The sequence below is a fragment of the Cetorhinus maximus genome, chromosome 12 (genome assembly GCF_964194155.1).
Source record: "Cetorhinus maximus chromosome 12, sCetMax3.hap1.1, whole genome shotgun sequence".
In the NCBI taxonomy this organism is placed as follows: domain Eukaryota; kingdom Metazoa; phylum Chordata; class Chondrichthyes; order Lamniformes; family Cetorhinidae; genus Cetorhinus; species Cetorhinus maximus.
In genome coordinates this window covers 42,227,462-42,515,819 of record NC_135890.1, presented here as the reverse complement: position 1 = coordinate 42,515,819, position 288,358 = coordinate 42,227,462, and the positions used below count along the sequence as shown (strand labels likewise).

The 288,358-nt window shown below is 45.0% G+C and overlaps 1 protein-coding gene, 2 long non-coding RNA genes and 1 pseudogene across 4 annotated transcripts; 3 read left to right on the top strand and 1 right to left on the bottom strand.

Annotated features, from left to right (window-relative positions):
- The first annotated feature begins 26,869 nt into the window (after positions 1-26,869).
- On the top strand, positions 26,870-27,083 carry LOC144688044 (ATP synthase F(0) complex subunit e, mitochondrial pseudogene; annotated as a pseudogene).
- Positions 27,084-82,512: 55,429 nt separating this feature from the next.
- On the top strand, positions 82,513-86,455 carry LOC144687399 (uncharacterized). The gene is made up of 3 exons (XR_013578132.1): positions 82,513-82,596; positions 86,131-86,193; positions 86,327-86,455. It is a non-coding gene; the product is annotated as an uncharacterized LOC144687399 (long non-coding RNA).
- Positions 86,456-106,972: 20,517 nt separating this feature from the next.
- On the top strand, positions 106,973-225,108 carry lamb4 (laminin, beta 4). The gene is made up of 33 exons (XM_078553462.1): positions 106,973-107,185; positions 110,957-111,092; positions 111,451-111,524; positions 119,879-120,067; positions 121,035-121,098; positions 127,542-127,756; positions 129,246-129,366; positions 134,060-134,248; positions 135,584-135,763; positions 148,029-148,141; positions 149,746-149,825; positions 150,476-150,626; positions 154,014-154,142; positions 156,286-156,465; positions 157,290-157,411; positions 160,870-160,990; positions 162,514-162,691; positions 167,154-167,297; positions 170,017-170,248; positions 170,992-171,149; positions 178,327-178,551; positions 180,411-180,628; positions 180,898-180,994; positions 185,246-185,615; positions 194,501-194,655; positions 205,826-206,034; positions 213,046-213,249; positions 213,376-213,520; positions 215,177-215,384; positions 218,947-219,085; positions 220,313-220,489; positions 222,469-222,619; positions 224,671-225,108. Exons 1-33 carry the CDS (start codon positions 106,976-106,978, stop codon positions 224,802-224,804), a joined length of 5,418 nt encoding a protein of 1,805 aa, XP_078409588.1. The 5' UTR covers positions 106,973-106,975; the 3' UTR covers positions 224,805-225,108.
- On the bottom strand, positions 178,391-272,691 carry LOC144687395 (uncharacterized). 2 transcript variants are annotated; one of them, XR_013578128.1, is made up of 4 exons: positions 272,519-272,691; positions 223,753-223,835; positions 223,445-223,650; positions 178,391-178,527 (listed from the first exon to the last, which is right to left on the bottom strand). It is a non-coding gene; the product is annotated as an uncharacterized LOC144687395 (long non-coding RNA). The 2 variants fall into 2 exon arrangements; XR_013578127.1 differs by having other exon boundaries at positions 178,398-178,530.
- Positions 272,692-288,358: the final 15,667 nt, after the last annotated feature.

Genomic DNA, 288,358 nt, shown 5'->3' with positions numbered 1-288,358 from the left:
TACAACATCAGTTAGTGTCCTGGGGCACAGTGGAGAGGGCACTTCATATTCGCTGAAGGAGCTGGCAGAGACAGAGAGTGCCCATGGCGCCAGCAGTCGGAGGACTGCAGGGGACCAGGCACATGCTTAGTCGGTGCGTGATGATGTGCCTCTGGAGCCGTCCGCGACACAGCAGCTGCAGGAAATGCGACCGGGTGTGCGGGAGCATCTGGGGGTGATACATGAGGCTATGCTTGGCTTGGTGTCCGTGGTGGAGGAGTCCACGCTGAGCATCACTGATGCAATGAGCCTCATGGCTGAGCATCATGCTTCCTCCATGGAGAGAGCGGCAACTCTCATGGAGAGGCTCCAGGTGAACAATCAGGTCCTCCTGGAGTTGCGCTCGGACCTGTAAGCCCTCACAGTGGCATTGGCCACAGCTGCTCAGTGCCAGTGTGGGAGATGGTCTGGGCATCAAGCTTCCCAGCTCGTTGCCCATCCATCCACCCAGGGTGAGCAGGGAGGTCCGAGGCAACCTCACGTCGGCGCAGCAGCTGCCTGTTATCTCTGCGGGCTCCTCTCAGGGTGCTCCGGATGAGGGCACCAGCTGCTCTGCCCCTCTCCCAGTGACCGTTTCATCCAGTGAGGCTTCAACGACTGGGGAGATGCCAGCTGTGGACCTGACAGATCCCTCCCAGGTGGGCCCAGCACAGGCTGCGTAGGCCAAAAGACGACCGCCAATGTCATCGAGGCCAACAGGACAGCAGAGTCAGCAGGCTGTCTCAGATGCCACTCAGAGCGATGGGGCAGCACCAAGATGTAGCACCAGTAAACGAAAGCATAAGGCACATTAGGCACACCGTGGGTTTCTCACTGGTGCTTTTGTTTTGGCCCGAGATTAGGTCCTTATAATTTCTTTTTGCTTGCTTGCAGTATTGTTTTACAATTGAGAGAACATGTGATTGTGGCTGAGGGTGGCTCGTTTGCTCTGCATGTGTATGTTTAAGAAATCTGTCATGAGTGCTTGTTTGGACGTTCAAATTTATGTACAAGGCCTTTAGTTCCTGCTGATGACCTGGCAGATTTTGCACATCGGTGTTGAATATGGATGTGCCAGGCAAGGCTGGACCTGCTGACCCATTTGTGTGGAGCTAGCTGAAGGTCCATTGGATTAAAGCCTCCCAGGTGTCCCTGCCTCCTTGGTGTAGTTCCGGGTCAGCGTTTACCCCCTCAGCATTACCCTGTGCTTCCTCATCCTCAGAATCAGTGCTGGATTCATCGTGAGCAGCCGCAGACGCTGCATTGACGTCTTCTTCATCCACTGCTTCCCCCTCCTTTCCAGCGCAAGATTGTGGAGAGCGCATACAACCACTATCACCGAGACACGATCTGGGGGGTACTGGAGTTGCCCCCTGGGTGGTCCAGGCATCGGAAGCGCATCTTGAGAAGACCGATGGCTCTCTCCACCACAGCCCTTGTGGAGGTGTGGCTCCTATTGTACCGCTGCTCAGTTTCTGTTCTTGGATGGCGGAGAGGCATCATGAGCCACCTTCTGAGGGGATAGCCCTTGTCACCCAGCAGCTATCCATCCAGCCGGGCTAGAGCACTGAAGAGCCCTGGCACCTGGGAGTGTCTGAGGATGTAAGTGTTGTGGGAGCTGCCTGGGTACCTTGCACAGACTTGCAGAATCTGCATCCTGTGATCACACACTATCTGCACGTTCATGGAGTGGAAGCCCTTCCTGTTAACAAAGGCACCGGGCTCACCTGCTGGTGCCTTGATGGCCACATGTGTACAGTCTATTGCACCCTGGACACGGGGGAAGCCAGTAATGGCTGCGAAGCCTCTGGCTCGCTGTGTCTGGCTTGCCAGGTCCCAGTGAAAGTGGATGAAGGTCAATGCCCGTCTGAACAGAGGGTCTGTAACCTGCTTGATACAAGTGTGGACAGCTGATTGGGAGACACCGCAAAGATCACCCACCGAGCCCTCGAAAGGGCCAGAGGCATAGAAGTTGAGGGCAACTGTGACCTTCAGAGCCACTGACATGGGGTGTCCACCCGCACAGTTAGGGGAGATCTTACGGCCAATCATCTGACAGATATAGTTGACTGTCTTCTTGACAGTCGGAACCTCCTTCGGCACTGCACCTCAGATATATTGAGGTAGCTGCTTCGCCGCCTGTATACCCTGGCAGCAGGATAGTGGCATCTTCTGCTGCCCCTTCCTCCTTGGACAACCTCTTGGCCCCGCGCCCCTTGTGCCTGCGCCTGGCCTCCCAAAGGTGGCTCCCTGGAGGCTGAATGTGCACTCCTGGCCTCCTCCTTCAAGCCCTCCCTTCCTCCTCAGAGGAGCTGCCTCCAGTGGACATGTCAGATCCAATCCCCAGGCGAAGGGGAGGCTTCCTGAAAGCTACAGGCCCACAAAATATTCCTGATTGCAGAGTGTTGAGCTGAAGATTAAAAGCACACAGGAAGCTGCTGGGGTACATTGTGAACTATTACAGATCACACAGGCAAGTTTAAAATATTTTCTCCAATAAATACTCCACAAAGCAGATTGACGACCCCACTGAGCCCTCTTATCCCGACCGTGGATGAGGTTCATAGAAAAGTCTCTTACCCGCCTGCCCGTTGCTCCCATGCGCCGACCCGAAGATCGCACGGGCACCTAAAAATCGCCATCGATTGAAGACTAAAGGGCCTTAACTGGCCCATTAATTAATGGTGGGCGTGCGTCGGACTTCATTGTGTGCCTGCCCAGCGAAATATCGCGATAGCGTGCAGTTACATCGGGACGCTCGCCTGACATCACCGCGCGTCATTTTACGTGTCTGCCCCTCACACGTCAAACTGAAAATTCTGCCCATGAACAAGTAACAGGCAGCCCTGGTGGGGCTGGGATGGGGGAAGGGGGCAGTGGTGGGGAAAACAGGATTGAAACTGGGATAAAGAGGGGGATAAAAAGGGGATAAAATAACAATGAATAAAAATGAAAATAAATAAAAGTAAAAATAAGGGAATAAAAAATAAAAAATAAAAATGAATTTTGAAAAAAGGGATGAAAAAGGGGTAAAGGTGGAGGAGAGAGTTCATGGTCTGAAGTTGTTGAATTCAATATTCAGTCCGGAAGGCTGTAAAGTGCCTAGTCGGAAGATGAGGTGCTGTTCCTCCAGTTTGCGTTAAGCTTCACTGGAACATTGCAGCAGGCCAAGGATGGACATGTGAGCATGGGAGCAGAGTGGTGTGTTGAAAAGGCAAGCGGTAGGAAGGTCTGGGTCATGCTTGCGGACAGTTCGAAGGTGCTGCTCAAAGTGATCACCCAGTCTGCGTATGGTCTCTCCAATGTAGAGGAGACCGCATTGGGAGCAACGAATGCAGTAGACATAGCAACAAGACTGGTATTCTCCACTAACAAAATGCTGCCACCAAGCCAAAAAGATGTTCTGACTACCACACAAATGAGTAATATGGTATGTGAATTTCAGTGCCAATGTAATGCCAGATATGTAGGTTGTATGTCCTAATGACTGGTGGATAGCATCAAACAGCACATCTCTTCGGCTGTTCGCAACAGGCAAAATACTAACTGTACTCAAACAACCCATGCTTCCATTCTCTGCAACCAACCAGCGTCCACTTGCCAACAAATCAGCACCCTCTTCTCATGCAGTATAAATTATTATTCCTGTTGAAATTTGGTATTCTTGAGAATATGTCCTAATGAGTGCAAAACAAAAAGCATCGACAACATGTCACTTTTTTCAGCAACACTCAAGTTCTGTGCTACCAAGTGACAATCTTTATAATCTTCCCTTTTGTTAATCCATTTACAGTAGGTCTGATCTGACACTTTTTCTGTTTGGACTGTAAGATCCCGAATGCTGCATAAATTTATTATTAATAATCTTGGCAAACATCAGCAAATGGATTTGTCCTTTTTAACTAAATTTTGCTAAGGATTATTAACCCATTTTTAGAGCAATAGGAATCCTCATAGTGGGACATAAAGCATATGATATAGCAGTCATGATCAACAAACAAGGTAAGGGACAGTAACAGACTGAAAGGAAAAAGGTTACACAAATGTAAGAAAAAGTGGAAATCAGGCAGACTGGATGAGCTATAAGAAACCACAAAGGGATACAAAGAAAATAATGAGAGGTGTAAAGAGGGAAAATGAACAAAAGCTGACAGGAGATATTAAAGCTTTGTAAAAGTTTTTATTAAAACGTGAAGTCAAAGGGAAAAGTGGGCCCATTAAAGACAGATGCAGGTGTGACTTTAATGGAAAATAAAGAAATGGCAGACTTGCTAATGAATACTTTGAAACTTTTTTCACAGTGCAGGAAGAAGATAAAGTAAAGTCCTTCTGTGCCCTCAAAATCTCGCAAAGGGTGAAATCGCGAATGGTGAACTTGTGCATGAGCGGAGATGGCACGTGCGCAGTGCATGCTTTCCACATGGGAAAGGTGGGAGGTTAATATTCTAAATCTCAGATAAGCAAATTTTTGGGGCCATGAACCACAACTGGGTGTACAAACACATTGGCGCGAGTAAACGAATTTACGACGAATGACAGGAGTTGCCTGTACCAGCGGACAAAGGAAATTAAAGATAAGTCGTGGGAGAAACTCATTGGATTTAATATGTTACAAAATAGAAGTGGAGAAAATACTGGGGCTTACAATCAACAAATGTCCAAGGATTGATGGCTTCCACTCAAGGCTTTTAAAATAAACAGCTCAAGGAAATACAAGTGATTTAGTTGCAATTTTCCAAAGCCTCTACAAATTCAGGAATTGTGCCTTTAGATTGGAAAATCATGAATGTCACTCCATTGTTTGACACAAGTGGAAGGGAGAAACCAAAACAAAAAAAAAGTGCTGCCTATCAGTTTATGTCAGATGTGGCTAGTTACTGGAATCTGTTATTATGGACAGTGTGACTGAATATTACTGAACAAGCTTGAGCTGATCCTAATAAATTAAAGTGGATTTGTGAAGGGCAATGTCTGACTAAACTAGGTCTGACTAAAGTAGGTATGTTTCCTTATTGGAGAACAGCTAGAAACTGTAGAGGATCAAACAATTTCAGTATATAGGAGAGAGTAATAGAAACAGAAAATGCTGGAAAAACTCAGCAGGTCTAACAGAGGTAACGTTTCGAGTCCGTATGACTCTGAAGAAGAGTGATATGGACTTGAAACGTTAACTCTTGACAGAATTGTCCCAGATTTGCACTAAGTGCAGTAGCGGGCGTGAAAAACAATGTTTTACCCCCCGGCCCAAATGGCAGATTTTCGCACCGAACCATCCCAATCCCGCCACATAAATTATGCAGTCACAGGAGATACGCCGTCTCGCTAGCAGGCCATCTCTAATTTGCCCGCCACACCTTCCCTCGCTGCTTCCTCACTCCAGGTGCCATATTTAAACTGTAGCCACGTGCACACTTCTCAATGCTTGCAGCCCAGGACTGCTCCGGTGAAGACATAGCCCCAAAAGTCAAGAAGAGTGCAACCCCCTGTTTCAATGATGCATTCCTGGGATGCGTTTTGGACGCCGTGGAGGCCCGCCGCGATGTCCTCTACCCCCACTCTGACCACAGGAGGGCCATCAGTCTCACCACTCCGGCTTGGAAGGCGGTGGCAGAGTTGGTCAGTGCCAACACTGCACACAAGAGGTCAGCCATCTAGTGCAGGAAAACGATAAATTATCTCATCCATGCTGCCAAGGTAAGTCAACCATCTCATCACTCTAAACTCATACACTCACAAGCCCGTCACACGTTCACTGGCATCTCACTCACTGCCAGCTCAAGGCACCTCACCACTCACTCTCACACACACCCTCACATGTCCATCTGGCCTTATCTCCTCCAAAGATCATCTCCTCATCCTGTCCATGGCTCCACTCAGTACACACTGTCATGAAGAGATATTAACGTCTATAATGTTATTGGAAATTATTTTTAAATTGGAATTGTAGTAGGGTCTGTGTCTATATGTATATTCATGTGTGTGGCTTGATTGCATTAAAGTCAGCTAGTCTAAACATAGAAACATAGAAAATAGGAGCAGGAGTAGGCCATTCAGCCCTTCGAACCTGTTCCGCCATTCATCATGATCATGGCTGATCATCCAACTGTGCTAGGTGCTTTGATGTATATTAGTTTGAGATGTTAATTAAATAAATGTAAGGAAGTTAAAAGGTAAAGTGCAATTTGCATTTCTTGAATAAACCATTCAAAAGAATGGGTAAAATCTTGCACCTAGCTGGGAGATGCCAAGCAATGTGTTTTTTTTTCTATATTAAAAACTAGTGGGATAAAAATGTTATTGTTAGAAGATGTGACATTAAAAGCTTAGGATACAATGGAAAATTTACATTCAAAGGGGAAGCTAGATATAAACAGAAAGGAGTTTGTGTGTGTAAGTCAGAGGCTTTTAAGATATAACCAACCTGTAAGCCTACAACTGCGTCTGCAAATGAAACAAATTGAAAGGAACCTCATTTTGAATTTGTACAGTCAAATGTGCTTTGCCTGGTGCCTGTTTAAAGTCTATGGGTTATTGTTGCCTCGATGAAGATTTACCTGGGAGCGATTAATTTGGGAATTTGTTTAAAAGTTATTATGGTAGTAATTTGTAGACATGTGTATATGTTTAATTGTTGTTAAATTAATAAATGTTTAATTTAGTTTTATATTAAAAAAACTCTTGAGGTTTGGTGGTTTTATTCCTGAATTCAGAGCTGCATCTCAACCATACCAATTGAAAATTTAGGTTATGACAGTTGGCAAAGTTTCCCTCTGGGATTTAAATAACTCATTGTGTCATAACAACATGCACACCTGGTATCCTTCTCATTTGGCCTGGCATGCGCCTTGCTCACAATCTCTCCATCCATCTTTATGCAGGACAAGATCGCACACAGGAGAAGCTCTAGACCAGGGGGTGGAGTGCCGCGCTTCAAGGTCCTCATTCCATTTGAGAGTCGCATATTGGAGCTGGCCAGAGAGGATGTGGAATGTTCCCATGGTGTTGGCAGAAAGCATCCACGTGAAGATCCTGCATCCTATCATCCCTCCGTCAACGCTACTCTGAGTCCATTGTTCTGTATGTAATGCGGCTGCAAAGCACTAATAATCTTCTCTCCTAGGCACATCTGCCATGTCGCCCTCAGGTGACCTTGACCCCAATTCCAGCGACAAGAGCATCTCGGATGAGGACCCTTGGGCAGCGCCATACACGACCTGTCACTGCACTCAACCACACCCTCCATCAGAGCAGTGACACACACCTTGGAGGGATCTAGGTGTGGAGTAGCCTTGGGATCACAATCTGGTGAGCACAGCACATAATCTGTCCCGCAGCAGGCGGAGGCAGGGACCTCTGAAGTTGCTGGTGCTGAGGACTGCTGGAGGCAAGAAATCTGCTGAGTCTGAGTCAGATGATAAGCCTCCGGACTTGGTCCTCAATCGGTTGTTGGAGCTGCAAAGACAATCACGGGAACTTCAGGAAGGGATGTCTGGTGCACTTCACAGATTGCAAGGGACAAAGGAGGAGTCCATCCGCCTTCAGTCTGAGGAGGTAGCGCCAGCATGCTGATGTACTGAGGTCAACACTGGCAGGATGGCAGCCGCCATGGAGACCTTGGCACAAAACATCAGTCCTACACTGACACAATAGTTGGCCTCCAACAGTGTCAGCGCAACAGCGGTGCGGGGCAGGTCAATCACACTCCAGCTTCTCCTTCTCTTCAAGGAGTCAACTAGGGGCCGTTGAGCACCCAGAGTGAGGAGGACGAGCAGCTCGACACGCCAGGGCCACCTACCCAGGTGACTCCAGGAATGTCCAGCTGATCCAAATCCCGTCTTCCTGTAACCCCATCATTTCCAGCTCCACAGGCTGAGGAGGGAGTAGCTGGCCCACAGCAGTATACCCAAAGCCCACTAAGGTCATCACAGAGGGGGCATGGCAATCAGCAGGCTGTCTCCACCTCCACTGTGGATATCGGGGGAGCACCAAGACGTAGCGGCAGGGTTAGGAAGGTTAAGAAGATGTAGTTGCACTGCATGGGCACAGGTGTTAATCACTTGTACATAATGTTCACTATGGTAAATAAACTCCCAAGAATGTCTCCTTGTTATGATGAGCAGTATCCGTGTCATTCAGATGTGAAGCCTTGGTTCCTGCACAAGAAAAAGGCAGGTGTCTCAGTCCAGGCTTCTTCCCTGTGCTGGGTGTAACCTTCAGAGCAAAGTGATGCTCTGGCTTCACACTCACTGGATGTATCAGTGATGCCTGCACCTCAGTGGTGCTTGTCATTGCTGCCAGAATGTCGTGGGCAGGCATCACAGAGTTCCATCATTCTCTCTGTGTGCTCCTCAGGTGCACTTAAAGTTTCACGGCCATGTTATGATCCTGATCACAGAGAGCAAGCGAGCTGCCATCAGCCACACAGGAGTCAGATGTTTACAGAGGCAATGTGAAGATCTATAGGGTGTCCTCACTGCATGTCATCATCATCCTCCTGGAATCTTGAGACTGTTAGGGCCTCCACTGCATCTCCATGACATGAGCCTGAGCACTGAGGGTACGAGCGCTGCCATCAGCCATACAGGAGTCAAACGTTCACAGATACAAAGTGAGGATGTCCGGACTGTCCTCACTGCATCTCATCGTCATCCTCCATCAATCTTGCAGTTATTAGGGCCTCACGAGCGCATCTGCATCACTTGGCCACTGCGATGACCTTATTGCCAGCATTCTCTCCTTCAAGGACCTCATCACCATCTTCCCCTTCAACATCCTCCTCATCGGAGGAGACATGCATCTCCTCCTTAGCCAGGTCTTCCTCTCATTGCAGCGCGAGATTGTGTGGCATGCAGCAAGTTACGATGATGCGTAATACCCTCTGGGGGCTGTATTGCTGTGCTTGTAGCCCTTGTTCCCAAGGAGCCAAGCCTGCAGCCTCTGTGGATACTGGAAGATGTCAGGGATCTGAGATCTGCTGACAATGTAGGACTTGTGGACGCTCCCTGAGAATCGTGCGCAGACCTGTAGGATGCATTTGTGTTGGTCGCAGACCAGCTGAACATTCAGTAAGTGGAAGCCCTTTCGGTTGACGTAGGTGACTGCTTGTTGCCATGGAGTTCTACATGGAACATGAGTGCAGTCGATGGAATCCTGCACCTGTGGAAAACCAGAGATCGCTGCAATCCCAGCGCTCTTATTTCCTGAAACAAAAACAGAAACCATTGGAAAAACTCAGCAGGTCTAGCAGCATCTGTGGAGAGAGAAACAGAGTTAATGTTTCGAGTCCATATGACCCTTCATTAGAGCTAAAGAGAAGTAGAAATGTGATGAAATTTATGCTGTTTATGGGGGGTGGAGCAGGTGAAGCTGGATAGACGGCCAGTGATAGGTCAGGGCAAAGGAGAGAATGACAAAGATGTCATGAACTAAAGAACAAAGGGAGTGTTAATGGTCGTGGTAAGAGCTAAAAAAAAAAACTGATTGTGGCGTAAAGGTAAGAAAGCAGAATGTGATAATAGCAGAACAAGAGTATCACTGTGTGAAAGAACAACATGGAACAAGTAACAGATGGCCCTTTTGAAGGAAACTTGTTTCCTGGCTTGCCTGATCCTGGTCAAAATGCACAAAGCTCTGTACCTTCGTGAAGATGGCATCTGTGACCTCCTGGATGTTCTTGTGGGTGGAGGCTTGCGAGATCCTGCACAGGTCACCTGTGAAGCCCTGGAAGGATCCACGGTCACTTTCACGGCCACTGACAGTGGATGCCCTCCATGCCTCTGTAGCACCAAATCCTGCAGATGGTGGCACATGTGACTGATCAGTTCCCTAGACATGTGCAGTCTTCAGCGACACTGGTTCTCGGTCATCTGCAAGAATGACAGGTGCCATCTACAGTCCCTGGGCGTAGCAAGACACCCACGAGCAACCCCTCACTGTGGATCTTCAGCTGCTGTGCAGGAGGCCCTGCTGCACCTTCATCTTGAGGGTGGTGCTCCTCCATTTGCTGGGCCAGGCACTTCCTTCACACTCTTCTCCTTCTTCTCTATTCCTTGCAAGCCATGAGGCATACCGCTCGATCACCAGGCTCCACGTTCCTGATGTTCTCCTACGCAGGATCAAAGAGCGAGATGCATGGATTAGCATATGTGTCCTAAGGACCTTTCTTGGTTAAGTCCTCAGCTGCAGCTGCATCACAAAAGCCCTTCGCACATGCCGGAGAGTGCTGGTCACCACTTGGATGGCCAGTGTATAGTGCGCTCATTGGCTGCCCGAAACCCCACCCATCTCCGCTCCACTCCACTTGGCCGATTGGCAGCAGCTGCGGCCACTCAGCTGCATGTTGTGCTCTCAGCTCAGGCGCAGGCTTTATCCTAACTCACACTGCAAGGCTGCACTGTTAGCTTGGACCATGACGGATACTGGTCCAAACCTTAATTAAGACATTGCAAGGGGCTGTGAGCATCTCCAACAGTGACTGCTCCATGGCCACCTTTCACAACAGGATTCTGCAACTTGCCCAGTCACCCAATTGTTCTGCAGCCCCTTAAAACGTACATTAATTTGCAGTCTGCGCCCGAGAGGTGAACGGTTCTGGAGCATTTGGTGACACTTTCATGCTTTTGCGTTGCTTGAGTGGGCAGAAAAGTCTTAAAATTAAAGCTCAGCTATCCAGGGGTGAAACCAGGAATTACTTTTTCACACATAGGGTGGTGGAGCTGTGGAACTCTCTCCTCCGAAAGGCTGTTGACGCTGAGTCATTTGATAGTTTTAAGACTGAGATTGACAGGTTTTTTTTCATCAAGTAAGGATCTCAAAACATATGGATCAAAGGCAGGTAAAAGGAGTTTAGGTACAAATCAGGCATGATCTAATTGAACAGTGGAACAGGCTCAAGGGGCTGAATAGTCTCAGCTTACTCCTATGTTTTGATGAGGTAAATAGAGAAAAGCTATTTGCACTAGTTGGTGAATCGTCAACAAAAGGACATGAATTGAAGATCATCACCAAATTGATGGAGATGCATGAAAGAATTGTTTTATACAGAGGGTAACTATGATAAAGAAAGCCATATCAGAAATTGTATTGTGAATTCATAATAGCCTGCATTTTACATCAACAGTGAATGAACAGTAGTACCTGTTCATTAAACTTTCACTTGCCCACAGACTTTCTATGGGCATACACAGCAATTTGCAGAATCAGAGAGCTACAACAGTGGAACACCCTCTGCAGGGAATCTGGGACCAGTGTGAAAGGCAAGTAACAATGTGCCTCTTTAACCAATCAGATTTAAAAATCCTTACTGAGATACATAGGCCTGAATTTTACCCTTGGTGGGCGTGCGTGATCGGCGGGTCCAGGAGCGGCCAGGAAACAGACCACTGACCGCAATCAGGCCCCGGCCAGGATTTCACGTTGGCTGGCCAATTAACGGTCAGCCAGCGTGAAACGCGTGCTGAAAAACTCAGTTGCCAAGGTGAAGACGGGAAGAGGGCGGGCGATGACGTCACCGCGGACGCGGGTGAGCACTTCGAGAGAGCTCCCTGAAGGCAGACAGCTGCTTCAGTGAGCTGCAGACTCGCAAGTAATGAAATAAAGGTGTAAAAAGCTAAAAAAAAATGTCCATGCATCACAATCAAGCACCTGAAAGAATACCTCATAACAATGCTATCCCCAGGTATTTATTTTTATTTTATTTCCTAACGAAGGTTTCATCCCGCCCTTGGATGAGATTTGATGAAAAATGCAAAGGCCACCCGGCCGATTTGTCCATCCGCCAACCATGAGGTTGGACGGGCCACGAAAAAACGCAGACAACTGCGCCATTAATAGAGTCAAAACCACAAAGTATAATTTAAAATGTTTAATTAAATGGCAAATAATGTACAAAAAGTTAAATAAAGAGGGGGAATGAAAGATGGGATTAAGAGAAAACAAGATAAAAAATATAATGAAAGAGTAAAAACATATAATCTTTTAAAAACCTTCAATAATAATTAAAATCTAATGGAATGAACTCCTCACTTTTAAATGTAAATCTTCAATGGCAGAGGGAGTTGTTTGACTGTAATCATGACTTATCACACCAGTAAAATTCACTTCCACTTGAAAGGACAAGGTCCAACATCATCTGGTGAATTTAAAGGGTATCTAGTTGGTAAGTACAATTACATGTTGTTCCATGTATGTGAATGCTGAGATACCAGCAAAACGCAGGAGCAGTACAACTTATACAGCAACTCCCGCATTTAACTGCACAGTAACAGTGAGCGCTGATAGTCTCACTGTTAATTCAAATGCAAAATCTAGGCCAATCTAGCTTTAAAAAGAAGAGTGGATAAATATTAACTGGTTGTTCATCCTGTTGTATGTTGGATACTTCTAGTGAAGAATACACGCCAGGTTTGCCTGTGTAAAAAACAGAGCATTTCACAAGTAATTTGTTGCGTTCAGCATTTTGAAATGTGTTGCGACTGTAAGGCGCTACATAAGTGCAAATCCTTATTTCACCTTACTCCTAATATAGGTCCCAAAGTTTCTTCAAAGTCAACTCTTCAGAACAGAAGCGCATTTTCCATACTGACTACTTTGCAAATGTCATTGAACCATGTTGGAGGGAGGGGCTGACTGGTCTTTCCAGCTCCGTAAGATTCCTTTTCATTCCAAAGTTTTTAAACATTGTGAAGAACAATCTGTGAAAGGCTTGGCATAAATATAGATTTCTGTTTCAAAAGGCATTGTAAAGAGAAATACCTTGGCACTCCTATATGTTGCAATGTATTCCAATGAAGTCTCAATTCAGATGAAGACACACATCTCTTTCAAATGCTTACAAATCCAATGTGCACGCCAACCATTTCTATTTTATTTTCTGATTTCCGCAGTTTAATTTTCCTCTCATCTCACATCTCAAGTGCATCCCAACACAAATTCAAATCTGATTTTACATCCTATTTCAAAATCAGGCTATAGCATTGGCAAGAACTTGCAGTGAACTGTCAGCTTTTAGTGTCATTACCCCTCCGAAACTGACCACAAACTCAGGCTTTAGCACACGGGCAGATTAACACGGGAATCCTTAAGTTGAGGTCTGTCATTCAGTGCTGTGCTGTGGACACCAGAATCCCACCTAAACGCTAGTCCCAAGCCAGCAATAAGCAAAATTAACTGATCTGGCGAGAATTTTCCATTTTCTGTTCTAATATCACTGTTAGAAACCCCATCAAAAATTTAGGGCTGAATCTTCCAGTCAACGTGCAGGGGCAGGCCCGACACGCCGACGCGTAAAATGACGCACGATGACGTCGGGCGTGCACGCCCGCCTAACTGTCAACAGCCTATTAAGGCCATTAAAAAAGTAGTTTAACTTGTTAACAATGCTGCCCGTCCAACCTTAAGGTTGGCGGACTGGCGAAGAGCCCAAGCGGCCTTTGAGTTTTTCAGGAAACCTCATCCACGGGCGGGCTAAAGTTTACGGAAGGTTTTATAAAATAAATAAATTTTACTTACTTCACAAACATGTCCCAGCTGATTTGAAACTGTCACATGAGGGGACATGGTTAAATAAATTTTCACCTTATTTATTAAAAAGTTTTCACAACCATTCAATCTCCCCCAGGCAGCTCCATGCCTCCGGGAGATCGCTGCACGCGTACGCGCAAGAGCGCAGGTCCCGACTCTCTCTCCTCCCCCCCCACCCGCACAGTAGCACTGAGCACTACTGGACACGCTTTACACTGGGCGGGCCTTAATTGGCCTGCCCGATCGGCTCTGCACCTGCCCCCGCCCACTCCCGCCCAGCTCACCCACCATAGGAAAAATTCTCCCCTGTCTTGTTCAATCAGGTGTAATTGGGTTTTTTAAAGCGATCTGAATAATAAATGCTGCTGAACAACTAATCTAGCCCTAAAAACATAACTTTCTCTTTGTTAAGGAATGTCGTTAAATGTCTCCATTATGATTAATTCTAAATTTTTTAGCTAGATTTTTTTAGATAATTATATTTCTTTTTAAAGTGTGTTTATGATATTTCAACTTCTACCTTCACCTCATGTGTATGGCCGAATCTTTATTTCATTTTCTATAAATTTTTTAAAATTTGATTTGATTTTAGTGATTTTCATTTCCTGGTTGGATGTCTGTGAGAATTCTCTAATATGATTGGCTGCTTGGACAGCTTGATGACATCACTGCAGCTCAACACTCGGGATCCCCATTAAACTACAATTCAATCAAATGCACATTGAGAGAGGTAAAGTTCTCATCACAGAAATCACCAGATCTTTCAGCACAGCTTTCTTTGAGATCAGAGGCGAGTGCTGTTGCTTTGCCACTTGCTGCAACTTTCAGGTGATTATATTTGCTTGAGTGGATGAAAAGTTTATAAACGAATTGTTCAATAAGGTTTCAAGAGACTAAATAATGAAAGATTATTTCCATCAGCTAATGAAATTAAGGGGCATAAATGTATAATTTAAAGTGAAAAATTAGAAGGATTGTTTTTGACATGTAAATATTACTTTGATACAGAGTACATTACCGCAAATGGCTATAAAAGCCCTCAGCCAACCTTACCCTTCTTTCATTGCATATCTTCCATGCCTATACCTTGGCATACACAACTTACAATAGACTTACAATAGACCATACATACATTTGCCAAGGGCTGTGCACATCACAACCTAGCTTTCATTTTCACTCCACAGCAGGAACAGCTGTAGCATCCTCTGCTCCATAACAATACCAGCTACCCCCAGCTCCATAACGTGTCCCCCACACTGCCACAGGCAGCCAACACCCACTGCTTTGTTAGGAACACTCTGGGGGTCGGGCAATGGAGGGAGAGAGAGATTGGGGAATGGTGAACCAAGAATGAGGATGGGAAGCTGGGGAATGGGAGTCAGAGGATGGGGGGAGAAACTAAGGAATGGGGGGTCAGATGATGGCGGTGAGGGAGATTATGGAATCAGGACATCACTGCAGGAGTTCCTCAGGGTAATGTCCTAGGTCCTCATCCTCAGCTGCTTCATCAATGACTTTCCCTCCGCCATAAGGTCAGATGCGAGGACGTTTGCTGATGATTGCACAATGCTCAGCACCATGCGCAACTCCTCAGACACTAAAGAAGTCCATACCCAAATGCAGCAAGACCTGGACAACATTCGGGTTTGGGCAGATAAGTGGCAAATAACATTCATGCCACACAAATGCCAGGCAATTACCATCTCCAACAAGAGAGAATCCAACCATCTCCCCTTGATGTTCAATGGCATTACCATCGCTGAATGCCCCACTGTCAACATCCTAAGGGTTACCACTGACCAGAAACTGAACTGAACCAGCCATATAAATACTATATCTACAAGAGCAAATTAGAGGCTGGGAATTCTGCGGCACGTAACTCACCTCTTGTCTCTCCAAAGTCTGTCCACCATCTATAAGGCACAAGACAAGAGTGAAATGGAATACTCTCCACTTGCCTGGATGAGTGCAGTTCCAACAATAATCAAGAAGCTCAACACCATCCAGGGCAAAGCAACCCACTTGATTGGCACCCCATCCACCACCTTAAATGTTCATGCCCTCCATTACTGACGCACAGTAGCAACAGTGTGCACCATCTACAAGATGCACTGCAGCAACTCACCAAGGCTCCTTTGACAGCAGCTTCCAAACCCATGAACTCTACCACCTAGAAGCACAAGGCCAGCAGATGCATGGGAACACCACCACCTGGAAGTTCCCCTCCAAGCCACACACCATCCTAACGTGGAACTATGTTGCCATTCTTAACTGTCGCTGTCTCAAAATCCTGGAATCCCCTTCCTAACAGCACTGTGGATGTACCTGCACCACATTGACTGCAGCAGTTCAAGAAGGCAGCTCACCACCACCTTCTCAAGGGCAATTTGGGAAGGGTAATAAATGCTGGCGTAGCCAGCAATGCACACATCCCATGAAAGAATAAGAAAATGTATACACTCACATTGCTGCAAAAGTGTAATCTGACCTCGATCAAAAGCCAAATATTTTTGGGAACACCTACCTTTGTCAGAATTTTCTTTCAGCCTGCTGTTTACGTCACAATTGAATCACTTTCTCTCCATTTGCATCCTAGAATGCTGGGTAAAAGGAGAGTCTGTGTGCACAAAGTTCCTAATGGTCCCAGGATGATAAGTATTTAAAAAGCCAACAGAGTAAATGAATGTAGTAAAGAAACAGGCCTATTTAAAGTGGAACATTTTTAAAAATATATTGTGAGACATAACTGGCCCACATACCCTGTGACAAAGATGCGATAGCAAGTTTCCACCCCCTTTCTGAGGCAGGTAACCTACTTGTCCTGCATGAGCAACCATTCAAGATTTGCAAGTGGGCCAGAGTCATGGTGATATCCATGGGTCAGGCATTTGTTCTAGCACATTTCTGTCACATGGTTGTTATACTTTAAATTATATGTTAGTTTGATCACTCAAGGAGTTAGAGGGAAAGATGTCTTCTCCAAACATATTGGCCCAAACCTTCTGATCTCTGGATTGTCAAAGATATTCATTGGGACCCCGTGGAAGTCCTGACATGTGGACCTTTGTTGGAATTGCCAGGGAAGTTTAAACCTTCGATGGGCAATACTCCTGCTCCTCAGGGCCCTCCACGAATGTCTTCAACTCTGAGCTAGAATGGGAGACTTGGGACCAATCTAAACCACTTACCTGAATAGTTACCCAGGAAATGTTAGACAGATTAAACCTGCTCTAATACCTGGGTGACTCCAAAACCAAACACCCCCACCAACCCCCAAACCCGACCACCCGACTAAAGAGCAGTTTTCAAAGTTCAAGGGCTGGTCAGAGGTCTTCTAGCTAAAAGGAGCAGGCAACTGCAATTGAAGGAAGTAAGGAAGAGGGTGCTTCAAAATGGAGGTGCCCTCTCTCCAACTGTTTTAGCTTAAATTTTAAAAATGGCTTTTTCAGCCAGGCCACTACTGTTGGAGGAGTTGGGGGAAAACCCCTCTACAGGGCAGCCTGCAGCTGCTGCCAGACAGGCATGAAAGGCCTCTAGGCCTGCCTGGAGTGCTAGCCCCCTGGTCTGCCTCCAGGAGGCCACCTCCAAGCAGGTAAACTATACCCATCACCTGCAGGACCTCAAGGCCAACTGGGAAATCCCAGTCCACCTCCTTAAACTATGATCTTAATCAGCTACCTACCACTTGCAGGTAGGTAGCCCTGCCGCCATCCCAACCCTTCTCCACAAAAATGGCCAGGGACAGGATGGAGCTAGGGAACTGGCACACAAGCTGGAGGTGTCCAAGCACTTCCGATCCCAGCCCCAGCGGGCTCTAAAAATCAAGCCCCATGCTTCACTCCCATGGCTAGAATAGAAATTTTCTGAAGCCTCCCTGGAGGCTTTAATTAAGAAAGTTGGTGGAAGGAAGGAGAAACTCTTCCCATTATTCACATGGGTGTCTCCAAAGCAAGGATGAAGCAGGTCATGGGCAGAGCTAGCTGAAGGGGTCAATGTATCCAGCATCACTCACAGGACCTGCCTTAAGTGTAGCAAAGGTTCCGTGACCTCATAAGAGCAAGTACACATTTTAATTTCTTAACCACTCAACATGGTTTTGACCCACACCCCATCTCACCACTCTCAACAATTCTCTCCCTTCAATGACAGGAGGCACACCACAGGCAGAATCTTGTATTGGCAACAGGAGCTTTGGCCACTGGCTGGAGAGCCACCCCCCCCTGGAGTATGTGCCAATCAGGCAGTTGGCAGGTCAGCGGGGGGCCTTTCCCGAGATCAGGACACCAAGGGCAGAAGTGTGGCATCTGATTTTTTTCCCTTTCATGTGATGTGGGCATCGCTGGCTTGGCCAGCATTTATTGCCCATCCCTAATTTCCCTTGAGAAGGTGACAGTGAGCTGCCTTCTTGAACCGCTGCAGCCCATGTGGTGTAGGTAGACCCACAGTGCTCTTTGGGAGTTCCAGGATTTTGACCCAGCGACAGTGAAGGAACAGTGATCTATTTCCAAGTCAGGATGGTGTGTGGCTTGGAGGGGAACTTGCAGGTGGTGGTGTTCCCATGCATCTACTGCCCTTATCCTTCTAGGTGGTTGAGGTTGCAAGTTTGGAAGGTGGTGTCAAAGGAGTTGCTGGCCAATCGGAGGTTGGCAGCAGTTTTGAACAGCAGCGCCACCAGAGAGGCAGCAGCTGCTGCAAGCACGTCAACCACCTGAGACCCAGGACCCAGGCCAGAGGTGAGTGATGGCGGGAAGGTGTTCATGGGGTGGGGTCACAGCAGAAAGGGACCACAAAGGAGTCGGCAGCAAGGAGAGATCTCAGCGAGACCCCCTTCCCGATGCTGGGTCGCTCAGTGCCAGATGAAGCACTGGATGCCATTGAATGAGGGACCCCCCCCCACCTTGGAATTCCCAAGCAAACATGCCAGGATTTACTTGTCGTGGTCCCTGCATAATGAGCCCTCCGCCCACTGCTGGGTTAATACCAATGATGGTGGAATGACATCTTTAACTGGACGTTAGTTGCCCACTTAAGCCCCATTGAGTGTGGGGCAGGATGGCCATCCACGGGCCTTCCCGTCCCGGACTTAATCGTAGTTCCAGGGTCAGGGATATCACTGAGGAGCTTCAGAGCACTCAGAGAGGGGAGGGTAAACAGCCAGCAGTTGTAGTGCACATCAGTACCAATGACATAGGTAGAAAGAGGGATGTGGTCCTGCAGGCAGAGTTTAGGGAACTGGGAGGGAAACGAGCAAGCAGCACTTCAAAGGAGGTGGAGGCAGTAAGGTGGCTGGGTCCCCACTCGCAACCCTCTGGCCTGATTAAATGGCTTGCTGCCGCCAAACTCACCATGGGGTAGGGCACAAGATTCCAGCCCGCATCTCTTTTTCCCTCCACAGATTCCAGCAACCTCGAACCTCAAACCCTTCAAAGTCCTGTTATGAGGCCTGGTAGATATCAGAATCTCCCTCCTCAGATACCCTCTTCTGAGAACTCCCTCCCCAAAGCCCATTAGGTCCAAGGATCCTTCTTTCCAGTTTCAGGTCCGTCCTAATGTTCCAAGAACCTGTCTCACTAGTGTTCCTGGAATCCTGTGACCTCCACTTCAAACCCTATCCCAGTGCTCTGAGTCCCAAGTCAATGTCCCTAGTACTACAATTGTGCAATATCTTGTAATATCTCATCACTACAATATGGGACACCTACTAGTTTTTCATTAAATATACTACCTGTCAATTTTGTTTGGAAGACCTTGAAAACAATGTGTCCAGTGTGTACGTGGGTCTCTGCTCTTTATCTCACCTGGTAGCAATACAGGAGTTCATTTATTGTCGGCCAGGCAGCTTATGTCAGGATACTTTGTCCAGTGCATAGGGTATGGGGCCACTTATAGAGCAGACTTTAAAATAAGCGAAAGTATTAGGAGTTAGCTAAAATTAGACTATTTTGCAATACACATCTGATTGCTGTTCCTTAGTTCTACATGAATGCTTTTTTGGAATACAAATATCTATAATGGAAACAATTATTTTCTACCAAACAAAAGATATGGTAGAAATATACATCCTCATTGTTTGAGTGTGTCATCCAATCCCATTTACAAAGCAAAATACTTCTGGACACACCTATTATGTCAGAGTTTTCCTTCAGTTTGGTTATGTTTCGATTGTCTTTCATTGAATCGAATTAAAATCAGGCATGTACCACTCCACAACCCTCCACCCCACCACTGCCACCAATTTGTGCCCTTGTAATGCTGTGCAAAAGAGATGACTATGTGCCCCTAATGTGCACTGCTGCTAAGAGTCTCTGGGTGGAGGTTATTCAATAAGCCAAGAGAACCGAATGTAGTCAATAGTTTATACAACATCTAGTGTCAATGCAAGATGTATGAATTACTTGAGTTTTCACACCAGTGGTTTAATCTGAAGAAACCATTGGTCCCAATGTTATAAAACAGAGTTGATCAGTAAAAATTAAACCCAATGGTTTCAATTATTTTGTGCCTTATATTTTTACCAGCAGGAATTCAGTGCGTGGCCCAGTTGATAACATGCATTGTAATGGCCCTGAAGTGTGATTCACATTGTAAGCAGGGCAGACTCTGAGTCACAAGAGTCAGACTATATCCCAGAGTCACTTCATATCCAAGTGGGTTCAGACTATAACCCGTGGAGCTTTCTAGTTGCAGTCACAGCCTTTGGGATATTGGCAACAAGGTGGATTGACTTCTTTCCTTCCTTGAGTGTCTATTTCATTCATTCCTTAGGGGGTAGGGTTATGCTGCTTCAGATCAGTCTCTGCAGAATCTAGAATCCCGATAAAAAATACAAAGGAATGAGCCATGAAAGCCTGCTGTCCTTCAGCAATGGAACTGTAATGCTCTTTGTTTTTAAGAGATTAGGGCTATGGTTCAGCTCTTCAGGATGCAATGTTGGATCAGATTCCGAAATGTTGAACTTGGCAAGAAAAAGAAAATAAGAGGGAGAAATTTCACCAATGAAATCCTTTATCTCAAGTTCAAACTCAGTATCAATGCTGAGGAAGTTTAAAGTTTGCTCTAACAAAGTTTGAACTTCAAAGTGAAATTTGAGCTTATTTACTCAATTTGTGAAAATCGCAGTTTAGCAGTTGACATTTGGTATGAGCTAAAATGCACCTTTGGAGAACCTTTAAGGAGGAAACACCACATCATTTTGACTATAAGTAGTGGAGTGTACTTACATGATTTTATATTTGCACAGAGGCAAAAGGAATACAGCTATTCACAGCAATGCCACACTAGACTCACACAATAGGGCAGATTGCCCTCGAATGTCATACAACGTCTTAAATGTTATAACCGACTTTTCTGACTGAACCATTCACAATCTATTCAAAAGAAGATCTAGAGGAACACAGTAAATATTATAAAATCATAGAATCATAGAAAGTTTACGGCACAGAAAGCGGCCACTTGGCCCATCGTGCCTACGCCAGCTGAAAACGAGCCACCTAGCCTACTCCCACTTTCCAGCATTTGGTCTGCAGCCCTGCAGGGTACTGCACTTAAGGTGCATTTTCAGTCACCTTTTAAATGAGTTGAGTGTTTCCGCCTCTGCCACCCTTTCACACAGTGAGTTCCAGACCCCTACCACCCTCTGTGTGAAAAAATATTTCCTCATCTTCCCTCTAATCTTTCTAGCAATCACTTTAAATCTATTCCCCCTAGTCACTGGCCCCTCTGCTAAGGAAAATATCCCCTCCTATCTAATCTATCCAGACCCCTCACAATTTTGTACATCTCAATCAAGTCTCCCCTCAGCCTCCTCTGTTCCAAGGAAAACAATCCCGGCCTATCCAAGCTTTCCTCATAGCTGCAATTTTCCAGTCCTGGCATCACCCTCATAAATGTACCCTCACTAGTGTAATTACATCCTTTCTGTAATGAGGTGACCAGAACTGCACACAGTACTCAAGTTGTGGCCTAACTAATGATTTATACAGTTCCAGCATAACCTCCCTGCTTGTATGTTCTATACTTCAGCTAATAAAGGAAAGGATAGTTCTCACCCATCTCACCATATACCTTAAAGCATAACTGGGCTGACTGTCCTCAGTCTTTTCAGCGCATTCCAATGAATAATCAGGTCAAGTAACGTTCTGAGGCAGGGAGATCAGGAAGAAGCCATTTCCTGGGATTTTATGTGACAAAATTTGCTTCTGATGTATTCTGTCTTTTTAGTTCTTCCAACAATCTACCAACCAGTCCTGACTTCACTCATTTACATATATTATAATGAGGGCCAGTGGCTGCTTTTTGCATTCACAGTGCACTCAGAATAATTTGTGAGGCACAGTTGCTGATGAGACAGATAGAAATGAAAAGTTTTTGAGGCAGAAGAGTTTGTAGCTTCATTAGCAATTTGCGCCTTTATTAGGTCATCTGTCTATATAGACCTGTCACTGTTTCTTACAGAGGCAGATCACTGGCAAATTCTCACTTCTCACCCACCCACAACTCCTACCCGTACTGAGAGGTCTCATGTTGCCTCTCATATCTGGATTCCAGTCATCACCATCCCACTGCATTCTGGCTCCAAATCCCCAATGATCAGTGGGATCTCCTGGAGGATTGAAATTGTAGCACCCTCTTTGGTGCCATGCCATGTTTGGCTGCATTTGCTAGCACCTCCTACAGCAGATATTCTTGTTAAGTATCAGGAAATGTTTTATGTTTTTGGTTATCAAGTTTGCTTTGTCCAGCAAACGCTAGCTGCCCCCCTGATATTAGCACATTAGTTGGTGCTTGAAACAATATAGGCAGAGAGACCAATTAACTGAACAAAAATTGGTAGTTTATTGGAACTAAGAACAGAGCACTAACACCATGTGTGCTTCTTCAATCACCCCCAGCTCAAGACTTACAGTTACCCAAGAAGCCCAGGCTATGTAGCGATTGGTCAATACAGTCACATGGTCAACAACCACATTCTTTTAAAGATACATAGCACTCCACTTTACCACACCCCTCCTCCTTTACTTGAAAGTGCAATTGACAAGCATCACAACATCCCAATTATTTACATGAATAACTATTTACAAGTCAAGTCTCTGAGGAGGCTTCCTCGGACGTGTTGAGCATCATAGCTCAATGGTCTCTGCGGTTTTTCCAAGACCCCCTTCTCAGGGGTCAACTGCCCACCAGGCTCGTTGGTGGAAGCAGGTAAGTTTGTGTCTTCAACCCTCTCGGGTCTAACAGGCCCCACCGGTACTTCCAAGCCATGTGACATTTCTTCCACGGGCAGTGTAGACTCAAACGCAAATGATGATGGCATTCCTTCTTGTGGGACTGTCTCTCTTCTCCAAAGATGACCCACATGTCATCTAATTATTCAGCCATTTACTGACGCATTATAGGAGAGAGGCCCTGTCATGACACTCACTTCGCTTAATAGCCAATTGGGCCCCTCTCCAAAGTTCTTCGCAAAAACTGTGTCTCCCACTGTGAAATTTTTTTCATGATTATGGCCATCATGTCTAGCCTGCTGGGCCTCTTGGCTTCTCCCCACCCTCCCCCCTCAATTCGTCCTGATAAGAGTTAGACGGGTGCGGAGAAGTCTCTTCATTAGCAATTCAGCGGGGGCAACACCAGTGGTCATGTGTGGCATCGTCTGGTATGCGAACAGGAACCGTGACAATCTGGTGCTGATGGAATCCCCGTTCAGCTTTTTCATCCTGGATTTAAAAGTTTGGACTGCCCGCTCAGTCAAACCATTAGAGGCGGGGTGGTAAGGCGAGGTTTTGATTTGAGTTATTCAGTTGAGAGTTGTAAACCTGTGGAACTCCCCGCTGGGAAATGCAGTCCTGTTGTCTGACACAAGCACCTCTGGTAAACCGTGCACCGCAAAACGCAAACTGTCTATGGTGGCAGCAGATCTGGGTGACTGGACTTCATAGACATCCATCCACTCGGAGTGGGCATCTATTAGTAAAAGGAACATCGTGCCCAAGAAGGGCTCCATGTAGTCAACATGGAGACGCGCCCATGGTCATCCTGGCCATTCCCAGGGATGCAATGGAGCTAAGGTGGGGGTTGCTTTTGTGCCTGCTCGCATTGAAGACAACTTTTGACGATGGTTTCGATGTACACATTCATATCTGGCCACGACAAGTAGCTGCGCATGAGCATCTTCATCCTACTAATGTCAGGGTGAACGCTGTGTAATTTGGCCAGTAATGGCCTTCGCCCTCTCGGGGGCACAATAACCCTTGCTCCCCAGAGCAATGTGCCATCCTGGCAGGTAAGCTCATACCTGTGATTGAAATAGGATTTCGTGTCATCAGACTTTGGCTCGTCTGACCATCCATTCAAGACCTGCTCCTAGACGTGAGATAAAATTAGATCTCAGCTTGTCCACTCACGGATTTGTTTGGCCAGGATAGGGGAGGAATCCAAAAAAATTTAGCACCAAGACAAGTTCCTGGGGAATTTGAACCTTTACGTTGTTATCTCTCAGGAGGAGGCGGCTCAGCGCATCAGCATGTGCAATCTGGCTTCCCGATCGGTGAATAAAAGTGTGTTCATAAACAGCCAACATCAGTGCCCACCTCTGGATGTGAACAGATGCGATGGGGGTATCACCTTATCCTCTCCAAATAATCCCAGCAGGGGCTTGTGGTCAGATATAATACGAAAATGGCGACCGTGGAGGTATTGATGGAATTTCCAAACACCAAATACAACAGCCAAGCCCTCCTTCTCAATTTGAGAATATCGTCGCTCTGCAGCACTGAGCATGCGAGATGTATAACCAATGGGTTGTTCAGAGACATCTGCCATCTGATGTGAAAGTACAGTCCCTACTCCACAAGGGGATGCATCACAAGTTAAAATCGATTCTTTCTTTGGGTCCAAGTGGACCAGTAGAGCCAATGATCTTAACAATTGCTTCACCTTCAGAAACGTATCCTGGTGCGGAGCTTGTCAAATCCATTTATTGTTTCTCTTAAGCAATGCATATAACGGAGCCAGGACGGTTGATAGATTTGGGAGAAATTGCCCATAGTAGTTTATCATGCCTAAGAAGGTCTTTAGTTCTGTAGTGTTTCTCGGTGCAGGTCCCTCGCAAATAGCCTTGACCTTTTCTTCTACAGGATGCAGGCCCTGCGCGTCGACCTTATGGCCCAAGTAAACTACCTCTTTGGCTTGGAAAAGACATTTTTCTCACTTCAAGCGTGCCCCCGCTTGTGAGAAGCATTTGAGTACCTCCTCCAAATTAGCTAAGTGTTCTTTGTCAGTTTGTCCAGTGACTAAGACATCATCCAGATAAACAACGACTTGGGGCAGTCCCTGAAGCAGATTTTCCATGGTACGCTGGAAAATAGCACATGCCGATGAGACCCCAAAGGGTAGTCAAGTATATTGATATTATCCTCAACGTGTATTGATGTTCACAAATTCCCTAGAGCCTTCTTCCAACTCTACCTGTTGTTAGGCAGGCCTCATGTCGAATTTTGAATATGTGATGCTTCCTGCCAATTTCGAATATCATTCGTCAATCTTCGGTATCGGGTGTCTATCAAGTTTGGCCACTCTGTTTGCAATTAACTTATAGTCACCGCATAAGTGAACACTTTGGTCTGGCTTCAGTACAGGTACTATTGGTGCCGCCCACTCGGAAAATTCCGCCAGTTGTAAGATACCCAACTTTTGCAACCTGTTTAATCTCGGTCTCGACCTTGTCCCGTAGAGCATAAGGGACTGGCCTGATTCTGATAAATCTGGGGTTGCGTTAGGGTCTACAAGGATTTTGGCTTATAGCCCACGAATCCTTCATAGCTCATCACTGAAAATGGAAGCGTACTTCCATTCCTCTAAGTTTCTCGTTCTGATTTGAAAAATCTTGGCCCATTGCAATTTAATCTTTTTGAGCTGGTTGCGACCAGTTAAACTGGGGTCTGCCCCAGCTAGTACTATAAGGGGTAAATTTGCAGACTGATCCCCATACTGCACAAGGACTTGATATATCCCTTTCACTCTTATTTCTTCGCCCGCATATGTTTTTAATTTAGTGTCCGATTGTTCCAACTTAAAGGAAGGGCTCCTTTATTCAAGTGCCTGACATATGTTCTCCTATGACAGACGTTGATGCCCCAGTATCGATCTCCATCTTGATGGGTTGGTCAATGACTCTAATGACTACCTGGATTGGCTCAGTTCTCCCCACTTTCAGATTGCATAATGAATAGCTGTCAGATTCTGCTTCCTCTGGTTCTTCAACGAGACAGATTTCATGATTTCAACCTTTGTGTTCAAAATGCTGTCTCAGTCTATCTTGACAGTGCTGCATTATGTGACTATTGCAGTGGCAGAAAAAGTATTTGATATTTCCAAACTATCAATCGCCTGCAGGCTGCTTGGATGCATTTCTCTCATTAATGTAATGGGTTTTCACTGTAGTACTGTTGTTCTTCAATGGTCTGTACATAGTGGGTGTTCCTTGCCTTTCTGCAGAGTCCGATGTTTTTGGGCCTTTTGTTACCAGCCCTTCCCACCCGACATGATGGACGACGCCATTTTGTGTATCTTTATTGCCTCCGAGTCTCTAACAGCACTCTCCATGGCTGTTGCCAATTGTAATGCCTTACTGAAGTCTAGATTAGTTTCAGATAGCAATCGCTTTTGAATAAAATCGGCCCCGATTCCGCATATCAATCGGTCTCAACATGTCATTAATTGAAGTTCCGAACCCACAATATTCCATTAATTCCTTTAAGGCAGCTACATAGACAGCGATTGTTTCTCCTGGAAGCCTATTCCTCGAAGAATTTAAAACGCTGCATAGTGACTGAGGTCTTTGGCTTCAGGTGGTTTTTTACAATGTTTACTAATTTATCGAAAGTCTTTGTATCGGAGGTGCTAGGTGACATGAGGCTGTGGATCAGCCCATAGGTTTGTTCCTGCATGCTCCTGCTATGTCATTAGCGGTAAAGAAGAACACTAGGCGTTTAGCGTAATGAGACCAGTCGTCGGAAATGGGATTGAGTGGTTCAAGATGTCCAAACCGTGGCATACTCGATATCTAAGGAGGCTGCGCTTTCAAATAGCTTTCAAGGTAGTGGCGAAGTAACATGGCTGGCTTACCACGGCTTTCTTGATTGCTGTCAATTGATCCCATTTATCCTTGTCACTAGTTTTATGTTTTTGGTTATCAGGTTCACATTGTCTGGCAATTGCTAGCTGCGCCCTTGATGGTAACGCATTGTTTGGTGCTTGAAACAATATAGGCAGAGAGACCGATTAACTGATCAAACACTGGTGGTTTATTGGAACTAAGAATAGAGCACTCGCCATGGTTCCTCCGGCATAGGTGTCGCCTTTCATCAAGATGACTAGTTATTCAACATTGCTGGTTGGTATCATCTACGGGAATAAGCAATATGATTATTGAAAGTCCATTGCTGGAGAGGAGAGGAGAATTGAGGATGAAGAAAAAAAAACGAAAGGAGCTTGAGTGCATTGCGAAACAATTGGCGGAAGCTAATGAAGACACTATTTTGAAATGATTACCATTAAAAATAAACGAAGAGTCAGCATGCTGCCCTCGGTTTGCGAGCATGGACTTGTCAGATGTATCTATTCCGCACACATTTTTGGTGTGCTTTTCCAATGAGCGAGAAAACATTTTATTTGAACAATAAAAAAAAAACACCATGTGTACTTCTTCAATCTCTTGGCTTCTTCTCCAGCTCTAGGCTTACAGTTACCCAAGAAGCCCACATTGTGTAACAGTTGGTCAATACAGTCACAAGGTAAACTAACTACATTCTCTTAAAGGTACATAGCACTCCACTTTACCACAAAAAGAGACATAAAATAAATTTAGCTGAGAGTCATGTGCGGGCCAGCACTGCTCCTTCCTTGTTCGCCATCCCTCCTTGCCCGTGACCACCACCCGATGATCACCACTTGCATCACCACCAAGACTGCTGGTGCGCAGTTCAGCCAAAATTGCCCTTTTAAAGGCTTCAGTTTATGACCATCTACTCAGAAGATAACGTCCACTTTACATAGGATTTATGCCAATCCCTACTCCAATTGAGACACGTACGAACATACAAACATACAAATTAGGAGCAAGAGCAGGTCATTCAGCCCCTCAAGCCTGCTCCGCCTTTCAATAAGATCAGGGCTGATCTGACTGTAGCCTCAACTCCACTTTCCTGTCTACCCCCAATACCCTATGACTCCCTTGTCAATCAAAAACTTATCTAAATCAGCCTTAAAAATATTCATGACCCTGTCTTCATAGCTCTCTGGGGAAGACACTGCCACAGACTTACGGCCCTCTGAAAGAAAAAAATTCTCCTCGGGTGGAATTTTCCCAGAATTGCACTAAGTGCAGCAGCGGGCGGGTAAAATGGAGTCATACCCACCGACGAAAATGGCGGGTTTTCCCGCCGTATCATCCTGAACACGCCTCATTATTTATTCATTCCCGCGAAACATGCCGTTTCCATTGCGAGTGGGCTCTCATTCACCCGCCCGCCATCACGCTGCTGTTGCATCATGCCGGCCCCCATCTTTAATAGGCAGCCGCCAGCAAAGCATTCATCGCCACCAGCTTACCACCGCTGCCTGGGAGACATGGCCAGCAAAGGAAAAAGACTGCAGCCCCCGCTTCAACGACGGGTCCCTTGAGCGACTGCTGGATGCCGTGGAGGCCTGCCAGGAGGTGCTCTGGCCGCAGGATGGGCAGCAAAGTAACCAACCCGGCTTGGGAGGCAATGACAGCAGTGGTCAGCGCAAATATCCTGCTGAGGAGGACAGCCACTCAGTGCTGCAAAAGGACGAATGATGTCCCCCGTTCCACCAGGGTAAGTCACTCTTTTCATCACTCCCAACTCATACACTCACAAACCCATCATACATCCACAGGGCCCTCACCCACTGCCAGTGCAAGAGACATCACCATTCACTCTTTCACACAGCGTCATTGTCCTCACCCCGTCCATGGGAGCACTCACCACCCATACAGGCCAGGCATACTTATCATCTGGCCCGACAGACGTCCTGATACACTCTCCCCATCTCTATCCATGCAGGACAAACTGGCTCACAACAGGAGGGGAAGGTCACAGACAGGTGGAGGGATGCCGGTGATGAAAGTTCTGTCAGAATTTGAAAACAGAGCCATCCAGCTGCCGGCAATGACCGGACTGGTCCTGTGCTGACGGTGAGGTCAGTGATGCTCCACCAAGTGAGGGTCCAGCAGTGCAACATCCATCAAACAACCATGCCATGAGTGATGTGTCCTCTTTCACCAGCCACTGCCATGCAGCAATTATCTCTCCTTGCTTTCACAGGCACATCTGCCAAACATCCGATGGAGTCCATGATCCAGAGCCTCCAATCAAGCCCCAAAGAAACCTCTGAAGAGGATTCTGAATGCACCCTCCCTGAAATCCCGTCACAACATTCACCACACCCTCCATCAGTGCAGAGACACACACTTCAGTGGAACCTAGCTTTAGAGTGGCCTCGGGATCACAATCTTGTAAGCACATCGCACTTTCTGATCCACAGCAGGCAGAGGCAGGGACTTCCCAGGTCCCCAGCACTCAGAGAACTGCTGAAGGCCTCTGGACTCAGTCATGTCACAGTTGCTGGAGATACAAAGGCAAGCTAGGAATGGATCTGGAATGGATATCCACTGCATTTCTCAGATTGCAAGGCACGATGGAGGAGTCCGTCTGTCTTCAGGCTGAGGCAGTAGTGCCAGCATTGCAATGCACCAAGGTCAACGTTGGCAGGATGGAGTCCTTGGTCCAGGACTTCACTCCTGCACTGCTGCGCAGGCTTAACTCCATCGCTGATGCCATTGTTGGCCTCCAACAGTGTGTACATGAATGGGGTACTGGCGATCTCCCTCCAGCTACCCCTTCCACTCACGGAGTCAGCCAGGGGCCCTCGGGCACCCATAGGGAGAAGGATCAGCAGGTGCACACTCCGGGGCCATCCACCCAGGTGACTCTGGGAGTGACCGGCCCATCCGACTATCCCTCCTCCTGTGACCTCCGCAGATCTAGCTTCACAGGCTGAGGAAGGTGCCACTGTCACACGGCAGGACCCAAAAGCAGGCCAGGGCCCACCATGTCTCGCCCTCCAGAGGACACCCACCAAAGTCATCACAGACAGGGCGTCACAGTCAGCAAGCTGCCTCCACCTCTGCTGTGGATGTCCAGGGAGCACCAAGACGTAGCGGCAGGGTTAGGAAAGTTAGGTAAAAGTAGTTGCACAGTCTGGGCACTGGTGGTGCCCACTTGTACAAACTGTGCACTATTGTCAATAAACCCCCAAGAATGTCTCCCTGCCTGTGGCTCCTTGTTCTGATGAGCAGTGTTCTTGTCACTCGGATGTGAAACCTTTCTGCACAAGATAGAAGGCAGGTGCCTCAGTCCAGGGCCTCTTCCCTGTGCTTTGTGCAGCCTTCAGATCACAGTTATGGTCCAGCCTCACACCCCCTGGAAACATTACTGATGCCCGCACCTCGGCAGTGCTGGTCATTGCGCCAGAATGTAGTGGGCAGGCACCACAGAGTTCTGTCATTCTCTCTGTGCGCTCTCAGCATCTTTAAGGTGGGGCTGGCCCCCAACACACCAGCATCAGCGGCCAGTGATGCTGTGCACCAGCTCCTGAAGGGTTGAGGTGCTGAAGGCGGACACAGCATCAGGTGCGTCTAAAGTTTCATGGCTGTGTCTCTGAGATGGCCCTGATTACAGAGCGCAAGTGAGCTGCCCTTGGTCAGACAAGAGTCAGACATTCTCAGAGGCTATGTGAAGATCTATGGAGTGTCCTCACTGCATGTCATCATCATCCTCCTGCAATCGAGCGACTATTAGGGCCTCCACTGCATTTACATGGCAGGAGCATTCTCACAGAGGGTATTCACGCTGCCATCAGCCAGACTGGAGTCAAACGTTCACAACTGCGATGTGAGGAGCTATGGAGACACCTCACTGCATGTTGTCATCATCCTCCAAAGATTTGGCAGCTATGAGGGCCTCCCTAGTGCACCTGTCTTATCTAGCCAGTGCGAGAGCTTCATCCCCGTCATCATCACCACCGAAAACCCCCTCAGCCTCATCCCTGTCGGCATCCTCCTCATCGGACGAGATGTGTGGCTCCTCCATTTATCTCCTCAGCCAGCTCCTCTCCCCATTGCAGTGCCAGGTTGTAAAGGGTGCAGCAGGCAGCGATGATGCATGACACCCTCTGCGGACTGTATTGCAGGGCTCCACCAGACCGGTCCAGGCACCAGAACCACATCTTCAGCATCCCCATGGCCTGCTTCACCAAGTTGCGAGCTGCAGCATGAGCCTCATTATAGCTTCGCTCTCCTGCGGTATGAGACTGCTGCATGGGTGTCATCAGCCATAGCCTCTGCAGGTAGCCCTTGTCCCCAAGGAGCCATCCCTGCAGCTTCTATGGAACCTGGAAGACTGCAGGGACCTGTGAGTAGCTTGGGATGTAGTCACTGTGCACGCTCCCTGGAAACCGTGCGCACACCTGCAGGATTCATTCCTGGTGGTCACAATCCAGCTGCATGTTCAGTGAGTGGAAGCCCTTGTAGTTGATGTAGTCCATCAAGTGTAGCGAAGGAGACCTGAGTGCCACATGAGTACCATCAATCGCACCCTGCACCTGTGGGAATCCCTAGATCAGGGCAAATCCAATGGCCCTTGTATCCTGACTGTCCCAGTCCCGGGCAAAATGCACAAATTTGTGTGCCATGGAGAAGATGGCATCTGTGACCTCATGGATGCATTTGTGGGTGACGGATTGTGAAATCCCACAGAGGTCACCTGTGGAGCCCTGAAAGGAGCCACTGGCATAGAAATTAAGTGCCGTGGTCACTTTCACAGCCACTGGCAGTGGATGCCCTCCATGTCCCCATGGTGCCAAGTCCTACAGTAAGTGGCAGATGTGAGCCACCAGGTCCCTAGACATGTGCAGTCGTTGGTGACGCTGGTTGTCAGTCATCTGCAGGAATGTCGGGTGGCATCTATAGACCCTGGGTGTCGCTAGGCGCCGACCAGCCACGGCTCGCTGTCGCTCCTGGGCAGCATATGCTGGAGCCACTACTGCCCCTTCTTCATGAGGTTGCTGCTCCTGCCTTTGCACAGCCAGGAGCCTCAGTCGCTCTCTCCTCAGTCTTCTATGGTCTCTGTAGGCCATCAGGCATACAGCTAGGTCACCAGGATCCATGATCCTGATGTGGTCCTCCTGCAGCATGAAAGAGAGAGAGAGACATGGTTATCATGGGTATACTTAGCACCTTTCCTGGCCCTGTGTGACCACTCCTTAATGCTTAGTGCTGGTCACCCCTCGGATGGCCAGAGATGAGTGCGCTGCATGGCTGCCCTGTCAGCCTGTGACATGGGGGACACTGTTCCAAACCAGGATGCTGAGATTGCAAGGGGTTGTGAGGACCTCCAGCAGTGACTGCTACATGGCCAGTGTTGGCGAGGAGGTTGTACAACACGTGCAGCCCAACTGCTTCGCTCCAGTAAAGTGAGGACAGACTCGAAGTCTGTGCCGGGGTGAAGGGGGGGCTGACGGTAACATATGGAGAGCTTGGTGACCCTTTGGTGCCTTCACGTTGCTTGCATGAGCGGACAAGCTAGGAGCCCAACTCCAATCATATCACTGCAGCTGCGTCTGATCTGTCTTAGTTGCAGAGCATATACAGGTGTCCCTAATGTGTGGCCACATCCCTCACTTACCCTGCCCGCCCCACCTTGATTGCCTGTGCTTGAGATGCAGCGCCAAGGCAGCACTTGAATACCCCCCGCCACAACGACAATGGTCACCTCCGAGGCTGGCCGGCATTTGCCCCCGGACACCCCCTCCCCTCAGCAGTCGGATCCAGGGCCAGGCATCAGAGTTCCCTGCCAACCCCCCCCCGCACCCCCCCCCCCCCCCCCCCTGGCGCCCCTCACTCACCTTCATTCCCCCAAAGTGAAGGCCGCCAAGTGTACATCACCTGATGCTGTTGTGAAACATGTCGACGTGCTTTCCCGCCAACATGCATTAATGATATGGCGGGATTCCAAGAGTCTAGCGGGATGGCCTTTTAATTATATGCCATGTATTACAATTAGCTCCTCACCAACCGATGGCGGGAAATACGGCCCGCCATGAGCGGGCTGAGCGGACAATCACAACCTGCCTTCACGCTGTCATGAAGCAGGTCGCGCCATATTTTCCGTGCACGCCACCAATCACACCCACCGCCAGCAGGCTCGGAAAATTCCGCCCCTCACCTCTGTCTAAAATGGCAGACACCTTTATTTTTAAACCATGTCCCCTAATTGTAGTCTCTCCTACACGGGGGAGCATCCTTTCAGCTCCCACCCTATCAAGTCCCCTCAGGATCTCATATGTTTCAATAAGATCGCCTGTCATTTTTCTAAACTTTAATGGATACAGGCCCAACCTGTCCAATCTTTCCTCACACGAATGAGTTTGCAAACCCCCATGTGACTAACTTTCCAGACCATTGGCACGTGCAAATCTTTTTCCATTGGCATAAAGATGATACAATCACCATAAAACACCAAAAGATGGTTTAAAAAGTTGACCCAGGGATCAAACATACAAAAATTCCAAAACGTAGCTTATTTCAAATTGGATTCATTGTAAGATCTGGGTGAGGCATGTGTGAAATGACAGGCAATAAATTAAAAACTACCCAAAGCCGAAAACAGCAAGTCTTGCAAAACAATTGAAGAAGAGAAAAGGTTTTTCTTTAAATCCCAATCATAACATGGAAAACTAATTTGTGTACATAACCTCATGGGTGCAGCACCCAGTGATGCATTGGCAAACCTATTGGAGGAATACTTATTTAATGTGTGTACCACGGCAGAGTGATATGCCTGGGATTGCAAAGGATCATTGTATGAGAAGAAAGAGAGTTTCCTGTGGCTCAGCAGGGAGTCATGAATGATCTCTACTATCTTGACACAGTCTACCATCAACTGGTGCTACCATTGACAATAAAGTTCACCACAACTCTTAACTTCTGTGCGCCAAATTCTTTCTAATCACCTACAGGTAACATCTCTGGGGTCAGCCAGTTTGGTGAGCTGATAGATATCCTTGCACCACACACATCAGCTCAAAAGGACAAGCAGCCATACATTTCCTTGTCTGGTAGCACAGGGTATCAAAGACATTGTAGCTACATACAATCATAGTGTATCGCTCAACTTCAGGTTACTTTGCAGACATTAGAAGGTTATAAATAAAAATGTGCGCGTTCTCCTACAAGATCTTGCTCATATATTGCAATCATAAGTGTCATGCCTATGCAACTTCAGCAGAATAAAGATACATGCGGGCACATGGGCACACCAAGACATTTGTGGTCATAATGATAGCAATTGCTATGCATTATGCCCTTTTCTTTAGGTAAAAGGACTAGTTTCATCAGGGTCCTGGAGCCCGTTAAAAGAATACTTGGAGAAATTAGTATAGGGCACTAGCTCGGCCTCAGCTGGAGTATTGCATCCAGTTCTGGGTGCCGTACTCTAGAAAAGATGTGACGGCATTCAAGAGACTAATTTTCAGACAGCAGGTTGTAATTGGAGTAACTTTGGAGAAGAATGGCTGAAACCAATTATAAAATATCAGGCTATGATTTTCCACTGCTCTTCTGTGAAGCTGAAACTTATGACCAATGGAAGAATGAAGTGGATATGTAGACATGGGTTACATCCTTACCAAAGGAAAAGCAAGGTATGGCCTTGGCACTTTCACTTCCCTATAGATGCAGGATCAGGTGCAAAATATTTTTGGAGCTGGAGACTCATCATGTGGACACTGAGGAAGGTTTGGATAATCTCTTAAAATTTATGGACAAAATTTATAAGGAAGATGATCTGTTAAATGCAAATGAGGCATGGTCAGATTTTGATAAATTTAGAAGGATGGATGGTTATTCCATAGAAGAATATCTTATGGAATTTAACAGGTTCTATACAAGATTGCAGAAATTCTATCTGAAGATCAAAGTTGCTTGGTAATTGGATCTGCTCATATCAGGTCCTCCTTTTACAGGTATGCATGATTGAACTGACTCAAATACACAATGGAGTAATAGGTTTGATTATTGTCAGTAGAACAACTCATTTGGAAAATTTTAAACTGCTTGGTTTGAGAATAGAAGACTGATACATTCTGAAACTATTGCTAAAGAGTCAGGATGGAATTTGTGATTGAAGACAGCACAGGATAGAAATATGTGAGACAACCCTGTAATCACCGTAGCTACGGTGCACAATAGCTGGATTAAAATTTTGGCCTGAATTTTCGCACAGACGGAGAGGCTCTCTGTCTGCGCGAAAATGCTGGCAGAGGCCCGAATCCAAAAGCCTCACCCCCGAACCTAACCTGTGCCATTTTCGAAGAGGGTTAAAATGGAAGGTTATAAGTTGCATACCTGTAGTTGCCAGAGGCAGCAGTGTTTGTTTTCAAATTGTTGGATTGTGCTGAAGTATCAAATATGGACATGCTGCTGGCCTTGACTGGAGTTTGATTCTCAAAAAGAGAAACACTTCTGGAACAGATGACTGAAGCTTTAAAAAAATTTGGGGGAAACATTCATTTGCAGCCACTTTGATGGCACCAATGGGACATTTGGCAGTAAACAAAAGATGGAGGATTCAATATTGGCAGCATTTCGAGACCCTATTTAGATGTGTGGCGCAAGCATCAATAAGGAAGAAGAACTACAAGCAAAAGAAATGAGGATAGAGATCCTTTTGGTAGCTCTAACAGATGACAGGAATTGGGCAACTACGGCAAGAGAATGAACCCCAGAATAAGCAAGGAATGGTAAACAGGTATTTCAGATGTGACTCGAAACATCGTAATGCGATAAATTGTCCGAAATGGAATAACAGGGTTTTTGAAATGACATGTGACAAGAAAGGCTCAGAAGGGGAAGATGACAATATTGATCAATCAGAAGGAATTTTACTGGTCACCAGAAGCTTTAGTCTGGTAATGGGTGTTCTAGTTGAAGACTCATTGTGCTGTATTAGACACTAGTACCCCACTAGTCACATCTTGCCAACGTGAAAATGACTCATTTATTCCTACTTTCTGTTTTCTGCTGCTAACCAATCCTTAATCCATGCCAGTATATTACTTCCTATCCCATGTGCTTTAGTTTTGCTAACCAACCTCTTGTGCGGGACTTTACAAAAGCCTTCTGAAAATCCAACTACACCAAGTCCACCGACTCTCTTTTATCAATTCTGTTAGTAATATCTTCAAAAAACTCCAACAGGTTCATCAAATATGACTTCCCTTTTGTAAATCCATGTTGTCTATGCCCAATCAGATCATTATTATCTAAGTATCCATTTATCACATCCTTTACAACAGATTCCAGCATTTTCCCTACTACTGATGTAAGGCTTACAGGTCTGCAGTTCCCTGTTTTCTTTTTCCCTCCCTTCCTAAATAGTGGGGTGACATTTGCCACATTCCAATCTGCAGGGACCATTCCAGAATCTATAGAATTTTGGAATATGATCACCAATGCATCCACTATCTCTTTCAGCACTCTGGGATGTAGAATATCAGGTACTGGGGACTTACTAACTTCAGTCCCATTAATTTCTCAATACAACCTTCTTATTAATACTAATTTCCTTCAATTCCTCATTCTCCCTAGTGTCTTTGAACACTAATTCTGGGAGATTTCTTGTATCTTCCTCAGTGAGGACAGAGCAGTGAAGAAGTCATGTGGCTTCGCTACCATTTCTCCACTCCCCATTATAAATTCTCCTGCCTCTGCCTGTAATGGACCCATGCTTGTCTTAGCTAAATGTTTCCATTTGCATACCTATAGAAGCTTTTACAGTCCATTTCTTATGTTTTTGGTGTGGTAATGGTATGGTTTGGTATGGTTTTTGGTATATGGTAAATATATTAATTGATCTCCCATGGTGTTGCACATATTAAACTGGAGAATATTTTCTTCTCCAATGGCAGTCCTCTAGTGTAATGGGACTTCCAGCCATCCTGGTGACATCATCACAACCCTGTCCCAATTTCTTGGGTTGACCTTCATCATCTGGACATGGTGGGCCCTCACTGGAATTCCTGCCATCAAGAGAGGGCTCACCAGTGCTGAGGAAACTCTCTGGTAGTGTTGCAGCAAGAATGTCACAGAAATAGGGAGAGAGAAGAAAAAGAGATAGAGAAACAAGTAGAAGAGGAGACCCAGTGAGAGAAAATTAACATGAGGACAAAATAGCTAGGTAGGACTGACCACATTCTCTTATTCTCTGACATGTTTAACGACATAAGGTGGATCTGAAGGTAAGTCTTGACAGTGCGGCAAGGGAGCATGAAAAGAAAATCCATGACTGCCATAATCCATAAGTGAATTAATGTTGTTGCACGAAAGCAATCAAATCTCTCAACAGTAAAACAGTGTTTAAAACACAGAGTTGCTTGGTAATTGGATCTGCTCATATCAGGACCTCTCCTTTTACAGGTATGCACGATTGAAGTGACTCAAGTACACAATGGAGTAACAGGTTTGATTATTGTCAGTAGAACAATTCATTTGGAAAATTTTAAACTTCTTGGTATGAGAATAGAAGACTGATACATTCTGAAACTATTGCTAAAGAGTCAGGATGGAATTTGTGATTGAAGACAGCACAGGATAGAAATATGTGAGACAACCCTGAAATCACCATAGCTACGGTGCACAATAGCTGGTGGATTAAAATTTTGGCCTGAATTTTTGCACAGACGGAGAGGCTCTCTGTCTGCACGAAAATGCTGGCAGAGGCCCGAATCCAAGAGCCCCGCCCCTGAACCTAACCTGTGCCATTTTCGAAGAGATTTAAAATGGAAGGTTATAAATTACATATCTGTAGTTGCCAGTGATTTTGGTAAGGTAGGTGCCTGAAACCCAAGGTGTGCAGATTGGACCCGGTAGGAGCAGTCTGAACATTGCAGATTCATTTGGAAAGCCAGGGTACCCTTTTAGAAAGGTAAGGTACCTCTTTGGATATGGTCCCAGGACACCTTTCAGAGAAGTAAGGCACCCATTGGGGTAAAAGCAAAATAATGCGGATGCTGAAAATCTGAAACAAAAACAGACAGTGCTGGAAAAACTCAGCAAGCCTAACAGCATCTGTGGAGGTAAGACAGAGTTAACATTTCGAGTCCGTATGACTCTTCCTCAGAGCTCTGAAGAAGAGTCATACGGACTCGAAACGTTAACTCTGTCTTTCTCGCCACAGATGCTGTTAGACCTGCTGAGTTTTTCCAGCATTTTCTGTTTTTGACCCATTGGGATTGTTAAAAGTAGACATGCGTGGGCATAAAAAGTGCTTTGGAACTCATTGGCACAGTGAAAGTTGTTAATAGAATCCAAGCCGGTTGGTGAAGTCAAAACTAAGACACTGAGCTTTTCTTTATTAAGAGAGTTTATTGGCTTTGTTCAGTCTCATATCACTCCTATCCCCCAGTGTCCTATCTGTCTCCTATTTATATGTGATCGAAGTGCTTAATTAAACAATACCCTTCACCTCTGTATCTCAACAATGTAATTAACATACTATTAACAGTTCCCCTTCCTTACTTTAAGCAATAAGCTTCATAACACACTCAAACAATTTCAAAACAAATCAAAGAAAAAAATGATTATCCACATTTCGTATAACCCATCATAATGCAAAAGTTGCCTCTTTTAATACTTCCAATAATTTCTTAAAGCAAGCATTTCTTTTTGTAAAACAGTCTGATAATTGGTGACTTGCTTCAATCAATCTTACCTTGGAGACTTCTTTTCTCTCTAATATTTATTTTATGCTAGAAAGGTCAATCCTTAACCTTTTCTCAGTCGCACTCTTTGTTGAATGTATATTATCCCACAGGGAATGGTTATCTGCATAACATTCAATGGACAAACTTTCTCAGAATGCCCCTTGTCCAAGATCTCCCTCAAAAATTCCATATTTATCACTTCTGCTATGGCCATTGTTTCTGCATCTAAGACATTTTTAACTACCCTTTTTACCTTAGAACCATAGAACCATAGAAAAGTTACAGCACAGAAGGAGGCCATTCGGCCCATCTTGTCCATGCCAGCCCGAGGACACCAAGGTGCCCTTTCTAATCCCACCTTCCTGCACCCGGCCCAAAGCCCTGCAGCTTACAGCACTTTAGGTGCAGATCCAGGTACTTTTTAAAAGAGTTTTAAGTTTCTGCCTCTACCACCAACTTCTTTGCTTCCCAGGCCAATGGACAACATATGTTATTCTTTCCCACCAAAAATATGATAAATCCTGTTGTACTAGAATATCCATCCGGAAGAGTGGTATTTGAAGCATCACTAAAAATGACCAATTTTATATCTTCTGGATCACCCAAGGTTGGAAACTTGAGTGTGCATTTCCCTGAATTTAATTTCATTAATGTTTTATTTGCTCTCAAGGCTTCCTGAACTGTAGCATGTTTCATCATAGTACTCAGTTTCAATACGTCAAAACTAGCATGAGATCTAGTCTGAGTGCACAACCATTTTAACTGTCCCATCAAACTTCTGAATTGGTCTATTTCTTCCTTGGATGCATGATCCTCTTTTTGTGAAGACCTGGCCCAACTTATTGGAGTGCGATTGATATTTTCTAAATAAGTCTGTTAATTCAAGATCAGTCCTGACTTATTCTGTTTAATGTCTAACCTTATATATTTAAAGGCCCCTGAAGCCTGGCTTCCAACCTTAAATTCCTTCTTTTCATATTCTGCAGAACCCCCCACAGAAAATCATCAATACATGGCTTTGCTTGAGGCCACTTCTACCCCTTCTCCAAGCAAACCCTAGCCTTACAGCCATTGAAAAGCCACATGCACCTTACGGCTGGTTGGGAGGTAGAGATCTGCATGTGAGCCACCCTAAAAGTGATGTGGTGCTGCCTGTGAAGGCTGGTGCTGATGACCGCGAGTGCTGCTCGAACCAACGTAGGCAAAGGCCTCGAAGTCCCGAGAGAAGTGTAATTCGCCAGGCGCACATCACTTATGTACAGTTGTGAAATGGATGATCCAGCGTGGTTGGATGATTCCGGCGAGTAGGGCTCATAATGAGATGCTAAAGTATTGAAGTTAGGCTCATACCCATTTGCCTTTCAGTGGCCAGAATTTTTCCGTCGGTGAGTTGGGGGCGGGGCCCGCTCGCCAACGCGAAAATGACACGAGATGATGTCGGGAGGAACCCCCGACGTCATCCCGCCCCATTTAAATATTCAGGAAGGCAGGCGGACAGTGCAATCAGTTGTCCGTCCGCCACCCTGTCAATGGCCAATTGAGGCTATTGACAGGATAATTAACCAATTAAAAGCCCTGCCCGTCAACCTTAAGGCTGGCGGGAAGGCCAGGAACCCCAGCGGGCTTCTGAAGAAACATGAAACCTCATCCACCGGCGGGATGAGGTTTCATGTCTGTTTTAAAAATCTTTAATAAACTTTATGTCATATTTATTAACATGTCCCATCTCGTGTGACATTGTCACATGAGGGGGACATGTTAATAATTTTTTTATTTTTCTATTTTTGAGGTTTTTTAAACTGTCACCAATCTCCCTGAGACAGCACTTAGTCTCAGGGAGCAGTGTGCTCTTTTGTGCACATGCGTGTAAGAGTGCACTTTGACAGTTGGGGAATCCCTTCCCCCACCGCACAGGAAGTGCATAGAGCTTCCCGTCGGGCAGCCCGCTAGGCGGGCCTTAATTGGCCCACCCACTCAAAATGGCACGGGGCCCGTTTCAGCGGTGGAGTTCGGCTGCCCGCCCACCACCGAGCCGGTGGGGCCCACCCACCCACCAAGGACTAAATTCTGCCCAGTGTGTCCTAAGCTTGTGCCATATTCCAGAGAACAATGGAAAGTTTACTGCAGGGACTGCGCTATGTTGTAGTTTATTTAGATGACATTCTGGTGACAGGACTCACTGAAAAGGAACATTTGGCAAACCTAGAAGAAGTTTTAAAATGTTTCTTGCAGGTTGGAGCTTAGAAAAAGAAAAGTGCACGTTTCAAGCAAAAGAGGTAATTTATTTAGGTCAGAGGGTAGATTCACAGGGCCTCCACCCGGGAGAGGAAAAAGTGAGCGCCCCAGAGTGGCATCAGCACCAAAGAACACCTCCGAGCTCAAATCATTCTTGGGGATGATCATTTATTACGGGCACTTCTTACCTAATTTGTCGAAAGAACTGGCACCCCTGTATTACCTACTCAAGAAAAACCAACGTTGGTCTTGGCAAACACCACAGAAAGAAGGTTTCACAAAGGTGAAACAACTGTTGCACTCATCTACCCTATTAGTACATTTTGAACAGAGAAAAGAGTTGGTGTTGACATGTGATGCATCTCCCTATGGAGTGGGAGCAGTGCTCTCCCATTGAATGGACGATGGCTCAGACGGGCCTATAGGATATGTAGCAGGAACATTCAACACAGCGGAAAAGAGATACTCACAGATAGAAAAAGAAAGCCTGTCAATCATCTTTGGTATCAAGAAATTTCACCTGTATGTACACGGCTGTCATTTTACTATCATTCCAGACCACAAGCCTTTGCTAGGATTGTTCGGCGAGGACAAGGCTATACCACCCATAGCCTCAGCAAGAATACAAAGATGGGCGTTGATCCTGGCAGCATACGAGTATACTTTCATCCATCGGTCTGGAAATCAAATTGCAAACGCTGATGCACTTAGTCATTTGCCCTTGCAAGAAAATGATGAGGACGTTCCAGTCCCTCAAGAACTTGTTTTATTATTGAACTTCTTAGATTCATCTTCGGCATGTGCTAGACAGGTCAGAGATTGGACAAGTCAAGGCCCCGTCTTATCCAAAGTACATGAACAAGTTCTTTATGTTTGGCCACAAAGACAGGAATCTGACGAAATGAAACTGTATTTTCAGAAGATATGAAATAACCAGCCAGGATGGTATCTTATTGTGGGCAGCATGAGTGATTGTTCCTCCAAAAGGATGAAAGCCATTGTTAACTGAACTACATAGTGCACATCCAGGAATTTCCCGAATAAAGACCATAGCACGCAGCTATCTATGGTGGCCTGGGATAGATCGAGAAATAGTGAGGAGTTGTATGCAGTGTCAGCAAGTGCAAAAGTTACCTTCAACAGCTCCATTACACCCATGGGAGTGGCCAGGAAGGCCATGGGTGCGACTACACATTGACTATGTGGGATCTTTTATTGGAACAATGATTTTGCTTATTGTTGATGCACAGTCAAAATGGATGGACATACATGAGGTGAAGTAACTAACTTTTTCTGCTACAATTGACAAGCTACATCAAAGTTTCACCATTAACGGACTACCAGAAGTGGCCGTATCAGATAATGGCAATGCATTTACAAGTGCTGAGTTTCAACGGTTTATCAGCCTCAATGGTATCACTCATGTAAAAACTTTACCATACCACCCTTCCTCAAATGGACTGGCGAGAGAGTGGTTCAAACATTCAAGGCTGGCATGAAGAAACTAACTGGAGATTCCATAGAGACCAAGTTAGCACATTTTCTTTTCCATTATAGGACCAGCTCCTCACACAACAACAGGTGTCACACCTGCGGAATTGTTGATGAAACGCCGTCTCAGGAGGTTATTGAGCTTAATAACGCCAAATTTAGGGGGGAAGGTGGAAAGGAGTCAGGGAAGTCAGAAAACGGAACATGACTGGCATAGTCATGACAGGAAGTTTACTGTAGGAGAGACGGTATATGTGAAGAATTTTAGAGAAGGACCTAAGTGGTTATCAGGTGAAATAAGTGCAGTGACTGGACCTCTATCTTACCACGTGAAAGTGGAAGACCGAGTTATACGGAGACATGTGGCTCATATCAGGAGGAGAGAAACAAAAGTACCAAGAACTGATACCACAAGTATTCACGACTGAGTCAACGTCTCCTGTTGAAAGAACCCAACCGAGTACAGATGTGTCTGAAGAGTCGACCATACCTATAAGAGTTGAGGAAACAGGTTTGCAGGTGCCCACCGAAGAACCTGATGTTCAGACAACTTCAGAAAAGCAGGTTCCTGACAAAGCACCTGAAGCTGTAGAGCTGAGATGTTTTACACACATAAGGAAACCCCCAGAAAGACTGAATTTGTAAATTACTTAATTTGATATTTTGAGAAAAATTGTAATTATAACTGTAAAATATATTTCTGAGTAAAGGGGGAGGGATGCGGTAATCTGATGTCTAATATATCTTTAAGGAGAATGTTATAATGGAAGATCACATAATCTTAGTGTCCAAGAGCAGATTTGCGCGGGCTACCTCAGTAGTCAGTAGTCTATAGTCTGTAATGTATAGACAGGGGGCAGAATTTCCCATGCCCGCTGCTGGCGGGCATGATAGATGGCATGAGCAGACAATATGGCGCGATCGGTTTCACGACGGTGGGAAGGCAGGTCGCGATTGTCCACTCAACCTGCCGATAGCGGGCCACATTTCCCACCATCGGTCATCTGGAATCTCATTGTAATACATCAGCATATCATTATCAGGCCATCCCGCCAGGCTCTTGTACCCCCACTGGATCGTCCATCCACATCGGTGGGAAAGCATGCTGACGTGTTTCACAACAACACATAAATGACATGCACTTGGCGGCCGGCACTTTGGGGGAACAGGAGGTGAGTGCACAGCAGCGTTCTGCAGAGCTCGCCAGGGTCACCTTGCTTTGCAGGCTTCAGGAGCGCCGGGGTCAGGGTTAAGTACCGCCCTGCCTCAGAGGAGACTTTTGAGGGTGAGGGGGAGTGGTGGGGGGCAAGTGCAGTCTTGCTGTTGAGGCGACTTCTGAGGGGGGGGCGGGCAAGTGCAGCATTGCTGTTGAGGTGACTGGTGGCAAGGGGAGTGATGGTTAAGGGCAGCCCTGCCTCTGAGGTGACTAGTGAAGGGGGATGGAGAAGGGCAGCCCTGCCATTGAATATAGCGAACAAGCATTCAGGGTGGGGGGATAGGGTGGGCAAGGGAAGTGGCCACGCATTCGGGAAACCTGTAGAAAGTGACCATTCCTCTGCAACTGGGACAGTTCAGGTGCAGCCACATTGATATGATTGGGGTCAGGCTCCTAGCTTATCTGCCCACTCAAGCAACGCAGAGGACTCAAAGTGCCATCAAGTTCTGCAGAGGACCCCACCCGCCCTTAGCACAAACTGCAAATTCACAAGCACTTTAGTGGACTGTAGAACAGTTGGACTGCACACGTTGTACAGTCTCCTCACTAAAGCTGGCCATGTAGCAGTCACTGCTGGAGGCGCTCACAGCCCCTTGCAATCTCAGCATTGGACCAGTCTCCCCCATGGTTCAAGCTAACAGTGCAGCTTTGCAGCGCACTAATCCTTGGCCATCCAAGTGGAGGACAGCACTCTCCAGGAAGCATTAAGGAGCCGTCACACTTAACCAGGACAGGTTCTTAGTACACCCATGCTAACCACGTGTCTCTCTTTCATCCTGCAGGAGGACTACATCAGGATCATGGAGCCTGGTGAAGTAGCTGTATGCTTGATGGCCTACAGAGTGTGAAGACGACGAAGGAGAGAGCAACTGAGGATCCTGGCTGTGCAGAGGCAGGAGCAGCAACCTCAGGGAGGAGTGGCTTCGTAGGCTGATGGCCGAGAACCAGTGTCACCGAAAACTGCGCCTGTCTAGGGAACTGGTCACTCACATATGCCACCTGCTGCAGGATTTGACTACCGGGACATGGAGGGAATCCACTACCAGTGGATGTGAAAATGACTGTGGTGCTCAATTTCTATGCCAGTGGCTCCTTTCAGGGCTCCACAGGTGGCCTCTGTGGGATCTCTCAAGCCTCCACTCACAAATACATCCATGAGGTCACAGATGCCATCTTCATGAGGGCACATGACTTTGTGCATTTCATCCGGGACCGGGACAGCCAGGATGCAAGAGTGATTGGATTCGCCCAGATCTCGGGATTCCCACAGATGCAGGGTGTGATTGGCTGCACCCATGTGGCGCTCAGGTCTCCGTCGCTACATACAATGGAATACATCAACCACAAGGGCTTCCATTCTCTGAAAGTGCAGCTGGTAAGCGACCACCAGAAACACATCCTGCAGGTGTGCGCACAGTTTCCAGGGAGTGTGCACAACGCCTACATCCTCAGTCAGTCACAGATCCCTGCAGTCTTCCAGGGTCCACAGAAGCTGCAGGGATGGCTCCTCGGGGCCAAGGGCTACCTGCAGAGGCCGTGGTTAATGACACCCATGCAGCGGCCTCAGACTGCAACAGAGCAATGGTATAATGAGGCTCATGCTGCAGCTCGCACCTTGGAGGAGCACACCATCAGGATGCTGAAGATGAGGTTTCGGTGCCTGGACCGTTCTGGTGGGGCCCTGCAATACAGTCCACAGACGGTGTCACGCATAGTCGTCTTCTGCTGCACCCTTTACAATCTGGCTCTCCAATGGGAAGATGAGCTGGCTCAGGAGGAGATGGAGGAGGTGCACGTTTCCTCTGATGAGGAGGACGCTGACAGGGATGAGACTGAGGAGGTCCTCAAAGGCGACAATGGCTGGGATGAGGCCCTCGCACTGTCTAGACGAGGCAGTCACACTCAGAAGGCCCTCATAGCTGTTAGATTTGTGGAGGATGATGATGACATGCAGTGAGGTGACCCCATAGTTCCTCACATCGCATATGTGAACATTTGACTCCAGTTTGGCTTATGGCAGTGCGAATACCCTCTGTGAGAATGCTCCTGTCATGGCGACGCGGTGGAGGTCGCTCGATTGCAGGATGATGATGACTACATGCATTGAGGACACTCCATAAATCTTCACACAGCCCCTGAGAATGTCTGACTCCTGTCTGGCCAAGGCAGCTTGCTTGCATTCCGTGATCAGGGTTATATCATAGAGACGCAGCCATGAAACTTTAGAAGCATCTGATGCTTTGTCCTGCGAAAGAGGACACATTACTCACGGCATGGTTGTCTGATGAACATTGCACTGCTTGATCCTCACTTGGTAGAGCAGCACCAACCTCATCGTCAGCACAGAAACGGTCCAGATCCTTGCCAGCCAGCTGGATCTGTTTTCAAAGTCTGTGAGGACATTGATTTCGGGCATTCCGCTACTGCTCTGCAACCTCTCTCTCTTGTTGTGTGCCAGCTTGTCCTGCATGGATAGAGTTAGTGAAAGTGTAAGTAGGACACCTGCCAGGCCAGGTGACAAGTATGCCTAGCCTGTGTGGGTGTTGAGTGGTCCCATGGGTGGGATGAGGACAATGACGGTGTGTATGAGAGAGTGAATGGCGATGTCCCTTGAACCGGCAGTGAGTGCTGGCCCTGTGGATGTTTGATGGGTTTGTGAGTGTGTGAGATGAGTGATGAGATGAGTGACTTACCCTGGCGGAATGGAGGAGATCATTCATCCTCTTGCGGCACTGGGTGGCTGTCCTCTTTTGCAGGGCGTTGGCACTGACCACTGCAGCCACCGCCTCCCAAGCCGGATTAGTGCTGTTGCTGCCCATCCTGCGGCCAGAGCAGGGGTAGAGGACATCCCGGCGGGACTCCACAGCATACAATAGTTGCTCGAGAGATGTGCTGCTGAACCTGGGGGCTGCAGCCTTCTTCAGTTTCAGGGCCATGTCTTCTGTGCAGCAGTGGTGAGCTGGAAGCACTGAGATGTGTGCTTGTGGCTGGACTTTAAACATGGCGCCTGGCGTGATGCAGCAGTAAATGAGAGCCCACCCACCATGGAAACGGTGTGTTTCCCAGGAGCGCATAAATAAGGAGGCAGGTTCGGGATGATACAGCATGAAAACTCGCCCTCGCAGCTGGTGGGTAAAACATCGTTTTACCAGCCCACTACCACACTTAGTGCAAATTTGGGAAAATTCCACCCAGGGTTTGAGTTGTAAGCATACATGTATAGCTGCTGAGTTCCTTTGTAAATAAATAGAATGTGTTCTACCTAAGTATTGTCTGCTGATCTACTCTGTCTAAGGTACCATCTCGGCCATCCTGAAACAAGCGTGCAACCTGGGTCCATAAGTCCAACCAAACTAATGACTAGGATCTAACATGTATGTGAAGTGCATGGTGCGTCTGCACATTCTATTATCGGTTCAGATTCTGTAAATGTGTAATCAGTGCCAATTAGTCTTGAGGACTTTAACAGTTTGATTACCATGTTGTAAAATTACTGTTTTTCTATCACTGCCTATAACCTTACCCAGGCCTTTCCACCCTTTCTGCACTCCTTTTTGTAATATGCCATGTCCCCTAGATTAAACTGCATTTCTGATGGCCTTAGGCAGTGCTGTAAGGCTCATTGAATTTGCTCTGAAATCTCAGCCTTGATAAATGCCCTTCTCCCTTCATGCAGGACATTCAAGTGCTCAGAAAAAATTGAACTAATTGTAGTTCCTTCCAAGACCAGGGGATGATTTTTTTTAAATCGTTCATGGATGTGGGCATCGCTGACTGGGCCAGCATTTATTACCAATCCCTAATTGTCCTTGAGAAGGCGGTGGTGAGCTGCCTTCTTGAACCTCTGCAGTCCATGTGGTGTATGTACACCCACAGTGCTGTTAGGGAGGGAGTTCCAGGATTTTGACCCAGCGACAGTGAAGGAATGGCAATATATTTCCAAGTCAGTATGGTGAATGGCTTTTTGGGAACTTCCAGGTGGTGGTGTTTCCATGCATCTACTGACCTTGTTCGTCTAGGTGGCAGAGGTCGCAGCTTTGGAAGGTACTGTCAAAGGAGCCTTAGTGAGTTCCTGCAGTTCATCTTGTACATGGTACACACTGCTGCTGCTGTGCGTCAGTGGTGGAGGGAGTGAATGTTTAAGGTGGTGGATGGGGTGCCAATCAAGTGGGCTGGATGGTGTTGAGTTTCCTGAGTGTTTTTAGAGCTGCACCCACCCAGGCAATTGGAGAATTTTCCATCACACTCTTCACTTGTGCCTCGTAGATGATGGACAGGCTTTGGGGATTCAGGAGGTGAGTTATTCTCTACAGAATTCCCAGCCTTTGTAGCCAAAGTATTTATATGGTTGATCCAGTTCAGTTTCTGGTCAATGGTAACCCCCAGGATGTTGATAGTGGGGGATTCAGCAATGGTGATGCCACTGAATGTCAAGGGAAAATGGTTAGATTCTCTCTTGTTGGAGATGGTCATTGCCTGGCACTTGTGCAGCGTAAATGTTACTTGCCGCTTATCAGTCCAAGCTTGAATATTGTCCAGGTCTTGCTGCATATGGATGCAAACTGCTTCAGTACCTGAGGAGTCACAAATGACTCAGGGAGTCACATCGTGCAATCATCAGTGAACATTCCCACTCTTGACCTTATGATGGAAGGTAACCCATTGATGAAGCAGCTGAAGAGTTCAGCTCTTTTGTCTATGTTTGAACCAAGGCTGGAATGAGGTCAAGAGCTGAGTAGCCCTGGCAGAACCCAAACTGAGTGTCAGTGAGCAGGTTATTGCTAAGCAAGTGCCACTTGATAGCACTGTTGATGACCCCTTCCATCACATTACTGATGATGGAGAGTAGACTGATGGACTGCTGATTGGCTGGGTTGGATTTGTCTTGCTTTTTGTGTACAGGACATACCTGGGCAATTTTCCACATTACCAGGTAGATGCCAGTGTTGTAGCTGGAACAGCTTGGCTAGGAGCACAGCAAGTTCTGGAGCACAGGTCTTCAGTAATATTGCCAGAATATTGTCAGGGCCCATTGCCTTTGCTGTATCCAATGCTTTCAGCCATCTCTTGATATCACGTGGAGTGAAGTGAATTGGCTTAAGGTGGCATCTATGATGCTGGGGACCTTTGGATGAGGCCAAGATGTATCATCCACTCAGCACTTTTGGATGAAGATTGCTGCAAATGCTTCAACTTTATCTTTTGCACTAACGTGCTGGGCTCCCCCATCATTGAGGATGGGAATATTTGTGAAGCCTTTTCCATTGAGTTGTTTAATTGTCCACCACCATTCACAACTGGATGTGGCAGGACTGCAAAGCTTAGACCTGATCCGTTGGTTGTGGAATCGCTTAGCTCTGTCTATCACTTGCTGCTTAGTGGGTAATAAGAGATGAGCACTACAGGTACTTGTGAATTATGTCAACTGTGATGTGCATTTTTATCTTTTCCGTGTTAGTAAAGCAATTCAATGGGCACTACAGACAAAATAAATCAAACATGTTTGATAAATCTGAAGATGTGCTTTTAAGTTTCTCAAAATTATGACACAGAAACAGAAAATAGGAGCAGGAGTAGGTCATTCAGCCCTTCGAGCCTGCTCCGCCATTCAATGTGATCATGGCTGATCCTCTATCTCAATGCCATACTCCCGCGCTCTCTCCATACCCCTTGACTCCTTTAGAGTCCAGAAATCTAACTATTTCCTTCTTAAATATATTCAGTGACTTGGCCTCTGCAGCCTTCTGTGGTAGAGAATTCCATAGGTTCACCACCCTGAGTGAAGAGGTTTCTCCTCATCTCATTCCTAAACGGTCTACCCTGTATCATGAGACTGTGACCCCTTGTTCTAGACTCCACCCCCAGCCAGAGGAAATATCGTCCCTGCATCCAGTCTGTTCATCCCCGTCAGAATTTTATACATTTCAATGAGATCCCCTCTCATTCTTCTAAACTCCAGTGAATACAGGCCTAGTTGGCCCAATTTCTCCTCATACGACAATCCTGCCATCCCAGGAATCAGCCTGTTAAACCTTTGCTGCACTCCCTCTGTGGCAAGTATATTCTTTCTTAGGTAAGGAGACCAAAACTGCACACAATGCTCCAGGTGTGGTCTCACGAAGGCCCTGTGCAGCTGCAGTAAGACATTCTTGCTCCTGTTCTCAAGTCCTCTTGCAGTGAAGGCCAACATACAATTTGCCTTCTTAACTGCTTGCTGCACCTGCATGCATGCTTTCAGTGACTGGTGTACAAGGACATCCATATCCCTTTGCACATCAACATTTCCCAATCTATCCCCATTTAAATAATTCTCTGCCTTTCTGTTTTTCCTACCGATGTGGCTAACTTCACACTTATCCACATTATACTGCATCTGCCATGTATTTGCCCACTCACTCAACTTGTCTAAATCGCCTTGAAGCCTCCTAACACCCTCCTCATCACTCACATTCCCACTAAGTTTCATGCCGTCAGCAAACTTGGAAATATTACATTTGGTTCCCTCATCTAAATCATTGATATATATTGTGAATAGTTGGGGCCCAAGCACTGATCAATGAACAGTAAATCTATTCCATGTCTTTATTGAAGAGAATGAATTTTAACAATAGGCCTTTGTTTTAAATGTTAATCTTAGGTTAATAGTAAAGCAGCAACTTGCCAAGCTTCCTTTGACAACACCTTCCAAACTTACGACCTCTATCACTGGGAAGGACAAGGGTAGCAGGTGCATGGTTACACCACCGCCTGCAAGTTCCCCTCCAGGTTACACACTATCCTGGCTTGAAATATATCATCGCTCCTTCACAGCTGTGGGCCAGGTCCTGAAACTCCCTCCCTAAAAGCACTTTGAGTGTACCTTTACCACATAGACTATAACAGTTTAAGAAGCAAGCTCACAATTGTTTTCTCGAGGGCAATTAGGGATGGGCAATAAATGCTTGCATTGTCAGCAATGCCACAGCCCATGAATGAATAAAAATAGTCTTCTCTTATCAAACATCTTGTTAGTCATCCTCCTGAGCTCCACCCAACACAAATTCCAATCCATCTGGAACTCCACCACCCCATTCTTTGCCATAACAAATATAATTCATTACTCATCCCTCCCCTCATCTCCATCAGCCAGTGCGCTCTTTCTTGCTGGCTACTGTTCTTCTTATATCAGGGGGAGTGATACCCGCCAGGATATATAGGCTGTTGGTGTTTGTTGGTTTTAAACAACCTGTGATAAGTCAGCAGCTTGCATTCAGAACGGCATACATCTTCTTAGCATGAGTAGATCTTTCCCATGCAAGGAAGGCGTATTCGGCAGTGGAATAGCAAAGAGCAAGTGCACTGGTTCGCAATGTTTTCGAGCTTGCTCCCCATTTTGTGTTAGTGAGCTTATTCAGGGTGTTGTTTCGTGTGCTCACTTTTGCCTTTGTCTTTTCGATGTGGTTCTTGAAGGTAAGGCATCTGTCAAGGGTGACTCCTAAGTAGATAGGGTGCTCGCAATGAGTCAGTGTTGCTCCACATCAGGTTACTTTAAGCTGGCGTTTGGCTTCACAGTTTCTGAGGTGGAATGCACAAACATGCGTCTTTGATGGGTTTGTGTGAAGGTGGTTTTCTTCATAGTAGGATGTTAGTCCCTCCAAGGCCTCAGAAAGCATTTTCTCCATGGTGTTAAAATCAGTGCTTTGGGCAGTGACACATAAGTCATCAGCATATATAAAATGGCGTATGACACCGTCTATAGTTTGGTCATTCGTGTAGATGTTGTACAGCAGCGGTGCAAGCACGCTTCCCTGAGGAAGACCATTCTTCTGAATACACCACCTGCTGCGCTTCCCACCTAGTTCAACATAGAACCGGCGATTCTGAAGCATGCTTTCTAATAGCTCTGTTAAGCGAATATCTTTTGTCACCTCTAGGATCTTGCAGAGGAGACGTCTATGGTTCACTGTATCATATGCTGCTGACAGGTCTACAAAAACAGCACCTGTTACCATCCCTTGCTCAAAACCATCTTCGGTATGTTGTGTGAGGTTGAGCAGTTGGCTTGTTTTTGATTTGCCGGGGCGGAAACCTGCTTGCTCTGGAATGATCTTCTCATCTACAGTTGGTGCTATCCTATTGAGTATCAGGCATTCTAACAGCTTATTGGTGTGGCAAAGCAGTGAAATTGGCCGAAAACTCTTAGGATCTGAGGGATCATTCCGGGCTTTAATAGTGCTATTACATGTGCCTTCTGCCAAATATTAGGTAGCTTGTGTGTTGCCAGGCAGTGGTTGAACAATTGTAGGAGCCATTTCTTTGCTTGCTGTCCAAAATGCTTTATCTGCTCCGTTGTTATGTTGTCAAGACCAATTGCTTTCCTGTGTTTTAGACTAGATATACCAGTTTCCAGCTCTTCCATGGTGAATTCCACAGATTCATGACCCTTTGAGAAAAGTAACTCCTCCTCATCTCTGATTTAAATCTACCACCCCTTAGCCTAAAGCTATGTCCTCTCATTCTGGAATGCCCCAGAAGGGAAACATCTGCTCCACATCTACTTTGTCTATCCGCTTTAGCATCTTATATACCTCAATGAGATCTCCTCTCTTCCTTCTAAACTCTAGTGAGTATAGGCCTAAACTGCTCAATCTCTCCTCATAAGACAAGCCCCACATCTCTGGAATCAATCTAGTGAACCTCCTCTGAACTGCCTCCAATGCAATTAAATCCTTCCTCAAGTAAGGGGGCCAAAACGGTGCACAGTACTCCAAGCGCGTTCTCACCAATGCCTTGTACAATTGCAACAACATTTCCCTACTTTTATACTCTATTCCTTTAGCAATAAATACCAAAATTCCATTTGCCTTCCTTATTACCTGCTGTAGCTGCACACTAGCTTTCAGCGATTCATGCACAAGGACACCCAGATCTCTTTGCACTGAAGCATTCTGAAATTTCTCTCCATTTAAGTAATAAGTCGCCTTTTTATTCTTCCAACCAAAATGGATAACCTCACACTTATCCACATTTAACTCCATCTGCCAAATTTTGGCCCATTCACCTAACCTGTCCATATCCATTTGTAAATTTCTTATTTCTTCATTGCAACTCACTTTCCCACCTTGACCCAACGCTCCTTCAGCAAGGCTATCAAAGATCAGCTTCAACCGCATGCCAGGGCTGTCGCCTCCATCCCAGATGTCTGAAAGGACCCTTTCATTTGAACACGGAGAACACTCAGTGCCTGTGCAATAAAGTTCAGAGCCACTTACATCCAGCATTACATATTGGCATACCCAGCACCAATAAAATAAAAAGATGAAGCATACTCAGGCCATGACGACAAAAACAAAATTTATCTCATTTTGACAATTCTAAACTATTTACATAAACTTCTCTGGTCTTCATTCCCAGACCAGTACAGATAAAATAAACATAAATGAACATAAAATTACTCACAACCTGTCCCTCCTGTGCTCATGGTGCCTTTAACTTAGGTTTGCGAGTGCTACGTCTTGGTGCACCCCCCCCCACCCCCCCCACCCCTACCCCTCCTTCACTGGCACAAACATTGGAGACAGGCTGCTGAATTTGGTGTCTTGTTGGCCGTGATGACCTTGGCAGTCGTCCTCTGGTGAGTGGAACTTGTGTTGGCCCTGCCTGGGAGGGAGTGGCCAGTGCCATGGCTGGCATGTCCCTAGTCATCGCAGCCTCATCAGATGCCACAGTCACTCAGAGGGGCGGAGGAGCTGCTCCCGTCATCCAGATCGCCCTGAGAGGAGCCCGCAGAGACAACAGGCAACTCGTGCGACAACATGAGGTCGCCCTAGACCTCCTTGATCACCATTGATGGACAAGCACCTAGCTGGGATACTGGTTGCCTCATCCATCTCCCACACTGGCACTAACCACCTGAGGTCAGTGCCTGTGTGAGGGCTTGCAGGTCCAAGCACAACCCCAGGAACCCCTCATTCTGTTCCAGGAGCTGCCTCTCCATGAGAGTCGCCACTCTCTCAATGGAGGAGGCAGTGTACTCAGCCATGAGAGTCAATGCAGTGCCCACTGAGGTGCTGGTATCTGCGCTGGTGCCTGCTTCAAAGTCCGTGTGTGACGCAGATGCAATAGAAGATCAGTGATCCTCCATTAGGAGTGGCCCTTCAGTGTGTGCAGAGCAAACACCTGCTGGCGAACCTAAAAGGGAGAACAAGGACATGTCATTAGTTAAAATCATCACACTGTCACTGTGCATGCCAGGCACCTGGTGAGACCATGGAGATCTGCATCAATGTGCCATCGTCTTTCAATGATCAATGGGGACTCCAAGTTCGAGGCTCACATCAATGAAGAGACTACACTAGAATGGTTGCACAATTGAAACTCTCACCTCTGTGCACTGCACTCTTAGCTTCATCTGGCACCCCGGCCTCTCCACGCCCGATTGCACTTGGAGCATGCCGGCTATTGAGCTCCAGGGCATCTTATTCGAACCTGGTGAGCAGCAGGACGTTGGACTGCCCTCCGCCTATACAGGACCTCCCTGCCTGGTTATGCTTGTCTTCTCCTGAAAGGACAAAGGAGCATTGATTAGTCTACTCTCTACCTGCAGCACCATTGCAGCCTGGTCAACCCCAGCTGAGGAACACCCCGCACCTAATCTGAGTCGCGGCCCTCGAGCCACAAGGCACTCAGTCCAAGCAGCCAGGGCTCACCCCCTTGGCCAGCTCCAGCGTCATTGACAGTTGACACTCAGACTCTAGCACACCTGAGGTTCAAGGAGGGGACAGCCACATCTTGACACTTCTGCACACTGACCCATGCCAACATGATACTCACCCTTCCTGAGCAGGTCATTGAAGCGCTTCCGGCACTTCACCCGTGTGCGCTGCACCACATCATGGCTATTCACCATTGCTGCCACGTCCTCCCATGCCCTCTTGGTGAGGTGCGGTGGCCTCCTCGTCCCATCTCTGGGGACAACGGTGTCCCTCCTGGCAGCCACCTCCTCCAGGAGGACAGTAAGGCACTCGTTGGAAAAGTGGGGGGGGCCAAGTGCCTACCTGACCTGCCCTCCCGCCTGTCATGTCCAGACGTACTCGAGTCCATTGGGAAGGCTAAACACACATTCTTCCGTGCCATCCTTCCAGGGGCTGCCTGGGCCATTTTTAAACCAGCAACCAGGTCGTCGTTGGACCTGGCAGCCAACAGGCCCCCACCCCCACCCGCCCCTTCCTGGCCAGTGAAATCGCGGTCGGGGGCCAAATGCGAACAGCGGTCCGTTTCCCGGCTGCTCCCGGGCCTGCCCACCACGCCCGACCGACAACCTCAAAATCCTGCCCTACGCGTTTATAATGTGTATCTATGTAAATATAAGCTTATAAAACGGTGTAAAGATCTGGTCCAGTTCTATCCTTCACCGCCTGGTTTTCTGGAGTAGAACAGTGAGGAGGTCCTCACTGAAATGATGATATCTCTTCCCCCAGGATCTAGACACAAAGTTGTCCCGTTGGCTTCAAAAGCTGAGGCAATTCAGACTGTCTCAGGAAATAAGAATCGTGGCAGCTTCCTGTAAACCTTGCACACACCTGCCTGATCCACTTACTGTGGTCGTAAATGGCCTGAACATTCAGGGAGTGGAACCCCTTCCTGTTCACAAAGGTACCTGGCTGCTCTGAGAGAGCCTTAATGGCCATATGAGTACAGTCAGTGACCCCTGCACCGGGGGAAATCCAGCCATGGCCCTGAAGCCAACTGCCCTCTCAGCTTAATTGGTCTGATCGGTTGTGAACTTGATATATTGGCCAGCTCAATGTTACATAGCATCTGTGACGTCTTTTAGGCACTGATGAGCCACTGACTGAGAGATCCCACATAGGTTACCAGACCATCCCTGGAACGAACCACAGGTCAAAAGGGAATGCCAATTTAAGGCTAAAGGCATTGGGTGTCCACCACTTCCTTTTGGCATCTGTTGTAGGGTGTTGGATACTGTTCAGTAGGCCTTAATGAAGTCCTCATAGTCTTAAGTAGGTTAACTGTATTTAATAACTACAAGAACTATGTATATATACACAATAAAGGGTTCAAGCTAGGAGCTGTATCTATGCTTGTTTGTGCACACGGCTCTGTCCAATATTAAACTGACTCCTGGTACGGGTCATATGTTCTCTTACATCACTGTGTGGGCAGTGTGGGCAGTACTGTACTCAGTCCTACGTAAACCCTATATATGCCAGATCCTTATACGACAGCATCAATTCCTGCTCCAGCATACTACACAGCTCCGCCACCACTTCCCTAGATAGACGCAGTCTTTGTAGACATTGGTGCTTGGGCATCCCTATGAAGCTGTGTCCCTGATGGTACATGCTTTGAGCTGGATAACACCTTTTGCGACCATGAGGCTTCCCTCTTCCCCAAGAGCCATCCTCGTCCATTTCCAATGGCTCTCTCAACCTATTGACATTATCCTGGCCATTGCACAGGTGCTCCCATGTGGCTGCATCCGCATCTCTGTGCCATTCTCCTCCTCACTGGAGGAGTCAAAGTCTAAAAGCATTAACACTGTAGCCAAATGAAGCTTCCACTATGCTGAGCCTCTCAAGAACCTTGTCCTGCCTCCAGTGGCTGCTGTGGACCTGGGAAACACCAATCCACTAACAGCACTTCACTTTCGCCTCACCCTCTGTGTCACTTCTTGAAGACACAGCCTGCAGGCAGCTTCATAATATGGCTGCCAGTTCCCTCCACAACTCAGCTGCAGCTCAGATCTTGCTTTGTTTGAGTAAGTGAGAATCTGAGCCTCTGTGCATATCCTTTGCGCCACTGATCAAATTAAAAAAGGTGGAAAAAAAGGTGACAATTGTCTGTTTAATGACTTTAATTACCTGCTCATCCACTGACCTGTCCCATCGCCCGCATCTGGTAAAATTGGTCGGTGGGAAGACGTCAGGAAGCCGGTCTGATGTGAGCTCACACCATTTTACCAGACCTCCCCACCCCCATTCCCACCTCAACAGGATCAGTAAAACTCTGCCCAATGCGTACACTGCTTGGACCACTCTAAAGGACCCTACAGTACTTGGCAAAGTAGGTGTCATCACAAGCTCATCATCATGAAACAGGTATACAGCCATCAGCTGAGGGTCAGGAGCATGAGGAAGAGGAGGAGGGGAGTAGGCGCTGCCCTTTACTGGGTGGGCTGTCCATGATTGCACATCCGAGTGTAAAAACAGTCACCACAAACCCAAATCCCCATTCACCAATATCGCCACACCTTCCCTTCCCTCTGTCGCTAAACATCACTGCACACACTTGGCAATAAAGTAAAAAATAAAAACCACCAAAAAACATTTCAAACCAAACCTATTCATGAAATCATGCAAAATTGTATTCAAAGGTCAACTAACCCCACTTCTGCAGTTATTGCCTGTTCGCTGTGTGTCAGTGTTAGCCAGGCTCCAGCGTGGCTATTGACTTTCACTGGGGGAGACTGCTCTGGGCATGGGCAAGGGCCTTGAGCAGCTCTGGGCCTAGAAGGCCTGGATGTGGACCGCACTGTCTCGGCAAGGGCAGCAGCGATCTGGACTGGCTGGCTGAGAGGTAACATCAAAGGAACTAGCAGAGTGGCAGGGGTGGGGGGAGATGGATGTTCTTTCTGAGCAGGTCCCTGCTGCATGAGGTCACTGTCACTCCCCCGAGGTGGTGCCTCAGCACTCTGGGTAATCCCCTGTACTGCTGGGCTGCTGTCAGACGCTGCAAGCTGCTTCACACACTCTAATCCACAGCCATGATGGCAGCAGCCTGAGCTTGCATGGCAGCAAGCTGAGCTTCCCTTGTTGCATTCCAATGATGTTGGGTGGTTGCAGTTTTTGCTGCAATGGAAACAGCGACATCAGCCGCCAGACACTGCATCATGGTTGGATCCCCGCATGTGCAAACGGAGTCAGCCACTGGAAAGTCAGCACTGGGAAAGATGGGCTCTAAGCTCTCCACAAAGCACGGTACAAAGATAGTGGTGGTTTCTACTCTGCACCATAACATTGAATGCAGATTTTCTGGCAGGCCTGCCAATGTACCAAGCATTGTATTGTACACAAGTCTAACAATTCATCAGTATTTTCATATAGGCCACCCCTTCAAAGTGTTCTTCTGAGTCCTTTGCTGCAGAACTCATGTGCAACCTTGCCCTCTGATGCCTTGGCACCTGCACTTTCCATGACCCTTGCCCTGGCTGCAGGCCACTTGTGTCCAGTGTGTTACTGCATGCAGATCGCACCTCTATCCTATCATCTATACTCCACACGGTGTCAGTGTCCGAGCTGGTGACTGCGAGTGTGAAATCAAGTTAGTGGTGTATCTTCATTATCATTGTCCACTTGCTGTTTCTCCACTGTCCGATGAGGTTGCACTTCTTGGGTATCTGAAAGGTGAAAAGCACAAGGGTAGGGTTGTGGTGAGGGCAGGTGGAAATGTAATAGGTGCATGTTTACACTATCTGCAGCTTGTCCATCAGAAAGCGGTGTGGGATGAGTGGAAAGGTGGAATGTGAGAAGGAGAATTAGGTATGAGGATACCGCCCATCTTTAATGGTTTCATCCACACCACCAGTCATAGCTTCAGCAATGGACATCCAAATAATGGCTGATACTGTCTCCTCCATGGGAGTCAGGACATGCAGACATGACTCGCCCTCTTAGGTTAGCACCTGTTGCCGCCAGATGGCGCCACCATGTCCTACAAGAGAGAGGAAAGTGTGCCAATGATAGTCGTGCAATCTGTTGGGGTGAATTGACTGTCATGATTGATTAGCTGACATTATGTGCAAGGCGTTAGATGTGGTGTAACACTTGGAGCAGTGTTAAGGCTGAGGGTGTGGCAGTTCAAATGAATGTTAGTTATGAGACATGACTGAAAAAGATTGTTTGTACGTGAGGGAAGGGGGTGTAGTGAATTAAGCAGTGTTCAAGGCTCTTGGGATAGTCGATAGGATCTGACATTTGAAGAGGCATTCACTGACCTTGATCACTTGTGTCAGGTGATTCAGCTTCTTGTGGTATTGCAATTAGGTCCTTGGAGCTTGATTCCTGGCAGTCACCTCCACAGATATCTCCTCCCACTGCTTTCTGAGCATATGGCTGAAGAGCCTCTTACCTCCCCTGCAGATACAAGACATCTCTCCTCCTTCCCCTTCCTCCATCAAGGCCTGCAATGTAGCGTCCGAAAACCATGGAAGCAATGTTCCCTCTCCAACGTTGTGCAAGATCAAAGTCACTTCCTGCACAACTTCAAGATTGATGGATTTTTGAATATTAAAAGAATCAAGGGATATGGGGATTGGGCAGGAAAGTGGGGTTGAGATGCATTATGACCGATGCAGTTGGTAAAATCCCAGAGGGAAACTTTAAACAGCTGTCATAACCAACAATTTTAAGTGTTATGTTTGAGATGCGACTCTAAACTCAGGAATCAGACCATTAGTTCTTGAGGTTTTACATTAAACTAAATGAAACATTTTATTAATTTACACAGGTTTAAACATACATACACATGGCTACAAATTACTACTATCATAACTTTTAACAAATTCCCAAACTAATCTCCATTTAGGCAACAGCAACACATAGGTCAGAATTTCTCACTTGCCCCCACACGCTGATGCGTGAAATGACACGCAGTGACATCAGGCGAGCATCCCGATGTCACCACGCGACATCGTGATATTTCGGTGGACGGGTGCACGATGATCTCCGATGCGCACCCGCCATTAATTAATGGGCCACTTAAGGCCCTTGAGGCAGCAATTGACGCCAATTTTTCAGGAGCTGTGCGATCTTCAGGTTGTCACATGGGCGCAACGGGCAGGCGGGTAGGCCACATTTTTATAAATCTTATCCATGGGCGGGACAAGAGGAGTGATTGGGGTCACGAGTGTTATTTGTCAGACATTTAATGCTTAAAGTTACTGCTACTTGCCTGTGTGAGCAGGAATACTTCAAATCTCTTCACAGCTGCTTGGACAGGAGTAACAGGCTTCAGGTCAGGACTCTGGAGTAAACATCATTTCTGGGGCCTTGCTGGTTTCAGGAAGCCTTCCCTTAGCCTGGGAATGGGAATTGTGCTCTCCAGTGGAGGCACCTCTTCTGAGGAGGAAGGGAAGGCCAGAAGGAGGAGGAGGTCAGGAGTCCACATTCAGCCTCCAGTGGAGCCACCTTTGGGAGGACAGGCTCAGGCACAAGGGGGGCAGGGCCAACAGGAAGTCCAAGGCGGTAGGTGCTACAGAAGATGCCACTATTCTGCTGCCAGGGTTTACAGGTGGCGAAGCAGCTACCTCACGATGTCTGAGGTGCAGTGCCGAAGGAGGCTCCATCTCTCAAGGGAGACAATGACTTCCGTTTGTCAGATGATAGGCCCTGAGATCTGCGGCAACTGTGTGGGTGGGCACCCCATGCCAGTGGCGTTGAAGGTCAACTTCTATGCTTCCAGCTCTTTCCAGGGGTCAGTGGGTGATCTTTGCGGAGTCTCCCAGTCAGCTGTCCACACTTGTGTCAAGCAGGTGACAGACGCTCTGTTTAGGCGTGGATTGACTTTCATCCACTACCACTTGGATGAGGCCAGACAGATAGAGCGAGCCAGAGGCTTTGCAGTGATTGCTGGCTTCCCCCGCATCCAGGGTGCCATCGACTGCACACATGTGGCCATCAAGGCGCCCGCAGGTGAGCCCAGTGCCTTCGTCAACAGGAAGGGTTTCCACTCCATGGACGTGCAGATAGTGTGTGATCACCAGATGCTGATTCTACAAGTCTGTGCAAGGTACCCAGGCAGCTTCCATGACACTTACATCCTCAGACACTCCCAAGTGCTGGGGTTCTTCAGTGCTCCAGCCTGGCTGGATGGATGGCTGCTGGGTGACAAGGGCTATCCCCTCAAATGGTGACTCATGACACCTCTCCACCATTCAAGAACAGAGGCTGAGCATTGGTACAATAGGAGCCAGGGCACCACAAGGGCTGTGGTAGAGAGAACCATTGGCCTTCTCAAAATGCACTTCTGATGCCTGGACCACTCAGGGGACACACTCCTGTACCCACCAGATTGTGTGTTGCTGATAGTGGTTGCATGCTGCGCTCTCCACAATCTGGCACTGGAAAGGGGCGACGCAGTGGAGGAAGAAGATGTAGATGCAGTTGCTCTGGCTGCACACGATGAGTCCAGAAGTGAGCACACACAGGAAAACGCTGAGTGGGTAGACGCTGACCCAGCAAACTCCAGGGAGGCAGGGACACCCGGGAGGCTATAATCCAATGAACCTTCAGCTAGCCCACCACAGATGGACCCCCAACACACGCCAGGACTGCAGGCTCCATACTCGATACCTGAAAGCAACATCTGCCTGGTTAGGAACATGAACTATGTGCCTTGTCAATAAAGCTCAATGACAAACAAGTCACTCATAGCATCATGGGTTCCCATCCACCTGCAGAAATAAGGAATCACCCTGAGCCATGCTCACATATCAAAATTTAGTGAACTAACAAAATGAAGCAGAAAATAAAATTAATGCAAAGGTGTTGCACATCACACCAACTTGTCATCAATTAATATAGATGCAACATAAAACCACGAGTGAGAAACCTGTGGTGTGCCTAAGGTGCCTTAAGTTTACGTTTCTGGGTGCTACGTCTAGGTGCTCCCCCCTTGCCGGCATTGGCATCTGAGACAGCCGGCTCACTGTGCTGTCCTGTTGGTCTGGATGACCTTAGTGTGCGTCCTCTGGCCCATGGAGCCTGTGCTAGCCCAGCCTAGGAGGGAGCGGCTAGTTCCATGGCTGGCTCCTCCCCAGTCGCCACAGCTTCATCGGATCCCACGGTCACTGGCAGAGGCAGTGCCCTGAGAGGGGCCCGCAGAGACGACAGGCAGCTCATGCACTGACGTGAGGTCGCTTTGGACCTCCGTGCTCACCATTGATGGATGGGCACCTAGCTGGGATACTTGGTGCCCAATCCATCTCTCACACTGGCACTGACCAGCTGAGGTCAATGCCGCTGTGAGGGCTTGCAGGTCCAAGCGCAACCCCAAGAATCCCTGATTGTTCTCCTGGAGGAGCCTCTCCACAAGTGTCACCACTCTCTCCATGGAGGAAGCATGGCGCTCAGCCATGAGGCTCATTGCATCAATGATGCTCCGCATGGACTCCTCCAGCACGGGCACTATGCCACTCATAGCCTCATGTGTCTCCACCAGATCCTCCCACATACCCTGCTGGACTTCCAGCGTCTGGTGCCTCACGAACGACTCCAGAGGCACATCATCAGCCACCGATCGAGCATGTGCCTAGTCCCCAGCAGTGCTCCGACTGCTAGTGCCATGGGCACTCTCTGTCTCTGCCTGCACCTCAAGCGAGTGTGAAGTGTCCTCACCACTATGCCCTGGTACACTAGCTGACGATCTAATTCCCACCGAGGTGCTAGTATCTGCGCTGGTGCCTGCCTGGCAGAGATGGTGTGACGCTGGTGATTCCATTTGTTCAGGGCCCTCAGGTGTGAGAGGTGGCCCCTCTGTCTCCCCCTCCCAGCTCTGCTCCGGTGATGCTGAAAGGAAGAACAAGGATATTTGATTAGTTCAAGTGGAGACAATGTCAATGTACATGCCTGTCCCCCGGATCAATATGTGCTCATACTTCCATAATCAATGGTCAACCCCCATACTGGAAGCTTCAATCACTGAACATTCAGCAATGACATGGCTGCTGGGATACACATGGTGACCTCAGTGCATGGCGAACTTACCTCCCCGTGGCACCTCAGCCTCACCACCACCAGTGGACCTGGACACATGGTGCCTCTCCAGATCCATCGCCTCCTGGTCGTATCTGGTGATTACAGCCAACTGGGCCTGGCTTCTGCCAGTCTGCATCCGCTAAGTGGCATTGTACGCAGTCTTCTCCTGAAAAGGAGAGCGGAGCATTGATTCGTCCACCCTGTACCTGGATTCCCATCACATCCCTGCCACCCCAACCTGAGTGGGACATTGCAGGGCTCTAGTGATTTGTCACCCTGCAGCTGTCGTGCACTCGCACCAAGAAGCCAGGGCTGACCACCGCATCCCCCCCACCCCACCCCCCCCCCCCCCTCCCCCCCCCCGCCCGCCCACATGCTGCCTCCATCAGATTTGCCACCACACAGTCTAACCTTGCAAAGCAAGGACGCGCAAGCACATGGAATGCCAAGGGCAGCAGATGGATTGGTGCCCCACCACCTGTTCCCCTCCCAGCATGTCAGCAGCCTGACTTTGACATGTTTTGCAGTTCCAGCACTGCGCCTAGGTGTAGATCCTTGAAGTTGCCCCCAAAACAGTACTCTGGGTGTTAGTCTAACATATGCTGCTGGTGCAGAACCCATCTCAGCATTAACCTCTCAGGGTGAACTAGGCATGGGCAATATCTGCTGGCCCACCCAGCGAGGGAAACATGCTGTGAATGTTTCAATGCTGTCACTGCACTCAGAGTTGGTGGTGGGGAGGGGGGGGAATGGGCGGCGCTGGGGGAAAGCCTACCTGCTGTGTTAAGTGACCTCTGCCAACATGGTACTCACCCTTCCCGAGTGCAAGGGGTCATTGAAACGCTTGCGACACTGGATCCGCATGCGTCACACCACATCATGGGAGCTGACTATGTCTGCCACCTCCTCCCAGGTACATTTGGTCAGATGGGGGGGCCTCTTCTTCCCGTCCCTAGGAACAAGGACCTTCCAACGTGCTGCCACCTCCTCCAGGAGGGCAGCTAGGCAATCATCAGAAAACCGAGGGTCACACTGCCCCGCTGCCCTACCCTCCTGCCTGGCCTACTCTCCAGCAGCGCTCTGGGGAGCGCTTCTATTGGCCATGATGAACAGCCTTCACAAGGCTGCCTGCTCCCTATTTGAACAGGCTGCTGGGTCGCCATTGGACCCGGTGGTCATTGCACTCCCACCGCCCGCCCACTCCTGCTAGCCTCAGGAGCTGCGCTTCACACTGGGTGGGCCTTAATTGGCTCGCCCATGTAAAATGGTGGCACGGAGCCGATCACGGGTGGCTATTGGCTCTGCGCCCGTTCCCAAATGGCCCGCTCGACGGAGAGAAAATTCTCCCCATATACATAACCAAACACCAGGCAAAGCACTTTCACCTTATGAATTCAAAATGAGGTCCTTTTCACTGTGGAGCCAATTGGAGGCTGGCAGCTGCCTTTTGATCTTACATTGTCTCAGCCTGCACATCCGAAAACTACTGAAGGTATACCTACCAGCCACATTGAATGTTAATTCTCATTGTATCAACAACCTCTTTGAACTTCACCTTTTAACAATGAAACCCCTTTCATTGTACCAATTTTATTAGTAATATAAACATATTGCTTGGTAGCTGCTAGAAAGGTATCAATTTTCACCCCACTTCTTGAATGCTCTTTTCAAAAAATGCACACTATCTCTCTTACATATCAAAACTAGTACGTATCAAAGCACCCAGACTAGCTGGCTTTAATCCAATTAAGACATACCCACAGACTAAACCTATTTTAAAAGAAAAATATTTTCAAAAATATTATATATAATAGCTTCATGACACCCCCCTCCTCATCGAAAAATGAACCTTCATAATTCTAAAAGACTGTTTCATTTTAATAACCCACCTCACACTATCTCCTATATTCATTACACTACTACATTACCAGATGCATGCATTAACATAAATACATATATGCAAGTCCTTGGTATCAACAGAAATCATGCCAGTTCAGTGTCCAGGTTTTTTTCAAAAGTCCCAATTTCCTTTAAACTTCAAACTCTTGATAATGCATCTGTGAACAGATTTTCTCTTCTAGCAATATGTATAATACGTAGATTAAATGGTTGTAATAATAGACTCCAACTGAAAAGCCTTGCACCTTTATCACAAAATTTGTCCAAAAACTTCAAAGGATTTTGGTCTGTATAAACAATTGTTTCTGATGAATTGTTAGCAACATAAATTTCAAAATGCTGCAATGCTAACACCAAACTCAAAGTCTCTTGTTCAATCATTGAATATCTTCTCTGTTGTACATTCAGCTTCTGTTAAAAATACCCTATCAGTTTTTCAATTCCAGTGTCATCTTCTTAATAGTACAGCCCAATGCCTATATCGCTTGCGTCAATGGCCAATTTTAATTGCTTGGCATAATTGGGTACTGCCAAAACTGGTGTTGTAGTTAATACAGTTTTCAAACTATCGAATGCCTTCTGACACTCCAGTGTCCATTGAAACTTCTTGTTCTTTTTTAATAGTTCAGTCAGTGGAGCAACCTCTTGGCTAAAAGTTGATACAAATTTCCGGTAAAGCTCACTCATGCCCAGAAATCTCAAAACTTTTCATTTTGTTGTAGACACTGGGAAATCCACGATGGCCTTGACATTCGCATCTCTCAGAGCCACCTAACCATGTCCAATGGTATGGCCTAGATATGTAACTTGTACTTTTGCAAATTCGCTTTTAGCCAAGTTCATCACCAAATTATCTTCTTGTAGTCGAGCAAATAACTCTTCCAGATGCTGTAAATACTCCTCCCACATCTGACTGAAAACAATTAGATCATCCATATAAACCATACAATTGCTCAGACCTGCAATTACTTTGTTTGTCAGTCTTTGGAATGTCGCAGGTGCATTCTTCATACCGAATGGCATGACTTTAAACTGATATAGTCCATCTGGCGTTACAAAAGCTGATATCTCCTTTGCTCTCTCCGACAATGGTACCTGCCAATATCCTTTTAGCAAGTCAATCTTTCTGATAAATTTCGATTGTCCCACTTTCTCAATGCAATCCTCCAGCCATGGTATGGGATATGGATCCATTTTTGTTAATGCATTCACTTTTCGATAGTCCACACAGTCTCTGTGTTCCATTCGGTTTCGGTACCAGTAAAACAGACAAACTACAGTTACTGCAACTAGACTCAATGATATCATTTTGAAGCATGAAATCAATTTCTTTTTGTACTTGTGATAACTTTATTGGATTTAATCTGTAAGGTTGTTGCCTTATTGAAGATGATATTTCTGTGCATACATCATGCAAAGGTAAATGTGTCTTTCCCAACTTATTTCCACAAATAGGTTTGTGTGACTGCAATAGCTTTTCCAAATCACTTTGACACTTGCTTGGAAGGTAACTCAACATTTCATTTAAATTTTCAAGCACCCCCTCATTATCCAATTTGATTAGAGAAAAATTAATTTCAGAGTCCTGCACTTCTACCTCTTTCTCATCATCCACTTTCACTAACACCTCTTTTTGTTTCTCTTCCCTGTTAAAGTACTTTTTAAGCATATTTACATGACACACCCTCTGCTTCTTTTTTCTATCTGGAGTATTTATTAAATAATTTACTTCACTCAATTTCTTTTCAATCCTGTAAGGCCCACTAAATCTTGCATTTAAGGAATCCCCTAGTACTGGTAATAAAACTAATACTTTCTCTCCAGAAACAAAACTGTGAATTCTAGTTTGCTTATCTGCTTTCACTTTCATCACTTGCTGTAAGAACTTTAAATGTTCCCTAGCCAACTCACATGCTCTGTTCAATCTTTCCCTGAAATTTGATATGTAACCCAGGAGAGTAGTTTCCGAATTTTGACCCGTTAATTTCTCATGAATCAATTTCAATGGTCCCCTTATCTCATGACCATAAACTAGTTCAAAAGGGCTAATACCAGTTCATGCATTAGGAGCGTCTCTAATAGCAAATAACAAAAATGGAATCCCCATACCCCAATCCTGTGCATAATCCTGACAGTATGCTCTTATTATAGTTTTTAAAGTTTGATGCCATCTTTCCAAAGCTGCTTGTGACTCCAGATGATAAGCTGTTGGCTTAAACTGTTTTATCCCCAAACTGTTCATTACTTCCTTAAACAGTTGTGACATGAAATTTGACCCCTGATCTGATTATATTTCTTTAGGTAAACCATATCTTGTAAAAAAATGTAATAACTCCTGCATGATCTTCTTAGTTATAATATTTCTTAAAGGTATCACTTCAGGAAACCTGGTAGACATACCCATTATTGTTAATAAATACTGATTTCCACCTTTAGTTTTAGGGAGGGGTCCTACACAATCAATCATGACCCTGGTAAAAGGCTCTTCAAATGCTGGTATTGGGATTAAAGGCACAAGCTTAATCACTGCTTGTGCTTTTCCTGTTACTTGACATATATGACAGGTTCTATAGAATTTGACTACACCGCTATGCAATCTTGGCCAAAACAAATACCTCCGTATCTTTTCCTGTGTTTTCATAATTCCTAAACGTCCCCTCATTGGAATTTCATGAGCAATCCTCAGAATCTCATTTCTATAACCTAATGGGATAACAACCTCATGCACCTCCCTCCAGCTTTCATTTGCTGATATGTAATCTGACCACTACTTTCTCATTAATATATTCCCTCGAAGATAATAACATACTGGAATACATTTTGCTTTGGTTTCTGAATAAACTTTCTGAGATAACTGTTTTAATTGCAAATCATTTTTCTGTAATTCCACTAACCTCTTTAAGTTAAACACTTCAACTGAAGTGTCCTGCATTCCTTCCTCCTGAACAATGCTATCAAATACAGTGCCAGCTAATTGGATTTTGACACCTTCTTCTTGCCTTTGAACTGCCTGCTTATCTTGTTTATTTTGTTCTTCCCAATGGGCTTTTGATCTTGTTATAACACAATCAGGAAACGATCCAAGATGTTCCTTCTGTAACACCTCTGTTGAAAACACTTCTACAGGCTGCTCAAGTACCATAGGAATCAGTCACATTTGCGGTCCAGCTATATCATTACCCAGAATAAATTGAACCCCTGCAATGGGCAATTTTTCCACCACTCCAACTATAACTTCACCAGTCTTCCATTTGCTCTTTAAATTTACCTTCCACAACAGAATAGATTTAACATGTCCATGAACCCTACTTATTGCCTTCTCCTGGAGCACTCCCTCTGAACAACAAATATTGCTATCCCACAACATTAAGGAATGACTAGCCCTTGTGTCTCTTAAGATTTTAACATATTTACCCACTCCACCCTGTACATATCGAAAGACTTTCCCTTCACATACAAAGTATTCAAACATTCCTGCAACCTGCTCCTCAGAATTCTCTTTCTCTTTCCTCCTTCTCTATCTTCACAATTTCTAATTCCCCTTTAAAAGCCATTTCTCTGCCCTTTGCTTCTAGTTCAAGCATTTTCATTTGAAACTGAAGTCTCACTGCTTCCAGCTGTGACTCACTATTGTCAGATTTCACATCCAACTGTAGGTGCTGTACTATACTTTTGATTATATCAGATTTCCTAGCTCCTGCAGGTAAACCCAATTGTAACTTATCGACCAACCCTGTTAACTTATTTTTGGTTATTTTCTCCAGCAAAATTAGAGTTATCTCTCCTACTCCCAGACAAGTCTTCACAATTGCTAAAGCCATCTTGCAGTCTCACCACTTCTAAAATACCTCACCAACTCCTCAATTCAAAGTGCCTCTCATACTCGTAAGCTTAAGATTCACCAATTCCTAACCAATCAAGGAATTAGAAATATAATTTATCCCAGACAAGCCCCCAGTTATTATGACCGATGCAGTTGGTAAAGTGGGGTTATTTTAAAATCTCAGAGGGAAACTTAAAACAACTGTCATAACCAATAATTTTAAGCATCATGTTTGAGATGCGACTCTCAACTCAGGAATCAGACCATTAGCACTCAAGGTCTTACAATAAACTAAATGAAACATTTTATTAATTTACACAGGTTAAAATATATGTGCACATGGCTACAAATTACTACTATCATACTTTTTAACAAATTCCCAAACTAATCTCCATTAAGGCAACAGCAACCCGTAGACTTAACCAGACATCAGGCAAAGCACTTTCACCTTACGAATTCAAAATGAGATTCTTTTCACTGTGGAGCCAGTTGAAGGCTTGCAGCTGCCTTTTGATCTTACATTGCTTCTGCCTGCACACCCGAAAACTACTGAAGTTATACCTACCAGCCCCATTGAATGTTAATTCTCATTGTATCAACAACCTCTCTGAACTTCACCTTTTGACAATGAAACCCCTTTCATAGTACCAATTTTATTAGTAATATAAATATATTGCTTGGTAGCTGCTAGAGAGGCATCAATTTTCACCCCACTGCTTGAATGCTCTATTCAAAAAATGCAAATGCACGCTATCTCTCTTACATATCAAAACTAGTACATATCAAAGCACCCAGACTAGCTGGCTTTAATCCAATTAAGATACATCCACAGACAAAACCTCTATTTTAAAAGAAAAATATTTTCAAAAATATTATATACATTAATAGCTTCATGACAGGTGGAAGATCAGCCATAGTTGTACTGAATGGTGAAGCATACTCAATAGGCCGAATGGCCTACTCCTGCTCCTATTCTTAAGTTCTTACATTCTTATGCTGCTAGCACCTTAACAGCTACAATGCGTCTCGTCATTAAGCACAGGGTGGCTTTAAGTAATGCTAGCCAATCACAATGTTGGGCTCCTGCTGGTGTGTCCCACCAAATAACAGCACTGTTAATCCTGGCTGGACCCTGAACTCATTGAAATGAATAGGCAGGATAAAGTTGGCGTGCTGTCTGCACTGAAATCATCGGGCATGGGTTAGTATTTGTCACTTTTCTAGTCTTTTCTCAGAACTAAACCTTCACATTCTTGACACTTTCTTTGTAAATCTCAACTGCTTAATCTCCATGACTTTGGCTTTCCTAAAGTAATCCGCCTAGAAATGTGAAAGGTGTATTAGTCATGAGTCTGGCTTGCCTAGTGGTAATGTGAGAGGCCAGGGAGATCCATAATGTTGACAAACATATTATATAAGAACGCTGCTGGTTGAGGTGAAAGTTTGTGAGTGGAGCCAAGAATAACAGACATTTGCCTTGACAACGTTCTTCAAAAATAACACTTAAATCACAATTTTAACCAAAAATACAACACTTTAAGTAGTTACTTTGATTTGTCAAACCTTCCCTTTTTCGCACATTCTCAAGTCTCTCACCTAATTTTCTCATTTTAAAACTTAATTTTTATTATCTTTTTATATTATTATAGGATGTGAGCATTGCTGGCAAAGCCGGAATCTGTTGCCCATCCCTTCTTGTCCTTGATAGCAATCACATTGCTGTAGATCTGGATTCGCATGTAGGCCAGGCCAGGAAAAGGCAGGAGATTTCCTTCCCTAAAGGACATTAGTGAACCAGAAATTTACTCTACTTTGAGTCCTTTCATCCTCCAAAACAACCCAAAGTTTTCCGTTGTCTCTTTTTTTATTCATTCATGGGACATGGCTAGTACAGCATTCATTGCCCATCCCTAATTGCCCTTGAGAAGATGGTAGTGAGCCGTCTTCATGAACCGCTGCAGTCCATGGGTAGAATTTAACGTTCCCCACTGGCAGGTTTGTAGGTGAGAGGTAAGCGGAAAATTTGTCAGATGGCATTCCTGATAGATTCCTGCCAGCCCTGACCTCTCAGCAATTTTACCCTGGGACGGACGAGGCTTAGGTCAGCCCACCTGCCCTTGTCCCAGTTGAGGCCCTTAAGTGGTCAATAATTGGCCACTTAAGGGCCATTTCCTGCCCAGCCTCAATTTTCAGGCTGGCAGGAGGAGGTCAGCAGCAGGGAGGGAGCTCGGAAAGTAATCCTGTTCAGGCCACAGGTGGGAAGGGGGGAGGGGGGTGGCACCACCATCAACAGCCTCTGTTTAACATCAGGCACCCGCCTCAAAATGTCTGACCACTGTGGGGACCCCCTCCCAACCCCAGCCTCTCCACCAACAACCCAACACCCCTCATCCCAAATATTTACCTAGTCCTAGACTCCCGGGACTTAGGCTCTGGGGTCTGCTTGCAGTTCCAGTCTTGTCCACTGCAGATTCTGGCACTGCAGGGTTCAGAGAGCTGCTGGCCAATCAGATTAGCTGACAGCTCTCTAAACCAGGACTTCCTCTCGGCTGAGGGGCGGAAGTCCCACCCAAAGCCAATTAACACTTGTTGGGGCGTTAAATGGCTGCAGACCAGACAGTATCGACAGGGATGTGTTCTCCGGTGACTCTTCAGATGGCGGAAAGGGAAAACCCAACATTCAAAAAATCCTGGCCCATGTGTTGTAGGAACATGAAAGGAGTTCCAGGATTTTGACAGCAACAGTGAAGGATCTGGCCATCTATTCTGGAAAAAAATTGATCTACAATGTTTATTTTTTCAATGACAGTAAATGGGAATAATTACATTAGTTAATGATAAATAAATTGCACCAGAACAGGAAAGGGTAGAAAGAGGTAATGTTAAAAAAAGGTGAAGAATGGCACTTAACATTAGTATGAGTTGGAAACCTTTTGCAACATGTGATATTGACCATTTTTGAGACTGGAGTGGTCCAAAATTTGAAAGCAAAACCCAGATGTTACTGACATTCAATGATTGCTAAGAAAAGCTCAGCTCTTGTATTCAAAGTCTAGTGCCGGGTTGCCAGGGATCACTAAAACATCATTAATACTCTCTAGCGGCATTTTGCAGACCTTCCAAGATGCAATCATTTGAAAGCCTGAAATATTTTCTGCGTAACTCTCAGGCTATTTGTTCAACCAAACTTGCCCTTCACGCCCCACACCACCCCACAACCACCCCCCAACCCCACCCATCCCCTTCCCATTGCAGCATCAACTTACTTCTTGAATAATTTTTCCCTCCACAACCCAGTGAGTATTGGAGGGACCGCTCTTTGTATGTAGATTGATAGTCTTAAATTTACCATTTACTGGTTTAAACCTGTCTTCCTTGTCCCACTCTGGCAATGTAATTTAAAGTAATGTTATGGATTTACCTTTCTCCATTGCCTTTAATGCTTTCCTTTAACTATTCTGCTTGGAAGAAGCAAAGGCACTGGATGTATGCTGAGTGGCGGAACCACCAAGAGCAGTTCATGGCTCAGTCTTAGCGAGTTCTGAAGAACACAGTTGCCCTCGAGGACCTGTGTCAGATTGATGAGGGACTCAATAAGATGGGGGGGAGAATGCTTTAGCTTGACAGATCTGTCAAGCAACCTCTGGCTGGGAGAGACAGAGGGAACCCCACCCCTTCCCCCCAATTACTATGAACACAGGGAGAAAAAAGGCAGAGAGACGAGGTTATAAAAGTCAGTCTGGAAGGGTCTTCAGAGGGAAAGGCTGGAGGGGCTGGGGTGGTTCATTGTCAGACTAATGATGACTGAGCTGATGTACACCTTGGTCTGTTTCAATGTTGGACTGATAAAAGCAAGCATTCGAAACATCACTAATTCAGAGCAAGGCATCATGAATCATTTCTCTTATCCATGAGGATGGGTTTGAAGTAAAATGAAGTAAATGAGATTTGCTTTATCACTGCGACTCTATCTGTTCACTTGCTTACAACACAATGATTTCTATCTGACCTCATCAGAGCCCAGCGAAGGGGAGGGGGTGGAGTAAGGTAGGGAGCTAGGAGGAGAGTAGATGAGGAAAGGGGCAGGCGGACAGGGAACAGAAAGAGAGCTGAGTGACACAACTGGGAACAGGGAACAAAAACAGGGAAACTGCCTCAGCAGGGGAGGGAGAACCTCAGTGTGAGGTTCCAGTGGCCTCACCCACCTCCCACAAGATCTAAGGCATGGGTTGGTTGCTGAGATGTGTTCCCTTACATCCTTCAAAAGAGAACTGGATAAATAATCAAAGAGAAAAAAACTACAGGGTTATGGGGAACGAGCAGGGGAATTGGGCAAATTAGATAACTTTCAAAGAGCCAGCACAGGCATAATGAACCCAATAGATTCTATTCCATGAGCTCTGGAACGAGGGCCAGATAAAAAAATTGTGGCAAGTTCCTTATTTGTGAAAATGATCAATATTTTGTCAATAATCATTGTTCACAGTCTGAAGTGTTTTGAATGTAAACAATGGTGCAGCACCACCTGGTGACAAAGGATAGAAAGAGCATGCAAGTTAAAAATTATTTCCTTAAATTTCCAAGCCAGTCATGGTGTTACTTATAACTCAGTAATACAAACTTCAAGCACCATCCACAGATGCAATTCTAATGTTATGCTATGACCCACATTGTTTCAATCTCCTCTGTTGCCTTTGGTTTTTTTTTGTTTTTTATAGGGGTATCTCACTCCTTAGTGTCACTGGGAAGAGCTTTTCTAGGATAATGCTTAAAAGGCTCCATATAACTTGTAGACTGAGTGTATCCAGAAGCACAGTGTGGTTTCCATGCTGGCAGATTTACAGAGGACATGATCTTCTCCACACATCAGCTACAAGAGAATTGTGGGGACCAGGATGTACTTCCTTACCTTCCATTCACAGATCTCACAAAAGCATTCAACACCATCTGTTACAAGATTTTCTGGAAAATTGGCTATCTATCAAGGCTCATCAGTCCAATCTGCTCCTTCCTCGACAACATGCACTGTGTAATTTGACAGCACCATTTCCGACAGTTTCAGGGTGAAGAAGAGTAAAACAGGGCACGTCCTAGCCCTCTCTTTGTTTGGTATTTTTTCCCCCTATGCTCCTGACCTTTGCCTTCCCTGCAGATATGGAAGGAATTTACCTGCACACTCAGCCTGGTGGCAAGCTCTACAATGTATCCTGACTGAAATCAAAGACAAAAATATATCACACTTTGATTAGAGAAATCCTCTACACTGATGATACTGTGCTAGTTGTTCACATGGAAACTCAGCTACAAAGACTTATGGATTGTCTCTCCCATGCCTGTAACTTGTTCTCCCTGACTACAATCATCAAGAAACACCTTCGGTCTGTCCGCAAGCATGACCCAGACCTCCATGTCACTTGCCATTTCAACACTCCACTCTGCTCTCATGCCCACATGTCTGTCCTTGGCCTGCTGCATTGTTCCAGTGAGGCTCAACGCAAACTGGAGGAACAGCACCTCATCTTCCCATTAGGCACTTTACAGCCTTCCGGACTTAACATTGAGTTCAACAACTTCAGATCATGAACTCTCTCCTCCATCCCCACCCCCTTTCCGATCTCACTTTTTCCAATAATTTAAAATATTTTAATATATTTTTCTTTTCCCACCTATTTTTAAATTTATTTCGATCTATTGTTTTATCTCCACCTTTTAGCCCATTTCGATGCCTTCCCCCCACCCCACCCCCACTAGGGCCATCTGCCACTTGCTTGTCCTGCTTTCTACCCTTAATGTCACCATTAGCAAATCCCTTAGCTAATATCACCAGCGTCAACACCCCTTTGTCCTTTTGTCTGTGACATCTTTGGCAATCTCTTCTTTGCCTCCACCTATCACTGGCCCTCTATCCAGCTCTACCTGTCCCACCTCACTCAACCAGCTTATATTATACCACATTTCTATATTTCTTTAGTTCTGATAAAGAGTCATATGGACTCGAAACGTTAACTGTGTTCCTCTCGGCAGATGCTGTCAGACCTGCTGAGTTTTTCCAGCTATTTTTGTTTTTGTCAAGAAAACTGTGGTTATGGGCCAGGGTGTCACATCTCCATCCCTGATCACTCTGAATAACACCCCACTGGAAATGGTTAGCAAACTCTGTTATCTTGGCTCCACAGTAACAGACAAACTGTCTCTCGATGCAGAACTTGATGTGCGTATTTGGAAAGCAGCTACCACTTTCAGCCATCTCATGAAGTGTGCATGGAATAACATCAAGCTGACTCTTAGGAGCAAGAAGCTGGTTTTCTGAGGCCTGTGCTCTCACACCTTGCTGCATGGCTGTGAAACATGGACGACTTGCAGGTTTCAAGAAAGAAAATTCACCAATTTTCATCTTCGCTGTTTGTGGCACATTCCTGGAAGCACATGGAAGGACAAAATCAGGAATGCGGCAGTCCTCTCCAAAGTAAATCTCCCAAGTATGTTGGCACTCATCAAACAGAGGCAACTTCACTGGGTTGGGCACTTCGCAGGATGGAAGGCGGTTGCACGCCTCAGGATTTTCTGGATAGCGAGGTAGCCAGAGCCAGACAACCAGTAGGATGCCAAAAGCCGCACTTTAAGGATGCTTGCAGGAATGACATGAAGGCCCCAAACATTGATTCTTGCACTTGGAAGACACGAGCTGATAACAGAGGAAAATGGCAACATCACCTGTGGGGTGGCATGTGCCACCATGATGATCAGTGGCTACAGCGACTTGGCAACAGGCGCCAAAACTGAAAACAATAATCCACAATGACACCGATAACCACTTCAAATGTGACACTTGTGGCAAAAACCTGCTTCTCGCCAAGTTGGTCCGCTTAGCCATCAGTAAAAGTGTCCCATATGAAGCTATCCCATCCCCAACAGATTTAATTTGCTGCATGTCCATCATCTTACACAGATGGCAGAGTGCTGATGATGCTACGGCCTACTCAGTGATCTTAATATCTAATTGATGCATTCAAATAATGGTCAGGGCCACTGATTTAAAGTGACTGAATTAAATCAAATTCAATTTTATTATTTGGTACACCCGGGTTTTTAAGCAATTTTAATCCGTGATTCTTGCCACTTTTTGTTAAAAATTGAATAGCTGGCTTATATTATAGTCTCAATAACCCAGTTCTACTTCACTACCACCTTTCTCGACTCCTCCACTACCTCTGAATTGTCATGTTGCTTGTCTGGATGAGCAGAAATCCTTTCAATTAAACATTGGGGAGGCCAAATCCATTGTCCTCAGGCCCCACCACAAAATCCATTTCTTGGTCCTCTCCCTAGCAATTGCCTGAGGCTGAGCCAGACCACTTGCAACTGTGGTGTCCTGTTACACCCCAATATCACTTAACTCCCTCAAAGATCAAAAATTTGTCTATCCCAGCCTTAAACGTGTTCAACAATGGAGCATCCACAACTCTCTGAGCTAGAGAATCCCAAAGGTTCACCATCCTGTGAATGAAGTAATTTCTCCACATCTCAGTCCTAACTGATCGGTCCCTTATCCTGAGATGGTGACCCTGTGTTTTAGAATCCCTGATCAGTGGAAGCAATCTCTCAGTGTCTACCCTATCAAGACCCTTCAGAATTTCAAGACCAGCTTCTGACCCTATATCCTCCACACTTATTTCCAGATAAGTAACATCACCCATCTCTGCCCCAGCTCATCTGCTGCTGAAACCCTCATCAGTGCTGTTTTTTTCCTCTAGATACCAATGCTTTCCTGATCGGCCTCCTACCTTCCATCCATTATAAATGGATCCAAAACTCTGCTGCCCATATCCTAACTTGTACAGTTCCCTTTATCCGTCACCCCTGTATTTGCTGACCTAGATTGACTTCTGGTCCTCAATTTTAATATCACATCCTTAATTTCAAATGCCTCCCTGGTCTCACCCCTCCCAATCTCTGTAACCTCCTCTAGCTCAACAACACTTCATGACCTCTGCACTCCTCTAATTCTGGCTTCTAGTACATTTAGGCCTGAATTTTTCCCGCATCACGCAGGCTCAGTGGGAGCGGGCGGGGGCGGTCAGGAAGCCAACCACCGCCCGCGATCAGCTCCACACCGCGATTTCACATGAGTGAGCCAATTAAGGAGCTGCCTCAGGGAGATTGAAGCGCTTTTTGAAAAAATGTATAAATCCAATAAAAATTCAATGAAACATGTCCCCTCATGTGACTGTGTCACATGAGATGGGACATGTTTTTAATTTCAAAAGAAAGTTTTTATTTAATTCGTAATAGCGCTAGGAAACCTCAACCCGTTCGTGGATGAGGTTTCCTAAAAAATGTGAACGCCACTTGGCCTTTTCGCCTGCCCGCCAACCATTAGGTTGGATGGGCAGTGTAAACTTCAACTTAATTACCTTGTTATGGCCTTAATAGGCCTTTCAATTATCAGCAAGAATGCAGCCGATTCCGGCGTGCACCCACCAAACAAAGTATCACGACGGTGCACAGTGACGTTGGGACACACACTTAACGTCATCGCGCGTCATTTTACGTTCCGGTGTGTCGGGTGCGCGCTTGCACGCTGAGGGTAAACATCTGGCCCTAATTTTTGTCACTCCACCGTTATGGCCATGCCATCAGCTGCCTAGGCTCTATGCTCCAGCATTTGCTGGCTAAACCTCTCAGCCTCTGTGATATATTCTTCATTACAACACTAATAAAACCCTATCTCTTTGCCAAGGTGGCCAGACATCCGGTTTTGTATCATGCCATTTTTTAGTTGTCTGGCCATTGTCAATTCCACATGGCTTCACATCTGGTATTTTGACCTGCAGTTTACTCACTTTAGTAAAGCACTGGCAGGGACCTGTGCTCGGTCCTTTCCTCATCTGCAGTAGCCTTGATGGGACAGGGAAGAAAGAGTCAGATTTGCTTCAATACTTTATTCACCCCTGCTCCCTGCCACCACCCCACCACCCCCATCGCTCCAACAATGGAGAACCTTTGATCAGGATGGCATCATCCCAAGCATGATGATGTCAACCAACCCATGTCGTTAATGTGTCCAGTTTTGATAGCTTCCGGCGCAGACCACCCTACTCTTTTCCCAAACGGGCCAAAACTGTAAGAAATCACCATTTAATAATTTTATAAAATCCTAAGAAATGTATTGAATATTATAGGAAAGCTCCCCCTCTCTCTTATAAAGAAAGCTCCCATACCAGCTTCCTTGTGTGACAAACACAAGACGAGGAAGGCCATTATCTCAGCCAAGGACATGTCTCTAGCATGAGCAGTGAAACAAGACATTGCTAATACTGATAAGGGGGTGGGAATTGACTTCATGAGCCATACGTGAACCAACTGTCTGAAGATTAAACAGGACATCCTAAGAAAAGATGAGCCACAAGATGACTTAATGGACTTGCAATGGAAATAGGAGTGACCAGCTTGAATATTCTCTTGCCAATAGACCATTGATATAAGCCTCCCAAAAATAAGGTATATAACCAGACTCTCTTGAGGTAAAAACAACACTTTGGATTGAAGAGACCTTCTGGAGGTGGACCAATGCTGTCTCTAGCCTAACACCTTAGTTAGCTCAAGAAGACCAAAGAAAATAGAGGAATCTGCCATTTCAAACCCTTGCCTAGAAGAAATCGAAGTCCTTACATTCTGGTGCACTAGAGGAGACAAAGGAAAAAGAGAGAAGAAGACTGCAATTATCAAACAGACTGTCACTTCTTGGTATGGAGATCAGCTTCATCTATTCATTTGTCTAGTCTGGATCCAGTAAACCATTCTGACCTGTTACTGATTCTATTTCTTTACTGCCTATTTAGATTATAAAAAACTTAAAGGGAAGAATTTTCCCCTTGTCGGGGAGGGGAAGTGCAGGAGTGGGCACGGGCAGGTGTGCCTCCGATTGGCACCCCCGATCGGGGGCGCGACGCCATTTTATGCGGGCGGGCCAATTAAGGCCCGCCCAGCGTGACATCCGTCAGGAAGCGCTATGCGCTCCCTGTGTGGGTGGGGGGGGTGGATTGCCTAAGCTGGGAATGCGCTTTTTTGAGCAGCTGAGGCTAAGTGCTGCCTCAGGGAGATCTGCGCCAAATTCAAAAATGGTCAATGCACAAACATAAAATTTCTCTGACATGTCCCCTCATGTGACACTGTCACATGAGTTGGGACATGTCCATCACTTTTATTCAAACTTCTATAATATTTTTTTAAATCTTCATGAAACCTCATCCCGCCCGTGGATGAGGTTCCATGCTTTTTCTGAAGCCCACCAAGTCTCCCAACCTGCCCGCCAATCTTAAGGTTGGACGGACAGGTCCATTAACTACTTGAATTACTTTTTAAATGACCTCAATTGGCCGTTGACAGGTCGGTGGGTGCACAGCTGATTCAGCTGCGCCCCCACTGACCTGAAAATTGAAATGATGCGGGGTGACATCAGGAGTTCCGCCCGACATCATCCCGTGTCATTTACACGCCAGTGAGTGGGCCCCGCCCCCCGCTTGTCGACCTCAATATCCTGGCCAAGAATTAGGAACAGGAGTAGACCATTCATCAATTCAATAAGATCATGGCTGATCTGCTTGTGTTTCGAATTCCACGTTCCCATCTACCCCCAATAACCGTTGATTCCCTTGCCTAACAAGAATCTATCTACCTCTGCCTTAAAAATATTCAATGATCGCACCTTCACCGCCTTCTGAGGCAGAGAGTTCCAAAGTTACACAACCCTCTGAGAGAAAAAATTTCTCCTCATCTCTGTCGTATCATATGTATCATATCTAAGCTGTTGCTTCTTAATAAACTTAACAAACTATCTTAAAATCATTTATGAATTCTCACCTACTTATTTTGGGTAATCTGTGACTCCCGAACCTTAAATCTTACACTTCTAAACCTGCAAATTCTATTGCCTAAAATAAAAAGTGCAGCAGATGTATGGGAGCACCATTATCTGCAAGCTTCCCTTCAAGCCATACACCATCCTAACTTGGATAAATCACGATACCTTCATTGTCACTAGGTCAAAATCCTGGAACTCCCTCCCCAACAGCACTGTGGGTGTACCTAAACCAAATGGACTGCAATGGTTTAAGAATACAGCTCATCACCATCTGCTCAAAGGCAATTAGGGATGGACAATAAATGCTGGCCTTGCCAGCAATGCTCACATCCTCAGAACAAATGACAAATGGCTTTTGGTCACCTGTCCTAATATCTCCTTATATGACTTAGTGTTGAATTTTGTTTAATAACCCTCCTCTGATGCACCATGGGATATTTTCCCACTACTAGACATTTGGTAGTGCAGAACTTGACTATTGCCGAAAAAATAGACTTTTTTATCAAAGCTTTTAGTCTTGCACTCATCAGGCCAATTTGCAAAAATACCAAATGTAAAGGAAACAGCGATTATACTGTATGAGAAGAAAGTGATGATTCATTGGCAAGTGGGCTCTGATTGGTAGAGGTGTTGCCATGGAGAATGCACCAGTTGATGGTGGCTGACAGTTAACTGCCAAACATTACTTGAAATTTAAACCAAGCAGCTTGACTCTGATTGGTCAAGGCATTGCTCTGAGCAATGAGTCAGTAAATGGTGATCACTTATTTTGTTTAATTGAAACAGGTGCAATGTGCATATATGTTCTTTCTGTCTGCAAAGTATCTTTTTGGCTTGACAGCAGCAATGTGCCCAGTCTACCTCAGGTTACCCTGGAAGGGCCAGGTATCTCAAAACTTTGAGCAACAGGTTAAGCTAGCTGTTTCACACAACTACTATGCAGTAGCAATACGAGTGGTATTTGCCACTAACAGGATGCTGCCATCAAGCCAAAAAGACATTCTGCCTATCACACAAATCAGTAATGTAGGATATGAATTTCATTGCTAGTGTGATGCTAGGTATGTAGGCTGTACATCCCAAGACTGTCTGATCTTATCAAATAGCATGTCCGTTCTGCTGTTTGCAATGGGCAAAGTACAGACCATACCCAACCAGCCCGTGCTTGCAAAACTCAAAACACAGTGTCCAACATTAAATGTAATTCCATGATTGGACAACATTTCTAAATAATCCTCAGTGTGCTAAGAATTATGCTGACAGCCAATTTAAGATTGTCAGTCAGGCTCGCAGTGTGATGCATTTGCATGTACATATATATTAATACACAGGGCCCTGTTCTTTGCAGACAGAAAGAACATTACACACATTGCACCTGTTTCAGCTAAACAAAATAAGTGATAGCCATTCACTGGTTCATTCCTCAGGGCAATGCCTTGCCCAGTCAGCATCAAGCTGCCTAGTTTAAATTTCAAACAATGTTTGGCAGTTAACTCTCAGTCACTATCAACTAGTGCATTCTCTATGGCAATGACTGTGCCAATCAGAGTCCACTTGCCAACCAATCAGCACTGCAGTATAAATTGTTATTCCCTTTACATTTGGTATTCTTGCAAATTGTCCAGATGAGTGCAAGATGAAAAGCTTCAACGAAAAGAGTCTGTTTTCAGCCATATTTTTACTACATTAAAAGTGCAATATAAATGCAAGTTGTTCTTGTTAGTGGGATAGAAACTTAATAACGTTGATCTTGAGTGGAATTAATTGTTCTATGTTTATAAATAAATGATTGATCGAAAACCTAGAATTAAAATATATAGGTCCTATGCGCTGTTAACAACTGCCACAAGAGATAGCATGCAACAGAATTCTTCACAAGTCAACACTCTGATATCAAATACTTTTTCCTCCACACCCAGGTGCCCGAGGGCAACACTTTGTGTTTAACTGAACGTACCTCATGTGTGCTTTTACTTGCTGCATCTCATCTCCCTGGTTAAGGCATACGCTTTACAAAAGGACGGAAAAGTCAAGGTAGGTGAACAAAATTACATATTTAAGTCTACTTAAGTAGAATAGATGTTTCTATAAACTTTAGATGAACGTTTTGCTTTATATTTGTGTTTAGCTTCTATTAACTTGGGAGACTTTTATTCATGAGATTTAAATAAGTAGTTCATACAAGACATTGATTCTCAATAGCCCAAGCCAAAGTAATTACTTATAATTGCTTGCTGTATTTTTCGCCGCAAAATGGAATAATAATAAATCAACTACTCTTCTGTTATAAATTGTAAATATCTGTAAAATTCCTTGTGTATCTGGATTGTCAAAATTGCTGGCTGACTGCAAACATAGGGACCTTGAATTATATAAAATCCAATTGCATTTAAAAGATAAAAGCAATACATGGCATAAGATATGGCTTGTTTAAATTATTAACTGACTTAAAATAAAAATATCAGGATGATATTGTGTGGAAATATTTGTCTTTTTATTAAAATTAGTTTCTGCTGAACATTCAGTGAAAATTCTGTAGTCAAAGTCCTCAATCAACTCCTAGAGTAAACAGTGACATAGTTTGCAGATTATCACAATAAATGTTGTGTTTTATACAAACTTTAACTTTGCCTTTATCTTGAAGTATCAAGTTTCCCATGTTTTGTAATAAAAAAAGTATGAGTAATATGTTTGTAATGTTAGTATAAAGCATCTGCACCTAATACTGATTAGAGGATTCCCACCCACCGAAATGAATTAAGGATTACTGGCAAAGTCTGTCGGTCTGATATTAACACTGTTCACTTAGCAGAAACCATGCAGATGGGTAGTTATAATGGCAGTGACTTATCCCCACAGATCCCACTGATTTCCTGCATCTTGCATTTTAGCCTCCTCTTTTGAGCAAGTGATTGGGACACATTACGAAAAGCAGTGGGGTCCTGCTTTAAAATTTGCAGATCGAGGTCCAATTATATTATCGGATTCTGACTGCAATTTTAAATTGAGGCCTGTGGAGGGAAAGCATCATGGCTTCTCCATCAGGCCAACCCGGGGGCAAAAGTAGCTGGTGCCAGATGAGTCCCCGAAAAGCGAGGCCATTTTCTTTTTTGTTTCCTTGTGAGCCAGTAGACACAGGTGTGCTCCTCCAGCTCCTCAAAAAAAAAACCACCACGACCTCCGGCTTCGATCCAGCATCTGCAAACCACAGCGAGTGGATTTGAGGGGGTTTGTTCAATTATCGTGTGGACCCAGCTAATTGTGCATGTGTCAGTCACAGCATCTCTGTATTTTTAATATCATTATTGATTAAAAATATCCTTTGCTTTCTCTAAAAACATCAGTATCAAGGAAAAGAATAAAAGGAAACTGGTTCTGGTAGAAACGATTTGTTGATAAGTCTTTATCGCAGTTTTGGTGTGATCTGTCATTCCCTGGGCTATATCAACCAATAGTCCATTAATGGTCATCCAGACACAAGATGGTAAATAAATCAACCATTTAAAAATTGCAGTGGATAAAATGGGTTTCCAACAATGAAATAAACAGAGAACTGTTCACAAATGATTCTTAGATATCAGGTAACAGATTATTTAAAATATATTAAATTTGCAATGCTTAAAAATAAACACATAAACCATCATAAGATCTCCCACAACATGTATGTGTGTGACATTTAGCTTGGATCCGTTGCAGCCTTAATGGGGCAGCACTTTGTCTTTTATTGGCAACCAGCAAGCTGAGATAACTGTCACTGAGTACACATTACTGATACAGCTTCACAGTTGTAACAATTGTAATGGTAATAATTTACCACTTCTAAAAACATTGCTATTTCTTTCTTTACCAAAAGAGTGCCTGGATATTTCCAACTCAAGCCATGGGCTCCGATAGAAGAGCAGGGATTTTTAATATTGCTTGAACAAATTCATGGGTAAGTTTTGTATATCATAAATTCTAACATCTATATTTTTCTGCGTTTATGTTAAAAATGTCTTAGTCTGTCCCTCTGTCTCTTTTGATATCTCACCCTATTTCCTTGACTAAAAACGAACCACTGAAGATAGTTTTACTGTCAACACTTGTTTCAAAAATGTTCCAAAGTTCATGCTTTAGGTTTTGTGAAGAACAGTTATAATTACTAGCAATTACTGAGGATTGAGGTGCCCTGCTACTACACAGATTAACTGTGGAGAATCATATGAAAACTTGCAATAAATTTGTCCACGGCCCACAATGTCATGGATGAACTCATGCCTTAGGCTTTTGAAAGCACTCAAAGATGCAGAATTTAATAATATCATGTTATTGTGAAACAATGTATTGAATTTATTGTATTAGAGACAATACTTATCACGATAAACGTTGTAGTTGCTAAAGAAATAAAGATGGCAGCGGAACATATTTTGTAAAGTATTCTGGAAACACTTTAGAAAGCAACATTTATAGAGGAGCCAATCAGCTGAAAGACCTTTTGATACACACCAATCAGCTGCCAGCATAAAGCAAAAATTCTTAGGAATTTTGAATATTTTTAATTAAGATTCAGTGAGATGCATAGGAAATACATACTGGAGGTACAGTTCTAAAATGATTACAAATATTATTCAATCTCCACATGGAGGCAGGTAGATCTTAACTTGTGCACTAGAGTCAGGATTCTGATTTCATTTTTTCATTCATGGGAGGTGGGCATCGCTGGCTAGGCCAGTATTTATTGCCCATCCCTAATTACCATTGAGAAGGTAGTGGTGAGCTGCCTTCTTGAACAGCTGCAGTCCACGTAGTGTAGGTGCACCCACAGCGCTGTTAGGGAGGGAGTTCCAGGATTTTGACCCAGCAACAGTGAAGGAATGGCGATGCATTTCCAAGTCAGGATGGTGAGTGGCTTGGAAGGGAACTTCCAGGAAGTGGTGTTCCCATAGATCTGCTGCCCTTGTCCTTCTGGATGGTAACATGGGTTTTGAAGCTGCTGTCTAAGAAGCCTTGGTGAATTCCTGCAGTGCATCTTGTAGATGGTACACACTGCTGCCACTATGCGTCGGTGGTGGAGGGAGTGCCAATCAAGTGGGCTGCTTTGTCCTGGATGGTGTCGAGCTTCTTGAGTGCTGTTGGAGCTGCACTCATCCAGGCAAGTGGAGAGTATTTCATCACACTCCTGACTTGTTCTTGTAGATGATGGACAGGCTTTGGGGAATCAGGAGAGGAATTACTTGCCACAGGATTCCTAGCCTCTGACATGATCTTAAAGCCATAGTATTTATATGGTTCGCCCAGTTCAGTTTCTGGTCAATGGTAACCCCCAGAATATTGATATTGGGGGATTCAGCAGTTGTAATTCCATTGAATGTCAAGGGTCAATGGTTAGATAGGGATGATCATTGCCTGGTCCTTGTATTGCTTGCCACTTGTCAACCCAAGCCTGAATATTGTCCAGGTCTTGCTGCACTTGGACATGGACTGCTTCAGTATCTGAGGAGTCATGAATGGTGCTGAACATAGTGCAATCTTCAGCACTTATGATGGACGAAAGGTCATTGATGGAGCAGCTGAAGAAGTTTGGGCCGAGGACACTACCCTGAAGAACTCCTCCAGTGATGTCCTGGAGTTGAGATAATTGACCTCCAACAATCACAACCATCTTCCTTTCTGCTAGATATGACTCCAACCAGTGGAGAGTTTTCCCCCTGATTTCCATTGACTCCAGTTTTTTTTTTATTCATTCATGGGCAACATGGGCATCACTTACCAGGCCAGCATTTATTACCTGTCCCTAGTTCAGAGGGCATTTGAGAGTCAACCACATTGCTGTGGGCCTGGAGTCACATGTAGGCCAGACTAGGTAAGAACAGCAGATTTCCTTTCCTAAAGGACATTAGTGAACCAGATGGGTTTTCACAACAATCAACAATGGTTTCAAGGTCATCATTATACTTTTAATTTCCAGGTTTTTATTGAATTCAAATTCCACCACCAGCCATGGCAGTATTCGAACCTGGATCCCCAGACCATTACCCTGGGTCTCTGGATTATTAGTCCAGCAACGACACCACTATGCCATCACCTCCCCTAATTTTGCTAGGGCTCCTTGATGCCACCACTCAATCAAAAGCTGCCTTGATGTCAAGGGCAGTCACTCTCACCTCACCTCTGGAGTTCAGCCCTTTAGTCCATGTTTGACACTCCCATTGACTTTAATGGAAATAAAAATCTTGTGTGTTGTAAAACTGGCTGTTAGTTCACGATCACCCATTTTACACTATTGCTTAAAGACAAGATCTACCCCAGGGAGTCAAGACCAAGTCTGGTCTTCAGTTGAAGTATTAGGAAAAGGCAAGGGCTAACTGTAAAAACAAATTCAAAATTAATTCTCTTTTAAAGTCATGCAGTCCACCCTGATTTTAATACTTTCATTTTAAATTTCTATATCCACATTTATAATGGAAACAGCCCGTGTCTTGTCATGCTGGTGGGGTGTGTAATCATTGTGCAACAAACTTACATTGGATCTGGGAATTTACAATGGAAAAGGTTGAGAGGGATTAGAAACGGATGCATGATCTTATTACTAGTCAATCTCTCATTGCATCAAGAGTGAGGGCACCTTTCTTGTGAAGCAGGGTTAAAGGACAAAGAGATAATTGAGTCAAAAAAGTAATTCCTGCCTTTATAGAATGCCTTTCACAACCTCAGGATGTTCCAAAGTGCTTTATATCCAATAAAGTAATTTTAAAGCTTGATCACCGTTGTAATATAGGAAGCTTGGTAGCAAATTGCACACAGCAAGTCCCCACAAACAACAATATAATTCGCTTTAGTAATGTTAACTGATGGATAAATATTGGCCAGGACACCAAGTATAAGTCCTGCTCCTCTTCAAATGATACCATGCGATCTTTCACCTGAGAGAGCCAAAGGTGCTTCAGTTTAAAGACTGATCCAAAAGACAGCACCTTTGGCAATGTAGCACACCGTCAGCACTGTACTGGAATGTCAGCATAAATTTGGAATTCAAGCTTCTGATGTGGGGCTAGAACCCCTTGGTTCAGAAGCAAGTGTGTGACCAACTGAGACACGGAGCTGCATTCAACCAAGGCAAAGCAGGGGAAAGGAGACAGCTGATGGGGGAAGGGAGAAGAGAGGGGAGGGAGGAAAGGGAAAGTAGAGGAGAAAGGTGAAGGGGGAAGGGACATGTGTTCATAATTTCCATGTTTTAAGCCACTTTTATACTGATGCGCATTTGAGTTGGATCTCAAGAGCTTGACCTCCAGATGTTAGCTTACTGGGTTTGCATTACAAAACCTGATTCCTTGTGCTAGTAGAAGATTTTTAGACCAAGTCCATCACACACAGGATTCCCCATTATCGACAGCTAAGTTGTGTTTATTGAAATCATGCACATTTAGTATGAAAAATCACATTATTGCTGTTGGTCAATGATATTCTCAGTTTTATGCTTTCCTTTCAGAAAAACTATCACCATTCCTGATCCTACACAAAGAGATGAGGCTACAGGTTGTCACATTTCTTGGTGAGTATGGAAAAAACGTAGCAACATTTGGTAATCAGTTTATTCACTTTTAGGCAGCTGATTTGCAGTAAATCATTTTATTGGATACTTATCATTGCAAAGCATTGAAATTCTTATTCCCTATTCTACTGAGCCTGAGTAAAGCTCCAGTCATAGATGAAGCTATACATGCCAGAAGCTCCTAAGTCTGTTTCCCAATGCATGCTGATTTGGCTGTGCGCAACTGGAGCAGCAGTTAAGACACAAGAAGTGGTCTCAACATGTTGGGCTATGGAACAGAAAAGTTGGTCAAGGTTACAGTATCCGATGGCTATCCAACAAATCCTTTAACAGGCACCCACATGGCTGTCAGGTAAGAGCAGTATCAGCAGACAGGAAAGGGGCGGTAAGTTGTGCACCTCAATTTTCAGTCCGCTACCACTTAATTTCAGCCTGGACATAGGAATAGAACCAATCCCCACAAAGCCCAAAATAATTTTGGCAGGATATGTGAAAATGTTTCAATTATAGTAAATAAATAGCAAAGCAGAATGAAATGGAACTAAGGAAAGAGTAAATCATTAACATGGGTACGTCGGAAGTCCTACATGTTGCCGCTCTGAAATTCTACACCATGCGGCTGGATCATCCCCCCATCGGAGGGATGGGGGGGTGGGGGGGGGAGGGGGGGGTTGTTCGGGAACAGACACGTGTGGGCGGGTTCCTGATTGGCACCCCCAGTTGGGGGCGCACCGCCATTTTACGTGGGCGGGCCAATTAAGGCCCGCCCAGCGTGACGTCCGCCCTGAAGCCCTGTGTGCTCCCTGTGCAGGCGGGGGGGGGCGATTTCCTGAGCAGGTCTGTGCGCTCTTTCACGCATGAGTGGAAGAGCCCACAGATTTCCCTGAGGCAAAGTGCTGCCTCAGGGAGATCGTTTCAACTTTAAAAACTGTGCTGAACAGAGAAAAAAAAAATTATTGACATGTCCCCTCATGTGACACTGTCACAGGAGCTGGGACATGTCAATGATTTTTATTTATAAATTTCATAAACATTTTTAAAACCCTCATGAAACCTCATTCCACCCATAGATGAGGTTTCATGTCTTTTTGAAAGCCCACCTGGGCTCCAGCCTGCCCGCCAACCTTAAGGTTGTACGGGCAGGTCCATTGATTACTTCAATTACTTCTTTAAGGGCCTTAACTAGCTGTTGACAGGTCGGCGGGCACGCAGCCGACTCAGCTTCTCGCCCGCCGACCTGAAAATGTAAATGACACAGGGTGACATCGGGACACATGTCCGACGTCACCCCGCTTCATTTTACACATCAGCGAGAAGGCCCCGCCCCCACTCACAGGCCTAAAAATTCACCCTCATGTGCGATAACTTAAATGGCAATTAGCTCCACAAAGTTGTTGCTGTGTTTTGTATCTTTGAGGACAACATAAAAATAGCTGCTTCCTCTTGAACAATGTAGACTTCTATTTATCTTTGAGAGTGAAAGATACCTGCCTAATTACATTATTGTACCACCACAGATACATTAATTGGGACTTCCTAGTTTAACTATGTTTAACTCAGTAACATTCTCAGCACCTTCTCAACACTTATTTCATTCACTATAACTGTTGCAATTTCACTTGCATTACGAATGTAGACTACATTTCTGGCCTATCAGCACTACAATGGCGCAAAACAATTATCGGTATCAACAAAGGGAAGTAAGCTGGACATACACTGCGACTAGCAGCAGTCTGCCAAACAAGATAATAGTGGTACAAATGTTGGTGGACAAGTATCAGAGGGAAATAGGCATTCCTGCAATAACCTGTCCATTTCTTGAAGATATTCTGTGTGTGTTTCTGCATTACTATCTTCCTTCCACTATGCTTATTCACTCTCTGTCACAATAGTCAACTGAGTGTGAATAAAACTAACTTCCACTTGCCATCAGAGTTTCATCCAATTAGCTGCACTGTAATCATCAGATAAGCAGACTTTTAAAAAGAAACATATATACTTAATAACTTACCTTTGATTTCATAACAATTGCATCTCATTGTGATTTGAATTGGTTACCCATTTCTCTCACTTCTTTAATATCCCTGAGGGCTGAGCCAATAAATATCTAGAGAAATGAAGCCCAGTATGAATAAAAATGCTATTTCATTTTACGAATGGGAGTTATAATTAGATTGCATTAATAATAACACTTGCATTTATAAAAATGTTGCTTCACAGCAGGAAAAATGGACCCCGAGTCAAAGAAGGGGATATTGGGAGAGGTGAGCAAGAGTTTAGTCAAAGAGGTGGACTATAAGGACAGAGAGTGCAGAGGCAGAGGGGTTAGGGAGGAAATTCCAGTTTGAGGGTTGAAGGCACAGCCACCAATTTTGGGATAAAGGAAGTTGGGAGGATTTGAGATTTGCGGTACTGGGGAACCAGAGGGAGCCAGAATTTTGTGGAGAACAAGAGACAGAGCTGATTTTGGATGAATTTATGTTTTTAGAGGGCAGTGTCATAATCCCCGTAGAGACGGATAACTTTTAAGAAGATGGTGGTGGCATCTTCCCTTCACCCCCCCCGACGGCATTCCGTAGGGATCGTTCCCTCCGGGACACCCTGGTCCACTCCTCCATCACCCCCTACTCCTCAACCCCCACCTATGGCACCTCTCCATGCCCACGCAGAAGATGCAACACCTGCCCCTTCACTTCCTCTCTCCTCACCGTCCAAGGGCCCAAACACTCCTTTCAAGTGAAGCAGCATTTCACTTGCATTTCCCCTAACTTAGTCTACTGCATTCGTTGCTCCCAATGCGGTCTCCTCTACATTGGAGAGACCAAACGCAAACTGGGCGACCGCTTTGCAGAACACCTGCAGTCTGTCTGCAAGAAAGACCCAAACCTCCCTGTCGCTTGCCATTTTAACAGTCCACCCTGCTCTCTTGCCCACATGTCTGTCCTTGGCTTGCTGCATTGTTCCAGTGAAGCCCAACGCAAACTGGAGGAACAGCACCTCATCTTCCGACTAGGCACTTTACAGCCTTCCGGGCTGAATATTGAATTCAACAACTTTAGATCTTAAACTCCCTCCCCCATCCCCACCCCGTTTCTTCCCCCTCCCTTTTGTTTTTTTCAATAATTTATTTGGATTTTTCTTTCCCCACCTATTTCCATTATTTTTAAATCTGCAACTAATACCTTGTCAGTCTTTCCACCCCACCCCCACTAGAGCTGTACCTTGAGTGTCCTGCCATCCATTCTTAATTAGCACTTTTCTTAGATAATATCACCACCTTCAACACCTCTTTGATCCTTTTGTCTGTGACATCTTTTGATTATCTGCTCCTATCACTGCTTGCTTGTCCCTACAACCACCCCCCCCCCCCCCCCCCCCCACCAATTTCTCTCCCCCCACCCCACCTTAAACCAGCTTATATTTCACCCTCTCCTAACTACACTCAGTTCTGTTGAAGGGTCATGTGGACTCGAAACGTCAACTCTTTTCTTCTCCACCGATGCTGCCAGACCTGCTGAGTTTTTCCAGGTAATTCTGTTTTTGTTTTGGATTTCCAGCATCCGCAGTAGTTTTTTGTTTTTATTAAGTAAACGTTACCTAGTGAGTAACCAAAACTCTAAACTACAGAAAAGAAAGCCCTCATTAATGTCTTAACATGACTGATAACCCCATGCTGTAATATACTCTACAGCACACTCTCCACAGGATTACAGTCTTTATAGGAAACAGTCCACAGCCATTCCTAGCTTCCAATGGGTTTACATCTCCTCATTTCGCCGAATTGTAAATCAAATGACCATTGAAAGGTGCTTTCCTCAGTTTTCAAGAGAATTCCCGACCAGCAGTAAAGTTCATTCTGTTAATTTCTCCTCCTGGCCTCACCAGGGCAAATCTTCAGAGACTTTAGAGTGTTGTGGGGTGAGCATCTTTGACTGGGGACTGTCCTCCCTCCCACATTTCACCTGGTAGCTTGCTTTCTCTCTCCCTCTCCCTCTTTCCCTTTCTGTCCAAAAACCCGGAGATCAAACGTCTATCCATAGTCATCCCAGCTGTTCTTGCCTTTGTTTTCAGGTATGAAATACAGAATGTACATTTCAGTAGCATCTGATCTGGGCCCCTTTGTCTTCAAGGGAACCAAGCCGGGCTTGTTGTTGAGTAGAACTCATAGCAGATCATGTGACACTCTTCATACCTCCATTTTTCCTTGAATTAAAGAGACAGCTCAAAACATAATCATCTATAAAAATCTCGTATTCATAACAGTGGATACTAAGAGGCTGGCCAGGCGAGCTTTGGAATAGTCTGGACGTGACAAAGATATGCACACTTGTGACTTTGGGAAGCTAAATGCAATGCAGAACTTTAAAAGAATGGAGTTCCTGTATGTAAGATTAAGAAAATATTGTAGTTAAATATTCTTCTTCAGTTCTCTGCTCAAAAGCTGATCCAACCCACAGTGCCATGACTTCCACCACAGTTAGGGCAAGGAGGCAGGTCCCAAATCCACCCCAGCCAGAACAAGGGTCAAACCCGATGCTGTTGGCACCAATCTGATCCACACAGGCTGTCTAGCCAACTGAGCCATTCCCAGGCCAGCCCACCACGCCCATGAAGCTGATTCACACTTAAACCCACCATTCAGTCATCCCTGCTGATGTTTCAAAAAATTGAAATGTAAAACATCAGTTGGTTGGTCTTGTTGGCCCACCCCTAATTCCTGTTCCATGCTGTCAGGCCCAACAAGTGAGTGCCAACACCGTGGCCATTAGGAAAATTGTTTTAAATAGGCCGGTCAGCTTAAAGTTTCTCCACATGAATCACAAAATAACACTGAGTGATTTCTGAAGCTGCAGTTTTGCTGGATGCTTGCAAAACGTTTTGCAAAGCATTACAGGAGTTTTATGTCAGTCCTACATTAATAACATTTGTTAGCTGAGGGGCTGCAGTTTTCTGAACATGCTGAGCCATGCTGAGGAGAATTTCTATCGATGGACTGTTTACCTAAGCCTTTCTTAGCTTGGTGAAACCTGTCATTTAGATTCACATTGCCAGGAACAAATAATTCACTTGGTCTTGGAAGTTTCTTTTATGCAGTTTATTTTAAGTTTTGCAAACAGCTATTAGCAGTGGGATTTTAACCCCCCAAAACAGGCTGGTTTGGTTCGGGTGGGATGTGAAAATGTTAAAAATCTGAAACCCACCCACTTCCAGTTTTAAGATAAGCAGGGTGATGGGTGGGCAACCCGGTCCACTCGCAGGAGGTGGGTTTGTTATTTAAACATTATAACAAGGCTGCGTGCCTCGGAATGAGCCACCATTTTAAGCCATGTTCAGCCAAGTTCTCAGGCCTCAGGAAACCTGGCAGTTAAAGGGAGGTGAGGACTGTGGGATTCAGGAGTTAGATAACTGTTCAATAACCTGCTGGATCCAGTTTACCTTCTTCACCTTCCCCTCACTATTAGACAACCCCCACTTTTTATGAAAAGGGTGGGGGGAAGGGATTGAAAATGGGCTAAAAGGTGAAGATAAAACAATGGATGGAAATACATTTAAAAATAATGGAAATAGGTGGGGAAAGAAAAATATATTTTAAAAATTTTAAATAATTGGGAAAAGGGGGATCGGAAAGGGGGTGGGGATGGAGGAGGGAGTTCATGATCTGAAGTTGTTGAACTCAATGTTAAGTCCGGAAGGCTGTAAAGTGCCTAGTCGGAAGGTGAGGTGCTGTTCCTCCAGTTTATGTTGAGCTTCACTGGAACATTGCAGCAGGCCAAGGACGGACATGTGGGCATGAGAGCAGGGTGGTGTGTTGAAATGGCAAGCAATAGGGAGGTCTGGGTCATGCTTGCGGACAGACCGAAGGTGTTCCGCAAAGCGGTCACGCAGTCTGCGTTTGGTCTCTCCAATGTAGAGGAGACCGCATTGGGAGCAGTGAATGCAGTAGACTAAATTGAGGGACGTGCAAGTGAAATGCTGCTTCACTTGAAAGGAGTGTTTGGGCCCTTGGACGGTGAGGAGGGGGAACGTAAAGGGGCAGGTGCTGCACCTTCTGCGGTTGCATGGGAAGGTGCCGTGGGAGGGGGTTGAGACCTCCTTCCCAACCCTTCCAATCTCCTTTTTACTCAACTGAGTATTGCTCCACACCCACTGTGGTTGACAGGGCCCTCACCCGTGTCCAACCCATTTCCCGCACTTCTGCTCTCACTCCTTTCCCTCCTTCCCAGAATCGCAAGAAGGTTCCTCTTGTCCTCACTTTCTACCCCATCAGCCTTCACACTCTTAAGGGTCATCCTGTGCCATTGCACCCTCAGCTACCTACAATATTTCAATGAAGATCGATGCAAGTTTGAGGAACAGCACTTCATCTTCCACTTAGGCACTTTACAGCCTTCTAAACTTTATTTTGTGTTCAACAACTTCAGGCCATGAACTCTGCCCTCCATTTTGATTTTTTTCTTCCCAAGAGCCAGTCTGTATATTGTTTTCATGTTTTTGCTTTCCAACAGAGCTGTCCATTATCCTGCCATTAACACTCACTCTGGATCAATGCGTTGCCTCTTTACTACAGCCATTTGCCTTTTGTTCCACAATATATTTGTTATTTAATCGCTCTAAATTTAGCCCCCTAACTTACCCCTGACATTCCTTTTTGTTCTACCTGATCCTCCCCACTTTTTTAACAGCATAAAACCGATCACATTTTTACCTCTTCTCAGCTCTGAAGAAGTCATCTTGGACTCAAAATGTTAACTTTCTTTCTCTCTCCATAGATGCTGCTGGACCTGCTGAGTTTTTCCAGCACTTTCTGTTTTTATTCCTTCCTGTCTCCTCTCAGCTCCGGACTCCAATCTTCCCAGGATCACAGCCTCCTATCTCCCTGCTGACCTCCAATTATAACATCACTCAACACATCCCTCCCCACTCTCAACCTTTCTAATCCCTCCTTCCTTTCTCGCTGCTCCCTGGTTAAGGCTTGGTTTTGAAGGCTTGGCCCCCTGACAGTCTCTCAATCCAGCAGCAGGGAAACATGGGCAATAAAACTGCTAATTGAATCCCACCATTAAATTTGGCAGGACCTGAGCGAAACTCATTCACCTGGTCCCTCACTCCTGTTCCAACTCAGAGATGCAATTGATTCCTAGGCCTGAATTTTTCAGGCAGCGGGCAGACTCAGCAGGAGCAGGCGAGGGTGGTCGCAGAACCGATTGTTACCTGCAAAATCAGCTCCACGCCACCATTTTATGCGGGCTGGCCAATTAAGGCCCGCCCAGCATAAGATGCAAGCCATAGCACTCAGCGCTATCTGTGCGGGCAGGCGGGGGGGAGGAGGGAGAGTCGGGACTGTGTCACGTGAGATGGGACATGTTTTGTTTTGCGAAAAAAATATTTATTTATTTATTTAATGAAAGCTTTAGGAAACCTCCCGCTCGTGGATGAGGTTTCCTAAAAAACACAAAGGCCGCTTAGCCTTTTCGCCTGCCCGCCAACCTTAAGGTTGGACGGGCAGCGTTAACAATTACCTTAGTCACTTTCTTAACGGCCTTAATAGGCCGTTTACATATCAGCGGGCACGCAGCCGACTCCAGCGCATGCCCACTGAACGAAACATCGCAAGACAGCGCAATGACATCAGGATGCATGCCCGACATCATCGCACGTCATTTTACGCGTTAGCGTGTGGGGCCCGCCCCCACACGCCGACTGAAAAATCCTGCCCCTAGTAATTTACTACAAATGATTTCAATAGAATATAAGAATGATAATAAATCAACAACCCATCTGTAAGGTGAATAAACCTAATGTTGCACATAGCACATACTACGCCATGACTCATGGGCCGGGATTTTCCAGCCCCGCCGCGGGTGGGACCCACTGCGGACGAGGTGGCGCCCCAGCCAGAAGTCCATTGACTTGCGGCGGGACCGGTAGATCATGGCAGCGGGCGGGTGCGGAAAATCCTGCCAATGGAGTCTGTTTGTCCCTCCCTGGCAAAGATGTGAAAATAGGATCAACATCAGAAATGAAGAAACTTCAATTTTTTTATTTGTTCATGGGATGTAGATGTCGCTGACTAGACCAGCATTTATTGCCATCCCTAATTGCCCTTGAGAATGTGGTGGTGAGCTGCCTTCTTGAACCGCTGCAGTCCATGTGTTGCAGCTGTACACTGGTCATTTTGCTGAGGGCATTTCACAAATGGACTGGAACATTCATGAAGTTTCACCTTTTGCCGCCATAATCAGGGGAAGCACTTTTTTATTTTCTATAATTTCATTTTTTTTAAAAACAGGGGCCTGAATCTTCTGGTCGGCATGTAGGAGGGGCGGGACGCGCTCGCCGACACGTAAAATGACGCACGGTGACATCGGGCATGTGTCTGGACATCACCACGCGTCATTCCAATCTTCAGTTCGGCGGGCGCGCACTGGAGTCAGCTGCGCGCCCGCCGAACTATCAAAGGCATGTTAAGGCCATTAATCACCTCATTAAAGTCAATGTCAGGGCTGCCCGTCCAACCTTCAGGTTGATGGGCAGGCGAAGAGCCCAGGCAGCCTTCGCATTTTTCATGGAGCCTCATCCACGGGCAGGATGAGGTTTCACGAAGGGTTTATAAGTTTAATAAAAAACGTCATTAAAATTCATTGACATGTCCCAGCTTATGTGACACTGTCACATGTGGGGGCATGTCTGAATAATTTTTTAAAATTCTTTACTTTAAGTTTTGATAATCAAAGTAATCTCCCTGAGACAGCTCCGTGCATGCGTGCGTGAAAGGCCACAGGCTCTGAATCTCCCTCCTCTCCCCGCCCGCACAGGTAGCGCTAAGCTCTTCCGGGTGCGCGTCACGCTGGGCGGGCCTTAATTGGCCCGCCCACGTAAAATGGTGGTGCTCAGCTGATCGCAGGCGGCGATTGGCTGCGTGCCTGCCCGTACCCGCTCCCGCCCAGCCCACCCAATGAGGACAAAATTCTCCCCAGGGGGTTTATGTTCTCTGCCTAACTGTTTTTGGGGAAAATGGCTCAAATCAGCAGGTCGCATGTGATTGTGACCTTTGGTGCTCATGTGGGAAATCAAATTTAAATAATAAAATGAATTGTATCTTGTCCTGCTGAATGTTGTGAGCAGAGTGCGAGAATATCTGTCACTTCACATATTCATGGACACCGAGTATTTGGTTTCTTCCTCACTGGTTATTTTTTCTGCGATCTAATTGGACATGCTCTAGTTTTTCATCAATTACATTGTGCAAAAACTTTCTTCAATCATTTTGCACTAAATCTTTTCACAACTAATCCATTTAAGCAAAAATACTCCGTCCAGTCATATAAAAGAACTCTCCAAGAGACAGCTGCAGAGACAGCCCCGCCTGTCTTCCACTGCACCCCCAACACCTCAACAAAAAGCAAGCAATACAGAAACTTACTCATCTTATCTTCTAATCAGTCCAGCACCTTTCTTCCACACTGCCTAACGCGCCCCAGCAACCTTCAAGAACATCGTATTTCTCAGATAAAAACAAAAAGCTAAAAGCTACTGCGGATGCTGGAAATCCAAAACAAAAACAGAATTACCTGGAAAAACTCAGCAGGTCTGGCAGCATCGGTGGAGAAGAAATCAGTTAATGTTTCGAGCCGAAGGGCCGTGAAGGCTCGAAACGTTAACTGATTTCTTCTCCACTGATGCTGCCAGACCTGCTGAGTTTTTCCAGGTAATTCTGTTTTTGTTTCGTATCTCTCAGGTACAGCAATCCTGGTACCCCAGGGCCCAGCTTGATATGGCTAGTTCAAACCTGTTTTGAGCAATGAACAAGACCTAACTGTTCCCCCTCATTGCTTCCTGCCTTTAGCTTGTGCATGAATCAAGAGATTGATGGATGCCCAAGTGCTACAGTCACTGGAAATGCATAGAGCCAAAATGTCAACAGCTTTACACAAGAGAGGAACTGGGTTCATTATTTTTATTGTGTTTGCCTTGCAGTACTATTTCTTTTCCAGTATGTTCTACTTATTCACCATCACTGTTTTCTGATTCACCTTTACTGTTTCTCTTCCAAAAGCATCTACATTAGCCAAGCAAGTAGCAGTTTTTGTAGATCAGTTTGACCCTCAGTCAAACCTCATCCATTTATGTATTCATAGAATTATATATGTTTACAGCATTAAAAAGTTAGAATTTTTTTAAAATTCAATTCAATGTAATATTAAAAAATTAATGTTTATAGTTAGCTTTGCTTATTATATATTGTTTATTATTATGAATAATTAAAAAGATAAACAATCTCATAATTATACATTTATGCTTACAAAATTCAATGCCTGTGTGTTGTAGCACTGCACATATTAAAATCACATGGTAACATGTTCACTGGGTCTATAGCAGTTAAAGGACAAGTGTCAAATGTGTCTCATTGGTAAATAACCAACTTAACGAAACAGCTTCACTGAAAGATCCCACACAAAACAAACACTTAAAAGCTGCAACTTCAACCAAACACATTGCTGAATTTATTTTTCAAAATGATGCCAGCACCATTTCTATTTTTGACAACACTGTGAATCAGCTGTATGAATAGTATTTTTGAGCTAAAACAACACAATCAATTTTTAAATTTCCTTTAAAGCCATTATCCATACAATCATCAATATGATATTGCACATCATTACACCATTGTTTATTTCCAATTTGTTCTCAAGCACCTGAGTTTTTTATTATTCGTTCATGGGATGTGGGCATCACTGGCTAGGCCAGCATTTATTGCCCACCCCTAATCGCCCTTGTTGAGAGAGCATTTAAGAGTCAACCACATTGCTATGGGCCATGTAGTCACATGTAGGCCAGACCAGGTAATGACAGCAGATTTCCTTCCCTAAAGGACATTAGTGAGCCAGATGGGTTTTTACAGCAATGGTCATAATTAAACTTTTAATTCCAGATTTTTATTTAATTCAAACTCCACCATCGGCTGTGGTGGGATTCTAACCCAGGTCCCGGGAGCACTACCCTGGGTCTCGGGATACTAGTCCAGCACTAGTACCACTATGCCACCGCCTCCAATTAAATCTCACTTGAACCTTCACCTGAATCTCACTTGTCTTGCTTGCCTGTAGCTTTGATTCTTCATTTGGCATTTGTTACCACTTTCTTATCTCACTTTCACCAACTCCCACTAGTACATGCTTGTTATCTTTTGAATAATGCAGACAAAAATAGGGAGGCAGACACATAAATGAGAACATAAGACTGCTCCACCATTCAATACAATCATGGCTGATCTTCTATCTCAACTTCACTTTCCTGTCCACTCCCTGAGTGAAGAAATTTCTCCTTATCTCAGCCCTAGATGATCAACTCCAATCCTGATGCTGTGCCCCCATATTTTAGATTCCCTATCAGGGAAAACAACTTCTCAGTGTCTGTCCTATCAAGCCCCTTGAGAACCTTGTAGGTTGCAATGAGATCATGTCTGATTCTTCTGAGCTCCAGAAAATATAGGTCCAATTTACTCAACCTCTCATCACAGGACTATCCACTCATCCCAGGAACAATCTAGTGAACCTTCACTGTACTGCCGCCAAGGCAAATATGTCCTTTCTTAAATATGGAGATTTATATTAATGACTTGGAGGAGGGGCAGAGTGTAATGTATCCAAATTTGCAGACGATACAAAAATAGGCAGGAGGGCATGTTGTGATGAGGACATAAGGAATCTGCAAAGAGAAATAGACAGGTTGAGCGAGTGGGCAAAAACTTGGCAGATGGAGTTTAATGTGGGAAAGTGTGAGATCATGCACTTTGGTAGGAAGAATCAAAAGACAGACTATTGTTTAAACGGAGAGTGACTCCAAAAAAGTGTAGCACAGAGAGATCTGGGTGTTCTTGTGCATGAAACACAAAAAGTTAGCATGCAAGTGCAGCAAGTATTTAAGAAGGCAAATGGAATTTTGGCCTGTATTGCCAGGGGGTTGGAGTTTAAAACTAGGGAAATTGTGTTACAACTGTACAGAGCATTGGTGAGGCCGCACCTGGAGTATTGTGTACAGTTTTGGCCCCCATATTTAAGAAAGGATATACTGGCATTGGGGGCAGTTCAAAAGAGACTCACTAGGCTGATTCCTGGGATGAAGGGGTTGATTTATCCAGAACAGCTAAGAAAGGTTAGGCCTTTATTCATTAGAGTTTAGAAGAATGAGGGGTGATCTTATGGAAATCTACAAGATTCTGAGGGGGCTTGACAGGGTAGATGTTGAGAAGATATTTCCACTAGTGGGGGAATCACGAACTAGGGGGCATAGTTACAGAATAAGGGGGTATTCATTTAAAACTGAGATGTGAAGGAATTTCTTCTCTTAGAGGGTAGTGAATATCTGGAATTCTCTACCTCAGAGTGCTGTGGAGGTTAGATCACTGAAAGTATTTAAAGAGGAGGTAGATAGATTTTTGAAATATCAGGGAGTTGAGGGCTATAAGGAGCTGGCACGAAAGAGGAGTTGAGGCCTGGGGCAGATCAGCCATGATCTTATTGAATGGCGGGGCAGGCTTGAGGGGCCGAATGGCCTACTCCTGCTCCTATTTCTTTTGCTCTTACGTTCTTAAAACTGTACAATGTATTCCAGGTGTGGTCTCACAAAAGCCCTGTAAAATTGCAGCAATACTTCCTTATTCTTGCACTCCAATTCTCTTGCAATAAAGGCCAAAGTGCAAATTGCCTTCATCACTGCTTGTTATACCTGCATTCTAACTTTCTGTGTTACTTGTACAAACACATACAAGGTTCTCTGAACATTAACATTTAAAAGCGTAACAGCTTTTAAAAATATCTTGTTTTTCTACTCTTACTACCGTCATGCCCAGTGAAACCCATGTCATATTCATAACTTTATACATGGATGGTGCTCATACGGAAGCTTCTGGAACTGCCTTTATTGTTTAAAAATGGACACTGATGAACTGTTAAGATAACTGCCAAGGGGGTCAGGTGACCTTTGCAACTTCAATCCAGACTATCAAGCTTCCGGAAAGTTCCGATTTAAATCATAATTGGTGGGGGCCTCTCCCTTGAATGGATATGCCCAGACAATGTTCTTTTGTGGAATTCACACCTGTCATTGTTCGAAACTTACTCCAAAACACAGAGTCAATGGACTCCTCAGCCAGAATTTTGTGCTCTTGCTGGTGGCAAGCTTGGATGCGGGAAGGGCATTTACTTAGGCAGGATGGTGGCGTATGGAAACCCAGCTTCCGGTCTCCGCCAGATTTAAGTTCAGGGCGGAAAACCCTACGACCTTCCCAATTGAAGCCTTTAAGTGACCAATTAATGACTACTTAAGGGTCTCATCCCACCACCATTGGTATTATGCCAGCTTCAGGTGGGCCTGTTGCCATGAGGCATGCATGATAGTTAAAGCTGTGCAGCCAGCTTGTCACCTCTGGGGGGACGGTGGTGGAGGGTTGGGTGGTGGAGGGTTGGGGAGTGGGGGAGGGGGTGCAGGGGGCGGGGGGGTGCGGTGGGGGGGGGGTGCAGGGGTGCGGGTGTCCCTCGATCAAAGTCACTCAGTACCTGATCAAGGGACAGGACATCAGGAAGGGGTGGGGAGGACCCGCCCTTGCTACCGACCCCCTTGCACCCCTCCCCCATGACCCCCACCCCAAAAGCCCCTCTCCCACATTATTTACCTGTGGCTTTTGTCGCCCTACAATGCTGGGAATCCGGTGCCTATTCTTCCGGCAGCAGCTACAGGTATGCTGAGTACAAGAGCTACTGGCCTGTGATTGGCCAGCAGCTATTGGTAGGCGAGGCTTCAGCCTCCAGGGTCTTTATTCCAGGGGAAGGCCCACCACTGGCCTCACCACTGTCTGATTGGCATGTGGTTCAACGGGCCTTCCCAAAAGGAGGCAGCACGGGTCCCTCGTCAGCTCTCCAGCAAGTAGGCGAGACCCCTAATGTCTCAACAAGATTCTGCTCGAGACACAATGGGCAGGTTTTTGCCCTTGGCAGGGGTGCTCGGCGGGGGTGGGCGGGGACGGCCGGAAAGCCAAACGCTGCTTGCGATTGGCTCTGCACTGCAATTTTGCGCAGGTGGGCCAATTAAGGCCTGCCCAGTGTGATACACGAGTGGCAGCGCTCAGCGCTGCCTGTGCGGGCAGGAGGAGGAGGGCGAGCAGGCCTAGCATGCAATTTGCGCATGTGTGAATAAGATTGCTTCAATCTCCCTGAGGCAGCGCCGTGCCTCAAGGAGATGAAGCGCTGTATAAAAAAAAGGAAATAAGAACGTCACAAAATATGTCCCCTCATGTGGCTCTGTCACTTAAGCAGGGACATGTTTTAAATTCAAGTGTTAAATTTTTATTTCATTTTTATTTGCTTTAGGAAACCTCATCCCACCAGTGGATGAGGTTTCCTAAAAAATGTAAAGGCTGCTTGGCCTTTTCACCTGCCTGCCAACCATTAGGTTAACGGGCAGTGAAAAATTCAGTACAATTGTTAACTTAATGGCTGTAACAGGCCTTTTAATTGTCAGCAGGTGCGCTTCCGGCTCTGACACGTGCCCGCTAACCTAGCTATCATGAGAGTGCACGTTGACATCGGCACACTCAGCCAATGTCAATGCACTTTATTTCACCCTCCGGCGTGTCAGGCACGCACCCACACATCAAGTGTAATTTTCTGCCCAATGTCTCCAGATTTGCAATGTAACAAAGGAAACCTGACAAGACCAGTTATCCACAGGTTAAGTGTGAAAGATCACCATTTACCTTCCATTGTATATCAATGGCTGTTGACCATGTGACTGAAACTGGTTCTCTGATACTGAATTCCTTTTATCCCAAAACTCAGAAGAGACTGGGGGTAGTCTGATCAACAACACTGACAAGACAACAGCTGCAGGAAAAGAGGAGAGGAAGGGTGTCCAGATGAGAACAAGGGTGAGGTTCCAGATGAGAACAAGGGGAGGGGGGGGTTGTGGATGGAGTGAGAGGGAAAAGAAGGCATGAAGGGGGAGGGAGAGGAGTTGGGGTGGGGCCAGAGTGTTTCAGAAGGAGGGATCAGTCAAATTGACGTTAGGATCCTGGGGGTGCTGGTGATATGAGGGGACGGGGACTGTAAGTGGGGGGAAGTGGCACGTGGTAGGGCGGGAGGGTCAGGATCCAAGTATGGTAGGTATAGTTCTCATCTGGGGAATCACTGAGGTGGACAAGGATGGTGAAACAGATCGGGGGAGTGGGGCGGATCAGGGTGGGCATAGGAGCAGTGACTGGGGTGGGCTCAGCATGTGCAGATTAACATGATAGTGTTCAGGGTGATGGGGGGAGGCTGACGGGTAACTGAGGGGAGAGTGAAGGTGACATCGGTGGGGCTGGAGGGAGGTTGACCATAATGGGGGGAGTTGGTGAGTGACAGCGGGAGGGCGAAAGGTGGTGAACACAGTTTGTAATGAAACATGCACCATCCTGAGACAGAGCCTGTTCCAGACCAAGGCAATGCCCCGATGTCCAAGTGCAAAACATTGCTGGGGAGAGGGTCTGCTTAGGAGGGTGGAGTGCAAGGTCAGCACAACTGGACAACTAAAGGGAAACCCTAATAAACATCTGGAGAATGTATGACAGCTTTCCAATTTGCTATTCTTCACTATTTGGTGACAGCCACACAGCAGCAGGTCTGGCCCAGAAGGCTCTCACAACAATGAGATCCCAGCAAGGTGCAGAACTGCTGTTCACTTAAAGCCAATGGCGATTTGTTCAAGGAAGAGTTAAGGATGAAGTGGGGGGAGAGGGATGCCTACAAGGGGCATGCAGGTGAATGGCAGCCAAGTCGTGACTGCAAACCTTCATTCTCCCAGGGGAATGGGTCTGCCTGACAAGGGCTCATGTGGTTAGTCTGTTCATGGTGACAAGTTCTCCCAATAGGGTCTCAAGGGCAGGGGAGGCAAGTGGAATAGTGTGAGTGGGAGGCCTCTCGCACATGGCAGTCATCACCCTCATCAAAGACCAATGTTTCCACGTGCAGCCACGTATTACAGGGATGAAGACCCACCCTTGGTCCACCCCTGGAAGGGATGCAGCAAGAATGTACCCAGGAAACTTCCAATCAGTGCAACATAACATATACTTGGGAGTGCAGAAACTATTTACAATCACTGAAAACCCAAGCCACCAGTGCTCATTCAATACTTTTTAATTTTCCTTACTGTATCACTATGTCTGGGTGGTCCCCCAACATCTGCAGCTGAGGTGGAGGCAGCCTGCTGACCACCATGCCCTGTTGTCTGTGATGACCTTGGCGGGCGTCTCTGAAGGCCCCAAGGCCTGAAGGGCCCTAGCCTGCTTCCATTCTCCTGCTCAGGGGCAGGTGCACCCGCCTCGGCACGAGCAGCTGGAGCTGATGGGGTCACAGGCAGAGGGGATTGGTATCAGCTGGGCACCCTTGGAGATCCCTGGGTGGAAGCTCCCAGGATGTGTGCCTGATGGTCCTCATTCCTTTGGGTGCCCTGACTCCTTGTAGAGAAGGGGTACCTGGAGGGAGGTCGAGGTACGCCATCCCCTCTCGTATAGCCACTGCGAAAGCTCACCCATGGCTACAGCGAAGGAGTGCAGGTCTGAGCACATCTCCGGCAGAAGTGGGAGTTCTGCTGGACCAGGTTCTCCATGGCGTCCACCATCCTCCCCATGGAGTCTTCAACGCACTCATATGTCGGAGCCACTATATCAGAGAACACACGAATGCACTCCTCTGCCTTGCGTTTCACTCTGTTGAGGGCCCCTGGCACGCCTGCCTGATGTTTCCCTGCGTCTCTCTGATACTCCAGTGTCCTCTCCAAAACCGCTCCCAGAGGCTTGTCATCTGACTCAGACTTAGCAGAGACCTTTTCTCCAGCAGTCCTCCAAATTCCAGAGACCTTGGCTGTCACTGCTGCCGTGTCCTCCTCCGGCTGTGGACACATGACTGTGCGGTGACCACCAGAGTGTGAGCCTGAGCCTAAACTAGATCAATGAGCCACTGAGGTGTGTGTGTCTGGGCTGGTGGAGGGTGCAGGTGAACACTGTGACAGCTCTACAGGTGAGAAGTCGTTATTGTCCTCTTCCGAGGTCTCCTTGGAGCTGGGCTGACTTTAGGTACAGGGGCTGGCTTCACCCTCTTCCTGCTGGCACCTAGAATGGAGAGAGGAGAGAGCGAGTGACTGCCTAGGCTGCCTCAAACGTAGCAATCATCAGTCGCCTTGATTTGCCAAGGTTGTCTGGATTATGCTTCCTCACTAGATGGCTGGGGACACTGACCTGGCCGTCAGCATTGGCACGGTCACTCCTCCCCTGCCAACTCGGCAGCCTGATGTTCAAACTGTGTGAAGGGCCAGATCTCATGTAACCCCCTTCCTGCTTTCTCTCTCTCCCTCCCATTGTGGCCGCCTTCTCCTGCATAAAGATAGATGGATTGTGAGCACACATGATGAAAGAGCAGGTTGCAGGCTGTTAGTTCTGTGGCTGCTAACTGAGCTCATGACTCCCCAAAACCCGACCACCATATGCATGTCATATGTGAGGAGTGAGATAGAATAGTCTCCAGTTGCCTGGATGAGTGCAGCTGGAAGCTGAACATCAACCAGGACAAAGCAGGCCACTTGATTGATGCCCACATCCAGCACCCTCAACATTCAGTCCCTCCACTAGTTGTGCACAGTGGCAGCCATGTGTACCATGCACAAGATGCACTGCAGCAAGTCACCAACGTTCCTGGAACAACACCCTTCAACCCCACAAGTTTTGGCAATTAGAAGGACAAAGGCAGCAGGGGCATGGGAGTCAATAGGTATTGACTCATGCAGCAGCACCTGCAGTCGCCCGCTGTGTCTTCACTGTGGCTGGGTGAAAACCCTGCAGTTCCCTCACAAATAGCACAGCTCATGGACTTCAGGGTTCAGTAAGACAGCAGCCCGCCACCACGTGAAGGCCATTTAGGGATATGCAAGAGAAATGCTGGCCTTGCTCAGTGAAGCTCAGATCCCATAAGACAATCACAGATGTGGTGAGGTGGGTTGAAAAGGTAGAAGGTTCACTTACCCTAGTGGCATGGATTAAATTTTAATCCTTTTTTCCTGCATTGCAGGGCAGTCCTCCTCTGAACCCACAATTGCTGACCTGCCTGGCTACCTTCTCCCAGGCTGCAATGGTCAACTGGGATGACCTCCTGCAGCCATCCACGGAGAAGAGGACATCTTGCCTTTCTGGTACTCCTGCAGGAGATGCTCGAGGGATGCATCGCTGCAGCGGGGAGTCAAAGCTTGCTGCCTTCTCCTGCTCATCCTTTCCTTCTTCCCATTAGTGAAGGGCTATCCAGGTGCCTTTTAAATATGGCACCTGGACATGACGATGGGGCGCCCGACTTCCTGCCTGCCCCATGACGAGACTCGATGTGGAATATGCGTAGGCATAACTAATGAAGCGGGAAGCGCATGATTGCATACAAAAGCCTGCCCTGCTCCACAGCGCGAATTGCTCCCACTTTTTCATCCTGCCACGGAACTTATGGCGAGAAGGGAAGATTCCACCCTGCATCTTTCTGAGTGTGTAGTGTGTGACTGACGTAGCATAGATCTTTTGGGGTGAGTGTGAATAAATTTTTCTTTGTTTAAACCCATGAAAGTCTGCTGCTAGTACTTTTAAATTGACTACACTCTAATGGGTTTTTAGAAATTCTACACATTTACCTTTTCAAAATAAACTATACTGATTACAGACAGAAGGGAAGAGAATTGGGGTTTCAGTTTATCTCTCCTCCTCTATCTGTAACACTACCAAAGTGAATAACCTCACATTTCCCCAAATTATAATCCATCTGCTACCTTGTTGCCCACTCACTTTACCTTTCTATATCTCTTTGCAGCCTCTTTGTGTCCACCTCACAGCTTACATTTCCACCTAGCTTTGTACTATCAATGAAATTGCATAGAATATTCACTGTGTTGTCATTTAAGTCATTAATGTAGATCATAAATAGCTAAGGCCCCAGCACTGATTCTTGTGGCACTCCACTAGCCAGAGCCTGCCAACTTGAAAATGTTTTATGCCAGCCCTCAGCATCCAGTCCATTAACCCATTCATAATAACATATTACCTCCAATTCCATGAGCTCTTATCTTGCATATTAACATATTGTGTGGCACCTTATTGAATGCCTTTTGGAGATTCACGTATATTATACCTATTGACTCCCATTTATCTTCCTACGAGTTACATCCTCTAGGAGCTTGAATAAATTTGACAAACTTGATTTCCCTTTCATAAAACAACACTCACTCTGTCTTATCATACTATGATTTTCTAAGTACACTGTTAAGACTGACAACTGATGTCAGGCTAACAGGTCTTAAGTTCCCTGTTTTCTCTCTCCCTCCTTTCTTGAATAGCAGTGTTACATTTGCTAACTTCAAACTGGGGCTGTTCTAGAATCCAGGGAATTTTGGAATATCATAGGCAGCGCATCCACTATCTTTGCAGCTTCCTCTCTAGGATCCCCAGGATGTGTGCCAGCAGGCCCTGGGGATTTCTCAGCTTCTTGTCCCTTAAGTTCCTCCAATAATTTTTCTCTGTTGGTATCATTTACTTTGAAGTTTTTCACTCTTATTAGCCCATTGGTTACACTTTACTTCTGCTTTGTAAATTGAGAATTCTACTGTGAGGACAATACTGCTAGAGAGAGCTGAAACGGATACAAAGATACAAGTCTAGTCCTTGTCTATCTTTCAGTAATGCTATAGCAGACCTACTTATATTTTACAAAAGATTATCACTCTTCCATATTCCTGAACATTTTTTCTAAGTATTGCTATTCCAATGCAGATTACTCAACTTTCTCCGCTTCTCAACATTCCCATGAACTCTCTACATTGTACAAGTCTTACATACATATGAAAGGACTGAAAAAGGTCAGAAGAGATAAATATCTTATATGATCCCTCTCCCAACACATGTCTGTAGATTTCTTGCCTACTTTTTTGATCATAATGGAAATAAGTGATGTACGCCCATCTGAAATTAAGACTTACACCCAAAAGAAAACTAGAATCATGCTGTCTTCTGAACTTACATTGTTTGATGCTATAGCATTCCAAAAAGGTAAGGATCTGATCATCCACATTCTTTTCAATTAATGGTTTTGGCTCTCACCTAAGTTATGTCTCAGTGGCGAGGAATGGAACACAAATTTACTTTTCTCTCATATTCATATTCAACATTGCCAAATCAGATGCAGCACAAGTCAAATGCAAGTAAAGTTTCTCTCCACTATCAAAAAATTATGTTTTAATACAACAGCTTGGATTTACAGAGTCTTTTTAACTCAGTAAAACATTACAATGCTTTTCATATGAGCATAACCACACAAAACTTGACACCAAGCCACATAAGAAGATATTAGGGCAGGTGACTAATGAGGTAGGTTTTAAGGAGCATCATAAAGAAGGAAGAGAGGTCGAGAGGCAGAGAGGTTTAGGGAGGGAATTCCAGAGCTGAAGGCCTTGGCAGTTGAAGGCTGATGATGGAGAGATAAAAAGCAGGAATGGGCAAGTGACCAGAATTGGAGTAGCGCAAAGATCTTGGAGGGTTGTAAGACTGGAAAAAAAAATTACTGAGATAGAGTGGGGTGAGACCACAGAGAGATTCAAAAACAGGGATAGAAATCTAAAAAAAAACAGTCTCAGATGAGTATGACCTGCTGCAACAATCTGTTTTTTCCATTTCCCCAAACACTGCACTTACATCCTGATTAAGAATTGTCCTATCGTGGGAATGAACTGTATATGTATTTTATTTTATCCTAATCTATATCATGTACTTACAGTATTGGTAAATGTTGCCTACGCTCAAGAGGATTGCAATGCTGGGTCTTGTCACCCGCCTCTTGGAGACCTGCTTGTGGGCCGCAGCAGCCAACTATCTGCTTCCTCAACCTGCGGTTTGAATGGACCTCAAACATATTGCATCCTAGGTCACTTACAGGTCAGTTCATACATTTAAAAACATTAAATTTTAATTCAATTTTCTGCATTAGCATTCTACCTTGAGACACAATCGTACAGTAAGTCATAAATTAACTAATAAACATGTTTTAAGAAGTTTAACAGCCGTTCAAGAAGGCGGCTCAGCACTACCTTCACAAGGGCAATTAGGGATGGGGATTAAATGCTGACCTTGGCAGCAATATCGACATACGGTGAACAAATAATATAAATATTAAGGATCTAGATTAAACTGTGACATATCAATAGTTAGGCTGAGGTTTGTGAAAGGGCAATTTGCTGGAGATCTTTTTTATTGTGTCAAATATTATGAATAATGTACTTGATTATAATCCATCCAAGGCATGCAATTTTTAGAACTAGGAATGGCTTCAGCACAGGTGAGGAAGTCCAGAAGCAACATCACAACCATAACAGAATTCCTGAAATCTGCCTCAATAATTCTGTTATGATCAAACAGTGCCAGAGTGACAGCGAACCCAGGCTGCGAATGAAACTCTTCACCTGATCAGCAATTTAATTTAGTGAAGAAACATATGATTCTCATTGTGCTTGATCAATTGTATATAGGTTTCTAGACAGTATTCTTGGTTACCGCTTTTGCTGTGGTTGATGGTCTTTGGCCCCAGTAAATGGTGACCCATTTGAAGATCATGGATATTGTAAACCCTCCCTAGCAGCAGTGTGGGTGTACCTACACCACATGGACTACAGCGGTTCAAGAAGGCGGCTCACGACCACCTTCTCAAGGGCAATTAGGGATGGGCAAAAATAAAAAAATGCTGGTCTATCCAACGATGCCCTGGTCCTGTTAACAAATAAAAAAAAACATGCAAAGATGAGTACTGCGTATATCACCTTAAGGTGCCCATTTGCAACCAACTGCTCAGCAGAGTAGTTAATGGATGGGAAGAAAGTATGGTGGAAACAAACCATCGGAGAGAAACATGCTCATGAGGCTCCTCCAGGATAGAAAAGCTGGCACAATTCACAAAAACCTATGTGTAGAAATAGCTCTAATACAGGTTAAATTTTTGGGAGCAGAATTGTTGGTGTCAGAAAATAGAGGCAGCATGATCAAAACTGAGGTAAGCTTTCAGCGAGATGTGGATGTCGACCAGGCATCCAGAGGCAGCTCATCTGTTTGAAGAGGACTAATTTGGGCTGGCCATCTGGCTGTGCTGAAGAGCCTGGAGAAACACCACATAAAGATAAGTTAAACATTTTTTTTACCAAATTGATGGCTAGATTGCTGAAGAACCCAAAAACCTGACCGGAGCAAGCTGGCCACATCTTCCACTCAGTTCCAATTAATTTCTTGAGAGATCCTGAAACAGGCAGCAGGGTTCTCATTAAAATATGAAAGGGCCTTATTTTAAACAGCTTCCAGAGACACCTGAATAGTGCCCGATCCAATATGACTATTTCAGAAGCCCTTGAGACACAGAAAACAAGTGGTGAATTTTGCCCCCATCTGCACCCAAAGAATGGATACAGCAGAGTCTAATACTTTGTGGAATATCACCTTTTAAATTTCACAACTGGATCACTTTCTACTGATGGCATGGAGTAGGAGCTTTCCTTTACACCAGGTCCACCCCATTCCATTGAGACCAGTTCATTTCCTACATTTACAGGCTGTTTTCATTTTCTCTTGCAGTTTTATTTATCCCTTGTCCTCACTGACTGTTTGTCAGACAGCCCTGTGAATATTTCTGCAATGAGAAAAAAATTGCCAGAAGATTTATATATGGGTAGCATAACTATCTCTTTTACTCTGACCTACATCCTTACTTGCAGTATATCAAATAGATTGTTGGGAATCATCTGATGCATTACTGTGTCTGCCTTTCATAATCATGATACAACATGATCGACGAAATCTAATCAAGCAGTTCAAATAGACATGACAAAACACACTGCATGTCTCTACCTCCAAAATACAAGAATATTCTGCCAAGACAAGTTAGTATTAGTCATGCAGAAACAGATTTGTAGATCATAAAACCGATAAATATTAGAGTAAAATTAAAGAATGAGAGCTTCTTGTGGTTTAGAAAGATTACACTTTTTCTAAGACATTGCATTACAAGAGCAAGTGATTAATGGAGGTGTTCAGAAGTGAAAGGAATTGCCATAACCTGCCATTAATGATGCACTGTTCAAAGGCTGGATAACAAATTCCTGAGTGCATGTTTAATTTAGCGCAAAAGATGCTTTCACTATAGTGTCAAATGGAATATTTTTATTATTCGTGCACAAGTTAGTTCATGTTTTCATTAAGACTTGCACTATATCGTTAGGGGCTCCTGAGCAGACAGGCACCTGTCCTAACAAGCCAAGATCCACAACAAATGACATGAACACACATTAGGATAAACCTCAATTGTCACAATATCATTATTTCCTGCAAAGCTGAAGAGCATTTTACTTTAATTGCCTTGGGCTAATTAAAAGTTTAAAAACAAAAACTAAAAACTACTGTGGATGCTGGAAATCCAAAACAAAAACAGAATTACCTGGAAAAACTCAGCAGGTCTGGCAGCATCGGCGGAAAAGAGAAGAGTTGACGTTTCGAGTCCTCATGACCCTTCAACAGAACTGAGTAATATTAGGAGAAGGGTGAAATATAAGCTGGTTTAAGGTGGGGGGGGGGGGTGGTTGGGGGAGAGAAGTTGGGGGGGGTTGGTGTGGTTGTAGGGACAAGCAAGCAGTCTGGCCACATAGACAAACAATGAAAGAAGAATGTTTTGATCGCTTGGTAAGAGCGAATGGGTAAAAAAGTTTCAATAATCCATTAGTGAATGCATGGTGGTGTTCTATAATTCACCTTCAGCATTAATACATGGATTAGCCCAGAAATTGTCACATCATTGTTTGGATTCATTGCTCTGAGCATGTATATAAAAACAAATAATGTATTTTATACCTTAAAATGCCTTCTAAAACCAGAATGAACCACAATACTTCAACAATACTGTTTTGCTGTGAAGAATTAAGATTTGTTGCTTGAGGGCAAGGTGTATTAAATCATATTTGTTCAGTCTCGTTTGCCTAGATTATATTCATTTAGATTCAAATCAAATGGAGTAGGAGCAATTTTTTAATTGACAGTTGGAAAGAAACGCAATAAATCTGGCCATTCTATTTCCACATTAAATTACATGTTATCATTTATAATCAGTATAATTTATATTTCATGGTGAAATCATTTCTTTTTCATCAAAAGATCTGAAATTATGTTTGTTCAGACATTATAATACATAATTAATCTCTTGGCAATTTATAAAAGTGGTTAATCCAAATGCATAGATTATTGGCGCCATGGTTGTCTGTTCATATGATTCTTTTGTGTGAAGTTGACGGAGCAGAGTTTTGTCCCACTGTTGCCCTGTTTATACCTGTAAATGGGGTAGTAGTGGGACAAAAAACCAGGAGGATAACAGTCTGCCAATTTGTTGCTGGTGGTCTGCCGATTCTGATTTTCAGGAGGACTTAATTCAGGTTGCTGTGCACCCACTGGGAACATAGAGGGGGCCTCACAAATCTACGCTAATAGGGGTCAGCTGATATTGTTAGTAGCCTCAATTTCATGTTTCTATCAATCAGTGTTGCCACTGTGACTTCCTAACTTTTTACACGAGCAAAACTAAACAGCAGACTTGAAAGCAATACATTAATTAGCATCCTTAAATAAAATGTATGCGTGAGTTATAATATACTGAAGACTCTCTGTTTTTTCAAAAAATAGGATGAACAAAAGTGTTTTATTTGTGATTCAAGATTACCTTACAACTATATCAGCTCTACCAACAGCCATCTAATTGAAAATGTTATCACAGCTTTTGAGCCAGATCGGAAAAGGAAATGGTGGCAGTCAAAAAATGGTATGTTTGCTGCAAGGGGAGGTACAGGTAATAAAGAGCACAAGAAATAGGAGCTAGAGTAGGTCATTTGGAGATTTGGAGACAGAGGGAAGATTGCCTTTAACTCGGTGGAATGGGACAGAATCAAAGTGCCAGAGTCAATTCAGAAAGGGGGAGGAGATGTTGAGAAAATGTTAAAGTAAATAGGCTAATGCTTCTGTTAAAACAACAGACAGAGGAATGCTATGCCACAGGTTAAGCATTCATCCAGTATTGTAGCCAACAGCAATTTCCTTGTCTATTAATCTTGCCTATACAGATCAACAATCTGCAGCCTGTCATATTTACCGAATTACAATGAATTTCTTTGTTGCTGTAGGTGTGCACCATGTCAGCATTCAACTGGATTTGGAAACACTTTTTCAATTTAGTCATCTTATTCTTTCCTTCAAGGTAATAATTTCACATTTTCTTTTTAATGCCTAGTCAAGTAATAAACCATTGGAAAGGCAAGCATTCATGTTAGTAAAGGTTTATTCATTTACACTCATGACTCCATGCTGGCCTGTCTTCTGTGGGGTTTTTTTTTCCCATGAACCTCCTAATAATTATCAAGAGACGAGGATACAGATTGCTTCTCCTTCAACAGCCCTAGAATGTAAAATTATGCTGAATACTCCATGTCCATACCCATCTTTAAGAAATGGACAAGAGGCAGCTAATTTCTTCATCTCTGGAGACAACAATAATCACTTGTGACATTTTGCAGTCATTTTTGATGGATTTCGCAGGGATGGAAATTGTAGAGTAAAGGGTTAACATCAGAAGCATACATGATGCTGATGTAATAATAATGAGATCACATGACTGAAAAGTAAAAGCGATCTGGAAGGACAAAAAGCTCTAACCTTGTGCAGAGGTCCAAATGTGTGAATACTTGCTGTAAAAAAGAGTAGTGGTTTTGAGAAACTAAACTCGAGCAGTAGACTTTGGGAGAATAGACAATCCACAAAACCCCCAGCTAGACCCCAACCACACAAAACGTGGTGGCGAGTAAAAGACCTAGAAGACCTTAAAAAGAAGATATAGGGCTGGCAAGACAAAAGATCTTCGAAGGAAGGACAAAAGAAAAAATATGAAGACATCAGAACATCGTGGGAGCAGCAAATACAAGCTGAGGCACAGACCCAGAGACCGGACAACAGTGAGCACAGGCCCGAAGCAGTAAGCAGCGGCACAGAAGCGAGAACAATTCCAGGACTCAGCAGAAGCATAGAATCCATAGTATCACTCCTAGAACCATTTCAGAATGCAAAAGGCTCACAACAGGCTCAAAACTGGGACAACTGGAGAAAAAAGTTCACAAGGCACAGAACTGCTTCAGGAATACACAAAAAGGAACAAAAAGACTAGGTCAGTACACCACTTTAACTACAAAACTGTTTGTCACTGAAAACACTGACAACCTGTTAAAAAAGGAGAAAATTTTAAAACAGAACCACATACAAAAATTGGAAGAACCACAAGCAAAGGAACTAAACTTCCTGGGTGTGGCAAATGATACTGAAAACAAAGTGTGAAGTATTAAACTCAAAGCGGCTGGACACCCTACAGAGTTTAAGCTAGAGACAGAAACAGGTGTTCCTGTTTTATCAGATGAAGTCAAATGGGTCAAACGATTACATTGCAACCCTCGTCTATCTGTTGTGGAGTATCTAAAGGAACTTGACACAGAGTCAGCTGTAGGTGAGTCAAGCAGCAGTTTGTTCGATACAAGTATGCATACAGGAGAAAGCACCCTCAGATTGCTCTAAGAGGCTACTCAAAGTTACACAGTTTCTTCCATATATTTATACCATCCTCATTATTGATCCACATTGTTCTTATATTGCACGTCTAGTTCTATACAATTACAGATGAAGTCACAAAAAAATCACAGAATGATGCCTGCGGTTTATTCAGAAACGCAAATTTGCCTCAGCTAGCCTGACGATCTACTACATTGTCCAGTCATCCACTTATCCTAAACAAAAACAGAATTACCTGGAAAAACTCAGCAGGTCTGGCAGCATCGGCGGAGAAGAAATCAGTTAACGTTTCGAGCCTTCATGGCCCTTTGGCAGAACTGAAGCATAGTTAGGAGAAGGGAGAAATATAAGACCCAAACCTCCCTGTCGCTTGCCATTTTAACACTCCACCCTGTTCTCTTGCCCACATGTCTGTTCTTGGCTTGCTGCATTGTTCCAGTGAAGCCCAACGCAAACTGGAGGAACAGCACCTCATCTTCCGACTAGGCACTTTACAGCCTTCCGGGCTGAATATTGAATTCAACAACTTTAGATCTTAAACTCCCCCTCCCTCCATCCCCGCCCCGTTTCTCCCCCTCCCCTTTTTTTTCAATAATTTATATAGATTCTTCTTTCCCCACCTATTTCCATTATTTTTAAATCTAAAACTAAAACCTTGTTAGTCTTTCCACCCAACCCCCACTAGAGCTGTACTTTGAGTATCCTGTCTTCCATTCTTAATTAGCACTTTTCTTAGACAAATATCACCACCTTCAACACCTCTTTGATCCTTTTGTCTGTGACATCTTTTGATTATCTGCTCCTATCACTGCTTACCTCCACAATCACCACACCCTCAACTTCTCTCTTCCCCCCCCACCGCCCCCCCCGCCACCTTGAACCAGTTTATATTTCTCCCTTCTCCTAACTATGCTTCAGTTCTGCCGAAGGGCCATGAAGGCTCGAAACGTTAACTGATTTCTTCTCCGCCGATGCTGCCAGACCTGCTGAGTTTTTCCAGGTAATTCTGTTTTTGTTTTGGATTTCCAGCATCCGCAGTAGCTTTTAGCTTTTTGTTTTTATCCACTTATCCTAGCCTGGCAAAAAGGTCACATTCCTTACTACACCTACTCTAGTGATCTTTTTTTACTGCAAACACTTTTAAATCTTATACCAGCAATTTGGTCAAGCCTGAGTGTCTCATTGTACACCACTTCATATCAAATTACAAGGCCCTGGTGGGACAACTTTAAAAGTCAAAGGCCAACTCATGTAAAAGCTGAAATATAAAGACTGAAAGGTCCTCAAACCTCTCTATGTCATGCAAAATCAAGAGTGGTCATTACTAAGCTGAAAGGCATGTCTAAAACTAGAATTGATCTATAAAGTTTATGAAGTTGCTGATGAGAACTACAACAGTGCATTGCAAAATCAATTTTCAAAATTGTTTACAGTGCAAGGGAAGTATCAAACAACAGCAAACACACTATCATGAACAAAAATAAAAATACCTGGAAAAACTCAGCAGGTCTGACAGCATCTGTGGAGAGAAACACAGTTAACGTTTCGAGTCCGTATGACTCTTCAACAGAACTATCATGAATATCATCAGAAGAAACCAAACAAGAGGATTCAAACCCGCTGACAAGGGTGGTACTGTTGTTGTCTGGCGCATTGACCTCTACCTCGTGGAGGCTGAGCGTCAACTCACAGACACTTCCTCCTACCTCTCCCTGGACCATGACCCCACCACAGAACATCAAGCCATTGTTTCCAGGACTGTCACTGACCTCATCTCCTCTGGAGATCTTCCTCCCACAGCTTCCAACTTGATAGTCGCCCAACCTCGGACGGCCCGCTTCTACCTCCTACCCAAAATCCACAAACAGAACTGTCCTGGCAGACCGATCATGTCAGCCTGTTCCTGCCCCACGGAACTCATTTCTCGTTATCTTGACTCCCTTCTCTCTCCCCTTGTCCAGTCCCTTCCCACCTACATCCGTGATTCCTCTGACACCTTACGTCACATCAACAATTTCCAGTTCCCTGGCCCCAACCGCTTCCTCTTCACCACGGATGTCCAATCCCTCTACACCTCCAACCCCCACCAGGATGGTCTGAGGGCCCTTAGCTTCTTCCTTGAACAGAGGCCCGAACAATCCCCATCCACCACTACTCTCCTCCGTCTGGCTGAACTTGTTCTCACACTGAACAATTTCTCCTTAAACTCCTCTCACTTCCTCCAAATAAAAGGTGTGGCTATGGGTACCCGCATGGGCCCCAGCTATGCCTGTCTCTTTATGGGGTATGTGGAACATTCCTTGTTCCAGTCCTACTCCGGCCCCCTCCCACAACTCTTTCTCCGGTACATCGATGATTACTTCGGTGCTGCTTCATGCTCTCGTCGGGACCTGGAAAAATTTATTAATTTTGCTTCCAATCTCCACCCCTCCATCATTTTCACATGGTCCATCTCTGACACTTCTCTTCCCTTCCTTGACCTCTCTGTCTCAATTTCTGATGATAGACTGTCCACCAATATCTATTACAAGCCTACCGACCCCCACAGCTACCTCGACTACAGCTCCTCACACCCCGCTTCCTGTAAAGACTCCATCCCATTCTCTCAGTTCCTTCGCCTCCGTCGCATCTGTTCTGATGACGCTACCTTCAAAAACAGCTCCTCTGACATGTCCTCCTTCTTCCTTAACCGAGGTTTTCCATCCACGGTCGTTGACAGGGCCCTCAACCGTGTCCGGCCCATATCCCGCGCATCCTCCCTCACGCCTTCTCCTCCTTCCCAGAAACATGATAGGGTCCCCCTTGTCCTCACTTATCACCCCACCAGCCTCCGCATTCAAAGGATCATCCTCCGCCATTTCCGCCAACTCCAGCATGATGCCACCACCAAACACATCTTCCCTTCACCCCCCCTGACGGCATTCCGTAGGGATCGTTCCTCTCTCCTCACCGTCCAAGGGCCCAAACACTCCTTTCAAGTGAAGCAGCATTTCACTTGCATTTCCCCTAACTTAGTCTACTGCATTCGTTGCTCCCAATGCGGTCTCCTCTACATTGGAGAGACCAAACGCAAACTGGGCGACCGTTTTGCAGAACACCTGCGGTCTGTCCGCAAGAAAGACCCAAACCTCCCTGTCGCTTGCCATTTTAACACTCCACCCTGTTCTCTTGCCCACATGTCTGTCCTTGGCTTGCTGCATTGTTCCAGTGAAGCCCAACGCAAACTGGAGGAACAGCACCTCATCTTCCGACTAGGCACTTTACAGCCTTCCGGGCTGAATATTGAATTCAACAACTTTAGATCTTAAACTCCCCCTCCCCCCATCCCCACCCCGTTTCTCCCCCCTCCCCTTTTTTTTCAATAATTTATATAGATTCTTCTTTCCCCACCTATTTCCATTATTTTTAAATCTAAAACTAAAACCTTGTTAGTCTTTCCACCCCACCCCCACTAGAGCTGTACTTTGAGTGTCCTGTCTTCCATTCTTAATTAGCACTTTTCTTAGACAAATATCACCACCTTCAACACCTCTTTGATCCTTTTGTCTGTGACATCTTTTGATTATCTGCTCCTATCACTGCTTGCTTATCTCCACAATCACCACACCCTCAACTTCTCTCTCCCCCCGCCCCCCCACCTTAAACCAGCTTATATTTCTCCTTTCTCCTAACTATGCTTCAGTTCTGCTGAAGGGTCATGAAGGCTCGAAACGTTAACTGATTTCTTCTCCACCGATGCTGCCAGACCTGCTGAGTTTTTCCAGGTAATTCTGTTTTTGTTTTGGATTTCCAGCATCCGCAGTAGCTTTTAGCTTTTTGTTTTTATATAAGAGGATTTAAACTTTGTCAAGGAGGTTGAAGCATATATACACCCTTAACCACTCAGCACTTACTAGTTACTGCAAAACAGTTGCAGGAAATAAAACAAACCCAGCAACAAAATAAAGAATCTCTCCAAATCCAAGAATATTGCCTGTAAGGATGGACAGATTACAACCCCACTAATCCAATACTACAGTAGTACTTTGAAAAGCACAAGCACTTCACAGTTATTGATGACTTACTAGTTTTCAACAAGGGAATTGTCATACCAAGAACATTGCTGCTTGATATTCTTCAGGATCATTGAGGAATGGTAAAATGTTGTGCAACAGCACAGCAATCTGTCTGGTGGCCAGGAATTACTTGCTGTAGAGAAGAAATTATTTATAACTGTCTTATTTGTGCCATAAACAGCCAAGGACAAAAAGAATCACTATTACCTTCTGCTTTTCCATCAAGGACTGGGAGTGCCTGGGATGACTTATTTGAATTTGAGAGGAAAGCCTCCCTTATCATCATTGATTACTACTCTCAGTGGGTTGAAGTAAACTGATTGCATAGTATTGCAGCAAAAGCAGTATTCCAATCCCTCATGAGAATTTATGCAGCGCATGGCATCCCGGACATTCCAGATTCCAACCTCCCTCTGGGTGAAAAAAATTTATCCTCAAATCCCCACTAAACCCCCTGCCCCTTACCTTAAATCTATGCCCCCTGGTTGTTGACACCTCTGCTAAGAAGAAAAGTTTCTTCCTATCTACCCTATCTATGCCTCTCATAATTTTGCATATCTCTATCAGATCTGTTCTCAGCCTTCTCTGCTTCAAGGAAAGCAACCCTAGCCTATCTAGTCTCTCTTCATAGCTGAAATGCTCCAGCCCAGGCAACATCCCGGTGAATCTCGTCTGCACCCTCTCCAGTGCAATCACATCCTTCCTATAGTGTGGCGACCAGAACTGCACATAGTACTCCAGCTGTAGCCTAACTAGCATTTTATACAGCTCCAACATAACTTCCCTGTTCTTTTATTCTATGCCTCGGTTAATAAAGGCAAGTATCTCATATGCCTTATTGACCACTTTATCTACCTGTGCTGCTGCCTTCAGGGATCTATGGACATGTACACCAAGGTCCCTCTAATCCTCTGTACTTCCTAGGGTCCTACCATTCAATGTGTGTTTCCTTGCCGTGTTAGTCCTCCCAAAATGCATCATCTCACACTTCTCAGGATTAAATTCCATTTGCCGCTGCTCTGCCCACCTTACCAGCCCATCTGTATCGTCCTGTAATCTAAGGCTTTCCTTCTCACTATTTATGACACCACCTATTTTTGTGTCATCTATGAACTTACTGATCATTCCTCCTATACTCATGTCTAAATCATTAATGTACACTACAAACAGGAAGGGTCCCAGCACCGATCCCTGCAGCACACCACTCATCACAGGCTTCCAATCACAAAAACAACCTTCGACTATCGCCCTCTGCCTCCTGCCACTGAGCCAATTTTGGACCTAATTTGCCAAATTACCCTGGATCCCATGGACTCTTACCATCTTAACCATTCTCCCATGTGGGACCTTGTCAAAAGTCCAAGAAAACTACATCAACTGCACTACCCTCATCAACACAACTAGTCACCTCCTCGAAAAATTCAATCAATGGACCAAGGTCTGAATGTTACCTTTGGCCAGCGTACCTGATTGGTGGGCCAGGGAGCAGTCAGGAAACAGACTGCCGACCACAGTCATCCCCTGACTGTGATTTCACACTTGTTGGCCAACTGACAGCCATAGATTTTTAAAAAATTTTATTTCATAACGGAAATTTCAACCCGCCCTTCGATGAGGTTTGATGAAAAATGCAAAGTCCGCCTGGCCAATTCGCCCATCCACCAACCGTAAGGTTGGACGGGCCATGAAAAATCGGAGACAATTGCGCTGTTAATGGACTTAATTGCCCTCTTAAGTGTTGGCAGGCACGTTTCCAACTTTTTCACTCGCCCATTGAGCGAAATATCTCACGAATGCGCGATGACGTCGGGACGCTTGCCCGATGTCTTCTTGCGCTGTTTTACGCCTGGTCAGGTCAGATGCATGCCCACCCACGGGATGTAAAGTCAGCCCCCAAGTGAAATTGAGGGAAGGGTGTAAATTAAAGATGATGACATTTTCCATTCAAGCAAGAGCCGGAAGTGGTACAATCGTCAATGTACCAGGAAAAGACATGAGGGAGGGGATCTGAGTAGGACTGGAACAAAGAAAGTTCCACATATCCCATAAAAAGGCAAGCATAACTAGGAACCAGGCGGGTATCCATAGCAATGCTTTTTTATTTAGGAAAAGTGAGTGGAGTCAAAGAAGTTGTTCAATGTGGGAACAAGTACAGGCAGCGAAGGAGGGCAATGGTGAGTGGGGGATAGTTGGATCTCCACTTAAGGAAGAAACGGAAAATCCTCAGACTATCCTGATGGGGGATGGAGATGTAAAGAGTTTGCATATCCACAGTGAAAAGAAAATTAGGGGTAGAGAACTGGAACTGTTGTAGTGAGAGAGCCTGTCTGAAGAGTTGTGGATGCAGATGTAAAGAGACTGAACAAGGGAGAAAAAGAGTAATCAAGCTAGGAAGAAATAAGTTCCATGGAGCAAGAATAGGCTGAAATGATATGTCCGTCAGGGCAATCCTGTTTGTGGATCTTGGGAATGAGGTAGATAGAACAGGCTGTAAGGAGTTACAGGCAGTAAAGGTCTCCAAAAGAGATGAGATCAGTGACAGTCTTGGAAACAATGGCTTGATGTTTAGAATGTGGGTTTATGGTCCAGGAAATTGTGGTTTGTGTGTGGGAGGAGGTATCAGAGAGGGAGATTCCAACCTCCATTAGGTAGAGCTCAGTTCACCACTTGTGGCACAAGCACCACCCCTGTCAGCAGATTTAATGACAATCTTATGGATAGATCTGAGAGAACAGAGTGCTGCAAGTTCAGAGGGAGGTGAGAGTGAGTGAGGAGAGCAGAGAAATTGGAATGGCCATTGTCAATCTACCAATTCTGAATGAAAAGATTTAGGAAAATTTAAAGGCCAGAGCCAAGTTATTGGGGATTGGGCAGCACAGTAAGTCAATGTATATATCTATTCCTGTGAAATATTCTGATCAACCTGCTCTTTTCTCACCCACAGACATTCCGTCCTGCTGCAATGTTAGTAGAGAGATCATCAGATTATGGTCAGACATGGAGAGTGATGCGATATTTTGCATATGATTGTGCACACTCCTTCCCAAATATTCACGCTGGACCTGCACAGAGAGTGGGTGATGTAATATGTGATTCAAAATACTCTGACCTTGAACCTTCTACAGGTGGAGAGGTATGATGTCAAAATTAATTTCTTTACCACACTTTTAATACCAGTAACTGAATTATTAGCACACATATTGATTAGTCACTGCAACTCCTGCCACCAACAGGAAAGGCATCAGGAACAGTTGATAGTTGTACCAATAGGTCATTGTTACAAATCCACAGGCCTAAATTGGATACCATAATAGGACTAAATTTAATGGCTGTGCTGTGAGCCTCTCCACCGGCCAGAGAGCTGGAGGCAACCCCACAGCGGTCATTTCTAGAAGCCCCGATCGGGGTGGTGGGGGAGGGGGTGGGGGGTGGAGGTGGGGGCAGGGTAGGGGATGGTGGGGGGTCATTGTTAAGGGAATGGGAGTGCTTTCTGAGCAGGCAGCCCTTGTCACATGGGGAGTGGCCCTCCCTGGGTCACAGGGTGCCCAGTCAGGAGCAACCCTCCCCAACCCCAACTTACAAGCAGGTGGCCAACGTTTACTGAGTGGCATAGGGCCACTTCGCATATGGTAGAATCAGCTTCCAGGTGGATAGGTCATGCTCGACCTTCCCTGACCCTGACTTAATCGGTGGGGAAGTTGGGAAAGCGATGGGCACTCCAATCCCTCACCTTCCCTCCCAATTCTACTGCCAATCCCCATCTCCCAGCCCACTCCCATGGGCCGGATTAAATTCTGCCATTGGCGTGTGGCTGATTTAACCAAATCTGTTCTATTCTTTATAAAGTTTCCAGTGCCTCTCACTATGCTGCAGACTTGTGACACTCTAAAGTCATCTTAAAATGATTTTCATATATATTAATGACATGCTGATGAAACAGTCCCATGTGAATGTGGTACAACCGTTTAATAATTCACAGATTGACCATGGATAATTGGTGCAGATATTTGATGATTGATCTTTTAAAAATATTTAATGTTACTGTATACATTAACAGTTTGCTGGTTTAAGAGAAGTTTATTTAAAATATTTGTGTGCAGGTTGTTCTGAAAGCACTGGACCCACATTTCCAAATCCATGACCCATACAGCTATGAGATACGAGGTATGCACTTTTCCATAAGTGTGCAAAAAGCTGATTTTTGCAGCGATTGTAGTCCTGATACTTGTATGCATCTGAACCTATATAAGGCTCCAATCCTTGAAGTCACTTCCCGCCTCTAGTAATATATTTATTAAGTTGAGATCAGGTGCCTTAAACTGGAGTAAAGCTGCAGGCCCTGCGCTGGTCAAACAAATAGAGCTGAATTTTCAGGGCCCCGTCCGAAGGCAGGATGGGAGGTGGTGGGAGCCTCGAGAATACCGGTGCTGGGTGTCATGTCAATTTCGAGGCACGGATCCCAGTGCTGGCAATAAGGAGCAGTAGAGGGAGGGCAGGACAGGAATCTCGATCTCCCTCTTTTTCAGCTCAAGTAAGACTATTAAAAAGCTTGTTTAGAGCTTGCCGAAGGGGAAGGGTGGGATATTTAAAAGGACAGAAAGGTTTCACAAGCTGTCAGTTTCACAACAACAGAGAGAAGCTGGGTACACAGTGGGAGCCAATCATAGCTGCCCCAGGGCATCACCCTGACCCAATAAAGGGTCCTCGGGGCAAAAGGGACTGGGCTTTTGGTAAAGGTGGTTCTCTTGGTGCCGGAGAGGTGGGAAGGAGAGCGGGTACTCAGTACCCTGGATTTGAACAGGATCGGCATCCTCCTGGTATCCTGGGGATAGAAGAACAGGGGGCAAGGCTGTCTACGGCTGCTAGTATCAATCACTATCGTGTGGCCATGATGGCACTGATTGACCGGCCAGTGAGATTCCTCAAAAAGAAAGGCCTCCACTCCCTTAATGTCCAACTGTTCTGCGACCCCAAGAAGAGCTGCTTCCATGTCTGCACTCACTTTCCTGGCAGCTGCCATGAGTCTTACATTCTCCACTCCAAACCCCAAAGTGCATGGATGGATCATAAGGACAAGGGAAATCCCTTGGTTCCAATGGCTGATAGGACTGAATTGTCAGTGCCCCCCTTAAGGGAACCCCAGAGGCGCTACAACTAGTACCAGCTGCTCAGCAGGACAGCTATTGAGCAGTCCATTGGGCTTCTGAAGTTGCAACTCCAGTGCCTGGACCCATCAGGTGGTCCTCTCCAATACTCTCCTGCAAGCATCTCAGTCATTGCAAGCATCTCAGTCTTCTCTCCGACAGGATTTCCATATCTCTCTTTTGCCTTGTTCACCTTCATTGCTTTCCATTTCTCTCCTGGTGTTTGACAAGGTGTTTACTAAAACTCGCTTTCACAGCCATATTTCCTTCCTCAGTGACTGTCTCCGTCGCCGACTTACCCCACGTGGATTTCAACTGAAATTCCATCCCTCATGTTTCGAAACCACCCAGGATTACAGGTATCTCCGGGACATACAACGCTCCTCAGACTGCTGTTCTGCTGTTCCCGTCGCATTCTGAGATCCACACTCAGTGCCATGTGCCTCAACATGAACACACTCGACCTCTCCCTCCAGCAGCACCACCGCACCCTTTTTCTAAGCTGCGCTAATGGCTCTCCGCTTCGTCCTCGAACAGAGGCCCGAACAATCCCCATCCACCACTACTCTCCTCCATCTGGCTGAACTTGTTCTCACACTGAACAATTTCTCCTTAAACTCCTCTCACTTCCTCCAAATAAAAGGTGTGGCTATGGGTACCCGCATGGGCCCCAGCTATGCCTGTCTCTTTACGGGGTATGTGGAACATTCCTTGTTCCAGTCCTACTCCGGCCCCCTCCCACAACTCTTTCTCCGGTACATCGATGATTACTTCGGTGCTGCTTCATGCTCTCGTCTGGACCTGGAAAAATTTATTAATTTTGCTTCCAATTTCCACCCCTCCATCATTTTCACATGGTCCATCTCTGACACTTCCCTTCCCTTCCTTGACCTCTCTGTCTCAATTTCTGGTGATAGACTGTCCACCAATATCCATTACAAGCCTACCGACCCCCACAGCTACCTCGACTACAGCTCCTCACACCCCGCTTCCTGTAAGGACTCTGTCCCATTCTCTCAGTTCCTTCGCCTCTGTCGCATCTGTTCTGATGACGCTACTTTCAAAAACAGTTCCTCTGACATGTCCTCCTTCTTCCTTAACCGAGGTTTTCCACCCACGGCGGTTGACAGAGCCCTCAACAGTGTCCGGCCCATCTCCCGCGCATCCGACCTCACACCTTCCTCTCCCTCTCAGAAACATGATAGGGTCCCCCTTGTCCTCACTTATCACCCCACCAGCCTCCGCATTCAAAGGATCATCCTCCGCCATTTCCGCCAACTCCAGCATGATGCCACCACCAAACACATCTTCCCTTCACCCCCCTGGCGGCATTCCGCAGGGATCATTCCCTCCGGGACACCCTGGTCCACTCCTCCATCATCACCTACACCTCAACCCCCTCTCACGGCACCTTCCCATGCAACCGCAGAAGGTGCAACCCCTGCCCCTTTATTTCCCCTCTCCTCATCATCCAAGGGCCCAAACACTCCTTTCAAGTGAAGCAGCATTTCACTTGTACTTCCCTCAATTTAGTCTATTGCATTCGTTGCTCCCAATGCGGTTTCCTCTACATTGGAGAGACCAAACGCAGACTGGGTGACTGCTTTGCAGAACACCTTCGGTCTGTCCACAAGCATTACCCAGACCTCCCTGTCGCTTGCCATTTCAACACTCCACCCTGCTCTCATGCCCACATGTCCGTCCTTGGCCTGCTGCATTGTTCCAGTGAAGCTCAACGCAAACTGGAGGAACAGCACCTCATCTTCCGAATAGGCACTTTACAGCCTTCCGGACTGAATATTGAGTTCAACAATTTTAGATCATGAACTCTCTCCTCCATCCCCACCCCCTTTCCTATCCCCCCTTTTTTTTCCAATAATTTATATAGATTTTTCTTTTCCCACCTATTTCCATTATTTTTAAATGTATTTCCATGCATTGTTTTATCTCTACCTTTTAGCCTTTTTCGATTCCTTCACCCCACCCCAACCCCACTAGGGCTATCTGTATCTTGCTTGTCCTGCTTTCTACCCTTAATTAGCACATTCCTTAGATAATATCACCACCTCCAACACCTCTTTGTCCTTTTGACTATGACATCTTTTGGCTATCTCCACCTATCACTGGCCCTCTATCCAGCTCTTCTTGACCCACCCCCCCGCTTAAACCAGCTTATATTTCATCTCTCTTCTATTTTTACTTAGTTCTGTTGAAGAGTCATATGGACTCGAAACGTTAACTGTGTTCCTCTCCGCAGATGCTGCCAGACCTGCTGAGTTTTTCCAGGTATTTTTATTTTTGTTTTGGATTTCCAGCATCTGCAGTTTTTTGCTTTTATATCAATCATTGTGGTGGTTGTCTGCACTCTCCACAACATAGTCCTCCACAGAGTGGACCTTGGGGATGGTGAGGCCCTGGAAGGAATCTGCTCATCTGGGGACGAGCAAGAACAGGAGGTTAGGGAGGAGGAATTGGAGGTAAAGGGAGATGATGCTGAACAGAGAAGTCATCGCAGCGCATGACGAGGTGGCCTCCTCCACTTGCTACCCTCTGGGAAAAGGAGCTCCTCCTCTACCCTATGATCACCAGCATTAGATCCACTTTGGCATTGATGAGGTGAGGGGCTGCCCTGCCCTGGGTGCCAGACCTCTCCAGCTTCCCTACGGCATTTTGCTTCCCTCTGGTGAAGTGGAAGGCTTTGGCACAATCTGCAGATCTCTCTCCCAGGACAGTGATGTTACGGGGTTGGGGTGTCTAAATGAATCCCACACTTCACCTGACCCACCACCATTCCCACCACCATTAGTTCTAAGTGGGCAGGAAACCATCTCCATGAAAATCTGAACATTAATCCACTTCCCACCAAAGGCAGGTTTCTGACCCGAAAACAGACCCAGCTCCTGTTTCCACTTCATGGTGGAAATTCACTGCATCAAAAGGACAGAAAACCTGCAGGTATAACTAATGAATAAGAAGGCTAGAAATTTGCATCGAGATGCACCCCAGCAAAGCTGCTAGAATGTTTCACCAGGGACCTCTGCTGCTGACCTCAATGGATTTTTCAGGGTAGGGGAAGTTCCCTATTTTGTATCCCAATTCCGAGCCTTCGGAGAGCCTTCGCCGCTAGGGCTGCACCTTGGTACCTGCTTGCCCCCACAAGCAAAAAATAGCGGTGGACAGAACAGGATCTGTGGGAGAGGTAACAGGACCCCTGCTTGAAAGATGAGAAAACTGTTCCATCAGCCCTCTTTGCAAGGGTGGAGGATGCAGGGTTATAAACATAATTTATTTATTTAACAAAGAGGTAGATTTACCGCCCTGAAATCTTTGGGGGTCCAGGCCATGATGCTCTGCCTAGACCCCCAGGCGGTTCCTCCTTCTGCCATCTGAAGACCTGGTACACCTGGTCTCACCAGACACATCTTTCCAGTCCTTGGAGTGATGAGAGATGCAGGTATTCCAGGGGCTGAGAGTTCTTGCCTCCCTACTGCTCAGTGGTCTTAATGGCAACATGCAGACGGACACTCTGACCCCTCAAGGTTAAATGGAATCTCTGGTGCAAGATCAGGACTAATCGTATCCTAAGTTGAGGCCATTCCGCTGTGAGGATTACAGAAGAATGCACAAAAAGGGCTGGACAATTTCCATTCAAAAGTGCTCACTGCTTAATACACAAGCTATAAATGTTTTCTGACTGAAGACACCATTTTTCCCTGAAGCATCATTGTTCTTACTGGTCAAACAATGGTTGGTAATCTCTATATTGATAAAAATAAGTAAAATGTTTTTCAACCCCGTTCATTAGGAAAAGGGGACCTAGATTTGCTTTTAAATACACAAACAAGCAGTTTCAACAGGCTCTGTTGTGGAATCAATTGAATGTGTTTTTTTGTTACTTCATGAATTTTGCAGAATGTGTATTTATCGTCCAGAATTTCCTGTCCCCGATGGCGTCGGGCATCATGACAGGTGTGAGCGGACAATATCGCAAGAAGGCCAAAAATCGGTTTCACGGCATCGTGAAACCACTTTGTGATCGTCCACTCCACCCGTCAATGGCGGGTCGCATTTCCCACAGCCGCATGTCAAGAACATCATATTAATAATTATAAGCCCTGTTCACCGGAATCAGCCATCCCCCCCCACACTGGACCATCTGGGCATATCGGAGTCATTGCACACTGACCTGTTTCATAACTGTACATAAGTGATGTGCAACTGGCAAGCTGCACCTCACTCAGGACTTTGATGTTTGTTTGCCTACCTTTCTTCGGGCAGCACTCACGATCATTAGCGCCAGGCTGCACTGGCAGCACCATATCACTTTTAGAGGGGCTCACGGGCAGGTCTCTACCTACCCGACCAGCTGTAAGGCTAGGGTGGCTTTTCAACAGCTGCAGGGCTAGAACTTACTTGAGGAAGGGGGAGAAGTGGTTTCAGGCAAGGGAAGAGGCTGCAGGGTGAGGGCTGTACTGGGGAAGATGGGTATCCCAGGGTTTGTGTGGGGATACACGTTGATCTGTGAAAGTGGCCTCAAGGGCTGAGGGCTGAGGAGGCAGTCTCCAGAGGAGATGAGGCCAGATGGAGATGTGAGGGTTTGTGTGAGAGTGAGTGGTGATGTCCCTTGAGTTGGCAGTGAGATGCCAGTGAATGTGCAATGGCTTTGTGAGTGTGTGAGTTTAGAGTGATGAGATGGTTGCCTTAACCTGGTGGCATGGATGAGATTATTCATCCATTTTCTACACTGGATGGCTGACCTCTTGTGTGCAGCATTGGCACTGACCACCTCTGCCACTGCCTCCCAAGCCGGAGCGGTGAAGCTGATGGGCCTCCTGCGGCCAAAGCAGGGGTAGAGAACATCACAGTGTGCCTGCAGAGTGCCCAGAAAGCATCCCAGGAATGCATCACTGAATCAGGGGGGCTGCACTTTCCTTAGTTTTTGGGGCCATGTCTTCACTAGTGCCCTCCTGGGCTGTAAGCATTGAGAAGTGTGCGTGCGGCTGCAGTTTAAATATGGCCCCCAGCGTGAGGAAACGGCGAGGTTACGGCATGACAGGCAAATTGGAGGCCACCCTCCAGTGCGACAGCGTGTTTCCTGTGGCTACATAATTAATGAGGCGGGAATTGGACAATACATCATGAAAAGCCGCCATTGCGGCTGGCAGGTAAGATGTCCTTTTTCCCGCCCGCTACCACACTTAGTGAAAATCTGGGATGATTCCGCCGATTGCTAAATGATTCACTTAGCAAGGACAAGCTACACAATGGGAGTGAAATTGATCTGAGCACAAAATGGATGATAGCGAATTGGGCACCCATTTTAACCAGCCCTTTTCCAATGCAGTTAATGGAAAAAACAATTGGATGATTTGTGTAACAAACTACCTCCAAGACCAGTTTCACCCTAAATGTTTCATTCACAATTTTGATACATATCGAATTTTTGTTATCTGTCTTCCACAGAGCTTACAACATTTACCAATCTACGGATAAATTTCACTCAACTTCACACACTTGGAGATACACGGTTGCGGAGAAGGCAGATCAGAGCTAATGAAAAGTATTATTACGCTCTGTATGAAATGGTTGTTCGAGGGAGCTGCTTTTGCTATGGGCATGCCAGCCAGTGTATACCTATTGATAATATTAGAGGTGATGTATTCAGCCAGCAAGGAATGGTAAGAACTTCACCAAAACTCATTTTTTCCTTTTCACCTTAAAAAAGCGCGCTCCTCAAATTATTTTCAGAAAATTAGAGTGAACATAAATACAAGGATGTGCCACCAGGCACCTCAACTGCTGACCTCGATGGATTTTTCAAGGTATGGAGAGATTCCCTATTTTCTACCTCACCACCAGGGGGCACCTCTTTGCAGCTGCCTGCCCCGGAGGTAATAAAAAATGATGCATTGCACAGGGTCTGGGTAACAGAGCCCCTACAGCCAAGTGCCCCATCAGCCCCCTTTGCGAGGGGTGGGGCAATTCAGATATAATCATAAAATGTCACAGCACAGAAAGGGGCCATTTGCACCATCATGCCATCACCAGCTCTTTCGAGGAGCTATCTAATTCATCCCACTCTCCTGTCTCTTTCCTCATGACCCTGTAAATCTTTCTTTTTTAAGTATATATCCACTCCCCTTTTGATAGTTGTCATTAAATCTGCTTTCACCATCCTTTCAGGCATTGTATTCCAGGTCATAACAACTCACTGTGTAAAAAATATTCTCTTCATTTTCCTGCTATCTTAGTTCTGTAATCTTTGATTCCTGACCCTCATGCTAGTGAAGATAGTCCCTCACTATTTGCTCTATCAAAACTCCTCATAATTTTAAACACCTGTATTAAATCTTCCCGTAACGTTCTTTGGTCTAAAGAAAACAATTTTAATTTATCTCTGTGTAACTAAATTCCATCATCCCGGATACCTTTTGATTACCCTCTGTAACCTCTCCAAAGTCTTGACACCCTCTGTGGTGGTGCTCAGATTTAAACATGATACTCTAGCTGAAGTCTAACCGGTGATTTACAAATTATAAAAACATGAGCTTAATAGAACACAAAGTTGCAGGAAAACCTATTAAAAATCATGCATCTTGTAGATGCATTATTGTGTGCCATAATGCTAGAGTGTTCCTTCAACCAATCATCATAGTACAAAAACCCTACAATTAATCACATCGCAAAGCCAGAACTAGAGATTAACAAATCAAATATTCTAACCAATCAGATGGCCCAAACACTGCACTCTTAATGAGAGCTTGCAGTTGTATAATGTTTTTAACATAGAAAATTTGGCAAGTTGCATCACAGAGGAGAAAAGAAAGGCAGAGGAGGGGAACATTCAGAAAAGTGACCAAATACAAGGAAGCTGAAGGCTCTGCTTCTCATAGCAGAAGTGGAAGGAGGAGCTGCACAGGAGTCAGACAACTAAAGGGCATTGGATGGGATGTAAAGTTGGAAGACTTTTGCAAAGGCAGTTGGGTCAGAGCTACAGAAGATTTGTAAATGTGAATTCCGAATTTGGTGTGTCCGGGGTGTGTTTCCTCTTGGAGACTGCAGTTTCAACTAAACTTTAATGTCACAAATAAGAGTTAAAGTTTGTAGCAGTATTATATTACTGGTCACAATTCTTCAAATCAGTTTCTGTTACAAATGTTTTCCTAGGTGCAAGGACAATGTGTCTGTCAGCACAATACAGAAGGTGTAAACTGTGAAAGGTGTAAGGACTTGTACAATGATTCACCATGGCAACCAGCGATAGGAACAGAGAGAGACAAATGTAGAAGTAAGGACTATTCCGTCTGGTTTGATTCATTATCTGTTTAACTTGTCTCATAATTCCCAAAAACTCAGAACTGAAAACTGAGCTGGATTTTGAAAAATGAAGTAATTTACATGGCTATTGTTTTGATACATTTTGTTAGTTAAATACGCTGGCCAAGAAATTCCACTCTGAGTGCGATCAGTGACCAGGTGAAAATTGTAAAAGCTTTAAGGGGTGGGTTTGTTGTTTTTATTTGCTCAAGTTTTCACTCAAACTGATTTTCATATCACTGAACATAGTGGCATAGTTTTCACGAGTCACGGAGACTCTGCACCTTATCCAAATCAGTGCTGGGACCCGGATCCAGAAGTCTCACCCCCATTTCCGACAAATCTTATTTTTGCCAGTAGGGGAAAAGGGGCATGATGTGACTTACACATGGGGAAACTCAATCCTAGCAGGGCCATTTGAACTCTCCCTATGAACGCCCAACTTGCCTTCCCGTCAAAAGCAGAGGTCGGAAAGTCCAAGTCCTGACAGACCTCGGAGTTTCCGCTAATGCGCGAACTGGGAGTGGGCTGCGCATGCACAAGTCATCATTTAAAGTTCTTTGGGTGGAGGATGGGCCTAGCGCACCTGCGCAGAAAGGGAAAATGGCACGAAACCTCATGTCATGTGTCCCGGGAACAGAGCACCATTGCAGACAAGTGTCTCAGGCAGGGGACAGGGAGAGGTCCCAAAAGAGGAGTCCCAGACATGGGACAGAGAGAGGGGACAGAGGTAGGTCCCAGTTAAGGGGAAAAAAAGAAAAGCAGAGAAAGAGGCTGCAATCAGAGAAAAGGCTGCAGTTGGCAGACTTTATGTGATGAGGGCTCAGGAGAAGCCCTGAAAATCTGAGAAGGCAGCAGAAGCTTGGTGACTGTGCTGCAGGCTGTTGGGGGAAAGGTACCCCTTTGGAGCAGTAGTGTTCTGCTCAGTGCAGCTGAAGAGCTGAAGTTGTGCTTGTGAGTTGGTGCTTGAGTGCAGACTTGGGAATCTAGGGGAACGGAGTCTCAGGTGACAAGATTGAAACCCTGTAAGTTGGGCCATCATTGATGCCATCCGAGTTGGAGCAATAGCTGGATAGAATTCCAAGGTTAGATTTTTGAAGGGGAAGAATGGAATCCCCATTAGAGAGACAGAGTTTCAATGAAATTGGTTGACTCAACAGTGTTTACTGATGTCTGGGTGGGTTGTTGAGGAATCCGTGGACTCTGACTTGGTCGCATCTGTCACTTATTGTGCAGTGTGGTGTGTTTGGCCACAGTTTGCCTGTTAATTCACATACACCTCATATTTACTCTGAATGTTAGAGTATAATATAGATATTGTAAATTGATTTATCTTTCTGACCTTGTATAGTTACGTTTATTTTTGTTTATTCAAAACCCGTGGAATCCTGTGGCTTTATTCTCATAGCAGGTATCTTGGATCTCAAACTTTGTCTACTTAAAATAAAACATTATTGGTCCTTAACCGGATCTTACCAAAAACTTGGGGATCTGGTCCAGGATCGTAACAGCTCATTGCTGAGTTCAAACAGACCCCATTTTCACAGGAGTGAGGTCTGTTTACCGCAGTGTGTGACTTACAATTATTAACAGGAGAGGTGAATACTCATGAAAGGTGTATAGGTTCTGTGGAACTGTCAAGCTGTCAAGTTGTTTAAATCCCCTGCCTTTTAAATTTTGAACAAAATCAGCCCACTGTGTCTCTGAGCTGAAAAAACTCAGTGCTTGCAGCTTCAAAAGCTGTTGGTTGACATAATCCTAAGTATATCATTATAGTGTTATTATCGCTTGACTGCTTCCACAACTTATTATTAATGCGGGGGTAGGGGGCTGTAAATTCACAGTTTGATCAACAATTCCAAGAGATTATTAAGGGATTAACTATCTTTGCTCTGGGGCTATGAATACAAATGTCTGTTTTATGAGGAATTAAGTACTTCAGAGAATTTAAGTATAATGGATATGGACTTTTATCAATGAGAGTGTTTTTTTTAACATAATTAAGTCTGTCATAGATATTATACTATACTGTATATCTAATAGTATACTATAGATCAGGGGTGAGGAACCTCCTGCCCGGGGGCTGGATCTGGCCTGTTTAACTTTTTCATCTAGCCCACGTGGAGATTTAAAAGTCCAGCCCTGCCCCCCACATGCTGCACTCTGGGACAGCCACCACCATGTTCTGATGCCTGAGCCTCGGCCGCACTCACCCAAGGCCCAAGCTGTGGGCAGAGAGCGAGGCCCGAGATCTGGGAGCAGGAGCGCAGGGCAGGGATGCGAAGCAGCCAGCTGCCGATCGGGTGGTAAATTGTGAGTAATCCAGAGCAGGGGAGAAAAGGAGCAGGACACCCAAGCCAGAGTGGGAAAGGAGAGAGAGACAGAGCGAGAGAGAGACAGGGCAGAATTTTGCCCTTGGTGGGTGTGCGGGCCCCACCGGCTCAGCGGTGGGCAGACAGCCGACCCCTGCCGCCGAAACGGGGCCCGCCGCCATTTTGAGTGGGCGAGCAAATTAAGGCCTGCCCAGCGGCCTTCCCGACAGGAAGTGCTATGCGCTTCCTTTGCGGTGGGGGGAGGAAAGGGGAGGGAATCCCCAGCTGTCAAAGTGCGCTCTTTCGCGCATGCGCACTGCTCCCTAAGACTAAGTGCTGTCTCAGGGAGATTAGAGACAGAACATAAAAGTTAAAAAATAGAAAAATAAAAATATTATTAACATGTCCCCCTCATGTGACAATGTCACACAAGATGGGACATGTTAATAAAAATGATATAAACTTTATTAAACTTTTTAAAAAGGAACATGAAACCTCATCCCGTCAGTGGGATTGGCCATTGACAGGTCAGCGGGCGGACAGCTGATTTCACTGTCCACCCACCTTCCTAAAAATTTAAAGGGACCGGGATGACATCGGGGGTTCCTCCCGACATCATTCCACGTCATTTTCCTGTCGGCGAGCGGGCCCCGCCCCCAAATCGCCGACAGGAAAATTCTGGCCACAGAGTGAGAACGGAGAGACAGACAGACAGTGGGAAAGGAGAGAGAGAGAGACAGTCAAAGTGGGAAAGGGGAGAGAAAGACAGGCAGGCAGAGTGGGAGAGCAGAGAGAGAGACACACAGACAAAATGGGAAAGGAGAGAGAGAGACAGACAGAGTGGGAAAGGAGAGAGAGAGACAGACAGACAGAGTGGGAAAGGAGAGAGAGAGACACACACAGACAAAATGGGAAAGGAGAAAGAAAGAGAGACAGAGAGAATGGGAAAGGAAAGCAAGCAAAAAGTTCAGCTGAATTTCAGGAGTGCTGTGATTGAGACACAGAAGCTGTGCTACTCATTAAGGAAAAGCAAACTCAACCATTGCATATGTTTCTGTATTCTCTCTTAGGAATAAATAAATTAAGTTGGTTTTTGTGTGTGTGTGTGTCCCACAACTGATTTTGTCTATGTATGAGTGGCCCTTGATAAGAAAATGGTGCCCCACCCCTGCTATAGATACTAATGTTTGGTGAACTTTATTTTATTTCACCTCAGCAAGGCTCCTGAGGTATGAGGGGATACTGGATAGACATGGAGGGTGTAAGGGAAAAGGGTGGTGTGTTAGCATGAGTTGGCACTAAGCTGGTATGGGGCTATAAGGGGCCATGGAGATGAGTTGGGAGTCATGTGTTGTCATGGATTGGCACTAAATTGACATAGGGGCTATAAGGGCCATGGGAGTTTGTGGGGCATGGGTTGACATGAATTGAGCATGGGGAGTGGTTGAGGAGGTGTGAGGGTTGAGGGCTAGAGGGTCTACAACTGGGACGAAGTCCCAGAGCACCGAGGTAGGCCGCCTCAGCACCCAACAGCCCCTGAGGCTGCCACCAAACTGTTTCCTGGGACAGACAGTGGGCCCAACTCCAGCATACTCATGCCCCTCTTCCCACCCCGGACCAAACCTCCTGTTTTTCAGAGCACTTTTTCCTGAGGCAAGAGCCAGGAAATTTCCCAACTCTGCATACCCAACTCGAGAGCAAAAATCTGGCCCAGTTTCTTCCATGGAACAGGGTAATTGAGCAAAGTTCTAAAATAATTTTTTGAAAAAATTTGCAGTAAAAGTGTTGCTTGATATATTGAAGAGTTTTAGTTCCATTGATGCAGTTTTACTAAACATTTTACTGTTACAGCTGAAAATGGGTTTATCGCAAAACATAAGCATTTTTAATCAGTTTCTAGAGCACCATCTGTGAGTAACCCGATTTTAAATAACTGAAAAATACTTTAAATACAAAACGGAACAATTTATGAGTGTCATTGATATCGTCAGTTTTTTTTTAGCATATTTTATGAAATATATTAACAAGTTTTTAAAATGTCCCTTTCCTCATACCTAAAGGAAAAGTTTAATTTTAAGAGAATTTTAAAAGTGCTTCACAGCTTATGAGATATTTTGGATGAGACATTAAACTGAGGGCCTGTCTACTCTTGCAGGTGCATACATAAGATTCCAGGGCACTTGTCAAAGAAATGCAGGGGGATCTCCCATTGCTACAAATTTAAACTGTTTTGTTTTTCTCTTAAAAGTTTTTAATGCAATAAATATGTTTTACTTGGCTGCCAATGCAGAAGATCACTCAATCGTTTCCATGTCATTTTCAAAACGATGATTTGTGCTTCTTCCTTTTCAGGATGCAACTGCAATGGACACTCTGAAAAATGCCATTTTGACCTGGCAGTGTATTTGGCCAGCGGAGAGGTCAGTGGTGGGGTTTGTGAGGAATGTCAGCACAATACAATGGGTCAAAACTGTGACCAGTGCAAGCCCTTCTTCTACCAGGATCCCAGGAGAATGATTTCTGACCCATTTGCATGTGTCCGTAGGTTTGCTTTTTTCCTATCGTATTTATGGATTAATTCTTACCATAAGTGACACTTTGTAAAAACTTGCAAACAAAGCCAAAATGACCACATTTTCCTATATATACACATGTGTGTAGAACTTTAAGGCAACCACAATGATTGAACAAAAATATCTTCCATTCATTGTGTAGGGATTGAAGTTTTCACAATTAAGTTTGGTTTCGGCGTCGCATGGCTTGTGCAATTATGGTGCAATCTTCTCTTCACACCTAGGTTATTAACTAAACAAAATCCTTGAAAATTATTTTTAGAAGCCGAGCTTGGCATGTTACATGGTACTGTATGAAGTTTATATAGCCCAATCTCTCCAGACTGAGTGAAATCAAAAGACTTTCACTGCTGCATAAGACATTTTTGAAACAATTCTGTTACAAATATAACTCAGCACCACCTTAAATAACATAACATCAGGTACTAAATGTGTGGTATTAAAAAACTTAATGTAATTAAAATGAATATTTAAAATAAGCATATTAATAAAGGATAACACTGAGTACAGTGTTTTCTCAGAAGGCAAATGAAGTCCCATTTTTCTACCTCTTCCAATGAGGGGAAAACAGACTATTGAAGGCAATTCTTGTATGTTTTAAGCTTTGCAACCAACACTACTTCCAATTGTTAGAATTTTGAAATTAAATCGATTTTCACAAAAAAATCCTTGATAATGTCATGAACCTAAAATTAAACTTCAGAAAATTAGAAACATAATCCTAGCACAAAGGTTGAAAAGGATCTGAATGAATTTACTAGGATAAACCTTAGTTCAATTATAATAAGAATACATTTAAAGATGCTTTCTAAAAGAATATAACTTGGAGTTTTTCTAAATGCCTGAATTGAGAAATTGCCTTCACCTCACCCAAATTCCTAAAGACTTAGTTCAGATCACACAACTTTCCTTTTCAGTAATAATACGCTTGAACCCAGGAAGTCTGGTTACATCATACATCCAATGCATTTTTTGAATAAATAACCAAAGAAGAATTCATCTTGATTTCTTAATTGTATAGTTTACATTTACAATTAAAAGATTGAAAAATACCAGGAAATGATTCAACATTGCATCATAGGCACAACTGTTTCATTACTACTAAAGATGAAAAATTCTAGATCACCCTAGCCTGTTTTCCAAAAACGTGTGATTATTATTAAAAATTGATTAACTCCTCATTTGCAACTTAAAGGAACTCAGGCTAGTCTTTGGGGTAATGTAAGAAGCAGGTCTAACTGATCTTGTTCAACTATCTAGAAATGCATCACTTGTAACCTATTGTTTGTTCTTCGGTTCATAGCCTGTAACTGTGATCTCAACGGCTCACTGAACAATGGAATGTGTGAAAGTCACTTAGACTCAAGCCTCCGCACAGTTGATGGCCGCTGCATTTGTAAGAGAAATGTTGAAGGGACAAGATGTGATCAGTGCAAGTCTGGCTACTTTGGACTAAGCGCTGTTAATGCTGAAGGGTGTGAAGGTGTGTATGAACTAAAGAAAGAAATTTATCTTTCTGTTGTTTACTGGAATATCTATATTTCACACTTACCCAATCTTAACATTTTTAATTCTTTATAATATATAATCTACATGCCGTGCAGATATTTTTTTAATATATTCTGTCAGCTATGACTCAGGTAGCACTTTTCCCTTTCAATCAGAAAGTTGTGGGTTTAGATCATAGTCCAGGGACTTGAGCACATAATCTAGGCTAGCACACTAGTACGGTACTGAAGGAATCTGGAGTCCTGTCTTTCAGGTGGGATGTTACATCTGCCCTTTCAGGTAGATGTAAAGGATCACATGATGCTATTTTGAAGAAGAGCACAGGAGTTTCCAATCCCTCAACCAATGCCATTAAAAATAGATTATCTGGTCTTTATCACATTGCTGCTTGTGGGACAGTGCTATGCATAAATTGGCTGCCGTGTATCCTATATTACAACACTAAATACATTTCAAAAGTAGTCAATTGGCTGTAAACTGCTTTGGGAAGTCCTGAAGTTGTGAAAGGCAACATATAAATACAACTCCCTTAATTTTTTGTGCTTGCAGCTGCTTTGTTTCCACTGTCCGATGGGCTATTCTACTTAGTGTCTTTGGTCCCTATCAAAACTGCATTCCCTAGCCACCAACTGCATCCCTCTTGCTAGCCACTGTCTGAGATGGAGCCAGACTATTTGCAAACTCCCTGTCCTAGCTAACCCTATGTGGAGCTTCAGAACCCATATCCTCGCCATCACTAAGACTGGTGACTTCCGTCTCTGTGACATTCCCCCATCTCTGTCTCTGTCTCTGTCTCTGCCTGAGCTCATTGGTTGCTAAAGCTCTCACCATGCATTTGTTGCCTCTATATTCAACTCTTCCAATGCTAAAACTGGAAGAACCTGCCCAACTGTCCCTTCTGCAGAACTAGAGCATTTCCAATACATCTGTATAATACTGTTAAATGTGACTAAAATTGCTTCCATGCAGATAGAAGGTATGATGAGATCATGAATACCACAATAGTATAACATGATAACAAGCTTAGGCGAAGGAAATAATCACATATTCTGATAACAAGCCCAGTCAAAGCAAACTATGGTATTATGTGTCAACTAGAAATTCTAAAAAAGAATTACAGCCCAATAGCTATTGCCCAAAGGCATACAAGGTCATTGACAGCTGCAAGCTCCAAGGTAGCTGTAATCTGTTCAAGCTTGCAACCAAGTTCATGATAAGATCTATTATTGAAATCACTCAACATCACCAGTGGGTGCAATGCAAACATCCTAGATCCTTTAGAGCTAGGCACCTAGAAACTCAATAACACGTAATTATGTTTTGGTTCTAAATGGGCCCCTGAGCCTCCAATATGGCAGAGAGAAACCTCACGCTCATTATGAGTGTGAAGTACACCACCCACCATATTGGTGTAGGTAGAAAATAGCCAACTACAGCCTTGGCACAGGCATAGGCCCTTCGCATACGAATATAAGGGCTGAACTCCTATGTGACGTGCCTTTTCTAATATTAGTTTTCCCTAAGACAACTAACCATCAAAAAACTTGTTAAAAATATTTACCTTAAAAATACTTACCAGGAGCAGGAGTGTGATTTCTCACCCTACATTAAAACTGTTGGCCAGTGCCTGCTACTGCTTGCTCTCCAATGATCACTGCCACCACCCTTTTGCCACCTTAGTCCTCACCACCTGATCACTGCTGCCCTCCGTCCTGGCCACTATTACTCTCCCTCTCAGACCCTTCCAATCGTCCCTGCCTTCCAATCGCCCTGCTCTCCCAGTCCTTTCTTAGGGCTTAATTCAGGGCCTCTTCCAATGATGCAACAGTCTGATCTTCGAGGTCTTTGCTCTGGTGAACTGCCTGGAGACAGGCCATGCCTGCAGTTTACTGATTCAATGATAATGGGGCCTGGAGCCCAAAATTAGCTGAACCAATATGAACCTATCCAAACAGAGGCATGAATTTCTAGGCCACAATGTCCCAGAGGTTAATTAAATATAACCTGATAAAATGGAACTCTGACAGTGTTTAAAGAAATGTTGTGCTAGTTGACACTAGAGGCTTCACTATATGTAAATCCAATTATACATGCTGACAATTTGAGCTGAATTTTCCCAGCCTGTGGTGGCGGGCCTGGAGGAATGGGGGCCAGGAAAATAGGGCAGCTGCGTTGAGGCTCTTCCCGATGCATTCCTGCCACCAGGAAAGTTTCCCGGTGCAACCTGGGAAATGGATCCACAGCCCACAGTGGTAGGCAGCCAATTTGCTTATTTAAGGCCCCAATTAGATTTTACCAGCTCACTGGCATTTTGATCTTGATGTGCAGGGAACAATTTCAAAGTTTGCGGATGATGCGAAGCTTGGGAGTGTTATGAACTGCAAAGAGGATGGTGTAGATCTTCAAGAGGACATAGACAAGTTGGTGGAGTGGGCAGATAGGTGGCAGATGAAGTTCAATGTGGAGAAGTGTGAGGTGATGCATTTTGGTAGGAAGAACATGAACAGACAATATAAAATAAGGGGTGAAATTTTGAAGGGGGTGCAGGAGCAGAAAGACTTGGCTGTATATGTGCATAGATCATTGAAGGTGGCAGGACAGTTGGAGAGAGCAGTTAATAAAGCAAATAGTATCCTGGGCTTTATTAATAGAGGCATAGAGTACAAGAGCAAGGAGGTTATGCTGAATTTATATAAGACACTAATTAGACCTCAGCTGAAGGATTGTGTACAGTCCTGGGCACCATATTATAGGAAGGATGTGAACACATTGGAGAGGGTGCAGAAGATGTTTACAAGAATAGTTCCAGGGATGAGAAACTTCAGCTATGAGGATAGATTGGAGAGGTTGGGACTGTTCTCCTTGGAGAGAAGAAGGCTGAGAAGAGATTTAATAGAGATGTTCAAAATTGTGAGCAGGCTGGACAGAGTAGATAGGGAGAAACTGTTCCTACTCATAAAAGGATCAAGAATGAGAGGCCACAGATTTAAAGTGATTTGCAAAAGAAGCAAATGTGACATGAGAAAAAACTTTTTCACACAGTGAGTGGTTCAGGTCTGGAATGCACTGCCTGGAAGTGTGGTGGAGGCAGGTTCAATCGAAGCATTCAAGAGGGTATTCGATGATTATTTGAATAGAAACAATGTGCAAGGGTACGAGGAAAAGGCAGGCCAATGGCACTAGGTCATAATGCTCATTTGGAGAGCTGTTGCAGACATGATGAGCTGAATGGCCTCCTTCTGTGTCATTAAGATTCTGTGATTCTGCGATTCTGTGATTTTTGCCGGAGGTACAGCGACCCTACCATCCCCCATCATGTGCGGAGGCTGCCAGCTCCATGGAGGCGACCTCCATGTGCCAGGCTGTGGGTCCATCTTCAAAGAGGGAGCCACTGGTAGCAAAGGCTGCACCTGTAACCCAAACACTGGAGGGGTTTCCTGTCCACACTGGACCTGCCTATTTGGCCCCTTTGAATTTTTACTTTAACTTTATACCCCTAGGGGCACTTCTGTTTTGAGGTGCCTTCACATTCTCAGAGCAGCTCCAAGCAGCACCCACCTCTCTCATGGGGCTGCCAAGTCTCTGGATCAGCTGGACCTCTGATTGGGTCGGCAACGTGGGCAGCCCGCCCGCTATTCTTTAAAGGACACTGAGTGTGGTTTTGGGCTCCTGGAAAATAACTCCAGTGATCTGATTCCCGGCAAGTGTGGGCTCAAGAGCACTATTTGGTCCAGTGTCCACAGGAAAATCCTGTCCTTTACATATGCCTATTATACACATGCCATTTATCTGGCGTATTTTTGAGCATTATATGGGCCTTGTGGAGAGCTATTAAATATTCATTTTAATAGGGTGTGAATAGCGGCATGCTGAAGAATGAAGGATTCCCGCAAAACATATTTGGTGCATTATACTGGGGGGTGGCTGGGGCAGGGTTGTTGCCGGCGGCAACTGCCAAGAGCCAAGTGTGCTGTGGCGTCTTCCTACTCCTCTTGGCTCTACATCAGTTTAAAACTAAATTAAATACTCAATTAAATGGTGAATGCTGGCTAGAGGCCACATCCACATCTAGAAAACCGCAGCAGATCTGAGTGCATACTTGTTTCATTCAGGGCAGCCCAATTTCCACAGAAGGTCTCTAAATCGGGTTGCTAACTGCGATTAAATGTATTCCTGGAGGTTTCGTCATATGTTTTGCCTCCACGCTCCGGCCATTAGTTGACCAACACATTCATCCTTCTGTCGCACTGCCTTCCTATGCCAATTGGAAAGCATTGCTGAAAAAATGAGAGACTTTTATTTTGTCAAAGCTTTTTGTCTTGAGCTCATCAGGAAAATTTGCAAGAATATCAAATGTAAAGGGAACAACAATTTATACTGTATGAGAAGAGAATGCTGATTGGTTGCCAAGTGGGCTCTGATTGGTAGCGGCATCGCCATGGAGAATGCACCAGTTGATGGTTACTGGCAGTAACTGCCAAGCATTGTTTGAAATTGGAAAGCAAAAAGAATCATTACCCAACTGGATGATGCTTGACTGTCAGCCAAAAAGATTTTTTTTTCCCATCTTCAATATTTTTATTTTGAGAAATGTTCAAAGATAATGAAGAAAAAAAGCAATCTTTTTTTAATGTCCTGATGATATTCCTCCAGGGTTGCACAGCAATATCCTGGAGGTTTATCTTCAATTCCTGGTGACTGCAGGGCAATCATGGAGAGTTGGCAACCTTATTCCTAAAAGAGACTTTAAGCATTGTATGAGCACATGCACGTGCCTTGGGGTGCCTGCCACGGTTTCAGGACATAATTTCTTGAAGTATCCTTGAGGTGCAGGACATTGGCCCCAAATTTGAGACTCACTACCCCTATTTTAATGTATGTAAAGTTTCTACCAATTTGTACTCAGTGTCTCTAATTCTATGACCATTTTACGGGTCTGTTCCTGTCTTTATGGAGTATTTAGTGGATGATTGATACTTCATGGATCAGCTTGTTCTGAGCACCACCTTGTGGCTGCCTGAGGAAAATTCATTTTTTTTTAAGCAATCATCTTGATTTCTGCTAAAATTTCTTTAAGTTCTTAATTGATACCACCCCTGAGTGGATGATATCACTGACAGCACGATGTCCTGTCATCGGTTCATTAGGGCACAGGAGGAGGTCACTCAGTCCACCGAGCCCATGCCAGCTCTCTGTAGAGCAATTCAGTTCGTCCCAGGTGCAGAGACACACCTCAGTGGGACCTCGCTTTAGAATAACCCTGGGATCACAATCTGGTGAGCAAATCGTACTGTCCGATTCACAGCAGTTGACGGCAGGGACCTCTCTGGCATCCGGCACTCAGAGGACTGCGCCGGCATGCCAACGCACCGAGGTAAACACTGTTAGGATGGCAGCTGCCATGGAGGCCTTGGTTCAGGACGTCGCTCCTGCACTGTTGCACGGGCTCAACTCCATCGCTGATGCCATAGTTGGCCTCCAACAGTGTGTATGCGAGAAGGGTGCCAGGCAGCTCGATCTTACTCCAGCTCCCCTTCTCCTTAAGGAGTCAGCCTGGGGCACTCGGGCACCCATAGGTAGGAAGATCGGCAGCTGCACACTCCGGGCCTATCCATCCAGGTGACTCCGAGAGTGTCCAGCCCATCCGACTCCCCTCTTCCTGTGATCACAGCAGCTCCAGCTCCAGCTCCACTGCCACACAGCAGGACCCTGAAAGCTGGCCTGGGCCTTCCAAGTCTCGACCCTCCACAGGACGCCCACCAAGGTCATCACAGACAAGGTGTCACAGTCAGCAGGCTGCCTCCACCTCCGCTGTGGATGACCAGGAAGCACCAAGATGTAACAGCAGTGTTAGGACGGTTACGGAGAATTAACTCTTTCTGAGTCAAACAGTTAAACTAAATCAACAAAATGAGGGATAAAATAAACACAGCCCCTAAGTTAGGTTAGCTGTAAAACCAAGGACAAAGTTTAAAGGAAACTTACAAACATCAAATCAAAATGCGATTAAGGGGGTCGAAAAAGCACCCCAGCCCCACTTCAGTCCCACGGTCCTGATCCAAGGACACCCGGTGCAGAGGAGGGCAAGGAGGGAGGCGTGCTCTCAGCTGATATCCCAGTTGATCCTGGCAGGAGACGCGGCAGAGTGGACATCTTGGCACTCGTGCATCCTCCGCAGGTCAGCTGGGTCGCTAAACATAAGGAGCACAACATCAACGTAAACCGATGCCCGGCCCGCGCAGAACCAATCCCGTTAATCTCCTCCACAAGAGGCACAAGAAGGGCTCCATGCAAATAGAATGCAATTGGCCAGACAGGGGGCAGCCCTGACGTACCCCTCTCCCAAAGCGAAGGGGTGCCGTCAGGGACCCGCTAACCTTCACTAGACACTCCGCGGCAGTGTACAGAAGTCGGATCCGAGCGACAAAATGCATCCCGAACCCAAACGCTCGCAGAGTTCCGAATAAATATTCGTGATCCACCCTGTCGAACGCCTTGTCTTGATCAAGGGACAGGAAAGCGCTCGACAGACCAGCCCTCTGGGAACGGAGAATTAACTCTTTCAGGGCCAAACAATTAAACAAAATTAACAAAATAAGGGATAAAATAAACACAGCCCCTAAGTCAGGTCAGCTGTAAAACCAAGGACAAAGTTTAAAGGAAACTTACAAACATCAAATCAAAATGTGATTAAAGGGGTCGATAAATCACCCCAGATCCCCCGGTGCCCATCGGGCACGGAAGGCCTTGAGGGTGCCGGCAGACACCGCGTACTCCCTCTCCAGGAACACCCGGCCGCGAATGTAGCCGCAGAAGAGGGCCAAACAGTTGGGCGGGACAACACCCTTGATCGCCCGCTGCCTGGACCTGTTAATGGCCAACTTGGCCAGGCCCAGGAGCAGGTTCACAAGGAGGTCCTCCTCCTTCCCGGCCCCCCTCCGCACCTGGTGTCCGTAGATCAGGAGCGTGGGACTGAAGTGCAAACAAAACAGTAATAAAAGGTTTTTTAAATAACTGAAAAGGGAGAGCAGACAACAATACCCTATATAAACATGGTCCATGGACTCCACAAGACCACAAAAAGGGCAGGTATCCTAGGAGTCCGTGAACCTACATATTCTAAAATTATAGGGGACTGCTGCGTGCGACACCCTCCACCCCAGGTCCCCGATGCAAAGCGGGAGGACACCTCCGTAGAGGGCGTCCCAACAGGGACCTCCACCACCAGACGGCAACAAGGCACACCAGGGCGTGTCCGGGCGGTGGGCGAGGGCAAGGAGGTGAAAGCTGTGCAGCAGCAGTCTGTACAGGAAGCTCCTCCGTGCCGTACTAAAGGACACGGAGGGCATTTCCCTGAGGCGGCTCATATTGTGGGGCACCAGCACCCGAGGGAGGGTTCGGGGCTTGGGGCCAATGTGGAATTCCGTCCGAACAGGGGAACATTCAGGCGGAAGTCCACTGCGCACCTGGGCCACCTCGAGACCCAAAATAACGTCGGGGCCAAGCACAACCGTCCTTAGGTCTCAGTTGGCATCGGCCGTGAGCCAGACGCCCACGGATGTGCGACGCGCCAACTCCTGCGGGAGCATCCAGCCCACTCCTCCGCCACCCAGCACATCCCCGATCCTGGTCACCCCAGCAGTCATAGCCCTCCTCTCCGCCAGCCACTGAAAAGGACAGAGGGGTGGATTCCTGAGCAGTGGCTCTGACGATAGCCGCTACTCCTGATGGGGGAGAGCTGCGTCGCGAGGCGACCATGTTCCAGACTTTGATCAGGTCCTGGTAAAAGACGGGCAACGCCTGCAAGGAGCCACTAAGGCCCCTCAGCTCTATAAGCAGGAGATGCACGTCATAATTCAGGCCGTGCACCTGGCGGAAGAAATACGTCGCCAGGGCCCACCATCTCGGAGGGGGCTCAACGTAAAGCTATCACTGCAGGGCCTGAAGGCGGAAAGTCGCCACATGGGTGCGAAGGCACACCAGCGCCTGACCGCCCTCCCTAAACGGGAGACTCAGAACCTCAGCAGCGACCCAGTGAAATCTTTTGTCCCAGAAGAAGTCGACGAGCATTCTCTGGTTTTTCGTGGCAAAGTCCGGGGGAGGGGTCAAAATGACCAGCCGATACCACAACATGGCGGCGATCAGCTGGTTTATGACCAGAACTCGACCCCGGTAAGACAGCACTCGGAGCAGTCCTGTCCAGCGCCACAGGCGAGCGGTGACCTTCGTCTCCAGTTCCTGCCAATTCGCCGGCCAGGATTCCTCAGCAGGGCAGAGATGGACCCCCAGGTAGAGGATGCTGGTTCTGCTCCAGGTGAAAGGCCTGAGCTCCTCGGGTAGGGGATCCATCTTCCACGGGCCGACCAGGAGTCCAGAACATTTATCCCAGTTGATCCTGGCAAAAGACGCGGCAGAGTAGACATCTTGGCACTCGCGCATCCTCCACAGGTCAGCCGGGTCGCTAAACATAAGCAGCACGTCATCAGCTTAAGCCAAAAGGACCACCCCGATGCCCGGCCTGCGCAGAACCAATCCTGACAACCTCCTCCACAAGAGGCGCAGGAAAGGCTCCACGCAAATAGAATACAACTGGCCAGACAGGGGGCAGCCCTGACGTACCTCTCTCCCAAAGCGAAGGGGCGCCATCAGGGACCCACTAACCTTCACTAGACACTCTGCGGCAGTGTACAGAAGTCGGATCCGGGCGACAAAATGCATCCCGAACCCGAATGCTCGCAGAGTTCCAAATAAATATTCGTGATCCACCCTGTCGAACGCCTTCTCTTGATCAAGGGACAGGAAGGCACTCGACAGACCAGCCCTCTGGGAACGGAGAATTAGTTGCACTGCCTGGGCGGGGGTGTTAATCACTTGTACATACTGTTCACTATTGTCAATAAACTCTTAAGAATGTCTCCCTGCCTGTGGCTCCTTGTTCTGATGAGCAGTGTTCTTGTCACTCAGATGTGAAACCTTTCTGCACAATATAAAGGCAGGTGACTCAGTCCAGAGCCTATTTCCTGTGCTCTGTGCGGCCTTCAGACCAAAGTGATGGTCCAGCCTCTCACTCCCTGGAAACATTACTGATGCCTGCACTTAGGCTAGGTGCTTGTCATTGCTGCCAGAATGTAGTGGGCAGGCGCTACAGAGTTCTGTCATTCTCTCTGTGTGCTCTCAGCACCTTTAAGATGGGGTTGAGCCCCATCTCTTCAGCATCTGTGGCCACTGATGCTGTGCACCAGCTCCTGAAGGGCTTAGGTGCTGAAGGCAGACAAAGGAGTAGATGCTTCTAAAGTTTCATGGCTATCTCTCTATGATATGACCCTGATCACGGAGCGCAAGCGAGCTGCCCTCGGCCAGACAAGAGTCAGACATTCTCAGGGGCTGTGTGAAGATCTATGGAGTGTCCTCACTGCATGTTGTCATCATCCTCCTGCGATCGAGCGACTATTACGGCCTCCACTGCATCTCCATGACAGGAGCATTCTCACAGAGGGTATTCATGCTGCCATAAGCCAGACTGGTGTCAAACGTTCACAGATGCAATGTGAGGATCTATGGGGCCACCTCACTGCATGTCGTCATCATCCTCCACAAATCTAGCAGCTATGTGGGCCTCCCAAATGTGCCTGCCCTGTCTAGCCAGTGCAAGGACCTCATCCCCGTCATCGTTGCCTCTGAGGACCTCCTCACCCTCATCCCTGTTGGTGTACTCCTCATTGGAGGAGACCTCCAGCTCTTCCATTTCCTCCTCAGCCAGCTCCTCTCCCCATTGCAGCACCAGGTTGCAAAGGGCGCAGCGGGCAACGACGATGTGTGACACCCTCTGTGGACTGTATTGCAGGGCTCCACCAGACCGGTCCAGGCACCGGAACCTCATCTTCAGCAACCCGATGGTCTGCTCCACCAAGTTGCGAGCTGCAGCATGAGCCTCATTATACCATTGCTGCACTGCAGTCTGAGGCTGCCGCATGGGTGTCATCAGCCACAGCCTCTGTGGGTAGCCCAAGGAGATATCCCTGCAGCTTCTGTGGATCCTGGAAGATTCCAGGGATCTGTGACTGACTGAGGATGTAGCCATCATGGAAACTGTGTGCACACCTGCAGGGTGCGTTTCTGGTGGTTGCACACCAGCTGCACATTCAGCGAATGGATCCCCATGTGGTTGATGTAGTGCACCATGTGTTGCAACGGAGATCTGAACGCCACATGAGTGCATTTGATTGCACCCTGCACCTGTGGAAAACCCGAGATCTGGGCGAATCCAATTGCTCTTGCCTCCTGGCTGTCCTGGTCCTGGGCAAAATGCACAAAGTTGTGTACCCTCGCAAAGATGGCACCCGTGACCTCATGGATACATTTGTGTGTGGATGCTTGAAAGATCCCACAGAGGTCACCTGTGGAGCCTTGAAAGGAGCCACTGACATAGAAATTGAGCACAACAGTCACTTTCACAGCCACTTGCAATGGATTCCCTCCATGTCCCCATGGCACCTAATCCTGCAGTAGCTGGCAGATGTGACCGACCAGTTCCCTAACTATGCACAGTCTCCAGTGACACTGGTTCTTGGTCATCTGCAGGAATGAAAGGCAGCATCTGAGAGCACAGCATGCAGTCCAGTGGGCAAAAGCTGCTGCCAATCGGTCAGGTGCAGTGGGGCGGAGGTGGGTGGGGTTTCGGGCAGCCATGCAGCGCGCTAAACTCTGGCCATCCAAGTGGTGGCCAGTGCTCAGGCGCAGGCATTCTCCTAACCTGCACTGCAAGGCTGCACTTTTAGCTTGTACTATCAGGGAGACTGGTCCAAACCGGATGCTGACATTGCAAGGGGGCTGTGAGCGCCTCCAGCAGTGACTGCTCCATGGCCAGCTTTAGCAAGGAGATTGTACAACGTGTGCAGTCACCCAGCTGTTCTGCCGTCCACTAAAATGCTCATGACTTTGCAGTCTGTGCCGGGGGGCAGAGGGGGGGGCGGGATGTAAAGCTTTGGAACACTTGGTGGCACTTTGATGCCTCTGTACTGCTCGAGTGGGAAGGTAAACTAGAAGCCCGACACCAATCATATTAATGTGTCTGCACATGAACTGTCTGAGTAGCAGAGGAGTACTACTCGCTTTATGCAGGTTTCCCTAATGCATGGTCACTTCCTTCGTCCACCCTACCTTCGGGGTGAATGCTTGTGCGCTATATTCAATGGCAGGTCCTTGGCTGGCCTGCTGAAGATATGCTGATGTATTACAATGAGGTTCCCGATGTCTGATGGTGAGAAACGTGGCCCACTATTGGCAGGCTGAGCGAACGATCGCGAACTGGTTTCACACTGTTGTGAAACCGATTGCGCCATACTGTCCACTCATGCTGCTGATCATGCCCCACGCCAGCGGGCATGGAAAATTCTGCCCATAGTTTGGGTGTTTTAAAGAGGTGAGTTGTCAGACCTGATCTTGACTTGCTCTGCCCGACTTAAGTGAAATGGCAGAAGCCCAAAATGGTGTTGGGTCACTTACCATCCATTTAAGTTGGCACTCTGGCTCCCATCATCGTAGGCTGAGTTCTGAGAATGTTGTCTGGAGTGCCAGTCTGTTTCTGGTGAGAGGCCATCTGCAATATGCAAATAGAGTTCCATGATGTCCATAACATGCTAACTGCAATTTCAAGGTACAAAAAAGTGAAATGTATGTTGCACATGCTACACTGATTTGTACCAGGTGTTGAATGATCCTTAAAGGGACCACTAGAAGTTGCTCAACAAACAGAACAAGATATGTTCCCTTTTTTCTCATAGGAAGTGCTGTTGGCCTGTCACAGCCCTCACTCCCAGCATAGCCTCCCTCCCCCAAGGCTGCACTTGTTGGTTTGCTTGGCACAAGAGCCAGATGAATTTCTATCCTCTTTTCCATAACCAGCAAGCTGCAGTGGGGAGCCTGTTTGGTGCCCACAGCTTGCTGGTGTCATGGGAACAAAACCAAGGCCTCAACATGGCACTGGCCTCACGCTGACAACAATGGGTGGCCCTGTTATTAATACCAGACCCATTGAGAGGTGATTTAGCTGCCTGAAACCTTCTTAGCAATGGAGAGGATGGGAGGCGCTTGAGATTAAAGGTGGGAGTGAAGCTGAGAACATCAATCAAATGAGAACTAATTGTGGACCTAATAGATGCTTTATGTTGTTTTACTAGGTTTTTGATGCAAACAGATTATTCATGTTTCACAGAAGTAGATTTTGAATATTTTTTCAGGTTGCCGATGTGATTCACGTGGCAGTGTGTCAGCACAACCTGCTTGTGACCCAGTCACTGGGGAGTGCCGCTGCCACCGATATGTGACTGGGAAAAGCTGTGAGCAGTGTCTGGTATGTTATAATACAATCTTTCACCTTACCAATTACATTCAAACATTCATCATGATACTATGCAAAAAAACTTTACAACAAGCCTAATGTCCAAGAGTCCAACTCTGTCAGCCCAAGTGGACCAGAATCCCAGCCACACCCATCGAGATGGAAACCACCCCCATGAGCAAAATTGCAGGGACTGGTTCATTTACATGATCAGCCTGTGCCTGTAACAGCAAATCAGAGGCGCCCATCCTGACCTGGCAACAAATGCCCAAGTGACATATTAGAGGGTTCTTTCTTCTTTATTCTTTCATAGGATGTGAGTGTCATTGGCAAGGCCAGCATTTGTTGCCCATCCCTAACTGTCTTTGAGAAGGGTCAGGAAGGGGCAATGAGAAGCAGGGCAAAAATATTGAAAATGCTCCAAAGAAAGTTTGCTGCCACTTTTAGGAAGGTAGTCATTCTGCTCTGGAACTGATTAACTTTGCCTGTGACATTTGGGGCTCTTCCAAGGACTACAATAGAACCCATGTCAGTTCTCAGTCCCTGTCAGTCTCGGTTTTACAAAGGGGGCATTCCAAGAGTTGAGTTGACGAGGAACTCCCCAGGACAAAATCACTTGATATGGGGAGGGCAGAAAATGTATCCACTGGTCCCACATCCCTCACTGGTATTTAAAGCAGAAGGTAAACAGGGAAGAAACGTATTCAGGCCCAAGTTCTGCCTTCCCTGGCAGACAATCAACCCACTCTTAACCTTCTCTAACCCAAGGACTTTCAAGCTCTTTAACTTTAGGGTGAGACAGAGCTTGTTTGTCCCATAATGAGATCAGTTAAGTTGAGTAAGGCAGGCAGTTGCAGAGCAACTTTGATGGATAATTGGTCGCAGTTCAGCTATCTAATCTCATAGTCAATGAACAAATCAAAAACCAGGGTTTAATCTCTGCCTTGGCTGGGTACACGGATTTAAACTAGGACAGCTATATGAAGGACTGAGCAGGTGGCTGGAATCTACAGTCGGTTTCAGTAGCCCTGGACTAGTGAAACAAAAGAAGGATCTGTGAAAGTTCCAGCTTCTGCTCAGATGTCAGGTGAGTGCAGCATCAGGCTCAGCTATTTTCCTGTATTCTTTCATAGGATACAGGTGTCACTAGCAAGACCAGCATTTGTTCCCCTCCTTAATTGCCCTTGAACTAAGCGGCCAATTTCAGAGGGCAGTTAGAAGTCAGCCACATTACGGTTGATCTGGAGCCATGTGTAGGCCAGACCAGGTAAGGATGGCAGATTTCCTTCTCTAAAAGACATTAATGAACCAGATGGTTTTTTACAACAATAATTTCATGATCTCCAGGTTTATTAATTGAATTCAAATTCTACTAGCTATCATGGTGGGGTTTGAACCCATATGCTCAGGATTACTAGTCTAGTGACACTACCGCTACACCATTGTTTCCCCCAGATAGCCTCTCTTAGATGAATTTCCAGTATTTACTACCTTGGTTCACACATGGAGAACAGTCGCATGATCAAGATACCAGCCTGAAGGCAGTCATTGTATTCCATTATTTTTTGAAATTATTGCAGTATTACTTCTAATGGTGTTACTGTATTTTGTCATAGCCGAAGCACTGGGGCCTTGGAACCAGTATCTATGGTTGTTCCCCCTGTGATTGTGACATTGGAGGGGCCTATGATAATCTGTAAGTACAGTTGTTATATTATAATTTTTCTGGAGCATGTTAAACACAACTTTACCTGAGCAGCAATATAGTATTATGTATATGACACAGTATAGCATTCTCCTCATTATAAACCGTTTCACCTTTGGATTTACTATGAGCTACATCACAGGAGATTCGCTAGTCTGAAAAGATAAAAGAACCAATGAAAACCAATTGTTGGCAGGCTCTTTTTGATCAGCAAAAATATACAATCCCTCACTACTCTAAGTTGAAGTAATGGTTCTTTTAGCATAACCGCCACAGAGTGGGTAGAACTTCAAACAATTGTACTTGTTTGCTTTAACCTAAAGCTGCTGGATATTAATGAGAACTATTAATTGAAATAAATGATTTAATTTTGCTTTTTGTAACTGGAAGGCAGAATAGATTTTTTTTTTTGAGCGATTACAATTAATTTTACAACGTCATGTCTCACTGTACGAAATGCTTACCGTGAAGAATCTGCTTGAGAATTTGAACGAATGTAAACAGCTCTTCACAAAAAACAGTGGAAGGAGTTTAAGTGGCGGACAATTTTCTGAATAGAGAACATTACACCGTGGTACTGTTGTATCATTTACTGCCTGTTCACTGCAGTTAATTGAAAATATATTGCCCATGTTTTGCAGTTGTTCCTTGCATAATGGACAGTGTCGATGTCTACCCAACATTATCAGCCGCCAGTGTAATGAACCAGCTCCAGGTTACTTCTTTGCTCCACTGGATTACTATTTGTATGAAGCTGAACTTGCAGAGCAACTAGGGAATAGTGGTTCTTTGGTTCGTATCTCTGAAACCTTTACTTTTGTTTTATTTTTTTCAGATAAAGTCCTTGTTAGGCACTACTGTGAAATTTAATGTTTAAGCCACATTTGCTTGAATGCTTTCACTGTCACCTAAACGTAGAAGAACCATACAATAATGTCAGTGGCGGATTTACAGTAGTACGGCTCTAAGCTCAGCTTCATTTTTGGGCCCCCCCACACCAGCATCCCCCCCTCCACCCCCCCACCCCCCCAACCCTCATACTGGTCACAACCCAAAACAACGGGGCATTGATTATTTCACCGGCTTTTTCACAGTTATGGAATAACTCCTGCACACTATCATATAACCTCAGTCCTCGCCAATCAATTGAAAAAATTTATTGCCTGTAATGAGATATTACAACATAAAAATGTGTATGCAAGTGAGCACTGCTTTGCTCTCGTGGCGCAATCAGTTAGCACATGGTACATTAATGGCAGGATTGAGGCGTGTGCAATGGCAAGATTCTGAGTTCAAGCCTAACGTAGAGGAATCTCTGTTGAGCAGCTCATGTTGCAAAAATCATGAGCTTTCGATTGGTTGTGAACTGGACATGATGCAATCTCCAGCAATAAAATAATTTAATTGGAAGGGACTAATTTCTTTAGATTGAGAACAGATCTGACCCGTTTGAATGTCTCAAGTATCAACATAAATGCTGCAAATACTCAGCACATGAAGCAGTTCCTGTGGAGAGAAAAGCGAAGGCGATGATCCTTCTGGTATCACTGATTCTGCACTGTGCACTTCATCTCGGTATTGACTCTTTAGCTTGTTTCATGTTGTTTAATTTGTTGCCAATTTCTCGGGTTGAAAGAAGTCGCAACGGTCTAAACCATCTGATGTTTATCAGTAATATAACATGTTGTGAATAGGTTAATCATTCAGGTTAGAGATTAAAGTCTGTGGTTTAGCTCAATCTTATAAAACAGTTCACTTATACCTGAACTCACCTCACAACTTATTTATTGCCCTTCAAAATGCACCAATATATGAAGTAGGCAATAGAATTGTCAAAGTACGTTAGGCAGTGTGGGTGGGGGGGGAGGGCGGGGTGTGTCATCTTGTCATTTCCATACTAGCGGTCTCCAGATTAATTTAACCTGTGACTTTCTTAGATCTCTCTCCCCATCTTTATGCTGGAGTTTTTAAAAGAAAGACTGAAATGTAACAATGCTTTGAGACATCCAGTGGTCATGAACAATGACAATACGGCCAATAAAGTACCATTGAGTTGCAATCATTGTTGCACACAGGAAGCTCCCACAAACAACACGTGACCTTTACCAGATAAGCTGCTTCTGTGATGCTGGTTGATGGGTAGCAGGACTGCAGGGAAAATTCCCCTGCTCTTCTAGACAACAGTACCAGCCCAAAACAACCCCCATTAACACACACAACAAAAAAGGCTGAAGCTTCAAGAAAACATCAAAACCACCCCCTTTCCCACCCAGTTCCCTCTGAATGAATAGCACCACAATGGAATGGCATCCCCATTACCTCTCGCTCGTACCCCCCTGATCTCCCAGTTATTGTTCAGTTTAACTTGGATCCCCAATCAGTTTTTCCAATATTCAGGCTTTCTTTTCCTGCCATTGTACTGCTAACAAAGAGAAGGGTTATTATGCAGTAAAATGAATGTGCTGTGCATCCAGATCATTTCTCTCTCTCTCTCTCCTACCCTTCTCGTTTTATAACCTACATTGAAAACTAACCATCCAGCAATGCAATCTGGTGCCTCTGAAAGCTGGAACTGTGTCACCATTCCTCTCCCTGGAACCCTGTTGCATTCATTGTACTCACTCCGCTCGACTGAAACCTGTGGTGCTTTGGCAAAAGTAGTCCATGCACTATAACCAAGCAAACACAGGAGGGTGGATCTGAAAGCCGCAAGAGGTTGGATTATTACATGGACATCACTGGAGAGTGTCTCCCATCTCTCAGATCTCAGCCAACCATCCACATTGCCTGGGGCATGCTGAGGCTGCTTATCCCGAATCCTCCTTTCCGCTCCCCCCGCCAACTCCCAGCCCCCACTCTTCCTCTCCCTCCCCTTCACTTCAGCCACATCAAGCTCACAAATTGCGTAATGGTTTGTTTTAGTGTCTTGAGAGGGGGGGAAACTAGCAGAAGATTTTCTGTGTATAGTCGAGCAGATAGTTTAACATCTCAGCTGAAAGACAGCACTTCCAACAGTTCAGCACTCACTCATCATTTTGGGGCCCACTCTCACCATGGCACAGTGTGTTTCATTGTAAATCTGCCTCTGTCACTGGCTGAATTTTAAGCATGCTTTGTCAACTATGATCCAGTTCCAAATCAGCTCCTCGGCCCCCATTAAAATGAATAAATTGCAGGCAATTCCTCCTTATCAGGAGCATCATTAAACTGAGAGTGGGAGGTCTTGGGTCAGTATAAAATTTGGTATTTAATTTAAAAAGGCCAGAAAATATGTTTTGTAAACCGAGAGATATGAATTTAACTCCATATGTCTAGTTTGTAGTTGAACTCAGAGACCTATCGCAAAATGCTGCCCAGGGCTACATGATTTGTTTGCTTCTCATGTCATTCTGCAACTTAAATGATGTAAAGCATTCTGGACTCCATGATTGGAATAAGATATTACTTGTGCCTATCTCATCCAACATGAGAATCTTATATAAAATAAAAGCAAAAAACTGCGGATACTGGAAATCCAAAACAAAAATAACAATACCTGGAAAAACTCAGCAGGTCTGGCAGCATCTGCGGAGAGGAACACAGTTAACGTTTCGAGTCTGTATGACTCTTCAACAGAACAGAATCTTATTATTGCCACTTAATCAGTAATAATTACACAACTGTGACATTATTAGATCATGAAAGATCAGAAAATCAAGACAATTTTGAGATACTCACCAAACATAGGAACTTTGAATTATAGACCAAAAAGACCATGATCCAGCTAGTTCATCTTAATCTACCATCCTGGCATGATATTCATAACAATCAGTGTCTATCAATTAGTGTACACCAGGTGTGGTTATGACAGAGGAAAACCCCAATGGTGGGGAGTTTTGGGAACCATAGGCCCAAACTTATTTCTCACAAGCATAGCATGTCATGAATCACTGATATGCTGCATTCCAAAATGTTATTTTATGAAAGACAACATTATTGATGTAAAAATTCTAATATTATAATGCTTTCTAAATAGACTTATAGATACAGTTACAAATGACTTGCATAAACCTAACCTTATGTTTTTCGTGTTAAGGATACTTATTTGCTTCTTAGATGTATAAATATTACTTTGTGTGATTCTGCCCACTGGCCAATGTTCCTTATTTTCTTCAGTAATGGAATGAGTTCTTTTCTCAGGTAAAGCCTACATCGTTGCCATCATGTGATGACTATTTACGAAGGCGAGGCTACAACTTTAGAGTGGAGCATGGCAGACTGATACTTAACAGGATTGCCAAACGTCATATGCGACGTCAGAGGAAGAGGGTATGAAAAGCTTCTAAAGCAAAATGTTCTGCATATTGTTAAATTCATAACCGCCAATCATCATAAAATAATTTGTAAAAAGCACCTCTGCTGTGTTTCTATAGGAGAAAGTGGGAATTGGATTGACTGGCCAGTCCAATGTTTGTTCACTTGCCGGACGCTGTACACAAAGATTAGCAATGACACAAATGGTTCAAATAAGTCATTTAATGACAACAGTAAATTTCAAATGCCTTTCAACATTTAAGATTGAGCTATTGTCTTAAACACATTATCAAGAATCTATTATTCTTCATAGTAGGTACTCTATAAGCATTTTGGAGTATTTTTTATATTTGCTTTAGTTTGGTATAAGGAAAACAAGGCAATGAAGGTTAGTGAGCTTTTTAGTTACTATTGCTAGTAATTGTGGGATGGCATCATATAATGGAATTTAAGGGCCATTTTATAATTTTATGCTCCCAGTGACCATAAATGTAAATTTAAAAATTCACAAAATTGCAATCTGCATACCTGAATTTCTGAAAGTCAGAAATTTAACCCTAGACATTGATTTCTCTCTGTTTTCCTTTTTATTTTTCCAGCAGCAGAATACTGTTAGTGGCAATGGGATTAGCCTGTTTTCAGACCACCTACCATACAAAAGACAATCTGCTGTTATCAGCCATGAGAAATTGGTGAAAGTCTTGGGGTTACTCTCGCAATCAGGGAGTGCCTCCACTCCTACACTCTGGAATTTTCTGCCCTATTTCCTCTGCCTTGCCATCTCTTCCCCTTTCAAAAATCTCCTCAAATTCCTCTTCTGTGATCATTACCCTTTCCATTATCCTTCCCTTATCCCATTCTCAGGGAGCCTTCAAGAATGGGAAATGTAGCAGGAGGTGTGACTTAATTAGGCGGGAGCTGAAATTTTGTTTTCCTGATGTCGGGTTCAAATTTAGAGATTGATTCAGTGGCGTGTTGGTGGTGGGTCAGGCCTCACGCCATTGTGTGGTGGGTTCCTACTTGTAATGCATTTTCATGACATGAATACTCATTATATTAAAACCTTTTGTAATCACATCCTACCTTCATGATAAAGTCAGCGGTGCACAAGAATCTCGTGACACCCAATTCATGTTTGTTTAAAAGTGACGTGCAACAGCCAGCTTTGTGCAGTTGTGTCTGAGGTCAGCGGTTTTCCTTGTTGAATTCTGTGGCACAAGGGAGGGGAGCAGGAGAATGGCAGTTTACATGGAGGCTCAGAACCAGCAAGAGGGAGTCAGTAGTGAGGGGGGGGTGTGTAGGCCATGGAGGAGTGGAAGAGGCATCTAAGGGAATGCAGAGAGTGGGGTCAGGGTCATGGAGGGTGAAGTGGGAAGGGCCTGATATCCTGGGTGTGATGGCAACAGTTAGTCAAGGTAAGAAAATCAGGGGACTAAAGGGCGGTGTCAGTACTGTCCACATGTGGATCCATCTCAGGGTGTTGGCTGGCAGAGTCCTTACAGGGCTTTGAGTTCACCTACAACATTTCAATTATCCCCGGTGAGACTGATCTCAGACAATGTCCTTTACAATGCATGGAGGGAGGGCCAGCTGAGCCTGCAAGTTCAGTCATGTCCCACAGAATGGCGAGTACAACACAGGACACTAACATGAATATTCAATAAAGAATGAATGCAAAAACACTGAAAAGCTTCCCCCACCACGTGATCACAGGTGTCTCCCATGCACTCTGACAATATTTAAAATTTTAATTTGAATCACAAGGGAACCAGTAAGAGGCAAGAGGGTGGAAGTGGCGTTGATTTCCTGTTCTGCCATTGAGAACAGCACACCATGGTTAAAATTCTGCCCTCAGTGTTCCTTTCCCCTTTATTGTAAAGGCATCGGACCCAATGTAAGTGAATGGGTAATAAGTGAGTTAACATGGGACAATCATCCGACATGTAAGGAATGCTATATAGGTGCAAACTGTGTTGGTTGGGAAACATCAGTACCTGGTGAGGCTAGTGTATACTTAAGATAAAGGACTTATGGATAATTGTTGTATATGTTAGAAGGACACACTTTGTAAAGTCTAATTCTGGGAGGTACTCTTTTAGGAAACTATGTGACAGGTAAAACAAAAAGAGGCTTACATTTGAAACATTCCTTTCTTTAGCAAACTGTGAATCCAGAATCTCAAGTACAGATTGTTTCCAGAGAACACACTCCTGATAGACCCGCAACTTGGACAGGTCTGGGGTTTGCTCGTGTTCCCCATGGAATGGGACTGCAATTCATTATTGACAACATTCCATTCCTGATGGATTTCACAGCTGCCATTCGCTATGAATCAGAGGTATTCAAAGTGCTGCATGCTTCAGCTTTCACTCTCCCAGACATACCAAATGTAACTGTTTACTCACCAAACAGCCCACAGCCATCCGAGACATGCCTTACACTTGCGAAAAAGTTTGCAAGAAAAATCTGGTCTAATACGTGATACCTCTCTAGCCTCCAATCTCTCTTTCCTCCTCTCTCTCTCCCCCCCCCGCCCCCCCACCCTGCCACCCTCCACCGGCCCTTCTCTTTATATTACAGCCTTTCTTCTCTGTCGACGTTTTTTTACTTTCCTACGGTGAGTACTCCTCAGTTGGGACTTTCTTTCCTCCTATGGTGTAAACACACCGTTTAACGTAGAAGTTTCCATAGGTCATGGAAGGTTACAGCATGACAGAAAGTCATTCAGCCCATCGTGCCTATGCTAGACTGGTAGGGCTGTCTAAAACAATCCAACCCCTCTGCTATAGAACCCTAAGGGTTTACGCAAAAACATACCAGTCTTCAAGTTCTTCCTCCTCCCTTCATATTAACAAGTTGAGTTCAACTCAATGCACAGATCAACAACTCAGTGTCTCATTTCATTGATTCATTTCCAATGTGTCAAAACTGTGTGCCTCATTACCTTCTTCAGTCTTTTTTCCTCTTACAATCTTCACTCTTTTAAAACTTGAACTTTGTGTTACCTGATCATTATTTTCCAAATTTCCTTTCTACTTTCTTTGACTTAACAGTGTCCTTTGGACCTCGGCCCTTCTTTGAGGATTTTCAATTTATAAACAAAATTTTCTATGCACGATTATATGTAAAATAAATGACCATGTTTCTTTGTCACTAATACAGTCAACGGATGATTGGATGGCCAGCGTTCGAATTCAGCCAACAAATCAACCGAGTGATAGCCAGTGCCGAAATAACTTGCCCTCACATGAAGCTTATACAGTTGCTATGCCAGCCACTACCAGGTCAGGGCATACTGCAAATAACTTGACTATTCTTTTGAAGTTATGCTGCATATTACTTATATGTATTAGTGGTTTTAATGATACATCATACGAAAAATTGTTTTTCTTATGAAGTGTTGTAACCTGCAAGGCTACATACCAAGAGTTAGAAAGTGGGATGAAGCTGGATTGTTCATTTTCAGTCAGCACAGACATGATGGGCTGAATAGCTTTAAACTGTGCAGTAAATTTCTGTGACTCTATGATGAAACCTAGCAGGGTATAACACAGGCGACTGGTTCAGTGTTGCTCGTTTTACATCTGGTGATAAAAGTAAAACTTACCCCTTCAGTCCTGTTCCCCACCAGAAAGCTACTGGAAGTTTAAATCCAGACCACAGATCCCATGATATAAGTGTTAAAATAGTTATAATTTTAGAAATGTTTTAAAATTACACTTGGTCGTTTAAGTTCCTTCCTATCTGCAGCAGAATAAAGCTGATTTTCATGGGCAGGTTAACTTTGAGTTGATATATTTGAAGAATAATACATAATTGACACATTTCACTGAAATGACAAACCATTTTGTACTGATTCATTTAGAATTTCTGCCATCATCTTTGACCATCACTGCTAACTTACTGCTAGTCCAACATCTAGTCATAGACATGCAAGAACTTTCTCCAAATTAAGATCAGCAAGACTGAAGCCATCCTGGACTTTACAGAATAAATTTTGTATTGTTGGATAAAGAGACATGCTGTTGAAGCTTTTTGTCTTGCACTCATCAGGACAGACACATGAATGCCAAATTTCAAAGGAACAACAATTTATATTGCATGAAAATGTGGTGCTGATTGGTTGGCAAGTTGGCTGTGATTGGTTGAGACATTGCCATGGTGAATGCACAGGGGAGCTATTGTCCACCATGCTTTTGTTTATTCAAAAAAAGGTGCAATGCCTGGACATGTTCCTTTTGCCTGCAGAGGACAGGTCCCTGCATATGAATGTATGTACCTTCTAGCAAGTGTAAGTGAGCCACATTGCATGCACAAATTCTTAAATTGGTTGTTAGTGTAATTCTTAGCACACTTGCAATTGTTCAGCAAATGCTGCTCAATTGCAGAATCACATCTAATATTAGATATTATGTTTTGCGTTTTGCAAGAACAAATGGCTTGAATAGCCAAAGGGTCATGCTGTTTGATATGATCTGCCAGTTGTTGGGATGTATGGCCTACGCACCTGGTATCGCGCCAGAACTGAAATTCAAATACCACATTACTCACTTATGCGGTAGGCAGAACGTATTTTTGGCTTGACAGCCAAGACCACTCGTGTTGCCACTGCATAGTGGCATGTGAAATGGCTAGCTTCACCTGTTACTCAAATGTTTCAGACGCTGCATGCTTCCAGGGTAATTTGAGGTTGTCTGGGCATTTTTCAGGTCCAAAAGTGGGTGCGTAGGCCATAAGTCCCAACAACTTACCTATCTTATCGGCTGTTCGCAGTGGGCAGAGTGCTGAATGTACTCAAGAAATCCACACTTGCAAACTCAGAACATAATGTTAGATGTGATTCCATGATTGGGCAGCATTTGCTGAACAATCCCAAATGTGCTAAAAATTACACTAACAACTAATTTAAGCCGGGCTCACAATGTAGCTCACTTACACTTGCTAGAAGCTACATATTCATATGTAGGGACCTGCCCTCTGGAGGCAAAAGGAATATGTCCAGCCACTGTACCTTTTTTGAATAAACAAAATCATGGGGGATAATAGCTCCCTAATGCATTCACCAAGGCAATGTCTTGACCAATCACAGCAGACTCCACAACCAATCAGCACCCTTTTTCTCATGCAATATAAATAGTTGTTCCCTTTGAAATTTGGCATTACTGTGTCTATCCTGATGAGTGCAAGATGAAAGCGTGTCTCTTTTTTCAGCAAGCTTCAGCCAGAAATCCCAAGTGGGTGATCCATCTCCGCCTCCTCCGGAGATCCCCAACATCACAGATGCCAGTCTTCAGCCAATTCAAATCATTCCACGTGATATCAAGGAATGGCTGAAGGCACTGGATATTGCAAAGTCGATGGGCCCTGACAATATTCCAGAAATAGCACTGAAGGCTTGTGCTCCAGAACTTACTGCACCCCTAGCCAAGCTGTTTCAGTACAGCTACAACATTGGCACCTATCCAGCAATGTGGAAAATTGCCGAGATATGTCCTGTACACAAAAAGCAGGACTAATCCAACCCAGCCAATAACTGCCCCATCAGTCTACTCTCAATCATTAATTAAGTGATAGAAGGGGTCATCAACAGCGCTAGCAAGTGGCACTTGCTTAGGAATAACCTAAGATGCTCAGTTTGGGTTCCACCAGGGCCACTCAGCTCCTGACCTCATTACAGCCTTGGTTCAAAAATGGACCAAAAAGCCGAACTCCAGAGGTGAGAGTGACTGCACTTGCCATCAAGGCCACATTTGACCGAGTGTGGCATCAAGAAGCCCGAGCAAATCTGGAGTCAATGGTCAATGGGAATCAGGGGAAAAACTCTGCTGGTTGGAGTCATTCCTAGCAGAAAGGAGGATGGTTGTGGTTGTTGGAGTTCAATTATCTCAGCTCCAGGACATCACTGCAGCAGTTCCTCAGGGTAGTGTCCTCGGCCTAACCATCTTCAGCTTCTTCATCAATGACCTTCCTTCCATCATAAGGTCAGAAGTGGGGATGTTCACTGATGATTGCACAATGTTCAGCACCATTCGTGACTCCTCAGATGCTGAAACAGTCCATGTCCAAATGCAGCAAGGCCTGGGCAATATCCAGTTTTGGGTTGACAACTGGCAAGTAACATTCGCGCCACACAAGCACCAGGCAATAAACATCTCCAACAAGAGAGAATCTAACCATTGTTGAACCCCCACTATCAACATCTTTGGGGATTACCATTGACCAGAAACTGAATTGGACTAGCCATATAAATACTGTGGCTACACTACCAGATTAGCGGCTAGGAATGCTGCAGCAAGTAACTCACCTCCTGACTCCCCAAAGCCTCTCCACCATCTACAAGGCACAAGTCTGCACAAGTAAACTGTCTATTGATTATAGTGATTTTCATTGAATTATGGTGGGCCAGCAGATATTTGCTCTCAGCATTGTTGAATGACAGTACCATTGTTGGTATCAGGTGCAAGTGGGTGCAACAATATCACTTTAGCAGGCATTCCCATGCATGTTAATTAGCATTATGCACATATCAAAGAAGGGGTGCAATACCAGCTTTAAAGTTAACATGAACCAATACAGTGATTTGAAAGGTACATTAGAAAACATGTCCTTATCATGCAACTGAAATAATAAACCATGTAAAGAATGAGATTGTTTATACCATGTGGCTAATCACAGTAAACAATAAGCAATTTTGTTTCAGGCATTATGATATAATTATAGCTTTGTGTTTTTCCATAAACAGGATTGTAATTCTTAACACCCCACTATGCCTGGAGCCTCAAGTGCGGTATATTGTGGAGATTTACTTCAAACCATCTCCTACTCCAAACAGTCAGCCCAGCAGTCACATCTTGATTGATTCTGTAAGCACAGAATTAGATCTTCATGTTATAGTAGTTTACGATGTACTCATAAAGTGTCAACATCATAGCACTGGCTATTTTCAAATTCTGATGTTTAAAATGTTGCCAGGAGACACAGGTCACAGAAGGGGTAAATGGATAATACGCATAGCAAATTATTTGCTATGTCATCAAATGAACTTTGTAATCAGGTTCCTTAAGCAGCATACTGGAGCTCTGTGAAATAATTTACAGTAAACTTAGTTAGCTCTTAAGGTTGAACTATTAGATTGCTTATTCTCACAGATTCAAGATTGTCATCTATATAAATGAAATAAGGAGAATTTTAGGTATTTGGCTTTACTGTAAGGTCAGTGGAGACAGTAATTTGCAACATGTGATATTAACTGATGGTTTCACATAACTTGCTTGTCAATCTGACCTAGAAATTTCTATTCTCAGTATTAGCAGAAAAATGTCTTTTATGCCTTTGTCTTTTTTAACTGAAGAATTAGCCCATTGTAATACCAGTATAAAAATAACAGACAGGAATATTGTCCAAACACATCACTGTTGGATGGTAACTGGTGACATTCCATTTTTATGCCTTTTTTCAATGTTGATTGCATTTTTGAGAACCACATTACATGATCTAACCCGTTTGCCCTGAGAATCACAAACCAATGGACATGGCCACTGCTTTTACTTTTCAAATACAGTACATAGCAACAGTGTGGCATTAGAAATATCAATGCTGAGATTGACAGTTGAATTTTCATAAAAATAAGACATTTTAGTATTGTCTTCTGTCATTTTTGGGATATAGATGTCATTGGCAAGGCCTTGTATTTGCAAGGATTTGGGTGTTAGGAGTTGCATTACTTGCCGCAGAATGTCTAGTCTCTGGCCTGGCATTTATGTAACTATCCAGTTAAGTTTCTGCTCAATGGTAGCTCCAGGATATTGATGGCAGAGGATTCAATGATAATGATGCTATTGTATGTCATGGGGGAGTAGTTAGTCCTTCTTATTGGAAATGCTAGTTGCCTGACACTTATATGGCACCAGTATTTTTAATGCTTAGCAGCCCAAGCTTGCATGTTGCCCAGTCTTAATATGTGGATATGGAACACTTCATTACCCAAACAATGTCAATGGTCAAATCATCAGCAAATTTCCCTGCCTGACCATATGATGGAGGGAAGGTCATTGATGAAATAGCTGAATACAGTTGGGCCTAGGACACTGTCCTAAGGAACTATTAGAGCAAAATCTGGGGATTGGGATGATTGCTTTTCAACAGCTAAAATCACTTTCCTTAGTGTCAGGTATGACTTCAGTCACTGAAGCATACCAGGCAAGGATTATTTAGATTAGTGCCATGTGATCTTTATCGTTAACCAGGGTAGGTAGACAGAATCTCTGTAACATTGCACTGGACTCTCCATGTTACATGGGAGCTCAGTTCTCCCCCACAGACCTACTCCACAAGTCACTGAGCACTTTTGGTTAATGAAGAGATTTTTATTTCTTTTGTCCATTAGCTGGGTCTGATTCCAAGGATTAACTCTCTGGAAGATTTCAATAGTGAAGCAGATTTGGATGAGTACAGACGGTATCAATGCATTGATGTTGCCTATCAAGTGGGACCTCAGACTTTACCAGAAGTATGTGAGAGACTGATAGCCAGCATGTCTGCTCGGATCCACAATGGAGCTGTCCGTGAGTACAAGAGGCTGTGGAAGAAATTCACACTGTACAAGTTCTAGACACTGAAATGAAACAAAACCATCAATTTATTTAGAGCTATTTAATGCACTATGTGAGGTGAACTGAACGAGTAAATTCACCACTAGCTCTAAAGATGTTTGTACCAAGTCAATGCTAACTGATTCAAGCACAGAAATGACCTGATTATCATCCAGCACTAGTCTTGATAATAATCAGTAGGAATCCCAATGGAGTCATTTTGATATTTCCTTAGTTGATATTAGCATCCTGGCCCTCGCACAGAGAGACATAATATGGCAGCCTCAGGAAGCTGGTGTACAATAATATATCCACATAATCTCAGTTTTTATTTGCAAGGAATTCAAAACCATGCCTATTTCTCAAACACATTGTTTTGCATACTTTGAATACAGCTTTTACTGATAACCTGGAGAAATTACACTGAACAATTTACACATCAGGATAACACTGATGAAAAATGTCGGCATTCCATTGTATATTTATAAAATGTCAAATTGGCTGATAAATCAAAGTTTAGAGTGCATAGCCCCCAACAAATGGATAAATGTGCAGGTCAATACATTAAAATACAGAGCAGTAGGTGTGAAGTTCAGTCCTAAATCTGTGCTGCCTTCGCCAGGCCATCAATCAAGTGCTATTGAACTAGGGTGGAGAAAAATTAGCAATCTCTGTCCTAATCTCTGTTCAGTGATATTTTAATTCTTTCACAGGATGTGGACTTCGCTGGCTGGGCCAGCATTTATTGCTCATCCCTAGTTGCCCTTGAAAAGGTAGTGGTGAGCTGCCTTCTTAAACCGCTGCAGCCCATGTGATATAGGTACAGCCACAGTGCTGTTAGGAAGGGAACTCCAGGATTTTGACCCAGCGACAGTGAAGGAATGGCAATATTTCCAAGTCAGGATGATGAGTGACTTGGAGGGGAACTTCCAGGTGGTGGTGTTCCCATGTGTCTGCTGCCCTTGTCCTTCTAGGTGGTGATGGTCATGGGTTTGCAAGGTGCTGTCTAAGGAGCCTTAGTGAATTCCTGCAGTGCATCTTGTAGATGGTACACACTGCTACTACTGTGCATTGGTGGTGGAGGGAGTGAATGTTTGTGGATGTGGTGCCAATCAAGTGGGCTGCTTTGTCCTGGACAGTGTCAAGTTTCTTGAGTGTTGTGGGAGCTCCACTCATCCAGGCAAGTGGAAAGTATTCCATTACTCTCCTGACTTGTGCCTTGTGGATGGTGGACAGGCTTTGGGGAGTCAGGAGATGAGTTACTCATCGCAGGATTCCTAGTCTCTGACCTGCTCTTGCAGCCACAGTATTTATATGGCTAGTCCAATTCAGTTTCTGGTCAACAGTAACCCCCAGGATGTTGGTAGTGGAGGATTCAGTGATGGTAATGCCATTGAATATCAAGGGGTGATGGTTAGATTCTCTCTTGTTGGAAATGTTCATTGCCTGACATTTGTGTGGCACGAATATTACATGCCACTTGACATCTTGTCCAGGTCTTGCTGCATTTGGACATGGATTGCTTAAGTATCTGAGGAGTCGCGAATGGTGCTGAACATTGTGAACATCCCACTTCTGTCCTCATGATGGAAGGAAGGTAATTGACGAAGCATCTGAAGATGGTTGGGCCGAGGGCACTACCCTTCAGTGATGCCCTGGAGCTGAGATGACTGACCTTGAACAGCCACAACCATCTTCCTTTGTGCTGGGTACGACTCCAACCAGCGGAGAGTTTTCCCCCCTGATTCCCATTGACTCCAGTTTTGCTAGGGCTCCTTGATGCCATACTCGGTCAAATGCAGCCTTGTTGTGAAGGGCAGTCTCTCTCACCTCACCTCAGGAGTTCAGCTCTTTTGTCCATGTTTGAACCAAGCCTGTAATGAGGTCATGAGCCAAGTGGCCCTGGAGGAACCCAAACTGAGCATCAGTGAGCAGCCTATTGCTAAGCAAGTGCCGCTTGATAGCACAGTCGATGACCCCTTCCATTACTTTACTGATGATGGAGAGTAGACTGATGGGGCAGTAATTGATCCAGTTGGATTTGTTCTGCTTTTTGTGTACAGGGCATACCTGGGCACTTTTCCACATAGCCAGGTAGATGCCAGTGTTGTAGCTGTACTGGAACAGCTTGGCTAGGGGCACGGTAAGTTCTGGAGCACAAGTCTTCAGTACTATTGCTGGAATATTGTCAGGGCCCATAGCCTTTGCAGCATCCAGCACGTGGGGTGAATCGAATTGGTTGAACACTGGCATCTATGATGCTGGGGACCTGCGGAGGAGGCCGAGATGGATCATCCACTCAGCGCTTCTGGCTGAAGATTGTAGCAAATGCTTCAGCCTTATCATTTGCACTGATGTGCTGGGCTCCCCCATCATTGAGAATGGGGATATTTGTGGAGCCTCCTCCTCCAGTGAGTTGTTTAATTGTCCATCACCATTCAAGACTGGATGTGGCAGGACTGCAGACCTTAGATCTGATCCGTTGGTTGTGGGATTGCTTAGCTCTATCACTTGCTGCTATGCTGTTTGGCACGTAAGTGGTCCTGTGTTATAGCTTCACCAGGTTGACACCTCATTTTTAGGCATGTCTGGTGCTGTTCCTGGCATTCCCTCCTGCACTCTTCACTGAACCAAGGTTGATCCCCTGGCTTGGTGGTAATGGTAGAATGGAGGATATGCCAGGCCATGAGGTTACAGATTGTGTTCGAGTACAATTCTGCTCCTGCTGATGGTCCACAGTACCTCATGGATGCCCAGTCTTGAGTTGCTAGATCTGTTCGAAATCTATCCCATTTGGTATGTTGGTAGTGCCACACAACACGATGGAGGGTATCCTCAATGTGAAGGTGGGACTTCGTCTCCACAACGACTGTGCGGTGGTCACTTCTATCAATACTGTCATGGACAGATGCATCTGCAGCAGGCAGGTTGGTGAGGATGAGGTCAGGTATGTTTTTCCCTCTTGTTGGTTCCCTCACCACCTGCTGCAGACCCAATCTAGCAGTTATGTCCTTTAGGACTCAGTCAGTAGTGGTGCTACCAAGCCACTCTTGGAGATGGACATTGAACACCCCCACCCAGAATACATTCTGCATCCTTGCCACCCTCAGTTCTTCTTCCATGTGGTGTTCAACATGGAGGAGCACTGATTCATCGGCCAAGAGAGGGCAGAACGCAGTAATCAGCAGGACGTTTCCTTGCCCATGTTTGACCTGATGCCATTAGACTTCACGGGGTCCAGAGTCGATGTTCAGGACTCCCAGGACAACTCCCTCCCAACTGTATACCACTGTGCCACCACCTCTGCTGGGTCTGTCCTGTTGGTGGGACAGGACATACACAGGGATGGTGATGGTTGTGTCTGGGACATTGAATCATATCTTATAGATAATGAGGATGACTATGTCAGGGTGTTGACTAGTCTGTGGGACAGCTCTCCAAAGCCCCCAGATGTTAGTAAGGAGGACATTGCTGGGTCGACAGGGCTGAGTTTACCGTTCAAAAACAGAATTACCTGGAAAAACTCAGCAGGTCTGGCAGCATCGGCAGAGAAGATATTTGAGTTTACCGTTGTTGTTTCCGGTGCCTAGGCCAATTGCTTTTTAGAAGCTTTCTAGCAGTTTGATACAACTGAGGGCATTCAAGCATCAACCACGTTGCTGTGGGTCTGGAGTCACATGTAGGCCAGACCAGGAAAAGGATGGCAGATTTTCTTCGCTAAACCCAGATGGCTTTTTACAACAATTGACAATAGTTTCAAGGTCATCATTAGACTTTTAATTCCAGATTTTTTATTTATTTAAAATTCCACCATCTGACATGGCAGGATTCGAACCTGGGCCCCCAGAGCATCACTCTGGGTCACTGGATTACTAGTCCAGCAACAATACCACCATTGCCTCCCCTCACAGCCAGAAAGTGTGCACATGTGGATGCTTGACAAAAGAAAGATCAGCCAAAGCCACATTGAGGACCAGAAACCCATGCTTACCCATGAGGTAAGGGGGCAAAGATGAGGTACCAGAGGGTAACTGGTGCCTCTGGTTCCATCCCATAGCAAGGTTCTGTTCAGGAGTAAGTTTATCCTAACTCACCAGTTGAGAAACCCATGGAATTATATGGAACGCTGGTTTTGCACCTTGTCTTTGCATTGGGCAGGTATGAATCCAGCATTGCCCACCTCCCCCACGGCCCCCCACCCCAACAATCCTGAATTAGGTTAAAATTGCCCCAGTGCTTCAGGATAAGGTGGAAAAAAGAAGAGAAAATTAGAGGGGGGATTTATTTATTTAATCGCTATAACATCATGAAGTGCTACAATTTGGTCTGAATTTTCTAATTTAGATATAATGCTACTGACTTTTGTATTCCATAGCTATAACAGTGGTGATAATTACCTGCAAACTGAACTGAGTTTCTTTTATCCATTCCACAGCCTGCTGCTGTAATTCTCAGGGGTCAATCAGTCCCATCTGCAGCAAGTTTGGTGGTCAGTGCCAGTGTAAGCCTGGTGTGATTGGGCGATGCTGTGACTTCTGCGCACCTGGATTTTATGGATTTGATCCCGATGGCTGCTCACGTAAGTCAGTCACTAGCACAACATGAATAGGAAGGTTTAATAAAAGGCAAGTTTTATGGATATTTGTAAAGGTTATTTGGTGTACACAAATGTTCATTATAAACTATTGAAGCATACAGTCATCCAGTAAGTGTATGGGTGCAGGATATTAATTTTTCAAAGCTTATTCCTACTTTAAGTTGTTTTAGTTGAACAAACCACCAAAGTTATTGAAGATCAAACCCAGCTTCCTCTAACTATCCAAACTGCTTTCAACCTGCAGCCATTTCCTATAATGGAAAAGATCAGCTCTAAGCTCTAACGATGTTTTCATTGTTCTCCTTGTATCATCATAAAGCTCTGCATTTTCCATTTCTTTTAATATTGTCCAAATATACTGATAATGTTTCCTTAAGCTAACAACTGTTTAGCAGCAATCTGTCTGTGTAGTTTCAGCAGAATGTACCTGGCATTGCTTCCTGTCAAATGAAAAGATGCTTTACACTAGACAGCGTTTAGTACTTCCATTCGTACACAGCCGAATTGCTATCATGTACCACATAAAAATGATATGGTGCATTTTGTTTTCTGTTTATTCTCTTTAGAATGTTACTTTCTATACTCATGAGATTATTAGCTGGTACATCACAACTTCAGTTTAAATCTTGAGCCCAAGCCTACACTTTGTTTGGTTTGATAAAGTTACCCTGATATCAATCTGTTCACATAAGAACACAAGAGATAGGAGCAAGAGTAGATCATACGGCCCATTGAGCCTGTGCCGCCATTCAGTACAATCATGGCCGATCTTGGGCTGCAACTCCATTTTTGCATTCACTCCCCATATCCCTTGATTCCCTGAGAGTGCAAAAATTTGTCTATCCCAGCCTTAAATACAGTCAACAATGGACCATTACCTTGGAATGTGTTATTATTATGTGTTGTTATGACACAGCCAATGGTAAATGCTGAGTTGTTCAAAGCCCAAAAGGAAACTTGAAACAGCTGCCACTTGTTTTGCAGTTTGTATAAATTTCGAGACGCATGCCTTGAATTCAGTAGTAGTAAAACCACCAAGTCTTATAGGTTTTACAAAACTAGATTAAACATTTATTAATAAGAGAAATGATTTTTTAAATACATACATAGATCTACAAATTACTACTATGACAACTTCTAAATTCCCCTAATTAACTAGCTCCTAGTTAGATTTCTGTTAAGGCAACAGTAAGACACATAGATTTTAAAAGACCCAGGCAAAGAAACATGATACTCTGAACAGGTTGAATTCAAAGTGAGTTTTCTTAACTTCAGTCCTTTGAAGACAGCAGCTTGAGGCATAGATGTTGAAGGCTTTTCATACTTGTAAGATCTTAAAATGCCTTCCCTTACAAACAGTCTTCTCTCCTTTATACATATTTTCCTCTTTGAATGTACATACCCATTGTTTCACTATGTCTTTGGACTTTATCTTCCTGATAATAAAAACCTCTCATAGCACTAAGTTTTATACCAGTAATCTCTGGAAAAATAAACACACTGTTTCTAAACTATACCTGGCGAGGTGACATATTTTACCCCTCCTTTGGAAGCAATCTAGTATGGTTTATTTAAAAATGCAAATGTTCCCTTGACACCTATATTTCTAAACTTCCCCATGTTTACCTAATAAACATTTCAAACCTTCTTACTTCAAAGCACCCAGACTAATTCAGTTAAAGTCTGACACACAGACTCATACAGACACATCCCACTATTACTCTATTTTATAATAAATTCCAATAATATTATGAGAATTATTATATATTCCTGATGGTGTCCTCTTTTGTCCTTGATCCACTGTCAATTCTGATTCTTTACTTGTAACCGTAACATTTTTTGCAAATATGGCTCAATAACTACAATTGCAAAACTTGAATGTCTCAACTTGAACTTGAATGTCTCATTGTTAAATTGATTGGATGAATTCAATTGATCCCATGTGAGATTAGGTTAGATAGCAGATGGATGTTTTTGTTGTCAATGGGCTGTTATTGCCTTGATGTTCTGGCAAATACTTTAATTCTTTACTCCTGGTGTACACTGTATGTATATTGATCTGGGAACATCTTGTGCTCGAATATTAACAAGTGTGTATTTCAAACACCATGTGCTCTTCCTCTTCCCTTTTCTTTAAAGCCAAAGGACAGACACCTGCCTTTCTGAGAAGGTGCTTGGAAAACTGTTTCCAGTTGTTTTCAATCAGCTTATTCATTAGTGTAAAATGTGCTGAAACATGAATTAAAAATCAATGCTGGCAGTTAGGAATCATTTAAAGCTCACCAGGTCTTTGATGTAAAAAGCAATAGATTTTCATTCATCTGAAGAATGACTGAGAAAATAAAACTTGCCCTCCCTTATCATTTCTTGCAGCAGTCATACCTGCTTCGCATCAATGTTTTGTATTGTCCTTGAATAGAAAGTGAAGCAGTAACATGGGCTTTCACCTAGTTAATTAACCAGTGTCAAACAAGTAGCCTTGCAATTAAAGCAAATTAAAGTGACTCTAATGCCCTTGTGACCTCAAAAGAAAATGACAAATGTTGTCAGCTTTTAAAACTTGATAGTTTAATGTTGAAAGAAGACAGTGCTGAAGAATGCTTTGATCTGGGTTTTAATCTCTTGCACCTGGTGTCCTGCTTTTATTTCCATTGATTGGAGTTTGCCTCTAGTTCATGATTGCTAAACTTTCCTCTTCCAGCCTGTTACTGTGACCGTCAAGGATCCATTGATTCAATCTGCGATCAGCGAACTGGACAATGCCGTTGCCGCAGAAATATCGTTGACCGTGCCTGTGATCGCTGTCAGCCTGGGTACTATGGATTCCCTACCTGTCGGCCATGTCAGTGTAATGGCTATTCAAAGCACTGTGACCCTCAAACAGGAGCCTGTCAGAGCTGTAGAGCATTTACCACTGGAAATAACTGTGAACGGTATGGAGTGCAACATTTTAGTCTTAACATTGTTGCTGGTTTAATAATGATGGAAATCAATTATATTAGAAATCCAAGCATTAATGACAGCTGTACCTATTTGTAAGTGGATTGTTTTTGATATGATGGAAATCACAATTCTAAATGTCTTTGCGTATGATGCCAAACAACAGGAATAGTAGCAGCTGGCAAATGCCACTTGCTATCAATATCATAGACGGCACAAGACTTAACCAGTCTCAGTATGTTAATGGTTTCTTTAAAGTACATCTGTGCACTATCTGATAGAATCATATGATTTCTATCAAAAGGACTTCCTACCTAGACTAATCTCAGTACTGGTAACAAAATATTTCCATTATCAACAGTTAACACTTAGAATGCTGGATCTTTATGTCCTTTCTGCCAGCAGGATATAGTGTAAATGCTTCTGTTTCTATTCACAATGATCACTGTATCAATTAAAGGGATCACACAGGATGAACTCAGCCCATCAAGTGTCTTGTTGTTCTGAGCTTCATGCTACTAACATTTCCAAGGCTGTTTGCTGCTGCCATGTTTCTGTTTTTAAGGCTGTTCCCAGTTTCCTGAGAAGATTAGCGCAACAGTGCTGATAAGTCTGCATTAATTTTATTATCCGTGTTCTGTGGCATATTGGTAACCAAATTAATTACAACAGTGGATGTTTTCACATGTTCCTAATCATCCACTCGTGATTTAAAACTGCATTTCTGTCTTTGCAGCTGTAGTGAAGGTTACTTTGGGAATCCAACTTTAAATGAACCTTGTCAACCATGTCAGTGTCCTGACATCCCAAACAGTGGACGCTATTTTGCTTATTCTTGTTATGAAGATCCTAGAACTGTACAACTGGTTTGTACCTGCCTTGAAGGCCATACAGGTGTGAAGATTATTCATAGTGTGTTCTAACTAACATAAATTGACAATATGACATGATAGTTTAACTGCCTTAAAAGCCATCTTCTAGGAACTTATAAAATGCATTTTTTCCTCTCCTGAATACCCTGAGCCATTCTGAGTTCCACAGGTGCTTAGCAAGTGGCATTTTCACTTAAGTATCAGAAATCTATGTGGCTACATTCAATGTCCACATGTGTATTTTCCATCAAGGATCATTGATTCATGATCATAAATATGAATCTTGGCTGATATGTGTCTCAAGGCACTGAGGCCAATTGTAGCTGCCCTACCAACTTCAGGTGACATCTGCAAATGGGGCTTCTGGTCTAAATGGCTCAGTTATACACTGCTCTTACCAAATACACCATTGAGTAGCTACTGCAAGATACTTACTTTACAGTGAATCATCGTTGATTCTACGGTCAGACCCATCTTGTACATTTGCACTGAGTTTGGTCAGTTCTCAACTGGTTTTCAGATCGGATGTCTTGTCAAAGTCTTTCAGCATTTAAGAAAATCTGGATATTACATTAGTTATGCCCAGCAAGTCTATGTTCTGTAGTTTAAAAAGAGATAGTAATAACACACAAAGTGAAAGTGAACTTTGACACCTCTCTCTGCCTTCCACTTGACAGATATTTACATTGGTGTGAATATGTGTTAAGAAGGGAGCAAGGAAGTGGTCTAGTGTGGTTTATCATTAAAATGAAATATAGAGATTTGCTGCAACTATGTTGACAAAATAAGCCGCACTTTGTTACTGGGGTAATGTCTTCAAAGCTATTGGGCAGAAGTTTCCCAGAATTGCACTAAGTGCAGGAGCGAGCGGGTAAAATGAAATCATACCCGCCGACGAAACTGATGGGTTTTCACGCCGTGTCTTCCTGAGCCTGCCTCATTATTTATTCACTCCCGCGAAACACACCGTTTCCATGGTGGGCAGGATCTCATTCGCCCACTTGCCATCACCCCTCTGTTGCATCATGCCAGCCGCCATCTTTAAAAGGCAGCCGCCAGCAAAGCACTCATCGCCACCAGCTCACCACCGCTGCCTGGGAGACATGGCCAGCAAAGGCAAAAAGACTGCAGCCCCCTGCTTCAACGACAGGCCCATCAAGCAGCTTCTGGATGCCGTGGAGGCCCGCTGGGGTGTGCTTTAACCCCCCTCTGGCCGCAGGACGGGAGCAAGATCACCAACCCGACTTGGGAGGCTGTGGCAGTGGTGGTCAGCGCCAACGCCCTTCAGAAGAGGACAGACACCCAGTGCCACAAAAGGATGAATGATCTCCTCTGCTCTGCCAGGGTAAGTCACTTTTCTCATCACTCCCAACTCTCACACTCGCAAAACCATCACACACCCACAGGGCCCTCGCTCACTGCCAGTGCAAGGGACATCACCATTCACTCTTTCATACGCACCATCATTGTCCTGATCCCATCCATAGGACCCTCACCACCCACACAGGCCAGGCATATTTGTCATCTGGCCCAGCAGGCATCCTGATACACTCTCCCCATCTCTATCCACGCAGGACAAACTGGCTCACAACAGGAGGGAAAGGTCGCAGACAGGTGAAGGGATGCCAGAATTCAAAGCTCTCACAGAATTTGAAAACAGGGCCACCCAGCTGGCTGGCGATGACCAGGACTGGTCCTGTGCCGACGGTGAGCTCGGCGCTGCTCTACCAAGTGAGGATCAACTAATTATCTCCCCTTGCTTTCGCAGGCACATCTGGGAAGCAGCAAACAGAGTCCATGACCCAGAGCCCCCAAGCAAGCTCCAAAGAAACCTCCGAAGAGGAATCTGAAGGCACCCTCCCAGAAATCCCACCACAGCGCTCACCCACACCCTCTACCAGTGCAGCAAGACACACCTAGGGACCACAATCTGGTGAGCACATCGCACTTTCTGATCCACAGCAGGTGGAGGCAGGGACTTCCCAGGGCCCCGGCACTTGGAGAACTGCTGGAAGCCAGAACGTTGCTGAGTCCGAGTCAGATGATGAGCCTCTGGACTCGGTCATGGCACAGTTGCTGGAACTGCAAATGCAAACTCGGGGACATCAGGAAGGGATGTCAGCTGCACTCCTCAGATTGCAAAGCATGATGGAGGAGTCCATCTGTCTTCAGGCTGAGGTGATAGCACCAGCACTGCAAAGTACCGAGGTCAACACTGGCAGGGTAGCAGCTGCCATGGGGATCTTGGTCCAGGACGTCACTCCTGCATTGCTGCGCGGGCTTAACTCCAACGCTGACGCCATAGCCAGCCTCCAGTGTGTACACGAGAGGGGTGCAGGGCAGCTCGATCTCACTCCAGCTACCCCTCCCACTTACGGAGTCGGCCAGGGGACCTTGGGCATCCACAGGGAGGAGGATCAGCAGGTGCACGCTCTGGGGCCATCCACCCAGGTGACTCTGGGAGTGACCAGCTCACCTGATTCCCCTCTTCCTGTGACCTCCGCAGATCCAGCTTCACAGGCCGAGGAGGGTGCTACTGCCACACAGCAGGACCCCGAAAGCAGGCCGGGGCTCTCCAAGTCTCGGCCCTCCAGAGGACACCCGCCAAAGTCATCACAGACAGGGTGTCACAGTCAGCAAGCTGCCTCCACCTCTGCCGTGGATGTCTGGGGAGCACCAAGATGTAGCAGCAGGGTTAGGAAAGTTAAGGAGAGTTAGTTGCACAGCCTGGGCATAGGTGTTAATCATTTGTACAGAATGTTCACTATTATCAATAAACTCCCAAGAATGTCTCCCTGCCTGTGGCTCCTTGTTCTGACGAGCAGTGTTCTTGTCTGTGATGTGAAACTTTTCTGCACAAGATAAAAGGCAGGTGTCTCAGTCCAGGGCCTCTTGCCTGTGATCTGTGCGGCCTTCAGACCACAGTGATGGTCCAGCCTCACACTCCCTGGAAACATTACTGATGCCTGCACCTCGGCAGTGCTGGTCATTGCTGTCAGAATATAGTGGGCAGGCGCCACAGAGTTCTCTCATTCTCTCTGTGTGCTCTCAGCACCTTTTAAAGTGGGGCTGGCCCCCAACACACCAGCATCTGCGACCAGAGATGCTGTGCACCAGCTCCTGAAGGGCTTAGGTGCTGAAGGCGGACACAGCATCAGATGCATCTAAAGTTTTCTGGCTACGTCTCTGAGCTGGCCCTGATCATGGAGCGCAAGCGAGCTGCCCTCAGCCAGACAGGAGTCAGACATTCTCAGAGGCCAAGTGAAGATCTATGGAGTGTCCTCACTGCATGTTGTCATCATCCTCCTACGATCAAGCGACTAGTAGGGCCTCCACAGCATCTCCATGACAGGAGCATTCTCTCAGAGGGTATTGGCACTGCCATAAGTCAGACTGGAGTCAAATATTCACAACTGCGATGTGAGGATCTACGGGGACACCTCACTGCATGTTGTCATCATCCTCCACAAACCTGGCAGCTATGAAGGCTTCCCAAGTGCGCCTACCTCGTCTAGCCAGTGCAAGATCCTCATCTCCTTTGTTGTCACCATCGAGGACCCCCTCACCCTCATCCCCGTCAGCGTCCTCTTCATCGGAGGAGACGTGCAGCTCCTCCACCTCCTCGTCAGCCAGCTCCTCACCCTGTTGCAGCACCAGGATGATGACAATACATGACACCCTCTGCAGACTGTGTTGCGGGGATCCACCAGACCAGTCCAGGCACTGGAACTGCATCTTCAGCATCCCGATGGTCTGCTCCACCAAGTTGCAGCTGCTGCATGAGCCTCATTATAGCGTCACTCTGCTGCAGTCTGAGGCACCGCACGGGTGTCGTCAGCCACGGCCTCTGCGAGTAGCCCTTGTCCCCAAGGAGCCAACCCTGCAGCCTCTGTGGACCCTGGAAGACTACAGGGATCTACAAACGACTCAAGATGTAGGAGCTGTGCACACTCCCTGGAAGCCGTGCAGGATGCATTTCTGGTGGTCGCATACCAGCTGCACATTCACTGAGTGGAAGCCCTTGCGGTTGATGTAGCCCACCGTTTGTAGTGACAGAGACCTGCGCACCACATGAGGGCAGTCATTCGTACCCTGCACCTGTGTGAATCCCGAGATCAGGGTGAATCCAATGGCCCTTGCATCCTGGCTGTCCAGGTCCCGGGCGAAATGCACAAAGTTGTGTGCCATGGAGAAGATGGCATCCATGACCTCATGGATGCATTTGTGGTTGGCAGATTGTGAAACCCCACAGAGGTCACCTGTGGAGCCCTGAAAGGAGCCACTGGCATAGAAATTGAGCCACTGGCAGTGAATGCCCTCCATGTCCCCTTGGCACCATGTCCTGCAGTAAGTGGCAGATGTCAGCCACCGGGTCCCTAGACATGCACAGTTACCAGCGACACTGGTTCTCAGTCATCTGCAGGAATGGCAGGCGGCATCTATAGACCCTGGGTGTCGCTAGGCACCGACCAGCCACGGCTCACTGTCACTCCTGGGCAGCATGTGCAGGAGCCCCTACTGCCCCTTCTTCATGAGGTTGCTGCTCCTGCTTTTGCGTGGCCAATTGCCTCAGTTGCTCTCTCCTCCATCTTCTATGGTCTCTGCAGGCCATCAGGCATACAGCTAAGTCACCAGGATCCATGATCCTGACGTGGTGCTCCTGCAGCATGAAAGAGAGAGAGACATGGTTATCATGGCTGTACTTAACACCTTTTCTGGCCCTGTGTGACCACCCCTTAACGCTGAGATTGCAAGGGACTGTGAGCACCTCCAGCAGTGGGGGAGTTGGTGGGGGGCTGCAATGCTTGCATGGGTGGGCAGGCTAGGAGTCCAACCCCAATCATGTCACTGTGGCTGTGCCTGATCTGTCTTAGTTGCAGAGCCATGGTCAGTTTATACAGGTGTCCCTAATGCATGGCCACTCCCCTCACTTACCCTGCACCCCCCCACCTCGTTTGCCTGTGCACGGGATGCAGTGCCAGGGCAGCGCTTGACCCCCCCCTCAGCAGTCGCCTGCAGGGCCGGGCATCAGTTTCCTCCGCCTCCCAGCGCCCCTGAGGTATGTAAATAATGGACAACCTGTGGTGAACACTGCTGCTTGCTCATCTCAGTTCCCTCAAAGTGAAGGCCACCAAGTGCACGTTGCCTGCATGCTGTTGTGAAACATGTTGGTGTGCTTTCCCGCCAATGACGTGGATGGACGATACGGCAGGGTTCCAAGAGCCTGGCGGGGTGGCCTTTTACTTACATGCTAATGTATTACAAGTAGCTCCCCGCCGATGGGTGGCTGGAAATGCAGCCTGCCATTGGCGGGCTGAGCAGAAGATCACGACATGCCTTCACATCGTCGTGAAGTGGGTCCTGCCATATTTTCCATGCACGCCACCTATCACGCCCGCCACCAGCAGGCTCAGAAAATTCCGCCCATTATCTTCAGTCCACAGCACGAACGCCATTCCCTAGCCACCAACTCCCATCTCTCCCTGGCAACTGTCTAAGGCTGGACCAGACTATTTGCAATCTTGGCACCCTATTTGACTCCAGAGATGAGCTCTGACCACATACCTGTGCTATTATTAAGACTGTCTATTTCCAACCTTATAACTCTGTTATCACTCGACTCTGCTCCATCTCAGCTCACCTGTTGCTGAAACCCTCATTCTTCTGTTTTCACCTCTAGACTTGACTATTTCAATGCAACCTTGCTGGGCTCCCATATTCTACTCTCCAGAAACTTGAAGTCATCCAAATAATGTCTCGATTTTAAAATTCTCATCCATGTTATCAAATTCCTCCATAGCCTCAACCTTTTCTTATCTCTATAATTTTTCCCAGCCCAACAATTGATGTCCCCTCTAAATTGCTGTCCGGTATAGGCTTTGCACAAGTTGGCCTCTTGAGTTGCCCCAAAAAACAAATTAGATGGTATATTGCCTATAACACTCTTTGAGATATCTGTGCTCCTCAAATCCTGGCCTCTTGAACATCACCAATTTTAATCAATCAGTCATTGACATCCATAGCTTAAGTTGTTAAGGCCCTAAGCTTTGGAATTTCATCTGTAAACCTCTCCGTCTCTCATTCCTCCTTTAAGATGCTCCTTAAAACCTACTTCTCTGAAGCTTTTGGTCATTGGCTCTATTATCCCCTAAAGTGGCTCAGTACCAAATTGTTTGATAATGCTCCTGTGAAAAGCTTTAAAACATTTTACAATGTAAAAGGTGATATCTAAATATAAGTTGTTTGTTTTTGTTGTATGACCATAAGATCATAAGACATAGGAGCAGAAATTAGGCCATTTGGCCCATCGAGTCTGCTCCGCCATTCAATCATGGCTGATAAGTTTCTCAACCCCATTCTCCTGCCTTCTCCCTGTAACCTTTGATCCCCTTACCAATCAAGAACCTATCTCTCTCGGTCTTAAATACACTCAATGACCTGGCCTCCACAGCTTTCTGTGGCAATGAATTCCATAGATTCACCACTCTCTGGCTAAAGAAGTTTCTCCTCATCTCTGTTCTAAAATGTCTTCCCTTTACTCTGAGGCTGTGCCCTCGGGTCCTAGTCTCTCCTACCAATGGAAACATCTTCCCCACATCCACTCTATCCAGGCCTTTCAGTATTCTGTAAGTTTCAATCAGATCCCCACCTCATCCTTCTAAACTCCATCGAGTATATTCAAATCTAAAAATCCCCTCCTTGCTGCTGCAGCCTTGCCCTTTGCTATTTGAGTTTGCTGTAATTGTTACAACTGAGAAACTAAGATCCATATATTGTTTAAAATTATAGTTAAGATGATGTTCAATTTTAACTATTTATGACATGAAAGAGAATGGGGTAAATTCACACAACTCAAGTGTGGTCAGACAGTTGGCACTACAGTTACAATCCCACTTCCAACCAACCATGGGTCCCCACAGTGACTCCAGGATCCCCAGGATCAGAAGGCGTCATGGAGGGAGGTGTTTGGGAGGTGTGGTTTGGGTGGGAAGTGAGGAAAATACGATCTAATAGCCAATTTATTATTTTTCACAGGTCTATAAAGGTTGTTGAATTTTTATTTCTTGAAGAAATGTATTTAGTCTGTAATTCACTTAACATCTCGGTATATCACCATGGTGACATGTCACTATATTCCATTAGATTGGTTCCAATGTAGAACTGCACTTGTATTAAAATTGTTGTGTCTTTCTGTCCAGGAATTCACTGTGAGAGATGTTCCCCTGGATTCTACGGCATTCTGACAGGGATTGGAGATCGCTGTTTGCCTTGCAGCTGTAATAATAACATAGACAGGAGAGATCCAGGGTCTTGTGACCAGCAGATAGGAGAGTGTTTGAAATGCCTGTATAACACCTATGGATCAAACTGCCAGTTCTGCAAGCCAGGATACCATGGATCTGCTGTGAACAAGGATTGCAGAAGTAAGATTCTGAGGAGGTTAATCAGTTTAATTAGGTTCTAGACGTGCTCAAGTTATAGCTCAATACATCCTAAAGGCAGCTTCAGAGTAGAATTTCACTGGTATATTTGCAACCTATGCTTTGGAGTGGAAGTTGACTGTGTAACTAGCAACAAGGAATTACTGTAGGCTGACAGCACACACACACTGAAAATATATGTGTTCTAATATGCAGAAATGTAGTATTTCTAGGTTAGAAGCAGGGTTGAAATTAGTTTTGTCAATGTTATCCTGCTAAGGTATCTAGTGATAAAACTGTTAAGCTGCCACAAGTCTTGTCCAAATTACGTGTTCAGTTCTTGTGCTACCTTTGCCCTAAATCTCAAGCCAACTGCAATATTCATCTGGTGAAACATGATCTCTGTCACTAAGTCATGTAACACAGCGAAATATGAGAGAATCTTCCCCACTGTAATGAAGTACATAGTAGCCAGTGCGATTGTCAACATTTGAAATTTAATTATCCCATTTTTTGTTTTGGTAGCACTGACCTGCTAGGCTGCTAGGAAATTTTAACCTTGGTTTTGCAGTTAAATGCTATAAGACCTAAAAGTTGATGGTTTTAATGAGGTAGCATATTATATAGGACATCCAGGAAAAGGAATAATCCCAATCCATTTTCTTTGGTGTGTACACTAAATAAGACCAACACTTCATTTTCATTTCAAAAATAAAAATACCTGGAAAAACTCAGCAGGTCTGACAGCATCTGCGGAGAGGAACACAGTTAACGTTTTGAGTCCGTATGACTCTTCACCAGGTGCTGTCAGACCTGCTGAGTTTTTCAGGTATTTTTGTTTTGGATTTCCAGCATCCGCAGTTTTTTGCTTTTATCTTCATTTTCATTTGTTCCATTATAGATAATGGTTGCATTGATAAGTTTAAAAATGTCTTCTTGCATAAGAATGAGAGAAAAGTGATCAAAGGCCTAAATTTTTTTATTTGTTCATTTGGTGTGAGTGTCACTGGCCAAGCCAGCATTTATTGCTCATCCCTAATTATCTTTGAGAAGGTGATAGTGAGGGTTGGCATCAGGTAATAATCAGCATGTTGCTTGACTAGTTTCTGGGAGAACTTTCCCAATTCTGGCACAAGCACAGATGTTAATGAGAAAGACTTGGCAGGATCGACAGGGCAGAGTTTGCCATCGGCAATCCTGCTGCCTAGGTCAATGCTGAGTGGTCCGTCCAGTTGTAGCAGTCTGACATAACTCAGCAGCTTGCTAGGCCATTTCAGAGGGCAGGTAAGAGTCAACCACATTGCTACGGGTCTGGAGACACATGTCAGTCAGACAGGGTAAGGATGGTAGATTTCCTTCCCTGGTGGGAATTAATGAAGCAGATGTGTTTTTAAACAATTTGGTAGTTTCGTGATCATCAGTAGTGAGATTAGCTTTTTAATTCCAAATTTATTAATTAATTGAATTTAAATTCCCCATCTGCCGTGGTGGAATTTGAACTCATATTCAGAGCACTCCTCTGGGCCTCTGGATAAAGTAGGAACATTACCACTATGCTACCCTTCCTGAATCACATGGTGCATTACTAACACCGGCTAGTATATATTTAAGCCTATAAATCAGCTGTAAACACTTATTATGTGTAGCATTTTGCCATTAGCTATATTAACAGTGGTATTAACCCATTTGAAATAAGTAGGTTACCACTCTATTTGGCCACATAATAGCAGTGACTATACAACAAAAATAATGCATGGGATGAAAAGCACTTAGTGACATCCAAAAAATGTGAAAGCCACTATAGGTAAACGTAAGTTCTTTATTTACATGCTAATCTACCCTGCTGTTAAATTATGTTTCAGAATGTTCTTGCAATGGCATTGGAGTTGACGCGGGGCATTGTCTTCCTGGCGCCGTATGTTTGTGTGATCAAGCAACTGGTCAGTGTCCATGCTTACTAAACGTGGTTGGGAGCAACTGTGACAAATGTGCTCCGGGTTTCTGGAACCTGCTCAGTGGAAGAGGATGTGAGCCTTGCTATTGTGACCCTCGGAACTCCGCTAGCACTCAATGTGACGAGGCAAGAAGGAAATTAGCATGTTTAATCAAAGATACAGCAATGCTGCGTGTAAAAATACTAATATTGAACAAGTCATAGATTGAGAGCCATTTCTGAAGCACCAGAAAAGTGTTGGGCATTGCTTCTCAGTCCAGCAGAGGGAACCATTGTTCTGTCACTTAAAAATGACACTGCATTGAATCTAGTATCACCACACCAGCTATAACACTCATTTAACTGGCAATTTAAGAATCTGTGTTTTACATTTGATTTTAATTACATATTTTCAGTTTACTGGACAATGTCAGTGCAAGGACGGCTATGGTGGAAAAACATGTTCCGAATGTCAGGATAATTATTATGGAGATCCAAGGGGGCAGTGCAACTGTGAGTATCTATTTATCTGACAGCACTTATACACAGGTAATTTAAATGGTTTAGAGAGATTCCAAAGATTTAGGACATTTTTGGAACCAAGAAAACAAAAAGGGAATCATACTTAACTTTGTTATGAGGTAATAACTAAGAGCTTATAGAATGTTTTTTAGCAGAACCTATATCAGTGCATGTGTTGCCACTAATTTCCCAAGCTTTATTTGTCTGTCAGGTTGGGTCAGGTAACTAACACTTAAGGAGCAGAATGCCAATTTGTCCCAACCAGCAACCCAAATTGAGTATGCTCTACATATTCCCACAGCTGCATTAAAGAGAGTGTCACCATCATAACCTCTTTTGAAAAATACAAAGTATTATTATAACTAACTTTAAATTTTTCATTCATATCTAACCATTTGTGTTTTGCTCTTTGGGTACTTTACCAAAAAAAAGTGACTGTTGTTAGTAGCAGAGAAACTGGGCTGTTGAGATCTACCATCTCCAGACATAAAATGGCATGATCAGTGAAACAATCTAGATTGGGGGTTTACCATCTAGAGGAATAAGAGGATGCTGTAGAAAGCAAGCATCAGCTGTGCAGTAAACCATCCTGGTCCTACGCATGAATGATTCAATCAAATGCAGAATTTTCACAATATGCTGCCCACTGAAGTCTCCAGCAACAAAATCCCCATAGGGCCTCGGTGAAAGTCCACAGTCAGCCAGTCAACAAGTACACTTCAACAAAAACAGAAACAGAAATACCTGGAAAAACTCAGCAGATCTGGCAGCATTGGCGGAGAAGAGTACAGTTGACGTTTCGAGTCCTCATGACCCTTCAACAGAACTAAGTAAAATTAGGAAAGGGGTGAAATATATAAGCTGGTTTAAGGGGGGGTGGGGGGGGGTGGTTGGGACAAGCAGCCAGTGATAGGAGGAGACAACCAAAAGCTGTCACAGACAAAAGAACATAGAGGTGTTGAAGGTGGTGATATTATCTGAAGGAATGTGCTAATTAAGAGTGTAAGACAGGACAGATAAGGTACAGATAGCTCTAGTGGGGGTGGGGGAATACTAAAAGGTAGAAATAAACAATGGTGGAAATACATTTAAAATTAGTGGAAATAGGTGGGAAAAGAAAAAATCTATATAAATTATTGGAAAAAACAAAAAGGAGGGGGAAGAAACGGGAAGGGGGTGGGGATGGAGGAGAGAGTTCAAGATCTAAAATTGTTGAACTCAATATTCAGCCCGGAAGGCTGTAAAGTGCCTAGTTGGAAGATGAGGTGCTGCTCCTCCAGTTTGCGTTGAGCTTCACTGGAACAATGCAGCGAGCCAAGGACAGACATGTGGACAAGAGAGCAGGGTGGGGTGTTGAAATGGCAAGTGACAGGGAGGTCTGGGTCATTCTTGCGGACAGACCGAAGGTGTTCTGCAAAATGGTCACCCAGTCTGCGTTTGGTCTCTCCAATGTAGAGGAAACCGCATTGGGAGCAACGAATGCAGTAGACTAAGTTGGGGGAAGTGCAAGTGAAATGCTGCTTCACTTGAAAGGAGTGTTTGGGCCCTTGAACGGTGAGGAGAGAGGAAGTGAAGGGGCAGGTGTTGCATCTTCTGTGTTTGCATGAGGAGGTGCTGTAGAAGGAGGAGTAGGGGGTGATGGAGAAGTGGACCAGGGTGTCATGGAAGGAACGATCCCTACGGAATGCCGCCGGGGGGGGGTGAAGGGAAGATGTGTTTGGTGGTGGCATCATGCTAGAGTTGGCGGAAATGGCGGAGGATGATCCTTTGAATGCGGAGGCTGGTGGGGTGATAAGTGAGGACAAGGGGGACCCTATCATGTTTCTGGGAGGGAGGAGAAGGCGTGAGGGCGGATGCGCGGGAGATGGGCCGGACACGGTTGAGGGCCCTGTCAACTACCGTGGGTGGAAAACCTCGGTTAAGGAAGAAGGAGGACATATCAGCAGAACTGTTTTTGAAAGTAGCATCATCAGAATAGATGCGACGGAGGCGAAGGAACTGAGAGAATGGGATAGAGTCCTTACCGGAAGCGGGGTGTGAGGAGCTGTAGTCGAGGTAGCTGTGGGGGTCGGTAGGCTTGTAATGGATATTGGTGGACAGTCTATCACCAGAAATTGAGACAGAGAGGTCAAGGAAGGGAAGGGAAGTGTCAGAGATGGACCATGTGAAAGTGATGGAGGGGTGGAGAATGGAAGCAAAATTAATACATTTTTCCAGGTCCTGACCAGAGCATGAAGCAGCACCGAAGTAATCATCGATGTACCGGAGAAAGAGTAGTTGGGCGGGGGGGGGGGGGGTGTACCGGAGTAGGACTGGAACAAGGAATGTTCCACATACCCCATAAAGAGACAGGCATAGCTGGGGCCCATGCAGGTACCCATAGCCACACCTTTAATTTGGAGGAAGTGAGAGGAGTTAAAGGAGAAATTGTTCGGTGTGAGAACAAGTTCAGTCAGAAGGAGGAGAGTAGTGGTGGATGGGGATTGTTCGGGCCTCTGTTCGAGGAAGAAGCAGAGAGCCCTCAGACCATCCCGGTGGGGGATGGAGGTGTAGAGGGATTGGACGTCCATGGTGAAGAGGAGGCGGTTGGGGCCAGGGAACTGGAAATTGTTGATGTGACATAAGGTGTCAGAGGAATCACGGATGTAGGTGGGAAGGGACTGGACAAGGGGAGAAAGAAGGGAGTCAAGATAGCGAGAAATGAGTTCCGTGGGCAGGAACAGGCTGACACGATCGGTCTGCCGGGACAGTCCTGTTTATGGATTTTGGGTAGGAGGTAGAAGCGGGCCGTCCGAGGTTGGGCGACTATCAGGTTGGAAGCTGTGGAAGGAAGATCTCCCGAGGAGATGAGGTCAGTGACAGTCATGGAAACAATGGCTTAATGTTCAGTGGTGGGGTCATGGTCCAGGGAGAGGTAGGAGGAAGTGTCTGCGAATCGACACTCAGCCTCTGCGAGGTAGAGGTCAGTGCGCCAGACAACAACAGCACCACCCTTGTCAGCAGGTTTGATGACAATGTTGGGGTTGAGACATTAGTCGTCTCAATTTCTCTGCTCCTCTCACCCATTCTAACCTGTCTGTCTCTGAACTTACTGCACTCCGTTCTCTCAGGTCCAACCCTGGTGGAAGAGCTAGAACCTCGAGCGACAATGGTTGCTTACAGGTGGAAGATCCTTCAGGATGAGGACTTGTGTTTCCTTTAAGCACACATGAGGAATTGGCAATGGGAAACCTCCTCATGTATTCTTTTCCCTGGTCATTTTGCTCATTGCTCATCAAAGTTGAAAATGGGAGGCTCTTAAGAGCAACAGAAGAGGAAAGCGCAGGACCCCAAGGCATGGAGAAATAAGCAGAGAATCCATCCCTTGGGCAGATCACAATACACAGAATAGTAGACAAGCAAGCACTTAGCCTGAAAGTGTAGGACAGAATGTTTTGGGCATTGTTAATTTGCAAATATTATTTCATCCTACTATAATACAGTATTCACTAAATAACAACCTTCCAGAGATGTAATCACCTCAGCCTAATCACACAGCATCACAACAGCATCACTCAGAATTATATCTACACTGAAAGAAAATAATTCCCATTAAATTTATTTTTTTGAAACAAGAGATGCCATGTTTTCCTTCAAGATCCCCAGTGAAAAAACAATATATAATTTGGAACAACAGTGGAGAAAAGCACACCATTTATGACATGACCTTGTAATTCACTCACTTTAAAGCCTGCTCGCTTCCTGACTTAATCCGCATGGTGTCACTCACTAGTACTGTTCCTTACATCACAATTCTAAACCTGCCTCTCATGGATAGAAAGTGCACTTTTTCCTTTTTTTGAACGCCTGCATTGTAGCCTGATGAGTAACCAATGTGTAATGGAGAACAATGGCTATGAGGTAAAGAACTGTGAATCTGTGTAGTCATATAAAATGGAGTACATTACCTGATCTTTTGAAGTGAAGTGAAATGCAAACTGGACAATTTTATATGGCTGTTCATAATGATTAATTATATAGTGCCCATTAAGCAGTACTTTACTCCTCATTCTCATTTGCAATTTTAACTGCCTAAGCTAAATATATATCACTTTTGAGTTTTCATCCTGTTTCCTCCAATCGAAATGGTGATTCTGCGTAACATAGTCAATGTATGATGCCATGCTATTACAAAGCATTGTTCAGAAGCATTTCACACATCAACATTTTAAAATGCTCATTCTTTCAATATTCCCCTTGCAGCCTGTAACTGCAAATTTGGAGGAACAGAAAATCCTGCGTGTAACAAGACGACAGGCACTTGTAACTGCCGTGAAGGTGTAACAGGGCAGCATTGCAACAAATGTGCCTGGGGTTACTGCAAGGAGTTTCCAAAATGCACACCGTGTCATCCTTGCTTTAAGCTGCTGGATGAAGAGATCTGTGCACTCATCCCAGCAATCGAAAGCCTGTTCAACAAGACCAACTCTGTGCCTGGAGTAAAACTGGGGCCTTCCTTTGAACGGTTTAAAAAACTAGAAAAGAAAATTGCTGCGCTTGCCAAAATTCTGAATGACTCAGTTATTTCCCCTGACGCATTTGAAAGGACAATGGATTATTTTGTAAAGATCAGGTACGTACTCCATTTTGTATGACTACACAGGTTTTCATTGATTACAAAAACAAAAATAGCTGGAAAAACTCAGCAGGTCTGACAGCATGTGCGGAGAGGAACACAGTTAACATTTCGAGTCTGTATGACTCTCTTCACCAGAACTAAGGAAAAATAGAGAAGAGGTGAAATATAAGCTGGTTTGGGGGGAGGGGGGGGGGTGGGGGGGCGGCTGGTGGGACAGGTAGAGCTGGATAGAGGGCCAGTGATAGGTGGAGATAGACAAAAGGACAAAGGGGTGTTGACGGTGGTGATATTATCTAAGAAATGTGCTAATGGTGACATTAAGGGTAGAAAGCAGGACAAGCAAGTGACAGATAGCCCTATCTGTACCTTGCCTGTACTAGGGCTATCTGTACCTTGCTTGTCCTGCTTTCTACCCTTAATTAGCACACATTCCTTAGAAAATATCACCACCTCCAACACCTCTTGTCCTTTTGTCTGTGACATCTTTTGGTTATCTCCACCTATCACTGGCCCGCTATCCAGCTCTATTTGTCCCACCCCACCCCCCCCGCCCCGCCCTTAAACAAGCTTATATTTCACCTCTCTTCTATTTTTACTTAGTTCTGTTGAAGGGTCATTCGAGCTTGAAATGTTAACTGTGCCCCTCTCCACAGATGCTGCCAGACCTGCTGAGTTTTTCCAGGCATTTTTGTTTTTGTTGTGACAGATAGCCCTAGTGGGGTTGGGGTGGGGTGGGGGGAAGGGATCAAAATAGGCTAAAAGGTAGAGATAAAACAATGGATGGAAATACATTTAAAAATAATGGAAATAGGTGGGAAAAGAAAAATATATATAAATTATTGGAAAGGGGGTGGGGATTGAGGAGAGAGCTCATGATCTAAAGTTGTTGAACTCAATATTCAGTCCGGAAGGCTGTAAAGTGCTTAGTCGGAAGGTGAGGTGCTGTTCCTCCAGTTTGCATTGAGCTTCACTGAAACATTGCAGCAGGCCAAGGACGGACATGTGGGCATGAGAGCAGGGTGGAGTGTTGAAATGGCAAGCGACAGGGAGGTCTGGGTTATGCCTGTGGACAGACCGAAGGTGTTCCGCAAAGCGATCGCCCAGTCTGCGTTTGGTCTCTCCAATGTAGAGGAAAACGCACTGGGAGCAGCGAATGCAGTAGACTAAATTGAGGGAAGTGCAAGTGAAATGCTGCTTCACTTAAAAGGAGTGTTTAGGCCCTTGGATGGTGAAGAGGGGGGAAGTAAAGGGGCAGGTGTTGCACCTTCTGCGGTTGCATGGGAAGGTGCCGTGGGAGGGGGTTGAGGTGTAGGGGGTGATGGAGGAGTGGACCAGGGTGTCCCGGAGGGAATGATCCCTGCGGAATGCCGCCAGGGGGGCTGAAGGAAAGATGTGTTTGGTGGTGGCATCATGCTGGAGTTGGCAGAAATGGCGGAGGATGATCCTTTGAATGCGGAGGCTGGTGGGGTGATAAGTGAGGACAAGGGGGACCCTATCATGGTTCTGGGAGGGAGAGGAAGGTGTGAGGGCGGATGCGCGGGAGATGGGCCGGACAAGGTTGAGGGCCCTGTCAACCACCATGGGTGGAAAACCTTGGTTAAGGAAGAAGGAAGACATGTCAGAGGAACTGTTTTTGAAAGTGGCATCCTCCGGGACACCCTGGTCCACTCCTCCATCACCCCCTACACCTCAACCCCCTCCCACGGCACCTTCCCATGCAACCGCAAAAGGTGCAACACCTGCCCCTTTACTTCCCCCCGCCTCACCGTCCAAGGTCCCAAACACTCCTTTCAAGTGAAGCAGCGTTTCACTTGCACTTCCCTCAATTTAGTCTACTGCATTCGCTGCTCCCAATGCGGTTTTCTCTACATTGGAGAGACCAAACACAGACTGGGTGGCCGCTTTGCAGAACACCTTCGGTCTGTCCGCAAGCATGACCCAGACCTCCCTGGCACTTGCAATTTCAACACTCCACCCTGCTCTCATGCCCACATGTCCATCCTTGGCCTGCTGCAATGTTCCAGTGAAGCTCAACGCAAACTGGAGGAACAGCACCTCATCTTCCGACTAGGCACTTTATAGCTTTCCGGACTGAATATTGAGTTCAACAACTTTAGATCATGAACTCTCTCCCACATCCCCACCCCCTTTCCGATCTCCCTTTTTCCAATAATTTATACATATTTTTCTTATCCCACCTATTTCCATTATTTTTAAATGTATTTCCATCCATTGTTTTATCTCTACATTTTAGCGTATTTCGATCCCTTCCCCCCACCCCACCTCCCCTAGGGATATCTGTCCCTTGCCCGTCTTGCTTTCTACCCTTAATGTCACCATTAGCACATTCCTTAGATAATGTCACCACTGTCAATATCCCTTTGTCCTTTTGTCTATGACATCTTTTGGCTATCTCCCAGCTATCACTGGCCCTCTATCCAGCTCTACCTGTCCCACCCCGCCTTAAACCAGCTTATATTTCACCTCTTTTCTATTTTTCCTTAGTTCTGGTTAAAAGTCATACGGACTCGAAACGTTAACTGTGCTCCTCTCTGCAGATGCTGTCAGACCTGCTGAGTTTTGTATTGGATTTCCAGCATCCGTAAAATCATAAATCATAGAATTAATTCAATGATTAATTGAATCATTGAATCAATGATTCAATTAATCATTGAAAAATATTTTTCAATGATTACAACATTTTAAGTTTAACAAATGCCCTTCATAATAAGATAATTGATGTTACAATTTTAAATCTACGGCTTGCCTGGCTTACTTTAAATTTAACAAGAGGCAAGCAATGTGGTTGTCTACTCCAGTGATTGAAGTGGGGTGGAAGCTAGTGTGATGTGCTGGAAGATTATAGACAAGTTCTGACCCACTCATCATTTTTAGTTGGGATATATCACATAAAAGCATCTTTCCGATACATCATAACACTCACTAAAACCCACACTTCTTTTAACTTTTCAGTTTGAACCTTGTCCATTACCATGCTATGATGTGGTGACAAGCTAATTGCTGGAGGGCTGACTTAAATTGTGCACAAGCTGCACAATTTAAGTCAGCCCTCTAGCAACTAGCTTGTGTGGCTTTTTTAATTAATTCCGATCGTAGGCAAAGATAATTGAATCTTCCTGTGATATCTGCAGTCTGTGAAGGGCATTTTATAGGCTTTGCCTAAAGAAAAAGTTGAAATATGAACTATAGGTGAAAAACTAACTGTTGATACATCTTTCCAGTTAATGTGAGTTGGTTCACATTGAATCTCCCATTTATTTTATTTCAGGATTTACTTTCCTTTGAGAATACCATATACTAGAGCCAAAGATCCATGATCCTTCTATTACATAAGGCCAAAAGTGCAGTGGAAGGGCTACAAATTAGGCTGGGAGCCAGACAGGGCCAGCTGTCTTGCCCTGCCCAAGGCCTTGAGAGCTGGAGAAACCCCCTACCCAAAACAATGCCAGTGGTGTAGTCATTGCCCAGGACACCCAGGCCAGAAATTTCCTCCCCTCAGGACATTGGCGAGCTAGTGAAAGCAGCCATGCCAGCCTGCTGGTTGGGGGGGCTGGGGCATCCACCTGGGATGGCTACCTGGTCCATGTATATTAGATGCTCTCCCAGCCTAAAATCAAAAACTTAGGCAGGGTCAGCACCAAATATCACATGCAGAATGAACATTGTATTTTCAAAGGGCCATGAGTTTTCAGGAACAGTCCATCCTTCCAAGGAACTTTGCACTTTGAGTTACAGACATTTAAATAAAATATATCTTTTGAACAAAAATGAAGAAGTATAACTATAAATATATTAACAGTAAATTTGTGTTGTGGAAACATGTAGAATCTTTACTCTATTTATGTAGTGCTTTAGTTGTAGTCCACCACATCATAGACTAATATTGGTGAGACGGCTGTGACGGATTACACTAAGGCCATGAATTTCATGTCCATAGTCACTTGTGGCAGTGTTACAGCAGCCCGAAGCTCCAAAAATGGCAGCTGAACACTACCAGTCACTATCGGTGTGGTCTGTGCACTCCCAAAGATTGTCAGGGAGCTCGTGTGGGTGTGTCATGTGTAAACAGGAAACATGCAGAGTGAGTGAATCCTGGAACCAAACAGCCTCTGCACTAATTTGACATGCTGCCATTTTGGATCATACAGGTTGAGCCAATGCCCTTTCTCAAACACTCCCAGTTCTACATGTGCTCAGAAGTGCAAGGGATAGCCCACTTTTTAGAAGGTTAACCATATAACCTTTAGGTGAGGTCTTCTGATTTTCTTCCACTGGTGCAGAGTTAGTGGGAACACTATGTTAATTGTCTTTGGAGGAGTTTGCAAACTTTTGGATTTTGCGGGATTTCGACAAGGATGTCAGAGAAGTTGGAAGGCCTGTCAGGAAAAGATCTGTTTCATTATGACTATAGTTGCAGTACCTCTTGGGCTGCAGAACAATTTGGAAATAGAGCGCAGGCCACAGAGAGGGGAAACGGTATGCAAAGTGAGGAGGAGGACGGGGTTCTCAACCGAAGGCACTGTCCACCATTGGGGAGCATTTCTCTATCTCAGCCAGGAGCAGTGCATTCAGCACCCAGGTTTCATGAAGAAGGTGATGACTCATCTCCTACAACCCAACCTGCAGCCACATGGCAGAGGGAGGGTGTGCTGCCAGTGCCAGTCAAGATCACCAAGGCCCTGAATTTCTAGGTCACCAGATCCTTCCAGGTGGAAACAAGTGAGGTTAGCAACATTTCTCAGTTCACCATCCATCACTGCATCAGGGAGGTGACAGAGCCCCTGGATAAAAAGAGAAGATATTTCATTGTCTTCTCACTGACCAGAGAGAAGCAAGAGGAATGAGCACATGGCTTTGCCAGGATAGCAAGATTCTAGGTGGTGCAGGGTACTTCTGACTGTACACATGTGGCTTTGCAGGCCCCGCATATTAACAAGGAGATGTTCCTCAACCACAAGGGTTGACACTCTATCAGTTGGCATATGAGCATGCCCAGAAGATCATGTCAGTGAATGCCTGCTCTCCTGGCAGCAGTCATGACAAGTTCATTCAGTGCCAGTCAGCTGTACCAGCTACCTTTGGCCCAACTCAAAAAAGTGTGGCCGCTAAGTGACAAAGGATACACGCTCTACACCTGGCTCCCATCTGCTACCCCACCATGCATGGACAGCATGCCTACAACAAAAGTCATGTATTCACCATGAGCATCGTGGAGCAACATTATCAACATCCTGAGACAATGATTTTGCTGCCTGGATCGATCAGGGGAACTCTCCAATACTTGCATTTGTCATGAGGATACATTTGTTCATATTTTTTCCAGCATTGCAGCCCTCGGTCCTCTGGGCCTGACCCCAGGAATTGACCTCCCTGGCCACTTGCTCCCATTCCATTCTCAGTGTGTGCCTTGATGGCCTCCAGGCCCCCTTGGGAAACATGGCATCTCTTTTCCTTTCCACCACCCTCACCTAATGGCCTCAGCAGCACATCTGAAAACCTGGGAGCCCTCTCTCTGGCCTGTTACTTCATTTGCTGTCCTTTACTTTCCATCCCAGCTTTCCTGAGACAGTTACAGCAGCTGCTATATCCTGAGTACACCCCCCTCTTTTAAGAGTGGCAAGCTGCCTTTAACAGGTCTAGGCTGCACATCATGCCGTGTCCTGTCGAGTGTGCTGCCTGCCTCACCAGAACCAGGCACAGGCTAATTACTCATCATGATCCCTGCACCCAAAATTTTTCCCCTAAGTTATTTTAAAAGCTCATTATAACCTAACTAGAGGAGCAGAGCTTTTGTACTTAACCAGTCTGAAGATCTGTGAAATGATCTTAATTTTAGAAAAGAGGATGCCAGTTACGGTTCTGTTGAAGAGTCATACGGACTCGAAACGTTAACCGTGTTCCTCTCCACAGATGCTGCCAGACCTGCTGAGTTTTTCCAGGTATTTTTATTTTGTTTTGTGTCAGTTACAAGTATTGCTTTTCTAACATCTGAAATGTAAAGGAGCTTGGCACATTTTAAACCTCAGATTTGCAAGTGTAAAAGTTAGATTACAGTTAATGAACAACTAAGTCGTGTAATACTGCCTCTGGAGTTGTTTTCGCACTTCTTCCAATCAATTTATTTGTATGCTAATTCATTCACAGATTCTGTAATGTGGAAATCATATATGATGAGGTGTAGGACTGCCCCTTAAAAACCTGTCACCTAATGGCAGGTTGTTGTCAAAATATAACACTGAACTACTGAGTGTGACTGCATCATAATGAATACATAAACTGGTGGCCAGTTTCACACAATACAGTCATCTCCAAAATGTATCTCACCCTGACAAATTCATCCCAGTTTGCATCTCTACCTCAAAAAACAATCCTCTGCAACCATCTCCTCAAATAAAGTTGTATTATCACTGTATTTATCCCTAAATGGAATAGAGGAGCAAAGTGATCGAGGGCTAGACATTCATCCATCGTTAAAAGTAACAAAATAAAAGGTTTACAAGACTATAACAAATGCAAACAAAGCACTGGGGTTTATGTCCAGTGGATTAGAATTGAAAAGCAGGGAAGTCCACAATTAAGAGTAGTGTATATAGTTCTGGGCTCCATATTACCAGAAGGATATAGGTGCACTGAAAAGGTGTAAAAATGGTTTACAAGAACTGAAAGGTTGTAGCTACAAGAAAGACTGAACAAACTGCGACTTCTCCAGAAAAGGAAAGGCAGAGGGGTAACCTAATAAGAGGTCTATAAATTTATAAAGGGGTTTGATAGGGTCGAGATTCAGAAGATGTTTTAGCCATCAGGTCAGTCCGAATCTAGGATCCACAAATAGAAGATGTTCATCAATAAATCCAATAGGGAATTCAGAAGAAACTATTTTTACCAAGAGTGGTTCAAATATGGAACTTGCTCTCAAACGGAGTAGTTGAAGGAAATGGCATATATTGCTTAAGAGAATGCTAGATAAGTACATGAGGCAAAAATGAACAGAAGAATATGCAGATGTGGTTAGATGAAGGAAATGGCATATATTGCTTAAGAGAAAGCTAGATAAGTACATGAGGCAAAAATTAATAGAAGAATATGCACATAGGGTTAGATGAAGAGGGGTGGAAAGGGCTTACATGGAGCATAAACATGGCATAGACCAGGTCTACCCAATCACCACCTACTGTGCTGTAAATCTTACATAATTTCAAACCTAATACTAATCCAAGGCATAAACCTGATGTTAATTACGAATCTAGTACTTAACTGAAACCCATTTTTTAAATTTAATTTTTGTTTTCTTTTTAATTTTTGGAAAGTAGATGACAAATAGAAGCCAGTATTTATGTATCTTGTTATTTATTCCTTCAAGGGGTGTGGGTTTTGCTGGCACAGCATTTATTGCCCATCCCTAAAGTGGGGGTGTGGGGGAAAGGCCTGTCACATGATGAGGCCACTGCATGGAGGCAGGCAACCTCCCAGCGGCTTTCCAGTGGGGTGGGGGGGGCTCTAGAGGCTCCATTACCCAAGGAGGGGGCTGCCAACGGCAGTGGTTCCACACCACCCTGGTCCCCTCCAATCACCAGGGTGTCCCTGCCTGGCCCCAGAACAACAACATATATTCTTTTAACTCTCATAAGTCCCCTTTTGCCTCTCTCTGTGGTGTTGCCCAGGTTGCAGAGCTCTGACTGGGCTGACAGTGTGTCATCCTTAATTGGATGACAAGCTCAGCAGAGGCCTCTTAATTGGCTGCCAGCAGAAACATTTCCACCACAGTCTGGTTGACCTCCCACATGTGCTTGGGACCCCCCTATAGGTCCACTGTCAGGACTCACTCCGTGCTGGGAAAATCTCAGCCATTGAATTTCTAACAGCAAAATATATTTCCAAGTCAGGATGGTGAGTGGCTTGGAGGGGAGCTTCCAGGTGGTAGTGTCCCCATGTAACTGCTGCCCTTGTTCTTCTAGATGATAGTGGTTGTGGGTTTGGAAGGTGCTGTCAAAGGAGCCTTGGTGAGTTTCAGCAGTGCATCTTGTAGATGGTACGCACTGCTGCTACTGTGCATTGGTGGCGGGGGGAGTGAATGTTTGTAGAAGGGGTGCTCATCAAGCTTCTTGAGTATTGTTGGAGCTGCAGTCATCCAGACAATTGGGGAGTATTCCATCACACTCCTGACTTGTGCCTTGTAGATAGTGGACAGGCTTTGGGGAGTCAGGAGGTGAGTTACTCACTGCAGGATTCCTAGCCTCTGACCTGCTCTTGTAGTCACAGTATTTATATGGCTAGTCCAGTTCAGTTTCTGGTAAATGGTAATAGTGGTAGTGGGGGATTCAGCAATGGTAATGCCATTGAATGTCAAAGGGTGATGGTTAGATTCTCTCTTGTTGGACATGGTCATTGCCTGACACTTGTGTGCATGAATGTTACTTGCCACTTGTCAATCCAAGTCTGGATATTGTCCAGGTCTAGCTGCATTTTGACATGGACTGCTTCAGTATCTGAGGGGTCGCACATGGTGCTGAACATAGTGCAATTATCAGCAAACAACCCCACTTCTGGCCTTATGATGGAAGGAAGGCCATTGAGGAAACGGCTGAAGATGGTTGGGCCTAGGACACAACCCTGAGGAACTCCTGCAGTGATGTCCTGGAACTGAGATGATTGACCTCCAACCATCTTCTTTTGTGCTAGGTATGACTCCAACCAGCGGAGAGGTTTCCCCCTGATTCCCATTGACTCCAGTTTTGCCAGAATATGGCACACATGGTACTAATGTGAGACAAAAGATGTTAATATATAACCACACAGTTATGTAATTGTGTGTTATGTAATAATGTGTTAAATATCTTTACAATTTATTTGTTGTGCAGTGAAACCAAAATGCAGATTGATCCAAATGTGAATATTTCAAATGGCACCAAAGAGCTTAATAGAGACATTGATGATCTTAATAAGGAAGTTGACAAGCTCATTCAGGATGTGAGTAGATTCAGAAAGAACTCCAGAATGAAAGCCAACATAAATGGTAAGTGTACAAGTGGAAGAGCCATTAAACTAACATTCCTGTAGAGTATGTCCATGTCAAATGAATGCTGGATTTAGCTGATTAAAATGGTGATTACTAAAACTAAAGTGATTTGTTGAAATTACCATATGCTTTACAATTGTGTTTTTAAACATCCAAATGATGTCACTGTGGAGAGCATGTTAACTCTTTAACTGCGTGGAGTCAACTCGATCTGCTCAGATCAGAGTTAAAGACTGGTTGTGACACAGTTATCTCTTTTGTTTTATCTATTCTATTCATGGGATGTGGGAGTCACTGGCTAGGCCAGCATTTACTGCCCATCCCCAATTACCCTTGAGAAGATGGTGGTGAGCCACCTTCTTGAATTGCTGCAGTCCATGTAGATTAGGTACACCCATAGTGCTGTTAGGAAGGGAGTTCAAGGATTTGAGATCCAAGGTACTTGCTAAAAGAATAAAGCCAGAGGATTCCATGGCTTTAAAGAAACCAAAATAAACTTTACTATACAAAGTCAGAAAAGTAAAACAATTTACAATATCTATCTTATACTCTAACATTCAGAATTAACATGAGGTGTGTGTGAGTTAACAGGCAAATTGTGGTCGAACACACCATCCTGCACAATAAAATGCGACCAAGACAGATCCCATGGATTTCTCAGCAACCCACCCAGATGTCAGTGTCCACTGTGAATTAGACAATCTCAATAAAACTCTGTCTCCCTTATGAAGGATTTCAAGTCTTCACTTTTGAAGATCTAGCCTCTGAATTCCCTCAAAGTTATTCTGACTCGGGATGCCTCAATGACTGCTCACCTCTGGATGGTTTAATCTCTTCTCCTGATACTACATTCCACCGGCTTCCCAAGACTGTACTCCAGCACTGACTTACAGATACAACTCCAGCTCTTCAGCTATTCTGAGCAAAGAACACCACTGCTTCAAAGGGTTACCTTTTCCCCAATTGCCCACAGCACAATGTCACCGACCTTCCACTGCCTTTTCAGTACTCTAGGGCTTCTCCCAGGCACTCACCACCTGGAGCCTACCAACAGCAGCATTTTTGCTGCTTGGTGCCTCTTTCTTTGTTCCTCTCCCCAGTGGTTTCTCTCTCTGGGACCTCTCCTTGGATTCTCTATGTTCCCTCCTCTCGGTCCTGGAACTCACCGTGTTATGATGCCCAAAACCCTGGGTCTCGTGATCCTTGTTTTCACCCCCTACAGGTGTACTCCCAATGTCCCAGATGGCTGAGCCCTTCAACTGAAAAAAACAAACCTGAACAGAGCACACACAGCCTGTCACACTCTCGCACTCTGCAAATGCCTGGAACTCTAGGGCCTGCTGGGAAATGGAGCACTCGGCCTCCGCCCGGACTAAGTTCCTATTTCTTAACACCTTTTTCCCCTGGGAGGTTTCTTTACAATTTCTTCACAAGATGTACTTAACATCATAAACTTCTAACCTTCTCATTTTTTCCACCATTACACATCTCGTATTTACACAATTATAAAGGCTTCACCCAAACAAAAAGTTCCTATTTCTTAATAGGTAGCAGTGCCATATTAACAGCATTTTTTAAAGACCCCTTTGCAACAAGATTTTTTCCTTATAGTAGTATATAGCAAACTACCAACATATTGAATTGAGTGGTGTCATAAAATATTCACACTTGCTTTGCAACTCACTCATGGAAGAAATAACATCCTGTCACAAGCCTAGGGCAGGCTAGGTGTTGCTTGATTTATTCCATACTTAAGCCGTAACTGTTTTAGTTATTAATGCCCTCGAAACTCAGCTGTGCAGAACGGAAGCTGTGAAGCATATCTTATCTCAACAGCGTTTCAGTTATATTGCTAATCCAGAATTAGGTCTGCCTTGTTTACTTTGGAATGCCTATCTCCATTTTAATTAAGGTTTCTTTGCCTTGCAAAATCTTGTTTCAAGGTATTTATTTTAGCGAAGTCTACGTGTATTTTTCATGCTATATGATTGGGAGTGGAAAGCAATCATGAAATTCCTTATCATTGTTCTTAGGTTTGTATCTTTTGCCCTTTCACTGCATCTGCTTTTGTTCCATTGTGAAATAGGTGGTTTTCTTTCACTGACCTGCTCCAAACCTATTCTACCAAGTGAATTTAATGAGTTGCAGTAAGCGATTCTTAGCCCTACATGTTTGGAATGTTCCCTTCATATTCCTCTCCTCCTCCATTTCCCTGGTCATTTATTTTGTTGCACTTGCAGTTATTATATGGTGGAATCGAGGAATTCCATACAAAGAAAACTATTTAGGTCTATTCTTATGTAGAATATATTTCTTTCTGTCCCTGGTATAAATGAGGTCACCACAAAGTTATTGACATTTGCCTGATTTTAATTTTTGAAGAAGGCAGACTTTTTCCTTTTTAGGAGATTTAAAAATCCATTGCATCTCATCCCTTCTCATTCCATGCTTTTCTTAAGTTTTTAAATAATGATCAGTAAATTAGAGAATCATCAACATTAGATTCAGGCTCAGTAAGTAAAAATATAAATTGAAAAAGATCAGTACAAGGATTGGGACGTGGGGGGAATTTTAACCGCTCCCACCACACACCCTCGCCTCACAACCACACAACCAGTAAGAGAGAGTCAGGAGGAGGGTGGTTAAATTCAGAAATGTGTGAAACATGCCGTAAATGCACCCACTTCTAGTTTAACCACATGGGTTTGGTGGAGTCCAAGTGGCCCACTCTGGAGAGACAGGTCCATCATTATAATATGTCATTGAGGCCCAGTTCCTCTGGTTTTTACAAACATTTGAATTTAATGCTGGCCAGCAAAGATACTGATAAGATCCTGTTGCTAAATTCAGCAGGACCTCCGCATTTTATGCTTCCCCCAGAAACATGTGCTCCCTCTCCCACCCCATACATATCAAGGCCTTAATTTCAGAAGTGTTGAAGTTAATTTCAAATGACTCCATAGGAAAGATCTCTAATCATCTCATTTAGGACTAGTCATTTACAACACATGTAAAAAATGCTACTGAATTTGCTGAAAGGTTGTGCCACAGTAATGGTCTATCTATGGTGTGTGGTAATGTCCCAGCACAAATGTTACAGAAGATTATGGTGCAAGTGACTTACACCAAGCCATCATTAACATCCCAGAAGCAGCTATAAATCAGTAAATGGAAGGGAGGGAGAAACTCAGGAAAATTACAATCACCAGAGATGTGGTACTGAGTAAATTGTTGGAGCTGTGGGCTGACAAGTGCCCTGGTCCTGATGGACTTCATCCTAGGGTCTTACAAGTGGCTAGTGAGATAGTTGATGCACTGGTTTTAATTTTCCGAACCTCCCTAGATTGAGGAAAGGTTGCATTAGATTGGAAGATAACAAATGTAACTCCATTATTCAAAAAGGGAGGGAGACAGAAAGAAGGAAACTGCAGCCCAATTAGCTAAAGAAGCTATAACAGGGCACTTAAATAAGTCCACGGTCATCAGGCAGAGTCAACATGGGTTTTGTGAAAGGGAAATCGTGTTTAACAAACTTATTGGAGTTCTTTGAGGAAGTAACTTGTGTTATGGATAAAGGGAACCAGTGGATGTACTGTATTTAGATTTCCAGAAGGCATTTGGTAAAGTGCCACATCAAAGGTTATTGCGGAAAATAAAAGCTCATAGTATAGGGGGTAACATATTGGCATGGATAGAAGATTGACTGGCTAACAGGAAGCAAAGAGTAGACATAAATTGGTCTTTTTCAGGTTGGCAAGATGTAATGAGTGGTGTGCCACAGGGATCAGTGCTGGGACCACAAGTGTTTACAATTTATATATGACTTGGATGAAGGGATGGATGGGATGATGCCAAATTTGCTGATGACACAAAGATAGGTAGGAAAGTAATTTGTGACGAGGATATAAGGAGGCTATAAAAAGATATAGATAGGTTAAGTGAGTGGGCAAAGATCTGGCAAATGGTGTTTAATGTGGGAAAATGTGAAATTGTCCATTTGGCAGGAAGAATAAAAAAGAAGCATATTAATCTAGATATTGAGAGATTGCAGAGCTCTGAGATGCAGGGGGATCTGGGTGTCTTAGTGCATGAATCGCAGGTACAGCAGGTAATTAGGAAAGCTAATAGCATGTTATAATTTATTGCGAGAGAAATTGAATACAAAAGTAAGGAGGTTATGCTTCAGTTATACAAAGCACTAGTGAGACCATATCTGGAGCACTATGTACAGTATTGGTCACCTTTTTAAAGGAAGGATGTAAATACATTAGAAGCAGCTCAAAGAAAGTTTACCAGACTAATACCTGGAATGGCCTTATGAGGAACGATTGGACAGGCTAGGCTTGTATCCACTGGAATTTGGAAGAGTAAGAGACAACTCGATTGAAACATATAGGGCAGGATTTTTCATATGGTGGGCGGGCTCGGCAGGAGTGGGCAGGGGCAGGCACAGAGCCGATCGCCACCTGCGATCGGCTCCGCACCGCCATAAGACCATACGACATAGGAGCAGAAATTAGGCCATTCGGCCCATCAAGTCTGCTCCGCCATTCAATTATGGCTGATAAGTTTCTCAACCCCATTCTCCCGCCTTCTCCCCGTAACCTTTGATCCCCTTACCAATCAAGAACCTATCTATCTCGGTCTTAAATACACTTAATGACCTGGCCTCCACAGCCTTCTGTGGCAATGAATTCCATAGATTCACCACTCTCCGGCTAAAGAAGTTTCTCCTCATCTCTGTTCTAAAAGGTCTTCCCTTTACTCTGAGGCTGTGCCCTCAGGTCCTAGTCTCTCCTACTAATGGAAACATCTTCCCCACGTCCACTCTATCCAGGCCTTTCAGTACTCTGTAAGTTTCAATCAGATCCCCCCTCATCCTTCTAAACTCCATCGAGTATAGACCCAGAGTCCTCAAACGTCCCTCATATGTTAAGCCTTTCATTCCTGGGATCGTAATCGTGAACCTCCTCTGGACCCTCTCCAGGGCCAGCACATCCTTCCTGAGATACGGGGCCCAAAATTGCTCACAATATTCTAAATGTGGTCTGACCAGAGCCTTATAAAGCCTCAGCAGCACATCCCTGCTTTTATATTCTAGTCCTCTCGAAATAAATATCAACATTGCATTTGCCTTCCTAACTACTGACTCAATCTGCAAGTTAACCTTAAGAGAATCCTGGAATTGGACTCCCAAGTCCCTTTGCACTTCAGATTTCTGAATTCTCTCCCCATTTAGAAAATAGTCTATGCCTCTATTCTTCCTACCAAAGTGCATGACCTCACATTTCCCCACGTTGTATTCCATCTGCCACTTCTTTGCCCATTCTCCTAACCTGTCCAAATCCTTCTGCAGCCTCCCCGCCTCCTCAATACTACCTGTCCCTCCACCTGTCTTTGTATCATCTGCAAACTTAGCCAGGATGCCCTCAGTTCCTTCATCTAGATCATTAATGTATATAGTGAAAAGTTGTGGTCCCAACTCTGCGGAACTCCACTAGTCACTGGCCGCCATCCTGAGAAGGACCCCCTTATCCCCACTCTCTGCCTCCTGCCAGACAGCCAATCTTCTATCCATGCTAGTACCTTGCCTCTAACACCATGGGCTCTTATCTTACTGAGCAACCTTCTGTGCGGCACCTTGTCAAAGGCCTTCTGGAAGTCCATGTAGATAACATCCATTGGCTCTCCTTTGTCTAACCTACTCATTACCTCCTCAAAGAATTCTAACAGGTTTGTCAGGTATGACCTCCCCTTGATGAAATCATGCTGACTTTGCCCTATTTTACCATGCACTTCCAAGTATTCTGAAATCTCATCCTTAATAATGGACTCTAAAATCTTACCAACGACCGAGGTCAGGCTAATCGGCCTGTAATTTCCCGTCTTTTGCCTCACTCCCTTCTTAAACAGGGGGATTACATTAGCAATTTTCCAGTCCTCTGGGACCCTCCCTGACTCCAGTGATTCCTGAAAGATCACCACTAACACCTCCATTATCTCTTCAGCTATCTCCTTCAGAACTCTGGGGTGTAATCCATCTGGTCCAGGTGATTTATCCATCTTCAGACCTTTCAGTTTTCCTAGCACCTTCTCCTTGGCAATGGCCACCATACTCACCTCTGCCCCCCGACTCTCTTGAACTTTGGGGATGTTACTCGTGTCTCCCATCATGAAGACTGATGCAAAGTACCTATTCAGTTCCTCCGCCATTTCTTTGTTCCCCACTACTACTTCTCCAGCGTCATTTTCCAGCGGCCCAATGTCTACTTTTGCCTCTCTCTTACCCTTTATATATCTAAAAAACTCTTGCAATCTTCTTTTATATTACTGGCTAGTTTACCCTCATATTTAATCTTCTCCCTCCTAATTTCTTTTTTAGTTGTCCTCTGTTGGTCTTTGTAGGCTTCCCAATCCCCTGGTTTCCCACTGCTCTTCGCCGCATTGTATGCTTTCTCTTTAGCTTTTATGCTGTCCCTGACTTCACTTGTCAGCCCTGGTTGCCTCGTTCTCCCTTTAGTATGCTTCTTCTTCCTAGGGATGAATTTTTGCTGTGTCTCCCAAATAACTCCCAGAAACTCCTGCCATTGCTGTTCCACTGTCTTTCCTGCTAGGCTCATCTCCCAGTCAATTCTGGCCAGCTCTTCCCTCATGCCTCTGTAGTTGCCTTTATTCAACTGTAATACCGCTACATCTGATTCCAGCTTTTTCCTCTCAAATTGCAGGATAAATTCTATCATATTATGTTCACTTCCTCCTAAGGGTTCCTTCATCTTAAGCTCCCTTATCAAATCTGCCTCATTACGCATCACTAAATCTAGAATTGCCTGTTCCCTAGTGGGCTCCACCACAAGCTGCTCCAAAAAGCCATCTCGTAGACATTCCACAAATTCCTTTTCTTGGGATCCACTACCAACCTGATTTTCCCAGTCTACCTGCATATTGAAATGCCCCATGATCACTGTAACCTTGCCTTTCTTACACGCCTTTTCTATCTCCTGGTGTATCTTGTGCCCCACATCCTGACTACTGTTCGGAGGCCTGTACATAACTCCCATTATGGTTTTTTTACCTTTGCGGTTCCTCAACTCTACCCACACAGATTCTACATCATCTGACCCTACGTCATTTCTTGCTATCGATTTAATTTCAATTCTTACTAACAAAGCAACCCCACCCCCTCTACCAACCCGCCTATCTTTTTGATAGGATGTATATCCTTGGATATTTAGCTCCCAGTCCTGATCCCCTTGCAGCCATGTCTCCATGATGCCCAACACATCTTACCTGCCAATTTCAATCTGCGCCACAAGCTCATTTACCTTATTTCGTATACTGCGTGCATTTAGATACAACACCTTCGGTCCTGTATTTCCCGTCCCCTTTCTCATTGTCGTCCCTTTACCTGATGTGCTTGAAGTTAGATTCCTAGCCCTTTCCAAACACTCTGTCCTATTTTGTGTTCTGGAGACTTTAATAGCCTCTCCTGGGCTCTCCTTTCTTTTCAGTTTTTTCATAATTTTCCATGAAGTTGAATCCACCCCCCCACATGCTAACCTGCTGCTTTGTTTCCCATTAGTCATACTTCTTGGAGTTTTACCCTTCCCTCCCTCCCACTTTCTAGTTTAAAGTCCTGTTGAGCACCCTATTTACCCTTTTCGCTAGAACATTGGTCCCAGATCGGTTCAGGTGGAGACCGTCCACGGTACAGATCCCTCCTGTTCCGATACTGATGCCAGTGCCCCACGAAATGGAATCCCTCTTTCCTGCCCCACTCCTTTAGCCACGTATTTACTTCCCTCATTCTCGTGTCCCTATGCCAATTTGCACGTGGCTCGGGTAGTAATCCGGAGATTATAACCCTTGAGGACCTGTTCTTTAATTTAGTTCCTAGTTCCTGATAATCCCCAAACAGGTCCTCTTTCCTAGTCTTACCTATGTTATTTGTCCCGACGTGAACCACAACAACTGGATCCTTCCCCTCCCTCTCCAATATCATTTCAAGCCGGTCAGAGATGTCCCTCACCCCGGCACCGGGCAGGCAACATACCATGCGGGACTCTCGATCCTGCTTACAAAGGATGCTATCAATTCCCCTAATTATAGAATCCCCTACAACTACCACTTGTCTTTTTGCTCCCCCCTCTTGAATGACCTCCTGTGCCATGGTGCTGTGGTCAGCTGGCTCATCCTCCCTACAGCCTTGTTCCTCATCCACACAGGGAGCAAGTACCTCCTACCTGTTGGACAAGGTCAAGAGCTGAGGCTCCTCTGTTCCTGAACACAGGATCCCTCTACCTGCCTCACTTGCAGTCACACCCTGCTGACCCTGACCACTGACCGGACTTGAGGTACTTAATCTACCGGGTGTGCCCGCCTCCTGAAACAAAGCGTCCAGGTAACTCTCCCCCTCCCGGATGTGCCGCAGCATCCGGAGCTCGGACTCCAGCTCATCAATTCTGAGCCGGAGTTCCTCCAGCAACCAACACTTGCTGCAGATGTGGTCACTGCGGCTCGCAATGGGATCTGCCAGCTCCCACATCATACAGCTACAGCACATCACCTGCCCAGCCATCTCAACTTAGATAATTAATTTACACGGGCAGGCCAATTAAGGACCGTCCAGCATAATACATGGCCAGTAGCACTCAGCCCTACCTGTGCAGGCGGGGGGAGGAGGGAGAGTCAAATGCATGTGAAAGAGTGCTTCAATCTTCCTGAGGCATGGAGCTGCCTCGGAGATTGAATTGATGTTCAAAAAATTAAAGGTTTATAAATTGATTTAAACCTGTCCTCTCATGTGACTGTGTCATATGAGTTGGGACATGTTTTTATATTAATGCAAATTTTTTTATTTATCGAATAAAAGATTTAGGAAACCTCATCCCGCTCATGGATGAGGTTTCCTGAAAAGCTTGGCCTTTTCACCTGCCCGCCAACCGTAAGGTTGGACAGGCGTTTATAATAACCTTAATTAAATCCTTAATGGCCTTAATAGGCCGTTTACATATTGGCGGGCGCACAGCCGACTCTGGCACGCACCTGCTGAACAAAACATCGTTACTCAACACGACGATGTCGGGGCACACACCCGACGTCATTGCACGTCATTTTACCTGTCGGCGTGTCGGGCCCGCCCCGCACGCCGATGGAAAAATCCTGCCCATAAGATCCTGAGGGGAGTTAACAGGGTGGATGTGGAGAGGATGTTTCCTCTTGTGGGTGAACCTAGAACTAGGGGTCACTGTTTAAAAATAAGGGATCGTGCATTTAAAATGGAGGTGAGGTGAAATTTTTTCTGAGGGTCGTGAGTCTTTGGACCTCTCTTCCTGAAAAGGCGGTGGGAGCAGAGTCTTTGAATATTTTTAGGGCGGAGGTGGATAGATTCTTGGTAAGCAAGGGGGTGATAGGTTATCGGAGGTAGGTGGGATGCAGATTTGAAGTTACTATCAGATCAGCCATGATCTTATTAAATGGCGGAGCAGGTCTGAGGGGCCAAATGGCCTACTCCTGCTCCTTGTTTGTATCTTCTAGGACTTCTGCAATGCTTGGCCATTCATTACCTTTTAAACCAGCAAACAATGCATGTAAAGGGAAGCTGGTTAAGTACATGTGAAAGAAAGATGGGATGAAATAATTTATGGTGGGATGAGGCTTGTGTGGAGCATAAACACTAGCAATGGCCCTTTTGTGTGCTGTACTTGCTATGTAATTCTGTGCAAGAAGGTAATTACCATAGCTTCGCCACCATGATAATGAACGGCAATCGTGTATTTGATGCATTTAAACCATTCTTCACACCATTACCACTCTGATTGAAAAATCATGAGGTTGGAGACCTGATCATTTATGACTTATATTTCTTCAACAGACTTCGGGAGTCTATGTGGAGGTTGCTCAGGCCACACCTAAACACTTGTCTATTGACCCAAATTAGAATGTAACAAAATTTATTGCGAAATAATCTAAGCGATCCAGATCTTTCCTTTAATCAAAGCAAAGTTGTCTACTTGGAAAGTGCCCCCTTCATCTCTAAGATATATTCATCTCTCCTGACTCCAGAAAATCAACAAAAACCTGATCACAGACAGACAGGCAGTCAGTCAGTTATGTATAATTAAGAACATAAGAAAGGAGCATGAGTAGACTATAGACGAGTAGATGCGCTGAACCTGTTTCTCCTTGCAATATTGATCATGGTTAATCTCCTGCACCAACTCCACTTTCCCACCTGCTCCCCATATTCCTTGATTCCCTTGGAGATCAAAAATCAGTCTATCGCAACCTTAAATATTTTGAATGATGGAGCACCAACAAGCCTCTGGGGTAGGGAATTCTAAAGATTCACAACCCTTTGACTGAAGAAATTTCTCCTCGTCTCAGTCCTAAGTAATCGACCCTTTATCCTGAGACTGATTCCCCTAGCCAGGGGACACAACCTCTCATTGTCTACATGCCAAGCCCTTTCAGGATCTTGTGTGTTTCCATGAGATCATCTCTCATTCTCTGAACACCAGAGAGTACCAGCCCAATTTACACAAACTCTCATTATAGGACAATCCTTGTGAACCATTCTAGGGAACCTTCACAGTGCAGCCTTCCTTTTGAATGGAGACCAAAACAGCACACTATACTCCAGCTATGGTCTGGCCAGAACTCTGTGCAATTGCAGTAAGGCTTCCTTATTCTTGTATTCCAATCCCATTGCAATAAAGGTCAACATGCCATTTGCCTTCCTAATTACTTACAATACCTGCATACTAACTTTCTGTGTTCATTCTACAAGTGCACTGAAGTCTCTCTGAACATTAACATTTAGAAGTTTCACACGTTTTAAAAAATATTCTGCTTTTTTGTTCTTACTACCAAAGCTAAAAGCCAATGGATTGATTAAGATATAGCACATGAAGTGAAAAAAGTCTGCATTTATGGGCATGAAAGCTTTGGGAAGTCCATTGCAATTAAATGCTTCCTTGAGATAAAATACACGGTAATATAATCTTGTGAGGTGTGCATACCAATTTTTAATAGCTTAATAAAAAAGTCAGCTCATTCAGCAAATAGCGTTCAGACATTTCTTCCATCAGTCTATAGTGATAAAATTTATAGTCAGAAGTTAGGTTCAGCTCAAGGGATGATAGTATAATGATTTTCCTTTTGTTGACAGGTAGCTTTGAAGATATTGAAACGTACTATCAGAATTCAGAAGCCTCACAGCAAAAAGTGAATGATTCAGAAGTGCTGCTGAACAACTCAAAAATAACAAGAGAAAAGGCAGCCGCCTTGTTAGACAAAGCAATGTTGATCGATAGAAATAGGATTCATGCACTGAAGAACAAGACTAAGCTATTGGATTTGAGTATTATAAATAATGAGGTGGGTCCTGCATTTATTAAAACCATTTAATATAGATCGGATGGTTGTTGATAATTCATGGGCAAAGAAATACAAAGAATTTTTAAAATTCAGGTCAGTTCATGACAGACAAATTAATAGTGAGGCTTTCTAAAATGCCAAAACCATTCAAAATTCCAGAAAGAACTTTAACCACATGATATTGAAAATGCATGGATTTTAATCGACATAAGAGGCAGAAACGTATTTAATACATGAAGTGATACATTTTGGTAGGAAAATTGAGGAGGGGCAATATAAACTAAATGGTACAATTTTAAATGGCGTGCAAGAACATTGAGTCCTAGGGATATACATATACAAATCTCTGAAGACGACAGGACAAGTCGAGCAGGCTGTTTATTAATAGAGGAATAGAATATGAAAGCAAGAAAAAATCACTAAGGGTGGAATCGTTCAGGATTTGCACAAAGTGCGGTAGTGGGCGGACAAAAGGACCTTTTACCTGCCGGCCGCAATGCGCCGTATTATCCCATTCCTGGTGTGTCCTGCCTCATTAATAATGCATTCATAGCAAACAAGCCGGATCGCTTGCGGGCAGACCATATTTAAAGCGCACCAGAGAGCAGCCTACTTCATGGGCAGCATTTATCCCCCGTTGTGGGGGGTTGTGTGGGAACGGGCGCAAGCGGGCGTGTTCCCGATCGGCACCCCCAGTCGGGGGTGCACCAGCATTTTACGTGGGCGGGCCAATTAAGGCCCGCCCAGCATGACATCTGCCCGGAAGCACTGTGCGCTCCCTGTGCGGGCGGGGTGAGGAGATTCCCTGTGCGCTCTTTCACACATGCACACGGAAGAGTGCACGGATCTCCTTGAGGCAAAGTGCTGCCTCAGGAAGATCGGTTGAACTTTTAAAAATTTATTCAAGGTAAGAAAAAATTTTCCTGACACATCCCCTCATGTGACACTGTCACATGAGCTGGTTCATGTCCATTACCTTTACTTAAAATTTTTCCGAACATTTTAAATCCCTCATGAAACCTCATCCCACCCGTGGATGAAGTTTCATGCTTTTTCGGAAGGCTGCCTGGGCTCTTCGCCTGCCCGCCAACCTTAGGGTTGGACGGGCAGGTCCATTAATCATTTTAATTACTTTTTTAATGGCCTTAATAGGCCGTTGACAGGTCGGCGGGTGCGCAGCCAATTCGGCTGCTAGCCCGCCAAACTGAAAACCTAAATGACGCAGGGTGACGTCGGGATGCACGCCCAACGTCACCCTGTGTCATTTTGCGCGTCGGCGAGCGACCCCTGCTCCCATTCGCCGACCTGAAAATGCTGCCCCACGTCTTCAGACCAGGACTGCTCCAGGCGACAGATGGCCCCAAAAGCAAAGAAGATGGCAGCCCCCAAGTTTAGTGACACCTCTCTGGGGGGCCTACTGGACACTGCGGAAGGCCGCTACAATGTCCCCTACCCCCACTCTGACTGCATGAGGTCCACCAGAGTCACCAATCTAGCCTGGGAGGTGGTGAGAGCAGTGGTCAGTGCCACTGGAGCACAAAGGAGGTCAGCCATCCAGTGCAGGAAGAGGGTGAATGCTCTCATCCATTCCACCAGAGTAAGTCAACCACCTCATCACTCTCAACACACACACTCACAAACCCATCACACATCCACAGGGATCTCACACCTCAAGGGACAACACCACTAACTCTCACACACACCCTCACACCTCCATCAGGCTCATATCCTCTGAAGCTCGTGTCCTCATCCCATCCATGGCTCCACTCACCACAGAAACATTCCATGCAGTGCCACGCATCCTGCTCACATTCTCTCCATTTGTTTTCATGCAGGAGAAGCCTGCTCACATCAGCAGGGAGAGGCCCCAGACAGGGGGGTGCAGTCGCCCACATTAGGCCACTCACTCACTTTGAGGAGTGTACCATTGCGCTGACTGTTGAGGACGTGACCATGCCTATGGCGACGATGAGGTCGGTGGTGAACACCCATCTGAGGATCCTGCACCGCACCATCATTCTCTCAACGCAACTGTGAGTGCTCTCTCTCTCCTGCTTTTGACTCTGCCGCCATGCACTAATTATCTCTACTTTCGTTCACAGGGAGCTCTGCCAAGCAACCGATGCCCTCAGCCAGTTAGTACCTCAGCTCCATCCAGGTCGTCAGCTCCAGCCAAGAAGACATCTCCTCCATTGAAGAGCTGGAAATAAACAGTTTGGACGACCCATCACAGCGCTTACCCACACTCTACACCAGCGCAGAGACACACCTCAGTGGGACCTAGATCTAGATCTAGAGCAGGCTTGGGTTCACAATCTGGTGGTCACTGCACAGACGCATATCCACAGCATGAGGAGGCAGGTTCAGCCGAGCTCCCCGGCACTCGGAGGACTGCTGGGCAAGAGGCATCTGTGAGGTCTGAGTCAGATGACGAGCCTCTGGATTCGGCCTTCCAACTCTTCGTGGAGAGTCAGTAGAAGGCAGGGAACATCACGCAGACCTCTTGGAAGCCCTCAACAGAGTGGCACATGAGTCAGAAGAGTGCATCCATCTGCTCTCTGATGAAGTGGTGCCCACGTGTGCGCTTATGGAGGCCTCCATTGGAAGGATGGCGGATGCCATGGAAACCTTGGTCCAGCAGAACATGGAGATGCACACAGACCTCCACTCCATCGCGGTAGCCATGGGTGAGTTCCTGCAGTGGCAACGTGTGAGGGAAACAGGGCACCTCGATGTCCCTCCAGATGCTCTTTCCCCTCAAGGTGTCAGTCAGTCTGGGGCCCTCGGCTACCCAAAGGTAGGAGAAGTGGCAGCTGGACACCCCTGGGTCATCCACTCAGGGATCTCAGAAGCTGTCCTCTCCCTCCGAGTGCACTTTGCCTGTGACCCCCTCAACCTTGTCCTCTGTCACTGCAGAGGGAAAAGCTGTCCCACAGGAGGACAGCCAAAGTAAGTCAGGGCCCACAAGGCCTCAGCTCTCCAGAAGACATATGATGAAGTCATCAGAGGCAATAGGGCCAACTGTTGCACAGGCTGTCTCCAACCCAGCTGTGGATGTCAAGGCAGCACCTAGAAAAAGTGGTAGGCCTAGAAAAGGTAAGAAATTATGATCACGTGTTGCCTGCTAGGGTTCTATTTCAGTTGTCCACCTGAGCTGACCTACATCTCTACCCACCCACCGATTGCACTCTCATGCAGCACCTGTGCCTATCCAACACAAGGCTTCGCTCACTTTGATTTGAAAAACATGGTCGTCATCAAGTTTCTCATAAGCTCCCTTGTCCCTTCCCCTCCCCCATATCCTTTCCCCCATCACTGTTGACTCCCCTGACATCACCTTCCACCCCCCCATGTCACCTACCAACCAGAGCCCTTTTCTTTCCAGAATGTCCAGGTGAACATGCAGGTTCCCTACGTTCCTGAGAATCCCATCCCCATCTACATTGACCTCCCTGACCACCTCCTTCCCACCCCCAGGGTCCCCTTCAGCCTCCAAGTCCCCATTCCTTCTACCGACACCATTGCACTCTCACCCTCCTAGACTTCCGGCTCACTCTGCCCCCTCTCATACTCCCCATCCCCTCCTACCACACCCACGCTCAGTTCCCGCCCCAGGAGGCAGTAACTGACTCCACAGACCCCTCCCTTGCACGCTCACCTTGACATCCCGCCCCTCATCCTTCCTCCACCCTTACCCCCTCCCGGGCTCCTTCCTTCCATCACCACCCCCACCCCCGCCCCCCCACCACCCCCCCACCCCCGCCCCCCTCCCCCGCCAGACTCCTCTGAATGCCCTTCCGAACTCCTTCCTCCCCCTGCAGACACCTCCCCCCACCCCCGCACCCCCCTTTCCAGGCTCCTTCCCCCCCACCCCCATTAGACTCCCTCCCCCGCTCCCGGCTCCTTCCCCTGCTCCCGACTCCTTCCCTTACACCTTTCCTCCCTCTTGCCACATTACCCCCCCCTTACACCCTCTTTGCCCTTGCATACCCCCCGCATACTCCCTGCTCCCCCCTCCCAACCTCACCTGCCCCCTGACATCTTCATCCCCCCACCCCCCCCCAGTACATCTTCCTCTCTCACTCACAGCTGGATCTTCCTCTTCCCTCCGCTCGCCTATCATCCGGAGCAGCCCATGGCCAAGACCATGATATTTCAAAGCAGGCCTGAGACATCAATAGAGACTTCCCACCTTCCATGAGCTGCTTTATGGTGGAGCCAAGTCTGTGAGCATCCGCCCAGCATACCCAGGATTAGCTGTAGGGCTCCAGTATCTTCTGCTCCTCAGATGTCAAAGATCTGGGCAAGGCCCTAACGGTAAGTCCCGACTTCTGCACGTCACACTTGTCCAGATTTGTTCTGGGCTTGCGTGTTTTCCCGCCGGCGTAACAGAAAATCAGGCGTGGGGGGGACGATTCTGGTTGGGTCTTACTTTGTATCCCATTAGCAGGATGCAAAGTGGGTTCACGCCAGCCTCCACCGCGATTGGCGTTCTGCCATGGGCAGACACCATCGGATGATCCCACTGTGCATTCATACCAGCGTGAAACCCATTTTTGGCCTCCTGGCCATATTGTCCCCCTACCTCGTCCACCATGACGCCCGACGTTAACGGGTCTGGAAAATTCTAGCCTAAACCTTTTTAAAATACTGATTAGGCCTCAGCTGGAGTATTGAGTTCAATTCTGTGCACCACATTATAAGGAGGATGTCAAGACTTTGAGAGGGTGCAGAAGAGATTTACCAGAATGGTAGCTGGGATGTAAGACTTCAGCTATGTGGTGAGGCTGGAGGAGCTGGGATGATTCTCCTTAAAGCAAAGAAGCTTAAGAGGAGATTTGATAAAGGTATTCAAAATCATGAATGGTTTTGATTAAGTAAATATGAAGAAAGTATTTCCAGTGACAGAAGTGTGTAACCAGAGGACACATTTAAAGAGATTGGCAAAAAAGAACCACCCCCCCCCCACCCCCTCCCCGCCCCCACCACACCGGCGGCGCCCCTGAGGCCTGTAAACAACGGGTGAGCTGTGGAGAACGCTGCTGCTCACTCACCTCAGTTCACCCAAAGTGAAGGCCGCCAAGTGCACGTCGCCTGTGTGCTGTTGTGAAACACGTCGCGTGCTTTCCCACCAACGCGGACGGATGATACGGCGGGGTTCCAAGAGCCTGGCGGGATGGCCTTTTAATTATATGCTAATGTATTACAAATAGCTCCCCACTGACAATGGCAGGAAACGCAGCCCGCCATTGGCAGGCTGAGCAGAAGATCGTGACCTGTGTTCATGCCGTCATGAAGCAGGTCCCGCCATATTTTCCGCACACGCCACCTATCACACCCACCACCAGTGGGCTCAGAAATTCCGCCCATGGTTCCAGTTCATAGTCCTCAGAGCAATATTCACAACCCAATAACCTTCAGCTTCTTCATCAATGACTGTCCCTCTATCATGTGAGCCACGATTTTAACTAGGGGTGAGAAATGTGCACACCAGCGTGAAACTTTTTAACTCACAGGCCTCCTTTAAGTAAATTAGGTTGGACTTCCACTTCAACCCAGCACCAATGACGGGGCACCTTCAGGTTGAGAGCGCAGTATTGTGGATGGTGTCTCAAAGTATGTTCCATTTCGTTTCTGTATTCTCTGTGGGAATGTCGGAGAGCGCCTGTGTAGGTTGCTATATAAATGTTAATCTTATCTTTGGTTCTTTTCTCCACTGCTCTATCTGGAAGTGTTGCTCAGTACTTGTAAAGAGGAATTCCTGATATTAGTCCTGAAATCACCTTTTACTAATTAAGTAGTGTTCCTGCGTTTCATTCCCAATATTTAACTTAAAGCTATGGGTGATTAAAACAGCAGAAATCCTGCCTTTCTACTGGTAGAATTGTTAATGTGATAATATAGCATCACTGCCGAGAGAACATAAAAATGTAATTCTTCTCGAGCCAAACTCATGTTAGTGCTCCGACTCTAAAAGGTCACAAATCTACAATTTCAAGGTAACACTTCAATTACAAATGAAAGAAGGAAAAGAATAAACATTACTTTTAAGTTGCATGATAAAACTTATGGAGAACTGCTCCTCTAAGATTTGCGACAGAAAAGAGTGGATTTGTTGCAATAATGTTGAGAATAGTTTGAGATCCTGCCTAAATGGAAACGTACCAAATTTTCATATTACAAGACCTTCTCAGAAAAAAAAACAAGAATGAATTTTTGTGACATTATGGCCAGAAATCTCCCCCTGTTGGGGGTGTTGTGCAGGGGTAGGCGGGGGTGGGTGCGAACCCAATCAGCACCCCCGATTGGGTCCGCGCCGCCATTTTACGTGGGCGGGCCAATTAAGGCCTGCCCATCATGACGCGCGCCCAGAAGCGTGAGCGGTCCCTGTGCGGGCGGGGGAGGTTCCCCAAGTGGTTCCCTGTGCTCTTTCGCGTACGTGCAGAGATCTTCCTCAGGTGCCTCAGGGAGATTTGTTTAAGTTATAGAAATTTGAATAAAGGTGGGAAAAAAATTTAAGGCCTGTCCCCTCATGTGAAACAGTCACATGAGCTGGGACAGGTCCATTATTTATTTCAAAAATTTTTATTTAAATAATAAACCCTTCATGAAACCTCATCCCGCCCGTGGATGAGGTTTCATGTAAAATGCAAAGGCCACCTGGGCTCTTCGCCTGCCTGCCAACATAAGGTTGGATGGCCAGCTCAGTTAATTACTTTAATTACTTTTTAACAGGTCTTAATAGGCCTTTGACAGTTCGGTGGGCATGCAGCCGACTCAGCTACGCGCCCGCCGAACTGAAATCTGAATGACATGCAGTGACGTCAGGATACCCGCCCAATGTCACCGCACATCATTTTACACATCGCCGAGCGGGCCCTGCCCCCTGCTCACTGACAGGAAAATGCTGCCTTATGTTTCAAAACACCAAAAGTACTTGGTGCAACTGTATTTACAGTTGCCACATTGTACATCATGCTTTAAACTATTTTCCTCTAACAAATTTTGTAGATTTGTGGAGCACAAGGGAATTTATCCTGTGATGAAGATCGATGTGGAGGAGCTTTATGTCGTGACAGGTTTGGAAATCGAATATGTGGTGCCCCAAACTGTACTGGAGCTCTGTCAGAGGCAAAGTCTGCAAAAACCCGAGCTGATGAAACAATGGACCAGATGAACCGTCTCTTAGAAAAATTACAGAACACAATAAGCATGGTAACCAAGTCTTATAGTTTCAGGTTTTGATAAAGAACTATGTACTTGTTCAATTAGATTGCAAAAGCCAAGGAATTTAGAAAAGCTTTAATTTTGTGTACTAGTAAAGTAGCCTTTTCTTTCTAGATTGATTCCCTCAGAAAAATGACACAGGAAACCAAGGAAAAGGCAACCAAATTATCCAATAGGGTAACTAAGACTAAGGATGAACTTGAAAAGGAAAAGCAAGAAAGCAAAGCCATCATCAGTAAAGTGAAAGAGTTTCTCACAGGTACTTAGTCCTTTTCCTTCCCTGTTGCCACTTTTATTGTATTTTCTTCACAGGAAGAAGACTCATTTGGTATAACAGGGCAAATGATATCTGTGGAACTTTATCATGGTAAACAGTCAAGCAGTCAAAGGAGGAGAAGAAAGAGAGAAAGTTGCAGGGGAAAAGTTCACAAGGAGAACAAATGAGTTGAATTTGATGGGGGAAAAAGAATAATTACAGAGATAATCAAATGTTATAAAGAAAAATTTGGCTTCTGCGATGCTGCAGGCTTAGAAATGTCATGCTAAGGGAAGCAAATTTTCTGGAATGACTAAGTTACAGTTATTCTGGAGTTTTTACAATCTGATTTAACCTTGGGGACTGGCTGAAAGTTTAGCAACTTTCCCTTTGAACATTAAATGGGACAAGTAGAGTTCATGATTACAGAGTTATGAAATGAAAGAGCTTCAAGGCTAAATGGTGCTTTATTCTTCCATAACAAAAACAAAAATACCTGGAAAAACTCAGCAGGTCTGACAGCATCTGCCGAGAGGAATACAGTTGACATTTCGAGTCCGTATGACTCTTCATCAGAACTAAGGAAATAGAGAAATGAGGTGAAATATAAGCTAGTAGAGGGAGATGGGACAGGTAGAGCTCGATAGGGGGCCAGTGATAGGTGAAGGCAAAGAAGAGATTGCCAAAGATGTCATAGACAAAAGAACAAAGGGGTGTTCACGGTGGTGATATTAGCTAAGGAATGTGCTAATGGGGACATTAAGCAAGAATCCCCACCCCCTTTCCAATCCCCCCTTTTCCAATTATTTATAATTTTTTTACAAATATATTTTTCTTTTCACACCCATTTTAAAATTTATTTCAATCTATTGTTTTATCTCCACCTTTTAGCCTATTTCGATCCCTTCCCCCCACCCCACCCCCACTAGGGCCATCTGCCACTAGCTTGTCCTGCTTGCTACCCTTAATGTCCTCATTAGCACATTCCTTAGATAATATCACCACTGTCAACACCCCTTTGTCCTTCTGTCTATGACATCTTTGGCAATCTCTTCTTTGCCTTCACCTATCACTCGCCCCCTATCGAGCTCTACCTGTCCCACCCCCCTCTACCAGCTTATACTTCGCCTCATTTCTCTATTTCCTTAGTTCTGGTAAAGGGTCATACGGACTCGAAACGTCAACTGCATTCCTCTCCGCAGATGCTGTCAGACCTGCTGAGTTTTTCCAGGTATTTTTGTTTTTGTTCTAGATTTCCAGCATCCGCAGTATTTTGCTTTTATCTTTATTCTCCCATGTTTCCTTGTATTCGAAGGAGGAGTGAAACATGTTAAACATTGTTCCTGAGAATGCATGTATCTTGTTTGGAAAATTGCATTGTCTTACAATTGGCAAGCGTACCCTATAATAGTTGGTCCTTCAATCATTGTACCATCGTACATCAGCACAGTCTTGTTCAATACAGCAAATAAGAGTTTGTAGAAATTACACCAAAAATAGGCCATCTGCCAAGCTGATCATCCAATAAAGAGATGACAGTATGGACTTATGATCATAAAAATTATAATTCTACTTCAGATTGTTTGTTTGAGAAATGTGTTCTTTACATTTCATTTGTGAAGGCAACTTGTATTTTTACACTTTCTCTTCCAATTCAAGCGGACAGCGTTTCGTCTGAAGATCTTGAAAAAATTGCAAACCATGTTCTTTCCATCAAATTACCTATTACGCCTGAGGAAGTGAGGAAGAAAAACAAACAAATTCAGGACATTCTTTCCAAAATTAATGACATAGATAAAGAAGTGGAAAGACTGAACAACCGCTCTGAAGAAGCAAAGACGCTTTTGAAACGTGCAATGAAAGCAGAGTATGTAGGGTTATAGTTAAATAACCTGCCTGGTTAATTATTATTCTGTAATCTACTGCTGACAGCTTACAGCCTCTTCACTTTTTATTTATAATATTCTTCTGCCGCAAACTGGCTACATATTCCCTAAGCTGTTGCATCCCAATCTTAACTATAGCCAGAAAAAAGGAGAGAAAAGGATTTGTTTCTTTAATTTGTTATCCCATGATCAAACCTGTGTACGCTAAATTCTTTGTGAGTGTAGTGCATGGAAAACAGAAATCATGACTTGTTAAAAGGTACCCCTGTTGTCCTGCCACCCATTTAGATAGATGAGTCGTGTATGGAAAATCGTGCATCTTTGCATAGCCAGAATGGCTCAAGTATATCAATAATGAAAGCAACAATTTGCAATATAGTCATTTTAATCTAGAAAATGCCTCAAAGGTATTTTATAGAGCAGAAATGGATGCCACTTGATGGCAGAGTTAAGAAGCAATGATTGAAAGCATCGGTAAAATTATAATAAGCAGAATTTTCCATTCGGCATGCGAGGGAGGGCCTAACACTCCAGAATGTAAAATGATGCGAGATGACGTCGGGCATGCACCCCTACGTCATCACACTGTCTCGTGATATTTCACTCGGCCGGCGCAAGCCAGAGTCGACTGCGCGCTCGCCAATAATTGATAGGCCTATTAAGGTCATTAAACAGGTAATTAACATGAATGTTACGCTGCCCGTCCAACCAAACGGTCTTTACGTTTTTCAGAAAACCTCATCCATGAGCGGGATGAGGTTTCCTAAGGCTAATAATGATTATGTAAAAACTTTTTCTGAAAAATAAAAACATGTCCCATCTCATGTGACACAGACATAAAAACAAATAAAATCAATAAAAATTTAATGAAACGTCCCCTCATGTGACATGAGGGGACATGTTTCATTAAATTTTTATTGGTTTTATTTATCTTTTTAAAAAGCGCTTCAATCTCCCTGAGGCAGTCCCTTGCCTCAGGGAGATTGAAGCACTCTTTCGCATGCATGTGCGAAAGAGCGCTGGACCTGACTCTCTCTCCTTCCCCTGCACGCACAGGAACGCTCGAGTATTCCGCTGGGCGAGCTTTAATTGGCCCGCCTGCGCAAAATGGCGGCGTGGAGCCGATCGCAGGCGGTGGTTGGGTTCCCAACCACCCCCACCCGCTCCTGCTGAGCCTGCCCGACCAATGAAAAATCCTGGCCAATGTTTAGGAGACTTTTAAAGTCAGAGGGAGAAGCAGTAAGGCAGAAGTGAGATAGCTCTAAAGATTAGAATTGGGATAGCTGAAAGTTCTGCCAAGGGTGGTGGATCAGGAGGGAGGTGTGGCAAGGATTTGGACTTGGCGTTGGGGTGAGATGCACAGGACATTAGAACCGATGGACCAAAGACAAATGGCAGGAGTGCAAAGCTGGGTACAGTGGCATGCAGCCATGAAGAAATTTGTAAATGACAATCAGGATTTTTGGAAATGGAGTCAATAGATCTGTGAAGATGGGGGTTACAAGCAATCTGAATTATTGCAGGACAGGATATGGACACCATAGTTGGACAAGTTGCAGTTTGTACATGGCAAACCACAAGAAATGGATAAGAAAAGCATTAGAGAAATATGGAGGTAATGTAAATGTGCATAAAGAATTCAGTGAGAATGAGAAAAAGGCAGAGGCAGAGATATTGTCGAAATTAAAGGTCAGGATTCAATGGGACATTGATAGGGTAAACCTGATGGTGTATAGGGAGTGCCCAGCTGAAGAGGGGCATGAAAATGACATAAAGGTATAATGAGTTTTTGATGGTAGGTGATATATTGGCTTTATTCTACCCAGTGTGGAGCTGAAGGAAGTTCTGATTCATTTACAACAAATAGTCTAACAACCAAGAACAGCTCATGGTATTGAGGTTGGTGGTGGAAAGTAGAGTTGGATATTGTCAACATACATCTCCAAGTCACTGCATGCCTATGGTAAGATCACCAAGTTTCTTTGTTGCCTAATACACCCTTTGCAAAGCCTGAAGAATACATTAAAAATATTAGCAATCTTTAAATTCACCCATTGGTTCTTTTAGCCAACCATTAATACCTGCCTACAAGAGATTTCATAGACCCATTCAACAAGTTCCCAACCACAAACCCAATATAGGACAGGGACTCACTCACACCATGTAAATGAAGCAAATTCTACAAAAGTTGAAATGATCAGCATACAAATGGTTGGGTGAGTTGTTACAATCTCTGTACTGATTTTTAACTTTTAAAAATAGTTTCAAATTTCCAGTTATGAGCTGAAAGAATGACATGTCAATATTTCACATTTTAAAACTTTCACTGTAACAAATGACTAAAGAAACACTATAACTAAACACAATTTACTTTTTGTAGACAACTTATACTTTATACAGAAATAAACATTTCCTTTTTACTTAATTATCACACATTGCATTCTCTACTGCATTACAGTTCTTATAGCAAAATATTCCCAATTTGTCCTGGCTTCCAATGGGTTACTTCCTTCTTAATTTTCTAGCTGGGTAGCCTCCAATCGCAGAACTGACTTTCCTGTGAGGGTTATACTGTAGATTTTTTCCTCTAGCTCCAGGCTATGCAAATCTGCCAGCCCCTCTAAATCCTCACAAATTTAGTCTTCAATCTGAGTGTGATCTCACACCTGTGTTCTGCGTGGTGAACAGCAGAGGCAGCATTCTTTGCACTTCATGTACAGGCCAGGCTGCTTCTATTTCCTTCTCTCTGCCTCTCAGATGGCTAAAGGCCACACAAGACAAAAATCTTGTCTGGGATAGTAACGGATTTATAGGGAAGCCTGTAACCTGATCTCAACAATGGCTTCCTCTACTTCTTCCCCGTGCAACAGGAAACACATTAGCTTTACATCAAAGGAGAAATGCTAATCAGCTATCCTTGATCCTAACTCCCTTCAAACTTTGAATAATAGGATAGTTTACGGCACAACTGTTTACAACTCAATAACTTTAACACTTTTCTGGGACTTTAGGGGACACAGAGTCAACTCATTGCAGACTCAGAAACTGCTGTCATTCTCTCCAAGCATATATACCTTGTACCTTCCTCTCAGTAAAATAATCTGAGCCCACCTTTGATTTCTAACAATCAAACCTCCCAGGCTTACTGTCAGAATGACGGTAGAACAGGTCACATGACCCCTTTCCTCTACCCTAAATTTAAAGCTACAGTCCCAAAATTGAATAACCCTGTAAACCAAAAGAACTAATCCCAAAACATAATCTTATATGCCTCACAATTGTAACAGGCACTAATAACACACCAAACAATTAATGTGCTATCTGCCTAATAACCTCATAATGATTGAATTTAACAAATATGTGCAATTGTATTATTCTACTGCTTCCTGTCTATGGTATGGTTCCATCTGAATGCATGATACTGCATAATATTATTTTAACAGTAGCGATCTGACAGTGAATCTATTTACATTTGAAAAGTGTCTTTGTGTATTAACTTTCCTTGGTACATAAATACTGTGGTAAATTTATGTGAATTCTTAGGAAAGCGGCCCAAGAGATCCCAAGCCCAAAGGAACTACAGAAAGATCTGGACAAAGTTAAAGCAGTCCAAAAAAATGTCACAGACATGATGAAGACAATCTTTGATTATCTAAGTAATTTTCAGACTCAGATTTCACAGGTAAATAGGAAGGATCTTAATTCTAATTAAAAGTTTTAAGTTATAACTTAAAAATCCAGATTACAGAAATGCTTGAATTCTTTATCAAGGTGCCAGGTAATCTTTAATATGCCTTAATCCCATTGTATAATATTCAACTATACCACAGTTTTTCCTTCTATTTTCAAATCAGAAGTTATGGTTTGGACAAAAAGGGTTGTCAAGAGACCACCTTGTCCCATATAGATGTTAAACATTGTTCTGCAGTTAATCATTTTTCATATTTCTGAAAGAACTGTGTACATTAATATTGGCCTGAGGAGAATCATTGCTCAAGCCATGAAGTGTACCAATATCATGAATCTTTTTTAATGCATTTACAGTGTGGTTACATATATCAATCACCTCCCAACACTTCAGTTTAACATTTTTATTTTTGTTTATATAACCATCATTTATTAACTGGTTTAGGCTTTTTGAACATAGATGTTACAAGGACAACCCTCTAGACATCTGGCATGAATGCCATGCCCAAGGACATTTGAAAAGTTATGGCCAGAGAAAGGAAAAAACACTTTACATTTTTATAGTGCCTTCCACGACCACCAAACATCTCAATGTGATTTACAGCCAATGAAGCACTTTCGAATGTAGCCACTGCTGTAATATAGGAAACCTGGCAGCCAGTTTGCATGCAGCAAACTCCTACAAACAGCAATGTGATAATGATCAGATAATTGATTTTTTGATGTTGATTGAGGGATAAATAATAATGTTATGATTCCCATAGAGACCAATAACTTTTATAAAGAGATACAAATTGTTCAGTGACTAACACAAATGAATCGTATACCAAGATTTCCCATTTTAAAACTTTATAACAAAAATCAATAACAACTAAACATTTCTTAATAGGCAATTACAGAAAACTCATTTATAAACTTTTTAAACTATTCTTTTACCTTTTGTGTTTATAAAATCTTTTATCATTTAACCTTTATATTACCTGCCAGTATTTTGTCATACCCTTTCTTTCAAATATTTTTATTTCCCTTCCAAATTCTCCATACAACAGGTGATTTTCTTATGTGTAACCAGCCTAGCATTGTCACACATCTTTTTAAATTGGCTTTTAATTATAATTTCTTGCAATACTAAAATTAACGCCAGTCAATGAAAGATCACTAATTTGCATTTTTTCTCAATTCACAATGTTTAGGCTTTCATGTTTTAACTTCCTCTTGACAGGTTAATGAGAAAACCAAGTCAATTTCTGACAATCTCATGCATTTAATGAACAAACTAACAACGCTACAAAATGAATTTGAAGAATTGGAAAACAAGACCATTAACAACAAGATTGTGACTAAAAAGGCAATGAAGAAAGCAAGTGAAGCAAAGAATCTTGCTGAGGAAGCTGAACGAGTAATTATTTTAATCATATCTTCATAAAGTTATAATACAATGGTATTACTAAATACTCATAATTTCTACAGGAAGTAGTTGAAGCGATTAGCTTTAATGCATTTATGGGGAAGCTAGCTAGACACATGAAGGAAAAAGGAATAGTAAGAGACGTTGATCAGGTTAGGTGAAGAAGAGCAGAAGGCTTTTGTGGAGCATAAACACTAAGGACCTATTGGGCCAAATAAGTAATATTGTGAGTAAAAATTAACTTTTTTGGTACTCTGATGCTTATTATCTTAACTACTAATTGGTGTGTCAGGGATGTACCCAACAATTATCAACTCTTGGTGCAAAACCCCAATGGTAATGCAGATTAGGACATAGAATTTTCACTTCTAGAGCCATGGTTCAAGCCAGATCAATGAGAAGCAGGTCTTTTTTGTTTTGCAAGATATAGAGGCCTAGATTTTCCTCAGTGATGCAGTTTCCACAGAGTTATATTGCAGTATGAATAGAAAGTTAAGTTACAAACATACAAACAATGACAGGTCTATCCAGCCAGTAGAACACAACTGCGAAGCCTTGACCCCAATATTTACAATATACAAAGTGCAGAGGTGCATGATAACAAGTGGCTGCATTAAGAAGTGGGTAAATCCTGGAGACATAGAAATGCTGCCAAATTTCACACAGGTCATCATCTTTTCCTTCCATTTCCCACCCAACAGCTGATCAGCTTAATAGGCTGGCTGGTATTGGGCAGGTAAACCAGTGGGATAAGCCCAGAACTGGGGGCCATTCACAGCAATCGGGGAGGCAGTGGGTAGTTTGCTGCATTTGGTCAACCCCAGCATTGAGGGGAGACAATGGCAAGCAGAGAAGAAGCCAAAGCTTTGTAAGAGCAACCAGAGGGAAGCAGTCCTGCAATGCTCTAAGAAGTATTTAACTTCCGCAGCCAGCTGCTCCCGTCTCTATTTAGCTGCTAGGTTTGCCAATATCTGCGCAGCAACTGTAAAGCTTAATTAAAACTCCCAAATATAAAGAGAGAGCCTGGTATAAATATTGTAATGAAGTGCCCAGTCTCTCCAAAACAACAATGATCGCTGGTGACAGATTGGAGATCCAGTCCCCAATTTTTAATTTTTAACCTTCTGCCATTCATTTTGGGGCTGATTAATGTCAAACTGCATCACAATACCCTCTCCTCACAACCCAAAAACACACGATCTCCTGGAAGAAGTGAAAACCAGATAAAAACACGGGCCAATTTGTGGGGGGAAAAAATTGGGAAATTTCTCATCCACTACTCTAGGTGATCAAAACTAGTCAGATCTGGCATCACTCTGGCATCACCCCATCAACTTGATACAATATCTATCTTTTGTATGAGGTGATATGTGAACCAGCCACAAAAAAGGTCCAGCTCTCCCTTTTAAAGAATTTAGCAAATCAGTGTTCACCACACAAGCAGCAGCCTATCCAAATATTCATTAGACTCTGGGGAGGGAAAAAAACAACCTCCTCTTAAACCAGATCTGGGCTTATTCAGTGGCTGAGGAATTAAAGGTTTAGGGTTAATGGGTCTTTCTCATAACGGAGAAGGCCATAAGATCATGGAGATGATGTCGAAGGCAAAGGGGTAATAATAAATTTGTACAAATCGATGGTTAGACTACAGTCAGAGAGACCGTTATATCTGTGGGAAAAAAAGGGATAAATATTTGAAACATAGGTAAATATAAAGTTATAAATAGAGAACAGAACTGTGAAATTAGCTTTGGATTGCTCTACCTGTGAACTAGCACAGCCATTTTAAGTTGATTGGAGTCTGAATGACCTCCTGTGTGTTAAGTTCTATTGTTCTATATTTTTAAACCATTACAATGTGTTTTCTCAACTAACAGATTTTGTTCTCTCAATTAAGCATATATTTATTTTATGTTACTTGTAAATTATCTGATTTGTTTGAAGACATTTTTATGTTTTGATCATTGAAGGAATTTCAAAAAATGAATGAAACTTATGTAAAATTAAGCAAAATAAATGTACAAGATATTCCAACTGATGGAAAACAAAAAGCAGAACAATTACAACAAGAGGCTGCTGATCTGGCCAAAGACCTGGAAGAAAAACTGAGAAGAATTACAGGTAGATGTCCATTGTTACACCAACAGCATGGGGTATATGTTTGATTTGTGTGGAGTCTAGCCTCTTCATTGTTGTACAGTTGTTTTATTCATTTATTAATCATGATGTTTGAAAAAAAAATAAGCTGCGGAAATGTACAACCTGTGCTTTGCTGAGAGCTCACATGATGCCAACATAGTTTCTAAAAACAGGATTTTTAGCCAATCTTCTACCGGCGCAACTAGGGATGAGCAATAAATGCTGACCCTGCCAGCAAGGCCCACATCCCAAGGATTTCTTTTAAAAAGCTTCTCAGTGTAGTATAAAATTCTGGCACATATAGGGTTAATGTGGGACTGAGTATACTAACACCCACCCAGTGATGTGAGAGGGCACATTACCTGCATCCAGGGTCAGTTGAGTGTTGGACAGAGCCATGTGTACCAGCAAGCATGGAGACAGTTCCTAGCTTGCACCCTCTACTGTATATTTGCAAATAGTTCTAAGAGTCAATAAAGACTTACAGTTAACCTACATATGACCATGAAGACTTCTTCTGACCAACCGAACTATAACCAACACTGTACAACACTCACCATACTGAAGACGGTCAAACTAGCAATTACTGGAAGCAGTTCCTACCTACATTTGATTGACCATGATTGTTCACTATGACTAGAAGTTTCCTGCCACATACACAGCTTGAATCTAATCAAACGAGCTTTAAAAAGTATGCCAAAAACTATTTCTTACTAGTTTGATTGGGATAGCTTTGGCCGTTTTGTTTCTAAGGCAGAAGATAAAGAGCCATTGATCCAGGGAGAGTGTTTCAAAAGAGTTACTTACCTAAGTATAAGGAGTCCTAGGTGAAGAATGGGCCCTTAACAGCAGTGTCTGGAAAAGTTCAGGCTAAATGAGGGAAATTGTAGGTCTGCAAGCTGTACTTTATTGCTGCAGAAATGCTCACTAATTCTGTGAATCCCATTGTCCTATCTTTTATGGATGGAAGTTACAGCTGTATTCACTTCTTCCCTCAGGGTCTTTTCAAGTTGCTGTTTGAAATGATGCTGACATTGTTTAGAATATAATGTAAAAGTGTGTTAAGGACATAACTGAAGCTTTCATAGCAAGTTTACTAAACCTCATTAACTTACCAAAAGAAGAGGAACATCACACAATTGGATGTACAGGATTTCCAAAGACCCAGGGTATCCTGATGCAATGATGCAGGCACCATCTGAAAATCAATACAAATATTCTTGGAATATTGGGCCGTTCCTTCTGAGCTCCAGGGCAGTGTATCTGAGAAGTAGCCCAAAGATAGGCAGGGGAACCTCCCCCTGGCTCCCCCTCCACCTTAAGTTCCCAGGTAAGGATTGCATGGCAATTGTCCAGGAAGTTCAAACGTCCTTTGGGCAATTGCCCTGCACTGGAAACCATCTGAAAATGCGATTTTAAATTGCAAACATCTGGATGATTCCGACTGTGTTTCCCAGAAACAGTTTGAAGAATTAAAACCACTTCTAACTTCAGTGTAACTATAGCACCGATCCACCCTGACCCCACCCCACCCCCCTCCATCCGACCACCGCAAGCCCCACCTGACCCTCCAGCCCCCAAATGCTACCCACTTACTTTATACACTTACCTTCTCCCTGGCTTGTCAAAGTGTCTGGACCTTTCATCTTACCTGGTTTACAACTAGTGCCACAAAAAAGAGAGCATGGCTTACTTACCTTCGACTGAGCTGCCCTCGATTGGAGGCCTCACGAATCCACTGCGTTACTCAACTCTCGCCCTGCCTGAGTCAGAAGGTCGGGCGAGATGGGAACAGCTGGATTTCAAGGTAAGAAACTATGCGAGCGGAGTGGCAATCCAGCTCAATTGCCACTCCACCGGAAGTTACGCACCATACTGTATCCGTCACCATCAAAGTGTGCCATAGGAAACCCATCAATAATGTTAGCAGCAAGTGGAAGAAAAAAAATCTGTTGATTAGTAGTCTAATAGTGAGGACAACAGATGGTAAATAGTGATATAATGCTAACTGATTTTGTTTTCTGCACTTACAGACCTGGAGAAGAAATTACAAGATGGAAATAAGAAAATAAAGGAGAAGACAAATTATTTGTCTGACCTCGAAAAAAATGTGACCAGCATTAAAAAGGAAATTGACAACAAGGTCAGTTTCTACAATGATTGTTAACCATAGTAAACTCCAGTCATGTACCTTAATATTATCACTTATTTTTTGTAACTTTCAAAATTAAGATTTTACATAATATAGTGTATAATTTTTTTTAAATGCCAACATTAATGTGGAAAAGTGATACTTTGTAAAGTGCTTTTATGTTTTGTCATCCACAGTGAAATCACCTTAGCAACATGACACTAATTTTTATATAAATTGAGTTTATGTATGTTGACTCCTTGATGATACATTCAAAATGACTATTGTTTGCATTTTGCAAAGCTGCAAATTGTAATAAAAGCAATGATTTTGACCACAACTGCAAATATTTAATTATCCCTCTTTGCCAATCAACCATGCGCAAAATCACAAGAAGAAACGACTCCCTAACACACTGGACTTCCAATCAACTGGTAACATCTCTAACCTGATATAACTCGCTTACCAAATACCTACCCACCCTTGATTTATTTCTTTATTTTATAAGCTCCTGTACCTTGCTCACTTTCTTTGGCCAGAATTTTGTGCTGGCCAAATGGGCACGCGGTAGACACAAACGGTCGCGAAATGGGACGCGATGACATTGCGGAGGACGTGCCGACATCATTGTGACACCTCGCGATATTTTGGTCGGCTGATGCACGCGGAAGTCGGAACCATAACAAAAACAAAGATACCTGGAAAAACTCAGCAGGCCTGGCAGCATCTGCGGAGAGGAACACAGTTAACGTTTCGAGTCTGAATGACCCTTCAACAGAACTAAGTAAAAATGGAAAAGAGGTGAAATATAAGCTGGTTTAAGGGTGGGTGGGACAAGTAGAGCTGATAGAGGGCCAGTGATAGGTGGAGATAACCAAAAGATGTCACAGACAAAAGAACAAAGAGGTGTTGAAGGTGGTGATATTATCTAAGGAATGTGATAATTAAGGGTAGAAAGGACAAGCAAGGTACAGATAGCCCTAGTGGGGGTGGGGTGGGGTGAAGGAATCAAAAAAGGCTAAAAGGTAGAGATAAAACAATGGAAAGGAAATACATTTAAAAATAATGGAAATAGGTGGGAAAAGAAAAATCTATATAAATTATTGGAAAAAAAAGAGGGGGATCGGAAAGGGGGTGGGGATGGAGGAGAGAGTTCACGATCTAAAATTGTTGAACTCAATATTCAGTCCGGAAGGCTGTAAAGTGCCTAGTCGGAAGATGAGGTGCTGTTCCTTCAGTTTGTGTTGAGCTTCACTGGAACAATGCAGCAGGCCAAGGATGGACATGTGGGCATTAGAACAGGGTGGAGTGTTGAAATGGCAAGCGACAGGGAGGCCTGGGTCATGCTTGCGAACAGACCGAAGATGTTCTGCAAAGCGGTCACCCAGTCTGCGTTTGGTCTCTCCAATGTAGTCGGACCCGTGTCTGCCAACATTTAAAGGGCCAATTAAGCCATTTAAAGGGCAACGGTCAGTGATTTTGAGTGGCCCGTGCGCTTTTACTCTCGGCGCACAGGCCAATTGTTCACGTTTTTCATTCTTTCCGCATCCAGGGCGGGATAAAAGGCCTACAGGGTGTTGCTAACGTGAGGAGCTAGGAATTGTGCTGTGAGTTGTCTGGAGTTGGTTTAGAGATCATTTCTGGCATTTTTTTTTTAGTGTTTTGGTGAACTCTCTTGATTTTTAAGCATTTGCAGAGGCTTCCTGCGGAAAGGCCCCTTCTGTGCAGAAACCTGTACAACCATCTGGACAAAAATGGGGATTGTGTACTCTGCTGGAGGGACCTCCTCAGAAGAGGGCCAGAAGGGAGAGAAGGCCAGTTGCCTGCAGGAACCATCCCAGAGTTGGCCCTATGGACTGAGAGACACAGCCAGAAGGGGTGGAGGGCCAGCAGGAAGTGCAGGCCAGAAGGGTCCGGATAAGGCGCCATTATCTGGCATGTTGAGTGTACAGGCAGTGATCATGCTACCTGGACATGTCAGAGGTTCAGTGCCAAAGAAGGCTTCTCCTTTCCAGGGACACCTGTCACCTCTATATATGAAATGATCAATTCCGAAATTGCCTCTAACTGTGTAGGTGGCCACCCTATACCAGTGGCTCTGGAGGTGACAGTTTCCATGAACTTTTGTGCCTCAGGTCTTTCCAGGGGTCAGTGCGAAATCTACATGGTGTCTCGCAATCGGCTGTCCATAGCTGCATCAAGCTGTTCACAGGTGCACTGTTCCAAAGGGTCAGTACCTTCATCCACTTCAGGACACACAAGGCCAGCCAGGCCGAGTGAGCCAGAGGCTTTGCTACAATTGCAGGGTTTCCCCGAATTCAGGGAGCCATTAACTGCATGCATGTGCCCATAAAGGTGCCAGCAGGGGAGCCGGGTGCCTTTGTCAATAGAAAGGGCTTCCACTCTCTAAACGTCCAGATTGTGTTTGACCACAAGAGTCAGATACTACAGCTTTGTGCCAGGTATCCTGGAAGTTGCCATGATACCTACATCCTGCGTCACTCCCAGTTGCCAAGGCTGTTCGTTGCTCCAGCACACTTGAATGGCTGGCTACTGGGGGACAAAGGCTACCCGCTGAAAAGGTAGCTGATGACACCGCTGAGACACCTAAGGACTGCAGCCGAGGAGACCTACAACCGCAGTCATGTCTCCACAAGGGCAGTAATTGGGAGGACCATAGGCCTACTGAAGATGAGGCTTCACTGCCTGGGTCGCTCGGGGGGATCACTGCAATATCCTCCTGAACACATCTCCCTTATTTTCTTGTCTGCTGCGCACTACACTATCTTGCTCTCTCAAGAGGGGGACCTATTGGAGGATGAAGACAGCGGTGCTGCTCCAGAGGCCACAGAGGACGATTCAAGTGCTGAGTCCGAGGAGGAGCCTGAAGAGCCCCAGGGTGAGGAACAAGATCCCGATGTGAGCATGCTTATGGAAGGCAGGGAGACCAGGGAGGCCTTGATTCAGAGGACTTTCAACTACACATCCAAAGCAAGGAGTCAAGGTGATGGCAAGAGAAATGTCACCTAACATCGGTGCTGATCAGGCACTCCTGACACCTTTCACTCATGCCTCAACCTCTGAAATAAACTTTTCAGCCATTAATATATGTGACACACGAATCCCAGGCCTCTTCCCTAACAAATGCATGAAGCACACTAAGGCCATTGCACTTTATCTAACGTTTTAATATTGAAGGCAGAGACATAAGTACACCATTACACACGTGTCAAGGAGAAATTAATCACCTGTCAGACCCCTTATGTGATCATTGTCACTTAAATTTCTGTTTGCGGGTGCTAAATCCTGGTGTTTCCCCCTCGCTGGCAGCTGGTTTGGAGGCAGGCTGCTGACTCTGATGCACCGTCGGCCTTGATGTCTAGCAACCATCCTCTAGTCAGCGGAGCCTTTTTAGGCCCCATCTGGGCGGGAGAGTCCAGCTGGGCACTCCTCAGTCATCACATTCTCCTCAGATCCAACGGTCTCTGGAAGAGAGGTGGAGGAGCTGCTGCTATCATTAAGAGCGCCCTGAGAGGAGAGCCCAGATTCATACTGCAAGTCGCCTGCCCAGATGAGGTTGGTTTGAACCTCCCTGCTCACCATTGATGGACGGGCAGTTAGCAGAGTCATTCGGTGCCTCATCATCTCTCACATTGGCAGTGACCTCCTGAGGTTTGCAGGTCTGAACACAATCCCTGAAAGCTCTGAATGAGTTCCTGGAGATGCCTCTCCATGAGAGTTGCCGCTCTCTCTATGGAGGTAGCTGTGCATTCTGAGCTCTGGGCCAACACAGTACTCATGCTGCGCATGGACACCTCAAACACTGAGACCATGGGACACAGACCCTCAGGGATCTCTGCCAGATCTTCATGGGCATCCTGCTGGACATCCAGCATCGACCACCTAATGGATGACTCCAAAGGCTCATCATCTGCCTTGGGCTCAGCATCGTCCTGGTCTCCGGCAATCCTCCGACTGCCGGCGCCCTAGGGACTCTGCCTCCGCCAGCTCCTCAGGAGTGTGACGTGCATTCACCACCATGCATTACCATCTGCATCTGTATATGCCTCCTGACGTGTCTATATCTGTGTTGGTGCATGGTGCAGAGGGAGGATGCGACGTGTGTGCATCTGGCAGCTGGGTACCCTCGGTCACAGGAGGGTCCTCGGGGTCCTTCTGGGATCATGATGATGTTCCATCTGAGGGGAGAAGAAAAAATGTCAGTATCAAACAGCATTATGAAGTCAGAGTGCATGTAGCCTGGTTGCTTTTCAGAATGGACATCTGGCTGAACAAAGACTTCTGAATGGGCAAGCAACAGGGATTAGTGGATTTCATATGTCAGACTTACAACCGCTGCCCTACATCTCTCTTCCCTCTCCCAATCCCTTCCCTCTCCACTGGACTGTTACCCTCATCCGAGACCCCTGCCTCTCTGTGACCAGCAGGACCTGGCTCCACGTTCACACACCATCTCCCTGTACTTGCTCCTCCGCCTGATTTAAGAGAAGGTTTGGGATCCCACCATCTGTCCGACCTCACTCCTGCACACTGTGACTCCTCCTGTCATGCCAAAAGTGCTTTCATTAGACCCCCTCAACATGCCAGAAAATCCCAGCCACCCCCACCATGGACGCAAGTTCACGTACCCTTCACATTGCTGTACCTCACCCTGACATACATGCTAGCCATAGTCTATTAAGGCACAGGATTATGTGCCACTTTACGCTCTGCATTTCATACCCATTAGCACCAACAAATGCTGCCACCCACAAGGACATCTATCTAAGGTTCCAACTGGATTCAATATGCACCCTGGTCACTAGAAGGTCATTGAGCCTTTTCCTGCACTGGATCCAGTGCAGGATGACATCATAGTCACTGACCAGGCCTTTCACATCCGCCCAGGCCTTCTTTGTCACATGAGCTTGCCTCCTCTTATCGTCTCATGGCAGCAAGATGTCATGTTGGGCACTGACTGCCTCCAGAAAAACCCGAAGGCACTCATCAGAAAAGCAAGGGGCAGACTGGCTCTGAGCATTCCCACCGGGTATGGGCTGTGGGTGCAGATGACACACTGCAGACAGCAACAGTACAATAACTGATGTGATGAGTCAAACAATTCGATTTTCAAAGCTGCTCCCTGAGGCTCTTGAACACAGACTTCCAGCCTTCAGGGAGCTCCATTTAAACCCCCTACCCACACCATTACTGGTCTCAGCGCCCACCCTCTTCCTGCCCTTGCCAAAGAGCTGAGCCTGTCTCAGCGTGCATTTCACGCTGGCCGGCAGTTAATTGGCCAGCCAGAGGTGCTCTCTTTTTTCTTTCTCTATCTTTCTCAGCCTGCAGGAGACCAGGAGTTGAAAAGCTGCACGAGAGGGCTGAGTTTTGAAAATATCCAAGAGTGACAGCACAGAAAGAACACAAGTTCATCGGTTGATGAGAAACTGCTGTTAGGGAGGATCTTCAAATAGTTGAAAATTAGAAAAGCCTATTCTTCTTAAAAGAGCAAGCTACTTAGATTTCAGTAAGAAACACAAGCAAAAGGAAAGTAAAGTCAAGACCAGATAAAATAAAGTAGTATAAGTAAACCAAAGTAAAATAAAGTTAACATAAGTAGAGAAAATTGAAGCAATGGCAGGACAGCTCAGTCATGTGAATGCATGTCCTGTAATATGTGGGAAGTCATAGACACTACTGGTGTCCTAGATGACCACATGTGCAGGAAGTGTCACCAGCTGCAGAACCTTGAGCTCCAGGTTTTAGAGCTTGAGCAGCAGCTGGAGTCACTGTGGGCCTCCGCAAGGCTGAGAGCTACGTTGATAGCATGTTCAGAGGGGTGGTCACACCGCAGCTTAGGGGTCTGGATCAGAAAGGGAATGGGTGACCACCAGGCACTCCAAGAGAACTAGGAAGGTAGTGCAGGAGTCCCCTGGGATCTCGCTTGCCAATCGGTTTTCCGTTTTGGATACTGGTGAGGGCGTTGGTTCCTCGGAGGAGTACGGTCAGAGCCAGATTTGTGACACCACACATGGCTCTGCTGTACAGGAGGGAAGGAAGAAGAGGGGAAAGGAAATAGTGATATGGGATCCATTAGCTAGAGGAACAGACAGGCGTTTCTATGGACACAGACATGACTCCAGGATGGTATGTTGCCTCCCAGGTGCCAGGATCAAGGATGTCATGGAGCGGCTGCAGGACATTCTTCTGGGGGAGGGTGATCAGCCAGAGGTTGTGGTACCAATGACTTGGGTAGGAAAGGGGATGAGATCCTGAAAGCAGATTTTGGGGAGCTAGGATGCAGATTGAAAAGCAGGACCTTCAAAGCAGTAATCTCAGGATTACGCCTAGTCCCACGTGCAAATGAGTACGGAAAAAGGAGAATACAGCAATTGAACATGTGGATGGAAAGCTGGTGTAGGAGGGAGGGCATCAGATTTCAGAGGCATTGGGACCCATTCTGGGAAGGTGGGACCTGTACAAGCCAGACAGTCTACACCTGAGCAGGACTGGGACGAATATCCTAGCAGGGTGATTTGCTAGTGCTGTCGGGGGCCAGGGGCCAGGGTGGGGAGTTGGTTTAAATTAGATTGGCAGGGAGCTGGGAACCTGAGCAGGGAACAGGAGATGGAGAATTAGTGAGTGACTCTGAAAGACAGCAGCAGCACAGATTAAAAAGTGTACAGCACAGGAATTTGGCAGTGTTAAAAGATGTATATGTAAATGCAAGGACTCCAGCAAATAAAGCCGATGAGCTAAGGCACAGATAGATACACGGCAGAATGATTTCATAGCTATAAGGGAAACTTGGCTTAAGGAGGGGCAAAAATGGCAGCTCAACATCCCTGGATATAAAGTTTTCAGGTAGGATAGGGAGGGGGATAAAATAGGTGGGGTGTAGCATTATTGGTTAAAGAAATAATTATGGCTGTGAGAAGGGATGCTATACTAAATGAAACACCAAATGAGGCCACATGGGTTGAGCTCAGAAGTAAAAAAAAAGGGCAGCCACATTGCTAGAAGTGTACTATAGACCCCCAAATAGTGGAAGGGAGTTAGAGGATCAAATATGTAGGCAAATTTGTGAGTGCAAAAACTCAGAGAGCAGTAATAGTTGGAGACTTCAACTACCCTAATATCAATTGGGATACGGACAGTGTGAAGGCTACAGAGGGCACAAAATTCTTGAACTGCATTTGAGAATTTTTTCAGCCAGCACGTAACAAGCCCAACAACAGGGGACGCAATTCTAGATTTAGTCTTAGTCTGAAGCTGGGCAAGTGAATGAAGTAACAATGATGGACCATTTTGGAGATAGTGGCCATAATACAGTTAGATTTAGCATCATTACAGAAAAGGAAAAAGATAGAACAGGAGTAGAAGTTCTGAATTTGCAGGAAACAAATTTTACAAAGCTGAGAGGTGAACTAGCGAAAGTGGACTGGATACAGCTACTAGTAGAGAAAACAGTGTCAAATCAATAAGAGGTATTGAAAAGCGAGATTCTACGGGTACAGTGTAGACATGTCCCCACAAAGAGAAGGGGGTAATGCCAAATCTAGAGCCCCCTGGCTATCCAGCAGCATACAGGGTAAGATAACGCAGAAAAAGAGAGCTTATGACAGTCACAAAAAGCTTACTACTGTAGAAAGCCTAGTGGAGTATGGAAAGTACGGGGTGAAGTAAAAAAAGGAAATCAGGAAAGCAAAGAGAAAATACAAAAGAATATTGGTAGGTAAAATCAAAGGAAACCCAAAGATGTATTACCAGTACATTAAGAGCAAGAGGATAACTAAGAAAAGGGTACAGCCTATCAGAGATGTACATGATAACTTGTGCATTGATGTTGAAGATTTGGGCAGGGTTCTCAATGAGTACTTTGTCTCTGTGTTCACGAAGGAGGGGGATGATGCAGGTATTCCAGTTAAAGAGGAAGAGTGTGAAATATTAGATACAATAGGCATAATGAGAGAGGAAGTACTGGAGGGACTGGCATCCTTGAAGGTGGATAAATCACCAAGGCCAGATCTTTTGTATCCCAGGTTGTTAAAGAAAGCCAGGGAGGAAATAGCAGATGCTCTGAGGATCATTTTCTAATCCTCACTAGATACAAGTGAGGTACCAGAGGATTGTAGGTTTGCAGGCATTGTACCAATATTTAAAAAGGGTGTAAGGGATAGGCCAGAAAATTATAGGCCGATCAGTCTGACTTTGATGATGGGCAAATTATTGGAATCAATTCTGAGACACAGGATAAACTGTCACTTAGAAAGGCATGGATTGATCAGGGGTAGTCAGCCTGGTTTTGTTAGGAGAAGGTTGTGTCTTACTAACTTAATAGAATTTTTTGAGTAAGTAAAAAGGATTGATGAGGGTACTGCAGTGGATGTTGTCTACATGGATTTTAGTAAGGCATTTGACAAGGTTCCCCTTGGCAGATTGGTCAGGTAAATGAGATCCCGTAGGATACAGGGGAAGATGGTGAGTTGAATCCAAAATTGGCTCAGTGACAGAAAGCAAAAAATAATGGTCGATGGAAGTTTTTGCGAGTGGAAAGCAGTTTCCAGTGACGTTCCACAGGGCTCAGTATTGGGGCCCTTGCTTTTTGTCATATATATTAATGATTTGGACTTAAATATGGGAGGCATGATTGGGAAATTTGCAGATTACACAAAAATAAGCCACATAGTTGATAGTGAAGAGGATAGCTGTTGTCTCCAGAATTATATCAATGGTTTGGTTGAGTGGGCGGAAAAGTGGCAAATGGAATTCAATCCAGAGAAGTGTGAGGTAATGCATCTGGGGTGGAGGGGGGCAAACAAAGCAAGGGAATACTCAATAAATGGGAGAATATTGAGAGGGGTTGAGGAAGTGAGAGATCTTGGAGTGCATGTCCACATGTCCCTGAAGGTGGCAGGACAGGTGGATAAGGTGGTAAGGAAAGCATATGGAATGCTTTCCTTTATTGGATGAGGTATTGAATACAGAGGCAGGGATGTAATACTGGAACTGTATGAAATGCTGGTTATCCCATAGATGGAATTTTGTGTACAGTTCTGATCACCACATTACAGGACGGACATAATTGTTCTGGAGATAGTGCAGAGGAGATTTTCAAGACTCTTGCCATGGCTTGAAAATTACAGCTATGAAGAAAGATTGGATAGGCTAGGGTTGTTTTCTTTAGAACAGAGGAAGCTGAGGGGTTACCTAATTGAGGTGTACAAAATTATGAGGGTCGACAGGAAAGACCTGTTTCCCCTAGCTAAGGGGTCAGTTACCAGGGGGCATAGATTTATGGTGATTGGTAGAAGGCTTACAGGGGACATGAGGAAAAGCTTTTCCACCCAGAGGGTGGTGGGCATCTGGAATTGACTGCTTAAATTAGTGGTTGAGGCTGAAACACTCAACTCATATAAAAAGTACCTGGATATGCACCTGAAGTGCTGTAACCTGTAAGGCTACAAATCAGGTGCTGGAAAGTGGGATTAAAAATGATTGGCTAGCTTCTTTTATCTCTTTTTATGGCTGGCACAGATATGATGGTCTGAATGGCTTCTTTCTATGCTGTAACTTTTCTATGGTTCTATGGTTATTGACACTCATCCAGCCTTATTTTCTTTATTCTTTCACGGGATGCTTCATGCTTAGCTATATCAACACTACTCAAGGAAAAGTTTATGGTGCTTTTTTTTCCTTCCAATGTGCAGTACAATTGTCTACATTAATTTCATCTGCATTGTCCAGCTAGTCCTATAATTTCTGAGATGCCTCCCCCAATTTTAGTGCCATTCCTAATTTGATATCATTTCCAAATTTGATCAGTTTGCATCAAGTTTCTAAGTCCAGGCCATTTAAATAAATTAGAGAGATCCCACAACCAAAGCATCAGATAACCTCATTCAGTAATGCACTCTCACCCTAACATAACTTCTCTATTGAATGCTCATAATTTTCTATCCTTCAGTCAGTCTGTTATTAATTCATTCATTTGACTTGCCCTGAATTCCTATTGCTTTATGTAATAGTATTCATTTGGAACTATGTCAAAAGTCTTTTAGAAGTCAAAGGAGAGCACATCATAGGGCTTTTCACAATCCATTGGATTTCGTCATGCAGGACCTTCCCCATCTGGATCTATGTCGGTTGCTATTTACTAAGTTATTAAAGAGATAATCCCTAAATTTACTCCTGACAATTAATTCCATTATTTTAAATGATGAATTATATTACAATACTCCTTCACCCACAACTATACCTTTACAGATATATACAGCAGGTTTGTAAAGATAACACAAGTCTCAAAAACCATCTTGTACTCTAATGTTCACAGTAAGTACACAGTCCATATAAACCAATAGGCACCCAGCGGTCAGACACACCACACTCCAAAACCAAGTGACAGATGCCACCCCAACCAGATGCTATGGATCTCTCTTCAACTACGCACCTCCCCCACCCCCGACTGCTCCCAACTCTCTCACCAGACACTTATCACACCATGAACCAACTGGTCTCACCAAAGTCTGTCTTTCACATGAGAGTTTCCAATCTCCAAGAACTCGCTATGGAATCTTCTCCAAAACCAACGCTTTCTCTCAGACGGCTTTCACAAGGGTTCACCTCCAGGGTTTTGAACTCTCCTTCCAATGTTCCTCCCGCCTGGGTCACCACACCCATTCAAGCTGTCTTCCACACACTCTCTCTCACCAACTTAGCCGTCAACAGTACCACTGCCTCACATGCACATAGCAAAGAGTTACAGATCTTCAGTTGTCTCTTTGGACCTTCTGGCCTCTTGTAAGCTGTTCTTGCTTTAAATCTGCTTTTTGCAGCTTTTGTCTCTTTAAATCTGAAGCTTGGAGCCTTTCTCTCTGCCCCTCACTCTTAACTTCACTTTACAGGACCTTTTCCAGGTACCTGTCCTTACTTTGACTAGAAGGTCTGCTTAGGACTTTTTCCTGTTCCACTCGATTGGATTTTGGGGTCTTTCCTTTAGTTTGGGACTGGCTATCTGTCCCCTTTGCTCCAGTCTCTCCTGGCAGCTACTTGCAAAACCATCTGAACTCAAACAGCTTCCAAACCAAACTGCTGTTTCTAGTTTTTTCTGTATCTGTGTCTGTGGAAGGGACCTGCCTCTTTGGACCCCTGTTACTAGGCAACAACCCAATTTCTCTATTCTTATTTGTTAACTTAGCTGCAACAGTCGTAAAACACTTATTAGAAATGCACTCATCTTTTAAAATGAAACTAAACTCAATTTGACCTTTCCTTAACACACAAACACAGAAATACAAATCAAACTTAAACTTTAGAGCTAAAACTCATTCCTAACACTCAAAAATACAAATATAACTTACTTAAACTATCTCTATTTCCTAACACTATCATCCTACTGTTGCAGTACTGAAAGGTGTTTTTTTATTATATTTAGCCTCTGCTGTTATGCTTTTTTTCCCTATCTTTCTTATTACCTTTTTAACATGTTTCTATATTTTATTCTTTCCCTTAATCTTCTTCTGTAGCATTTACTGAGGTAATTTTTGTTATTTCCCTTTCAGGATGCTTGTGATTTAATTTAGGGTTAAAGTTATTCAGACAGAGCTTGTTGATTTGGGGTATGTTTTTAGCCTACATGCTCAGCATTTTACCTTTAGAAGTGTTCTACTTCTCTTCGTCTGAAGTGCTGCTGAACAAGTTCCCCAATCCATTTCATTTATCTGTCTCTTCATTTCTTTGTGTTTAATCCCTTTTAAACTTGTGCAGTGCTTCTGGTCTTCAGCATTGCTGATTCCCAGATCACACTGAACTTATTCATTCTGTGGTCACTGTCCCCTCGGATGCTTGATTTTCAGATCAGATACATTTTATGGATTATTAATGAATACTGAATCAAGATGAACATGGCTTCTTTTTGGTTCCTTGATACATTACATCAAGAAGAACTTGAATTCTCCAAGTTTCTAGTCGGTTGATTAAGGTTTCCCATTAAAATCATTTTCCTATCTTCTCATCGAACAAATTACTGCCCTTCTTATGCTGATCTGGTGATCTATATCATCTCTTTAGTGTTAGCTTGAATCTGCTTCCACAGCTGAAATGTCTGCCTGGAGTAGACAACGGCCCAAAATTTCAGATCAGACAAAATGTCACGCAATGCAGCAAATCTCGCAGAATGCAGTGGGGAGAATTAATGTCAAAGCCACATTCTCTTTTTCTTTATTCTTTCACAAGATGTGGGCTTCATTGGCAAAGCCAGCATTTGTTGCCCATCTATAATTGTCCTTGAAGTGAGTGACATGTTAGGTAAGAGTCAACCACATTGCTGTGGTTCTGGAGTCACATGCAGGCCAGGCCAGGAAAGGATGGCAGATTTCCTTCCCTAAAGGACATTGGTGAACAAGATGGGTTTTTACAACAATCGATGACAGTTATCATGGTCACCATTACTGAGCCTAGCTTTATATTGCAGATTTATTAATCTGTCTTTACAAAGGAAGAACGTGCTACACAAGCTGAGATGGGAGAAGAGGTAACTTGTAAACCAGAAGAACTTACGATCGAGAGGAAGGAGGTGTTGGAAAGGCTTTCTTTACTTAAAATAGATGAGGTGCCAGGACCGGATGAGATGCATCCAAGGGTACCGAGGGAAGCAAAAGTGGAAATTGCAGAGTCACTAATGATAATCTTCCAGTTTTCCTTAGACACGAGGAAGGTGCCAGAGGACTGGAGAATGTTAGACCCTTGATCACAAAGGGGTGCCAGGATAAAGCTGACAACTATAGGCCAGTCAGTTTGACCCCAGTGGTTGGGAAACTTCTGGTTTGTAGTGGAGTTCCTCAGGGGTCAGTGTCAGGACCTTTGCTCTTCCTGATATATATTAATGACCTAGACTATGATGTGCAGGGCATGATTTCAATGTTTGCAGATGATACAAAGATTGGAAATGTTGTCAACTGTGATGGGGATAGTCTTGAACTTCAAAAGGACATAGACATATTGGTGGATTGGGCAGGCAAGTAGCAGATGAAGTTCAAAGCAGAGAAGTGTGAGGTGATTCATTTTGGCAGGAAATATATGGTGAGACAGTATAAACAAAAGGGAGAGCTTCTAAAGGAGTACAGAAACAGAGAGGCCTCGGTGTATACGCACACAGGACATTGAAGATGGAAGGGCGTGTTCAGAGAGCAGTTAATAAAGCATATAGTATCTTAGGTTTTATTAATAGGGGCATTGAGTACAAGGGTAAGGAGGTCATGTTGAACTCATGTAAGATGCTAGTTAGGCCTTATCTGGAGTACTGCATCCAGTTCTGGGCACCATACTTGGGGAAGAATGAGAAGGCATTGGAGAGAGCACAGAGGAGATTCACAAGGATGATTCCCGGGATAGTTGTGAGGATAGGTTGGAGAGTTTGGGACTGTTTTCCTTGGAGAAAAGAGGAGACTTGATAGAGGTATTCAAGATCCTGAGGGGTATGGACAGATAAGTAGTGAGAAACTGTTCCTGCTCAAGAGAACATCAAGAACTAGAGGGCACAGGTTCAAAATTATTGGCAAAAGGAGTAAATATGATGTGTGAAAAAAAGATTTTCACCCAGAGAGTGGTTGGAGTCTGGAACAAACTTCCTGAAAGGGTGGTGGAGGCAGGTTCGATCGGGGTATTCAAAAGAGAATTGGATTGCTACCTGAAAAGAGAGAATGTGCAAGGTTACAGGGATAAGGCAGGGGAATGGGACTAAGTGGAATGCTCTTTCAGAGAGCCAGTGCAGACTTGATGGGCTGATTGGCCGCCTTCTGCACTGTAAAGATACTGTGTGTATTCAAATCCTACCATGGTGAGATTTGGATCCACATCCCAAATCATTAGCTTGGGCCTCTAGGTTACTAGTCCAGTGACATTGCCACTACACCACCATCTCTCCCTAGCTACTATTTCTGGTAAATAGAAAGATTAAAGGTTCCCAAGCCACTTTGAGAAGCTACAGAGAGAAGCTAAGTGTGTAAGGTTAATGGTTGAAGGGTTAGGGTGGCATGTGGGTGGATGAGTGGTTAGGTTGGCAACCGGGTGGTTAGGTGTTAGGATAGGTCGGGCAGGGTCGGGGTGAGTCAGGTGGTTGTACAGGGATTCGGGGGCCGGGTAGTTGGGGTGGTAAGTCAGGGGGTCAGGGGCCAGTCGGGTCAGTGGGGGGGTAATCAGGGGGTCAGTTGTATAATTACCAAGGAGTTAGAACTGCTTTTTATCCTTCTAACTTTTCCTGGATAACTATTTAGGTAAGTGAGTCAGAACCATCCGAAGTCTCCGACTCTAACTCAGAGTTGGAAACTTTTTCAGAAGGTTCCAGACACAGGTGAATTGCCCATCAGAATTCCAAACTTCCCGGGCAATTCCCATGTAGTCAGTGCATTGGGACTTCCGAGGGGTCTGCCAGCATATTTTGCCGGGGGGTGCTGGGGGTACCTCCGGGGTATGACATATGAACAAATTAATTAGGAACAGGGGTAGGCCACTCGGCCCCTCAAGTCTGCTCTGCCATTCAATAAGATCATAGCTGATTTGACTGTAACCTCAACTCCATATTCTTGCCTACCCCCGATAACCTTTCACCTCCTTGCATATCAAGAATCTATCTAACTCTGCCTTAAAAATATTCAAAGGCTTAGTTGCATTAAATCCACACCTGGCCTTTTCTCTCTTGTATATTGGATGGGGGCACACTGCTGTGGAGGACACTACATTACACCCATCTAGGATGGTACTCTACTTCTACTACATATGATGGCACATCACATAATAATTTCCTCTAATTATTTCTATATTTTCTACTCTATATAATGTTCTTCCTGGTGTAAATTCTGTTAACACAGGGATTGGCAAGACCAAACCAAACAACATACCATTTTTCACAACACATTCTGCATTAGTTGAGTACACATGTATCAAACTTCTGAGCTAGTTTGACCCTCTCTTTCTAGACAGGTTGGTCAATTGTTTATTTGTGATCCACAGGGGTATTACTCCCTCATCTATTTGCCTCAGAGTCTCTTGTGTCTGTTCAAGCACCCATGATCCATAGGTACCTCCGGCATCATTCTGTGCTGCTTTCTGTGAGGCATTATGGCCTTCATTAATTAATTCGTTAATGGTCTGTGCATGACTCTACAATATGGTTAGCAAGGCCTGCACCGTCCAGGTCAGACTTTGGTCCATACTAAGTTGTCTACTCTGGACTCCCTGCTCCTCCTTTAATATTTTCTGAAGTGGAGCACTCAACCTGCGACCTTACAGTCCACCCATGCCAAATCAATTGAATTAACTGCCAAGTGGCCTGTGTTCAACAGTGTGGTGGTGTCATTAACCAGATTGTACTTTTTCCACCCCTTTCTCTGGAGGCGGGGATCTTGCTTGCTTCTGTCATTAAACTGAATTGCTTGTTTCAACACTCGATTCAGCAGTGCCATGTACAGTGCCCAAGTTCTGACCGAGCACCAAAGGATAAGCCTATATCTGATAGGTTTAGGCCCACGGGTACCAGCTCATTGTCAGGAAGATGTAATAATGTCCATAGTGTTACGGGAATTTATTGTAAAATAGAGTCTGTGTCTATATGTGTCTGTGTCTGTGTGTGTGTGTGTGTGTGTGTGTATGAGTGTGTGTGTGAGTGTGAGACTTAGTTGAATTAGAGGCAGCTAGTCTGGGTGCTTTGATGTAAGAAGAGAAGTTAGGTTTGAAATGTTAATTAATTAAACATGGGGGAAGTTTAGAAACACAGGTGTCAAGGGAACATTTGTATTTTTAAATAAACCAGGCTAGGTTGTCCTCAAAAGAGGTAGTGAAATGTGTCAGGTATAGTTTAGAAAGAGATTTTTATTTTCCCCAAAGATTACTTGTAAAACTTAATACTATGAGAGATTTTGATTATCAGAAAGATAAAGTCCAAAGACATAGTGAAACAATGGGAATTTGCATTCAAAGGGGAAAATATGTATAAAGGAGCGAAGGCTGTGTGTAAGAGAAGGCATTCTAAGATTCAACAAGTGTGAAAAGCCTTCAGCATCTATGCCTCAAACTACTGTCTTCAGGAACTGAATAGACCTCACTTTGAATTCAACTGTTCAGGGTATCGTTTGCTTTGCCTGGGTCTTTTGTCCGCCATGTTGCATTCCTCCTCCCCCTCCTGTCAGGCTGTGCCTGCAGACATTTCCATTTCTGCGCTGGCTGCTTGCCTCGCTATCTGGCCTGCCCACACATTTCCCAGCTGTACTAGGGTAGTGATTTTCTGGTGGGCTTTAACTTTAACCAGTGCTCACTCCGCGGGTAGCCCTACTGTCTCCACAAGGTTCCTCACTATCTCCACGTGTTGTACCTGACCTCCCCAGTAATACACACCCTCGCAGCCTCAGGCCATCATGTAATCTTGCACTTCTGCAAATGTATACCAACGATCTGTGTAAATGTGTATCCGCCTTTCCTTTCTCCAATCTTAGGGTTTCTGTTCACGCTACCAGTTCTGTGACCTGAGCTGAGTCCATGGGTCTCAGGGCTCCTTGAGCTACTGTCACCTTGGGAGATAACCATTCCCCACCCGGTCCTAGCCTCACCGTCTAGAAAGAACTCCTGGTCAGGGTCAGTCATGGCTGTGGCTTGTACTCGACTAATCTCCTCTTCCTGCAGCTGATCCTCACCATTGTGGGATTCATGCCATCGGGTGGGTTAACTCTGGTATCCCGCACTATCCGTACTGACTTGTCTTTCAGGATTAATACTGCTTCCCAGGCAGCTTGGCAGCTGTCGGATACTGATCGCAACCTGCCTGTGTTTAGCAACTTGACCATGTCTATTGCATAGTACTATCAACCCGGTCATCCCCACTGGCTCATATGCTTTGACTGCCCAGGCAGCACAGTCAGGGGCCACCACGCACATTTCCATAGTATGTGATTGGTCACTTCTGATCACCGTGGTCTTGCATTACCACTGCACTGTAATACTGCCCGTCATGATTGCAGTATAGGCGGGATGGCTTCTCCATGTCCGGAAGACCCATTGCGAGTGCCTGAATGAGGGCTCCTTTTATTTCTCGGTGTACCTGGTCCTGGTCAGGTCCCCAAACTATTGGCACCAGTGGTGCTCGTCCCCTTTTAACCAGGCCCTGGATGGGTCCCACGATGGCTGCATTGGTGTGTATGAATTTTTTGCAGTTGTAAAAGTCCCAGCACCTTTTGGACCTCTAACATTTGTGGGACGTGGCAAATCTCACATGGTTGCGTGTCTGTCTTCTGATAGGATCCTATGTCCCTGCCTGATGGAGAACTGAGTACTGTACCACCTTCTTGCCTACCTGGGCATTTTTCGGACTGAGCTTAAACCCTGCAACTTCCAGGATCTGCAATACACAGACACGGGCTCCGCAGTGCTCTCTTTCACCACTGGATGCGATCAGCAGGTCATCCACATACTATAACACACTACTGTCCTACTGTGTTTGGAAAATTGTCTCCAAGGTGTTGTTCATTACCTGGTGAAACATCCCTTGGCTGTTGTGGAATCCCTGCAACAATCGTGTCCAGGCGTATTGTCTATTGTCTATTATCCAATGTAAATGCAAATTTACCCTGTGCTTCCTCAGCAAGGGAAATAGCCCCACAACCATTCGCTATGTCTAACACTGTGAATATCCTGTGTTCTGCTCTCAATCCACTGAAAACCATTGTGGGGCTAGTAACTATTGGATGTTGGCACAGGATGACTTTATTCAATTCAGGAGAATCGATGGTCAGGCTTTGGGACAGGCAATATGGGTGAGTTTGTGGTTGAGTTACTTTCCCTGAGCACTCCAGTCTAACCAATTCTTGTATAATAACCTTGACTGCCTCTAAGGCAGCCGGTTTGATGAAACATTTTCTGTGTGGCTTATGGGCATGGCCATTTATCACCACAGCCCCATATTAACCCTTCCGCAGATATGTTTGTGGGTTGCACAGGCTCCGGGTATCTGGATGCATGTGAGTCCATATATCCCCTCCTGCGTCCAGTCCCTTTCTATTTTCCTATTATTGATACTAACCAGGTGTACCACACTGAGGTGGGCCAGATTACCCACTTGCACCCTGGATCCATCGATTTCCCCAAGTATTTCTATTCCCAATATGGTTCCCTCTGGATTAGGACAAACCCAAAAGTAAACCAGCATTGCTAATTTTCCTATTTCTAATATTTATATTTCACTATGTAGCTCAAGCAAAATTCTTCCTCTACACCTGCTATATGTATCGCATGTTGCATAGTGGGTAATAGCTGATCTGTATTGGGACTGAAGCCCCTGTATCCACTAACATTCTATACCGCCGTCCCCTAACGATGCAAAGGTGTTACCTATTTTTCAGAGGTAAGTTTTATCACCTTTAAGATCTGTTCAGGGGTCAAAGCCATTCCCCCGAGTCCGGATGTCTCGGAACCTTGGGCTGCTTGTCCTGGACCTTTGACTTCCACACCTCTGCTTTTATTCTGACATTCGGTTTTAAAATGTCCCCTCTCACCACAATTATGACACTCGCCATTCTTCAGCTTTGCCTCCCTGCAATCTCAGGCCAAATGTCCCTGTCTCCCACAATTATAGCATCTCGGACCACTATCACCCACCACTGCCCCTGCTGCACTTACTTTGTCCTTCCTCAGACCCTCAGACTTTGCCTTTGCCTCACTGGCCCACTGCAGGATTGCCACGATATTTTGTCCCACCGGTAGTCCCAGGTCTAACACCTTCTAGTGATTGGGTCCCAACCCTTCCTTTAACATCTTTAGGAACACCTCATCGTCCCTAGTGGGGTTGGGCATTCCTGGAAATTCTTTATAGGCAGTGAATTTACGCTCTACAGATTCCATCAGGGGTCCTGCCTTTTATCTGATTCCTGTGATGGTCCCCAGTTACCCTGGCCATCCCCTAGAGCTTGCTTGATGGTGTTCTTAAATCCAGTATATCTTTGAGCCACATTTTGATCTTGGAGATCCACCCATGTCCCATCTCTCATGCCTGTGGCAAATTAGTCCAGGCTGTCTGCGGGCACTTAGTCAGGATCAGTGTGTGGATATCTCTACAATGCATACTATGAATTTCAATCATCTCCTCTATATTTTTCCGGAACTTGGTATTACCATAGTTCAGTTTAAGGGTTCCCAGGTCTTTTGGCAATACCTGTTTTCCCCCAGGTGTAAAGGGTTTAAATACTTCTGTTACTTTCTGGCCACCATTCTTTGATCGATAGATAACAGGGGCTAGCGGTTTGACTTTGGACCCCAGTAAGAATGAATAAAAGGTTGGGGTACTTGGAGTTTCTTCCCTAACACTGGCATAACTGGGTGGGTCATCCTCACAGTCATCTGGCCAGTCATCTCTGTGTCCGTATTCGAAGGCTTCTTTGTTCTAATCTCCCTCGTCTACGTCATCGTCATAGATCACCTGTCCAAATAATGTCTTCTGTGGACATCTCCGAATACTAGCTATTTGGGCTTGTAATGCTTCCTTCTCTTTCTCAGATCTTTGCCTGTTTATGTCTGCCAGGTCACAAACATGACTTTGGCACATTATTATCATAGCTCTCTCCTTTCTATTTTTCTGTTGGTGGGACCACCACTCACGGTGTTCATCTGGGGGTCCCAAACCATCCTTTTTCATCTTACTCTCAGTTTTCTTATGTTTGTCCATAAAATACTTGATCACCGACCCGCCGGTCCCCACTGTGAGTCATTCTCAGACATGACTAATGTTATCTTATAAGGACTATACTCCTTGGTAGAAAACAATCCCCCCCCCACCCCCCCCCCCCCCCGGTTTCTCCTTCACTGGGGCCTCTGAGACTATACTCCCTGTACAACTTCTGGGACTGTACTCCTGATAAAATTCTGGGACTATATTTCCAATAAAATTCTGGGATTATACTCCCTCTCCGGCCGGCCAGCCTAAAGCTTGGGTGCACCTTTCACCAGTAACCTCCCCACTCACCGGTACCCCCAGTTTGGATATCCCGGGTCGGTCTAACAGAAAAGATAGTATTTCTACTTTCTTACTTTCTACTTTCCAGTATTTCTACTTTCTTACAGAAAATATAGTATTTCTACTTACCCAGACTATAGCTGTGGAGCCGCTGCCTGTACATGGATATCCTGCCAACTGCGCCAGATGTTGTGGGATATTTCAGTCACCACACAGAGTCCGGAGAGAGTGGAGTTCATCTGGTTTACTCAACATTTGCTGGGGACACTGACCCGAGAGCCAATGATCCACAGATAGAAGTGATCACAGGTAACTTATTGGGTAAAAGACACATATATCCATGCATGTTATAACTCATTTATTTACATATAACAATCCTTCATACTTTTTTAAAAATTCTTTCATGGGATGTGGGTGTCACTGGCAAGGCCAGCATTTGTTGCTGATCTCTAATTGCCCTTGAACTGACCTTGCTCGGTCATTTCAAAGGGCAGTTAAGAGTCAACTACATTACTGTGGGTCTTTTTTTTTTATTCATTCATGGGATGTGAGCTTCGCTGGCTGGGCCAGCATTTATTGCCCATCCCTAGTTGCCCTTGAGAAGGTAGTGGTGAGCTTCCTTCTTGAACCGCTGCAGTCCATGTGGTGTAGGTACACCGACAGTGCTGTTAGGAAGGAAGTTCCAGGATTTTGACCCAGTGACAGTGAAGGAACGGCGATATATTTCCAGGTCAGGATGATGAGTGACTTGGAGGGGAACATCTAGGTAATGGTGTTCCCATCTATCTGCTGCCCTTGCCCTTCTAGATGGTAGTGGTCATGGGTTTGGAAGGTGTTGTTGAAAGAGCCTTGGTGAATTCCTGCAGTACATCTTGTAGATGGTACACACTGCTGCTACTATGCGCTGGTGGTGGAGGGTGTGAATATTTGTGGAGGGGGTGCCAATCAAGCAGGCTGCTTTGTCCTGGACGGTGTCAAGCTTCTTGAGTGTTGTGGGAATTGCACTCATCTAGGCAAGTGGGGAGTATTCCATCAAACTCCTGCCTTGTAGATGGTGGACAGGCTTTGGGGAGTCAGGAGGTGAGTTACTTGTCGCACGATTCCTAGCCTCTGACACCCCTAGCCATAGTATTTATATGGCTAGTCCAGTTCAGTTTCTGGTCAATGGTAACCCCCAGGATGTTCATAGTGGGGAATTCACTGATGGTAATGCCATTGTAGATCAAGGGGCGATTGTTGGATTCTCACTTGTTGGAGATGGTCATTCCCTGATACTTGTGTGATGTGAATGTTTCTTGCCACTTGTCAGCTCAAGACTGGATATTGTCCAGGTCTTGCTGCATTTGGACATGGACTGGTTCAGTGTCTGAGGAGTCATGAATGGTGCTGAACATTGTGCAATCATTAGCGAACATCACCACTTCTGATCTTATGGTGGAAGGAAGGTCATTGATGAAGCAGCTGAAGATGGTTGGGCCAAGGACACTACCCTGAGGGACTCCTGCAATGATGTCCTGGAGCTGAGATGACTGACCTAAAGTCTAGAGTCACATGTAGTCCAGACCAGGTAAGGATGGCAGATTTCCTTCCCTAAAGGACATTAGTGAACTAGATGAGTTTTTGCAACAATTGATGATAGTTTCATGGTCACTATCACTGAGACGTACCAGATTTATTAACTGAATTCAGATTCCATCAGATGCGGTGGTGGGATTCGAACCCATGTCCTCAGAGCATTAGCCTGGGTCTCTGGGTTACTAGTCCAGCGACATTACCACTATGCCCACCTTCTTTCCCAAGTGCTAGTTATCACTTACTTATTGTTATCAGCTAAATAATAGAATTGCTAGACACATCGGTGTCCAACACCCTGTTTTCCTCTGAACCAGTAAATCACTTCAACAGCTTTCCCCCCCCCCAGTTTCCAGTAGATTGTGTTTTAAACCTTTCCTTCCCCCAACAGGTCAAACATGATTTCTCATTCACAGAACCCTGTTGACTCTGTCATATTACCTTGTATTTTTCTAAGTGTCCTGCCATAACACCTTTAATAATAGCTTCTAACATTTTCCCTATGACAGATGTTAAGCTAACTGGCATGTAGTTTCCTGCTTTCTGTCTCCTTCTCTTTTTGAGTAAAGGAGCTGCATTCACTATTATCCAATCTAATGGAACCTTCCCTGAATCTAGGGAATTTTGGAAAATTAAAGCCAATGCATCAGCTATCTCACTAGCCACTTCTTTTAATACCCTAGGATGAAGTCCATCAGGATCCGAAGAATTGTAAGCCCACAGCTCCCAACAATTTGCTCAGTACCACTCCCTTGGTGATTGTAATTTTCTTGAGTTGCTCCGTCCCATCCATTTCCTGATTTACAGCTATTTCTGGGATTCTGAGACCAATGCAAAATACCTATTCAATTCATCTATCATCTCCTTATTTTCATTATTAATTCCCTAGACACACTTTCAATAGGACCAATGCTCACTTTGTTAACTCTTTTTAAAATACCTATGGAAACTCTTATTATCTAGTTTCATTTTTCTAGTTAGTTTTCTCTTATACTCTAATTTTCCCTCCTTCTAATTCTTTAGTCATTCTTTGCTGTTTTTTATATTCTATCCAATCTTCTGACCTGCCATCCATCTTTGCACAATGGCATGCTTTTTCTTTAAGTTTGATACTATTTTTAACTTTTTTAGATTATAACCATGTATGGTGGGTCCTCCTCTTGAATTTTTTTTTCTTTGGAAATCATGCCTGACAAATTTATTTGAATTCTTTGAGGAGGTAACAAGCAGGATAGATAAAGGGGAACCAGTAGATCTAATACAGTTGGATTTTCAAAAGGCATTCGATAAGGTACCTCACATAAGGCTACTTAAAAAGATAAGAGCCCATGGTGTTGGGGGTAATATATTAGCATGGGTAGAGGATTGGCTAACTGATAGAAGACAGAGAGTTGGGATAAGGGGGACATTTTCAGGATGGCAACCTGTAACAAGTGGACAGTCACAAGGATCAGTGCTGGGGCCACAATTACTTACAACATATATTATTGACTTGGATGAGGGAAGTGAATATACTATCGCCAAGTTTGCGGATGACACAAAAATAGGTGGGAAGGCAAGAGGTGAGGACAACACAAAGAGTCTACAGAGGTATATAGACAGGTTAAGTGAATGGGCAAAAACTTAGCAGATGGAATAAAATGTGGAAAAGTGTGTGGTTATGCATTTTGGCAGGAAGAATAGAGGGGCTACATATTATTAAAATGGAGAAAGACTGTAGAAAGATGCGGCACAGAGGGAGTTGGGGGTTCTCATGCATGAATCCCAAAAAGCTAGCATACATGTTCAGCAGGTAATAGGGAAGGCAAATAGAATGTTGGCCTTTATTTCAAAGGGAATGGAGTAAAAAAATAGGGAAATCTTGCTAAAACTATACAAGGCACCGGTTAGACCACACCTGGAATACTGTGAACAATTTTGGTCCCCATATCTAAGGAAAGATATACTGGCATTGGAAGCAGTCCAGAGAAAGTTTACTAGGTTGATCCCGGGTATGGAGGGGTTTTCTTATGAGGAGAGATTGAGTAGGTTGGGCCTGTACTCATTGGAGTTTAGAAGAATGAAAGGCGACCTTATTGAAACATATGAGATTCTTAGGGGTCTTGACAGGATAGATGCTGAGAGGCTGTTTCCCCTTCTGGGAGAGTCTAGAACCAAAGCGCATAATCTCAGAGTAAGAGGTCGTCCATTTAAGACAGAGATAAATAGGAATTTCTTCTCTCAGAGGGTGGTGAATCTGTGGAATTCTTTGCCGCAGAGGGCTGTAGAGGTTGGGTCATTAAGTATATTCAAGGTTGAGATAGACAGATTTTTAATCAGTAAAGGAATCCAGGGCCATAGGGAAAAGACAGTAAAGTGGAGTTGAGGATTATCAGATCAGCCATGATCTCATTGAATGGTGAAGCAGACTCGATGGGCTGAATGACCTACTCTGCTCCTACGTCTTAGAGTCTTATGAAATGTATCTATTCTGAAATATCCCCTTAAATATCTGACAATGCATCTTTATTGACCTATTCCTTAATTTAGTTTGCCAGTTCATTTTAGCTCGCTCTGCTTTCAAGTCCTCATAATTGCCCTTTTAGCTCCTCTTCTAATATTTTTCCAGCCACTTTTTAAGAGGTCAACACAAATTACTTATACATCTGCATATTTCTTATTGTGTGGAAAATAAGGTTGTGAGTGGATTACCAATTTTATACTCATTCTCTCCTTCTGCAATTAAAGCTAGATAACTTTGTATTGCCTCCTCTTTGACCTTGCTAGATCATGTGACCTCACTACTCCCATTTTATCAATCACAGATAAAGCTATCACTGATAATTTCCTTGTATCATTTTCCACCCACATCACCCTTCCCCCTTCCCCATCCCAACCCAACCTCGTTCTGTGTCTGCCACGGAAAAAAACTATCTACAGCTGTACTTTTGAAATCCCAACTCTCTAGCATTTGGCCCTCCATTCGGCATGGCATTTCTTCAGCTACTGATCTGTTCAACCACATCATCATCTCCACCTTTGATGCCATCATCCTCAATAAAACCATTATTCTCTCTCTCTCACTCACCCTGAGCTGTTCTCTCAGGTACAACCCTCATCTCCACCCCCTTAAATCCAAAGGATGCCGACTTTTGAAGGGACATTTCGGAGAACTGGTTTTGCATTCACTGCTAGATTTAGTTGGACCACATAATGCACTATAGGGTCCTTGCTCTCACCTGCCAAAACTGCAGGATAAAGGATCATCCTGGGATACAAAGATAACCCCCGGCTTCTTTTCTTTACTGCAAATCATCTTCTTGAACCCCTCTTCCCTGTTCCTCCACCCTCACCTTCAACAAGCATAAGAAGCTCATGGACTTCTTTGTCACTCAGACTGAAATCATCTAGTCAGTGCATCTGCCATTTCCCACTGTTCCTCTAGCCCTCCAGAACAAACATTTTCTGAAGGCCTCCCACCCTATCCCTGAGCTCGTATCTTTGTCTATTTTCTCTCCTATTCTCCCCTTCTGCTCCCTCAAATCTAGCCCCACTAAACTACTGACCATACAAATTCCCTTCCCGGTTCCCATGTTAGTCGATATTATTAACAGTTCTGTCTCTTCAGATTCTGCACTTTCTCCTTCAAATCCGCCAGCGTCAATCCTCTCCTCAAAAAAAAACAACTCTTGACATCACTGTCCATGCAAATAACTGCCTCATCTCCAACCTCCCTTTCCTCTCCAAGGTCCTTAAACATGTTGTTGCCTCCCAAATCTATGCCCAACTTTCCTTGCTCTTACCAAAGTCACAAAATGACATCCTATGTGACTGCAGCAAAGGTAAACTATCCCTCCTTGACCTTCTTAACTTGTCTGCAACTTTGACATGTTTAACCACAACATCCTCCTCCAACACCTCTCCACCATTACCCAGCTGGGTGCAACTGCATTTAATCTAGTTCCATTCTTACCTATCCAACTGCAGCCAGAGAATCGCCTGCAGTAGTTTCACTTTCTGCTCCCACACTGTTATTTCTAGTGTCCCTCAAGGATCTGTTCTTGGCTCCCTCTTATTTCTTATCTACATGCTGCCCCTCAGCAACATAATTCAAAAACACCATCAGTTTCCACATATACATTGACAACACCCAGCCCTACCTCACCATCACCCCTCTCAACCCCGCCACTGTCTCTAAATTATCAGACTGCTTGCCCGACATCTAGTGCTGGATGAACAGAAATTTCTTCCAGTTAAATATTCGAAAGACAGAAGCCATTTTCTTCAATCCTGTTAAAAACTCCATTCCCTGTCAACCAACATGATCCCTCTTCTCTGGCAACTGTCTTAGGCTAAAGCAGAATGTTTCCAAGCTTGGTGTCACATTAGACCGCAAGATGAGCCTGTGACTGCAATCCATGACATCGCTGAGACCACCTTTGTAACATCACCTGACTTTGCCTCTGTCTTAGATCTCCTGCTGTTGTAACCCTCATCCATGCCTTTGCAACCTCTAGATTTGATTATTCCAACACATTCCTGGCCGTCCTCCCAAATTCTGCCCTCCTTAAATTTGAAGTCATTCAAAACCCTGCTGCCCATGCCCTTACCTGCACCAAGTCACATTCACACATCAGCCCTGTGCTCGTTGACCTACATTGGCTCCCAGTTAAACAATGCTGTGATTAATTTAAAATTCTCATTCTTGTTTTCAAATTTCACCCCTCGCCCCTCCCTATCTCTAATCTCCTGCAACCTCTGAGATATCTAGCACTTCTCTGATTCTTTCCCCTTCAGGATCCCTGATATTAGTAGATCCACTATTGGTGTCCATGGCTTCAGCTGCCTGGGCTCTAAGTTCTGGAATTTCTTCCCTAAACCTCTCTGCATGTCTATCTTCTTTTAAGATACTCCATAAAAGTTATCTCTTTCACCAAGTTTTTGGCCATTTGCCCTAATATTTCCTTATACAGCTCAGTGTCAAATTTTGCTTTATAACCCTCCTGTGGAAGCATTTTGGGATGCTTTATTACATTAAAGAGGCCATATAGATAGAAATTGTGGTAGCGATTTATAGTGGAAACTTATTTAAAAGAGTGAATCAATTATTTCAATTGCCCTGGCTGCAGCTCTGAAAATAACAAGAGCCTTTTTTTGTATGTGCGTGCATGCCACTGTAAAGTAAAGGTGCTCAGCAGAGCAAGGGTTAACATGGGACTGCAGAAGAGCCCAGCCCACGGTATGATGCATAGAGTTGCATGGTAATAGACTGAGACAACAGTCTGGAACCAGCTTGTCTGGAGGTAACAGCACCATGCATGACCATACCTTGGATCGGTAAATAGTTAAAGACTAACAATAAAGAATTCATGTTTAAATATATAAGACGCAAGATCCCATTGTTGAGACACCACCACATACCATATTACAACATGGCTGGCAGTGGTAGGAGCTCCTAAAAGATTTCACATCAGAAATAGTACCACAATCTGATATGGTGATCCACACTGATATGAAAGGTGGCAACATTTTAAACAATGAACCCAGAACAGCATCCCAGCGCATGAAACACTGAAAGCAACTGAAGCCTAACTAGAGAGACACGCACCTAAGAAGAAAACTTGAAGAAAAAGTTGAAGAAGCTTCACTACAGACTTGGAGGTGAGGAATCCACCAGAGTGAATGGAAGTCCATTGCAGGGAATTGCAAGAACCTGAGTGACAAATTTCACAAGATGGTGAGCAAAAATGCAAAAAAGTAGCTGTACATACATTTTAGAATAGGTGGCAGCCCCAAAGACTCAGCATCCAGAGGGAAGCTGAAAGAGAGCCACATGTAAAAAACGAAAGTTTAAAAAAGAACAGACCTGTAAAATTTGGCTGGCAGATTCAAAAGTTTAAGAGGAATAAACTGCAGAGTAAAGAAAAACCTGCAGAGTATAACAAAGTTTAAAAAACACTCCTTCATAGCAAGCAGAGCACACAGAAAGAGGTGCTGCAGCTTTAAGTTAAAAGAAAAGGGCCCTGATTGGAACATGAGCCCATCGAGTCTCCCAGAGTGCAGGACATTCAAAGGGAAAAAACACCTGCAGAGTTTTAAAAAAAAAAAAAATGCTGCAGTGGCTTTCTTTAAAAACAAGAAAGGAGTTTTAAAAAGTTTTAAAGAAAGCCCATGATCACTGGTGAGCCCATCAAAAGCAGAGACTCCCTGAGTAAAAAACGGTTACTGCACTGACAGCTCTGAAAGAGACAATGCAACTTAAAGCTCTAACTACAAGAAAAGAAAACAGCCATGGAGAGAAAAATGGAAAAGATTCCAGAATGAAGGGAACAAGGGACCCCAGAGAGAGAGAGCAATTCCACTGAAGGCAACAAGCGACCCCAGAGAAAAGGCAAAGCCACCGAGGTCAACAAGAGATCCCAGAGAGAAATGACAACTCTGTCAAGGGCAACAAGAGACCCCAGAGAGACAGCAACTCCACCAAGGGCAAAGAGAAACCCCAGAGAGGGCAACTCCCAATGAAGTGCTAAGGGCAACAAAAAACCCAAGAGAGAGGCCAACAAAAGACCCCAGAGATCAGACAACAAAACACCACAAAGAGAGGGAGGCAGTGCAGAGTGAGCAGATAGCTACAAATGAAGGAAACCTATCTGAGGTAACTCAAAAGAAGCAAAATGTGCAAAAAGTAAATGAGCTGTTTTACAGGAAAATGTTTGCACCAGAGCTGAACTGGAAGATTTGAAGCGCAAGATTCAAGCTGAGTATATACCTTTGAAAACACACGATAAACTGAAGTATTCGATGAACCAAGCTTCTTGAGATCTCAACAAACAAATTTCAGAGATGATACAAAGGTACCAGGAGGATAACGACCTTCAATTCCACATTTGGCAAATCAAAACAGGAGTTGGGAAAACTCAACCAGATGTACAGCCAGGCAAAACAGCAGGCAGAAAAGTCACACAAAGATGTTGTGAACTTGAAAGGCTCCTTGAAGAATCAATATGTAGCCATGAAAAAACATGAGCTAAAAGGAATGCTGAATATTACTTCAGAAAAAGCTGAGTTGGAACTATCAGTAGCGACAAAATGATGCACTGAAGCTCAGAGTGAGTTGGCAAGAGGTCAACAAGAAAACAGTTGAACGATCAGTTGATTGTCCTTCAAGATCAAATGCAAAAGGAATGTGAAGAAATGAAGACTGTCTTAAACAGCAGAATGGAAGCACAGCATAAGAACCTCAAGGAGACTGCTGAATTACAGATAAGCTCCAAGGTGAAGCAAGCGCATTTAGCAAACAGGAAAACCTTCACACACTACAAGAATGCCTTAGGACAAATTTTATTCCTCTGGAAAGTTACAGAGAAGGAAAATGAATTTAACGTCATTCTGAACAAACTGAAGAACCAGTTGGCAGAGAAGACTCACCAATGTTCATTATTCCAGGGGGAAGTCAAAAGCTACAAGAAACAGACTGAAGAGCTGAAGAAGCAGTTGAATGGAAAAGAGGAGGCATTGGAAGGAAAGGCTGTGGAACTTTCCAAACTGCTGATGGATAATGAAGCCTTAAGTCACACAATTACAGAACTGAAACAAGTTTAGACTTTGCCGGCGACAGACCTAGCCAACAGTGAAACCAAAATGAAGGACAAGGACAAAGTTCTGTTGCAGACAAAGAAAAGACAGAAACAAGATTAGAAAATGTAAATCCGACACTGAAGCGCAAGGAACTAGAAGGAAAAAAAGTTGCGCTGAATGAAAAGATTCATAAACTTGCAAAAGGATTTGAAAATAAAGCAGCAAACAAGTGTTTGGCTGAAATTGTGAAACAATTGGAAAGGAAAGTTCCATTTGCGAAAAGTAACATCCAGCAAAACCATGGCATACACCATGGATAAAGGGAATTAGAGTCCACTCTAGGAATGAACGGAGTGCACATTCCTCTTGGAAGGAATGGGACAAACTCATAGTGTCCGCAAAAAGCAGATGAGTTGTTAATAAAGAGAAAAGCAACTCAAAGGAGCGCAAAAAATGAATCAAATGGAGATAGCCAAGTACCAGAAACACAGTGTACTACAACCATTCCTCCAAACATGACAGACCGAGATGTGGAATAACTGTGAAGCCTCAAGACCATCTGAATTTATAAAGTCAGAGACTTGAGGTGCAGGAGAAGGGATAGCAAGTACAGATTGTATTGTAATAATCTGTTGGAAGGGAGGAAAGTTTTCTTTGGAGAAGGGGAATGTTGTATGATCTTGTATGTGCCTGCATGCCACTGTAATGTAAAGGTGCTCAGCAGAGCAAGGGTTAATATGGGACTGGAGAATAGCCATGGTATGATGCATAGAATCACATGGTAATAGACTGAGAGAACAGTGTAGAGAGAACACTGTGGAGCCAGCTTACATGGAGGTAACAGCACCATGCATCAGCATACCTTGGATCTGTAAATAGTTAAAGACTAATAATAAAGGGTTCATGTTTAAACATACACGTCTCAAGATCTCCTCATTGATCTAAAGAACCCGTATTACAACAGCGCTTTGGGATGTTTTATTACGCTAAATAGGCCATAGAGATACAAATTGTGGTAAGGATTTATGCCACAAAGTTATTTAAAAGAGTGAATCAACTACCCCAATTGCCCTGGCTGCTATTCTGAAAATAACAAGAGCCTTTTTTTTAAGCTATTCTTTCTTTCCAGGCAGCTAGAGGCAATTTTTCAGCGTATTTAGAGGATTTGTATTCGTTATACTAAAGAGACAACTGATGTGTTACTCTAGAAAGTTTGCAGGCTCTTCCATTTCCATAAGAGGGCAAGAAAACTATGAACAGTTTTATACTCATATTTGGTACCTTCTCTAAACTATTGACTATGTGCATGTGGAGATGTAGCTTTATTAATAAATCATGCAGAGTTAAAGTATCATTGAAATTATATTGAAATTATAACCAAATGCTACAGATGTAACAGGGTAGAATATTTATAGCCACTTCACATTTATAGTGTATGTAATACAGCATTTCAATTTTGAGAGGATCCATTCTATCAATATGTAGGTGATCAGTGGTGTCCAGAAGATTATTTTAATGATGAATGCACAAAACTGGGATCAACCTGATGCCCTCATCCTTGGCCAGAACACATGTCTGATTCATTTGAACAGGAACCATAGCTACTGCCTGAATCTATAATTCATGCCCCATGATGCACCCAGAAACATAAGCACAGAGGTAGGGATGGGGGGGTGGGGGGGGGCGAAGGTTCGGATGAAGGGAGACTTAGAAATCCAAAGGAAAGGTCAAGGTATTGGAACAGTGTAGTGGCGTGGGCAAAGACAAGCAGAATGGAACAGGATGGGACAGTTTAACAAAAAATATACATCAGTGAATAAGGTCATTGCAGGGAACAGAAGTAAAAAAATGAAATTAAAGGTTCTTTATCTGAATGCATGAAGCATTTGCAATAAGATAGATAAACTAATGACACAAATAGAGTTGACTGATTTAGATCTAATCACTATTACAGAAACGTGGTTACAAGGTGATCAAAGTTGGGAAATAAATATTCCAAGGTACACGATAGTTCAGAAAGAGAGACAGAATGGCAAAGGAGGTGGGGTAACCCTTATACTTAAGGATGACATAAGGACATTAGTGAGAAAGGATCTGGCCTCTGAAAATCATGAAGTAGAATCAGTATAGGTGGAAATTAGGAATAGCAAGAGTTAGAAAAGACTGGTGGGTGTAGTTTACAGGCCCCCTAACAGTCATACCATTGGTCAGAGCATTAAACAAGACATTATTGGAGCCTATAACAAAGGAAGTGTAACCTTTGTGGAGGACTTTAATCTTCATATAGACTAGGGCAATCAAATTGGCAAGAATGATCTAGAGTTTGTAGAATGTCTTTGTGACACTTTCTTGGAGCAGTAAGGAGTGGAACTGACTAGGTATAAAGCTATTTTAGATATGGTATTGTGTAATGAGGCAGGGATAATTAGTAATGTCATAGTAAAAGTTCCACTGGGAAATGGTGACCATAATACCATTAAATTCCATGTTAAGTTTGAAAGTGACATATTCCAATCACGTACAAGAATCTCAAACAAAGCCAATTACATAGGTATGAGGGGAAAGCTGCCTAAGGTTCAATGAATAAATAGACTAAAAGATACGATAATAAATAAACCATTTGAAACATTTAAAATAAACAGTGGAAACAATTTAAAACGTTCAACAAAAATACATTCCATCGAAGAACAAAAACTCAGCAAGAAGGACCCATCCATGGCTCAGTCAGAAAGTTAAAGATAGTATTGGATTAAAAAAAGAGGCTTACAATGCTGCAAAAAACAGTAGTAAGTCTGAGGATTGTAAGTGTTTTAGAAACCAGCAGAGGGCCACCAAAAAGTTGATAAAAAGGGAAAAAATCTGAGAGTAAACCAGCCAGAAATATAAAACAGATTGTAAAAGCTTTTATAAATATATAAAAAGGAAGAGAGTAGCTATTGGTCCCTTAGAAGCAGAGACACAAGAAATTATCATGAGGAACGAGGAAATGGCGGAAGCATTAAGTAAATATTTTGTGCCTGTCTTCACAGTGGAATACAAAAGTTCTATATCAGAAGCAGACGATAACCTAAGGACTAAAAAGAGTGAGGAAATTAGGGAAATGAATATCAGCAGAGGTAAAGTCTTAGGGGAACTTAAGGGACTAAAATCCAACAAATCTCCGGGACCTGATGGCCCACACCCTAGGGTTCTAAAAGAGATAGCTGTAGGGATGGTGGATGTGCTAGCTATGATTTTCCAAAATTCATAAATACAGGAATGGTCTCACTAGATTGGAAATTGGCAAATGTTACACCACTTTTCAAGAAAGGAGGGAGAGAGAAAACAGGGAACTACAGGCCAGTTAGCCTAACATCAGTTGTTGGAACATGCTAGAATCTTATTAAGGAAGTCTTAACAATGCACTTAGAAAAGCATAGTGTGATTAGGACAAGTCAACATGGTTTTACTAAAGGAAAATCCTGTTTGACAAATTTAGTGTTTTTTGAGGATGTAACTAGTAAGGTAGATAAAGGGGAACTAACACATGTAGTATACCTGGATTTCCCAAAAGTACTCAATAAGGTGCCGCACCGCACAAAAGGTTAAAGGGCAAAATAAGGGTTTATGGAGTTGGGGTTGATATATTAGAATGGATAGAAAACAGAGAGTGGCCATAAACAGGGCTTTTACAAGATGGCGGGCAGTGAATAGTGGAGTGCCGCAAGGATCAGTGCTGGGACCTCAGCTATTTGCAATCTATATTAATGACTTAGATGAAGAGACAGAGAATCAAGTATCTAACTTTGTTGATGATACCACACCAGGTGGTAAGCTGTGGGGAGGACACAGAGAGGCTGCAAAGACATATAGACAGGTTAGGTGAATGGGCAACAAGATGGAAGATGGAATATAATGTAGGGAAGTGTGAAGTTATTCAAAACAAAAATAAAAATAAAAATACCTGGAAAAACTCAGCAAGTCTGACAGCATCTGCGGAGAGGAACACAGTTAACATTTCGAGTCCGTATGACTCTTCAACAGAACTAAGGAAAAATAGAAAAGACGTGAAATATAAGGGAGGATGGGACTAGTAGAGCTGGATAGAGGGCCAGTGATAGGTGGAGATTGCCAAAAGATGTCATAGACAAAAGGACAAAGGGGTGTTGAAGGTGGTGATATTATCTAAGGAATGTGCTAATAGGTGACATTAAGGGTAGAAAGCAGGACGAGCAAGGTACAGATAGCCCTAGTGGGGGTGGGGTGGGGGGAGGAGATCGAAATAGGCTAAAAGGTAGAGATAAAATAATGGATGGAAATACATTTAAAAATAATGGAAATAGGTGGGAAAAGAAAAATCTATATAAATTATTGGAAAAAAGGGGAATTGGAAAGGGGGTGGGGATGGAGGAGAGAGTTCATGATCTAAAATTTGTTGAACTCAATATTCAGTCTGGATGGCTGTAGAGTGCCTAGTTGGAAGATGAGGTGCTGTTCCTCCAGTTTGCGTTGAGCTTCACTGGAACATTGCAGCAGGCCAAGGACGGACATGTGGGCATGAGAGCAGGGTGGAGTGTTGAAATGGCAAGTGACAGGGAGGTCTGGGTCATGCTTGCGGATAGACCGAAGGTGTTCCACAAAGCGGTCACCCAGTCTGCATTTAGTCTCTCCAATGTAGAGGAAACCGCATTGGGAGCAGCAAATGCAGTAGACTAAATTGAGGGAAGTGCAAGTGAAATGCTGCTTCACTTGAAAGGAGTGTTTGGGCCCTTGAACGGTGAGGAGAGGGGAAGTAAAGGGGCAGGTGTTGCACCTTCTGCGGTTGCATAGGAAGGTGCCGTGGGAGGGGGTTGGGGTGTAGGGGATGAAGGAGGAGTTGACCAGGAATGCCGCCGGAGGGGGTGGAGGGAAGATGTGTTTGGTGGTGGCATCATGCTGGAGTTGGCGGAAATGGCGGAGGATGATCCTTTGAATGCGGAGGCTGGTGGTGTGATAAGTGAGGACAAGGGGGACCCTATCATGGTTCTGGGAGGGAGAGGAAGGTGTGAGGGCGGATGCGCGGGAGATGGGCCGGACATGGTTAAGGGCTCTGTCAACCACCGTGGGTGGAAAACCTCGGTTAAGGAAGAAGGAAAACATGTCAGAGGAACTGTTTTTGAAAGTGGCATTATCAGAACAGATGCGACGTGAAGTTATTCACTTTGGTCATAAGAATAAAAGAGCAGAATATTGTTTAAAAGGTGAGAAACACGTAAGTGTAACATTCAAAGAGTCTTGGGTGTGCTTGTACAAGGAACACAGAAAGTTAGCATGCAGACAGCAAGCAAGTGGAAGGCAAGTGGCATGTTATTGCAAGGCGATTGGAGTACAAGAATAAAGAAGTCTTGCTACAGTTGTACAAGGTTTTGGTGAGACTGCACCTAGAGTACGGTGTGCAGTTTTGGTCTCCACATTTAAGAAAGTATATGTTTGCATTGGAGGTGGTATAGCGAAGGTTCACTAAATTGGTACTTGGGATGAGGAGGTTGTCCTATGATGAAAGGCTAAGTAAATTGGGCTTATATTCTCTGGAATTTAGAAGAATGAGAAGCAATCTCATTGAAACCTATAAAATTCTGAAGGGGCTTGATAGGTTGGACGCTGAGATATTGGGCGGAATCGTCCGGTCCTGTTGACATTGGGCTTCATGGCAGGCTGTCGGGGGAGGGGAGGTGGGGGTGAGAAACAATTTGGTGTGAGGGGCAGAAATTAGATTCACACCAGCTTGAAAACACAGTGGGATCAGCCAATGGTGTCCGCTATGGCAGAACGTGTATCTCGCTGGAAGAAGGTGTGAAACCAATTTGCATCCCAGCAATGGGATGCAAAGTAAGGCCTAACTGGAGTCATTCCCCCATGCCAGATTTACCATTACGCTGGCAGGAAAATATACCAGCCCAGAACATGTCTGGACAAGTGTGACAAGCTGAAGTCGACGGACCCTGGAGGAAAATGTGCATAGCATGCTGGTTGGATTCTCATAGCTCTGCCTTGAAGCAGCTCATGGAAGGTGGGAGGTCTCCGTTGATGTCTCAGGTCTGCTTCCGAACATCATGATCTTGGTATGGGCTGCTATGGATGATCAGCAAAGGGAGCGGAGAGGAAGGTTTAGGTTTGACTGGGAGAGGAAGGTATACCAGTCGGGGTGAGGTTTGGTGGGGGGGTGGTAGGGAAACAAAAGTGTCAGGGTGGGGGTGAGATTATGAAGGGAGAAACGAAGGTGTCGGGGGTTGAGGTTGTGGTGGGGGGAACCAAGGTGTCGGGGAGGAGGTTGGGAGGAGAGATGAAGGTGTCGGTGGGTTATAAGGTTGGGGGAGTTGAAGGTGTGAGGTTTGAGGGTGTGGTGGGGGACAAAGGTGTGGGGTGGGGGGCTGAGATTGGGGGAGGGGGCGAAGGTGTTGGTGGGTGAGGTTGGGAGGAGGGAGGAGGGAGTGGAGGAGGGTGTACCGGAGAAGATTGTGGCAAGTTGGGAGGTAAGTGTAAGGTGGGCAAAGAGTTCAGAGCGGGGAAGGAGTTTGGAGGGGGGGAAGGTGTCGAGGGGAGTAGGGAATTCAGAGGTCGAAAGGTGTCTGGAAGTAGGAGGGAGTAAGGGTGGAGGAGGGAGTAAGGGGGAAGAGGAGGAATGTCCAGATGAACATGCAAGGCAGGGGTCTGCCTCCGGGGGAGTGAACTGAGGGTGGGTGTGATAGGAGGGAATGTTGTGTATGAGAGGGGGCAGAAGGAGCCGGAAGGGTGGGAGGGTAAGGGTGCATTGATAGTGGTAGAAGTGACGATGAGGGTGGTTGATGGGGACTCGGAAGCAGACACAGGGCCTAGGGGTGGGAATGAGATCGGGGAGGTCAATGGGGATGGGATTCTCAGAAAGGTGGGGAATGTGCACATTCACCTGGACATTCTAGAAAGACAAGGGTTCAGGTTCGTAGGTGACAGTGGGGACGTGGAAGGTGATGCCAGGGGGATCGACAGTGATGGGGGAAAGGACATGGGTGACCCGGGGAGGGGAAAGGACGGGGGAGCTGATCAGAAACTTAACGACTAAGCTGATTGTCGCAAAAGAAAGTGAGCAGAACCTCGTGTTGGACAGGCACAGGGTGCTGCATGGGAGCGCAATCAGTGTGTGGGCGGAGATGCGGGACAACTGAAAGAGAACTCTAGCAGCCAGCATTGAAAATGTTCAGGACAGCAAGATGAGTGTGATGGATGGACGAACACTTGCATGAGCTTCTGAAAGGCCCTGCCACACACACACTTCTCCCTCCAGAATCACCCCATGGGCCAGCTGTGGCAGCTGAACTGCTAGTGGGGAATAGAAGCAATGGGAGGACTCGCGAAGCCTGTCAGTGAAACTGAACGACAACATTACACATTTTTTCAGTGAAAATGAATATATTTTCAGATTATAAAGTGACAAAATGTGTTCAACCGTCCAATCACTTGTGATCATAATTTCTTAACTTTTCTAGGCCTACCACTTTTTCTAGGTGCTGCCCTGACATCCACAGCAGGGGTGGAGACCGCCTGTGCAATGGTTGGCCCTGTTGCCTCTGATGACTTTGGCGTGTGTCCTCCGGAGAGCCAAGGCCTTGGGGGCCCCAGCTTGCTTTGGCTGACCTGTGGACCAGCTGCTCCCTCTACGATGACAGAGGACGATGTTGAGGGGGTCACAGGCAAAAGGGACTCAGAGGGAGATTCCTGAATGGATGACCCAGAGGTGTCCAGGCGCCACTCCTCCTTCAGGTACTTGAGGGCCTCGGCCTAACTCCTTGAGGGGAAGGAGCACCTGGAGGGACGTTGAGGAGCCCCGTTTCCCTCTCGCATTGCCACTGCAGGAACTCACCCATGGCTACCGCGTTCTGTTGGACCAGGGTCTCAATGGCGTCCACCATCCTTTCCATGGAGACCTCCGTGCACACACGCGGGCAACGCTTAATCAGAGAGTAGACAGACGCACTCCTCCGACTCGCATGCCACTCTGTTGAGGGCTTCCAACAACTCTGCGTGAAGTTCCCCCGCCTTCTGCTGACTCTCCACGATGAGTTGGAAGACCGAAGGCAGAGACTCATCATCTGACTCAGACTTCACAGGTGCCCCTTCCCCAGCGGTCCTCTGAGTGCTGGGGTGCTTGGCTTAAGCTGTCTCCTCCTGCTCCGGACACATGTCCGTGCAGTGACCACCAGATTGTAAACCCGAGCCTGCTCTGGACCTAGGTCCCACCAAGGTGTGTCTCTGCGCTGGTGGAATGTGTGGATAAGCGCCTTGACGGGTCTTCCAGGCTACTTATTTCCAGCTTTTCCATGGAGGAGGTGTCCTCTTCACTGGAGGTGAGGACGCGGATGGAGCTGAGGGACCGGCTAGCTGAGAGTGTCGGTCACTTGGCAGAGCTCGCTGTGAACCAAAGCTGAGATAATTGGGGCATGGCAGCAGAGTCAAAAGCAGGAGAGAAAGCACTCACAGTTGCGTTGAGAGAGGGATGATATGATTCAGGATCCTCACATGGGTGTTCGCTGCCGACCACACCGTCGTTGCAGGCACGGTCCACATCCTCACCAGTCAGCGCGATAGTATGCTCCTTAAAGTGGGTGAGGGGCCTAATGTGAGCCACTCCACCCCCTGTCTGGGACCTCTCCCTGCTATTGTGAGCCAGCTTCTCCTGCATGAAAACAGCTGGGGAGAATGTGAGCAGGACACATGGAATGTTTGTGTGGTGAGCGGCACCATGGACGCGAGCTCCAGAGGACATGAGCCTGATGGAGATGTGAGGGTGTGTGTGAGAGTTGTGTGAGTTCCTTATGGGTGTGTGATGGGTTTGGGAGTGTGTGTTGAGAGTGATGAGGTGGTTGACTTACCCTGGCAGAATTGATGAGATCATTCATCCTCTTCCTGCACTGAATGGCTGACTTCCTCTGTGCTCCAGTGGCGCTGACAGCCTCTGCCACCCCCTCCCAGGCTGGACTGGTGACTCTGGTGGACCCCTCCTGCAGCCAGACCAGGGGTAGAGGACATCGCAGCGACCTTCCACTGCATCCAGCAGAAGCCCCAGAGGCGTCACTAAATTTGGGGGCTGCCATCTTCTTTGCTTTTGGGGCCATCTGTTGCCTGGAGCAGTCCTGGTCTGAAGACATGAAATACGCTGCACTCTGGTGCGCTTTAAATATGGTGCCCAGAGCGATGAAGCTCTGAGGTCGTGTTGTGGCGGGCAAATCTGAGCCCACCTACCAGCAATCCGGAGTGTTTTGCTTGAATGCATTATTAATGAGGCAGGTCACGCCGGGAGTAAGATGATATGGCGTGAAAACCCATCATTGCAGCCAGCGGGTAAAACGACCTTTTCATGCCCGCTACCACACTTAGTGCAAATCTGGGACCATTCCGTGCATTGTTTCTGTTGGTTGGGGAATCTAGAACACTGTCTCAGGATAAAGGGGCTGATTATTTAGGACTGTGATGAGAGATTCCTTCACTCAAAGGGATGTGAACCTTTGGAATTTTCTACCCTAGAGGGTTGTAGATGCCCCTTTGTTGAATACATTTAAGGCTGGGATAGACAGATTTTGGTCTCTCAAGGAATTAAGGGATACGGTGGACAGCAGGGAAATGGAGCCGTAGCCCAAGATCAGCCATGATCATTTTGAATGGCGGAACAGGTTTCATGGCCTGTGTGGTCTACTCCTGCTCCCATTTCTCATGTTCTTATGTTCTCAACACAAGTATAAGAAGACACATGAAGCAACATGACCAACTGTACAGTGTAAACATTTTGGCCACAAAATCGGACAAGGCTTGAAAACAGACAGGAGGATCACAATGCTGAATTATTCTGTGCCCATTCTGATGCAGGCAACACCCAAACTTTGTGCTGCCATAATTTAAAATGATTGCAACATTCAGCAAGCGCCAAGCATACTGTGGCTGTACACCATGGCAAGGGGAACAAATTCATAAGAGGCTAGAACAAGTTAAAGCTGGCCTGCACTAGTTAAAGTGAGCATGCAGCTCTTGATGAATTTTGGCTGGAGCAGATGCTGGAAGCCATCCTAAAAAAGATTTTGACCTGGAGGACACTCAAGAATGGCACATGGCAGAGAGCAGTTTGCAATGCTGTGCTGGAGGCCTAGATACTGGACGTGGAGAGCAGGAGATATGTCATCAGTTCTAAAGGGACCAAAGGTCCTCCAGGCAAATTTTGCCAGGACAATGGGAGCAGATAGCTGTGGCAGTGAAAAGCAGAAGTCAAGCCCCAAGGACTTGGATGCAATGCTGCAAGAAGTTCAATGACCTCGCATGAGTGATCAAGGTCAGTGAATGCATCTTAAAATGTCATATTCTATCAACTAGGCCCAACCATCTTCAGCTGCTTTAACAATGACCTTCCTTCCATCATAAGGTCAGAAGTGTGGATGTTCGCTGATGATTGCACAATGTTCAGCACCATTTGCGACTCCTCAGACACTGAAACAGTCCAAGTCCAAATGCAGCAAGACATGGACAATATACAGGCTTGGGCTGACAAGTGGCAAGTAACATACATGTCACACAAGTGCCAGGCAATGACCATCTCCAACAAGAGAGAATCTAACCATTGCCCCTTGACATTCAATGGCATTACCATCGCTGAATCCCCCACTATTAACATCCTGGGGGTTACCAGGATGGGCATTGACCAGAAACTGAACTGGACTAGTCATATAAATACTGTGGCTACATGAGCTGGTCAGAGGCTAGGAATCCTGCGGTGAGTAACTCACCTCCTGACTCCCCAAATCCTGTCCACCATCTACAAGGCACAAGTCAGGAGTGTGATGAAATACTCCCCACTTGCTGGATGAGTGCAGCTCCAACAACATTCAAGAAGCATGACACCATCCAGGACAAAGCAGCCTGCTTGATTGATGCCAATTCCATAAACATTCACTCCCTCCAGCACCGACACACAGTGGCAGCAGTGTGTACCATCTACAAGATGCACTGCAGAAGCTCACCAAGGCTCCTTAGGCAGCACCTTACAAACACACAACCGCTACCATCTAGAAGGACAAAGGCAGCAGATACATTGGAACACCACCACCTGGAAGTTCACCTCCAAGCCACTCACCATCCTGACTTGGAAATATATCACCGTTCCTTCACTATCGCCGGGTTAAAATCCTGGAACTCTCTCCCTAACAGCAATGTGGGTGTACCTACACCACAGCGACTGCAGTGGTTCAAGAAGGCAGCTTATCACCACCTACCCATAGGCAATTAGGGATGGGCAATAAATGCTGGCCTAGCCAGCTAACTGGTGAGGACGTGGACCATGCCTCCGGCAACGGTGAGGTCGGCGGCGAACACCCACATGAAAATCCTGCACCATATCATCCCTCTCTCAACGCAATTGTGAGTGCTCTCTCTGCTGTCATGCACTAATTATCTCCGCTTTGGTTCACAGGGAGCTCTGCCAAGTGACCAACAGCCTCAGCCAGCCAGTCCCTCAGCTCCATCTAGGTCCTCACCTCCAGCCAAGAGGACACTTCCTCCATTGAAGAGCTGGAAATAAGCAGCCTGAAAGACCCATCAAGGCGCTTACCCACACCCTCCACCAGCGCAGAGACACACACCCTGATGGGACCTCGGTTTAGAGCAGGCTTGGGTTCACAATCTGGTGGACACCACACGGACATGTGTCCGCAGCAGGAGGAGTCAGGTTAAGCCAAGCGCCCCGGCACTCAGAGGGCTGCTGGGGAAGAGGCATTTGTGATGTCCGAGTCAGATGACGTGCCTCTGGATTTGGTCTTCCAACTCATCGTGGAGAATCAGCAGAAGGCGGCGGAACATCACGCAGAACTGTTGGAAGCACTTAACAGAGTGGCACGCGAGTCAGAAGAGTGCATTTGCCTATTCTCTGATTAAGTGTTGCCCACGTGCGTGCATGGAGGTCTCCATGGATCCCAGAAACGAATTTAAAAACTGCACTATTAGCCTCATACATTGCTGAATTCACCACGCCTCCAAGAATCTCTAACAATCAGGCCTCATACCTGACATTAATATGCTTCATCACAACCTCACACATTAAGAAATGCTATGAGCCTCAAATCTACATCTCACAGGTTGCACCCAATGCCTGCTATTCAACTATGACAACTACATGACCCAATACGCTTATTGAAAAAGAAAGAAAAACTTGCATTTATATAACGCTTTTCATGACCACCAGGCATTCAAAGCACTTTACAGCCAATGAAGTACTTTCTGAAGTGTAATCATTGTAGTAATGTAGGAAATGCGGCAGCAAATTTCCACAAACAGTAATGTGATAATAACCAAATAAACTGCTTATTTGTGATTTTGCTTGGTAGATAAATATTGGCCAGGACACCAGGCATAACTCCCTTGCTCTTCTTCAAAATAGCACAATGGGGTCTTTTACATCCGCTGGAGTAGGCAGGCGGGGCCTCATTTTAACGTCTCTTCCATAAGATGGCAACTCCGACAGTGCCATGCTCCCTCAGTACTACACTCATGTGTCAACCTTGATTCAGACTCAATTGACACACTTTCTTCTCACATGTAGGACAAGGCGGCACAGAACTAGAGTCAGCAGCATCTAATGGGCAGGTGAGACTGACAGCCCTCTAGAAGAGATGGCGGTCATTGGAGCAGCCATGGCTAGCAACGGGAATGAAAACATCAAAGATGACTGTATCCTCAAAAGAATCCTCCTTCCCACATCCCACTTGCCCCTTATCCCACAATCTCTTCGGATTTACAAGCTGCAGAGGTGTAATCACAAGTCCCTTGCTTTGACCTCTCCCACCACCACAACAATCCTACCTTTGCACCTCTCCCCTTTCAGATGTCCAATAGCTGCAACCAGGCCAGGCAGTGGTGGAACAGCAGGTGGCGGAAGGGTAGGAAGGCAGTGATGAGGTATTCAATCTCACACTCACCGCCACCACCCCAGATGCTGGCACTTACCGTGCTCTAGAGGATAGTTTAGAAGCACCAGCCACCCAATTGTTGGGATGCTGCCATGCAAGCTCAGGTTGCTGCCACCATAGCTGCAGATATCAGTCCTCAAAGGGGGTTATAGGGTGTCACATCAGTCCAACAATCTGTCCTCCAACAGATTATTGGATTGTTAAGACAATGCCCCATGGAGTGGCAGTAGCTCCATGAAGCATGAATCTGCTGCCCTCTCTCAGGGTGACAGCATTCATTCTCCCACCACTGCAACTTCAATGGTGCCCTTGCTGCTGACTGTCAGCCAGCCAGTCCAGACTGCTGCTATACATGCTGAGATGGTGCAGTCCAAAGCCAGGCACTCAAAACCCAGAAATGTTTAAAGTCGCCATGCAAGACCATCGGTAGTTTCCCCCAACAGCAGCCTTCCACAAGTCATGCTGCAGCCACTGGGATAGCACTGTATGGGAGCACTAGGAAAGACAAAGGCACACAGATGACAGGAACAAAGGGAATGCACAAGGTGATTGGTTGATGTTTGTATGCAATATGGCATAGTTTGATTCATAAATTTGGTTTGGGGTATTTATTTTGTGGTGTCTTTTATTTTTTGCATTGTGCCAAGCTGATGTTCTAATTGTCAGTGACCGAGGAAGGGAAGGTATGGAGCTGTTGGTGAATGGATAATTGGAGCTGTGTTCATTGATATCAGTCAGATAAGCTGATCACAGACGTATCAGCCAGAAAGGGATTATGTGGTTCCCTTCACCCTTCTCCTCCTTCTCAGTTGGTCGCTGTATAACTGGTGGCAAGGGTTGTGCCCTCATGATGGGAAGGCCATGCAGGATGCAGCAAACTACCACAAATTTTGAGACATGCTCTTGTCGAGTACTGCCGGGCTCCTCCGGAGCTGGTTAGGCAACAGAAGCACTGTTTAAGCATGCCAATGGTCTGCTCTGTCACATTTTTTTTGTGACAGCATGGCTTTTGTTATATGCATGCAGCCCACATGTGCATGGGTTGTGCACTGGAGAAATGAACCATGTCATCAAAACAGAAAACTAGTCGCCCAGTGACCATCCTCTGATTTGCCTTAAGGGCTCAAAAGGAGTGGACTGCCTGCCCTGGAATAAAGGCATCATGATTACATGACTGCTGCCAGGATGCCAGTTATTGAAATGCATGATACACTGTACATAGTCACACATCAGCTGGACATTGAGGGAATGGAATCTCGGCTGTGGTGCATCTCACAGTTGACATGGAGCACCCACAAAGCTTGAATGTGTGCAGTTGACAGCACACTGCTTCATTAGAAGATGAAAGCAAAAATACTGCGGATGCTGGAAATCTAGAACAAAAATGCATCTTCCCTTCACCCCCACCCTGGCGGCTTTCCACAGGGATCGTTCCCTCCGGGACACTCTGGTCCACTCCTCCATCACCTTCTACACCTCAACCCCATCCCACGGCACCTTCCCATGCAACTGCAGAAGGTGCAACACTTGCCCCTTTACTTCCCCCCTCCTCACTGTCCAAGGGCCCAAACACTCCTTTCAAGTGAAGCAGCACTTCACTTGCACTTTCCTTAATTTAGTCTACTGCATTTGCTGCTCCCAATGCAGTTTCTCCACATTGGAAAGACCAAACGCAGACTGGGTGACCGCTTTGTGGAACACCTTCGGTCTGTCCGCAAGCATGACCCAGACCTCCCTGTTGTTTGCCATTTCAACACACCACCCTGCTCTCATGCCCACATGTCCGTCCTTGGCCTGCTGCAATGTTCCAGCGAAGCTCAACGCAAACTGGAGGAACAGCACCTCATCTTCCGACTAGGCACTCTACAGCCTTCCGGACTGAATATTGAGTTCAACAATTTCAGATCATGAACTCTCTCCTCCATCCCCACCCCCTTTCCGATCCCCCTTTTTCCAATAATTTATTTATTTTTTTGACTATTTTTTTTCTCTTCCCTCCTATTTTTAAATTTATTTTGATCTATTGTTTCATCTCCACCTCTTAGCCCATTTCGATCCCTTCCCCTCCCCACCCCACCCACACTAGGGCCATCTGCCACTAGCTTGTTTCCCTTAATGTCCCCATTAGCACATCCTTTAGATAATATCACCACCGTCGACACCCCTTTGTCCTATTGTCTACGACATCTTTGGTAGTCTCTTCTTGGCCTCCACCTATCACTGGCCCCCTATCGAGCTCTCCTGTCCCACCGCCTTCTACCAGCTTATATTTCATCTCATTTCTATATGTCTTAGTTCTGATGAAAGGTCATACGGACTCGAAACGTCAACTGTATCCCTCTCCGCAGATGCTAACAGAACTGCTGAGTTTTTCCAGGTATTTTTGTTTTTGTTCATTAGAAGATAGCAATCCCCATGAAGCCACATGCTCACTCCAACTGTTTTGCTCCAGCAGGAGAGAATGAAATGTATTCAGCTCCCTTGAAATACAGAAACTTAGTAACCACCCTTTTACAACACTGGACAGCAAAGATGCTGCAAATGTTGCCTGTTCAAACTTGGAACATGCCTGACACATAAACGTTCATGGCCACGGTCCGCTTCAACAGCTACTGCCAATGCCGTCTTCGCCCTGTTCTGTGGCTACGGTTGTGTCTGCAGCAGGTAGCAGGTTTCAGTGAGGAACGCTTTAGTGAAGCAGAGACTTCTGTTGCACTGTTTCTCACAGGTAGGGGATTGCTCACCACCCTAGCTGGATGTGGTATCTGGCTGAGGGCTCTCCTTCCGTTCCTCCTCCTCCTCCTTCTTCCAGCAGCTTGTCCTGCTCTGAGTCACCTCTGGTCATTCTTCCTGTCATATAGAGCAAGGGGGATGCCTACTACCATACTACTAGGTCCATGTCTGTAGCCAAGTAGTCTGTGCAGAATCCTTAAAGTCAGGACAAGCTCCTTTGAGCACATGCCACACCACTCCCTGTAGGCTTTAGCAACTTTAAAGAACTTTAGAAAATACCAAACATTTCTACAATCAAAGCAAAAGCTAGTGGAAATCGATCACAACTAACCTGAAAGTAGTTGATGGTCCCTTTAAATAGCACTGGTGAGTGGGCGGGGAAGGGGCTCTTCATGCTCATGCATGCATGTTTAGCTGTGTGAGTTTAAGTGAGGGCATTTGCTGAATCATTGAGTTCCAAGTCATGATCTGCCTACTCTGCATACTTCCGGTGGATATACTCTGTGTGCACACTAACGTCCTTACTAAAGTGGCTCTCATAGCTTTGAAATAGGATGTCATAGAGCTGAATTTTAAGGCATTTATGTTCTCAACTGGCAACGTCAATGTCAAAATCAATTAAGGGTTGTTTTCCAGAACAAGTCATCCAATAAATTCAGATTTCTTTTCATTCTTTCACGTGATGTCAGTGGCACTGGCTAGGCCAGCATTTGTTGACCATTCCTAATTGCTCTTGAGTGTGTCTAGTGGCATCATCTCAAAATTCAAAGAGGTGTTTTTAATACCTTATCCTTCTCTACAACAGATATTGATATGCCAAGAGACCCCCTTGGTTGTGAGGCTGTTTAGCTCTATTTGTATCTTGCTGCTTTTGGTGCTGTACATATAGGTAGCCCTGTCTTACAATTTCATTGAGTTGATCATTGTCATTATGGGGCATGAGAGAGTAGCCTGGAAATGCAAGGGATCCAGGAGGCAGAAGACTCACAGCAAGTGCTATCTAGACTGTAGTTCATCATAGCTTCCTGGTCTTGGCAGAAGAGCAGCAACAAGGCTGAGGCTGCGACTTAAACAATTCAATGATATCCATTTCTGTAGCTGTGCTACATTATGAACTCTGGAAAGCTCAAGGCATGACATGCCCCAGTGTATAGCATTCCAAAGATGCCTATTGCACCTCACTAATTAGATTTATGGACTCTTAATAACATATTCATATAAAGAAAGCATTTCTTATTGCAAAAGATCTATTATGCTGAAAACATAGAAAGCTATTGAACTAGAAAGCACAATTGAGATACTTATAGAAAACATCAAGGAAGACAGTATTTCCTTTGTTGCTCTGTCCACACAAAAATTTAAAGAAGAAGTATTCATAAAATACCTTCTGGAAATATTTTAGGGCAAGACGCCCTTGCTTAAGTTCTTTTCTTCAGTTTATCTTTCTTTACTTCCTCCAGCTAAACATTAGTAAGACTGAATCCAGTGCCTTAACTCCCACCACATACGTTGCTCCCTTGTCATTAACTACTTCCCCCTCTTTGGCCACTGCCCTAGACTGAGACAATATCCACATCCTGCTTGACGCCAAACTGTGTTTCTGACTCCATATCACTCAGACCCCCTACTTCCATCTCAGCAACACTGCATGCCTCCAACCTTTACCTCAGCTGCTGAAATCCTGACACATGCCTTTGTTATCTTCATTCAGCTACTCCGATGGTTTCCTGGCTGGCCTCCCATCCTCCACCCTCCATACAGTCCAACCCATCCAAACTTCTATTGCTACCCAAGGTTATTCTGTGCCGTGCTCTACTTGCTCACTGCCCTGTCAATCTTGATGACCTACAGTGGCATGTGGTTCCATGGTAGCTCACATTTAAAATTCTTCTCCTTGTCTTTTATTCCCTCCATTGTAAGGCTCCTTCCTATTTGCATAACCTCCCCACAAGCACAACTTGCTCTCTCCCCAAGGAAGATCTGTTCCTGACTCTCACCTCTTGTGCATCACCCTTTCTCCCTTCACCCCGCTTGGTAGCTGTATTTCCAGCAGCCTATCCTTTTGCTGAAAATTACTTCCCTAAATTTCTTTGCCATGTCACTTCTTCTCCACCATCGAAACTCATTTCATTGACCAAGCCTTTGGCCAACCCTCCTAACCTCTCCTTCTTTAGCTTTATTTCCCCATGCCTTTGCAAAACCAGAGAATGCTTTTATGTTAAAGACACAGTATTAATGTGATACGTTACTGTTTCCACATTTCATTCATCATTCCGAATAGGGGCGGCAGGGGGCGGGGGGGGGGGGGGTGTGGATGCGGGGTGGAATGATTCTCACTTCAAAACCAACTACTCAGAGATATGAAACAATAATTTCTTCCTTTGTTATGGACATATGCCCAATACCTACACAGTATCTCCTCTCAATGGCCTGTCTAAGATCGGTAAATCAATGTGGTGGATTCATTTTAAGCGCATTCAATGGAACACTGCACTGGGCTTCTAATTTTTTATGTTTTATTTTAACAAACTAAAAACTTAGCACAACAAACTGTTTGCGCATAACCTAAATGTTGAACCCTATGTGACTGGACATGTGATAACTTTCAAGCAATTACAAATTAGAAGTTAAAAAAACAGTAAAAATAATGGAAGATAATTGCTGCTGTGCTTCTTGCCATCTTTTGTTTCTTTGAGCATTCTGCCTACATGTTATACAGAAACAGTTGTGTACATCGTGGAAAAGAGTTTCAATAATTCCCACTATGTTCAGCAGAACACATGAAATTCCAGTATATAAAAGTCACAATTAAATCATTACAGCATCGCGGTACTAAAAGGAGCAGAGTGGATGCAGATGGAGCTTGTCAGACAGAGTGACGTGTGCTTTTCTAAATAACAGGAAACTCCAACAAACATTGCCTTAGTTCCAGACATAGATAGGAAATCAAAACCTACCCAGGGAACTCAGTTCTGACAGAATGTAATCCACAAATCAAACGGTGTACGCCAACTTCATTATTTCTTCATTCTTTGCAAGAAAGGAGAGACCCGTTTTAATTGGAGTTGCATTTCCTTTTAAGGTACACGTGCAGTTGGAGGCCAAAAAGCAAATCCAAGTTAAGTTAGAAGGTTTTATTGCAAATGATTCACAGCTTGGTTCTCTGAACTTTAAACCAAAATAAAATCTTTGCAAATGTCAAACACAGGTCAACACACTGTAAATACTATTAGCGTCCAAAAATAAAATCCTCAGTACCCAATTATCTTTCCAATGGTTTTCACAGAAGATGGGAAAACAGTTAATAGGAATTTATCGTTGGTCCTAGTAAACATATATAGATGGCATACCAATCACTCATGTGACCTCACATTGAACCAAGTGGAACTGAATACCTACTATACAAGTGACAAAGTCAATAGGCCTGAAATTTCAATAGTTTTTTGGTGCATGAGTGTTCTTGCATAGCGGAGTGGAATTTGGGATATTGAGTCACATATGTCAGAGTTATACACTATCAAATAGAGGCTAAATTCTGGCTGCTAGCCCCCAAAGTGATGCATCTGGAAATAACAGGAAACTGATGGTGAAAGCTGCTGTCCCAGAAATTCTGCCATTTAAACCGGAATTGCACCCAAAGTAAGTTAAGCTCGTAAAAAAGAGGGGGTATGGTATGACTTGTCACACCTGGGAGTGGTCGAGTTCTTAGGCTTTATATGTTCACAGACTTTGTCTGAAACATCAGCTTTGGCTGAAACAATTAGAAACATCTTTTCTGAGCTACACAACTGAGAAAGGATTCTGCAAAATGCTTTTCAGCAGGTTCAGGTTGAATAATCTATTGCTTCCTATCCTTCAGTCCTGCAGGGTCCTCACTATGGGCATTCCCATATATGTCCTTATGATGAAAGCAGAACGGGAGCTGAGGAATAAATGAGAGAGACAGCATGCATTAGGCTACAAAAGCAGAACAAGATGAACTTGGAGATACTCATTCATGTCACTCTCTCAATGCTGTCCCAGAAAAGGTTGGCTTAGAGTCATAGGGGTCTACAGCACAGAAAAAGGCCCTTTGGCCCATCGAGTCTGTGCTGGTCAAAAAAGTACTTAACTATTCTAATCCCATTTTCCAGCACTAGGCCCATAGCCTTGTATTCCATGGCATCACAAGTGTGCATCCAAATACTTCTTAAATGTTATGAGGGTTTCTGCCTCTACCACCCTTTCAGGCAGTGAGTTCCAGATTCCCACCACCCTCTGGTGAAAAAATTCTTCCTCACATCCCCTCTGAACCTCCTGCCCCTTACCTTAAATCTATGCCCCCTGGTTATTGATCCCTCCACCAAGGGGAAAAGTTCCTTCCTGTCTACCATATCCATGCCTCTCATAATTTTATACACCTCAATCATGTCCCCCTTCAATCTCCTCTGCTCCAGGGAAAATAGCCCCAGTCTATCCAATCTCTCCTCATAACTAAAACTCTCCAACCCAGGCAACATCCTGGTAAATCTCCTCTGCATTCTCTCTAGTGCAATCACATCCTTCCTATAATGCGGATTCCAGAACTGCGTGCAATACTCTAGCTGTGGCCTAAACAGCGTTTTATACAGTTCCAGCATAACCTCCCTGCTCTTATATTCTATGCCTTGGTTAATAAAGGCAAATATCCCATATGCCTTCTTAACCACCTTATCTACCTGTCCCGCTACCTTAAGGGTAGCGGTGGACATGTACACCAAGATTCCTCTGATCCTCGGTACTTCCCAGGGTCCTACCATTCATCGTGTATTCTCGTGTCTTCTTTGTCCTGCCCAAGTGCATCACCTCACACTTATCCGGATTAAATTTCATTTGCCACTGATCAGCCCATCTGACCAGCCCGTCTATATCCTCCTGTAATCTAAGGCTATCCTCCTCACTATTTACCACCCCACCAATTTTCATGTCATCTGCGGACTTACTGATCAACCCTCCTACATTCAAGTCGAAATCCTTTACATATACCACAAACAGCAAGGGACCCAACACCGATCCCTGTGGAACCCCATTGGACACAGGCATCCGGTCACAAGCAATAAGCTTAAAGCAATAGGCTTAAAGAAGCAATGATTTGTTAAGGAGGTACAGTGGAAATTTGCAAAATTGACCTTTAAACATCTGCTCAAACACAAAAAAAGAGTTACTTCACAAAGTGATTTTACTATACACACATGCATGTTCGCACAAAGCACCATTTGTTATTACCATGCCTACCCATGAGCCTCAGCCTTTCTGTACTTAAACCTAGTATTGTGCAGTAGCAAGATGATACCTGAGCGTCAGTGGCACCAGTGCGTTGATCTCATGAATCTTGGGACTAAAGTGTCTTCGGGTTTCCAAGTCTGACATAACTCCTAAAGGGGCTCTGTTGCCCTTGTCGGCTCCTGCATCCTGATGCCTACATGAGCAGACTGATAAGGTTGACTAGAAACATAATTGTCCTGAGTGATAACACAATCATAATTTATTGACATGGTATTCACTATGGGGCAGGTAATATGATGATGAGTGCCCTGTATTATTGGGCATGGAGGTCTGAACCCAAGTCACCAGCGCACCACTGTGCAAACGCCTAACAAAAAGGGGGCTGGAAGTTAGAATGCAAATTGTACATTAGGCTCATTAAGCCCCTGACTACACTGCAAATTTAATAGCTACCCCATAATGTAATAGAAGTACCCAAGCAATGCTCCAGGTGCACGACACCTGTTTGTATTAAGTGCTGGTGAGGAGATTGCTGGTCCTGTTATTTATCCTGGTCCTTGCTCTTCCTGTCCTGTGCCATTCCCTCGTTCTTGCCTGGCAACGCGTGGTCTCTTGCTCAGTTTCTGCCCCATCTTCTGTCAATACTGGACAATTTCCCAGTGCACAATAAAAGCCCTTCACTCGTTGCTGGTGCTAGAGATTGCAGCTACGGTGTTAAGGGCGCATCATAATTGACACATTTGAATAAACAGAAAACTATGGAAGTGAACTTAGTTTGCACATTAGGCAACATCAGCTCACTTGTGTGCACATGTGTACAATACCTGCAAAGTGTCACCACGTGAGGTGCATTATCTACTTCAATAAATGGAGGCTGTCCAAAGTGCAACCAGCAGACAATTTCTAGAATTCAAGCACTGGCAATCCAGATCAGTGAGTTCTTTTTAAGCTTGTTGGTATGCCCGGTTTGAATTTCTGGGCTTGAACATTTGGAAAGGACCAATACTGCTATCACCTCACCGAACATCAGAACCCAAGGTGAATAATTTCTAAGTTAGAACATCATGATCTGCTATAGTGAGATATACACAAATTAACATTCACTTAAACTTTACACATGGACCACAAAACTTTATTATACACAGATCCAAGTGGGTCATGCAGAAAAATATTTTGGATGTTCCTAGTACACATGATTCAGTGTGTCATATGACAGAACGTGAACTTCAATTGCTGTTTACTGCTAATCCAGAAGGTGTCTGTATGAATGGCATTGCTTTTTACTGTTGTGGCTGTCTGTTTTAGCAATATTGATGACATGGCTAAACTGTGTCATGCATGCCTAATCTGTATCTTGAATTGATTAGTAATGCAGACAGTTGATGTTTCTTGGACAATTAAGCCTGGTATGTGTGACGTTCGGACATATTTATTCTTCACAGGGGGATCTGGTATTATATCTGAATTGACTTAAACTCACAGGAGTAGGACAGTTAGTTCAATTCTGTTGAACTCCATTCCTTGTTGTGCTATTTAAATTTGTTTTATTTAATATTTTTACTGAGCCAGCATGCTACAGAAGTCAACTTCTTTTAGCATTGTTGTTTGGGATAAACTTTCTAAAAAAATGTGAAATAATTACGTTGTAGCAGTACTGTACAAATGATTTTCTCCACACCTTCACCAACACCCACTCTCCCCCAACACGACCCCCATACCCTACGCCTTATGTAGATGCACTTCTGGAAGGATTTATAAGCATTCAGTGTGTTCTCACTAGAGAGTCCAGGAAAGCATAACGAAAGGCCATTGTAGAATATTACAGTGCAGAAGAAGGTCATTTGGCTCACTAAGTCTGCCAGCTCTTTCAAAGAGCAATCCAGTTATCCTCACTCATTCTTCATATCCCAGCAATATTTTCTCCTTCAATTATTCATCCAATTCTTTTTTGAAAGCTGCTATTGAATCTGTTTCACCACACTATCAGGCAGTCTATTTAAAATCTTAACCACTCATTACACAAAAAAAGTCCTCTGGTTCTTTTGCCAATCACTTAAATCTGTGCCCTTTGGTTGTCAACCCTTGAGCCATTGGGAAGAGTGTCTTTGTTTACTTGATCTAAACACTTCATGATTTTGAACACCTCCTGTTAGCCTCCCCTGCACTAAAGGAGAGCTTCTCCAGTTTATCCATGTAACTGTAATGTCTCACTCTAGAAAATCTCTTCTGTACCCTCTCCAAAGATTTCATATCCTCCCTGCAGGTTCCAGATGGGACATATTACTCCAGCTGGGACCTAACTAGTGTTTTATATAGGCTTAGCATAACTTCCTGGCTTTTGTATTCTCTGCCTTTATTTATAAAACCAAGGATCCCACATATTTTATTAACTGTCTTGTTAGCCTGTCCTGCCACCATCAAAGATTTATGCATAAACACTCTTGGGTCCCTCTGTTAGTGCACCCTTTTAAAATCTAGCAATCTTTAAAACAACCTATTTTAAACAAAGATAATCCCTATTTAAAGATTTATAAATGGTAAAAGTCTTGCAAATAGCATGCACTTCCCGTTGTCACAGTTTTGTCATCACATTTTATCATTACAACATTGTTTCCTAGTTCACAGTGAAGCCTGGAGAGGTTTCTGCTGTGCCATAAATTGCTATGTTTTTATGAAAGCAAGGTAAGCAACTAGAAGATGACAAGAAGGGATTTGTGAAATCAACCAACCCTAAATGATCAGTCAGAAGCTACCAATTTAAAAAAATAAAATGTTTCTTTATAATGTTTAATGTGTTCTGTCCCAAATAACATTTTAAACAAAATCAGAAAAGTCAAAACGATACATTTTTCACAATATTTCAAGTGTACTCACTGAATTGCCTATTATGTATTTTAGTACCTCCATTGAATTGTTTTATTTTAAGGCCTTCTCTCCCAAAAACCTGAGCTTGAACTTGATATTTAGACCATAAGACCATAAGACATAGGAGCAGAAATTAGGCCATTCGGCCCATCGAGTCTGCTCCGCCATTCAATCATGGCTGATAAGTTTCTCAACCTCATTCTCCCGCCTTCTCCAAGTAACCTTTGATCCCCATACCAATCAAGAACCTATCTATCTATAAAAGGTCTTCCCTTTACTCTGAGGCTGTGCCCTCGGGTCCTAGTCTCTCCTACTAATGGAAACATCTTCCCCACGTCCACTCTATCCAGGCCTTTCCGTATTGTGTAAGTTTCAATCAGATCCCCCCTCATCCTTCTAAACTCCATCGAGTATAGATCCAGAGTCCTCAAACGTTCCTCATATGTTAAGTCTTTCATTCCTGGGATCGTTCTCGTGAACCTCCTCTGGACCCTCTCCAGGGCCAGCACATCCATCCTGAGATACGGAGCCCAATTCTGTTCAAAGCTGCTGTAACTGTTACCTGAAGGAAGTTTGAACATATGCAGTGAGCACAATTTCTCAAAATGCATCTGTCATGTGGAGTTAACCAACTGGCAGAGTGCTTCTCTTCAACCTCCAACACTATCTGTTTGGTTATTTATAAAATAATTTGAAAGCAGTTAGAGGACATTTTTGAAAAGGTTTATTAAGGTATAAAGTTTATCCTATATGTTTTTGTAAAAACTGTGTATGGTTGTGTTTGAGGCACAGACAACCCACAAATTTAAATGTAACAGACTGTACTGATGAGGAGCCATTGTAGCATTATTTATATTCAATTATAAACATATTGTTTTATTTATCTGTAGCAGAGTCAAATTGTTTTCATGTTCATAGGATTTTAGTTTGTGTGTTTTTGAAAATAATTCAATACAATAAATTTGAATGAATTCTTAACAAATTTTAAATGAAAGCTATTTATCTCATACTTCAGAAAGCATATCAAGTTAACAGAGAGAGACATAGAGAAAAAGGCATGGACAGTGAGACACATTGTTTTCTCCATCCTACACTCCCCACAAATAAAAGGTTTTAAAGACAAAAAGTGGTTTTCAATACCATCACTTTGTGCTTTGAAGTTAGTAATTAGTAATAGATGTGACACAGGAAAAAACACAGATAGACCGAGTCAATCATAAACAATGAATTTGATCTTTGTGAAGATCTTTCAAAAATTTACAAACCAGTGCAGCTAGGCCTGAAACATGAGTGAGTGTAGGCCTGCAAAGGACCCAACACACTTCTCTTCCATGAATTTCTTTACAGTTACAAACTCCAATCTGTCCAATATTTACCATGCTAAAAAATGCATTGCCACTGCACAGAGACCTAGGAAAATCTCATCTATACTCTTCTCTACTGCAACCTATTTTCTACACCTTTATAGGGTGTAATACGACCTAGATAGAGGTTTGAGTTATAATTTTGTAGCTTCATTGTGCATTCAGATTTTATGACCTGATTTACATACCTTTTCATAGAAACATAGGGCTGAATTTTGTCCTTGATGGGCAGGCGGGCCCGACCGACTTGGCGGCGGGTGGGCAGCCGATCGCTGCCGCCGAAACGGGCCCCAATTAAGGCTTGCCCAGCGTGACGCCCGACGGGAAGCGCTATGTGCTTCATGTGCGGGTGGGAGGGATTCCCCAACTGCTAAGTGGTGCCTCAGGGAGATCGCTGAAAGACTGTGAAAGATTAAAAATAGAACAATAAAAAAATCATTAACATGTCCCCATCATGTGAAAATGGCACACGAGATGGGACATGTTAATAAAGGCCACAAAAACTTTATTTAACTTTTTAAAATCCGAAATCAAACCTCATCCCGCCAGTGCATGAGTTTTGTTAAAAAATCACTTACCCGCCTGCCCATTGGGCCCGTGCGCTGAGCCGAAGTTCGCACGGGCTCCTCAAAATCTTCGTCAGTTGGTGACTTAATGGCCTTGATAAGGACTTTAATTAATGGCGCGCTCCATAGCGCGCCCACTGACCTAAACATCGCGATGCCGCACACTGACATCGGGACGCTCGCGTGACGTCAGCATGCAACATTTTAAGCGCTGACGTGCGGGCTCCGCCAACCACACGTCAGCCAGAAAATTCAGCTCATAGGGCAGAATTTTCAGTTTGACGTGTGGGCTCCGCACGTCCATGCGTAAACTGATGCACGGTGATGTTGGGCGAGCGTCCTGACGTCACCGCACGCCATCACGATATTTCGCTGGGCCGGCGTGCGATGAAGTTCGACGTGTGCCCACCATTAATTAACAGGCCAGTTAACGCCTTTTAGTCTTCAATCGATGGTGTTTTTTAGGCACCCGTGCGATCTACTGGTCGGCGCACAGGAGCAACGGGCAGGCGGGTACGAGACTTCTCTATGAACCTCATCCACGGGCAGGATAAGAGGGCTCAGTGGGGTTGTCAATCTGCTTTGTGGAGTATTTATTGGAGAAAATATTTTAAACTTGCCTGTGAGATCTGCAGCAGTTCAGAACGCATTCCAGCAGCTTTCAGTGTACTGTGAACCTTCAGGTCAGCACTCTGTAGTCAGTAATCTTTATCGGGCCTGTAGCTTTCCAGAGGCCTCCCCTTAGCCTGGGTTCTGACATGTCCACTGGAGGCAGCTTCTCTGAGGAGGAAGGGAGGGCTAGAAGGAGGAGGCCAGGAGTGCACATTCAGCCTCCAGGGGAGCCACCTTTGGGAGTACAGGCGCAGGCACAAGGGGCGCAGGGCCAAGAGGTAGTCCAAGGTGGAAGGGGCTGCAGAAGACGCCACTATCCTGCCTACAGGGTATACAGGCAGCAAAGCAGTTACCTCAATATGACTGAGGTGCAGTGCCAAAGGAGGCTCCGACTGTCAAGGGAGACAGTCAACTACATCTGTCAAATGATTGACCCTGAGATCTCCCCAAACTGTGTGAGTGGACACCCCTTACCAGTGGCTCTGAAGGTCACAGTTGCATTCAACTTCTATGCCTCTGGCTCCTTCCAGGGCTCGGTGGATGATCTTTGCGGTGTCTCCCAATCAGCAGTCCACACAGTCAAGCAGGTCACAGACACTCTATTCAGGCGTGCATTGACCTTCATCCACTTCCACTGGCACCAGGCAAGTTAGTCACAGCGAGCAGGAGGCTTTGTGGCCATTTCTGGCTTCCCCCGCGTCCAGGGTGCAATAGACTGCACACATGTGGCCATCAAGGCACCAGCAGGTGAGCCCGGTGCCTTTGTCAACAGGAAAGGCTTCCACTCCATGTACGTGCAGATAGTGTGTGACCACACGATGCTGATTCTACAAGTCTGTGCAAGGTACCCAGGCAGCTCCCACAACACCTACATCCTCAGACACTCCCAGGTACCGGGGCTCTTCAGTGCTCTGGCCCGACTTGATGGCTGGCTGCTGGGTGACAAGGGCTATACCCTCAGAAGCTGACTCATGACACCTCTCCACCATCCAAGAACAGAAACTGAGCAGCGGTACAATAGGAGCTACGCCTCCACAAGGGCTGTGGTGGAGCGAGCCATCGGTCTTCTCAAGATACACTTCCGATGCCTGGACCACTCAGGGGGTGCACTCCAGTACCCCCCAGATCGTGTCTCGGTGATAGCATTTGCATGCTGCGCTCTCCACAGTATTGCCCTGGAACGGGGGGACACAGTGGACGATGAAGACGTTGATGCAGTGGATGCAGCTGCAACACGATGACTCCAGCACTAATTCTGAGGATGAGCAGGCACAGGGAAATGCTGAGGGGCTAAACGCTGACCCAGGATTACACGAAGGAGACAGGGACATCCGGGAGTCTTTAATTCAATGAACCTTCAGCTAGCTCCACACAAATGGATCAGCAGGACCAGCCATGCCTGGCACTTCCATACTCAGCAACTAAGCAGGAACTAAGGGCTTTGGACATAAATTTGAATGTCCAAACAAACAATCATGACATTTCTCTTAAACATACACATGCAGAACAAAGGAGCCACCCTCAGCCACAGTCACACATCTGATTTTCATTTTAAACATCACATGTTCTCGCAACTGTAAAACAATACTGCAAGCAAGCAAAAAAAATTATAAGGACTTAATCTCGGGCCAACAGAAAAGCACCAGTGAGAAACCCATGGTGTGCCTAAGGTGCCTTATGCTTTCGTTTACTGGTGCTACGTCTTGGTGCCGGCCCATCGCTCTGAGTGGCATCTGAGACAGCCTGCTGACTCTGCTGTCCTTGGCGGTCGTCCTCTGGCCCGTGGAGCCTGTGCTGGGCCCACCTGGGAGGGATCTGCCAGTTCCACAGCTGGCATCTCCCCAGTCGTTGCAGCCTCACCGGATGAAGCGATCACTGGGAGAGGGGCAGAGCAGCTGGTGCCCTCATCCAGAGCGCCGTGAGAGGAGCCCGCAGATACGACAGGCAGCTGCTGCGCCGATGTGAGGTCACCTCGGACCTCCCTGCTCACCGTGGATGGATGGGCAACGAGCTGGGAAGCTTGAAGCCCACACCATCTCCCACATTGGCACTGACCAGCTGTGGCCATTGGCACTGTGAGGGTTTGCAGGTCTGGCGTAACCCCAGGAGGACCTGATTCTTCTCCTGGAGGCGCCTCTCCATGAGAGTCGCCACTCTCTGCATGGAGGAAGCATGACGCTCTGCCATGAGGCTCATTGCATCAGTGATGCTCCAGGTGGACTCCTCCATCACGGACACCAAGCCAAGCATAGCCTCATGTATCACTCCCAGATGCTCCCGCACACCCGGCCACATTTCCTGCAGCTGCTGCGTCGCAGACGACTCCAGAGGCACATCAGACACCTGAGCATATTCCTGGTGCACGGTAGTCCTCCGACTGCTGGCGCCACCAGCAATTGTGTCTCTGCCAGCTCCTCCAGCAATTGTGAAGTGCCCTCTCTACTGTGCCCCGGGACACTAGCCCATGTTCCAATGCCCACCAAGGTGCTAGTATCTGCACTGGTGCCTGCCTCGCAGAAATGGTGTGACGCAGGTAACACTTGAGGGCCCTCAGGTGTGAGAGGGGGCATCTGCAGCTCCTCCTGCCGCCATGCTCTGATGATGCTGAAATGAACAACAAGGATAGTGGATCAGTTAGCGTGCACACAGTGACACACTTCATCCCTTTCCCACTGGCTCATTATGCACTCAACCTTCCAGAACCAATGGACACGGACATTGCTGGGCTCGTAAATAGTGAGGAGGAGAGCCTTACATTACAGGAGGATATAAACGGGCTGGTCAGATGGGCTGATGAATGCCAAATGGAATGTAATGTGGATAACTGTGAGGTGATGCACTTGGGCAGGACAAACAAGGGACGGGATTACACGATGAATGGCAGGACCATGGGAAGTAACGAGGATCAGAGAGGCCTTGGTGTGCATGTTGTCTGGTCCCTTAAGGTAGCGGGATAGGTACATAAGGTATTTAAGAAGGCATATGCTAAACTTGCCTTTATTAGCCGAGGCATAGAATATAGGAGTAGGGAGGTAATGTTCCAAGTGCAGAAAATGCTGCTTGGGCCACAGCTATAGTTCTGTGTGCAGTTCTGAAATGCGCTTTATGGGAGGGATGTGATTGCAGTGGAGAGAGTGCAGAGGTCCTTTACCAGGATGTTGGCTGGCCTAGAGTGTTTGACTTATGAGGAGAGATAGCATAGACTGGGGTTATTTCCCCTGGCGCAGAGGAGATTGAGGGGTGACATGATTGAGGTGTATAAATTTATGAGGGGCATAGATCGAGTCAACAGAAAGGAACTTTTCCCCTTGGCAGAGGGATCAGTGACCAGGTGGCATAGATTGAAGGTAAAAGGCATGAGGTTTACATGGGGATGTGATGAGCAACTTTTGCACACAGAGGGTGTTGGGAATCTGGAACACACTGCCTGAAAGGGTGGTAGACGCAGAAACCCTCCAAACATGTAGTAAATATTTGGATGTGCACTTGCGATGCCATGGCATACAAGGCCATGTGCATAGTGCTGGGAAATGGGATTAGGCGACTTAGGTCCGTGTTTGACCCGCGCATCCTCGAAGGGCCAAAGGGCCTTTTTCTGTGATCCACACCTCTGACTCTATCACTCTGTGACCGAGCAATGTTGCTACAATAACAAATTAAACAATCATCAGTGCTATGGATGTTGGGAGGACATTGCGGATCTCACTGTTGGCCTCAAATACCCGACCGTTCCATCCCAGCCTCACCAACACCAGTTGACCTGGGTGCATGGTGGCACCTGTCAAGCTCAAGGGCCTCCTGTTCGAAGCGGCTTAACATGAGGAGGTGAGCCTGGCCGCCTCCAGTCCTCGCACACTTCGATGCATTATGAGCATTCTTCTCCTGAGAAATAGAGAACACCATTCATTGCGGCAATTTGCACATGGACTCTGCATGCTGCACCCCAACCACCGTGGGCCATATCAGGCCTCCAGTGCCTCCTCTCCCCGCTACTGCTGATCATTCACACAAAGATAGTATGCCTGCTCCCAACCCCCCACAAATGCCACCTTGGACACATGCTGCATACATCACTTTAGGAACCACATGGTCTTTGCTCCCATAGCCAGGAGGCGCAACTACATGCAGCGTCGAGGGCAGCAGATGGTTCTTTGCCATGACACCATGAGGCTCCCCTTCCACAATCTCATCACCGTGAATAGGACATGTGGAGTTCTAAGTATGCGCCTAGCTGCATCTCCTGCAGGTTTCCCCCAGACTAGTCATGTGTGACTAAGAGCAACACATGGTGCGGGGGAGAACTCATCTCCCCATGAACCACTCAGGCTGATCTAAGCATGGGCACTATCTGCTTGCCCACCCAGCGTATGAAAAATGCCCAACATGATTCAATGAAGTCACGACAGTAAGACTTCAGTGGGGGGGGGGGCCTCAAAGGTTAAGGCTACCTGCTGGGTTAAATGCCTAATGCCAACATGGTACTCACCCTTCCAGAGCACAACAAATCGTTGAAGTGCTTACGGCACTGGATCCAGGTGCACCGCACCGCATTGCGGGAGCTCACCACCTCCGCCACCTCCTCCCAGGCACGTTTGGTCATGTGGGGCGGCCCCCTCCTCCCATCCGAGGGGACCAATACCTCCCGCCATGCTGCCACCTCCTCGAGGAGGGCAGCAAGGCAATCATCAGAAAAGCAAGGGGCACATTGGCCCCCCGCTGGCCTACCCTGCAGCCTGCCCTGCTCCTGTGGCAGACCCTGCAGCCTGCCCTGCTCCTCTGCCCTTCCCTCCAGCCTGGCCTGCTCAGCCAACCCCCTGCGATGCACCCTCGAATTGGCCATTGTCACCAGCCTACAGGAGGCTGCCAGGCCTTCCTTTAAACAGACTGCCGGGTCCCCATTGGACCCAGTGGTCTGTGCACGCCCGTTGTCGCCTGCACACTCCCGCTATTCACGGGAGTTGGCAAATATGCTGGGCGGGCCTTAATTGGCTCACCCGCGTAAAATGGCGGCGCGGGCCTGATCGCACGCACCTGCTCCCTGCCTCCCCCAAAACGGAAAATTCTGCCCATAGGATTTAGGAGCAGGACTAGGCCATTTGCCCGTCAAGCTAGTTCCACCATTCGATAAGCTCATGGCTGATCTGGTTGCGGTCTCAACTCCACTTTCCTGTCTGCCCACCATGACTCCCTTGTCTTTCGAAAATCTAACCCAGCCCTCGAATGAATTCAAATCCAAGCCTCAACCGCTTTCTCGGGAAGAGAAGTCCACATACTAATGACCCTCTGAGAGAAAACAATTCTTCTCATCTCCACCTTAAAAGGGAGACCTCTTATACATAAACTGTGTCCTCTAGTTCTGGACACACCCACAAGGGGCAACATCCTTTCAGCAGCCACCCTCTCAAATCCCTTCAGGATCTTGTATGTTTCAATAAGATCACCTCTCGTGCTTCTCAACTCCAATGGGTATGGGTCCAACCTCTTCAACCTTTCATCATAAGATAAGCCCCTCATCCCAGGAATCAGCTAAATGAACCTTCTCTGAACTGCTTCGAATGCAACTATATCCTTTTTTAAGTAAGGAGAACAAAATTGTATACAATAGTTCAGATGTGATCTCACCATGGTCCTGTACAGCTGCAGTAAAACTTCCCTACTTTTATCTTTCATTCCCCTTGCAATAAACAACAACATTCCATTTGCTTCCTAATCGCTTGCTGTACCTACATACTAACTTTTTGTGATTCGTGTACCAGGACACGTGCCTCTGTACCACTGAGTTCTGCAGTCTGTCTCCATTTAAATACTATACTGCTTTTCTATTCTTCCTGCCAAAGTGGGCAAGTTAACACTTCTCACATTTTAGTCCTTCTACCAAATTTTTGCCCACTCTCAAAACCTGTCTATATCCCTTTGCAGACTCACTATGCCCTTTTGACAACTTAATTTACTACGTATCTTGATGTCATTGGCAAATTTAGCTACCATACATTCGGCTCCTTCATCGAAGTCATTGATGTAGATTATAAATAGTTGAGGCTCCAGCAGTGATCTCTGTGGCACACCATTAGTTACAGCCAACCCAAAAAAGACCCATTTATCCCTACTCTCTGCTTCCTATTAGCTAACCAATCCTTTATCCAAACTAATATGCTACCCCATGCCCTTTTCTTACACCCTTTACCCCATGAGCTCTTTTCTTATGAAGCAACCTTTGATGTAGCACCTTATCAATGCCTTTTGGAAATCCAAGTACAGCACATCCACAGGCTCTCCTTTATCCATGTTGCTTGTTACTTTCTCAAAAAACTCTAATAAGTGAGTTAAACACAATTTCCCTTTCACAAAACCATGTTGATCAGCCTGATCCCATTATAATTTCTATGTATCCTGCTATATCTCTTTAATAATGGATTCTAGCAATTTCCCTATGACAGATGTTAGGCTAACCGGCCTACAGTTTTCTGCTCCTTGAATAAAGATGTTACATTTGCTATATTCCAATTCACTGGGACCCTTCCAGAATGTATGGAATTTTGGAAGATCATAACCAATGCATTTACTATCTCTGCAGCCACTTCATTTAAAACCCTAGGATGCAGGCCTTTAATTTAATATTTTTTCCAGCACCTCTTCCCTGATGATAATGGTGATGGTTTTAAGTTCCTCCCTCCCTAGTATCTTTTGGAAGTTTCCTTCTTTGGGAAGTTTTCTAAGTCTTCTACAGTGGAGACAGGTACAACATATCTGTTCAACATTTCTGCCATTTCCTTATTTCCCATTATTAATTCCCCAGACTCACTCTCTATAGTGGACTCACTTCACTCTAGTTACTCTTGTTCTTTTTGAATATTTGTAGAAATTCTTACTATCTGTTTTTATATTTCTAGCTAGCTTTCTCTCATAATCTGCTTTCTTCCCCTTTAATATATTTTACTTTACTATATTTTAGTCATTCTTTGCTGGTTCTTAAAATCTGTCCAATCTTCTGTCCTACCACTAATCTGTATTTATATAATGTTTCTTTCTATTTGATACAATCCTAAACTTCCTTATGTAGCCACGGATGATGCATCCTTCTCAAAGAGTCTTTCTTTCTCACTGGGATAAACCTTTTCATAGAAACATAGGACTTAGGAGCAGGGCTAGGCATTCGCCCTTCGAGCCAGCTCCATCGTTTGATAAGCTCATGGCTGATCTGGTTGTGGTCTCAATTCCACTTTTTTGTCTGCTTACCATAACCCTTGACTCCCTTGTCTATCAAAATCTAACTGAGCCTTGAATAAATTCATTAACCCAGTCTCCACTGCTTCCTAGGAAAGAGAATTCCACGTACTAATGACCTTTTGAGAGAAAAAAAATTCTCCTAAACTCTACCTTAAAAGGGAGACCTCTTATTTTTAAACTGTGTCCCCTAGTTCTAGACTCCTCCACAAGGAGGAGCATCCTCTCAGCATCCACCCTGTCAAAACCCCTCAGTTCCTTGTATGTTTCAATAAGATCACCTCTCATGCTTCTAAACTCCAGTGGGTATAGGCCCAACCTAAGAGTTTTTAACTCTGTCTTTTTACCATTTTTGCAATCTCTGGCTTCATTTCTTGATGCACTCTTAAGTTTGTGCGCTCAGTCCTTCCCTGCCATGCTCTGGTTATCATTACTTAAATCAATACCCTACTCTATTACCTCTTTGTTTCCCTTTGATTTACCACATCTCCTCTCACATGATCCTCCCCTCCCCCCAACTACTTAGTTTAAAGCACTCTCTAGAGGACTTTAGAAAGAAAAGAGGTTGATCTCCCTAATCTAGACCCATTGGATGTCAAAAAACATACTGAATAGGATCAGGCAAAAAAGGAAGCTAATGTCAAATACTGAGAGCTCAATACCACAGAAAGACAAGTAGAGAAAATGCAGGAATGAAATTAAAAAGGAGATAAGGAAAGCAATGAGCAAGCATGAAAAAATATTGCCAAGTAAAATCAAGGAAAACCCTAAGAGGTTTTATAAATACACAAAGAGAAAAAGGGTAACTAAGAAAAGAGTAGGGTAACTTATGTGTGGAGGTGAAAGATGAGGGTGTGGTTCTTCATGAATACTTTCACAAAAGAGGGAGTGATAGACGTTGTAGTTAAGGAGGAGGAGTCTG

Excerpts from the sequence above, each read along its gene's own strand:
- lamb4 (XM_078553462.1), top strand. The coding sequence starts at position 106,976 with ATGAACTGTATATGTATTTTATTTTATCCTAATCTATATCATGTACTT. Across the intron at positions 127,757-129,245 it reads TATTCAGCCAGCAAGGAATG|GTGCAAGGACAATGTGTCTG; the intron begins GTAAGAACTTCA and ends ATGTTTTCCTAG. Across the intron at positions 148,142-149,745 it reads AAAGCTGTGAGCAGTGTCTG|CCGAAGCACTGGGGCCTTGG; the intron begins GTATGTTATAAT and ends ATTTTGTCATAG.